Source organism: Pantherophis guttatus, chromosome 6, assembly GCF_059756535.1.
Source record: "Pantherophis guttatus breed Tessera chromosome 6, ASM5975653v1, whole genome shotgun sequence".
In the NCBI taxonomy this organism is placed as follows: domain Eukaryota; kingdom Metazoa; phylum Chordata; class Lepidosauria; order Squamata; family Colubridae; genus Pantherophis; species Pantherophis guttatus.
In genome coordinates this window covers 87,571,350-87,799,765 of record NC_142068.1, presented here as the reverse complement: position 1 = coordinate 87,799,765, position 228,416 = coordinate 87,571,350, and the positions used below count along the sequence as shown (strand labels likewise).

At 42.9% G+C, this 228,416-nt stretch overlaps 3 protein-coding genes across 8 annotated transcripts; 2 read left to right on the top strand and 1 right to left on the bottom strand.

The window, feature by feature from the left end:
• Positions 1 to 829: 829 nt before the first annotated feature.
• ANXA11 (annexin A11) lies at positions 830 to 49,917 on the top strand. 3 transcript variants are annotated; one of them, XM_087871873.1, is made up of 16 exons: positions 904 to 1,038; positions 18,242 to 18,262; positions 18,308 to 18,338; positions 19,767 to 19,879; positions 21,831 to 22,181; positions 25,998 to 26,085; positions 26,211 to 26,305; positions 28,000 to 28,113; positions 29,826 to 29,916; positions 32,516 to 32,595; positions 34,538 to 34,594; positions 35,669 to 35,762; positions 37,199 to 37,294; positions 42,549 to 42,607; positions 44,815 to 44,937; positions 47,706 to 49,917. In XM_087871873.1, the coding sequence occupies exons 2-16, from the start codon at positions 18,251 to 18,253 to the stop codon at positions 47,763 to 47,765; spliced, it is 1,464 nt and encodes a 487-aa protein (XP_087727999.1). In that variant the 5' UTR covers positions 904 to 1,038; positions 18,242 to 18,250; the 3' UTR covers positions 47,766 to 49,917. The 3 variants fall into 3 exon arrangements, with proteins under 3 accessions (XP_087727998.1, XP_087727999.1, XP_034279333.3); XM_087871872.1 differs by having other exon boundaries at positions 830 to 1,038; positions 18,242 to 18,338; XM_034423442.3 differs by lacking the exon at positions 904 to 1,038 and adding an exon at positions 15,348 to 15,656 and having other exon boundaries at positions 18,242 to 18,338.
• A 2,498-nt stretch (positions 49,918 to 52,415) lies between these two features.
• Positions 52,416 to 71,937, bottom strand: PLAC9 (placenta associated 9). The gene is made up of 4 exons (XM_034423441.3): positions 71,700 to 71,937; positions 57,524 to 57,624; positions 56,021 to 56,141; positions 52,416 to 52,721 (listed from the first exon to the last, which is right to left on the bottom strand). Exons 1-4 carry the CDS (start codon positions 71,752 to 71,754, stop codon positions 52,711 to 52,713), a joined length of 288 nt encoding a protein of 95 aa, XP_034279332.1. The 5' UTR covers positions 71,755 to 71,937; the 3' UTR covers positions 52,416 to 52,710.
• An 11,369-nt stretch (positions 71,938 to 83,306) lies between these two features.
• On the top strand, positions 83,307 to 120,129 carry LOC117669190 (uncharacterized). 4 transcript variants are annotated; one of them, XM_034423437.2, is made up of 12 exons: positions 83,307 to 83,579; positions 86,295 to 86,321; positions 89,352 to 89,688; positions 91,087 to 91,203; positions 91,396 to 91,637; positions 95,729 to 95,894; positions 97,891 to 97,987; positions 104,010 to 104,079; positions 109,681 to 109,806; positions 113,116 to 113,283; positions 114,753 to 114,810; positions 118,094 to 120,129. In XM_034423437.2, the coding sequence occupies exons 1-12, from the start codon at positions 83,479 to 83,481 to the stop codon at positions 118,190 to 118,192; spliced, it is 1,608 nt and encodes a 535-aa protein (XP_034279328.1). In that variant the 5' UTR covers positions 83,307 to 83,478; the 3' UTR covers positions 118,193 to 120,129. The 4 variants fall into 4 exon arrangements, with proteins under 4 accessions (XP_034279328.1, XP_060549684.1, XP_034279329.1 ...); XM_060693701.2 differs by having other exon boundaries at positions 83,332 to 83,777; XM_034423438.2 differs by lacking the exon at positions 86,295 to 86,321 and having other exon boundaries at positions 83,346 to 83,579.
• Positions 120,130 to 228,416: the final 108,287 nt, after the last annotated feature.

Sequence of the window (228,416 nt, the reverse complement as noted above, 5' to 3'; positions counted from 1 at the left end):
TACTCTCCAGATTTCAGGAAGCTCTTAATCCTTCATTCTGAACCAATTCTAACTCTGTCATTTGCAGATTTTCATCAAACCTCCCTCCTTCCTCCATTTTATTTTAAATCCAGCTTTTCGGTGAGAATTGATGAACAATTGTGTGTTGCTGCCCACTAAGGATACGCCTCCCTCCCGTTTTTCAAAAGAGGGAGAGAAGATTTTAGATCATTCCATGACTAATATTATTGTTGTTGTCTACAATATGATTCTTGATGAACGTATCGTTTATGTACACTGAGAGCATATGCACCAAGACAAATTCCTTGTGTGTCCAACCACACTTGGCCAATAAAAAAATCTATTCTATTCTATTCTTATATATAGCAGTCTCTCTCTATATATTTTCAGCAATATATAGGAAGGAGCACTTCCTTCCTATAGGGTGCCCACCAGGGGTGAAATCCAGCAGGTTGCTAAATGGAAGCTGTTTTGCAGCTGCAATTCGGTTTTTTTTTTTTTTTAATGGATACTTTTTACTAAAAGAAGATTTCATAAGTTTTTGAATACTAGACTAGACTAGAATAAGAGAGTTGGAAGAGACATTGGAGGACATCTAGTCCAACCCCCTGCTTAGGCAGGAATCCCTCTACCAATGGCAGAGAAATGGTTGTCCAATCTGTTCTTAAAAACTGCCCATCCCCAGGTGAGAAACCCGGCTGGGATTAGAAGCAACGGACCGGGCCGGGCGCTCGGCTCCTTCCCTCGCTCCGAAGCGCAGCCTTTCCCAGCCGGATACTTTGCGCAGGGAGCGAAAGGGGCGCGCGGGGGCGACCGAGCTCCCCCGCCAGGCCAGGAAGAAGGCGGGGAAGGCGGTGAGACTCCGCCTCGGAGCCCCGCAGGTCTTCGCTTTCGTTCCGGAAGGGGAAAAGAGCTGCGCCCGAGAAGGACTTTCTGCACCCGCCCGGGAAGAGGCGTCCCGCTCCTGCTGCTGCTTCTGTCCCCGGACAACCCTCCTTCCAATTCCTGATCCCGCGGTTGGAGTTTCGCTTTTGCCAGGTAGGGAACGGCGGGATGGCGGGATCGCGGGAGGGGGGGGGGCTGGGGGCTGGGACTCCGGAGCCTGGCTGGGAGGCAGGCAGGCAGGCAGGCAGACGGACAGACCGACAAGCGGACAAGCGGGGAGACAGACAGGAAGACAAGCAGGCAGCAGGCAGGCAAGAAGACAGACAGACAGACAGGAAGGCAAGGAGGCAGCAGACAGACAGGCAAGAAGACAGACAGACAGACAGGAAGGCAAGGAGGCAGCAGACAGACAGGCAAGAAGACAGACAGACAGACAGGCAAGAAGCTAGGCAGGCAGGCAAGAAGACAGACAGACAAACAAACAGGAAGGCAGCAGGCAGGCAAGAAGACAGACAGACAGGCAAGAAGACAGGAAGGCAGGCAAGAAGACAGACAGACATACAGGAAGGCAGGCAGGCAGCAGGAAGGCAAGAAGACAGAGAGGTAGGCAAGTAAAAAGACAGACAGACAGGAAGGCAAGCAGTTAGCAGGCAGGCAAGAAGACAGACAGACAAACAAACAGGAAGGCAGCAGGCAGGCAAGAAGACAGACAGACAGGCAAGAAGACAGGAAGGCAGGCAAGAAGACAGACAGACATACAGGAAGGCAGGCAGGCAGCAGGAAGGCAAGAAGACAGAGAGGTAGGCAAGTAAAAAGACAGACAGACAGGAAGGCAAGCAGTTAGCAGGCAGGCAAGAAGACAGACAGACAAACAAACAGGAAGGCAGCAGGCAGGCAAGAAGACAGACAGACAGGCAAGAAGACAGGAAGGCAGGCAAGAAGACAGACAGACATACAGGAAGGCAGGCAGGCAGCAGGAAGGCAAGAAGACAGAGAGGTAGGCAGGCAAAAAGACAGACAGACAGGAAGGCAGGCAGGCAGCAGGAAGGCAAGAAGACAGACAGACAGGCAGGAAGGCAAGCAGTTAGCAGGCAGGCAAGAAGACAGACAGACAGACAAGAAGACAGGCAGGAAGGAAGGCAAGCAGGCAGAAGACAGACAGGCAAAAAGGCAGGCAGGCAGGCAGGCAGGCAGGCAGGCAATCTGGAAAGGGACGCGAGTGTCTGGGGCAGAGCCAAAGCAGGGGACGCTGGACAGCGCAGCCCAGCTTGGGTCGGGGAGCCTCCGGAGCGCGAGAGGTTCCTCCCTTCAGGCCAACATGGCTGTTGGGCGGACGGGCGAGGGGAAGAGGGAGCCCTGCCAAGCCTTGGGCGGAGTTCCTGGGCGGAGAAGCAGAGCGGAGCCTCGGCCTTTGTCCGGGCAGGTTTCGGTTGCGCGGTTGCCTTTGCAAGAGTCTCGGAATCCTGACGAACCCGGCACCTCCTGCTGGCTTTCCCCAGCCAGGGTCTCCAACGTGCGCCCCCACCCCCGAGCTCTCCCTCCGTCTCCACGTCTTTCGGGCTACGCTCGCCCCGCAACTTTAAATCGGGTGCTGAATAAATTCCTTTCTCGGGCTTGGCTTCGGGTTGTGCGACTGCCAAGACATCATTATTTCTTCTTCTTCTTCTTTTTCTTTTTCTTTTTCTTCTTCTTCTTCTTCTTCTTCTTCTTCTTCTTCTTCTTCTTCTTCTTCTTCTTCTTCTTCTTCTTCTTCTTCTTCTTCTTCTTCTTCTTCTTCTTCTTCTTCTTCTTCTTCTTTTTCTCCATCTCCTTCTCCTCCTCTTCCTCCCCTCTCCCTCCTCCTCCTCCTCTCCCTCCTCTTCCTCCTCCTCCTCTTCTTCTTCCTCCTCTTCCTCCTCTTCCCCCTCTTCTTCTCCTCCTCCCCCCTCCCCTCCTATACTTCCTCCTCCTCCCTCTCTTCCCTCTCCTCTTCTTCTTCTTCTTCTCCTCCTCCTCCTCCCCCCTCCCCTCCTTCTCCTCCTCCTCCTCCTCCTCTTCTTTATTTTATTTTATTTTTATTTTATTTTATTTTTTATTATACATTTTCCTTTACTATACATCAGGTTTCCATTTCTGCAAGGACAGTGCACTGTTTGTATCAAGTCTCTTTTGAGCATACATAATGTTATACACCCTGTTTATAACCATTGTTTTCATAATTATACAATGTGGTCTCTTTTAAATAAACATAATCTTGTCCGTCCTAGTTATAACCGTTATTCTCATAGTTATACCATAACATTCCATACGCTTGTCACTCTATCCACTTTAATCTATAGGCGAGTACAGTCCAATGGTAATGTTACTTATAGTATATATGCTTATATATATCTATACATATGTATTTATTTCTATTTTGTTAAACTTCAATCGTTATTAAGTTACTAATCTCTGCACCTGAACACAAACATTTTTATTTTATTTTATTTTTTTACTGTTCGGGTTTGCCCAACGTGGGAAAACAAAAACTAGCCAATTTTGGCTTGAGAAAGAGGCCAGGTTTTGTAACGGGGAGCTCGGCCTCAAAAAGAACCCCCCCCCCAAATGGAAGATCTGGATTTGAATTAGGGTACTATGGGGAGGAGGGAAAGGGGGTAAACTAGCCGTGACCTCATTTTAGCTCAATCTGAGTAGGTCAAATTTATGTTCTCTTCGGCAAGCCAAGAATTTTGAGACTGAATGAGGAAGTTGGTGTTTGGAAATCAGATTTTCCGCCATAGACTTTCAAGCAATAAGTGAAGTTGTCTCTGAATCATAGTTTCTCCTGGTGATCATCTGACCATCTCCAGGTTATGTTTTGGCAACAAAAAAGAAAAGCCGGTTAGCTTTCTTCTTGGTTTAGTTTGAGGCTAAAGGCCTGGGATTTCCTGGTGGTCTCCCATCCTGGCAGTACTTCAGTTTTTCGTGATCTGCTAAGGTTGCTTATGAATGGCAAACAGGAGTTCGGGGAAGGTAGAGCTTTTTATTCCACTTGATATCTCACTTTATACAAGCGATGCACCGAATTAGGCCGGTGAGGAAACGCAGGCAGTCCTCCACTTACAACAGTTCATTTAGTGACTATTCAAAGTTACAACATTTGCTGAAAAAAGTGACTCAGGGCCATTTTTCACGCTTTCGACCTTTGTAGCATCCCCATGTGCATGTGACCAAAATTCAGACCGTTGGCAACTGACTCATATTTATGACGGTTGCAGTGTCTTGTGATCCCCTTTTGCGACCTTCTGACGAGCAAAGTCAATGGGGAAGCCAGATTCACTTACCAACCATGTTCTTAATTTCACAAGTGCAGTGATTCATTTAACGACGGCAGCCAGAAAGGTTGTGAAATGGGGCAGAATTCACTTAACAAATGTCTCACTTAGCAACATAAATGTTGGGCTCAATTGTGGTCGTAAGTCAAAGACAGAATCCCTTGCTTGTTACCAGTATTTTATTTATAGATATACAGTAGTGGCCAAAATTGTGGAAACCTTTTGGGAAAAGTGTATTTTTGAGGTTTGATGGCTAATAGCACCACTTTTTTTTTTTTTTTTGGGAGTTTCAAGATAATCATATTCCACTGCTGGAATGGCCTGGGAATAGCCCAGACCTTTTACCCAATTGGAAATCTATAAAGCTGACTAATGGAACTTGTTAGTCAGAAGCAACCCAGCAATAAAACCCAGTTAATAGAAGCCATCATTCAATCTGGGTTTCACATTAGAACAGCTGCAGAACTAAAAGACTTGGTTCACTCCATGGGAAGACGTCGTAAGGCTGTAATTCATGCTAAAGGTTACCCAACTAAGTATTAACTGACATGGTGATAATTTTCATATTTCTTGGTTTTTTTTTTTTTTTTTTGGTGATAGTTTTTGTATATCTCAGTTTTTTTCTACATGTTTCACTTTTCTTCTTTATACTGTAACTGCTATTCTAATAGCAAATCCTTCACAAAAGTGATGGCATTACATTCTTGATTCAATTATCTTTCCATTGATATATAATTTTATGGTATTACTCAAAAAAAAAAAAAGTGGTATTATTAGCTAGTTTTAGAAAATACACTTTTCCCAAAAAGTTTCCACAATTTTAAAATCTATTAAAATCTATCTATTAATCCTTTGCTATTAAAATCCAGCAGCAACTTCTGGAACTTGTCTTAAGTCGGAATCTGCAATTTTCTGCTCCAGTTAAATGCCAAAGTCCCATTTATCCTATGCTTTTGCTCCTGTGCAATTATACACACACACACATACACACATTTACATACATGTACACACACACACACACACACACACACATACATACATATTTATTTCCTGGAGAAATGTAGTGAGGGCCTAAAACATTTCTCAGAATCTGGGGAATTTTCTAACTATTGCAGTGTTGTAACATAGAAAACTATGCAGTTTTCTAACTATTGTGTGTGTGTGTGCGTATGCATGTGTGTTTGTTTGTTTCCTCTTTTTCTTTCTGGGACTGAAGCCCCAACAAAAGAGTTGCTGATGCCTATCTTCTGCAGTTCTTCATAATGTTGTGACTTTGACTCGTTCCTGTTTTGGCTGGTTGTGTTGTAAATAAATCCGGTTGAAGGACAATCTCACCCACTCCCATCATCTCATTTTCCTGCATACCAGATACCAGTTCACTGCTGTATCCAGGGCCTATTTTTGGAGACTGCCTGTTGGAAGGCCAGCTAATTATCAATGTATGAAAACAATCTATTCCTAATCCTTGCAAGAAAAAAGATGGCATGCAGATTATGGGGACTTGATATTATTTTTTTATCTCCTGCAGCAGGGGTGGGTTCTAATTTTTTTTACTACCGGTTCTGTGGGCGTGGCTTATTTTGTGGGCATGACTTGATGGTCATGTGACAATTCTTTAGGATTTAGCAGAGGTACTGGTCTACCAGGCTTTAAACTGCTTGCAGAGCTGTACCGGTCTACCCATTTATTTTTGCAGGCACCGGTCTACTCATGTATTTTTGCAGGCATTGGTCTATCCATTTATTTTTGCAAGCATCGGTCTACTCATTTGTTTTTGGAGGCACCAGTCTACCACCAAACTGCCTTTTACCACTGATCAGCTGTAGGGTGGCCCTTTGAAGCCCCAAGGCAAGAGTTTAAACAGTTTTTTCTCTTATAGCCCATCAGCTGGGACTCAGGAGGCAGCACTAGATTGGGGGTGGGGCCAAATAAAATGTAAGAATAACGCCGGGGGTGGGGGAATAGGTGGGCAGAACCGGTTCGGTGACATCATATCATCACCGCTACCGGCTCGGCGGAACCGGGCGGAACCCAACATTGTCCTGCAGGTTATGGGGGACTTTGATATTACAGGGGGTCTTCGATTTACGACCACAATGGAGCCCCGAATTTATGTTTGCTAAGGGAAACATTTTGTTAAGGGAAGCTTTGTCTCCATTTTAAGACTTTTCTTGCCGCCGTTATGAAGCGAATCGCAGCAGCTCTGAAATTAGTCACATGGTTGTTAAGTGAATCTGGCTTCCTCTTCGCTTTTGCTTGTCCAGAGGTCGTAAAAAAGGGGATCGCGTGTGACCCCCGGGACGCTGTAACCCTGTTGTAAACATGAGTCAGTTGGCAAGCATCCGAATGTGAATCACACGACCAAGGGATTGCTGCAGTAGTGGGTTTCAAAACCCGTTGCTACCAGTCTGCTCGTAGGCGTGTGCGCTTCTGCTTATGTGCAGAAGCATTTGGGTGGGTGGGTGGAGTCTCCTGCCACTGCCGCTACCAGTTCGTCCAATCTGGGGTGAACCGGTAGCAACCGACCACTGAATTGCTGCAACGGACCTAAGTGTGAAAAACAGTCATAAATTGCTTTTTTTCCCAGTGCCATTGTAACTTTGAACAGTCCCTAAACGAATGAGGTCTACCTGTATTTTTTATCCCTCATTTATCTCATGTCTCTTCACGGAAGACAGATGGCCAAATCAAGATTGCTCAAGGCTTTTTATGGTCTACAAGCCAAGCTAATAAAAGAGACCCCCATTGAACACAAGGTTTTGTAGAAATGGAACTTATATCTGTTTGGAAGGCAGGAAGGGAACACAAAGTGCATTTACCAAGTCCCGTTTCCTTGTCCTTTCCCCCCCCTTCCCCTTCATTAATTCAAGTACACGTTTCCTGGTGCAATTTAACCTTATGCAAACAACCTTTGTATAGCTCGCGGCCTCTGTGTGTTGGCCAACGCATGAAGTCAGCACTACAGTTTTTTTAGCTTAGGGATGGAGAACCACGGCCCTTTGATGACTTGTGGACTTCAACTCCCAGAATTCCTGAGCCATGCTTATGGTTTTTTTTGTAAGGGAGCCTATAAACTGATAGGTTAGGCACCCTATAGGAAGGAAGTACTCCTTTATGTGGGGTTGGACCATTGTTGTAGATAGATAGATAGATAGATAGATAGATAGATAGATAGATAGATAGATAGATAGATAATAGATAGATGATAGATAGATAGATAGATAGATAGATAAGAGATAGATGATAGATAAGATAGATGGATAGATAGATAGATAGATAGATAGATAGATAGATAGATAGATGGATAGATAGATAGATATAGACTGCTATATATAAGACATATAAGGGATATGGTGGCTCATTGGCTAAGACGCTGAGGTTGTGGATCAAAAGGTCAACAGTTCAGCGGTTCGTATCCCTAGTGCCGCATAATGGGGTGAGCTCCCGTTCCTTGTCCCAGCTTCTGCCAGGGACAGCAGAAGCTTTTCGAAAGCACGTAAAAAATGCAAATAGAAAAATAGGGACCACCTTTGTTGGGAAGGTAACAGCGTTCCGTGCACTTTTGGCATTGAGTCATGTCGGCCACATGACCACGGAGACGTCTTCAGACAGCGCTGGCTCTTCGGCTTTGAAACGGAGATGAGCACCGCCCCTAGAGTCAGGAACGACTAGCACATGTGCACGAGGGGAACCTTTACCTTTACCTTATATAAGACACATATAATTGTAATCATCAGTTGAGGGTTGCCTGTACATGAAGTTGTCAATCTCCCTTCCCCCCAAAGACCGTCAAGATACTGATTTCAGCACCAAAGCTGTTTTGTATGGGTGTGTGTGTGAATTAATTAGCTCTTCAATTCAGGAATGTAAAATAGGTTGGAAAAACTGAAGAATCTTGACTCCGTCATTCTCAAAGTATGAAAAGGGAGGGGGGGCACCATCAGAAAGGCATCCTATTATAGAATCCTAGGGCTGGAAGGAACCATGGAGGTCTTCTAGTCCAACCCCTTGCCCAAGGCAGGAGACCTTATAGCATTACCTACCAAATGGTTGTCTAATCTTTTCTTGAAAACATCCAGCGATGGAGCAGGCCCAACTCCAGGAGACAAGCTGTTCATCGTTCTCGCTGTCAGGAAATTCCTTAATTCCAGGTTGGCTCTGGAAATAATGCCACCTTTACCAGTATAATGCCAGCTTTAGCTACTCAGATGCTGGCTCAGGAATTCTGGGAGCTGAAGTCCACAAGTCATCAAAGGGTCCCTGTGCCTGCTTTAGCTGGATGAGCTTCTCAGAGAAGTAAAAATGTCTCTACCATTAATCAGAAGTCACTATTTGTTTATTTTAAAAAGTATGAACTTTTGCTGTTGAGCCCCACTAACTATAGGTAATGTTAAGGATATTCTTGGCTCATAACGGGTTATTGAGCAGAGTACCCTTTGAGTAAACACATGAAAAGCAACTGGGAGTGGTTGTGAACAATCACAGTCAACACACAAACACACTGAGTTGTTGTAGTCTTTTACTTTTAGAAAAAGTAAAGCAAAGTTCAAAAATAATCCAAGTCATACATAGATAAGACGAGAGTTAAAAGATCAATCCAGGGATATTTCAAGTACAAAGTCTTCTTACCAGTTGTAGTCATACACAATAAAACACTTCTTCTTGAGTTTCAAAATAGGAACAAGTTCAATATCAAAACATTCAATAAATAGTAGAAAGCAACATGTAGCTATGATCAAACAGTGATCATGCAGAGAGATCAGGTAGAGAGTTACAGCAAATAAACAGGTAAAATGGTGTAGTGTCCACACAAGCCATGATCCTGACTTCCCTTAAGTACATTGGCTACAGAGCTTAGCCAATCAGAATATAGGATGATGCAATACAGTCTTAAAGCAATATAATACCTTTCTGACTGCAAACATACATTGTTGGTTTATATATTGCCTGACCAACTAGTTAGACAAATAACCATTTCCTAACAGGTAGTCCTTGACTTACTATCACAACCGAGCCCCGATTTCCATCGTTAAGCAAGGCAGTTGTTCCTTGAGTTTTGTCCCATTTTATGACCTTTTTTTGGGGGGGGGCGCAGTTGATAAGCAAGTCATTGCAGTTGTTAAAGTGAATTATACAGTTGTTAAGTCAATTTGGCTTTCACAATTGCTCATCTGAAGCCAATTGGGAAGGTTAAAAATGGTTGATGACGTGACCCTGAAACTGTGCAACTGTCATAAATGCATGCCAGTTGCCAAGTGCCTGAATTTTGATCATGTGACCTGGGGATCTGTGAGGAAAAGGAAGAAGAAGGAAGGAAAGGAAGGAAAAGGGGAGAAGAGGAGGAGGAGGAGGAGGAGAAAAGAAGAAGGTGGAGAAGAAGGGGAAGGGGAAGGAGGAGAAGGAGAAGAAGAAGATGAAGAAGAAGTAGTAGTAGTACTCATTCCAAACATTATGACTTGATGAAGATGGATGCTAAATTTGAATACCCTGTTTCCCCGAAAATAAGACATCCCCTGATAATAAGCCCAATCGAGCTTTTGAGTGCATGTGCTAAAATAAACCTCCCCCCGAAAATAAGCCCTCCCTGAAAATATTTAAACGCAGAGGTGGAAATTAGGTAAGACTGCAAAAGGAGCCCCATCTTGTTCCATGCACCCCAAAATAATAAGACCTCCCCGAAAATAAGGCCAAGCGCTTATTTCGGGCTTCAAAAAAATATAAGACAGGGTCTTATTTTCGGGGAAACACAGTAGGTGTTTGAATAGAAATTATAAATACGATACGTTGTTGCCAACTCAAATATAAAACCTTCCTGTGTAGGCAAAGGCCAGGTTTGTATTTCACAAAACACGTTTAGAAGCCAGAAAGCAGCCTGAATACAGAACAAGCATTGAGGATATAGAAGCTGATCACTCGTGGGTTATATTTAGATGAGCGATGTTTAGATTTTGTACTTTTAGAGAACTTTTCAAAGTGGATTTGTCTGCTAAGGAATGCTTTGGCATTATAGACAATTCTGAAGACCATATAAGGGACATTCAGGGCCTCTCCCCACTATTGAGTTAGCTTCTGCCCATCCTTGAGTTTGCAGAAAACAGTATGTTCACGTCACGTGGTATCATCTGTGGTCACTTATTTCAAGCCATTGAAGTCACTTGGTTTCTCCCCGAGGTGGTGGGAGGCCAGAGGTAATGGATTCTACACAGTGGTGAAATTCAATTTTTTTACTACTGGTTCTGTGGGCATGGCTTGGTGGGCCCGGCTTGGTGGGCGTGGCAGGGGAAGAGTACTGCAAAATCTCCATTCCCATCCCACTCTGGAGCCAGCCAGAGGTGGTATTTGCCGGTTCTCTGAATTACTCAAAATTTCCGCTGCCGGTTCTCCAGAACCTGTCAGAACCTGCTGGATTTCACCCCTGATTCTACACAATTTCAGGCATTGTAGGGTGGTGTTGGAATAAGAGGAAAAATGCTACTTCAACATTCTGGTAGTTAGGGATGATTTAACTTGTTCATAGGTTGGAAATAGGATAAAGGCCACAACAAGAGGTTAAGTAGAAATATGTGCCTTGTTAGTTGCTGATGGAGACAAGCTTAGTTCCTGCATAATAATACCAACAAGAGTTTGGCCATTGAATTCAATGATAACTAAGGTTTTGCTTTTTCTAAGAAGTGGAATAGGATAGAATTGAGCAGCATGGTGGCCTAGTGGTGAAGAATCTCACCTCCCCCTTGGAAGGTAGAGAGTTTAATCCTAGTTAACAGAGATATTTCTCTCCTAGAGCACAAAGAAAAAACGTCTGCTGTGAGCTTCACATAGGCATCAGGAAGGGCATCCAGTCAGTAAATGCTCAGCTCTACCCATGTCGCAGCGACTCTATCCTGAATTAAGGGGTTTACACGGTCATAAAAAGGAAGTTTAGAATAGGACAGAATTCTCACAATCTGCTCTGGAAAGTTAATGTTTTATGAACACTAATTTTGAAATTATGCAATTATGAAAGATCATTAACCTAAGATTAGGTTAATGAGAAAGAAAGAAAGATAAGTCTTTGGTTCAGAAGGAGTCTGGTACCACTTTTTATTAAAAAACATAACATTGTCTGGTACCAACTTTTATTAAAAATCATAAAAATTTATTTATCTCTTAGCTTTCTGTTCTATCTTTTCTCCAGGAGCCCAGAGCAAGTTGCACAGGGATCTGTTTACATGTGATTACAATAACAATAGGAGATACTGTAGTTAAATAGAGATGGATGGATGGATGGATGGATGGATGGATGGATGGATGGATGGATGGAGAGATAGACAGACAGACAGACAGTCAGTCAGTCAGTCAGTCAGTCAGTCAGTCAGTCAGTCAGTCCCGGTAGATAAATGATAGAATAAAGATAGATAGATAGATAGATAGATAGATAGATAGATAGATAGATAGATAGATAGATAGATAGATAGATAGAGATAGGCAGGCAGGCAGGCTGATGGATGATGGTAGATAACAGATAGGTAGATACAATGGGTAGCTAAGTAGGTAAATAGATGACAGACAGACAGACAGACAAACAAACAAACAAACAAACAGATAGAACGAGCCCTTGGAGAGTTAATGTGGTTAATCTGGGATTTAAATACTGTTCCAACCAATTCAATATTTGGCAATTTTGATTGCAAACTTTCTTGCAAATAGTTGAAAAATGTGTCATAACACTGGGCAAAGGGCAGAATCAGATTTTAGCAGTGCACAAATGCACTCCAACCCTTCCCCTCTCCTCCTCCTCCCCCTCCCCCATAAGCCTTTTACTGGAAGCTTCAGCTGCGGTTGGTGGTAGGCAAGCCTCGGAAAAGATACAGCTCCTTCAAACTCTTCCATATTCTGAAGGTCTCACTGTGCCATGGATCCGTCTTTAAATCTAAAGCTGCATTTGAACAGCTTTAGGTTAAGGGTTGCAGGAATTGGCTTGATTGGTTTTCCGGTTACAAAGGTCAAATGATTGCCATGGGTTTCCAAACAGGATATGAGGCACTCCACCACAAAAGCTACATGCTAGCTTTTAACTAGACATTTCTTCTGTTGATTTGAAGAGCAAATGCACAACCTCCGATCAGAAAGGCTCACTTATAAATCCATTGGGATTTAGAAAAAGAAAAGACATGAGAATGAATGATAGTGGATTGAAAGTTTCTTAGCATGTATGTTTAGGACCCTGATGGGGAACCTATGGCACACATGCCCAAAGTGGCACATGAAGCCATGTCGCCCGGCATGTGCAGCCTTGCCTGTTTGTTTTCTGGGTTTCTGGCATGCATGTGCATGCAACAATCAGCTGTCCTTCATGTGCGCGGCAGTGCCGAAAACTGGTGTGTGCATGCATGCGAGCCAGCTGATTGTCGGGTGTGCATGCCTGCCAGAACCCAGAAGTTTTGCTTTTCTGGAGCGTGATCCCTTTGCGTGTACGGCAGTGCTGAAAACTGGCCTGCGCATGCGCGCCCGGCAGCTGATGGTTAGGTGTGCATGCGCACTAGAAGCTGGAAGTTAATTTCCGTGCGACAAAAAGGTTCACCATCACTGGTTTAATGTACATTGGAGAACAAGTGGGGTGGACCTTCTCTTGCCTATTTGTTCGCGCTAGAACAGGGGTGTCAAACATGCATTATCATGGCATCATCACATGATGTGTCAGGAGTTTTTTCCCCTTTGTTAAACTGGATGTGGGCATGGCCAGTGCGTGACTCATCCGGCCCATGGGCTGCGAGTTTGACAGCTCTGCCCTAGAGTCAAACACGACTGGACAGGGAAGCCTTTATGTTCTGTCCCCACCACACTTTTGTCTGTGTGCAGCTCAACATGCAGCTAAACCCACCTCTCCTCCAATAAAACAAACCATGTGCGTAGATCTGAATGCTTTATTGAAAGAACAGGATATGGTGAAAGTGGGGAAAATAGGAATACATACAATAAAACAGACCCATGTGCGTAGATCTGAATGCTTTATTGAAAGAACAGGATATGGTGAAAGTGGGGAAAATAGGGATACATACATACAATGAGAACCAAGGTAGACAGTATTAAGGTACTGCTGAGCAATTAATAAATACAAGCAATTTAAATCTCACCAGCAATTTAAATCTCACCAGCTATGCTCTGTGTGTGGGATGTGGGTTTGTCCTTGGATGACCATGTGCCACAGATTAAGATGGATTCTTCTTTGTGCTTCTGCCTTCTCCAAATGCTAAAGGAAATCAGTGATTTGCTTAACGATTGCGACAAGAAAAGGTCATAAAACAGGACTCGCTTCAACAAGTGTCTTGCTTAGCAACAGAAATGTTGGGCTGTAGGTCCAACATTTTGGCTGTAAGTCGAGAACTACCTCTATAGTGTTTCTGTTCGGCGGCCAAGAATCAAACCTGAGTGTGTGGAATTGCTTGGAGTTCTGTTTGAAAGAAGGCTGTATAGAAAAATGTCTCCAGGCCTTCTAAAATATAATTACATATGTGTGTACAAGGAAGGAAAATGAGCACATGGCTTAACAGCTCTGCTCCTTTTTTTAGCCCTGGAGCAAAACGTTTAGCAAGTCTTTAGTAAATTACCATCTGTATATCAACATGGCCTTCCCAGCTTGCCAATTTTGTTTTACTGTCCGAGGTATTCTACAAAGCATTGGACAAGATTATTTTGTGTTTTAAATTGGGAACATGGCCAGAAAAGAGAATTTCATCTGTCCCCCCCCCTCCCTGTTTTTCTTTAATTTGCTAGAAGTGGAAATTATTCTTTGGCTCTAAAAAGGAGTTGAGCTTTAAAATTCCGCTTTGGCATCCTGTTGATGACAATGGCTGTCCTTTCCCTTTCTCTCTTTTTTTCTTTTTTCCCTTTTGCTTCCCCCTCCCCCCCCTCAAGTTTCTGTTTGAATAGGTCAGGGAGTGTTGTTTGCAGAGGAGAGACCCAGAAAGCATTCATGAGCTTGGCTAGTGCAAAAAAAGATGGATGGAGGATTGTGGGTTCTACTCAGTGGTGGGATTCAGCTGATTTGGGCCGGTTTGTGCGAACCGGTTGTAAAATTACTGGCTGGCCACACCCCTCCAGGCCTCGCCCCTTACAAGAGTTACCACATGCCCCATTTTTGCTCCCAGGAGGCTGCAGAGAGACATACTAGGCCCAAAATGGGACACGAGGGTGCAGCATAGCCCCCACAGCCCATTTTTGCTCCCAGGAGGCTGCAGGGAGGCCTACTAGGCCCAAAACGGGGCATGGGGGTGTGGCGCGGCTCCCCTCTCAGCCATATTTTGCTCTCAGGAAGCTGCAGGGAGGCCTACTAGGCCCAAAATGGGGTGCAGGGGTGCAGCACAGCACCCCGCAGCCCGTTTTTGCTCCTAGGGCGCAGGAGGCACCGCCCTGGGAGCAAACCACAACCACTGGCCACTCCCACTATGGCCACACCCACCCAGTTGGTCATTAGGGCAGAGAACCGGTTGTTAAATTATTTGAATCCCACCACTGGTTCTACTGGACCACTGACTCAGACATCATTTGGGCCCTGATGCTGCTAAAACCAGATCTGAGCTTGGAAAAGAAAGAAAAATCGCAACGAGGTTCAAAAATGAACCAATCTTTCTTTATTTCTATCTCACATGCTAAAGGCGTTAATTAAATCATCTGTAGCCCTCAGGCCAATAAGCAGCAGGGCAGTTTACCACCAATTTTGGATTGAAAACAATCCTATAAACCAGGGATTTCCAACCCTGGCACCTTATGACTTGTGGACTTGGTAACTTTACAACTTGTGGACTTCAGCTCCCAGAATTCCTCAGCTGAAATTGAAGTTCCACAAGTCATAAAGTTGCCAACGTTGGAAGACCCCTGCTGTAAACCACTGGATTTGCTTCACATTTTTTAATAACGGTCTCTGCCTTCAATAGCTTTCCTGAAAACAGAATCCGGATCCCTTGTGTGAGGTCATCAAATCACTGCCTTGCACTCTCTTCCCAAATTGCAACCCCTCTGGTTGTTAGAAATCATGAATTTGGCTTAGTAGCAAACAGCATGCTTACTTAATATTAATAGAACACACCTGGAGAAAATAGAAAGATTACCATAGATGCCTGTATCTCACTTGCAAAATTCTGCATAACCATTAGGTGAAGGCAAGAGATTCTGGAATTCTAATCCTTTGCTGCCATCTATTGTTCACCCAGAATCTTACCTAACATTCTAACCACATCTTCTCCAAATGTGTTGGGAATACAATTTCAAGAATTTCTGTCTGATTGAAGATTGAACTGGTGGACAGTTCCAGCAGAGGTGGTATTCAGCCGGTTCGGACTGGTTCAGGTGAACCGGTAGTGCCGATGATCAGTTGGAGCTGCCCTCCCGTTCCCGGTCTATCCTGTCCTTTATTTCCTTCTTTGTGGCTCATCTCAACCGTGTGGCACAGCTGATTTCCCCCCCCCCTCACTGTTTTACTTACCGTTGCTGACTTGGAAGGTAAGCAGCTGAGCTTCTAAATGCTCCATTTTCAGCACTTTGTGCAAGCGCCTTAGGCATGCGCACATGCGCTCACCGAACCAGTTGTTAAACCGGCAGCATCCCACCACTGAGTTCCAGATGTTTCAGATAGAAAACCTGCTAGGAAATAGCGGGTTTTCCAGACATACCTGTATCTCATCCGCAAAATTTTGCATAACCACTAGGTGAAGGACAGAAATACTGGAAATCTAATTCTTTGCTGCCATCTAGTGTTCAGCCAGAATCTTTACAGCTCAGAATTGTAGTCCTAAATAGTGAAAAGATCTATCTTGGAGCTAAATTAAAAGAAATTATGGGATTGTGCCCATCATTTTTCACTGAATCTCCTTTGGAAATGTGTAAAATAGATTGAGTCATTCTTCTTCTAATCTCAACTATCCATAACTGCTTTCCATGACAAAAATTAAATGAAGCTACAATATTCAATATTCAAGGGACACGGTGGCTCAGTGGCTAAGAAGCTGAGCTTGTCAATCAGAAGGTCGGCAGTTCAGCAGTTCAAATCCCTAGCGTCGCGTGACAGAGTGAGCTCCCGTTACTTGTCCCAGCTTCTGCCAACCTAGCAGTTCGAAAGCACATAAAAAATGCAAGTAGAAAAATAGGGACCACCTTTGGTGGGAAAGTAACAGCATTCCGTGCACCTTTGGCTTTTAGTCATGCCGGCCACATGACCACAGAGATGTCTTCGGACAGCTCTTCAGCATAGAAACAGAGATGAGCACCGCCTCCTCGAGCCGGAAATGATTAGCACGCATGTGCGGGAGAACCTTTATCTTTACCTTTTACAATATTCATATTGTTCCTGAATCTAACCAAATATTGGAAAGGTGAGGTTCGCTATAGTTCACTAACTATAATTCATTCAAGTTCAGATCTCTTCTCTTGAAGGAGGTGGGTGAGCTAGAAATACGACATATAAATAAATAAATAAATAATATAAATCAATACATTTTGCTATCTGCTAAATCCAGCATGGTTAATCTTTTTATGTTCCTTGTTCCTCTTTAATAACAGGCAATTTATTCTATGGCTCAGTTAATAAGTACCTTAAGATAAATGACTTAGAACACCAGATTCTTCTTGGATAATCTATGCATTACCATTTTTAAAAGTTACATATGTAAATCTTATCTCAGAGAAGCAGAATAATTTTTTAAAACCTACACCTCTGGAAAAAAACAACAACCAGCAAATTGATTTGACTTTTTCTCTGGGTATGAGAAAGGAAACCTTGTTTAATGAGAATAAAAATTACCCTGTCAATAAAGCTGAATCAATATTTGCTGAAGGAGTTCACCAGACGGCAACCTGCTGTAACGTTGATATTTAAAATGTTTCGCATGTTCAGGAGGAAATGTATGTTATGCACACATGTAATCTAAATCTGTGGTAGGCCTATCTCTCTCAGGATTAAATATATGTCCACTGTGTACAGAAAGATTTTAATAGAATTAAATGCTGTTTTTCTTCTTTAAAGTCATATATAAATGTGTATTTCCCATTACTTATTTTAAAAAATGTTTGAATTCCCTAAACAGGATATAAACTGCTCCTTTTCTTGGAAAAAGGAGACTTTTTTTACATTGCCTCTGAAATATTCAGACTTCACACTGAAGATACTAGTTATATTAGAATATAATGGAATGGAATGGAATGGAATGGAATGGAATAGAATAGAATAGAATAGAATAGAATAGAATAGAATAGAATAGAATAGAATAGAATAGAATAGAATAGAATAGAATTCTTTATTGGCCAAGTGTGATTGGACACACAAGGAATTTGTCTTGGTTGGTGCATATACTTTCAGTGTACATAGAGAAAAATAAAATACATTCATCAAGAATCATAAGATACAACACTTACTGATAGTCATAGGTTACTATAAGCAATCAAATCATACTACGAAACAAATAAAACATTATAAATTGTAAAGGTAAAGCAACATGGTTATAGTCATAACCATGGGAAGAATGGGTACTAGGTGGGAAGAAATAGGTCCTAGGAAGGATAAGAATAATAGTAATACAGTCTTAGTAAATAATTTGACAGGGTTATGAGAATTATCGGTAGTTGTTTAGCAGAGTGATGGCATTTGGGAAAAAACTGTCCTTGTATCTAGTTGTTCTGGTATCCAGTGCCCTATAATGTCGTTTTGAGGGTAGGATATTATTAACCAGTATTAAATATATGTGCTGTCCAACTCTCATCGACTCTGAGCAGCTGAGAGTTGGACATAAGTAATTACATAACCTACACCAGTATTTCTCAACCTTAGCAACCTTAGGACATATGGATTTCAACTCCCAGAATTCCCCATCCAACATGCTGGCTGGACAATACTGGGAGTTGCAGTCCACCCATCCTAAAATTATCATGGTTGAGAAATGCTGCTTTACACGCAGAGAGTAAAATTCAATATTCTTGTCAAGAAAACTTCATGGACCTGATCCTAAGATCTTCAAGGAACTGAGCTTAATTTAAGGATGATTTTAACATCATCTATTCAATAGGTATATTTGTGTGTTTTTTTTTCCTTCCAGATTTACACCATGAGTTATCCAGGATACCCACCTGCAAGCGGATATCCTCCTGCGGGTGGTTATCCACCAGCTAGCGCATATCCACCTGCTGCTCCAGGTAAGTTTTTTTTTTTTTAACGTAAGATCTGTTAGAACAGTTTGGTGGCAATTGACCTGTAAAAAAAGAGGGAGTAATGGGTACAGAAAAGATATGATTGAATGTCATCAGTAGCACTACGGATTCCCAAAGAGGAGGCAGCACATTCCAGAGAGGAGCACAAGATAAGAGACTGCACAGTCCTGAACTGAATGGGGAAGAGAGGAAAAGGTTCAGGGTAGCCACACTCTAGAATCTCCCAGATTCTAGGGAATGTAGAGTATTAAGTTTTTGAAGGTTATAGCTTTAGTCTGGCAAGATTCTGACTATTAGGTCTAAGCCAGGGGTGTCAAACTTGCATCATCATGGTGGCATCACATGACGTATCATGACTGTTTTCCCCCTTCATTAAATCGGGCATGGGCGTGGCCAGCGTGTGACACATCCAGCCTACAGGCCGCAAGTTTGACAACCCTCATTTAAGCAAATGAAGAACTGGATTCAATTGGATCTTATTGTCACCTTTTGGCTTAGGAAAAAGGAAAAAAAGTACCGAATAACAAGAGTTGGAAGGCACCTCAGAGGTCTTCTAGTCCAACCGCCTGCTCAAGCAGGAGACTCTGTATCATTTCAGACAAGTGGCTGTACAATTTTCTTAAAAACCAATGAGGGAGCACCCACAACTTCTTAAGAGAGAAAGCCTGAAAGAATCCTCTTCCTTCAAGAATTTAGTACCATGCATTTCTTTGCTAAGAATACTACTGTATTCTATAAGTTGCTATTTTAGTTATAGATGCTTAACAGTTGAGAACAGTCAACAAATATCTTGCTACATGTGTGCGATGGCCTCTTTCTTTTTCTTGCAATCAATTGTTTCTTGTTGAGGATGATAGAGCTTAGTCTGCTGATTATCCTGGAGCATCTCTGGCTCTAGTTATTTATCTAGTTCAGGGGTCGGCAACCTTAAACACTCAAAGAGCCATTTGGACCCGTTTCTCACAGAAAAGAAAACACCGGGAGCCACAAAATATCCTTTTGATATCTAAAATGAAGAGAACACTGGATATATCGTGTTTTACCTTTACCTTTATCTTTTCTTTTCTTGGATTTATCCATGGTTGGCCTACTGGGGGTTGAAAAGCTCAGTAAATCGTGTGTCAGCAAGTGTTGCACATTGGCGGTTGTGATACATTTTTTGAGCGACAGGGAGATGCAGCAGAGGGATGAAAGAGCCACATGCGGCTCCAGAGCTGCAAGTTGCCGTCCCCTGATCTACTTAGAATCAAGATCAGGACAGAGACTAAATAATTAGAGAAGAAGGACAATATCTGGTTTCATCAACAGGTAGCAAAACAGCTGTTTGGGCTAGCATCGTTTCAGTGACTAGTCCTGAACTAATATTCAGCTAGGTTGTCTGTTTTTACTCATTTGTGGTGCTTTAACTTCCAGGCAGTAATCCCTGGGGTGCCCCCAGCTACCCTTCTGCAAACCCTCCTCCAATTGGATTAGAAAATATTGGGACCTATGCCAATCAGTTTAATCAGGATTATATGGCAGGCATGGTGAGTAACTCCAGTTTGAAGCTAAAGCGTCTTAGCTTTTCATCTGAAGCAAATTGTGGGAATTGTGACCCCTAGTTTTGCCCTCTGTTTTTTGCCTATCATCTTAATGGAGTTAGACAACCTTTAAATCTAATTAAGTAGGAGTAATGGGTTTAGATCCTGGAATTTGGCCATTATTAGGGCTATTATATCTGGGTTGTAACTGGAAAACTTGTTGCCGAACACTTAAGGGAGATTTTAAGATTATTAATGTCCCTTGGGACGATGCCAAAGATGCTATGAATGATTGAAACCACTTGAAAAACACTTGCTGCCCTGTGCTCAGGACCTGATGATAATGATGATGATGATGATGAACCCAGATACTATCTAGTTGTCTACCTGGGTTAGACAACTAGATAGTAATCAAGAAGTTCAGAAAATGTTTTTTCTTACCATCTGAGAGTTGCTTGCAACTTTGCAATTGATATTATGACGGTGCTATCATCATCATTTAAATTTATTGGCCAGCCAATTCTGTGTTCTTATGTCTTTCCTCTAGAAGCTCATATATGTCTATGTGTGTACACACACACACACACACACACACACACACACACACACACACACACACAATATCTATCTATCTATCTATCTATCTATCTATCTATCTATCTATCTATCTATCTATCTATCTATCAGACTCCTTTCATGTTATCCTCACACCAACAACCCCTTCACGTTGGTTGGAGTGAGAGGGACAGGCCCAACCCAAGTTACCCAGTGAGCTTCCATCATTGAGGATGGGCTGAGTTGGCCCCAGTTCTAGTCCAGCATTTTAACCGCTGGTCAGGCTTGTGTGGAGATCCCAAAGATGCTTTTTCAAAAGGCAACTGGACTTTCATTATTTTTTTCTTTTCCTTGAAGACCCAAAGGTGCTTTTTTCAAGAGGCATCTGGACTTTCTGGTTTTTCTTTGAAGACGTTTCGCTTCTCATCCAAAAAGCTTCTTCAGCTGTGACTGGATGGTGGGGAATGGAAGGATTTATACTCCTTGCAGACAGCTGGTCATTTGCATCCTTTTAGAGACCATTGAGGCCACTTGGTGGTTTGTCTGTGTCCTCAGGGTCACCTGAGTGATGCAAATGGGTGTGGAGCAGTGATGGATTTGCCCCCGGTTCACACCAGTTCTATAGAACCGGTAGTAAAACCAGCAGGAGGCTCCGCCCACCGACCCCGACGTCATTAGAACGCTTCTGCACATGCACAGAAGCTTCTGCGCATGTGCGCGGCCCCATTGCAAACTGGTAGTAAAGGTAAGTAGAACCTGGTGTAGAGCCTTCTTGGAACTGCTGAAAGGACCTGTGTTGTAGACTAGAGATGTCGTATCCCTCCCTTTCTGTTGAGAGAAGGCTGTTCATTTTTGATCTAAATTGCCTCTTTCACCATTCAGTCAGAGTTGAAGAAACTTCTTGGATGAGAAGCGTAGTGTCTTCAAAGAAAAAAAACCCAAAGAAAGTCCAGTTGTCTCTTGAAAAAGCACCTTTGGGACAACCATGACCTGGATGACTGAGAATAATCTCCATAGACATTTTCCTTGAAGGTGTTTTGCTTCTCATCCAAGAAGCTTTTTCAATGAGAACTGAAGAAACTTCTTGGATGAGAAGCGAAATGTCTTCAAGGAAAAAAAAAACCTCAAGGAAGGTCCAATTGCATTTGAAAAAGCATCTTTGGGACAACCATGACCTGGATGACTGAGAATCTCCATAGATGCATAGACTCCAGGCAGCTACTCAATGCAATACAATCAAGAGAAATGAAGCCATTCATCTCCTTCCTTTCCTCCCTCTTTCCTACTACATGTAGACAATGTTGTCCTCTTTACAGCACGGTTGAGAAGAAGTTTGCTGGCATGTTGTTGTGTTGCAAACAGCCTTCGGTCTTTGAATACCTGGTGGTGTTTTTTCTTTCAGGCTTCCAATATGTCTGGAACGTTTGGTGGTGCCAATGTGCCACAGGGAATGTATCCTTCAGCTCCTGGGGGCTACCCTTCTGCAGCTCCAGGAGGGTTCGGACAACCACCACCACAGGGTCAGCAGCCTTATGGGATCTACCCTCCACCTCCTGGAGGAAACCCCCCAACAGGGATGCCATCATATCCATCATACCCAGGTGGTCCGATGCCACCTGCCGCAGCCCAGCAGCCTCAACCAGTGCCATATCCTGGACAGCAGCCCATGCCAAGTTATCCATCCGTTCCAGCTGTTAATCCTTCGATGCCATCCTACCCAGGTTCTTCCATGCCCACCGTCACCCCTGGAGTAGTAAGGACCTTTTTCTCTATATATTTTGGCATTCTTCTTTTAGTTGGAAGGGGAAAGAGGGCGGATGCGTCATAGACTTTGTAGTTTCTGAGAACATGTTGTTGTTAGTAGCAAAGTCGTGTCCGACCCATCGCGATCCCATGGACAACGTTCCTCCAGGCCTTCCTGTTCTCTACCATCCCCTGGAGTCTATTTAAGCTCACGACAACTGCTTCAGTGACTCCATCCAGCCACCTCATTCTCTGCCATCCCCTTCTTCTTTTGCCCTCAATCGTTCCCAGCATTAGGCTCTTCTCCAGTGAGTCCTTCCTTCTCATTAGGTGGCCAAAGGATTTGAGTTTCATCTTCAGGATCTGGCCTTCTAAAGAGCAGTCAGGGTTGATCTCCTCTAGGACTGACCGGTTTGATTGCCTTGCAGTCCAGCATCACAGTTCAAAGGCCTCAGTTCTTTGGTGCTCAGCGTTCCTTATGGTCCAACTTTCACAGCCATACATTGCAACTGGGAAAACCATAGCCTTGACTAGATGCATTTTGGTTGGCAGGGTGATGTCTCTGCTTTTTAGTGAGAACTATTTACTGAGAACATGAGTCCCTGTCAAATATTTGTGATGTGAAAGGGACCCCTTTGATAGAGCGATGAAAGTCTTAAGTGTGGCGTGCAAAGTGGAGATGGCGTATTTTTCTGTTGTCTCTTCACCTCATCCCTTGCAAGGACTTTCTCTTTTGCATGATTTCAAGGGATGGAGGTTCTCACACCTTGTGCTCCTGAACTTCTGTCCTGATCTGGGAAACTTTGCTGGAAGGAATCTTAACAGTTTCCTTACAAGGCAAAGATTTGAATTCTGAAGATAAATCCAGGATAAATTCTTGGGGAATTTCTTGGATCTCCCAGGAGTTTTTGTGACTACTTGCCTCTGTGAGTTTACCTGTCATAGGTGGTCAGTATTTTCAGGAGTTTGAATTTTATTGAATTAAACCATTTATTGAACTACCCATTTGTTTAACAACTTACTGTATTTTTGGGGGTATAAGACGCACTTTTTTCCCTCCTAAAAGAGGCTGAAAATTTGGATGCATCTTATACTCCATATGTAACCCCGCCCACCCACCAGCCCCCACCCTTCGGCCTCCACACGTCCTCTTCCTGGCTGCAGAGATTGCCACCCACAATGTCTTGTATTTTGGGGCTCAAGGCATCACATTTTCAACCTCCAAACACTCTGTTTGTGAGCCCCTCAAGGTTGCAGGGATCGCCAAAGGACATCGCTGCCAATCACCGCCCGAAAACACGATGCATTTAGAGGCTGAAAACGCAACATGTGGTGCCCAAAATGGCTACCCAGAACAGCTGCTGCTTTCTCTTACCTCTTCCGCACTTCGCCTGCTTTAGTCACTGGAGCTGCCTCCGATGATCAGCTGTGCTTTTGAAGCTGTTTTCAGCCTCAGCGCAAGCGAAGCAATCTTCCATGCTTTGCCTGCTTTTCTAATTGCTGCTCCCTCCGACAATCAGCTGTGCTTTAGAAGCTGTTTTTTAGCCCCAATCAGCCCCAACCTCAAAACCAGCGAGCAAACTAATGTGCTGAAGCTGACCAGGCTAAGGACGCTAGCCAGATGAATACCTGGTAGGCAGCATTTTTTTCCCGTGTTTTCCTCCCCAAAAACTAAGGTGCGTCTTATACTCCGGTGCGTCTCATACTCCAAAAAATACGGTATATAGGGTCCACAGCCCTCCCAGTTCAAACTTCAGATTCATATCACCACAAGGAAAAAAGATGAGTCACCCATTTTAACTGGAGTTGTTTTTCCTTGAAGACATTTCGCTTCTTATCCAAGAAGCTTCTTCAGTTCTGGTGAGATGAGTCATCTGACAATTTTATAGCTGATTAAGATCTTTCATGTCTGCATTGGAAGAAGTAAAGATTTTGGGCCAGGAAAATTATTTGTGTGTGTGTGTGTGTGTGTGTGTGTGTGTGTGTGTAGTCTTCATTTACTGATTACCTCATTTAGCAACCAGTTGCAGTTACAAAAATGTTGAACAAAGAACCTTGTGACCAATCCTGATGGCAGCTGATGCCATTTGCTTTAATGTTCAGTCTTGACCATTCAGTTTTTCTCAAAACTTCTTGACAAATGGATAGCCGTATCAATTAATAAACTTAGAGGGGGCAGAGAATGAGTTTGTTGTTAATAGTTTTACATGGTGCTGAAAATACTGTATATCCTTTTTATGCTTTTCTTCTTGTATGTCACATTGGGATATTTTAGTTGCAGCACGGGGTGATTCCCAACCTGTGTTGGAAATCACCCCATATGCATGTGTTCTTGCATATCTAAAATGTTGAGTTGGTCAAACTTTTGGGCTTATCTCTTGCTTTTATCTTATGATAAAGATCAGAGAACTGTACAAGGGATCAACTAGCTCCGTGATGGCGAACCTATGGCACGCGTGCCCAAAGTGGCACACGAAGCCATGTTGCCCGGCACGCACGGCCTTGCCTGTTTGTCTTTTGGTTTCTGGCGCACATGTGCGCATGACGATCAGCTGTCCTTCGCACATGTGGCAGTCCTGAAAACTGGTGTGCACATGTGCACCAGCCAACTGATTGTTATGCGTGCCAGAACCCAGAAGTTCAGCTTTTCCAGAGCGCAATCCCTTTGCACATGCGGCAGTGCCGAAAACCGGTGTGCGCATGCGCACCGCCCAGCTGATTGTTGGGCACAATTGCGCATTAGAACCTGGAAGTTCGGCTTTTGCAGAGCGCGGCCTGCGCTCATGCAACATTTTCGTGCGACAAGGTTCGCCATCACTGAACTAGCTGGTCACAATAAGCCTACAGAATACAGAATAACAGTCCTGAACTGAATGGGGAAGAGAGGAAAAGGTTGAGGATAATCACACTCTAGAATCTCCCAGGTTCTAGGGAATGTGGAGTAGTAAGTTTGAAGGTTATAGCTTTAGTCTGGCAAGATTCTGTCTATTAGAACTAAGCAAATGAAGAACTAGACTCGATTGGATCTTATTGTCATCTTTTGGCTTAGGCCTGACAAAAAAAATTATAGAACAACAGAGTTGGAAGTGACCTTGGAGGTCTTCTAGTCCAACCAATGAGCTGAGGTGGCGCAGTGGTTAGAGTGCAGTACTGCAGCTAGTTCAGCTGACTGCTAGTTCAGCAGATCAGCGGATCAAATCTCACCGGCTCAAGGTTGGCTCAGCCTTCCATCCCTCCGAAGTGGGTAAAATGAGGACCCAGATTGTTAGGGGGCAAAATGCTATTTAGTATACTGTCTTTGATGTAAGCCGCCCAGAGTCCTCGGAGAGTGGGCGGCATAGAAATATGACAAACAAACAAATAAATAAACAAACAAACAAACAAATAAATAATACCCCCCCCCCCTGCTCAAGCAGGAAACCCTATCCCATTCCAGACAAATTGCTGTCCAATCTCTTCTTAAAAACTCCAGTGATGGAGCACCTACAACTTCTGAAGGAGAGCTGGTCCTCTGATTAATTGTTCTCATTGTCATGACATTTCTCCTTAGTTCTAGGTTGGATCTCTCCTTGATTAGTTTCCATCCATTGCTTCTTGTCCTGCCTTCAGGTGCTTTGGAAAATAGGTTGACCCCCTTTTCTCTGTGACAACCCCCCAAATATTGGAAGACTGCTACCATGTCACCAGTGGTCCTGTCTTCATCTATCTTTAGTTCCTCAAGTGTATGATTAATTAATATTTGATGCCTTGAATAACAAGATATCTTTTAATTGTCAAAAATTGGTTATGGAATGAGAAACATTTGTTCATCCTTGCATTACTACAGTCTGGAAAGCGAGGCACGGTCCATGACGCTCCATCCTTTGATCCTTTGAGGGACGCAGAAGTGTTGAGGAAAGCCATGAAAGGCTTTGGTGAGTAATCCATGTCTGGCCTCTTTTCTTCTAATTATGGAGGGCCAGCACTGTCCACTCTTGGTTTCTCCAACTGGTACATTTGGATGAAGCTTAAGAACTAAATATTTTATATCTCTGTTTAGGAACTGATGAACAGGCCATCATCGACTGCCTTGGAAGTCGCTCAAGCAAGCAACGACAGCAGATAATGCTCTCATTCAAAACAGCTTATGGGAAGGTGAGAACCATAATAATGATACTTATCATTATTGTACTGCACGTTTTCCTACTTAGGGCCAGTATCTGCACCCTGCTAGGTACCAGCATCTAGTCAGCTTTGCCCAACCTTGAAAACTTAAGCATTCAGATATGGTTAGAATATGAAATATAGCTATAAAGATTGGCAGAGAAGAAGGAGAGAGCAGCTAGGGCCCAAGTGAAGCAAGCAATCTAGTCTCTACAGCTGACCTTTTGCTTGGTTGAGAACCTGTAGGTGGTGTAGAAGGTGTCATCCAGTTTGCTGAAAGGGACATCCAGTGGTGGACATCTTATCCAGTGGTGGGTTTCACATTTTGTTACTAACGGTTCGCATGCACGCCTGCCTTCCGTGCATGCACATGGCCTTCCACGTGTGCCTTCCGCACATGTGCCCGGCCTCAAAAACGTGTCTAAATAGGATGGGATAGAGCCAGGGTGGGTGGGTGAGCCCACTTGCAATTTCAGCTACCGGTTAGCCCGAACTGGTCCGAACCGGCTGAATACCATCTCTGATCTTATCCCTCTGTTGAAACAAGGCCACGCGCTAACAATGGTCTACCAAGTCACATTTTCAGTTTTGTTTGGGATGTTTAAAGAGCCGTGGTGGGGCAGTGGTTAGAATGCAGGCTAATTCTGCTGACTGCCAGGGGTTCGATCCTGACCGGCTCAAGGTTGACTCAGCCTTCCATTTTTCTGAAGTCAGTAAAATGTGGACCCAGAATGTTGGGGGCAAAATGCTGACTCTGTAAAACCTCTTAGAGAGTGCTGTAAAAGCACTACGGAGTAGTATATAAGTCTAAGTGCTATTGCTATTGCTATTAAGGTCATGAAGGACTTACCTTACTACTGTTGTGGGCATGTGAACTCAAAAGATGTACATCAAGTGGTTTAGGCAATTTCAGAAGGTCCCAAGAAACATAATGATTTAACACATCACAGAGGCTAATTGATAACTGTCACCAAGATACTGCCATACTACTCATATTAGTAGTCAAAGTAGAATCTCTATTAACAAGTGGAACAGTAAGGAACAAGAACTTCCCTTCTCCATCCTTATCCACTTTTCTACGCAGGTCCTGCCCATCGTCTTGAGAAATGAGCTGATGTAGATAGTTTGGTACCCAGCCCATAAAAGTTTCCCACTTCCCATGTGGCTCAATTCACAAACCCTGCTCACAGCCAGACAAGAAGCAACAGGAGAGGGAGGGAGGATATGGGTTGGATTGCAAGGGAGGGGGTAATGGAATGCAAGAGTACTAACTCTGCGGAGAGACATACCAGCGTGCCAAGGTCACCTGCTGGGAAAGTCCATCAGAGTCTGTTCTCCAAACAAACTGAACATAATTGGCTGGACGGAATAAACTGACAATGGGAGAGCTATTTGTGCGTGAAAATGTTAGAATTGGCTTCGCTACTTACGTATCCAAGGCAGCTCAGTAAATTATACTCTTGGTAACAAAAATATGGCCCAGGAGTCTTTATTTGCTGCATGCATTGAGTGGGATGGTTGACAACTCTGTTGTGTAGAACTCTTCTCTCTGACCTTTTATATCACTGAAACATAATTATTTGCCATAGAAATGGAAACATTTAGAGTTTACTTCTGCTAAATGTCATTTTGGTACAGTTCCAAACCACGCTTTTTTCTCTATTTTTGAACTGATTAAAAATTAGGATTTGATCAAGGACCTGAAGTCAGAGCTCTCCGGAAACTTTGAGAAGACGATTTTGGCAATGATGAAAACACCTGTCCTGTTTGATGTTCTGGAAATCAAAGAAGCTATCAAGGTTTGTATTTAAAAGAAAGTGATCCCTCTATCAACGTGTTGTCTGTTTCAATGTTCATTTTGTCTTTCTTTCCTGTCTTCTTCCAAACTTACCCTCAAAATAATATTTTTCACTTCGCTTTTTCTGCTGACTATCAGCAGAAAGGCCTTGCCTTCAGTCATGGTTTGGCTTAGATTCTCTACATCTGTCACACAGCCCTTTCAGGTTATTGGAAGTATTGTATAAATGAGGGCAAACAAATTGAATCATAGTTTAGAATTTGAAATGCCCTATGTCAGTTAAGAAATGCCCCATCACAAATACAAAACTACCGTTTTGAATGCAAAGTGGAGTGTTTTGAATTCACTAAGACTTGGTCTCATCTGTTTTGTGCATTCCTAAGGTGTCTGTGTAGATTATAGATGATGATAGAGATAGATAGATGATGGATAGATGGATAGATAGATAGATAGATAGATAGATAGATAGATAGATAGTATAGATGATAGATTAAATAGATAGATAGATTAGATAAATAGATGATAGATGATAGATAGATAGATAGATAGATAGATAGATAGATAGATAGATAGATAAATAGATAGATAGATGATAGATAGATAGATAGATAGATAGATAGATAGATAGATATGGATGGATGGATGGATGGATGGATGGATGGATGAACGGACAGATGAGAGAGAGATAGGCAGGCAGGCAGATAGAGATAGATGGTAGGTAGGTAGGTGGGTGGGTAGATTAAATATAGATAGATAGACGGACAGAGACAGAGAGACAGACAGACAGACAGACAGGTAGATGAGAGAGAAATCGCAGGCAGACAGATAGAGATTTTATTTGTTTGTTTGTTTGTTTGTTTGTTTGTTTGTTTGTTTATTGTTCAACTTGTATGCCGCCTTTCTCCGAAGACTCAAGGTGATTTACAATGCATTTAAAAACCATATATAAAAACATTAAAAATTAAAACATTAAAAACAATTAAAACCCATTCACACCATTCATGGCCGGATCTCACCAGATCGCAACAGCGAGATCAACGGCCCCAGGCCTGCCGGAAAAGCCAGGTCTTCACCGCTTTTCGGAAGGCCAATAGGGTGGGGATGGTCCGGATCTCAGGAGGTAACTGGTTTCAGAGAGCTGGGGCAGCCACAGAGAAGGCCCTCTCCCGCGGGCCCACCAGCCAGCACTGTTTAGCTGATGGGACCTGGAGGAGACCAACTCTGTGGGATCTTACCGGTCGCTGGGAGCTATGCGGTAGAAGGCGGTCTCGAAGATAATCTGGCTCTGAGCCAGGTAGGGCTTTAAACACCTTCAATTGTGACTGGAGACCAATAGGGAGCCAGTGCAGCTCGCGGAGAATTGGTGTAATGTGGGTGTACCTAGGTGCACCCACGACAGCTTGCGCGGCTGCATTCTGGACCAACTGTAGTCTCCGAACACTTTTCAAGGGTAGCTCCATGATAGATGATAGATGATATAGATAGATAGATAGATAGATAGATAGATAGATAGATATGATTTAAGAACTGCAGCAATTCACTTAACAAAAGTGTCACAAAAAGTCATAAAAAGGGGGCAAAAAGTAACTTAATAAATGTCTCACTTAGCAACACGAATTTGGGGCCCTATTGTGGTCGTAAGTTGAGGGCTCCCTGACTTATGGAGAAAATCTCCTGCATAATAACGAGACGAGGCTTTCTCCCTTTACTCAGGGTGCTGGCACAGACGAAGCCTGCTTGATTGAGATCCTGGCATCTCGCGATAACAGGCACGTTCAGGAAATCAGCCGAGCATACAAGACAGGTGAGTTTTATCGCTTAGAATCAGCCCTGATCTGATCTCCAGCAGAGAGGCTGGTATGCTGAGGACTGAAAAACTGAGTTGTGGTCATGGGTCTCGTATTCTTCTGGAGATAGGGTGCGGGGTTATGGTGCCACGACAAAGTTGTCCAATTTTTTTTGCTGGTTTGATTTATTGGCGAGGGCCAAGATGCAGAATTTGAGTTTACCCTGCAGACAGTGGTGGGATTCAGCCGGTTCGGGCCGATTCAGGTGAACCGGTAGTTAAATTGCTGTCTGGCCCTGCCCCGCCCTTCCTGCCCTGTCCTTTCCAGGAGTCTCCACGTGCCCCATTTTGGCTCCCAGATAAGTGCAGGGAGGCATCCTTGGCCCAAGATGGAGCGCGGGGGGCGATGCCCCCCCACAGCCCATTTTTGCTCCCAGAAGGCTTCAGGGAGGCTTCATAGGCCCATTTTCGCTTCCCAGGAGGCTACAGGGAGGCTTAAGCCCAAAACAGGGCAAAGGGGTGTGTGGCGCGCCCCCGTGCCCCCCCCGTGGCCCGTTTTTTTTCCCATGGTGATGCAGGGAGGCCTACTAGGCTCAAAACGGGGCACGGGGGGTGGCACATCACCCCCTGGGGCCCGTTTTGGCTCCCATGGGGGTACAAGAGGCCGAGTGCTGCCTGTCACATGCCCTGGCCATGCCTACCCAGCCGGTCATTAGGGCAGAGAACCGGTTGTTAAATTATTTTAATCCCACCACTGCCCGCAGATATTCCCATTCTGCTAGGTTGCTGTGGATAGAAGGGGCAGCCAGGCATGGCCAATAACTTGGGGAAAAGCCCAAGAGAAAGGAAGGACCGAGTTTTCCATCCCTCCATAGGACGAAGGGGAAAACAAAATCAGGTTGGGTTTTAAGGACAGAAAAAAGGGCAATTCTGCATCTGCTGAAGTCCATCTGGATAATGTGTCCATAGGAAGCACAATCCAGTGGTTAAAGCACCCAAACGGAGAGATGGTAGGCTGAAAGCGGGTGGGCCAGTCAAGGTCTCTCAGCCCTAGGAAAGAGACAATGACAAACGACTTCTGAGAAACCTTGCCAAGGGACATGCTCAGCCAGTCCCTGACAGTCAACTTCCACCCTGTTTACCTAGTGGTCCCATTTCCCCCCCTAGTTTTATTACTCCTAATGCTTTAATTCTCAATGCTGAATGTTGTTTTATGTGGCACTTTTATGATGTGGGCTGCCCAGAGTCACTCAACAGAGGAAGGAAGGAAGGAAGGAAGGAAGGAAGGAAGGAAGGAAGGAAGGAAGGAAGGAAGGAAGGAAGGAAGGAAGGAAGGAAGGAAGGAAGGAAGGAAGGAAGGAAGGAAGGAGGGAGGGAGGGAGGGAGGGAGGGAAGGAGGGAGGGAGGGAGGGAGGGAGGGAGGAGGGAGGGAAAAGAGAAAGAAGAAAGAGAAAGGAAGGAAGGAAGGAAGGAAGGAAGGAAGGAGGGAGGGAGGGAAAAGAGGAAGGAAGGAAAGAAGGAAGGAAGAAAGAAAGAAAGGAGGGAGAGAGGGAAAGAGAAAGAAAGAGAGAGGAAGGAAGAAAGAAAGAAAGAAAAAGAAAGAAAGAAAGAAAGAAAAAATAAAAAAAAGAAAGCATGGAGGGAGGGAGGGAGAAGAGAAAGAAAGAAGGAAGGGAAGGAAGGAAGGAAGGAAGGAAGGAAGGAGCTAGGGAGGGAAAAGAGAAAGAAGAAAGAATGAGAGAGAGAGAAAGAGAGAGAGAGAGAGAGAGAGAGAGAGAGAGAGAGAGAGAGAGAGAGAGAGAGAAATGGCTACCTTGAGTTTGCCACCCACTGCTGATATGGAAGAGAAATTGAAGTTTAATTCAGATGGAAAGAGTCAGCAAAAGTTCTCTTGAATGGGAACATGGCTTGTTTCCAAGCTCTACCATCAGAGTTCAGTGGAAGAAAATATCTGCACTGTTGAAAGATGAGGTTGCTATGGAAACACAAGGGTGTGGTGTGGTGAGAAATTCCATCTGGATATTCCTTTAATGCTTTTCTTTCACCACTTTGGAAAAACAGTAATTTTTGAAGGGTAAAATATATAAAAAAACATACACATGTTTATGAAGTGTTTCCACCCTAAACCAGGTGTATTTTTATCTATAAATGTATTACACTCACATTCTTCTCCTTTTCCCATCTCCTGGGGTTCCCTAATGTTGAGATAATACCAGGGGTGGGCTTCAAAAATTTTAGCAAAGGGTTTTCTGCCTGGTTGCTGGGTGAGCGTGGCCATGGTGGGCGTGACCTAATCAGCCTCCTGCACCATGGCGGGGGGGGGGATTTTTGCCCTCCCCGGGCTCCAGAGGCTTTCTTCGAGCCTCCGGGTAGGGCAAAAACGGCCTCCTCAGGCTCCAGAGGCCCTCTGGAGGCTGGAAACGGACTCCTGGGAGGGGAGGGGAGGGGAGGGGAGGGGTGGGCGGGGCCAGCCAGGAGTGGGATTTGGGGGTTCTCTGAACTGCAGAGAATCTTAGCTAGAGGTTCTCCCGAACCCCTGCGAGCCCCCAACAGCCCATCCCTGGATAATACCCCTAAAAAATCATAATTAAAATTGGCTTTCCTTGGTCTTTCATAGAATTTAAGAAAACTCTGGAAGAAGCCATTAGAAGTGACACATCTGGGCATTTCCAGAGACTTTTAATCTCACTCTCTCAGGTATGTAGATGATTATTAAATATCATTTTTATGATTGCTTAATGTCATCTTGACAGATGTATATCTTGACAAACTCATGGACTAGAAATTTGGATCTAACTTCTAACAAGAGTTAAGAGCTGAATACATTTTAGCTACATGAAGGGACATACGAGGGTAAACAGTATTCCTGATTTTGTAGCCAGCATTAGCTAAAGCGATTCTGAACGCGGCTTGTTTCAGTAAACCAGAATTTAAACCAAGTGAAGTTCTGATGAATGAATGAATGAATGATAGATGTTTTGACGAAATCAAGAAACAATCTGATTGAGACTTGAACCATTGTGGAGCCCTTGGTGCTCTCTGATTTTGGCTGTTTTCTTGCAGACATTTCATGACCCAGCTAGGTAACATCATCAGTAGATGGGTCATGAAACATCTGCAAGAAAACACAAAAGATCAGAGAGCACCAAGGGTTCCACAATTCAACTCTGAGCTACAGATAGTCCCTTCTATTGGTACTCCATTGGTCTACTCTATTGGTATGGAGCATCGGTGGCGCAGTGGTTAGAGTGCAGTACTGCAGGTTATTTCTGCTGCCTGCTGGCTGCCTGCAATTTGGCAGTTCAAATCTCACCAGGCTCAAGGTTGACTCAGCCATCCATCCTTCTGAGGTGGGTAAAATGAGGACCCAAATCATTGGGGGCAAGAGGCTGACTCTGTAAACCACTTAGAGAGGGCTGTAAAGCACTGTGAAGTGGTATATAAGTCTAAGTGCTGATTGCTATTGCTACTCAACTCATATTCATAATCCTAATCCAAGGATTGATCAAAGCAAATGCTAAAACTTTGTTGACCTTCATTGACCCCGGGGGGGGGGGGGGTTCTACTTACCTTTACTATCAGTTCTCATGTGCAAATCGCTTCTGATGATGTCAGGGTCAGTGGGCAGAGCTTCCTGCTGGTTTTACTACCGGTTCTATAGAACCGGTCCGAACCGGAGGCAACCCATCACTGTTTGACCCAAGCAAAGAAGGACCTGCTAGTAAAAATATCCCAGAAAACAATCTTGATTCTGATTTTCAGCCACAAAAAATTATAAGTATGGGTCTGTGTAGAAATTAAGCTTTACTTGAAGGAACCTCCCTCAATCTTGGATCTGTAATCCATCAATTATTTGCATTTCAGTTAAATTTTATCGTGAGATTCTGGTATCCTGAAATCATATCTCTTGAAAACTTTGCATGACTTCCTCCCTTCTTTTTGATCCAATAAGATTTGAGAATTGAACAGAAAACGTTGATTGTATAATGCAAAAAAAGAAAAGCAGGGGTGGGCTGCTACAGGTTTGCCAGGGTTTGGGAGAACCTGTAGCTGACGTTATGGCCGGTTTGGAGAAGCTCCAAATCCCACCACTGGCTGGCCCTGCCTCACCTGCCCCACCCCACCCCACCCCTCCCACCCACCCTGCCCCTCTCCATGTGGCCCATTTTGGATGCGAGGTAAGTGCAGGGCCCGCATGGAGGCTCAGAGAGGGGGAAAAACGGGCTTCCTGGAAGCTCCAGAGGGCCTCCAGAGCCTGGAGGAGGCAGTTTTCACCCTCCAAGAGGCTCGAGGAAAGCCTCCTGAGCCTGGGGAAGGTGAAAACGCCCCCCCCCACCATGGTACAGGAGGCTGACTAGGCCATGCCCACTCTGCCACGCCCACCCAGCAACCGGGCAGAGAACCCGTTGCTGAAATTTTTGAAGCCCACCCCTGAAGAAAAGGTCTTTTCAACATTTCACTGTATAATGATGGGATCACCAAAGAAACACATACTGTGGATAATATTCTGGCAGTGTAAACCCATTGGCTTAACCAGCAGCCTCAGCAAAGGTATTCTAAGGGTATATGTACGTACAGTGTATGTGCTTAAAATTGTACTTTATGTCTTAATATGAGCCGTTTTGAAAACTTTTTCTAGGGCAACCGAGATGAAAGCACCAATGTGGACATGGCCCTTGTCCAGAGCGATGTTCAGGTTAGTATACCGCTGATGTACACTTCTCACGTACATTTTAAAAAGATTTGCAGAATTAAAATTGCTGACACTAAGAGGAACATTCCTTTTTTTATAAAAAAAACCCCAAGAAGTTTCTTTTTACACTGAATATTTCTGCCTTTAATGAAATATAAAACCGGTTTTAATGTTGTACAACCCCTCCTAAGCTGAGGTGCTATTCAGCAGGTTCTGAAAGGTTCTGGAGAACCTGTAGCGGAAATTTTGAGTAGTTGGGAGAACCGGCAAATACCACCTCTGGCTGGCCCCAGAGTGGGGTGGGAATGGAGATTTTGCAGTATCGTTCCACTGCCACACCCACCAAGCCATGCCCACCAAGCCACACCACGCCCATCAAGCCATGCCCACAGAACCGGTAGTAAAAAAAAATGAATTTCATCACTGCTCCTAAGTATAACTTGATATTTAATTGATCTATTACAGTGATGGCTAACCTTTTGTGTGACTGCGTGTGTGCCTGCACCCATAATGCAATGTGTGTGCCCCCCCAATGCCCCTGCCCCCCCCCATGCATACACATTTGGCCCCTCTGTGCTCTCCCCGCCCCCCATGAATGCACGTGTGACCCCCCCACACACACACACTCTGTTTTGGGCCTAGCAGGCCTCTCTGCAGCCTCCTGGGACCAAAAACGGGCCTGTTTTTGGTCCCAGGAGACACAAACTGGAATTACACCACATAATATTAAAAATTAGAAACATCCCACAAACCCCAATAAAAGCAAAATCAACATTGCCTAATGTTATCAAACTCCACCTCCAATGCTCAGCAAGGACAACCTCCGTTCCCACGGGAAAGAAGATCACCTAGCCAAAACAATGCTCATTATCTATTCCTTTCTCCCACCTTAAGAATTTGGCGAGCCTGAAAAAAAAACCCTTACAAAACAGAGAGAAAGAGAAGGAATAAATGAGTATAATATAAAGCTAACTAAAATGGCTACACATATGTCAATTTCAGGTTCGACAGAGCGATTAAGAAGAGCAATTAACTAGGTTGGGATCATGAGATAACCCAATGCTTTACCCCTTTTAGGCTCTCTATGCAGCAGGAGAAAATAAACTCGGGACGGACGAATCCAAGTTCAACGCGATTTTGTGCACAAGAAACCGAAATCACCTAAGAGCAGGTAGGTTGCTCAGTCTCTTAAGTCGTGCAGCAAGTCAAGGCGACATCCAGAGTTGGACGGGGTTCCTTCCATATCAACATTTTACCATTTTAAAATAGCCTCCCCCCCCCTTTTTTTTTTTTCTTGTGGAAGGACTTATTTTTAGCAAGGAAGTTTTTGATAGCTTGGTTGCATTGATTAGAAATTGGCAGCCAGCTTTGAGAAGATACAACAGGAAGGGGACACATTGGTGGAGAAATGACCTCAGTTGAGGTGCACCAGCTGAAATCCCCCCCCTTTCTACAGATTTAATAGAAATATGGGGAGAAGTGGATTTGTCCTCCTTTGTGATTTGTCATCCTGTTAGGTTCTTTTCTTATGATTTCATGCTTGTTTGCAGTTCTCATTGCTTTTCAAGAGCTTATGAACCTGGAATACTGATAATGACGTTAGCTATTCAGAATAGCTAATGCTAAACCCACCTCTTTTGAGATGGGCTAATATAGGCTTCTCAAAAAAAAAAAATCTAAATTATAAAGGCTAGAAGACAAAAATGGCAAGTATGAAGTTGAACAAAATTTCTCCGTATTTCTAGCTTGAATCTCTCCTTGAGCAGTTTCCATCCATTGTTCCTTGACTGGCTTTCGGATGCCTTGGCAAATAGCTTGACCCCCTCCTCTCTGTGGCAGCCCCCCCCAAATATTGGAACACTGCTATTATGTTTCCCCTGCCCCTTCTCTTCACTAGACTACCCATGCCCAGTTCCTGCAATCATTCTTCATGTGTTTTAGCCTCCAGGCCCCTAATCATCTTGGTCTTATTAAGGCTTTATAAAGTGGTATTAGTACCTCACTTGATCTTGGTTGAATCCCTCTGTTAATGCAATTTAGGATTGCACTGGCTTTTTTGGCTGCCCTTTGAAAGATGCCACTTCCTGCATCACAGAGTTACAGGGCATTTATTTAATGCGGTCCTCTCTATTGTCAAAATACATTCTTGTGTTTTCTGTGGATAGTGGTTATTTACCCTTAAACTGAAACTTTAACACAATTCAGTACATTTCTATTCAGAAGTAGGTTCACTCTAAGTTCCATAGGATTTACTCCCAGGTAAACGTGAACAGGTTTGTAGCCAAAATGCTTTCACGTAGAACAAACACGTAGGGCCTGGTGGCTCAGCAGACTAAAAGCATTGTGATTAACACCAGCTGTCTGCAATTACTGTAAGTTCAAATCTCACCAGGCTCAAGGTTGATTCAGCCTTCCATCCTTTCTAAGGTAGGTTAAATGAGGACCCAGTTTGTGGGGGCAATAAGCTGACTTTGTATAAATATACAAAAGTATGAAGGCTATTGCTTAATGCATTGTAAGCCACCCTGAGTCTCTGGAGAAGGGCGGCATATAAATCAATAAAAAATAATATTGTCATTTTTTTATTTTTTTTGTCTCTTTCTGCAGTTTTCAATGAATACCAGCGAATGTGCAACCGGGATATTGAGAAGAGCATATGCAGAGAAATGTCTGGTGATCTTGAATCTGGGATGCTGGCAGTAGGTGAGTGATTTCTTGGTGGCCAGGACAAACCATCTGTTGGTACGGTACTTATTGATAATTTCCTTACTTTTGATAACCTTGCCCAGGCAATTATTGTGCTATTCCCTTGATAGGGGAAGTTCCAATAAATGAAATATTTATAGCTCAGAATTGAACTGGGTGCTCTCTGAGTTTGGTTGTCTTGCGGATATTTCATTACTCAACTAGGAAACATCATCAGTGGTAGAAGATAGTGGGGTTTGATTTCTAGAGCAGATTCCACTTCCTTCTAGCACTGATAGTTGCATAATGAAACATCTGTTGGGAAACCACCAAGCTCAGAAAGTACCAAGGATCCCACAGTCCTCATTCTCTTCCTCCTTCACTCTTCCTCCTCCCCCCTTCTAGCACTGATGATGTTACCTAGTTGGGTAATGAAACATCTGCTGGGAAACCGCCAAGCTCAGAGAGTACCAAGGACCCCACAGTCCTCCTCCTTCCCCTCTTCCTCCTCCTCCCTTCTAGCACTGATGATGTTATCTAGCTGGGTAACTGAGATGTCTGCAAGAAAACAACCAAGCTCAGAAAGCAACAAGGACCCCAGAGAGCAGAGCTTCCCAAGCTCTGGGCCGCAGCCCATTCAGAACTGGGCTGTACAAGCAGCAAGCGAGCATGTGCGTACAGCTCCATTGCGTGAACGGTGGGCACTCACACACAAACTTGCCGCTCACACGGAACAATTCCCCCTATCCTCTACTGGTCCTCAGAGGCAGAAAGATTGGGGACCCCTGCCATAGGGGAAACTCCTGAGAACTCAGTGTTCACAATAGCAATAGCACTTAGACTTATATATTGCTTTACAGTGCTTTACAGCCCTCTCTAAGCAGTTTTACAGAGTCAGCCTATTGCCCCCAACAATTTGGCTCCTCATTTTACCCACCTCGGAAGGACAGAAGGCTGAGTCAACCTTGAGCCAGTGGGATTTGAACTGCCAAATTGCAGGCAGCCGGCAGAAGTAGCCTGCACTACTGCACTCTAACCACTGCGCCACCGAGGCAATAATGTTTTTTTTTTATTGAAAAAGTTTTACAAATATCAATTTTTTCCCCATTTCCCCCCCATCCCTCCCTAACCTCCCCAAGCCCTCCCCTCTCCCCGTGACTTCCCCAAGGTGAAATCCATGCACATTATATTATATCATACTTTACCACCCCTCTATTCTCCCCCCTGTGCACTATACATTTCTACATAACAATAAGCTATTTTGCCCCCTATAAACTATACATTTCTACACATCGTTTAGCTAAAAGCTATCTGATACTTCCTAGTTTGGTATTTATTCTGCACATAATCTATCCATTTCTTCCACTCCCATACATAAGTCTCTTGAGTCCGGTCTTTTAAGTATGCTGATATCTTCACCATTTCTGCAAAACTGGCCATCTTCAAAGTCCATTCTTGAATTGTAGGCATATCATCCCTTTTCCAATATTGACCAATCAGTAACCTAGCTGCTGTCACCATATACAATATCAACTTTGTTTCACCCACTGAAAAACCCTTAACTATACCCAGTAAAAACAATTGAGCAATAATGTTGATTTCATTTTTCCAGTTCATTTTCCCAAAGGTGGGATTCACTTACCTTCCCTACCGGTTTGCAATTGTGAGCCTGTGCGCATACGCAGTGATCGCACATTACAGTCGCCACTACCGGTTTTCCTGAACCGGACAAAACTGGCTGAATCCAACCTCTGCATTTACCATATCGGTCTTGATAATTCTCATGTCTGACTGATAGAGTATAGGTCTTTCTTTCCTACCATCTAGGTATGAATTTTGTCTGGCGATGCTTCCACCATCTTAAGGTGAAGACAAATCAGAGAATGACTGTATTCTCTCTTGATCGTCTCCTTCCCTTCCCTTCCTATCCCTGACTTTGGCTCTCAATAGAATTCTTTATAGAATAGAATTCTTTATTGGCCAAGGGTGATTGCACACACAAGGAATTTGTCTTTGGTGCATATGCTCTCAGTGTACATAAAAGAAAAAAAATACATTCATCAAGAATCATAAGATACAACACTTAGTGATAGTCATAACTTAATAAGCAATCAAATCATACTAGGAAACAAAACAATATAAATTATAAAGATACAAGCAATATGGTTATAGTCATAAGTGGGAGGAAATAGGTACTAGGAAGGATGAGAAGAATAATAGTAATACAGTCTTAGTAAATAATTTGACAGTGTTGTGGGAATTAGTTGTTTAGCAGAGTGATGGCATTCAGGAAAAAACTGTTCTTGTGTCTAGTTGTTCTGGTGTGCAGTGCTTTATAGCGTCGTTTTGAGGGTAGAAGTTGAAACAATTTATGTCCAGGATGCGAGGGGTCTGTAAATATTTTCACAGCCCTCTTTTTGACTCGTGCAGTATATAGGTCCTCAATGGAAGGCAGGTTCCATAGCAATTGTTTTTCCTGCAGTTCTAATTATCCTCTGAAGTCTGTGTCTGTCTTGTTGGGTTGCAGAACCAAACCAGACAGTTATAGAGGTGCAGATGACAGACTCAGTAATTCCTCTGTAGAACTGAATCAGCAACTCCTTGGGCAGTTTGAGCTTCCTGAGTTGGCACAGAAAGAACAAGAAGGCAGTTGCCCAAATGGAAGATGTCTGTCCTTCATTCAAAATTGTTAAATTCTATCCAGTCCAGAAAATGGATGTGTTTCAAAGACCCTTGCTCCAAAAACTACCAAGAAGTTGATTCATTATTTGCTTGCATTACACTTCCATCACTGTAGTAACCTGTTGGTTGGGTTACCCATATCCTCACACCATCTTTTGATCTGTATCCAGAATGCTGTTTTTCATACCATTCTGGACTCTTTGCACTTTATCCATATCTTCTGATACACCCAATCTTTACATTGGTTGTGTATGCATGAGAAACAACAACACTGTGTCCTGCCATTTTGGATATACGCATTTATTGCAAAGAGTTCAAGTTAGTTCAAGTATGGCTGCATTCGATTGAATTCTCTGTTCAGGATTCTGACGGGTTCTTCTGCAGGACAAACTTTATCATCATAGTTTAGAAATTTTCCTCACCTGGATTCAATTCTTTGGGACCAGAGTGGGCATCACATACTGTAACAACTGGTTTGACCAGAACTGAAAACGTGAGTGCGCGCATGCGCATAGCATCAAAAAACCAGCAATTATATAGGACGTGATAGCACCAGGGTGAGTGGGCGGGCCCAGCTGCTGGTTGGACCTACCAGTTCACCTGAACCGGTCTGAACCAGCAGCAGCCCACCATTGTTTGGGACCAACCTGAGCCAGAATTACACCTGAAGTCAGTTTTATTAACAGTGCTAAAATCTCTTCTTTTTCATGGTTCCCTGTAAAGCTTTTTTTTTTTAAAGAAAATGCTTATTTATTCATTTGAATGTACAGATGCTAATAATATTATATGCGATGGTCCTTTTAATGCAATTTAGTTTTTATTTTAGGTTGTGATTTGCAAATTTTAACATTATGAATAGTCCTTGACTTAGAATCACAATCATAAAAGTCATAAGTCGCCCTGCAGGGATATGGATAGCAAGCAAATTTAATAGGAAATAAACTTTTTTTAAAAAATGCTGTTAAAACTTCAAAACAAATGGTTGTAAGTCAAGAACTATCTACAATTTCTATTTTGATTCTGTGTTTGTGCTGTGCTAACCTGTAAGGTAAAAAAAGGTAAAGGTTCCCCTCGTACATCTGTGCTAGCCGTTCCCGACTCTAGGGGGCGGTCCTCATCTCCATTTCTAAGCCAAAGAACCAGCGCTGTCCAAAGACGTCTCTGTGATTATGTGGTCGGCATGACTAAACGCCAAAGGCACACGGAACGCTGTTACCTTCCCACCAAAGTGGTCCCTATTTTTCTACTTGCATTTTTTACGTGCTTTCGAACTGCTAGGTTGGCAGGAGCTGGGACGAGTAACGGTAGCTCACCCCATTACATGGCAGTAGGGATTCGAACCGCTGAACTGCCGACTTTTTGATTGACAAGCTCAGTGTCTTAGCTACTGAGCCACTGCATCCCTTATGCTAACCTGTAGAGGCATGATAAATAAATTTGGTACCTCTATTTACTAGAGGTACTAAATTTATTTATCATGCCTCTACAGTGAAATGCCTTGAGAGATGCTTCATTGAAAATAATGTATTGAGCTTTCAGATAAAGGAGAAGTGGCATAAAACATAATTCCTTTTTATGAACAGAAAGCATAACTAACTGCACAGGATTTGGGAGAAATTTTAGTTTTTAGTTTTTTCCTGTACTAAGGGTATTTTCTTAGTTGGCAGGAAACTTTTCCATCTTAGCAACAGTTTTCGTTTCAAATCGAGTTTAATAAGAAGTGCTTAAATATGAAAGGGTGAATTCCAAAATCTGACGATGCCAAAACAGAAAAACATTTTAGATGTGTGAGATTTGAGAAATCATTCTTTTAAAAAAAAATGAAAACCAGAAGGTAGCCTCTCTAGATGATTGTGTCTTTTTTTGTTAAAGTTGCATAACTATAATTTTAATTTGCAGTTCAATTCCTGAGTCTTTTATCTGCCATCATGGTGTTGTTGGTAATTCTCCTTTGTATTACCTTACCTTAACTTAGGAAAATTACAGTCTAAGTACCATGAAATCAAGAAGTGTCCATCATAATGATGGCCTTAACAAAATTCCCTGTTTTCCACCTCTCATCTACAATACGGCTATAATCGTTGTGCCAGATTGGATTGATAAAATATGATACATGCAAAACATTCTTGGAGATTTAAAATATGTGATGTAAATGGTTGTATAATTAAAAGTGTTTTTCGTTGACTTTCTGCCCTGCCTACTGAATCTAATGAAAAAAAATCTGTGCTTCCCTTTGGCTTCATTAAGGATTGTGTATCTGGTAATTGTAAGGAGTGACTGCATTCATTTCTAGTAATAGCTAGTGTGTAAGTTAAACTTGTGCCGTGCTCATCTCTATGACCCATCTCAACGTGATTAATGAAAAAAGAGCATGTTGTTGTGTTACGTTTGCAGTGATATTTGCTTTGGTCCTTTCCATACAACTAACAAATAGAATCCACTAAGGGCATTTTGAGCAATCAAGATGCTACATAAAGGGGAATAACACCATTAATACCATTAAGTGGGCCATTTCCTTTGAAGTTTGCTGTGCTTTCCTAGTATGAATTTACGAAGTGTCACTAATGTGTCATCTCAATTTCCTTTGCAGTGAAGTGCATGAAAAACACACCAGCTTTCTTTGCAGAGAGGCTTCACAAGGCCATGAAGGTAACTAAGTCAGAAACCCAAAACACTTTTAAAAAATGTTATGCGCTCAAATATTCAAGGGATCTAGGCTTCATTAAGAAAAAGGTGTTAGCTTGGATGTGAAATGTAGATGTAAGCTAGACTTGCAGGTTTAAGACCAGGATAGCTACAAGTACATGTCACTGAAGCCCAGTGATAGATAGATAGATAGATAGATAGATAGATAGATAGATAGATAGATAGATAGATAGATAGATAGATAGATAGATAGGTGATGGATGGATGGATGGATGATGGATGGATGGATAGATAGAAATAGATAGATAGATAGTAGATGGATGGATGGATAGACAGACACGCACGGATGGATGGATGGATGGATGATAGGTGATGGATGGATGGATGGATAGATAGATAGATAGATAGATAGATAGATAGATAGATAGATAGATATAGATGGATAGATAGATAGATAGATAGATAGATAGATAGAGATAGATGGATGGATAGATAGATAGATAGATAGATAGATAGATAGATAGATAGATAGATAGATAGATAGATAGATGATGGATGGATGGCTAAATGGTTAGAAATAGATAGATAGATAGATAGATAGATAGATAGATAGATAGATAGATGATGGATGGATAGATAGATAGATAGATAGATAGATGGATGGATGGATGGATGAATGGATGATAGGTGATAGATGGATGGATGGATAGTTAGAGATGGATGGATGGATAGATAGATAGATAGGTAGATAGATAGATAGATAGGTAGATGAGAGAGAAATGAGAGACAGACAGACAGACTGACATGATATATAGATTAAGGATTAAAAAACTCAAAGAAGTACAGGTAATCCTTGACATATGACTGCCATATAGCCTGTCTGTAAGTCACAATGGTTGTAAAATGGGTTGGTCATGTGATCTTTTTTTCCAGTGGTCATTAAGCAAACCTATGGATCACTATGGGCGTACTTTTGCTGAAAACCAGAAGTAACAGATTAAATGTGCAATAACCATAAATGCAACAATGTTTTCTAGCGCTGCCAAATTCAGACCCATGACCACAGAGGAGGCGCAACCATCAGAACTTTGGAACCCAGTCATAAATAGCCAAGGACTCCCTGTAAACATTTCTTATGACTTCTAAGAGATGGACAGATACTTCAATGGAGTTTCCTTAATGAAAAATCCTATTATAAGCCCAGATGTTTCTTATTATGGCTTGCAAACCTACTGGGACAGAGTAGTGTTTTAGTCTAGGTGTATCTTCCAAATACTGGTTTGGATCAGGGGTAAAATCCAGCAGGATCTGTCAGGTTCTGGAGAACCGGTAGCGGAAATTTTGAGTAGTTCAGAGAACCAGCAAATACCACCTCTGGTTGGCCCCAGAGTGGGGTGGGAATGGGGATTTTGCAATATCCTTCCCCTGTCATGCCCACCAAGCCACACCATGCCCACCAAGCCACGCCCACAGAACCGGTAGTAACAAAATTTGGATTTCACCACTGGTTTGGATGTGTGACTGTATGGACTTTTTTAGTTCATGGCCAAAACCTTGGGTTGTTTAGCAGGGACATAGAGTCCCATTTGTTTTTCAATCAAATGGTACAATTTATGTGTTATGTTAAAGGCGCAAAAAATCTGAAGTGATTTATTTTGATCTGGTTTTTGTTTTAACATCTCAAAAGCCTGGCATTTTAACAGGAGTCTGTAGACTTCAGTTGGGTCATGAAACATCTGCGAGAAAACCACCAAGCTCAGAGAGAACTAAGACCCCCACAGTTCAATCCAGGAGGCAGGAAATCTTCATCTGAGAATCACACTCTGAACAGGATTGATTTAGAATAGAATAGAGCTGGAAGGGACCTTGGAGGTCTTCTAGTCCAGCCCCCTGCTCAAGTAGGAGAACCTATATACCATCTCAGACAAGCGACTGTCCAGTCTTTTCTTAAAAACCTCCAGTGATGGAGCGCCCACAATTTCTGGAGGCAAGTTGTTCCACTGGTTAATTATCCTCACTGTTAGGAAGTTTCTCCTTAGTTCTAGGTTGCTTCTCTCCTTGATTAGTTTCCATCCATTGTTTCTTGTCCTGCCCTCTTGTGCTTTGGAGAATAATTTGACCCTCTCTTCTTTGTGGCAGCCCTTCAAATACTGAAATACTGTTATTATGTCACTCCTAATTTTTCTGTCCCTTTGTGTGAACTTCTTTAGGGAGCAGGAACCAAGGACCGGACTCTTATACGCATCATGGTCTCACGTAGTGAAGTTGATCTGCTGGATATCCGGCAGGAATACAAAAGAATGTATGGAAAATCTCTCTACACGGACATCTCGGTAAGGCATTGGCAAGGGTGAAGTTTTTATTCAGGCTCTGCTCTTTGGGTGGCAGCAGTGGTGGTGGGTTTCTACTGGTTCAACCCATGGGACGCTCCGCCCACCTGGCCGGACCTCTTCACGGATGCTCCGTGCATACGGGTGCTCACATTTATTTATTTATTTATTTATTTATTTATTTATTTATTTATTTATTTATTTATTTATTTATTTATTAGTTCGATTTATATGCCGCCCTTCTCTGGAGACTCAGGGCTGCTTACAATGCTTTTAAGCAATAGCCTTCATACTTTTGTATATACCTGCTTAGTAGGGCTTTTTTGGCCCCCCCAAGCGGTGTTCTATTTTATACAAAGTCAGCTTATTGCCCCCATAAACCGGGTCCTCATTTTACCTACCTCGGAAGAATGGAAGGCTTCTTGAGCCTGGTGAGCCTGGTGAGAATTGAACTCACAGTAATTGCAGGCAGCTGGCAGCTAAGTGCTACTTTAACAGCAGTTTAATCCGCTGCGCCACCAAGGCTCATATTTGCGAACCGGTAGCAAAGGTAAGTGAATCCCACTTCTGGGTGGTGGCATAGAATATCAACCAATCTGTTGCTTAACTAGAAAGGCTGCCTTTTAACAATGATTACACATTGGCTTTTTTAAACACAATATGCTTAAAATGCCACGTGTTGTGTGGAACAAAGGGATTTGGGGGCTTCTGATATATAAAATTCTAACAGCTAGAAAAGATCTGGTGTTGGAATGGCAGTTCGCAAACTCTCAATTGCAAGGGTGAAATGTGGTTTGTGGGACTGATTGGATAACACACCTATATATTTATGGAATCAGCTGGTGGAGTTTCCATCAAAGTGTAGAGAACGAAAAGCAAAAATGATGATACGATTTGGGATAAAAATAAAACTGGTTGAAGGGTTTGGAGATTTGTTTGGGAATAAGGGTGAAAGGCAGAAGTATAGAATCTAAACAGAAATTATACGTATTATTGATAATAATGCTTATCATTTTTAATGCCTATGGGGGAAAATAAAAAAGAAACCATAAACATGAGAGTGTTTTAAAAAATGGCAAGGCTGCAGGCGTAAATTGTGTATGAATGCATTTGCTTGTGGAGTCACTGTGTGACTTGTTTAACCTGTATATAAAACCTATATCTGTGCCTAAAGATTTCAAGAATGTTGTCATTCCCATCTGCAAAAGAAAAGTGTCAACATATCTAATGCTGGTATCCAATTACATCTTTCTTACCATGCTCATATAGTCCGAAAGGTGCTTTTTCAAGAGGCAACTGGACTTCCTTTGCTTTTCCTTGAAGACATTTCACTTTTCATCCAAGGTTCTTCAGTTCTGACTGGATGGTGGGGAATGGAAGGATTTATATTCCTTGCAGACAGCTGGTCATTTGCATCAAGGGTGCTATTCAGCAGGTTCTGACAGGTTCTGGAGAACTAGGAGCAGAAATTTTGAGTAGTTCAGAGAATCTGGCTGGCCCCAGAGTGAGGTGGGAATGGAGATTTTGCAGTATCCTTCCCTGGCAACGCCCACAGAACCGGTAGTAAAAAAATTTGAATGCCACCACTGATTTGCATCCTTTTAGAGAGCCGGTGAGGCCACTTAGAGATTTATCTGTGTCCGCAGGGTCACCTGAGTGATGAAAATGGGTGTGGAGCCTTCTTGGTACTGCTGAAAGGAGCTGTGTTGTGGAGCTGTGCTTTCTGCAGGATGTTTCCTCCCTGTGTCCCTTCACTGTTGTCCCTACGCCTGTTTTTCAACAGTGAAGAGACTCAGGCCAGAAACATCCTGCAGAAAGCACAGCTCCACAACACAGCTCCTTTCAGCAGTTCCAAGAAGGCTCCACACCCATTTCCATCACTCAGGTGACCCTGAGGACACAGACAAACCTCCAAGTGGCCTCAACGGCTCTCTAAAAGGATGCAAATGAACCAGCTGTTTGCAAGGAATATAAATCCTTCCATTCCCCACCATCCAGTCAGAGCTGAAGAAGCTTCTTGGATAAGAAGCGAAAAGTCTTCAAAGAAAAACTAGAACATCCAGTTGCCTCTTGAAAAAAAAAGCACCTTTGGCACACAATCATGACCTGGATACAGAGGTGAAATCTACTTATCTTCCCTACCGGTTCGGAAGTGCGTGCATTCACCATCATCAGGTCCAATTGTAGACCCCCTGCGCATGCACAAAGCCTTCTGCTCATGCGCAGAGGGTCAAAAATAGGTTACTTCCTGGTTAAAACCAGGAAGTAACGATGTCCGGGGGGGCGGAGCCTCGCGCTGTTGTTGCTACCGGTTCACCGAACCATGCTGCTACAGGTTTGCCTGAACCGGAGCAAACCAGTAATACTTCACCCCTCCCTGGATGTCTGAGAATCTTCATAGATGTTCTGATTTAGCAAATTGTACTTCTCAGAGTGTCTATGGAGATTCTCAGTCATCCAGGTCACGGTTGTCTCAAAGGTGCTTTTTTTTTCCAACTGGATTTTGTTTTTCCTTGAAGATGTTTCACTTCTCATCCAAGAAGCTTCTTTAGTTCTAACTTAGAACAGTTTTAACTCAGAATGGAAGAAGCTTCAGTGGAATGAGAAGCGAAATGTCTTCAAGGAAAAACAAAAGAAAGCCCAGTTGCCTCTTGAAAAGGCACCTTTGAGATTACTTTTGAGAGGTTTATTTGCGGGCCAGCAATTATATTCCGCTCCTTCACTCTTCTTTTTTCCTTCCCTTTCCCATCTTGTTTTTGTTTTACTTTCAGGGTGACACTTCAGGGGACTACCGGAAAATCTTGCTCAAGCTGTGTGGCGGGAATGATTAAGTAGAACATCTGGAATTTTAGAGTGTGTCTTTCAAAGTCACAGCTGGCTTTATATTCTCCTTTCTCACAAAGCTGTCAAAACTCCCACTGCTGGATCAGATTGATATTCTTAATATATTCCCTCCTCTAAAGGTGTATAATAAATACAGCACAAAAAAAATATATTAAAAAGTCTGCTATAGTAGATAGAGATATTTTTATTGCATTCTTAGAGAAGCTGTGCAAATATTGCATCTGACAAATGCTCCCTTTAGAGTATGGAAGGATCCTATATAGTTTTGTGTGCAATATTTTGTCTGACTGTATGGACTTTGTTTGATTGTTTGAAATGCATGGAGTGTTAAAAAAAAAAAATCTGAATCAAAAGTGCCTGCTCTAAAATGTGATAGTTTTGATTCCCAAAGAATTTTTTTTAAAATTTCATTACTGTTTGAGGGGGAAACACGCATCTGGCTGGTGGCCTGGGAAAAATAATTTTTGCATTCATTGGATTGTCTCCCCTTTACCTTAAAAGAGAAGGGAATTTGGCCAGTGGCAAACTCAGAGCCAAACTTGATGTGTAATCAAAGCATCATTTTGGAGAATGTTGATTAAGGCACAATCATCCAGGCCAAAGGTATCTAAAACGTTGAATCATGGCAACTGCATCAAATTTTGTTACTGTATTTTTCGGAGTATAAAATGCTTTGGAATATAAGACGCACATTAATTTTTGGGGAAGAAAACAAGAAAAAAATTCTGTCTCTGCCTACCAGCATCGATCAGTATTCATCTGGCTAGCAAGCAGCAAACAGCCTGGTCAGCTTCAACACATTATTGAAGCCTGATTCAGCACGAGCAGCTGATTGGCGGTTGGATCGGCCTCCCAGAATACCACCGATCAGCTGTTCCAGGCTGCAGGCATTGCCGCAGCCCATCACCACCTCCACGTGTTGCATTTTCAGCCTCCACATGCCCCATTTTTGGCCTCTGTGCATTGCGTTTTCGGCTGGTTCCAGGCAGCGGGGATTGGTGGTGGCGGTAATCACCACCACCTGGAACCAGCTGAAAACATGATGTGCAGAGGCCAAAAATGCAATGCGCGGAAGCAGTGATTGGTGGCGATATGTTGTGGCGATCCCCGCAGCCTAGAACGGGTCTACAATGGAGTGTGCGGAGGCCAAAAATGCGATGCACGGAGGCCGAAAACGGTTGAAGGATGGGGGTCGGTGGGTGAGTGCGGCTTTGGCAACATTCGCTGTATACGACGCACAGATATTTCCACCCACGTTTAGGGGGGAAGTGTGTCTTACACGCCAAAAAATACGATATGCTGAAAAGTTGCATTACTCATCCAAGCAACCTAATCAGTCAAAATAAAATTAAATAGTTAGTCAGAGAGCCTAATTAATTTTTTAAAATTTTGACTGATCAAGTTGCTTGCATGAGCAATGAATCAGATGAACAAAGTTTGATGCCGTTGCCATGATTCAACCTTTTAGATACCTCAGCTGGAGAATTCATTGGAGTGTGTCAATGAAGGTTTTTATTCCTGATACTAATTTCAATGACATTGGATGGCATTATTTTTATTGAGACAATGAAAAGGGGAGAAGAATTAAATCTCTTCCTGCGTGCTATGAAAATTTTCCTATCTTCCGTCCTACTGATCAGGGTTGTGTTGTTGATGTTGTTTTAAAAAAAGAAAAGAAATATTAACAGCACCTTAAGTCTTTGGGAAGCCTTCCAGTTCAATCATTTCTTCTTTGGCTAGGTGCCTTTTCTGGAATGCAGAAACCCCAGTTCATACAACTCCTTTTTCAGGGATATTGATTTGCAAATAATTTGTAATAAGAACCGAGCTGAGTAGCCACATTTAAGATGAGCTGGAGTATTACCCATCCTGCATTTCACAGAAATAGATCCCCCCCTCCAAAAAATTGATCCCTTGGTTTTAGGTCTCAGCTCTCCTCAATTCCCTATTTCTCTCTTTCTTTATGGATTAACCTGTTTCTTAAATTGTGCTGCATTCATTGACCGCTTTCTACAGGTTGTACACGCCAAACCTTTCTCTATTTGTGATCTGAGTTAGTCCTTTAAAACCAAATGTATGTAATCATTTTTTTAAAACACCCACACAGACGTTGTTTAAATAAAATTATCTATCTTCTCAGTTTCTTGCAGCGCTTATTTGGGCCACGTGTCATGGACATAGATTCTCATGTGACATTACTGTTTTAATAGTGAATTGGATTGCTTCATTTCTTATTGGGGCTAAAGTTAGGGTTATGACCACACTTGGAATTTGGCATCCAGTTTTGGTCGCCACAATATAAACAAGATGTTGAGACGCTGGAAAGAGTGCAGAGAAGAGCAACAAAGTTGACCAGGGGGCTAGAGGCTAAAACATATGAAGAATGGTTGCAGGAGTTGGGTATGCAGTGGTGGGATGCTGCCGGTTTAACAAGTGGTTCGGTGAGCCCATTCTTCACACTGAAAATGGAACAGTTAAAAGCTTAGCTGCTTACCTTCCAAGTCAGCAACGGTAAGTAGAACAGTGAGGGGGGGGAATCAGCTGTGCCGCACGATTGAGATGAGCTAGAAAGCAGGAAATAAAGGACAGGATAGGGCGGGGGTGGGTGGGCAGGGCCAATTGATCGTCAAAGCTACCGGTTTTCCCGAATCGGTCCGAACTGGCTGAATTGCACCTCTGTGGGTATGTCTAGTCTAGTGAAAAGAAGGACTAGGGGACACATGATAGCAGTGTTTGAATATCTCAGGGGCTGCCACAAAGAAGAGGGGGGTCAACCTATTCTCCAAAGTACCAGAAGGCAGGACAAGAAGCAATGAGTGGAAACTTATAGAGAGATCCAACCTAGAACTAAGGAGAAATTTCCTGACAGTGAGCCTTCAGAAGTTGTAGGTGCTCCATCACTGGAGATTTTTAAGAAGAGACTGGACAGCCACAGCCACTTGTCTGAAACGTTATACGGTCTCCTGCTTGAGCAGAGGGTTGGAGTAGAAGACCTCCAAGGTCCCTTCCAAATCTGTTATTCTGTTCTGTATGAGTTGTTTTGGACTGACAGGCATATCATAATAGAGTTTCCACTTTCCCAATAAATACTGCAGCAGAATTCAGTTTGCCCAAGAGAAATGACCCAGAGATAGAGTGTTCAACAGTGATGGCCATCTGCTTTCTCCTTGCACACTCACTTTTAAAAAGTGAAACTCTGTTGGGACAAACTATTGGAATGCCAGTGGATGTCTCTGCATCCTGCTTTCATCATTCCATCAAATCCAGTTGTTATGAGACACTTACACCCAGAGGCTGCCAACTTTAGTTTTGTCCAACGCTCCATAAATGGAATCCAGAACTTGAGAAAATGCTGCTTTAAGAATCACTCTGTGTAGCTTGTGTTCCAAATTATCTTGGGCTCCTGATTCATGCTGAGTTTGAAAACAGCTTGATCTAATGAAATGTTCCATCTTGTTCAGCCTTTGGCTTCGGTTTCCTACAGAGGCCATCTGGTTGCTTCGGAGAAGAGTATAAACAGCAAGAACAATGTACTTAACAGTGTGTTATGTTCATGTCTTGCACTGATTTTTCCAGCAATGTCATTGACATCTTGCTGGGATTTATTTTGCTTCGGGAACTAAATTAGACCACGCTAACAAATAGTTCTGCATTACTCATTTTTAAACTGTTCTCATCCAGCATGGGAGATGAAAACACAGGCAAACAGGTCTTTCTTTATCTTTGTCTAACAATGATCCTTCCTGTCCCATCATTGGACAAATCAACGTTTTGGAAGAGAGGCATACCAGAGATGCAATCTAGCCCTGTGCCAATATTGAGAAAAGTCAGGACTTCTAGTGAGTAGGAACTGAAGCAGCTGAGGAATCAACTACTGGAGGAGTGTCCAACCTTGGCCATTTTTAAAGACTTGTGAACTTTAACTCCCAGAATTCCTCAGCCAGACATGCTAGCTGAGGAATTGTGGGAGTTGAAATCCACAAGTCTTAAAATGGCCAAGGTTGGAAAACCCCTGAGTTACGGGACATCAAATATGCTGGTGTGCTTTTCTGCTGAAGCTAGGTGCAGAGCTCTTCAACTCATCAATGAGGAAAGTCCCAAAGCATCCGATTAGCAAATCCTCCATTGGATTAGGAGCTATGGTGGGCAATCCAAGCTGCAATGGACATTCAATCACGAGTCATTCATTATGGCTCTAGTGGAGATTTCCATCGATGTTGCAAGAAGAAGGGGAACATTTAGCCTCACCCAATACCTTAGACCAGGGGTCAGCAACCTGGGGCTCCGGAGCCAGATTCGGCTCTTTGGGCCCTCTGCTGTGGCTCTCTGTCAGGTGATCCCACCACTGACTGGCCCTGCCCCTTGCCCTCCCCTCCCAGTCACTCCAATGTTGCAGCCTTGTTGCTTCTTTTTCTTTTTGACCAATTTGGGCCAAGAACATTCTAGTTTCTGTGGTAGAAGGTTTGGCTTTCTAGAAAAATCCCTTGAAAACAACTTTAACTAGGTCAATCTCAACATTTTCATGTTAGCCTCTGACCTGAATACAAGACTTTCTTCTGGAGCTTCTTGGTATCTTTTTTCCTCTCTTGCATTTTGAATGAAAGGACGAATTATTTCACCATAATAAAATTCCAGTCTTTGGGAATTTTTCTTTTTTTTAATTTTCAACTTCCCAATCTAGTTTTATTGGTCTCCTGTTCAAGGGCTAATCAAGTCCTACTTCGCTTCATCTACTAGAAAACATTAGCCGGTGCTACTACACCTACGGACACATTTTGTACCGACATGACAAATGTTTACTCAATGCTTCTGTCCATCTCAACATTTTATAGACCACTTTGGTTTTCAGGGTTGATGCAAAAGGCAACTTGAAGTCTGGCTCTTGATGATGTAAAGTTCAGCATCTGGATATTCAGTTCATCGTCTGGAAACTCAACTAGGATCTAGAAAGAGAAAGAGAAGCAGTGTTGATCACTTTTTCAGGGATAGCAAAGACCAAAGACAGTCTAGTCCTTCTGATAACCAAAAGAAAAAAAAAGATAGGAGTGACTTCTGCAAATTGTTCATCCTTCCCCACCAACTTTGTAAGCAATTCCAAAGTTCAACCACTTTTTGAAGTGGATGTTCAGAGGCCTTTAGCCTTTCTGTTTACTAAAGCCTTTATTTTTTAAAAAAATGTTGTCAAGTCAACTCTTGATGGACACAAAGTCACATCTTAAGGATAGTGTAGAAGCGGTTTGAAGTTGTGTTCTTCCAGAGTGTTCTTTTACCTTTTTCATTCTGTCTTATAATGCTAGGACAGGGGTCGGCAACCTTAAACACTCAAAGAACCACAAAGGACCTAACCAGAAGCCCCCTGTTCAATTCTGGAGCCGACCGGAAGTCTGGTTCCCCCACCATAGAATCTCCTCTTAGCGCAGCGTCCTTTTTCCTCTATCTGTTCTAAGCGAAAGCCCTATCAATCATGGAGCCAGCCAGCGACAGGGAGCCGCAGCAAAGGGATGAAAGAGCCACATGCGGCTCCAGAGCCGCAGGTTGCTGATCCCTGTGCTGGGACATCCTTCTAATCTCCTGTCCAAATATAGGTTGCAATAGCAATAGCCCTTAGACTTATATACTGCTTCACAACCCTCTCTAAGCGGTTTACAGAGTCAGCCTATTGCTCCCAACAATCCAGCTCCTTATTTTATCGACTTTGGAAGGATAGAAGGCTGAGTCAATAGCAATAGCACTTAGACTTATATACCGCTGCACAGTGTTTTACTGTCCTTTCTAAGAGGTTTACAGAGTCAGCCTATTGCCCCCAACAATCTGGGTCCTCATTTTACCCACCTCGGAAGGATGGAAGGCTGAGACAATAACAATAGCAATAGCACTTAGACTTATATACTGCTTCACAGTGCTTCACAGGCCTCTCTAAGTGGTTTACAGAGTCAGCCTCTTGCCCCCAACAATCTGGGTCCTCGTTTTACTGACCTCAGAAGGATGCAAGGCTGAGTCAACCTTGACTCAGGATTGAGGGAATCAAACTCCTGGCAATGTGAGCAGAGTTAGCCTGCAATATTGCATTCTAATCACTGCACCACTACAGCTCTTTGATGTTTAAGATGTTACCCAATGGGTCCAAAGTCAGCTATCTATTCATCAAAAGACATTTGGTGCATGGAACGAAGAAGCAATTCTTATGTTCCCATCCCTGTATCTAATGGTGCCAGGATATTCCTATCTGCATTTAGCTTAAGGTTGATGTACTTAAATGTTGTGAGCATCCCTCTTTCATCTTACATGATTCTCTTCCACATTCTGCAGCCTTCTTGGCTTCGGTTTAATCTCCAAGGAAGACACTGAGGGACACATAGCATGGACTTACCATGTTTCCCTGAAAATAAAACCCTGTCTTATATTTTTTGAACCCCGAAATAAGCACTTGGCCTTATTTTCAGGGAGGTCTTATTATTTTGGGGCGCGTGGAGCAAGACAGGGCTCCTCTTGCCATCTTACCTGATTTCCAGTTCTGTCTCCCTAAACCTAACCAGAAGAAATGGCGGGGACCGGCTGCATATGCATTTATATATTTTCAGGGAGGGCTTATTTTCGGTGGGGCTTATTTTAGTGCATGCGCTCAAAAGTCTGATTGGCCTTATTATCCGGGAAGGTCTTCTTTTCGGGAAAACACGATAGCATTCCATTCTTGCAAGGTTATACTTGAAATGTGAGCTAAATGAAAGAAGGTAAATCCAGGTTTATGGAGATTCTCAGTCATCTGGGTCAGGGTTGTCCCAAAGGTGCTTTTCGAAAAGGCATCTGGACTTTGTTTTGTCCTTGAAGATGTTTTGTTTGTCATCCAAGAAGCTTCTTCTGTACTGAAGTGAAAAAGCTTCAACTTGTAGAAGGTTCAATGAACTGAAGAAGCTTCTTGGATGAGAAGTGAAATATTTTCTTCTTTTTTTAAAAAATATTTTTTTTATTTTAAACACAAATAATGCAAACATAGTGCATATCAGTGGTGGGTTCCTCTTGGTTTGGTCCGGTTCGGCCGAGCCCGTAGCAGTGACGATATGATGTCACCAAACCAGTTCTCCCCCCCACCCCCCCACATTATTCTTACCTTTTATTTGGTCCCACCCCCAATCTATTGCTGCCTCCTGAGTCCCAGCTGATGACTAGAGGGAAAAAAACTGTTTAAACTCTTGCCACGGGCTTCAAAGGACCGTCCTACAGCTGATCAGTGTTAAAAGCAAGCAAATGAGTCGGTTCGTAAGTGCGAGGACTGATCGTAAGTGCGAGGACCTTCCAGAAATGACTCTGAGCAGCTAGCCACGCCCACCTAGTCACATGACCTCTAAGCCACACTCACAAAATAAGCCACGCCCACAGAACCGGTAGTAAAAAAATTTAGAACCCCTCCCTGGTGCATATATCTCTAAATAAAAAAAAGGGGGGGGAAATACAAATATTACAGTGCAGCCCCACCCCTGGAGACCATTTTTTCCCCTTATATTTCTTCTTCTACAACAACTAAAGGATATACAATACATTCCAATTGTGCCCTTATCCCCTCCAAAACAACATACATTCTTGAGTAGGTTTATTCCCTTTGCTTTCCACCAACACTGATTTTATAAAATCCCCCCAAATTTCATTATAATTGATCATTTGTTGCCATACTCCAAATTTCATTATACCACTCATTTCTTTGAATATCCCAATTTTGTCCCCAATATTTAGCCATCACTAATCTAGCTGCCATTACCAAATTTACAATCAATTCCTTTTTTTGCTTCATTTATATCCCGTTTTTCCACCAACAACAGTAATGCAATTCTCAGTGACATGTCTAAATTTACATTCAAAAGTGCTCTAATTTCTCCTAACACCATGTCCCATATTTTTTGTGCACTATCGCAATCCCACCACATATGTTTATATGTTCCAAGTTCTAGAAGTGAAACATTTTCAAGGAGAAAGGAAGTCCAGTTGTTTTTTGGAAAGCACCTCTGGGTAAACCCATGTTAGTTTGCCAGTGCAACAGTACTACAAAACCTGTATTTCAAGTCCCTCCTACATGGCCCCTCAACACAGTGGTGGAATCCTTCCAGAGGGTTTGTTCAGTAACAAGATTCCTAAAAGGAGAAGAGTCCTGACTTCAAAACAACTGGAAAACTTTTGAGAACTCAAACACCCCATTTCTCTACTCATTGATTGGGTGGTGACATTCAACAGGCTTGGCTCCTCTTCTTACCTCCAAAGAGATCTACCAATGGCGTCCCAGGAGCAAGCGGCTTGGTCCACGCAGTTTCACTAACATCGTTGAGCAGTGACTTGACTTCGGAGTCCAAATGATCAACTGTTTTTTCCAGGTGCTGATGGAAGGAGAGAAGAAATTGGGCGGGGGCTTATTGGTCTTGTTAATGCAAGCTTAAGACCCCTGTAACTCATCCACCCAACACGCTAAGGTTAGGGGTAACCTTCGTGGCTTAAAGTGTTGTGGAAACCCAACCTTTTCGGTTAGCCTCTAATTCAATTTCTTGGGCAAACTGTGTTGGTTAATTCATGAACCAGGTTAAGAAAGTTATATAAATAGAGCCAAAAACCTCCTGTTAATTGCATATAATAGGAAAATGAGAACGAAAGAATGCTGAAATTTTTTGACAGAGGTTGCTTTTGTCAACAGATCACTGATGTTGGGAGCAAGTCTGGCTCAAGACCACACAATCTCCAAGCTGTGGTCTGTAGCAAATGCCTCTTTTTCTATTCAAGCAATTTATCAAGAGGAATAGTCAGAGATGCCAGAATAAGAATTGCTCTTGTGCAAGACTCTACTTGAGGTTTGTACAAGAAGGTCTTAAATCCAGGACTAATGCATCCATTGCAACACTGGATGATGTGTGCCTTGGAATCAATGTACTGTGGCTTAATTCTGAATGGAAAGGGAACATTCTTCTTAACCATTAGCTCATTAGTGGATTTCCATCGAAGTGTAAATCACATGATGTGACCTTGCTCAACTTCTTTCACAATTGCTCAGGGTCAACTAGGAGTCACCATCTGAGGTGGACAACACGTGCAGTTTGTTTCTAATACTTTTGACCACTGATCGTATAATTCATTTTTGTCTATTTCATCAGCAGGTCTCCAGTCTTTAAGATAAAGGTGATATTTCTAAATTTGCTACTCCTTCCTTCCTTCCTTCCTTCCTTCCTTCCTTCCTTCCTTCCTTCCCTCTCCTCCTTCCTTCCTTCCTCTCTCCCTCCACCCTCCTTCCCTCTCCATCTTTTTCCTTCTTTCCTTCCTCTCTCCCTCCTTCCTTCCCTCTATGCTTTTTTCTACCTTTCTTCCTTCCCCCTTCCTCCCTCTCTCCTTTCCTCCCTCTCCATCTGTCTTTTCCTTCCTCTGTCCCACCCTCTCTCCTTCTCCATCTGTCTTTTCCTTCCTTCCTTCCTTCCTTCCTTCCTTCCTTCCTTCCTTCCTTCCTTCCTTCCTTCCTTCCCTTCCCTTCCCTTCCCTTCCCAAAACCTTTTCAACAGATCACTTCCCTCTCTCTGGAAGTTGAAGTCCACACAGTTTAAGGTTTCTGAGGTTGAGAAATACTGCTCTAGACCCTCTGGTTTTATTTTGTATTTCCTGCAACCCAATTCCAGAACTCTGAGCTTCAGTTTCCCCCTTGGAGTTAGGACCATCCTTTGCAGGGAAGTGGTGATAGGTATCCTGCATTTTGTTCCATCGCATCTTCTCTTGCACTTACCTCTTGGATAGTATCCAAGCGCTTGTGGATGGTGCTGGGGTTATCACACCAGTCATCTTGCTCTGAGGTTCCTTGATGGTCAGCAGCAGGATCAGCAGTGACTAGAAAAGGAGAAAAGCAAATGATCTCACAGCTTTAAAACTCTAGGGCAGGGGTGTCAAACTCGATTTCATTTAGGGCTGCATCAGGGTTGTATTTGATCTTGGGGGATGGGGTGGAGTGAGTGTGGCCAGATCAACATCACTCCTGTCGGGGGGGCACCTGTGGTGGTCTGAGTGCTCTGTCACAGAAAACGGGCTGCTGGCGGCCTCCTGTAACCCTCTGTCAGCAAAAATGGAGCTCATGGCCCTCCCACGGTCCGTTTTCACCAGCAGAGGCACCATGGGCCAGTCCTTCACTGTTTCCAGGGTGGCCCCGCAGGCCAGATCTAAGCACCCCGTGGGCCAGATCTGGCTCCCGGGCCTTGAGTTTGACAACCCTGCTCTAGGGGAATCTTTTCACAGTTGGGTTCATCCATAGTTCCCCTTTCCTGTCCTTCTTGTTGTTTTTGCTTGGGTTGTTTTGGTTTTTCTGGTGCTCTCAAGTCAGTGTTGACTCAGGGTCACTGCCTGGATAAGTCCCTGTGGCTTTCTTGGCAATATTTCAGAAGCGGTGTGACATTGACTTCTTCTTCCTAGGATTGAGAGAGGTTCCTCCGTTGGCTTTGTGCTGGCTGAGGGGCTAGAACTCATGGTCCTGCAGTTTCTAGCCTGATTCCTTTAACCACTACATCAAACTCACTCTCTTGTTTTTATTAATTTGAGATTAACCAGTCAGATGCAGATCAGGATCACAGTTTCTAAGCAGAAGTTTAAATCTCCCTCCCCAACTATTTCTCTGGAGATTAAAAAGATCTCTGAAGACTAAAGAACGGTTGCAGGATTTGGGTTTGGCCAGTCAAGAGAAAAGAAGGACTAGGGGGCACATGATAAGAGCCGAGGTGGCGCAGTGGTTACACTGCAGTACTGCAGGCTATTTCAGCTGACTACTAGCTGCAGTTCAGCAGTTCGGATCTCACTGGCTCAAGGTTGACTCAGCCTTCCATCCTTCTGAGGTGGGTAAAATGAGGACCCAGATTGTTGGGGCCAATAGGCTGACTCTATAAACCACTTAGAGAGGGCTGAAAAAGCACTATGAAGCGGTATATAAGTCTAAGTTCTATTGCTATTGCTATCATAGCACTATTCCAGTATTTGTGGGGCTGCCACAAAGAAGAAGGGTGTCAACCTATCCTTCAAAGCCACCTGGAGGCAGGACAAGAACCAATGGATGGAAACTAATCAAGGAGAGAAGCAACCTGGAATTAAGGAGAAACTTCCTAACAGTGAGGACAACCAGTGGAACAACTTGCTTCCAGAAGTTGTGGATGCTCCATCACTGGAAGTTTTTAAGAAGAGGCTGGATAGTCACTTTTCTGAAATGCTATAGGGCCTCCTGCTTGAGCAGGGGGCTGGACTAGAAGACCTCCAAGGTCCCTTCCAGCTCTATTCTGATTGATTGACTTTCTGCCACTCTTTTAGCTCATTTCCTCCGTCCTAGTAATCACCTAGGAAGTGGTCTAGATCTTTTATGAAGCTAATCTTGATCTGTATAGCAGTTCGGCATACTTGCAAATAAATAAAAATAAATTGGTTAGATCTATACTTCATTTTCAAATAACATGACATTTGACTGTGTCTTACATAGGGCTCAGCAGCTGGCAACATATGTACAATGGTGAAGAAACTAAGAAGGTTTATGCTTGGTTAGGACTTAGATTTTCTAGGCTTACTAGGAAATCTCATGGCTGTACGAAGAGCCGAGGTGGAGGGTAGTTAGAGTGCAGTACTGCAGGCTACTTCAGCTGACTGCTAGCTGCAGTTCAGCAGTTCAAATCTCACTGGCTCAAGGTTGACTCAGCCTTCCATCCTTCCAAGGTGGATAAAATGAGGACCCAGATTGTTGGGGGCAATATGCTGACTCTGTAATCCACTTAGAGAGGGCTGTAATAGAACTATGAAGCAGTATATAAGTCTAAGTGCTATTACTGTACAGATTGAGTATTCTTTAAAAGACTGGGCTTTGAGTATTTTTTAAAAGACTGCGTTTCTTTTAAAAAGTTATAGCTCATTGGAAAAGATCTGATGTTGGGAAAGATAGAAGGCAAAAAGAAAAGGGGACAACAGAGGATGAGATGGTTAGATAATGTCATTGATGTGGTGGCCATGAGTTTGGGCAAACTCTGGGAGATAGTGGAAGACAGATGAATCTGACATTGCTATGGTCCATGGGGTCGTGAAGAATCAGACACGACTTAGCAACTGAATATCAAAAATAGCTATATCATTCTGAATTTTGTCGCAGAAGATTACACAGGCACTTCTGAGAGATCACCAGGAGACAGCATAACTTTGGGAGATCGTGATTTGCTTTAAATACAGATCAATCTAATTTCAGGCTTCAGCATCTATAAAGGAAGGTGGTCGAAATCCATGCTTTGAACCCTGGAAAGGTGCCCCAGTCCTGGTCAGCAGCTCCAGATTAGATGAGAATTGAGTAGCTCCATCAGTCTTCCTGAACCTGATGTCTTCTGATGTGTTAACTACAGTACATTTGCCAAGGTCCCTCTCCAATGATGATAAAGCCATATCCACTAATGATGAAGCCCCAACTCATTTAGAATTAGAATCAGAGTTGGAAGGGACCTTGGAGGTCTTCTAGTCCAACCCCCTTTTCAGACAAGAAACTCTATCATTTCAGACAAATCGTTGTCCAATCTCTTCTTTAAAACATCCAGTGTTGAAACATTCACAACTTCTGGAGGCAAGTTGTTCCATTGATTAATTGTCCTCACTGTTAGGAAGTTTCTCCTTAATTCCAGGTTGCTTCTCTCCTTGATTAATTTCCATCCATTACCTCTTGTCCTGCCCTCAGGTGCTTTTTTTTTTTTTTTTTGATTTATATGCCGCCCTTCTCCGGAGACTCAGGGCGGCTTACAGTGCGTTAAGCAATAGCCTTCATACTTTTGTATATTTTATACAAAGTCAGTTTATTGCCCCCACAACTGGGTCCTCATTTCACCTACCTTAGAAAGGATGGAAGGCTGAGTCAACCTTGAGCCTTGGAGAGATTCGAACCAGCAGAAATTGCAGGCAGCTGTGTTAATAACAGGGTGCATAAACCACTGTACTATCAAGGCTTTGGAGAATAATCTGACTCCCTCTTCTTTGTGGAAACCCTAAGATATTGAACACTGCTATCATGTCACCCCTAGTCCTTCTTTTCATTAAACTAGACATTCCCAATTCCAGCAACCGTTCCTCATATGTTTAGCCTCCAGTCCCCTTTGCTGTTCTTCTCTGCACTCTTTCTAGAGTCTCCACATCTTTTTTACATCGTGGTGACCAAAACTGGATGCCGTATTCCAAGTGTGGCTTAAGCTAATGAACCCTAGCTTGGAAACGTCCCAGATTCCATCAGTCCTTTTTTAAAGTTGAAAATACTACTTCCTTTGTTTTCTTCTGAACAGGTCCTTTCTCTCCTTTTTTTTTTTTTCCAAAGTTTTGCCCTTGCCTCTTAAAGGCAGAATAAGTTCCCCACCAAGGATGAATAATGAGCTGTGATTAAAAAGCAAGGAAAGCACTCTCTTCTAATTCCTTGGATGTCCATCAAAGCCCTAAATCTGGTTTATCGTTGAGTCCCCACCCACTTAAGAATGAGAAGGACAGACCAAAACTATGTCCGTTTTGCTGGTTTCAACATCAGGGAATTGGGCTCAAAGGGGGTTGAAAACTATTCTCCGCACACCCAAGGCATGAAATGAAAGAGAAGAGACTTTCAACAAAGTCTTTCCTGAAAATGAAAGAAACCACTTTATGAAGGTCCCCCCTCCTCCGTGATATTGTTATAAAATAAAAGCAAGTTCGATGATTGTAAAAAGCATAGACTGCCAAACTTATAACTTGGCACTGGGTTTATAGCTTCTCATATTCAGCCCTCAGGGTGACTACAGGGCATGTCTACGTTATTTTTTTTCTTGGCAACAACATCCGCTTGACTTGCCATGACTTTCTTCTGTGTTGTTCCTCCAGCTTCCCAGACTCGGGTTTTGAGACTGCCTGGTTAGACCTGGCTTAGCTTTTTTAGTTAAGAAAACTAAGATCATGGTTCCCAGCCCTCTCAATTCCTGGTAAATAGATGAGGAAGAAATGGAGGTAGTGACAGATTTTATTTTCCTGGGCTCCAAGATCACTGCAGATGGGGACTACAGCCAAGAAATTAAAAGACGCTTGCTCCTGGGGAGGAAAGCTATGGCAAAGTTAGACAGCATACTAAAAAGCAGAGACATCACCCTGCCAACAAAAGTGCATACAGTCAAAGCTATGGTTTTCCAAGTTGCAATGTATGGTTGTGAAAGTTGTACCATAAGGAGCATCCTTATGAGGTTCTGAGCATCAAAGAATTGAGGCCCTTTGAACAAGGGACTCGCTGGAGAAGACTCCTGCGAGTCCCTTGGACTGCAAGGTGCTCAAACTGGTCAGTCCTAGAGGAGATCAACCCTGACTGCTCTTTAGAAGGCCAGATTCTGAAGATGAAACTCAAATACTTTGGCCACCTAATGAGAAGGAAGAGCCTAATGCTGGGAACGATTGAGGATAAAAGAAGAGAAGAGAATGAGGTCACTGAAGCAGTCGGTGTGAGCTTAAATGGATTCCAGAGGATAGTAGAGGACAGGAAAGCCTGGAGGAAAGTTGTCCGTGGGTCGCGATGGGTCAGACACAACTTCGCAACTAACAACAACAACAACCAGCTTTTTTAGAATCTGCCAAACTGATTAGGTTTGATCATCTTCTCTGGTACAAGTCCAACATCAAGCCGGGTTGCAGAGGCTAGTTTTCCAACTGTGAAACAAGACCTAATTGCAAAGAGATGCTCTATTCAGATGCCGATGTGCTCTAAGATAGGTCAGCCTAGGCTGAAAGAGGAAGACAAATTCTTTGGCAGTAGAAACGGATGGAGGAAAAGGTAAATTGCATTTTGCTTTCCTTGGTTTCCGGAATTAACCTTCAAACTACGTAATAATTAACCTGAGTTACGGCCAACAAGAGAAAACTTTCCTGCTAGGGGAATACAAAAGAAGAGAGAATTCAGTACAAGCGAAATAATTTTTTCCACATGAGATCCCAACATCTGCTTGGAATTTCATGGGCCACTGAGAAAACACCGAGCCAATTTCAATCCTTACTCGGCACACCCTCCTAACTTCACCATGATTTCTTATTATTTTTAAAATGCCTCTCGGTTCTGCTGAGAAAACAGAGTCTGAAAATTCAAAATCTGGGCATCTCATTCATCCAACACAGGAGGTAAAAGGGAGATGTATTTCTAGGGGATAAGCAGTCTTCCAATATTTCAGGTGTTGCCACAAAAAAGAGGGTGTTAACCTTTTCTCCAATGCACCAGAACGCAGGGCAAGAAACAATGGATGGAAACTAATCAAGGAGAGAAGCAACCTGGAATTGAGAAGAAACTTCCTAACAGTGAGGACAATCAACCAGTGCTTGTCTTCAGATATTGTGGGTGCTTCATCACTGGAGGCTTTTAAGAAGAGACTGGACAGCCATCTGTCTGAAATGGTATAGGATCTTCAGCTCAAGCAGGAAGTTGGGCTAAAAGATTTCCAAGATCACTTCCCACTCTGTTACTATTACATCTGCCTGCACTTGTGCAATGAAATAATAAACTCATAAATGCAATGAAATGAAGAAACTTTCCATTGTGAAGCCTACCAATGATTGTAACATCATTGGCTTGAGCCAAAGGTGCTTTTTCAAGAGGCAAGTGGACTTCCTTGTTACTCTTTGAAGATGTTTCACTTCTCATCCAAGATGTTAGATGAGAAGCAAAATGTCTTCTGAGAATAGCAAAGCCCAGTTGCCTCTTGAAAAAGCACCTTTGGGACAACCACGACCTGGATGACTGAGAATCTCCATAGATATTATTGGCTTGATTTACCATATAACTAAGAGGACACATTGACATTGGATGTGTGGAGGACATCATCAATTAAATGATAATTAAGGCATCCTAACAAGCCCACCATGGATGCCCATGATGAACGCTTCAGCCCTGCCTCTCTTCCTCTCACAAACAAACCAGGATCAGTCCTCCAAAACTAATAATTAGAAGAAAGAACCCAGCAGCCATTCCTGACTTCATAAGCAATTGTGACTACTGCTGGGGTCAGCCCTTCACAAGGAAGACCAGGCTAGGAAGCTACAATTATGAACGCTATTTGTTGTCTGTGGAGATTCTCAGTCATCCAGGTCGTAGTTGTCTCAAAGATGCTTTTTCAAAAGGCAATCAGGATGTTTTTTTCCTTGAAGAAGAAGAAGAAGAAGGTTCGCTTCTCATCCAAGAAGCTTCATCGGTTCGATGAAGTTTCTTGGATGAGAAGCAAAATGTCTTCTTCCTCAAGGAGAAAACAAATTTTGAAAAAGCACCTTTGAGATAATGCTACTTTTTAAAAAGTTTTTATTTTCTTAAAAATATAAACATTCCATCTTCCCTTAAACAGTGTTGTCTGGGTACAAACATCTCTGTGCAATAACCATCCAAATTTACAACAACATTCATTACATTGATATTAATTCTCTGATCTTACAATTGTAGTATATTGAACAATTGAGCATAGTAAACTTATTCATTTTTCCCTCTTAACATATCTTCTAATAAGAATATAATAATAATGTTAAGCATAATCGTCATAATAATAACAAATTATCATATTGTTTACATCTCTAGTTTAACATATTTTCTACTCTTCTTAAAACCCCTTTTATTTCCAACTTCCATTTTTATTCTCTAACCATTGATACAATAATTCCCATATCATATAATATTCAGTTTGTTCTTTCTCCTTAATTGCAAGAGTTAATCTGTTCATTTCTGCACATTCCTAATCATATTCTCATCAGTAGGGATCTCTTCACTTTTCCAATTTTGTGCAAATACAATTCTAGCTGCGGTTAATACCTGGATAATGAAATATGTGTTCTCTTTACTATAAATTTCAGGTAAAATCCAAAACAAAAATATTTCTGGTTTTAAATCAATGGGCTGCTTTATCATCTTTTCCAGCCATGTATGCATTTTTGTGGGGATGCGGTGGCTCAGTGGCTAAGACACTGAGCTTGTCGATCAAAAGGTCAGCAGTTCAGCAGTTTGAATCCCTAGTGGTACATAATGGGGTGAGCACCCGTTACTTGTCCAGCTTCTGCCAACCTAGCAGTTCAAAAGCACGTAAAAAATGCAAGTAGAAAAATAGGGATCACCTTTGGTGGGAAGGTAATTGCATTCTATGCGCCTTTGGCATTTAGTCATGCTGGACACATGATCACAGAGACGTCTTCAGATAACACTGGCTCTTCAGCATTGAAACAGAGATGAGCACCACCCCCTAGAGTCAGGAACGACTAGCACATATGTGCGAGGGGAACCTTTACCTTTATGTATTTTTGTCCAGTATTTTTTTTGCTTCTACACATGTCCACCACATATGATAATGCTATTTTTGTTTAATGTTTCTAGTAACAGAATCTTTCAAGTCTGAATGTCGTTGCCCCTCCCTCTCTTTATTTATTTATTTATTTATTTATTTATTTATTTATTTATTTATTTATTTATTTATTTATATTTTTATTTATTTTTATATGCCGCCCTTCTCTGGAGACTCAGGGCGGCTTACAATGCGTTAAGCAATAGCCTTCATATTTTTGTATATTATCTTCTGAGAACCAGGGAGGGTCTTTTGAATTAGGTCAAGGACAAAGCAAGCTAGTTTTTCAAAGCTACAGGATGAAGTGCAGGCTTTTGCTCCAGAGTGAATAAAACAATGTTTTTGGTGGAGAACAGCCAAGAATGAGAAATGGATGTTTGTCCAAAACTGTGACTGCGGATGAGACCATTTGACTGCTGAGATCACTGTCTCCTACAGAGGAGATTTCTTGAGAAGACAGCCTAATTCTCTTCCAGGCAAGGTAATTGCTTTCTTGAAATGTTCAGGACGATTTAGAGGCTGGAATTCCCTGCCAAGGGAACTGTGGCATTTCCTAGCAATCTCATGGGGCTTATTGAGTGACAACATGAATAATGACTCAGAGTTGAGAGGGTTTCTCAAAACGTGGCCACGTTAAGATGAGCGGACTTCAGCTCCCAGAATTCCCCAGCTAGAAACCCCTCACTTCCTGACCCGATATTTTTTTCTAAACAAAACTGTTTTAAAACAAATACATAGAAAGCAAGGAGAGAAGCAGCCTGGAACTAAGGAGAACTTTCCTGACAGTGATAACAATTAATCAGTGGAACTGTTTGCCTCCCAGAAGTTGTGAGTGTTCCATCACTGAAGGCTTTCAGGAAGAGATTGGTCCAAAATGGAAAGGTTCTCTTCAGGGGTGGGCTGCTGGGGGTTCGCAGGGGTTTGGGAGAACCTCTAGCTAAGATTCTGTGTAGTTTGGAGAACCCCCCAAATCCAACTCCTGGCTGGCCTTTCCCACCCCGCCTCTCCCCTCCCAGGAGGCCCATTTTGGATGCAGACAAGTGCATGGCGAGCGCAGAGGCTCGGGGAGGGTGAAAAACAGCCCTACTGGAAGTTCAGGAAAGCCGGGTCTCCAGAGGGTCTCTGGAGCCTGGGGAGGCCATTTTTGTCCTCCCGCAGACTCGAGGAAAACCTCCAGAGCCTGGGGAGGGCAAAAATGCCCCTGCTGCTGTGGTGCAAGAGGCCGACTAGGCCATGCCCACCATGGCCACGTCCACCCAGCAACCGGGCAGAGAACCCCTTGCTAAAATTTTTGAAACCCACCCCTGGTTCTCCTGCTTGAAAAGGGGGTTGGACTACAAGACTTCCAAGACTTCCCTTTCAACCCTGTTCTTCTGTTCTGTCCCATTCTGGCATCGGACAGAAGACGCCAGCCACTATTAATGTATTATTTTACATTAATAGTGGTGTTTGGGATAAAAAACTATCCTGGCAAATGAGGTAATTTTTTTGGCTAAAGGATGTTTTGTTTTGTTTTGTTTTAAATCCAGGTCACCTATGCAAATAGGGTTGAGTGCAATTTATTCTTTTGTCAATTTTGTGTTCTGTTCAGGGGTCGGCTTCAAAATTTTTAGCAAAGGGTTCTCTGCCTGGTTGCTGGGTGGGCGTGGCCATGGTGGGTGTGGCCTAGTCAGCCCCCTGCACCATGGTGGGGGGCATTTTCGCCCTCCCCGGGCTCCGGAGGCTTTTCTTGAGCCTCTGGGAGGGCGAAAACAGCCTCCCCAAACTCCGGAGGCCATCTGGAGACTGGAAATGGGCCTGTTTCCGGCCTTCCCGAAGTTCCGGTAGGCCCGTTTTTCACCGTCCCCGAGCCACTGCACACGCCCTGCACTTACCTGCATCCAAAACGGGCCGCGTGGGGACTCCTGGGAGGGGCGGGGTGGGGTGGGCGAGGCCAGCCAGGAGTTGGGAGTGGGATTTGGGGGTTCTCCGAACTGCACAGAATCTAAGCTAGAGGTTCTCCCGAACCCCTGCGAACCCCCAGCAGCGCACCCCTGGTTCTGTTCTGTTCTGTTTTGTTGGGGAAAAAGGACACGGAACTGTGAGGACTCAGCGATGAACATCTGGACTTGTCGGCACGAGGACAAACTTTGTCAAAAGCATTCCTGTGTCCCCAATTTGGAACAGGATGGAGTTCCTCTGCAAACAGCTCAAACGTCTATTGTTACCATAAAATGGTCTGATTCATTCCATTCTGGCTTGTTTACTGGTGAAGGTTTCCTCCTTCCAACAGATGACATCAGTCGGGTAAAAATGATCTTGGCTTAAACAAGTGTCTGCTGTGGTTATGCTTGCTTGTGTGCCCAGAAAGCAAATAAATCTTTTTTCAGACACTCACATATTTTTAAGAGCATGGAATTCATGGGTCTTATTGGGATTATTATAACACTTTGCCCTTAATATATTGTGGGGTTATATTTACTCTAAAAAGGGATGTGGTGGCTCAGTGGCTAAGATGCTGAGCTTGTCAATCGAAAGGTCGGCAGTTCAGCAGTTCGAATCTCTAAGTGCCGCGTAACGGAGTGTGCTCCCATTACTTGTCCCAGCTTCTGCCAACCTAGCAGTTCGAAAGCACGTAAAAAATGCAAGTAGAAAAATAGGGACCACCTTTGGTGGGAAGGTAACAGCGTTCCATGCGCCTTTGGCGTTTAGTCATGCTGGCCACATGACGACGGAGACGTCTTCGGACAGCGCTGGCTCTTTGGCTTTGAAACGGAGATGAACACCGCCCCCTAGAGTTGGGAACAACTAGCACATATGTGCAAGGATAACCTTTACCTTTACCTTATATTTTACTCTAATTCTTCTAACAATTCTGTGAAAACTGGAGTCTCTTAATAAAATCTGCTTATAACTTTCCCTCAGAATCCATTTTTTAAAAAGTTTGCAGCTCCCTAAATACTACATATAAATATTTTTTTAAAGTAATTAAATATTTAAACCTAGTCTAGTAAAGGCCACAGTGCAGTGGAAACAGGTTCCCAATGTTAACTCCTCATTTAATTTGTGTTGGCTTGTTGAAAATATGTTCCCTGTCTGAGGACAGCAGAATAAATATTCCCATGTGGTTATTTTAAGATACATTTCTGATTGCTTCTCAGTCTAAGCCTAAAATAAAAACACTGCAAAGAATTTTGGGGTTATACCAAGATTAGAAACCTTTGAAAAGGTTCTGAAAAGAAAATGGATTTCTACTTCAGTTCTCAAACTTTACGATACTATGATCTCCTAAAAGGATTAAATGAATTTGTTATATGAATTTCTGATGAATAAATACATTTCAAGGGAGGGAGGGAGGGAGAAGGAAGAAAGGGAGGGAGGAAGGGAGAGAAGGAGAGAGGGAGAGAGAAAGGAGGGAGGGAAGGACGGAGGAGGGAGAGAGGGAGGGAGAAGGAAGAAAGGAAGAAAGGGAGAGAGTGAGGAAGGGAGGGAGGGAGAGAAAGAGAAAGAAGGGAGGGAAGGAGCGTGGAGACAGACAGGCAGGGAGGGAGGAAATTAAATGAAATAAGGAGAAGGGAGGGAGGAAGGGAGAAGGAAGGAAGAAAGGGAGGGAGGAAGGGAGAGAAGGAGAGAGGGAGAGAGAAAGGAGGGAGGGAAGGAGGGAGGAGGGAAAGAGGGAGGGAGAAGGAAGGAAGGGGAGAGAGAGAGAGAGGAAGAGAGGGAGGGAGGGAGGAGGAATGAAAAGAAGGAGGAAAGGGAGGGATGGAGGGAGGGAGGAAGGAAAGGAAGGAAGGAAGGAAGGAAGGAAGGAAGGAAGGAAGGAAGGAAGGAAGGAAGGAGGAAAGGAACATTTGCTTGCTTTTCAGCAACATTTCAGTGTTTGGCCTCTAAACTTGGATTGGAGCATACAATACCTATATCATTTTGATGACCTTTGGCCTTTGGGGTATAGCTTTGAGCTTTGTAAGGACAGGTGATCGATTTAGAACATCAACAACTGATTTGGCAGAGACAAATGTTAAATTCAAAACTTCCTTGAGCACCATGAAAGGGCCGCAAAGGTTTTGATAGGACTCTTGTGTTTTTGACAAGCCAACTAAGCATTCTAGTTGACCTTGAGTGGTTGAGAAAATCAAGCAGGGTTGACCTGCGTTAGGATTTGGATGAGGGACCATCAGGAATCCCCAAAAACATATTTTAGAAGGAAACAATGCCAAACCACTTCCACATCAAGCAAGAAAACCACATAAATGGATCTGTGAAGAATCAGACGTGATGTCAGGGTTCCAAGTAACACCCCCAACCAAGTAAGACTCCAAGGCAAGCAATTCCTCAAAGATCCATTTTATTGGAGATGTCATATTGGCATATCTGGGAGAACACAAATCTGAAAGCTCCAAGTCTCCATGGAAGTCCAAGTCTCTTCCCCTGCACCCACATGTCCATCACATGGTCCAACCACCTTCCCAACTGGAGATGCCTCCCAGTCACGCCACTCCAAGTGCAGGCTGAACGTCCTTGACTCCCAGAGAAAAGAATGTTGTTATGGCTAGATATAGGGATTCGAACTGCTGAACTGCCGACCTTTTGATCGACAAGCTCAGCATCTTAGCCGCTGAGCCACTGCATCCCTTTTTTAAGAGTTAGGACACAACATCTGCAGAATTTTCTATGCAAGATTAGAAATGTTCTCCTTGGGGAAGAAAACAGAGATATTGGAATGTCATTTGTGCATTTGTATCTGTGTATACACAATGAGTCATGTCAGCGAGAGTTTTATGATCCGGCGAAAATAACCCCCTGAAAGACGTAGAAACATTCCTTCGAGCTCTGTGTACACTGGATACAGCAACCTTTACTTCCAGGTGAATAATTACAGGCTTAAAACCTTCCTAAAATTTGGCTTTGATTATACGACAACTTTTCAAACTTATCTGACACAAATACCCTTCAAAAACCATCCCTGCCCATCGAGCAACCTCTTCGGTATTTTGCAAATCATTTCCCATATCTGCTGTGCTATTTATTTCAGGAGACATCATGCATGTGAGTTCATATTGATGCATTAGCCAAGGAAAGGATTAGATTGTTGATTAGATTATTGATTGATAGAACTGCAGAAAAAACAATTGCTACCAACCTGCCTTCCATTGAGGACCTGTATACTGCACGAGTCCAAAAGAGGACCGTGAAAATATTTACAGACCCTTCATATCCTGGACATAAATTATTTCAATTTCTACCCTCAAAACAATGCTATAGAGCACTGCACACCAGAACAACTAGACACAAGAACAGTTTTCCCCGAACGCCATCACTCTGCTAAACAACTAATTCCCACAACACTGTCAAACTATTTACTAAGTCTGCACTACTATTAATTTTCTCATCCTTCCTAGTACCTATCTCTTCCCACTTATGGCTAGATCCATGTTGCTTGTATCTTTACAAATTATATTGTTTTATTTGTTTCCTAGTACGATTTGATTGCTTATTTAGTAACCTATGACTATAACTAAGTGTTGTATCTCACGATTCTTGATTAATGTATTTTATTTTTCTTTATGTACACTGAGAACATATGCACCAAAGACAAATTCCTTGTGTGTCCAATCACACTTGGCCAATAAAGAATTCTATTCTATTCTATTCTATTCTATTCTATTCTATTCTATTCTATTCTATTCTATTCTATTCTATTCTATTCTACTCACTTCCCAAATAATTGGGCCACTGAGACTTTCCTACTCATAGAACTGCTTCAGAAAACCTTCCGCAGCCAAAGGTGTTTCCAGCAACAATATTTGCACCTAACAAGGGGATAATCCTCTAATCAAGCTTCTGTGTTGTTAATATCACTCTTAAGATTGAGTGAGGACATTGAGGACCTGTATACCACACGAGTCAAAAAGAGGTCTGTGAAAATATTTACAGACCCCTCGCATCCTGGACATAAACTGTTTCAACTCCTACCCTCAAAACGACGCTATAGAGCACTGCACACCAGAACAATTAGACGCAAGAACAGTTTTTTCCCGAACGCCATCACTCTGCTAAACAAATAATTCTCTCAACACTGTCAAACTATTCCCTAAGTCTGCATTACTATTACTGTTAGTCTTCTCATCGTTCCTATCACCCATCTCCTCCCACTTATGATTGTATGACTGTAACCTTGTTGCTAGTATCCTTAAGATTTACATTGAGTGTTTCCCTATGACTATCATTAAGTGTTGTACGTTATGATTCTTGATCAATGTATCTTTTCTTTTATGTACACCGAGAGCATATGCACCAAGACAAATTCCTTGCGTGTCCAATCACACTTGGCCAATAAAGAATTCTATTCTATTCTAATCTATTCTATTTTATTCTATTCTAAGATCTGGGAAAAGCTTTGAGTGCCTGCCAATCTTCCCTAAAATGTATTTGTTTTCCCCGGTAAAACATAGTCTTCCTTTAACTAAAGAACAGGCTTGCATGCCTCCTCCTTGTCAGGAAACTCATCCACTTTAAAAGTATCCTCCACTCCCCGTTCAAACAAACATCTTTTACCCTCTAAATCATTTCACCTTTGGAAATGAACGCCAAGGAAGCGTTGCAAGCTTTTAAAACACTTACCCGGGTCTCGGTGGTTCGATATTAAAAGCAAAAGAAGAAAGACAGTGTAATGCATGTTTTCGCAGCCTCTGTCCCTCTCTCCTGCTTTTAGCAGAGGACGAGAAATAAATAGCTTTTCTTCCCAGGATCAACTTTTGGCAGAATAGCTGGGATTGGTAAGAAAGAGTCTGAGCTCAGCCAAATTTCTTACGTCGCCCTTTTACCTTCCTCCCCTCCCTTCTCCTCCCCACCTTCAAACAACATAGAGTCTAGTTATCCATGGGGCTCATTCTGAGCCAGGTCTGCCACCACGAGAAAGAGTACTAATTTATTAATTTATGCTTGCTTGTGAATGGAGGGCGCTGGGAACCTTCTGCTGGTCGGATGGACGAGAGTGAAGCAGCTACTTTAGTGGTCTACATGTGGAATTTTTAGCATGCAGAGAAAGAAGCAGAGACTCTAGAAAGAGTGCAGAGAAAAGCAACCAAGATGATTAGGGGACTGGAGGCTAAACATATGAAGAACGATTACAGGAACTGGGCATGGCTGGTCTAGTGAAGAGAAGGACCAGGAGAGATATGAGAGCAATCTTCCAATATTTGAGGGGCTGCCACAGAGAGGAGGGGGTCAAGCTATTTTCTAAAGCACCTGTAGGCCAGACAAGGAATAATGGATGGAAACTGACCAAGGAGGGATTCAACCTGGAAATAAGGAGGAATTTTCTGACAGTGAGAACAATCAACCCATGGAACAGAAGTTGCCTTCGGAAGTTGTGGGAGCTTCATCACTGGAGACTTTCAAAAAGAGATTGGACTGCCATTCGTCAGAAATGGCATAGGGTCTCCTGCTTGGGTGGGGGGTTGGACTAGATGACCTACAAGGTCCCTTCCAGCTCTGTTAATCTGTTAAACCATTAACGGGAATTCAGCTCAACTTGAAGGGCAACCTTCTGTTTCTACAGCATGGATTTATTTACTCCATTTATTTATTCCATTCCGTGCCTCCATTTTTAGCCGGGTAACAGAATGGCTAAATCAATCCATAAACCGCTATACAGCACAATGAAGCGGTATGTCAGTCTAAGCGCTACTACTCTTTTAGTAGTCAAAAAACTAGATACAGGGAGTCCTCATCTTACAGCCATCCTCACTTAGTGACCATCCGAAGTTACAACTGCACTGATAAAAGTGACTTATGACTGTTGCTCGCACTTGTGACTGTTTCAGCATCCCCAAGGTCACACGATTAAAATTCAGAGGCTTGGCAACAGGCATGTACTTGTGACAGTTGCAGTGTCCCCGGGGTCACATGATCTGACAAGCCTAGTCAACGGGGAAGGCAGATTCACTTAACAACCTAACTTAACTGCTTCAGCGGTTCATGGAACAACTGGTGCAAGAAAGGTCATAAAATAGAGAAAACTCATTGGGCCACTGTCTTGCTTAGCAACGGAGATTTTGGGCTCAGTTGGGGTCATAATTCAAGAACTGTATCTCCCCATTCTCAACTTGGCTTGAAATTTCTGCCCTTGTATGTTGTCTTTCCTTGCGCTGGATAATCACAGAGTTGGTTTCCTGCCATCAAATCTACAGAAAAAAGAAGAGATGCTAAGTTTGGATTCCTACAGACTGAGACTGGCTGGTTTCCCATTGGCTGGAACTGAGCCTGCTTCCTGCTGCCCAAGTTCTTCCCTTTCCTCTACAAGGATGCAGGTTGTCATGACAACTTTCCTTGGTAACAGCAACTATCAGGGAAATTTCCCAACAGTGAGAACAATTAATCACTGGAACTGCTTGCCTCCAGAGGTTTTAGGTGCTCCATCACTGGAGATTTTTTAAAAGAAGAGACTGGGCAGCCATTTGTTAGAAATGTTGTAGGGTTTCCTGCTTGACCAGGGGGCTGGACTAGAAGACCTCCAAGGTCCCTTCCAACTCTGTTATGGTGGTAAGTGCTTGAGTAAGACAAGTTGATGTTGTCCTTACCGTAAAGTTATCTTTTTCCATCATTGTCCAAGGAGAAACCTTGAAGTGTGTAAGATCTGCCAAACTTTGTCACACATCACATTGCAGGGAAATCAAATGACTGGGAACTAAAACAATAAAGGCAGAAGGAGAATAGAATAGAATAGAATAGAATAGAATAGAATAGAATAGAATAGAATAGAATAGAATAGAATAGAATGGAATGGAATGGAATGGAATGGAATGGAATGGAATGGAATGGAATGGAATGGAATGGGATGGGATGGGATGGGATGGGATGGGATGGGATGGGATGGGATGGGATGGGATGGAATTCAATGGAATGGAATGGAATTCAATGGAATGGAATGGAATGGAATGTATTTAGAATAGAATGGAATGGAGTGGAATGGAATGGAATGGAATGTATTTAGAATGGAATGGAGTGGAGAGGAGTTGAATGTATTATAGAATAGAATAGATGGGAAGAATAAAATAGAAGCAGAATTGTTTTCTGCTTGATTGTTTGTCTGGCATTATTCCTTGCTTATCTGGAGGCCGCTGGATAGGAGGGAGGGAGGGAAAAGCAGTGGGGGGAAGGGGGAAAAGGAAAGAAATTGAGAGGAAGGAAGGAAGGAAATGGAGAAGAAGGAAGGAAGGGAAGGGAAGGGAAGGGAAGGGAAGGGAAGGGAAGAGAAGAGAAGAGAAGAGAAGAGAAGAGAAGAGAAGAGAAGAGAAGAGAAGAGAAGAGAAGAGAAGAGAAGAGAAGATGGAGGGAAGGAGGAAGGGAGGGAGAGAGGGAGGGAAGGAGGTAAGGCATGCGGAGTGTATCTGCACTCTAGATCAAAAGGGGGAAAAGAAGGGTATTTGGAATGTGGCTTGCAAATTACCTCCCATAGTGATGCTCTGAGTGGTTTCTAATCTGAATTTCTTTTCTTAATCCTCACCAGAAGGTTAGTCCCATCTCCTCTGTTCAATTTTTGGACAGAATTTTTGGACAGTTCTCTTGTTGATTGAAAGACACAGTCGTAAAGGAGTCTGGAGCCCCTTTACAAAGTTGCATTCCAATACTCCCATTTGACGGAGAGGAATAAAAAGAGTCTTCCTCAAGACGAGCTTTACTCAGGGAGACTTCATTGAAATGTCCACAGATCTATTCTTTTTCCTGGCAATGATGTTTAGAATTTTTTGTTTGTTTGTTTTCACTTCCTAAATCTGGGATTTCCTTTTGGTTCCTGATAATGCTAACCTCTCCCAACCCTGCTTAGTTCCCAAATCCAAAGAAAATCAGCTTTGTGCTGCCACCTGCTGAGACAAATAAATAAATACAATATATTACAAACAAATACAAATGGCAAGTCCATTTAAGAGCTGATATTATCCTAAGAAAGCTCTTGCTACCGAGAAAGAGAATTCTTTTTTAGCCTTTAGCACTGATGATGTTACCTAGTTTGGTAATGAGACATCTTGCAAGAAAATAACGAAGCTATTTTCTCCTTTATTTTAGCTCTTTGTGTAATCCTGATTAACAAAGTTAGTTAATCCTTAACTTAAGCCATTGGAACGTGGGTTCCATGTACAACTGGGTTAAAGACACAACTTGTGCTTTGTTTAATGAACTATTCATAGTTGCAACATTATGAGAACATTGAAAAAAAGTGTGCTACATCCAGTTCTCACACTTACAACTGGTTGCAGTGTCTCCATGATCATTGATCAAAATTTGGTTGCTCGGCAACTGGGATACATTCGTGACAGTTGAAACATTCTGAGGCCATGTGATCACTATTTGCAGTCTTCCCAGGAGCCGTCCAACAACCATAGTCAATGGGAGAAATCAGATTCATTTCACAATAAATAAATGAACGTTCCTGATTAGGGCACAAAAGCTTGTAAAATCAGGGGTGACTCACTTAATGACTGCATTGCTTAACAATGAAGGTTCCAGTCCCCATTGTGGTCGTAAGTTGAGACTATCTGTAGAAATGAAAGCAAAACACAGAAAATTAACTGTTTTGGAATTGGCTGAAAATGTTGCTAACATCTTTTTGGATGGAGTTAAGAGTTGAGTTAAGAGAAACGGATATTATTTTAATGCATGCTGGTTTCCCTTCTGCTTCAGGGTTGATTCCAAAACACAACGAGTCCCTCATATTTTCACCATATTAGGAACTTAGCTCAACATAAAATTGCCACCAGCATTTCCTACCCATCTGGGAAGTGTGTGAATCAACACAACCTTCCACTTTTGCAGTACCCAGAAGAAGTTGGGTCAGACTGAAATGGAGTGAAGAAGGAAACCAACATTAGAAATCCAAGTTCCTGGCTCAAAACTTCAACAGGACATTCAGATGGCAATCAATGTCAGAAAGACAAAGTTGGAAGGGACCTTGGAGGTCTTCTAGCCTAACTCCCTGCCCAAGCAGGGAGACCATTTGGGACAAATGGCTGCCCAATCTCTTCTTGGAAACCTCCAATGATGGAGCACATCCACAACTTCTGGAGGCAAGTCGTTCCACTGGTTAATTGTTCTCTCTGTCAAGAAATTTCTCCTTAGTTTTAGGTTGCTTCTGTCCTTGATTAGTTTCCAACCATTGCTTCTTGTCCTGCCTTCTGGTGCTTTGAAGAATAGGTTGACCCCCCTCTTCTCTATGACTGCCCCACATCAATGGTGGGTTGCTCCCGGTTCGGACCGGTTCTGCACATGCGCAGAAGCAAGGCTCGTGCGTGAGCGAAGCGCACATGATCCCGTTGCAAACCGGTAGTAAAGGTAAGTAGAACCCACCCCTGCCCCACATGTACTGGAAAACTGCTATCATGTCACTCTAATCTTTCTTTTCAAACCCAGTTAGACATACCCAGTTCTTGCAATCAGGAGAAGGGAAAAAGGGCAACAGGAACATTCAGTATTAATTCTTTAATATTGAAGAGGATTGGAGAGGATTGAAAAAGATTAGAAGGTCAGAGTAAGGGGAAAGAAACCCAATGGTACGCCAAGGAAGAAGATCATGAATTGTATTGAACACTGTTCCGTTGAATAATAAGGCTCTTTTGTCCCAGTTTGCTCCAAATCTAAGATGGATACTTAAAGACTACTGCTAGTAATTCTGGGCGAATGCTCCCTTTTCAAGACTTTGCAAAAGCTGCGTCTGGTAGAAAATAAGAGGATTTCTTAGGAGCCTCATGGAAGGAACGAAGAGCTAGGATAATTATAGCTCCTTTTCCAGTTTATCCCATCTTAAGAAGCTCAACAGTTCTGACCCCAGGCACAGTTAATTTTAAACCGAGGGTGGCTACTCTTCACAAGGTAATCGCTATCACCATAGTTAAACTTTGTCCAAGATCTTATCCAAAATCACTCAGTGTAGGAGACAGCGTGTCCTGGAAAAGTCTTGGAGTTGCCTTATCTCTAGAAAAAGTGAGATCTGAAGTCACCTTGAACTGAGATTGGCCTAACAGTATCTACTAAATTGCTTCCCACGCTGATCAACTTTTGGTCTCTTCCTTTGGTCTCCATTTTTGGGGAGGTTTGCTTCATTCCTTCCTTCCTTGACTTGGAGCAATCAATCAATCAATCAGAATAAAGCTGGAAGAGATCTCGGAGGTCTTCTAGTCCACCGCCCCCCCCCCCAAGCAGGAGACCCTATACTATTTCAGATAGCTGGTTGTCCAGTCTTTTCTTAAAAACTTCTAGTGATGAAGCAGCTACAACTTTGAAGGCAAGCTGTTCCACTGGTTAATTGATCTCACTGTTAGGAAATTTCTCTTTAATTCCATGTTGCTTCTCTCCTTGATTAGTTTCCATCCATTGTTTCTTGTCCTGCCTTCCAGTGCTATGGAAAATAAGTTGACCCCCTCTTCTTTGTGTAGTCCCTTAAATACTGGAAGATTGCTATCATGTCACCCCTAGTCCTTCTTTTCTCTAGACTGGCCAGACCCAATTTCTGCAACCGTTCTTCATATGTTTTGGTCTTTAGGCCTTTAATCATCTTAGTTGCTCTTCTCGACCCTTGTTCCAAAGTCTCAACATCTTTTTGTAATGTGGTGACCAAAACTGGATGCAGTATTCCAGGTGTTGCCTTACTAGGGCTTTATAAAGTGGTATTAATACTTCGTGTGAATTTTGAGCGATTGGAGATCTAACTACCCATTAGAAATATCATTATTCCAAAATTCTGGTTGTTTTTCCAGCTGGAATATAATGCTGTGTTCTTTTTTTATGTGCCATAGATTCTCAGAAATCTATCCCCCAAATCTTTATTCCTTTGGATTGCTATGACTATAGTTCATTGTTGAGAAAGCCTTTTCTCATTGTTGAACCAAAATGTTCTCCAACCGAACGTTCTCAATCATGTATGGTTGAGGAAACATAAGTATGTCCAGTCTACTGAAAAAAAGATTAAAGGATATGACAACTGTCTTAAGGGGCTGTCACAGAGAAGAGGGGGTTGACTTGTTCTCCAAAGCAGAGAATACCAAGGACCCACTCCTCCTAGCATTGATGATGTTACCTAGTTGAGTAATGAAGGATCTGCGAGAAAACTACCAAGCTCAGAGAGCACCAAGGATCCCACAGTTGTCCCTCTTGATCAATCTCTTCTTAAAAGACCCCAGTGATGGAGCACCCACTACTTCTGAAGGGGAGCTGTTCCACTGGTTAATTGTTCTCAACATTAGGAAATTTCTCTTTAGTTCTAGATTGCTTCTCTCCTTGATTAGTTTCCATCCATCACTTCTTGCCCTCAAGTGCTTTGGAAAATAGCTTGACTCCCTCTTCTTTTTGGTAGCCCCTGAGATATCGGAACACTGCTATTATGTCAATTGGTGAAATCCAATTTTTTTTACTACCGGTTCTGTGGGCGGGGTTTGGTGGGTGTGGTGTGGTTTGGTTTGGTTTGGTTTGGTGGGCGTGGCTTGGTGGGCATGGCAGGGGAAGGATACTGCAAAAGGATACTGCAAAATCTCCATTCCCACCCAACTCCTGGGGGAAGGATATTGCAAAATCTCCATTCCCACCCTACTCTGGGGCCAGCCAGAGGTGGTATTTGCTGAATCTCTGAACTGCTCAAAATTTCTGCTACCGGTTCTCCAGAACCTGTCAGAACCTGCTGGATTTCACCCGTGATGTCAGCCCCTAGTCCTTCTTTTCATCAGACTAGACATACCCAACTCCTGTAAATGAATTTTCAAATGTGCAATAGTGGTGAATATCTGTACCTCCACCTTGATTCTTCATATGTTTTAGCCTCCAGTCTTCTAATCATCTTTGATGCTCTTTTCTGCACTCTTTCCAGAGTCTCAACATCTTTTTTTACAAAGAAGGGGAAGAAGGATTGGACACCATTTCATTTACTGTACAGCAGTGTGGAATTCAATTTTTTTTATTACAGGTTCTGTGGGCGTGGCTTGGTGGGCATGGCAGGGAAGGATACTGCAAAATCCCCATTCCCTCCCCACTCTGGGGCCAGCCAGAGGTGGTATTTGCCGGTTCTCCGAACTACTCAAGATTTCTGCTACCGGTTCTCCAGAACCTTCAAAGCCTGCTGAATAGCATCCGTGCTGCACAGGTAATCCTCGACTTACGACCCCAATTGAACCCAAAATTTATGTTCCTAAGTGAGACATTTGTTAAGTGAGTTGTGCCCCCTTTTACGACTTTTCATGCCACATTTGTTAAGTGAATCACTGCAGTTCTTAAATTAGTAACTGGGTTGTTAAGTGAATTTGGCTTCTCGGTTGACATTGCTTGTCAGAAGGTCACAAAAAAGGGATCACGTGACCTGACCCCAGGACACTGTGGCCGTCATAAATATGAGCCAGTTGCCAAGCATTTGAATTTTGATCACGTAGACATGGGGATGCTGCAATGGTCGTAAGTGTGAAAAATGGTCATAAGTCACTTTTTTCAGTGATGTAACTTTGAACGGTCACTAAATGAACTGTCATAAGTCGAGGACTATCTGTCCTTGATGGACCTTGGTTAGACTTGTATACCTCTTCAAAGAAGAATTCAGAAATTACACAGATTCCTTGCTGACTGGGGAATTCTGGGAGTTGAAGTCCACAGATCTTAAAGTCACCAAAGTTGAGAAAAAAAAGGATTATTGCTTTGTGGAATGTCCAGCAGAGCGCAGTATTTAGTTGGCCTGACTTGGTCTCAAAAGAGCTAAGCAGGATTGGCCCCGGTTAGCACTTGAATGGGAGACCATCAGTTACACTGAGCAGTTGAAAAGAAAAACACAAAAGACAACAAAGACAAATAATTTCCAATTGCATGAAGACTCCCTGAATGCAGAAGTGGAGCTCAACTAGAGTGTGTTGTTATTATTTGTAGTTACTATTATTATGGAATAAATGAAAATTCTATGCTACTTGCAAGTGCCTTGAACAGGCTGACTATTGGGGGGGTGAATCTCTCCCCCCCACAGAGAGGGCTCGCAATCTGGGCGTCCTCCTGGATGCACGGCTGTCTTTAGAGGAGCATATGACGGCCCTGGCGAGGGGGGCTTTTTATCAGGTTTTCCTAATCTGCCAGTTGCGACCCTTTCTGGATCGGGACGCCTTGTGCACGGTCACTCATGCCCTTTTCACCTCCTGGCTGGACTACTGTAATGCTCTCTACATGGGGCTCCCCTTGAAGAGCACTCGGAGGCTCCAACTGGTCCAGAATGCGGCCGCGCGGGTAGTTATGGGCGCGACCCGTTATGCCCATGTAACACCTCTCCTGCTCGAGGTGCACTGGCTCCCAGTGGTCTTCCGGGTGCGATTCAAGGTGTTGGTTACCACCTTTAAAGCACTCCATGGCTTAGGGCCAGGGTACCTCCGAGACCGACTTCTGCCGCCAGTAGCCTCCCACCAGCCAGTTCGCTCCCACAGAGAGGGGCTCCTCAGGGTGCCATCGGCCAAGTTCTGTCAGCTGGCGACACCCAGGGGGAGAGCCTTCTCTGTGGGTGCTCCTGCCCTTTGGAACGAACTGCCCCCGGAAATATGTAAGATTTCTGATCTCTGTGTATTTCGCTGCGCTCTTAAAACCCTAGTGTTCTGCCAGGCTGGGCTATCTCTGTGAATGATTTTAAATTGGGTGTTTTAATTAGGTTTAATTCTGAGCCAAAATTATCTATTGCTTTTAATTGGTTTTTAAATTGATGTATATATTATGTTTTAATTGGCTGTACACCGCCCTGAGTCCTTCGGGAGGAGGGCGGCATAGAAAATAAATAAATAAATAAATAAACAAGCAGTCTAGCTTAGTCTTAGAAATCCCAGATAATTGCATTTAGAGCTCATTACAACTCCAGTTTTTCGATGACTGGAAGAGAGAGGGAGGGGGAGGGAGGGAGGGAGGGAAACAGAGAAGAAGGGAGGGAGGGAGGGAGAGAGAAAGAAAGAAAGGGGAAGAGAGAGGGAGAGATAGAGAGGGGGAGGGAGGGGGAGAGAGAAAGAGAAACAGAGAAGGAGGGAGGGACAGAGACAGAGAAAGAGGGAGGGAGGAGGAGGGAGATAGAAAGTGAGAGGGCGAAGGAAAAAGAGAGGGGGAGAGAGAAAGAGAGAGGGAAGGAGGGTGAGGGAGAGAGAAAAAGAGAGGGAGAGAAAGAGAAAGAAAGAAAGAGAGGAAGGGAGAGAGAGAACAAGAGAAAGGAGTGAGGGAGAGAGAAAGAGAGAGGGATGGAGGGACAGAGGGAGAAAGAGCAAAAGGAGAGAGGGGGGAGAGAGGGGAGAGAGAGAGAGAGAGAGAGAGAGAGAGAGAGAGAGAGAGAGAGAGAGAGAATCACCTTTGCTGTCATTTAGTAGTAATCTGGTTATTTACACCCTTCATATGGCAGTCCTAATTACAGGCTACTTATCCTAAACCCTGATAGCAATTCAAGTCTTCAAAACCTCTGAGTTCATTGATTCCTTTCCAAAATTGAAGCTGCTTTCAGACAGAAAGGCTTTCAGGCAACATGACTGTGAACATCGTTTCCTCCCTTTCAAAATTCCTTCCTTTGTTCTTTTCTTTTTCTTTTTTTTTCTTTTTCTTTTCAACCCTGCCCTGCACACTTTTTCCAGCCGTATGACTGCTCACCCTCAAGCCCTATTTGCACTTGGCATACGGTCAAATCCTCCATTCTTCGCAGGATGGGGACAAGGAAACACTCTAGCCCAGAGCCAAAAGATGGCACGCTCTTTGGCTCTCAAATTTGTGTTGGTTGGTCATCTCTCCACAAAAGCATGTCGATAGAGGTTGTCTTCTTCTTGGTCTTCTTCAGGGTTTCCTGTATCTCCTCTATTCAAGACTGCCATTTTCCATTTGGCCAAACAACTCTTGGCTATCTCTAAAAAGATCTAATTCCAGATGACTGGCAACTTTAGAATGATTTTAGTTCGAACAGTTCACCAGTGGAACTCCTGACCTCCAGAAGTTGTGGGTGCTCCTCCATCGCTGGAGGTTTTTAAGAAGAGATTGGAGAGCCATTGGTCTGAAATGGCCTAGGGCAGCGGTGAAATCCAGCAGGTTCTGACCGGTTTTGGAGAACCGGTAGCGGAAATTTTGAGTCATTCAGAGAACCGGCAAATACGACCTCTGGCTGGCCCCAGAGAATAGAATAGAGTAGAATAGAATTTTTATTGGCCAAGTGTGATTGGACACACAAGGAATTTGTCTTGGTGCATATGCTCTCAGTGTACATAAAAGAAAAGATACATTCATCAAGAATCATAAGATACAACACTTAATGATAGTCATAGGGTACAAATAAGCAATCAGGAAACAATATCAATATAAATTGTAAGGATACCAGCAACAAGGTTACAGTCATACAGTCATAAGTGAGAGGAGATGGGTGATTGGAACGATGAGAAGATGAGAAGATTAATAGTAGTGCAGACTTAGTAAATACTTTGACAGTGTTGAGGGAATTATTTGTTTAGTAGAGTGATGGCGTTTGGGAAAACATGGGGTGGGAATGGAGATTTTGCAATATCCTTCCCCCAGGAGTGGGGTGGGAATGGAGATTTTGCAGTATCCTTCCACCAGGAGTGGGGAGGGAATGGGGATTTTGCAATATCTTTCCCCCAGGAGTAGGGAGGGAATGGAGATTTTGCAGTATCCTTCCCCCAGGAGTGGAGTGGGAATGGATATTTTGCAGTATCCTTCCCCCAGGAGTGGGGAGAAAATGGGGATTTTGCAATATCTTTCCCTCAGGAGTGGGGAGGGAATGGAGATTTTGCAGTATCCTTCACCCAGGAGTAGGGTGGGAATGGAGATTTTGCAGTATCCTTCGCCCAGGAGTGGGGTGGGAATAGAGATTTTGCTCTATCCTTCCCCCAGGAGTGGGGTAGGAATGGAGATTTTGCAGTATCCTTCACCCAGGAGTGGGGTGGGAATAGAGATTTTGCAGTATCCTTCCCCTGCCACACCTACCAAACCACGCCCAACCAAGCCACACCCACAGAACCGGTGGTAAAACAATTTGAATTCCACCACTGGCCTAGGGTCTCCTGCTTGGGCAGGGAGATGGACGGTGTCCGAGTCGTTTTACCCCCAACAGAGAAGCTGAGAACATCTAAAGCTGCAAACCGTCAGCCTGGGCTGAACTATGGATCACTCTCAGGCCCTGACTGAAATTGACAGTGACAGGTTGAAATAATCTCTTTATATAGCAGCCGTCCATCTTGCTACAAAGTCGCTTCTGTGTCCCCCTGTCAAATCAGAGGACAGCTGGACAGTAAGCCAGACAACCTGCGGGCCTTCGCAGCCCGTCTGAGGATCAGGGGAATTGTTGCTGTTGTGGTGGTGGTTGTATTTTATCTGTCGCTGGGAAATCTTGCCGTTTTGGGGATAAAACCAAGAGGTGGCGATGAATTTTGCCGCGCAGTTCTTCTACTCCACAGGTTTAAAAAATGGATTATCCCGGGAAGAGAGCGAACAAGAAAACGAATACGACCCGTTCTGGCAAAGGTTGGACTATGTTGCCCTGTTGATGTAGAACTTTAGAGTGTTGCTTTTTCTCCTTTAAAAAATTATGGACAGTCCCACGTTTGTACCTGCATCCAGATCAGTGGCTCTTGCCTCCCGTGGAGCCCACCTGCCTTCTTATAGTGCAGTAGTTGGAACGCTAGTTCGCTTCTTCATTTTTTTCATTGCTGTGCTTTATAGGTAATCATGACAATCTGATGATCTCTCTCTTTCTCCTCTCATTTCTGCAAAATTGTAGAAAGCATGAATTTTGCAAAGAATGAATAAAATCTCCTTCCTTCCTTCCTTCCATCTCCTCTTTCTTTCTTTCTTCCTTCCTTCCTTTCTCTCTCTCTTTCTCTCTTTTTCCTTCCTTCTTTTCTTTCTTTCTATTCCTTGTCTTTCTTTTTCTCTCTTTTCTTACATTATTTTTCTCTCCTTTCTTTCTTTCTCTTTCTTTCTTCTTTTTTCCTTCCTTCCTTCCTTTTCTCTCCTTCCTTCCTTCCCTCACTCCCTCCCTCCTTTCTTTCTTTCTTTCTTTCTTTCTTTCTTTCTTTCTTTCTTTCTTTCTTTCTTTCTTTTCCTCTCTCTCTCCCTCTCTTTTTTCTTTCTTCCTTTCTCTCTACCCCTTTTCTTCCTTTTTCTGTCTTTTCTTCCTTTCTTTTTCTCCTCCCTCCTTCTCCCTCTCCCCTCCCCCTCTTTCATTCTTTCTTCCCAAAGCCATTTTTAGATACATCGCACTTTCCCAGTGATTAGATTTGTTGTTTGTTTAATGCTGTATATTTTTTTTTTGTCATTTTCCTCTTATTTTCTATGTTTTTTTTTAATCTTCTGACTTCTTGCTCCCAATGAACTGAAACCAAGAAGCCATTTTATGGACTCTATTGTTTGATCTGAATTCCTCCGTGTTCTTTATGAACGTCATAAAATGTAGCTGACTTGGACAGCTGATTGTGGACTGATTTCAAAGCTAATTGTATGATAGCACCAAAGTTCTAATCTGATGTTTATGATTCTACAATAGAAATCATAAATAAGTTATACTCAGCAAGGGGAGCTTGCTGACAACTTATTGACTGACTATGGTAGTTCTAATCCTTTCTCACATTATAAAATGCATTTATACCTTCTCTATACATTTAGCATCTAGCAAAGCAACAGTTCTGATAACATTATAAAACAATGACAATTGTCATTGAACAATAACAATTTTCTTTAATTAAGAAAATACCAGCAAACATTACATCCCATAACAACTCATACAAAATAGGAATAACTATGACCTAATTTCATCTGTTAAGAGAGAGAAATATGTTCCAAATGTCAAGACTGAAAGCAATAAAATGAACTGAACCAGCAGAGAAGTTCCTTTTGCTTAAAGGAGGAGAAGCTCTGGAAAGCATTAGAAAAATTAGTAAAATAAGATGAAGAAATAATGTATTAACTGCCCTAGGACTTCTTCACTATCGAATTACTGACTTAAAAAAAAAAAAGCTTTTACTATTATTTGATTATAGAAAGAAAAGGAAGATAATGGCATGATTTTTCTCCCCAAAGGCAATTAATTGTTCATCTTACAACAGTTTGTTTAGGGACCATTCAAAGTTACACCATCCCTGAAAAAAGTAACTTCAGACCATTTTTCACAGTTATATAGAATAGAATAGAATAGAATAGAATAGAATAGAGTAGAGTAGAGTAGAGTAGAGTAGAGTAGAGTAGAGTAGAGTAGAGTAGAGTAGAGCAGAGCAGAGCAGAGCAGAGTAGAACAGAACAGAACAGAACAGAACAGAACAGAACAGAACATACTAGCTGGCTGGCTGGAGAATTCTGGAAGTTGGGGTCCACGGGTCTTGGAGCTGCCACGTTTGAAGACCTCTGGTATAAGATCTCCTGCATGAGCAGGGGGCTGGACTAGAAGACCTCCAAGGTCCCTTCCAGCTCTATTCTGAATTGAATAGAACAGAACAGAACAGAACAGAATAGAATAGGAGTTGGAAGGGACCTTGGAGGTCTTCTAGTCCAGCCCCCTGCTTAGGCAGGAAACCCTACACCCCTTCAGACAAAGTGCATATATCACAGCATATCACAGCATCCCCATGGTCATGTGAACAAAATTCAGAGGCCTGGCAACTGGCATGTACTTATGACGGTTGCAGTGTTCTGAGGTCACATGATCCCTTTTTGCGACCTTCTGACAAGCAAAGTCCACAGGGAAGCTAGATTCACTTAACAACCCTGTGACTAACTTACCTGCTTCAGTGATTCACTTCACAACTGAGGCAAGAGAGGTCATAAAATGGAACAAAATGCACTTAATGTCTCCCTTAGCCACGGAAATTTCAAGCTCCATTGCAGTCGTGCCTTGAGAATACTCTTGTGTTAGGTTTATACAGGGATGGGTTATACTTACCTTTACTACCGGTTTGCTTGTATCGCTCATGCATGCACTCTTCTGCGCATGTGCAGAAGTGTTTTGGTGACATCAGGATCGGTGGGTGGAGCCTCCCGCCGGTTTAACTACTGGTTCTATAGAACTGGTGCGAACCGGGAGCAACCCACTATTGGGTTTATACCAGGAGAAGATGAATGACTGTTAATTTAGTTTTGTAAAATGAAACCGTTTGGTTTCCTCCGTTTGTTATGTTTTTATTATTCTTTTGTTGTGGTGGTTGTTATTCTTTTTATATAACAGCTTTTCTCCATTTTCGTCCCTAGCTCTGGAAAGATGTTATTTGCAAAAAAGTAGGTTTTTAAATCCCATTGCTTGTCTTATTAAACCCACTAAAATTAGAATGCAAACACGCATCGGTGTGTATTTGTGTGTGTGTGTGTGTGTGTTTGGGGGTCAATTAATTTTTTTTAAAAAAAAACTGTTCCATATAACATTTAAAAGCTACGCCTGTAAACAAGAACTAGGATTGTGATTTTGCAATGAGCTCTGTTGAACATGTTTTTTTTAAAAAGATACGCAGGATTCCACTATTAGCCTTTATTGAAAAATACAAGATTCTGAATCCATATTAAATATTAATTCAGTTCAGCGGAAGGAAGGCCATAAATAAAACAAAGATGAGCAGTGTATACGGCAGTCTGTATCCTACCTGGACGATCAAGTCTGAAGCTGGTTGTACTTGGCCAGGAAGAGGTTAGACCTTTCAGTATTCTTGCTTAGAAACCTTCTTGCCATGTAGCCACCGAGAAAGGAATTGCCCAAGATTATTGGAGGAGAAATGGCAGGCAGAACCTGGGGTTGGAGTCTAAAGAGGAATCAGCTTGGAGTCATTACGTTCCTACTAGCGGTCTAAGTTCAACCTCTCTTGAATTCTGTTGACTCTCATCTAGTTCCAATTTATCTAGTGAAATGTTAATTCAGGGTTCCTCAAACTGTGGCCCACGGGCCGTATACAGTCTGCCGAAGCCATTAATTCGACCCGTGTGGGACCACGAGGCTGCCCTGCCCACATAGCCCCGCCTACCCGCTGGCCCCCACCTGCCTTCTTGAGGCCAAGGAGGCCAAATATGGGATATGCGGAGGCCACAGGAGGCCAAAAACGGGCCCGTTTTTGGGAGGCAGACTGGTTCTGGAGACCGAGGATGCTCCCCAGCAGAGAGAGAGAGAGAGAAGGAGGGAGGGAGAGAGAGGGGGGAGGAAGAGAAAGAGAGAGAGGGGGGAGGGGGAGAGAGAGGGGGGAGGGGAGAGAGAGGGAGGGAGAGAGAGAGAGGGGGGGAGAGAGGGGAGAGAGAGAGAGAGAGATGGAAACAAAAGTCCCTCACCCACCCCCCAAGGCAGCCACATCCCTTCACTAAGCTGCTTTCCACCCCCAGGAAATTAAAGTTTAATTTGTGAGTATTGTTTAATGGACTGCTAAATTGGCCATGCCTACCCAGTCACATGACCACCTAGCCACACCCATCCAGCCGGTCTGGCCCCCCAACAGTCTGAGGGACCGTGAATTGGCCTCCTGTTTAAAAAGTTTGAGGACCCCTGCGTTAGTTGACTAGAGTCTTATGTGTAGGCATGAACAATAAATCAACTTAACTGAAACTTAACGTGTGGTGATGACAGAACTTCCTGGAGCATTGTGTTGTTTGGGGGTAGACTGTAAGGTAGTGAAGAAAATACACGCCTACCAGAGGTGGGTGACGCTACATCATGAGAGCACCAGTCAGTGCTTGCTTACCAGATGGCGATTCTAAATGATTTAGTCTGAATTTGAGAATTCCACACTGGAAGATTTTTGAGATCTTGCACTCAAATGCAACCACACTGGAATTCTGAAACTTCTGAGGTAAGGAAGCTCCACCATGAACCTTCATATACAAGGGACCAGCGTAGAGATGGGTTTCAGCAGGTTCTGACCAGTTCTAGAGAACCGGTAGCGGAAATTATGAGTAGTTTGGAGAACCGGTAGTAAAAATTCTGACTGGCCCCACCCCATTCTATTCTCTGCCTCCCAAGTCCCAGCTGATCGGGAGGAAATGGGGATTTTGCAGTAACCTTCCCTTGGATTGGGGAGAGAATGGAGATTTTACAGTATCATTCCCCTGCCACGCCCACCAAGCCACGCCTACCAAGCCATGCCACACTCACCAAGCCATACCCACAGAACCAGTAGTAAAAAATTTTGAAACCCACCACTGGTTACAGTGCTTTTCAGGTTGGCAAATTTCCCACCCTCATTAACAATGAGGATAAAGCAGTATAATAGTAACATTACAATATCCCTAGGTCTTCATATGGGAGTGGTCTTAAACCCTAAAGGATCCATTACATTTTCTGCTACAGCTTCACATTCCCCAAACCTGCCCATAAAGACCAGATGTTGCAGAGATGTGGTCCTCAAAACTTTGCTTTTTTTGCAAGTTTTCCCCCGTCCACTTCAAACACGGGTCAAAGGAACTGAGCAGAAAAAGTAAAAAATGTTAACAACCTCACCTTAGCTGTAACCTTTCTGGTCTCTAAAAGGAACCTATAAACTTCAAGGAGAACTTCAGACCATGAAGTTCCTGAAGCACTGGAAACTGAAGACATGAGAACTAGATCAACAACCTAAAATGAAAACTAGATCAACAATCAGAAGTGGTGGGAGCTTCATTGCTGGAAGCTTTCAAGAAGAGACTGGACTGTCATTGGTCAGAAATGGTGTAGTGCACTGATGGCTAACCTTTTCTGGACCAAGTGCCCAAATGCACGCGCACGCGTGCCCCCCCCCCACGTGCACCCCTTCAGGTCTCTGAACGGCAGAGACCCAAAGACCAGCTGGCTAGCGGGAGGCGCATGCACATGTATAGCAGAACTGAACTGAGGTGGCACAAAGAGGGCGCTCAGTGCCACCTCTGACAAGCGTGCCATAGGTTCGCTATCACAAGTGTAGAATCTCCTGCTTCTGTGGGGATTGGACTAGAAGAACCTACAAGGTCCCTTCCAACTCTGTTAATCTGTTAAATTTAATCTGTTAAATCTGACAATCTAAAATGACCTTCTTGTTGGAGGTCTCATAAAACATTTTTACCTTGCCTGCATGTAATGCATCCATTGACTTACAGCTGTGGCACCTGATTTTCATAATTTTCTCATAGAATACTCACAACTTCCAACCAACTAACTGACTCACTTCCAGCATGTATATGTGTGTGCATTGGGATGAATGAATGGCTGAAGAACATGAGGGAGAATCTAGGCCCTTAGTAGATAATGTTCTCCTATGTCCCACAGTTGGATTTTCAACTCGGCGAATCGTTCATAACCCATTTCATTCCCTCTTTCTTTAGGAGTGGTGGAAGTAAAGCCAAAAAGCTAGCGGCATCTGCCAGCTCTGAATTATATTTGCATAAGGATCGGCAAAGAAGAAACAGCCGGGCTGAGCAAAGACGATCGTCCATCCACCCGGAGAGGCTGAAAGATTTTGGGGAGGAAGAGGAATTAAACGGGGGAGTGAAGACATGGGAAATGAAGATAATTAGCCAAGAGGAGGAAAAACTGAATGATTCTGCCACCTGCCCAGAGATGGCCATTAGCAAACCGGTTTATACTACCTGCAAAAAAATTCAAGAGATCAGCGCTGCAGCACTCAAGATCCAGTATGGAGTCCTGAAGACCCCCTGCACGGTATTGTTTTTTGCTTGTTTTTCAATGCCAGTGAGGTTCCGAACCATTTTAGAAATGCGAATTGCAGAATAACAAGAGTTGAAAGGGACCTTGGAGGTCCTTCTAGTCCAACCCCCTTCTGAAAAGCCTCCACTGCAGTTAAGTTAATCACACAGTTGTTAAGTGAATCTGGCTTTCCCCCATTGATTTGGCTTGTCAGAAGGTCACAAAAGGGGACCACATGACGGCGGGATACTGCAACTGTCATAAATATGAGTCAGTTGCCAAGCATCTGAATGTGATTTCAGCAACGAAGTGCTCAATGCCTGGAATGCATTACCTGACTCTGTAGTTTCTTCCCCAAACCCCCACAACTTTAACCTGAGACTGTCTACTGTTGACTTCACCTCCTTCCTAAGAGGTCTGTAAGGGGCGTGCATAAGTGGACCAGCGTGCCTACCGTCCTTGTCCTAATATTCCTTTTTACTTACTCTTTTCATGTATTCAAATTATGTTTATACTTTTACCTGTTATCTTATAGATGCTTGAGAAATAAACTTAGGAGTTTGATTATGCCACAAGGGTCATAAGCATGAAAAACGGTCGTAGGTCACTTTTTCAGTGTCGTCGTAACTTTGAATGGCCACTAAATGAATTGTTGTAAATCGAGGACTACCTGTACAATTGCCAATTCCAAACTAAAACTATAATCTGATCCAAACAGTTCTGTTATCTCTTTTTTATGTTGGTATGGGAGACCCTAAGAGGGTTGGCCCAATTTATGACTTTTCTTGAAACAGTTATTGATTGCAGTTGTTAAGTTAGTAACACGGTTGTTAGGTGACTCTAGCTTCCCCACTGACATTGTTTGCCAAGAAAAGGTCACAAAAGGGGATCACATGACTCAAGGACACTACAACCGTCATAAATGTGAGTCAATTGCCAAGCATCTGAATATTGTTCACCTGATGACGAGGATGCTGCAAAGGTCGTAAGCGTGAAAAACGGTCACAAGCCACTTTTGTCAGTGCTGTTGTAACTTTGAATGGTCACTAAACAAACTGTTGTAACTCTAGGACTCTCTGTATCGTCTGTATGTTTGCAAAAGAGCCTTGGTAGTACAGTGGTCTAAGGCACCCTGTTATTAAGCTGGTTATTAAGGCCAGCTGCCTGCAATTACTGCAGGTTCGAATCTCGCCAAGGCTCAAGGTTGACTCAGCCTTCCATCCTTTCTAAGGTAGGTAAATTAAGGACCCAGTTGTGGGGGCAATAAACTGACTTTGTATAAATATACAAAAGTATGAAGGCTATTGCTTAGCGCATTGTAAGCCGCCCTGAGTCTCTGGAGAAGGGCGGCATATAAATCAAAATAAAAAAAAAAGTAAATAAAGTTACTCAATAATGTCCCATTGTTTTCAGTATTCTAGGCTTTCGAAGCAATATGGAATGGAAATATATCTAAAGAAAGAACTTCTTCAGTATACAGGAACTGCGAAGGAGCGAGGCGTCCTTTACCTTTTGATGTCTTTAAGAGAGGTAGGAAAATCAGAAGAGTTAAACACGAGCCCCAGAGTGAATGAATGGTTTGCTATAATTTTGATAGAACTGTGAGAAGTGAGCTAAGTGAGCCTGAAAGACAACAGGCTTCCAACTTCCCTAATTATCTTTTTACAACATTTCCCAAGGAAGTAAACCGGTGTCCTAAATTTGTGGGTTCACGTTCTCCAGGACCAGCAAAGAAATGGTGTGATTGTGGCCTCAGATTGCAACTTCTCCATGGCTGTCGCATATCACGCCTCGGAGCTGCACATTCCTGTCTTTGTCATCATGTCCGCTTGCACCCCGCCGACCCGAGTGAAGATGTGTCGCGAGTACGGTGCCATGGTCATTTCCTACGGTTCTACTGTCAGAGATTCACACCTCCATGCCAAGAGACTGGCCCAAGAAAACAACTACTTGTACCTCGAAGAGTAAGTTGTTATCTTGTAGATCGGGGTATCAAACTCAATTTCATTGAGGGCCGCAGAAGGGTTGTGTTTGACCTCGGGGGGGGGGGGGTAGGGAGGGTGTGGCCAGGGGGGCATGGCCAGTTCAATGTCACTCGCTGAGGCTCCATTTTCAGCCACGACAGCTTCTGCAGCCCTCTGACAGCAAATATGGAGCTTGGGTTGTGCGCGGCCTCCCTGAGCTCCAGGGGTGGGCTTCAAAAATTTTAGCAAGGGGTTTTCTGCCCGGTTGCTAGGTGGGTGTAACCATGGTGGGTGTGGCTTAGTCAGCCTCCTGCACCATGGCAGAGGGGGCGTTTTTGCCCTCCCCGGGCTCTGAAGGCATTCCTCAAGCCTCCGGGAGGGTAAAAACAGCCTCCCCAGGCTCCAGAGACCCTCTGGAGGCCAGAAACAGGCTGTTTCCAGATTTCCTGAACTTCTGGTAGGCCCGTTTTTCACCTTCCCTGAGCCCTGCACTTACCTGCATCCAAAATGGGCCACGTGGGGACTCCTGGGAGGGGCGGGGTGGGGTGGGTGGGGCCAGCCAGGATTGGGATTTGGGGGTTCTCCGAACTGCACAGAATCTTAGCTAGAGGTTCTCCCAAACCCCTGCAAACCTCCAGCAACCTACCCCTGCTGAGGTCTATTTTTGCTGGCAGAGGCACTGTGGGCTGGTCCTTCGCTGTTTCCAGGATGGCCCCATGGACCAGATCTAAGTACCTCATAGGCCGGATATGGCCTGTGGGCCTGGAGTTTGACACCCCTGTTGTAGATGGTGTTCGCAAAACCCGCACTTGAAATGAGCACAACACAAGAGCATGAGTAGCAGTTTTCATTCTTACCTGCAGATGGTAGCATCTAGCTGATTTTGGGCTCAGAAGCTAAACATGGCTCAGAACTGATCAGGATTTGGATAGAAGACCATCACAAATAGCAGGCTAGATTGTTGGCTAGATTGGAAAATCAAAAATATCATCCTGAGAGACATCCCAGACAAGCTACAGTAGTCCTTGACTTACGACCACAATTGAACCCAAAATTTATGTTGCTAAATGTTAGAAATTCTGTATATAGCCCTACAGAATGGGAGAGAGAGAGAGAGAGAGACAGACAGACAGACACCCTAAAATATAGATTCTATATATTGGTATGTCATCTTAAAATTTAGATCCTAGACTAAATCATACACAGAGAGAGAGAGTGGGAGAGAGAGGAGAGACAGGGGGAAGGTAGGGAGGGAGAGAGACAGAGAGAGACAAAGAGACAGACTAAAATGTAGATTCTGTATGTGTCATCTTAATTTTTGGATCCTAGACTAAACCAAATGTGAATGAAAATTCTTTCAACTGCATGGAACCATGGTTCACCTTTGGGCGCATAAAAGATGTATGTTACATTTCTACACTTCACTCTTAACCCGCAAAGGTGAAAACCAGCATTTAGCGACAAGTTTAATGTTTTACCCTCCCAACCTCACACGGTTTTAAAGCTCCAGTTGGGATTCGGGAGCTGCTGTACAAAAGTCCCTTTGTTCGAAAGTATAAAAAGGAGGAAATCGTTTGTTTTTGTGACTCTGTGAATGGAAAAAGCAACTCAACCCATCAGCAACTCTTAAACTGTTGAGACAACTTGGAACTAGAGATTTTTTCTGACGTTTATTGTACCGTACGTACACTGATAATTGCCCGGTTCTTGGCTTGGTTAGATCGATTTGATAGAACAAATGAAACAAAGGTTGTTTTATACAAAATTCCCCTCAATTTGTCATCTTTCAGTTCAGGGGGTGAGGAACAATGGCCCTTTTATGACTTTTGGACTTCAACTCCCAGAATTCCGGAGCCAGACAACTCAGGAATTCTGGGAGTTGAATTTTACAAGTCATCAAGGGGCCTTCAAAAGGTTCCCCATTTCACCCCCAGTTCATACACTAAAGCAGGAGAAATTTTGTTTTGGAAATAGTCTGTTACATGTTCCAGCTCTGATCACCTTATCCTGACCTTAAACTTTCTTCCTGTTATTTATTCATAATCTCTTAAATGGACCTTTTTTAAAAAAAAAATCAGTGTAAGATTGAAGTCTTCAGAGATGGAAGTTAAAGCTTCAGATTTTGGCTCTGCAGAGTGGAAAGAATTACACAGCTGAGCTTGATGTGCAAAATGAACTAAACTTGTTTCCTGTGAATTGCTGGCCACCTTTTATGCCAAGCTGCTTTTTAACCCTCTTTCTGGAATGATAGAAAATGTGAGAAAATAGCAGAGTTTTCTCTTGCTTGCAGTTTGGATAGCAGCAAAAGGGAGGGAGGGAGAGAATGACAGATTGAGAGAGGGAGGGAGGGAGAGGGAGAAAAGAGGTAGAGAACAAGAAAGGAGATGGAAGAGCAAAAGCAGTTGCAAAAAAAGACATTACTGTCTGCTATGCCAATGCCATGCTTAAGGTTTAGAATAGAATAGAATAAGAGAGTTGGAAGGGACCTTGGAGGTCTTCTAGTCCAGCCCCCTGCTTAGGCAGGAAATCCTACACCACTTCAGACAAATGGTTATCCAACATCTGCTTAAAAATTTCCAGTGTTGGGGCATTCACAACTCCTGCAGGCAAGTTGTTCCACTGATTAGTTGTTCTGTCAGGAAATTTCTTCTTAGTTCTAAGTTGCTTCTCTCCTTGATGAGTTTCCACCCCTTGCTTCTTGTTCTACCCTCAGGTGCTTTGGAGAATAGTTTGACTCTCTCTTCTTTGTGGCAACCTCTGAGATATTGGAAGACTGCTATCATGTGTTCCCTAGTCCTTCTTTTCATTAAACTAGACATACCCAGTTCCTGTAAGCGTCCTTCATATGTTTTAGCCTCCAGTCCCCTAATCATCTTTGTGTTGGTTTTATGCCCATAGAAGAAAAATTGGAAAATCAAACAAACACTTTTTGGAAGAGGGAAAAATGTTAAACTTTGGACACATCTGCATGAAACTTGCAACTCACTTAATGTTTAACTAATTTTTTTTTCTGTGCTGCTCCTGAAATTGGTAGGCTATGAACCTCTGGTGCAGAATTGTCTTAGCGTAATAATCAAATGGAACAATTGGATCCAAAATTGTTCACCATGGCAGTTCCAGAAGTTCCTGAAATCAAACACAGGATAACCATACACCACACTGCAGTAGTTAGCATGAATTAGCTCTGGAAAAGCCAAGCTATTGATATAAATACAAAAAGCAGGCTAGTTAGAAGAAGAGTTTTCCCTATAGTGATGTATGGGTGTGAGAGTTGGACACTAAGAAGGGCTGATTGAAGAAGAATTGACACCTTTGAACTGTGGTGCTGGCATAAATCATTGCATCAGGGGTGGGTTCCACTTACCTTTACCAAGCGTGCTGTCCGCACATGCGACCAGCCTTTTGCACATGCACCTTGCTCACTCGCACGCCTTCCACGCATGCCCCCACCCTCGAAAACGTGCCTAAATAGCACATTATGGAGCCAGGGCAAGCCACCGCTACTGGTTTGCCCGAACCAGTGTGAACCGGCTGCATCCTACCTCTGCATTGCATATACCATGGACAACCAGAGTAACTAACAGAGATGTGTTAAATCATCTAAAACAAGACACATCACTAGAAACCAAAAGCACAAGACAACGTCTGAGTTAGTTTGGCCATGTCATGGGTGCAAATTCATTGGAGAAGGCAATGATGCGAGGGATAGTTAGTGGAACAAGAAGAAGGGGGCAAGCAAAGAAGACGCTGGGTTGATAGCATCAAATCTGATACCAAGTTGAACATCTGACAATTGAAAGAAGCTGTGATTGACAGGGTAGCATGGAGACCCCCTTGCCTATAAAATCAGTGCTAGTAGGGAGTAGGGTTTGCCCACGTTTTGTATTCACCTTTCCAACTGGAGAACCCTCTGCAGCTGATCCCAACAGGTTTTGGTGTGAGACATATCACCTCAGTGCCCTCACCTGTACAGAGAGAGCCCTCCCCCCAAAAAAAGAAAGGCAGAAGGAAATGGGTTAAGAGAACAAGTGACTACAATGGGGAGGTAAATCATACGGTATCGCTCTTTGTTTTTCTGCTTGTGCCTGCAGAGATGATAGTGCTATCTATCTATCAGGGCTGGGGACCATGGGTTTGGAGATCTACGAACAGGTGCCCAAATTGGATGCAGTGATATTGCCAGCAGGGATTCCCAGTGGATTGCTGGCCAGCAACTCTGCAGCCTTGAAGCATCTGAATCAGCAGGTCTTTGTGGTGGTAAGTACCTGTACAAACTTGCTTTTGTGGGTGTGTGTATGCATTTTGAAACCTCTGTTTCAGCTTTCAGTCTTGGGTCAAACCCAATTCAGTTGGAAGAGATTTTGGAAGTCTTCTTGTCCAACTCCTTCTCAGGCAGGGAACCCTATACCATTTCAGACAAGTAACTGTCCAATCTCTTCTTAAAAACCTCCAGTGATGAAGACTCACAACTTCCAAGGAATGGTAAAATACTACCACTTCAACAGGAAATGGCCCTATGTTCCATACCTCCTTCTATGTAGTGAAGATTAAAATAAGGAAGTGGAACTTCCAGCCAGCTCATCTTTGTGCACCCTGGAGCATGCACATGTGCACTGGCCAGCTGGTTCTTCAGGTTTCTGGCACTCCTGCACACACGAAGACCAGGTAGCCAGCGTGCATGCACGTGCCAGAAACCAGAAGAGCAGCTAGCGATGGTGCATGTGCTCACAGAGATTGCTCTGTGTGATACCTCTGGCATGTGTGCCATAGGTTCGCCATCATGGCTCTATGGTCATCCGTCTTTTGCAGTCCAGTTATAGTAATTATGTTTTAATCCTTACAGCAAAAGTCCTGAGAAATACCTTGAGTTGAGAAAGAAGTCTTGATGCCATAGAACCCATGAGTTCCATGTCAGAGGATGGAGGTGAATCTGGATCTCTCCACCATTGGTCTAGCGCCCTAACCATAACACTGCATTGATTCTCCAAATTCTAGCAAATGAATTTGCAAACATGCCAAGTTTAGTTAGTTATGACTTTGGGCAGGGTTGGGCTTCAAAAATTTTAGCAAGGGGTTCTCTGCCTGGACGTGACCATGGTGGGTGTGACCAAGGTAGGCGTGGCCTAGTCGGCCTCCTGCACCATGGTAAGGGGCATTTTTGCCCTCCCTGGGTTCCGGAGTCTTTCCTCAAGCCTCCAGGAGGGTGAAAACAGACTCCTCAGGCTCCAGAGGCCTTCTGGAGGCCCTTCCCGAACTTCCGGTAGGCCCGTATTTCACCCTCCCCGTGCCTCCATGCACGCTCTACATTTAGCTGCATCAAAAACGGGTCACGTGGGGACTCCTGGGAGGGGCAAGGCAGGGTGGGTGGGGCCAGCCAGGAGTGAGATTTGGGAGTTCTCTGAACTGCACAGAATCTTAGCTAGAGGTTCTCCCGAACCCCTGTGAACCCCCAGCAGCGCACCCCTGACTTTGGGTGGTTTTTCTGTCTCTGTCTCTTGGTGATTTAGAATAACCAACATAGATGGTGGTTCAAACTCTACTTCATACCATAAACGCATAAACACTTTCCAGAAATATAGAGTGACACTAGATAAGGGTTGTTCCTTCTAATGTGTAGCAGCAGGAAAGTGTTTGTTATGTTTTGGGATCAGTGGCAGACTGGCACGGTTCAGGCGAACTGGTAGTTCTGACGATCAGTTGGCCCCGCCCATCCACCCTCACCCTATCCTGTCTTATATTTCCTGGCTCAGCTGATTTGTGCAGCATAGCTGATTTCTGTGCCTCCGCTGTTCTACTTACTGAGGCTGCCTTAGAAGTAAGCAGCTGAGCTTCAAATTGCTGTATTTTGAACGCTGCGTGTAAGCGCGTTAGGCACATAAGCGCGCAATCACCAAATTGGTTGTTAAACTGGTTGCAGCCCACCACTGATTGGGATACATTTTAATTTCACCCTAATGATGCCAAGTCTATCCCTGTGTGGGCCATGTCCTCCCAATAGCTCCCACTGCTTTCTGCCCAGTGCAGGAGTTTCTGCAGGAGATTGGTAAATTAAAGGGTATTTCTTTTTGACCGAACCAGATTGCATCCTTCAACATTACCCTGGGATACGTATATTCGCCTTCGTTCGTGAAAGAGTATTCTTAATATAAAACATTTGGAAATCTGTGGAAAATGTAGAAGATGCTGACACTGGGATGTGCAACATGCATGAGCTCAACCAGAGCACTATTCTTATTTGTTTCCTCTTGCTCAGGGTGTAGAATTGGAGAACATCCCTGTAGATCAGCCGTCATTAAAGATGGGACAACCTATTGAAGATCACACCTACAGCTATCCTCAATTTTACAGAGGTAAGAGATTTGGGCCTTTGCTCTCTTGACTGTAACTGTTATGCAAATATTCCTGAGGACTTATTTTGTGTCCATACAACTTTGTCTTCCTCCTAACTCCCTAGTCCATGAGGCTCAGCAGCATTTCTGGAGGTATCTTTCTTTTCTTTATCTTTTATCTTTTATTAGATTTGTATACCGCCCTACTCCCGAAGGACTCAGGGCGGTGAACAGGCACAGAATAAAACACGTAAATACAAAAGTTAAAAAACATAATTAAAACCGAATTAAATAATTTCGCCCGAGACAATTAAAATTCCCAATAATTTAAAAACAAATTAAAATTTCAATTTATAAAATTTAAAAGAAAGGGGAGAAAATTGGGCCAGGCCGGCCTGCTGGAATAGGAGGGTCTTAAGGGCACGGCAGAAAGTGCGCAGATCTGGGATCCTCCGTATCTCTGGGGGAGCTCGTTCCAGATAGTAGGTGCCCTCACAGAGAAGGCCCTTCCCCTGGGGGCCGCCAGTCGACATTGTTTGACTGACGGCACCTGGAGGAGCCCCTCTTTATGAGAGCGTACCGGCCAGTGGGAGGCTGTTTGTGGTAGTAGGCAGTCCCGTAAATAACAAGGTCCTAAGCCATGGAGCGCTCTAAAGGTGGTAACCAAAACCTTGAAGCGCACCTGGAAGACCACCGGGAGCCAGTGCAGCTTGCGCAGGAGAGGTGTCACAAGGGAGCGCCATGTTGCTCCCATAACCACCCACGCGGCCGCACTCTGCGCCAGTTGGAGCCTCCGGGTGCTCCTCAAGGGGAGCCCCATGTAGAGAGCATTGCAGTAGTCCAAGCGGGAAGTGACGAGGGCATGAGTGACTGTCTGTAGGGAGTCCCGATCCAGAAAGAGATGCAACTGGCGAATCAGGCGAACCTGATGAAAGATCCTCCCAGTCACGGCCGTCAAGTGCTCTTCTAAAGACAGCCGTGAATCCAGGAGGACGTCCAAGTTGCGAGCCCTCTCCATGGGGGCCAGTGATTCGCCCCCAATAGTCAGCGATGGCGTCAACTGACTATAACGGGTCGTCGGAAACCACAGCCACTCGGTCTTGGATGGGTTGGGCCTGAGCCTGTTCCCCCCCATCCAGATCCGCACTGCCTCCAGACACCGGGACATCACTTCAAGGGCATCATTGGGGTGGTCTGGGGTGGAGATGTACAGCTGGGTGTCATCAGCGTACTGGTGGTACTTCACGCCGAAACCACGGATGATCTCGCCCAGGGGCTTTACATAAATGTTGAACAATCTCCCTATCCTTCTAGCCCTCTCCAAAGACAGCCTGAAAGTCTGTAAACTATGTTAGGTTTTTAACCCTTATGACTTCAGAGGAAAATCAGGAGACTGTAGTGACTGGGAAGAGAGGCATTTGACACTGTAAAGCAATTGGCAACTAAAGTAGGAAAGCAGATTTCAAGATGATAAGAGATGTCTGCCAACTGAAGGACGGATAAGTGAAGAACCTTCAGCCGTGGAAAGAAATCTAAAGACAGCTTAACTTGCATAATGTAATTCATAAAAGAAGAACCATTTCATGATAAGATGGTAGGCAAGGCAATTAATTGGAGTTGCTTTATTGCAGCTTGTCACTGGCAATTCTTTTGCTCACCCCATGTTATAAAAAGAACAGGTCTAAGAATTCTACGTGTAGCTACTATATGGAGTAATTCTGACTTTATTTTCCTAGAGTTGAAATCTGACAACAAGATTAACTACTGCTAAATTGAGCTACAGTTTTTCTTTCTTTAAAAGATGCCTTCGACGGTATCTGTAGACAGACAAAAAACTGACATTAGATTATAGATGAATTTATATTTAGTTAATTAGTCTTCCTGGATTACCCATACCACTTGCCCTTTTACTAGAAAGTCTTTTCCTTCCTTCCTTCCTTCCTTCCTTCCTTCCTTCCTTCCTTCCTTCCTTCCTTCTTCCCACCCTCCCTCCCTCCCTCCCTTTTTTCTTTCTCTTCCTTCCTTTCTTTTTCTTCCTTCCATCTCCTTTCTTTTTTCTCTATCTCCTTATTTGTTCTCTACTTCCTTCCTCCCTCCCTCCCTCCGTTTCTTTTTTCTCCCTTTCTCTTCCTTTTCCTTACTTTTGTATCCTTTCTTTTTTCTCTATCTCCTTGTTCTCTACTCCCTCCCTTCCTTCCTTCCTTTCTTTCCTTTCTTCCTTTTCCTTCCTTTCTTTTCCTTCCTTCCATCTTTCTTTTTTCTCTCTTTTCTATTTCTCTATCTCCTTTTTTTTCTCTATCTCCTTACTTGTTCTCCTTCCTTCCTTCCTTCTTTCTTTCTCTCTTTCTTCTTTCTTTTCCTTCCTTCCATCTTTTCTTTTTTCCTCTATCTCCTTTCTTCTCTACCTCTTCTTTTTCTTTCTTTCTTTCTTTCTTTCTTTCTTTCTCATAGCAATACAAGAAAAAGTGGGGGGGGTTTAAGTTGCACAATGTTTTTCAGTAGGAAGGACAGGCAGCTGTCTTCCCGAAAACAAACTCTGCTTGTTTGCCAGCATTTAAAAAGAAAAATATTTAGGATAACTAACAGAAAGATGTATAAATAAGTATCACGGCAGAAACACAGTATAACTTTCAAATTAGTCTTTTGGAGATTTTTAAGGGCCAGTCCTAGTTTTCTGCAGCAACTAGAAAAGTCACCAATAGCCAATTTTCATGAAGTTTTGTTAATTTGAAAAAAAAAACAAAAAAAAAACAATTTTGGGGCATTTATACTGGTGGGAGGGAAAAAAAAAACTTCACGATTTCATCTTCCAGTCCTTTGCTTGCTCTCAAAGTAGCTTACTCCGAATAGACTCTCCCTTTACTCAGCCTTCCAAACAAATTAGCTTAAAGAGCTGGAGGAATGCAGCCTCTAAGAGAGAAAGATCAAATCTCTACAGCTGTAAATCCTTAAGATGAAGCACCACCCCAGCTCTCTCTTGGTTGGTCCGTAAAGATGAGAGGCGTTCTCAGTAAAGTATAAATTTCCAGCCTTGCGAGATAAGGAACATTTCAAAATGTTGTTTGTGGGTTGGAAAAACTGGTCCTGTGTGCTTAAAATATTGGGGATTTTTTTGGAGGCAGAAAGATGGAATTTTCAGACCCAACCGCTTCCTTAAATTACAGAAACTGAGTAGTTTTGTTTTAAAATGGCCAGAGGGGTGTGTTTTTTTCCTACAAAAACCACGTTTGTGTTCCAGAAACCAGGCATAGTTTAACACAGAAAGTTCAGTGAGGCTCTGTAGTAAATTTTAGCTTGAGTTGCAAGAGGGTGGAGATTTCCTATTGCAAACTCTTCTTTGAAAGCAGAAACGCCTCCGTTTTAAAGTGTTTAAGGTCCTACCAGAAAGAGTGGCAGGGGTCATGGATTCATTTCCTTCAGCACATGCTGGTTTAGTTTGCAGAAACAGGCAATTTCCTATCGAAATCTTTGGTTTAATTCAGTCTATAGCTAAAGAGTTACCAGTGACTAAATACCTATTTACTAAAGGGCTTCGCTGCAACAAAATGTCAAAAATAACATTTTGTTTCTATAGCACTATTTAAAACAGGATAACTCTTTCAATTAGGGCTGAACTATAGTTAGTTTCGGTCTTACTCTATCGTGAGTAAAACTATTAAAAACTAGAGGGGAAAATAGAACCAGGCTGTCCATTTGTTATCCTATTTTAATGTTATCTATTTGAGACTGCTTTTAAACAGGGAAATGTGCCAAAAATGAAAAATGGGGAAATTGAATTCTGCACAGCAGGCAGCTGAAATTCTAAACGTTGTGATGTTAGTAGCATTTTTAGCAACTGCAATTTTCATCAGCTTATCTTGGGCTACAGCTGCATGACAAACCCCAAAAGATGGTTTGCAAAGGCTGTTTACCTCATGGAGTTCTATCTCTGCTCAGGGCAGGAATGTAATTAAACTTGAAATGATACCTCAGTGTCAATAGAGAGCCTGTAGTACAGTGGACTAAAGCACTGTATTTAACATCTGCTGCTTGCAATTACTGCAAGTTCAAATCTCTCCAAGGCTCAAGGTTGACTCAGCCTTCCATCCTTTCAAAGGTAGGTGAAATGAGGACCCAGATTGTGGGGGCAATAAGCTGACTTTGTATAAATATACAAAAGTATGAAGGCTATTGCTTAACGCATTGTAAGGTGCCCTGCCCCTCCGGAGAAGGGCGGCATATAAATTAAAGCCAATAACAATAACAACAACAACAACATAATAATAAAAAAAAATAACAACAACAACAATAATATTTATTCAGTTAATGACCAGCAAAATGAAAAAGAACAAAACTGGTGGACCAAATAAATATAACAATCTACTAAAAACCAGCAAAATGAACTGCATAGTATCACATTCACTCCTCTATTACTAAGTTAATAGATAGTATTAATAGCTTTCCAGCAAGTTATTCCATGAACAATTCCTGTTAGGAAGTTTTCCACCAGTATTCCATTGAAATCTACTTTCCCACATCTTAAACTCCAGAGCTATAATTAAAACCACCAGTGATATTAAAAAAGGAAGATCCAAGTGATTTCTATAAAAAAAAGATTTCACCTATCAAAGATTTTAAAAGGTTTTATCTCCTTCAAACAAGGTTTAGCATATCCGTTTGTTTGTTCCTTTTCTACAGCCACCCATCTCAGTCAATGATTCTGGGCAACTTGCAATTCAGAAAATATATTATGATTGAAAATTAAAAAAAAACCACACACATTTAAAACAAAAAGAGTAAAAACATTAGAAACAGCCAATTCAAGATTATACGAGAGCAAGTTATTTGGCTTGTTAGCAATATAGCGAGGAAACTGGGCCCTTGGCACATTCAGTGTCCCAGACTTGGTGGAAATAACCATGTTTTAGGACCTTATGAAAGGCTAACAATGTTGGGGCCATTCTGGTTTCTGAAGGGAGGATGTTCCACAGAGCAGGGACCACTGCAGAGAAAATTTGCTTTCCCCCCCTTCAGTCTGCTGTCTTGAGGTCTAGAGTGCTACATCCAGTTTTGGTCACTATACTACAAAAAAAGATGTTGAGACTCTAGAAAAAGTGCAGAGAAAAGCAACCAAGATGATTAGGGGACTGGAGACTAAAACATATGAAGAACCGTAACAGGAACTGGGCATGGCTAGTCTAGTGAAGAGAAGGATCAGGGGAGACATGATAGCAGTCTTCCAATATTTGAGGGGCTGCCACAGAGAGGAAGGGGTCAAGCTATTTTCTAACCATCTGTAGGCCAGACAAGGAATAATGGATGGAAACGAACAAGGAGAGATTTTACCTGGAATTAAGGAGAAATTTTCTGACAGTGAGAACAATCAACCAGTGGAACAGCTTTTGCCTTCAGAAGTTGTGGGAACTTCCTCACTGGAGACTTTCAAGAAGAGATTGGACTGCCATTTGTCAGAAATGGTGTAGGGGCTCCTGCTTGGGTGGGGGGTTGGACTAGATGACCTACAGGGTCCCTTCCAACTCTGTTAACCTGTTAATCCCAAGTGCCTTTTTTTCCCCCTCATCTCCCTCTGTGCATGTGGTTTAAAAGCAAATAACCATTTATAAAACTCTATATTCCATTGTAAAAGTATCACTCCGAAGAATATAGCCAGAATATTTTTCATTAACACCGATGGACTTGATTAACACTATGGGCTTAAAAATAGTGCTTTTGATGGCTGCTTCAAAATGCAATTCTGACTATTAAATCTAGATAGCCGTATCCATTTCTTTCATATTCCCCAATGTCTTTCCACCTTTTTACTCCTCTGGTTATCTTTCTGCCTTGATGGTCCATCCTATGTCCTGTTTTGTATTGCTCTTTTGACTGATCTTTATCCCCAATCTCAGAATAACCGGTGGCAACTTTTCTTGACCTTACAAGAAGCATTGCCTGAATTAGACTGCAAAACAGTCAAACCTTGTACATTGTCTTAGCATTTATTTATAACCAGTGGGTAAAACCATTCATATATTCCTTCTTTGTTTGTCACTTCGTTTTTCAGAATTGAGTGGTTTTGGCACCAACTCTTTTCAACTCACAGGAAACTGGGTTGATAAAGTTGTAACGGTGAGGTATGTAAAGGCAATGCTTATTCTGGTTTTTTTAAAAATTAGCATTTTGGGTGATTACTTTCTTGGTCATTTCCAGGTGATCTTCAGAGCCAATCCATATAGATTGGATTTTCTGACTTGGGTGCAAAACAGATTTGAGTTTAAAGGAGGAAAATGGCAGCAGGAGAGATTCTAATTGCAAGATAATTGATTCGCATCCAGTACAGCATAGAACAAAAGTTTCACTGATGTAGTCATTTAAAGTATAATTACAAATACACAAGTGGATACAAAGGTAGTTTCAACTGTTTTAGGAAGTGAGTGTGATCCTCAGAAGGGTCATTTTTACTTCCTCTGTACTCTTTATTATATATCCTTTTTAATTGTACGCAATCTCTATCAAACCATTTTTTGTTCTTTAAAACTGGCTTTTTGAGCTAGTATTCTCTTAGTGAGAACCGATTTCAATTTTGAAATTAAAGTTTCAAACTCCTCTAAGTATGGTCCTTCAAACTTATTTCTTAGTAGAGATGTATGTAATTCTATGGTTTCTGGAACTAACATCCATTTAGTAACTTCCTTTGCATTTTTTTCGGTCCATTTAATTTTTACCTGGGTATTTTGGCTCTCTAATCTGGGTAGGTAATAAATAGGACATGTTCACAGTAAGTCATCATCCTTGCAGGTAACCCCAATCTGATCTAAATATTCCATCCTCTTTGAAATGGCCTTCGACTTGATAGCCATCTTCCAATACTTGAAGAGCTATCACAGGGAAGAAGGGGTTGATTTATTGTCCGTAGCACCTAAGGGTAGGACAAAAACAATGAATGGAATTTGCTCAGAGAGAGAGATCCAACCTGGAACTAAAGGGGAATTTCCTTGATAGAACAATCAATGGAACAGGTTGCCTTCTGGTGCGTCATCACTGGACGACGGTTTCATGAAAAGATTGGACAACCATTTGTCCAGGAAATGCTATAAGGACTCCTGCCTTGGGTTGGGAATTGGACTAGAAGCAGGAGTGGTATTCACTTATCTTTGCTACTGGTTTGCAAAAGTGAGTGCACATGCCACCTACGCTCATGTGCAGGGCCTTCTGCGCATGCGCAGAGCATCAAAAATGGGATGTGATGACATCCGGGTGGGTGGGCAGAGCCTCCCGCAGCCACTGCTACCAGTTCGCCCGAATGGGATAGAACTGGCTGAATACCACCACTGACTAGAAGGTCTCCAAGGTAACCTTCCAGTCCTATGAATCTATGATTCATGATAGGCAGGCTTGTTCCCTGCCAAAAGTTTTTTAAAAAGTTTTTCCAAGGTGCCCCAATATTATTTATTTAACTGAAATAATCTAAGTAAGCAGCCCTTTCTGTAGAGTACAGTTTGCAGTCAGAACGAATGTGTCCAGTGTCTCCAACAGTTGGGTTTTCCACAAACCCACAATCTTTCTTCAGATGGAACTCCATGAAACCTCCCATATCTCACCTTAGAAGGTAATCTAGATTCATATCCAGAAATACTGGAGTGAGAAGAAGCAACAGATTTGCTGGTTCCAGAGAACAGAACATTGTGCCGCTGAAGGATGCACTGTGTTCCTACTAAACACAAAGTCCCTTCTAGTTATGCAGGAAAACCTTATATTTTAAAGATGGATGTGCCATTTATGGTTAGTTGCACCCTCTTTATGGAATTACCCCTTTAAACTTGAATATCCTATGTCAGAAGGGGATGCAGTGGCTCAGTAGCTAAGACGCTGAGCTTGTCGATCGAAAGATCGGCAGTTCAGCGGTTCGAATCCCTAGTGCCGTGTAACGGGGTGAGCTCCCGTTACTTGTCTCAGCTTCTGCCAACCTAACAGTTCAAAAGCACATAAAAATGCAAGTAGAAAAATAGGGACCACTTTGGTGGGAAGGTAACAGTGTTCTGTATGCCTTTTGCGTTTAGTCATGCCGGCCACATGACCATGAGTGCTGGCTATTCAGCTTTGAAACCGAGATGAGCACCGGCCCCTAGAGTCGGGAACGACTAGCACATATGTGCGAGGAGAACCTTTACCTTTATCCCACATTGGAGTTCCAGTTCTGAACTTCTTTAACAGATGTGAGTGCAATTCCTTTGTAATTTAGCTGCAAGCCATCTGTGCTTATACATGAAGACCATCTCTTTAAGCTCAGACCACAGAGCTTTAAGAAAAGAAGGAAATGAAGTGATTCAAATGGCTTAATTTTTTTCCAACTGGAATTAAAATCCAGTGCAGCTGCAAGACATCAGGTCAAGGTGTGCCATGGGCTTCCAGCCATCCCACTGCAACCCATTTTGAATTTATGGCACCTACTCCAAGTATTTGGGCAGTCTAAAATATTGATTGGGATTTATATTTTGGGGCGGCTAAAGTGGAGCAAGGGGCCCCATTCAGAAAGGTGTGGTATTTGCAGTGTTACCAGTGTGTAAGCTCTACTCCTCGGAGTAAAACTAAATGCCGTGGACCTTGAAAGTTGACATCCTGAGTGGCATCCCACCTCCTCCAAATTTGAAAAAAAACAAAACGTTTAGCAAGTCAGCCAGCCACCAGGTCTTACACAAAGTCTAGCTGAGTTGTGAAAAACGTACCTATCACATCAAAAAGACTATTGGAAAATGAAGTTGATTCCCCACCCAGCCCAGCAGAACAGGAAAAAAGAATTTACTCAGGAGAAGATCTTACACAGTACAGGCAAATTACCTGTGGGGTGGGGGGTGGGGAGGCACTCACAAAGGAATCCGTCCTCTTTTGTAAGCAAACACCAGCAAAGGCCATTGGGATACACATTCCATTGCAACATAACAAAGATTAGATTATGGAACAATGCAAGACAAACTAACAGTGCAGTTTGTCAAGTCTGATGGTCATGTGGTGGCATAGAGAGAACTATTTTTACTAGTTTACTCAAACTCTGGAAAAATCCTTTCGTATAAAGCCAGTTTCTCTTCCTTTCTGCATATGCCATCTAGATAAATGGATTTAAAAGTACATCCCCCCCCACTCTCGGCAGTCCTTGGATTAGTTGATTATTTATTTAGTGGCTGGATGGCAATTTAATAGAACCATTTTTTTTTATTTTAAAAACAAAACTTTATTCAACATATAAAAAGTAAAATGTTATATCATGTATATACAAGATACATATATTAATACAAACGACAATACATAAAAAGAAAAAGTGACTTTGGTTTCACGTCCATTATCTTATTAACGGTGCATATTTGTTAATTATTGTTACTGTACAGAATTTTACATTTACTCTCATTTCTACAAGTTATCCAATTATACCACCTATTCCACGGTATATAACTTTTTGAGTCTACCTTATCCTTCATTTCAAATGTTAGTTTGTCCATTTCCGCACAATTATAGATCTTTTGGATTATCAATTGGTCTGCTGGCAGTTGATCAGTTTTCCAATATTACACAAGCGCCAATTTGGCTGCAGTGACTATGTGTAATATTAAGTACTTTATTTCTTTCTTAGTTTTCTTTAATCATCCCTAGTAGGAAAATCTCTGGTTTGAGTTCTATTTTTTCCGATGTTATTTCTATTAACCAAATTCTTATTTTTTCCCAATATTTCCTAATTTTGGGGCAAAGCCACCAGACGTGGAAGAAGGTGCCTGTGTAAACAGTGTAAACATTTTTTTTTAAATGCTTCATCTTAAGCTTGTCTCTTTTGAGATTTTTTTCACCATCCAAAGTCTAGTTTTGCCCCCTTACTTTGAATTTGAAAATGGGATTGCTCTTTGCTTTTTCATATTCAGTAGTAAATCCCAGATTTTGGACACATTCTGTAAATTGGTCCATTTGATGTATGCTGGTTCAAAAATTGTTGCCGTAGGAAGAACTATTTCACCAGCGATGGGTTTCCAATATTCTTACCACTGGTTCACCGCATGTGCGCCTTCCGCGCATTCGCCTGGCCTCAAAAATATGCCTAAATACCACTAGATGGCACTGCAGGCTAGTTCAGTCAATCAAGCCAAGCATTTTCAACAAAAATCTTTTCCGCTTTCAATTCTGTTCAAACTTTAATCACAATTGTTTACAACTATTTCATCTCTTTGTATAAAAAGGTTCAATCTTCTCAAATTTGGTTAGTCCAAATTTTTAAAAGAATTCCCAAGTTCTTTCATTTCTCCTCCAAAAAAGAAAGTTTATTTTGGCTTTGTTACTTTCATTTTCCTCACCGCCCAGTATCGGATGTGAGAGCCGAATACACTCCCGCTCTCACTCTTCTCTCTCAGCCTCTTTTCCACACTATTTGCGTACAAGTGGAAATGAAGGGAAATGTTTTTTTTCCAAAAAGAGAAATTTTCTCACCTCGATGACACACATTGTCATCTTATTCTTTCAACTGTGGCCACCCCAGCTTCTTAGCGACTTCTAAGGTCGCTTTCTCCACCGCCCAGTTTGAGGAGCTTCTCCAGATCAACCAGGGAGTTTGTGATCCCCTTATGTTGGTTTGTCTATGCTCCTCTTGTACGTCTTCCTACAGGAAGACTTAGGTCGACTCCTGGGCAATGGAGATATCAAAGGATCTTTAGGAGCATCCAAAGAGTCTGTTGTACTGCCGCGATGCTGGCCATGCCTTCTGCTTATGTGTCTGGCCTCAAAAATGTGCGTAAATAGGCCATCATAGAGTGTGGGCAGGCTCACCCACCCGCAATCTCTGCTACCAGTTCATCCGAACCGGTATGAACTGGTGGAATACCACCTCTGTATTTCACCCAGTTAAAGGTTACAGGAATGGGAGTTTTAGTAGTACATAGATTACAGAAAAGAGATGAGACTTACTGTCAGGATTCCAAGTAACACCCCCAACAAAAGAAGACTCCGAGGCTTGAATTTCCTCAAAGTTCATTTAGTGACTGTTCAAAGTTACAACATCACCGAAAATGACCGTTTTTGACACGGCCATTGAAGCATCCCCATGGTCATGTGATCGAAGTTCAGATACTTAGCAACTGACTCATATTTATGATGGTTGCAGTGCCCCAGGGGTCCCGTGATCCCCTTTTGCGACCTTCCAACAAGTCGATGGAAAAGTTTCACTTAACCACTGGGTTACTGACTTAAAAGCTGCAGAGGATTCGCTTAGCAACCATGGCAAGGAAGGTCATAAAATGGGCCAACATTCACTGAACAAAGGTCTCACTTAGCAACAGAAATGTTGGGTTCCATGAGGGTCTGCCCCAGTGGTGGGGGTGGCATGGGAAGGATACTGTAAAATCTCCATTCCCTCCCCAGTCCAGGAGAATATTATTGCAAAATCTCCATTTCCTCCCAATCAGCTGAGACTCAGGAGGCAGAAAATAGATGGGGGCAGGGCCAGTCAGAATTTTTACTAGCAGTTCTCCAAACTACTCAAAATTTCCGCTACCGGTTCTCCAGAACTGGTCAGAACTTGCTGAACCCCATCTCTGGTCTGCCCGTATTGGGCATGACAAAGATTGGCCTTTCCAATTCACTTACTCTGTTCAGTGCAATATATTTGAATCATTAAGAAATAAAGTGTTCGTATTTGCATGGGAGGAGGGCTGGGGCAGAAGCCCCTCTGTTTGACCCTGCTGATCTTTCCCCATCTTCAGAGAAGAAGACATCTTGATTTCTATGCTGAGGTTGCTGGAATACGAACGTGTGGCTGTTGATGCAGAAGGAGCCATTGCGCTGGCTGCTCTCGTGTCTGGGAAACTGCCAGAATTAAAGGGCAAAAGGTATAAAACTTACCCGAAAGCTCAGTTTTGTATATTTATTGGACTGGAAAAAAAGACCACCCAGGGAATTTCAAGGTTCTAACATAGACTGCAGAATTGCAAAACCACCCCGAGAGAGTTGACATTGACTCAATGGAGAATGATCTTCCTCCTCCAATTTGGTTGGCAACTCCTAGTTGACCTTGGCTGGTCTTGTAAGCCTAGCAGAGCCAGTTCTGGCCAGGTTTTGGTTAAGAGATTACCAAGACAAGGGAAAAAGTATTTCCTTAGTCTCACCAGAGAAACTGCTTGGACATGCCCAAGCAGCTGTCGAACTCAGCAACCAGAAAGGAAAGGGGGACGTTTATCTCCAAGTCAAAAGAAATGCGGGGGGGGCTGGACTAGAAGACCTCCAAAGTCCCTTCCAACTCTGTTCTGTTAAATGTATCTCCTGCTTCTAACTGCTCCTCCTCTTGGAAGCTGATGAAAGAAAGCTAGTGGAGGGGCAGAAGGCTAATCTTTCTCAGATTTCTCTTAATTCCATAAAATGAAGCTCAATGAAATGTCTGATTTTAGGACATTGTAGTTGTCCACCTGAGGGGATATTCCAAAACCATAATTGATGAATTGGAGCTGCTTCTTCATGGCTTCTGATGAATGACTTGGGAAGTGGCTGGGAGGGGGACAGTACTGTACGGAGCTCCTTCTTTATCATCCCTGTCTTCCAGAAATGGTCAGCATGTTGTCATAGAACTGTTAAGACTTAGGCTTCCCCAGCAGCACGGAGCCGAGTCCTTGTCCCGATAAACCCCTTTTTTCAGGGTGAATTTACAGTGAATTTCTCTCCAGCAAAGTCTTTCCTCTCCCACAGTTGTTCAAGATAGTTCACAATTACTGACCTTTATCAGGCTTGGAGAGTGGCCAGGCCGATATCTTTCCGATGCCGCAATACTTGGCAAAAATGCAGGAATGAACTAATTGTCTCCTGCAAACACCCCTTACCTTTTGCATCTCTTTTATTCCCTATGGGAGGGGCTCTTCATTGTCCATTTGTGGCCTTACTCCCAAGTCGATCCTTGTTCCTTAGCTGTTCATCTGGCAACTCTGTGCATGCGCACACTGGGAACAGGCTCCAGCTGTTTGTCTGCCTCACTGATATCTGACTCCAAAGGCAGCTGATACCTGTCATAAGGCCCTCGCCCCATCTCTGCCTCCAACACAGACCACTCATCAGAGCCTTCCCCAGACTCCAGGACTGGCCCATGTTCCTCCCCAACCTCCCCACTGTCCAAATCTGCTGCCAGCTCCGCTGGTCACTGGTGGGCCACAACAAGAACCTCTTTATTGTCCGGGGACCACTTCAGGCTTTTGATAGATAGGGCAGCTACTCCTTCAGCATTGAGTTCTGCCAGATAGAGATGGACTCTGTGGATCCATCTCTGCTGGGATGGGAACTGCAGGAACACAGGAGTCTGGAACAAGAGGACCTGTCAGTGGAAACAATTGTCCAACTGGCGCTCCCATCTCTACTGTTGGAATCTTGGGATCCAGAGGGACCAAGATTCTTTTACCCTACATTTGATATAACCAGCAGTTAATTCCCTGCCTCAGCTCCAGGATGAGGGGTACAAGAACTCCACCTGTACCTCCTCCAGCAGTCACCATGAGAAGGCGCCCAGGCCATGTAACTCAACTGTAAGAGTCATGATTACTCCCTTTGATTTGGGATAATTTTAAAATCCAATTTGGAAATAGGAAGTCCATCTGCTACTTCAGTTCAGGAATAAATTTTTGAGTGTATATTTACTACACTCAGCAGGTGTAGTCATTAATGGAACTTACATCTACATGGAGGGAAGCATGCAATGGGGTACCTAAAGGTTCCGTCTTACATCCAGTGCTCTTCAATATCCTCAAAGTTATCTAGATGAGGGGATAGAAGTTTGCCTCCCAGTGTTGTGGTTGCTCCATCGCTGGAAGTTTACAAGGAAAGGTTGGACAATCATTTGTCCAGGATGGTAAAAGCTCTTCCTACGTGGCCATGGGTTGGACTAGAAGACCTCCAAGGTCCCTTCCAATTCTATTATTCTGTGCTTTATGTTCTAGACATGATGGTTTAGTTTTATCATTATTTTGGATGCTGTTTGTTAGAAATCCTTTAAAAATCCCTTATAGGAGTTCTTAACGATTTTTGTCCCCTTTGAAAATCTGATGAAACCAATGGATCATTCTGAAAATATACCTAATTATATGGTATAGAATAAAATAATAAAAATGACATTGTCATTGTTATCCCTGTCCAAGTTTACATGGAACCTTGAAATTTACCCTACCCTACTTTGTAATGCTGGAGATGAAGGATGAATTAAATCCTTGGATTGTCTTAATACCATGGTGAAGTGAACATATGTTGTGGGGGGGGGGAATGCTGCAAATGCTTCCTACATTTTCCCATCCCTGACTTAGTGGCAGGTGGGTCAGATGGTTCTAAAATTAGCAAGTACTACTTGGCCGTATCCACCAGGAACTTCAAGGGGGAGTATGCAGATGTGACAATGAAGTAGTTTCTGTTTTGTCCCATTTGGCCATGTATTGAGGAAGCAGAAAGGCAGGTGTATGAAGAAAAAAAAAAACACCCTAATATAATTCCTAAGTAGAAATTTTACCCTGAAAAGGAGTTGCTGTACAGACTTCCTTGACTTTGGAAGTTCAGCAGATGATATCCTTCACCTCCTTGCTAGGTTGACATCTTCACCCCACCAGGTGGTGTTTAGAAAAATAATAAGGTGGAACCAAACATGTGTTGGTTTTCTTTATAAATTTTCCTCCCCCCCAAAAATGGGTGAAGGACTATCCTACCCTGAGCTTGGAATGAGACAAGAGAAAGAGAGATTTTAGTCCATTCCACTCTGGAGAACTTTGTTCTCCAAAATCTCCTGCTTTATTGGCTTCAGCTTGTCCAAGATTCATTCAAAGGAATGAAAATCAGGAACTCATTTTTACTGGGAGACTAGTTTTCCCCAGGCTTGTATTCTTCTGGTAGTTGCGCCCACATAACAGGATGATGGAAATTATAATCCAAGAAATGGATTATTATATATTTAGAATGTAGAAGAATGGAAGGAGCTGAGCAGATATGGAGACAAAGGCCTACAAATCTTGAAGGCTTGTAAAACAGGCATCTACTAGAAGGCTCTTGTTAGAGATGGCCAACGGGAAACCCTATGGCATATTTTAATCCTTGATCCTATTAAATCTATCAAACAAGTTATGAAAGATGTTCTCCTAAAGGGAAAAATGGTTTGTTTAATTTTCTCCCCCTTGTTTCAGAGTGGCTGTGGCTGTGAGCAATGGAAACATGGAACTCCCTCTGATGAGGCAGTGCATGGATCAGGCCCTTACTCTTGATAACAGAGTGTGCAAATTTACTGTCATGACTGTTGACTGCCCAGGAGAGATTTCAAAGCTACTGGAGACCTTAGCTCGTGAGGAGGCAAGGTAGTCTAAACGTGATTTGACTTTGACGGGGACCATAATCTACCGATTATGTACAGTAGGTTGAAACGATTAAATAACATAAGAGAATATTTACTGTTATCGCCAGTGAATACCTACTTGGATGTGTCCATATAGTCACCAGGGCCCGAAGTTGCCTTAATTCCTTGTCATATTTGGTGGAGACCTTGATGTGGTAGGAAGCCAAGTTTTGCCCTTGAAAAATCCACCAGATCTAGAATACACGTATGCGTAGAAAACTTATTTATCTGTTAGATTTATTTGCCTCCTATCTTGCCATGGGGCTACTTTATTGTTTGGCTTACAACAATAAAAAGGGGGGGGGAATGAAAGGTGTATAAACAGAAGTAAAATAATAGAACAATAAAACAAACCATCAACAAAGGTAGACAACAAGAATACCTTGGTATGATAATCAACAAGATGGATGGGTGGAGAGCAGGGAGGAAGGAAAGAGGTGAAATCTGCCATCAATCCAGCAGACACCTCCAATGTGGAACTCCCCCCATTATAACCCAAGACCAGCCAGGAGAGCCAGGTCTTCAGGTTCTTGTGAAAAGACAGGAGGATGGGGGTGGATCTTACCTTAGTGGGTAAGATGCTCCACAAGACAAGTGCTACAGCAGAGAAGGCTCCTCTTCCCAGTAGTCAGACCTCTTTGACCAATGGATCCAAAATAGGCCCTCTCAGCCAGCACAGGTAGGACACCAGAAAGGACAATTTGTATCCAAAGAAGAAAAGGTCACTTCATTTATTTGCCCTAGCTCCCAGTCACTAATCTAAAAAAGTTTAAGGTGTCCATCCAACATAGCAACTTCATATTTTTTTTAAAAAACCTCTCCATTTCAGAAAAATACACAGAAACCAAGAAATGCTTTGAGAAAATAATCTTACTGTCTAAAAGCAATGGAAAGAGTGTCACACAAGGCTCTCGGCCCGAAGTGGTGGAATTCATTTTTTTTTTACTACTGGTTCTATGGGCATGGCGAAGGATACTGCAAAATCTCCATTCCCTCCCCACTCCTGGGGGGAAGGATATTGCAAAATCTTCATACCTACCCCACTCCAGGGGAAGAATACTGCAAAATCCCCATTCCCACCTCACTCCAGGGGAAGGATACTGCAAAATCCCCATTCCCTCCCCACTCCAGGGGAAGGACACCGCAAAATCCCCATTCCCTCCCCACTCTGGAGCCAGCCAGAGGTGATATTTGCCGGTTCTCCAAACTACTCAAAATTTCTGCTACCGGTTCTCCAGAACCTGTCAGAACCTGCTGAATATCATCCCTGTTTTGGGGTAGACTTTTTTAAAATGTCTTCATTTCCACGATTCTTGATTCAAATTGGCCTTGACTGGTTTGTAGAAGTTCTGCCAAAAACTCCATTACTGCTTCAGGCCTGTGAGACTGAACTAGCTACAACCTTACATTAAAAGAATCTCTTTGTTCCAGAATCTTGAACATCAGACAAGAACAGCCATACATGAGATCTGATTTGTTCACCAATGAGGTAAGCAAGGGAGGAGAAAGCTCCATGAAATTCTGTTTTAACTGAGCTGTGCCAAGTTCTGCATATAATACTTTTTGAGCTGCGCAGGGAGTCCAATTTCTAGCAATTCAGTTAAAGAGCTTTGCATTCAAGATGGGAAACCTGAAAGCTCCATGAAGCCTTCTTAATATATATTACAGGCTCCATCCACGACCAGTGATGGATGGTATTTGGCTTGTAAATTGATTGGAGGTGCCTTTTTAATATGTAATTTTTTTTTGCTGAGAATGTTTTACATAAGATTAAAACTATGGAAATGTCAAAGGTGAGAAAGAAAAACAGAAATAAAAGTGAAAAAGTCAAAGTCAAGGAAAGAGGGAAAAGGAAGGAAAAGGAACAATATCTAAAGCAATCTCTCATGTTTTTTTTTTTTAAAAGCAGTTAACAAACCAAAGAACAAGAGAACCATCTTCACCCATCCAAATTACATATCTTGGTCCCCTTCTTCCCATAAATAATCCTTTTTCATCAGTCAACCCTGAAAATATCCATTTGGTTTTATCCAGCTTTAGCAAAAGAGTCCATATAGGCTTTCTAGCCTTCTATAAAAATAGTTATTTTCCCTTTCCTAATTGGGTAAGACAATTTAGCCATTTCAGCAAGTTCTAACATCTTACAGTCTACTCCATTGTGGATATTTCTGTCAGAGTTTGTTGCAACACACACAAGCAGACTATTAAGCAGGATTCAAATGTCTTTATATACATAACACATAAGGCATACAATACCTTTGTAGATTTTTCCACATTGTAGGGAAGAGAAATAGCAAGTGCAGCACAAAATGGAAGCACAAAATGGAGAAGGCAAAATGGAGGAGAGCAAAATGGAGGACAGAGAAGCTAGTGCCCTCAAGCTTATATACAGAATAGTTAAACCATGCCCAGGCTCCAAACTGTCTCTTATGGTCCCATACAACAAATATTATGTTTCAGTTACCAAACAGCCCTCATTGGCTGACCTGTTGCTATGCTGTATTCCAGTTCATGAATATACTCTGGCAATTTCTGTATTTCCTCCCCCTCCCATTTTTATGCATATAGAGTAGCCCTGCTGCAAACAAAACCAATCATCTAGTATAGAGATGGACATCACTTGCCTATAAAGTTGCCAAGAATTGGATACAGCTAAATGGTTAAAACAGCAACAACAGTGTAGATTATTATTCAAATAATTACCATACCATGGTCTGCATTACCATTAATACAAAATCAATCACTCATGAATTTTTTTTTTTAAATTTTAAAAACAAACTTTATTAAACATATAAAAGTAAAATACTATACCATGTATATACAAAATACATATATATTAATACAAACAACATTACATAAAAAGAAAAAGTGACTTTGGTCATAAGTCCGCTATCTTATTAATGGTCCATATTTGTTAATTATTGTTATCATACAGAATTTTACATTTACTCTCATTTCTATGAGTTATCCAATCATACCACCTATTCCACGCTATCTAACATTTTGAGTCTATCTTATCTTTCATTTCAAAAGTTAATTTATCCATTTCCGCACAATTATATATTTTTTGGATTATCAGTTGATCTGTTGGCAGTTAATCAGTTTTCCAATATTGAGCGAGCACCAATCTAGCTGCAGTGACTATGTGTAATATTAAATACTTTATTTCTTTCCTATAGTTTTCTTTAATCATCCCTAGTAGGAAAAGCTCTTGTTTGAGTTCTATTTTTTCCGATGTTATTTCTATTAGCCAAATTCTTATTTTTTCCCAATACGTCTTAATTTTTGGGCAAAGCCACCAGACGTGGAAGAAAGTGCCCTGTGCCTGCTTGCTTCCAGCAAGTTGGACTTAAATTCAAATACATTTTTGCTAATCTCAAAGGGGCCAGATACCATCTATACCACATTTTGTATTGATTCTCTTTATAAACCATTGACTTTGTTATAATATAGTTATTTTCCCACACTTTTTCCAGTCCTCCAATTCTATGTTATGTCCAATATTTCTTGCCCATGCTATCATTTGTCCCTTTACTAATTCCTCTGCCAAATCAAATTCCAATAAATATTTGTAAATTTTTGAAATCAATTTTTCCTCCGTGGCTTCTAAAAGTTGATCCAACCGATTCGTTTTTAATTCAATTCCTCCTTCCTCTTGATCCTTTTTGTATCTTGTTTTTATCTGAAGATAGGGCCACCAGTCTATCTGTATTCCTTGATCTCTGAGTTCTTCTTGTGTTTTTAGTGTTCCCTGGGCATCCAATATTTCATAATATCTTACCATTTTTTGAATTCCTAAGGTATTGGGGTGTATCATCGCCTCCATTGTGGAAAACCACCCAGGAACTTTCATATAGTGTTTACATTTTAATTTCTTGCCATGTATAAATTAATGAATCTCTTAGTATATGATTACAAAAATACCTATGCATTTTGTTCCTGGTGTTCCATAAGAAGGTGTGCCACCCCATCAACAAATCATGTCCCTCCAACTAGAATTTTTTTTTCTAGTTGGGTATCCATAATGGCATTTTCTTTTGGGCTTCATAAGCTTTCTTGAATGCTTGCAAAAACAGGAAGGTGGAGTACGAATTAGATAGTACTAATAGTACAGTAGGTTTCTACTTACTCCCCACTTTGCCACAATTGTACCCCAGCAGTATTGAATTTCTCCCTTGTTCCCAAGATGTTTTTTTTATCCTATCCATCAATGAGGAGGCTTAAAATGTTCTTAAGATACAAATCTGTATTCCCCCCCCTTATTGTTAACACCACGCAGTGAAAACCTCAAAAGTGGTAAATTAGTTAGGCCCCATCCATTTTGTTGGAGAAAAATTAAGGTACTGGATAACTGGGAAAGTGGAAGAATACAGATTGGCAATGATTACAACCCATTAAAATATGGTTATGGAATTCCATAAATTCCTGCCTACCTTTATTTTATGCGGAGTAATTGATTGAGATCAGTAGGGAGTGGCGTGGTGGCCTAGAGGTGGAGTTCTTGCCTCACAATCAGGAGGCTGTGAGTGAGTTTGATCCCAGGTAGCAGCAGGTATTTCTCTCTCTGCGCAGAGAAAATATCTGCTGTGAACTTTGCATAGGCATTAGGAAGGGCAACGGGCAAGTAAACTCTCTGTTCCATTCACTTCGCCCCGACTCTATCTCGATGTGAGGGATTACAGGGTCTTTAAGAGAAAAAGAAAATTTGAGATCAATTGTTTTCTAAAGCCCTGATTTAGTTTACTGAAACGTAATACACTTTTCCTTCCCAGGTGTCCTGTGTGATAGAAACCAGAGACAGAAGCCATACCACTCAATTAAGAAAGATCCTCACAGAACGTTATCCAACGATAATATGGGTGGAACGGTGAAGATGATGACAGCTGATGGGAAGCTCCATTTTTTAAAAAATAATATGGAAAGCAATAATATTGCAAGTAGCATTTCTTCCTAGAACTTGGCGATCCATCAGTGACAGAGTTGATGTATGTTCTCCCCAAGAGGTTGCAATCTAAAAAGAACAATCAATATGGAGTAAATAGCTTTAAGTTTTATTTATTTCATTCAGGAGAGTTTTTGCACAGATCCATAAAAGGCATATGTTAAACTCCAGTTCATAATTCTATCTCCCTCGAGTGTAAGGTGAACCAATAGAGATACAGTACAATGTTACCATAGATGTTCTACTTGATGACAATTCATAATTTCTGGGTCAATCCAATATTGCTGCATCAGTAGTCCATAAAAATTACTAGTTAAATGTTTACTAATCAGTCCACTTAGTTATTTCTGGCACACAGTCTGGGGGGGGAAAGGACCAATCTGTCATCTTCATCTTTTAGGAAAATTGATCTTGCAAATATTTTTTTCCCCAAGTCTGAATTGTTTTTTATCTTTTCTTCATCTAGATCATTTTGGACCTGGCAAGTATTTCCTATTAGGACCCAATCTTGCCATTGCTCAATTTAAAATTTTAGGTTTTTAAAGACCACACTGGGCTACATATTTTGGGTTGGGGGTTTCCTTAGAAGTCTGCTTCTTGGTTGTTGTTTTTTTTAAGTAAAATATATTCGGACCACAAAGCAAGTTGAGTTTGTTCATAGGGAGTCAAATCACGCAGAATTTGCCTTGTGTTTTGCCTTCCTGGTTGGAATTTGCCTTCCTGGTTGGAAGAGAGAATGTTCAAGAAGGAAAATAAATAAGTAAAGATGGCATTCACATGAGGAATCCCACATGTATGTATTCCTGGCAAAAGATTCAGTCACTTGTAATCAACCCACGTTTTGTTTCTCAACACCGAAAGCCACAATTTTGCTTTAATTTCCAAAATCTGCAGGTATCTGAGTTAAGGCTGATGCCTCTTTTGTTTCTTAGTCGGTGGTAGTGGACAGTGGATATTGCCAACACACGGAGTCAATTGCAAGACTTGCTGTTTTATATTTATATATGTGTGCTAATTACAAAGTCACAAACTTAATTACACAAAGTCACCTCTTTCTTAACAGTAAGTCAATCGCTTGCTCCTTCCTCATCTACATTGTTGAACTTGTCACCGTTTCCAGTTTGTAGAGGGACAAGAGACTGAAAAATTTAGTAAGCCTCTCTTGACAGCTCTTGAAAGGTCTAAAGCAGTGGTGAAATCCAAAACTTTTTTACTACCGGTTCTGTGGGCGTGGCAGGGGAAGGATACTGCAAAATCCCCATTCCCTCCCCACTCCTGGGGGAAGAATATTGCAAAATCTCCATTTCCACCTGACTCTGGGGCTAGCCAGAGGTGGTATTTTCCAGTTCTTCAAACTACTCAAAATTTCCACTACCAGATCTCCAGAACCTGTTAGAACCTGCTAGATTTCACCCCTGGTCTAGAGATCACACTTATTTGCAGTATGATCTGAGAATTCCTGAAGAATTCCCCCCCCCTTAAAAATCACTCTTTACCTAAATGATGTTTGGTTACTGCATTTGGTGGGTCCTAAGAAGATGCAAACTGTGTCTATTGAAAATGTTCTCAAGATTTTAACTTTTTTGTTCTTTTTGGTTTCTTAAAAGACCTGTAAAAAGGATGTTTTGGAGCTGAACGGGAACTATAATGTACTTGTTAGATTCTGCCTTTTATATAGGGTTGCAAGGCAGCATAGGTAATTTTTCTTCATAGCAATAATTCTGTCAGATGGGTTATCTGTCAGATGCACTGTAGCTTAGACAGCTCTGGTGAGTCCATTTATTAGGGCCAATGATCCCAATTCCACTTAAAGAAGATAGAAATTAAACATTTGACCAAATAAAATGAAACAAATATCGATTTATTTAGCTATTACTACGTTTTCTTTCTTTATGAGATTTAGAGGCAGCTTGACTGCAGAATGACTCTGGCCAGCTTGCATCAAACAACTGGAAAATGATAATATAAGAAACAATTGGTTACAGCAGGTTTTACAAACAATGAAACAAGACTCAGCTACCTTCAAAGAAACTAAATGTACTCATTGACTAGTAACATCTGTATGTAAAATAAGCTTGACAGATCTGAATTTAGTTAAGAAATGGAATATGAAACCTCTGTAGAAAGTTAGCACTCACCCTTCTCCTAGAAGAATGAAATATTCTAGGAAATATTAAAAAGGCAGAATATTATACCTCCCTGGATGAGAAAAGGAGATACATGCTCTTGGAAAGCAGTCTCCACCTTTGTTAATAGCCCCAAAAAGACTAGGCCATCCTATCTACAAGACAAAAGGCTGAGCCAACTTATCTACAATACAAAAGATCTTCACCCTCAGGGCATAATAGGATTAACACTCTACCCATCTCACCACATTGCACCTGGGAAGATTACAGTCCCAGCAAGCCTGGGACTCAAGACAACCTACACAGTTACCCCTGCATGAGAGTTACCCCCATGAGAGTCTGACAACCAATCAGGATACCTGTACTTACACAGAAACAGGAAGCTCTAAGGCAGGGCCCAAGCGAGGGTATAGATTCTCTGTCTCTCTCTCTGTCTCTGTCTCTCTCTCTGTCTCTCTCTCCCTCTCTCTCTCTCTCTCTCTTTAAAAAAATACCTTAAACTACGTCAGGGTTAGCACTCTCCTATATTGCAAGATGGGTGTTTGGTTTAAATATCTTGGAGGTCTACAAAAGGAACACAGTGTTGGTAGCGAAGCCATTGAATCTCAAGACTGAAATAATGGTCAAGATTGAATGGGATGGACCAAAGTCAACTTTTCAATGTCTTCAAGGAGGCTTCATTTCATAACTTTTATGTCTTCAGTTTGCTTTGCCCGCTAAAAAGATGTAAAAAAAAAAAGATGGTTACCAAGGGAAAGAGGAGAAGGGCATTTAAAAAAGTGCAGTAAAAGTGTCTCTCTCTCTGTCTGTTTTTTTATAATTTCTGTTCCAAATTGTTTCCCATTCCTCTAATTCAATATTGTGCCCTACATTTTTTGCCCAAGCTATCATCACTCCCTTCACTATTTCTTCTGCTTTATCAAATTCCAAAAAAGACTTATACAATTTAGTTATTAATTTTTCGTCCGGGCCAATCAGTAATTTGACTAAATGTTGTGTAACAAGTTCAATCCCATATTCCTCTTTATCCTTTGAATACCGTGATTTTACTTGCATGTAAGGCCACCAATCGATATTTATTTCTTGTGCCTCCAAATCTTGCCTATTTTTAAATTTTCCTTGGCCATCCAAAATTACCCAATATTTAGCCATTTTGTTTATATCCATGACATTTGGATGTATCATCGCCTCCATTGTTGACACACACTCATACATTTTCATATAATACTTTTTCTTAATTTCTTGCCATATTAACATTAAGGCCTCTCTTATTTTATGATGGTGGCCCTTTAGTTCATTGTTGAGTGCATTTATAGCTCTGGGATAAAAACTATTCAGAAGACGTGTGGTCTGAGTTTTAATTGTTCTGTATCTTCTGCCAGAAGGCAACAATCCAAAAGGATTGTAAGCAGGAGGGGAAGAGTCTTTAAGAATGTTGTGCAACTTCCTCAAACAGTGAAATGCAAAGATGTCGTCCAGGGCTGGTAGCTGGAGCCTGATGATATTCTGGGCAGTTTTAATAATTTTCTGTAGAGTTTTTATGTCCACTGCAGAGCTGCTCCCATACCATGCAAGAATGCCGTATTTCAGGACACGCTCAATGGTGCTGCGATAGTAGGACAGGAGTAGATGCTGAGATAGATTTATCTTCCTGAGCATTCTCAGGAAGTACAGACTCTTCTGTGCCTTCTTCACAAGCATATTAGGATTCATAGTACATGAGAAGTCCTCCGAGATATAAATGCCCAGAAACTTAAAACTACCAACCCTCCCCACCTCCTCACCATTTATGTACAATGGTAAATGTACATCTCTCTTCCTCATGAAGTCAATTATAAGTTTTTTAGTTTTTTTTTGTGTTAAGTATAAGATTATTTTCTTTACACCAAAATGTCAGCCCTTGTGCTTCCTTTCTATAAGCAGACTCATTATTCTTATTAATGAGCCCCACCACTGTTGTGTCATCTGTAAATTTAATAGTTATGTTGGTGTTATACAATGGGGTGCAGTTGTCGTACTCTGCTCTCCAAGGTGAATCGCACCATTGAAAACACGACTCGCAGGCAAAGAACGATATTGTAAACGGGATTACTTTTCATTTCTTGGAGTAGTCACACACGAACGTTATTGATAAACATAAAGTCGGCGTTGGGAGTGGCTGCCTCCCAACGCTCTTTATACAAACTCAAAATAAGCCAGGAGCACTAATAGCCAATCGGTTTTGCTTCCGGGTATTGCCCTCTTTTGGGACAGCGGTTGATGCCATTTCCCTACGCTGATCCGGCTGCGGGGTGACCGGCCACCTCCAGACACGGGACTAACACCTGCCCTTCATCATAGTGCACAGCTAAGGTTAGCAGTAACACACCACCACCACCAGAAACCACTGCAGCAACCCTGCTTCTTGAATTCCTTCGTTTGGTGGGGTTTCCCCATGTCAGCAACGGATCCGCAGTGATTCCCCTCCCCACGCTATGTCGAGATGGCTTGACTCTCGACAGCAGTCATGTGTATACAAGGAATAAAGGAAGGATCTTAGTACACAACTCTGAGGGGCTCCTGTGTTTAGTATCAGAGAATGGTGAGATCCCATCCTTACTGACTGTGGCCTATCTGTCAGAAAATCCTTTATCCACAAACCAATCCTCTGATTTATACCCAAATTAGACATTTTAAGAAACAACCTGTTGGGTAAAATGGTGTTAAAGGCAGAGCTATGATCCACAATTAACAACCTTACATATGTTCCCTGTTGTTCCAAATGATTCAATACAGTATGGACAACAATAGATATCAATAGATATTCTATGCAGAGGCCTGATAATAAAGCTTCCAATCTGACAACCCAAAAACCCCATTATTCTTACATTCTTGCAACATTTTCACTCTTGTTCTTGCTCTTTTCCTTTGCCAAACATATTTTAACATTGATTTGTTCAGTTCATCGAAAAACTTTTTGTCTAGTTTTATAGGAATTGTTTGAAACAGAAAAAGAAGTTTTGGCAAGATATTCATTTTTATAGTAGCTATTCTTCCTACCATTGATATTCGCAGGTTCTTCCATTTCTCCAAATCCTGCTTAATTTGTTGCATTTATTTTGTATTATTATCTTATTTAACTGTTGCACATCTTGCTGTTAATTAGATTCCTAGGTATTTTACTTTCTTCACCATCTGAAGGTTTGTCTTCTTAGCCAATTCATTTTTTTGTTTATCTGTGAGGTTTTTAACTAATATTTTGGTTTTTTCTTTATTTACTTTCAATCCTGCAATTTCTATTTTCCTTATTAGTTTGGGGCAGAACCCCACTAGTCCAACATCATTTCACTGCGACGTCAACCAGCATTCCCACTTTTCTTCTACTTCAAACCAGACATAAGCTTTATCAGAAAAATAAGTCCACCATCATTCCCCTGTAAAATATATATTTTTGAGGTATATCAAGAAGTCAAATTACTATCTCATGAGTATTTGTGACCTAGTGAATCACAATAAAATAAAACATGGTGGGTCTAACTACCATGAGGCCATTTTTAGAAGGGAAGGAAACCTCTTTTTGGTTTTTGTCCAAAGACCATACTGGTTTAAAACCTCCAAAGAGACTCCAGTCTCCATGTGGTAGACTTGGTCTCAGCCTGTCCTGTCCAAGGAAATGAAAAGACAGGATGCTCAGCTAATCGTAGCCTCACAGTCTTTATTCCTGATAACAAGCCAGAATCATAGCACACACAGAGTGACAATGAAGTAGTTTCTGAAGTAGTTTTTGCCCCGTTTGGCCATGTATTGAGGAAGGAGAAAGGCAGACGAGAATAAATGATTGCAATGAAAAATAGCCTGTTGACTTTTTAAAGATTTTTGGAGAAGAGAAGCAAACTCATCAAGACCCTGCCTTTCTAGATTTTCCATGCGTCCTCTTGTATCGGAGGTTAACTTTATTTTTGCAGACAGTGACGTGGTTGTCAAAGATTTTAGTTTTGTGAGTTGGTTTTAAAAAAAGAGAACATGCACTCAAATTGGAATTGGACCACTGCACCTCAAATGCTGAGTCCATGAAGTTGGCCGTGGCCCCCGAGTCCACCAGGGCCTGAATCTCCACTGCTCCCTGACCTGGCACGAATACACTTGCTGCTAGCACGAGGTGCTTCACAAAAGCTGTCTGTGGTGGAGATGGTTGGTCTGTTGCCCCTTGAGCCCAACCTATGGAACTCTCTAGGCCAGGCCAGGCCCGTTTCCTGCCACTACTCCCACCATGGCTTTACATGCCTTAGCAGGACACTTGGCCACTGCAATACAGGCAAAGGCCTTCGTGGCACCGCCGATCCTTTTCAGCTTGGGTCAGGCGAAGTCGTGCAGCCCCCAACTGCTTCGGTTCATAAGGCAGAGGTACCGATGGCAGCACTGCCTTAATGGGTACGGGCGTGGCCTCTGTCCGTTATTGTGCCCGTCGCTGCTGAAGCCTTGCGTTGATGCAGAGGCACAGGTGCATGACCAGCTTCATTGATCAAGGTATTCGGTACAGTTTCTTTGATCAAGGGTGTTCGGTGCACACCAGTTCATCCAGGAGCTCCGATGAAAGACCTTCCTGGAACTGGTCCATAAGTGCCACCTCATTCCATTGCAGGTCCTGGCAGACCACCCAGAAGTCCACGATATAGTCAGCAAGAGAGCCACGCCCCTGCCGCAACTCTCTCAATTGCCTGTTAGCCATTTGGACCCTAACAGGGTCCTCAAACATGGCCCTTAGCTGGCGGCAAACCTCAGCATAATTATTCAAAAGCTGGTTGGGCTGGGTCAGCAGGGGCATCGTCCAATGTGCTGCTGATCCCAAAAAATGCTTATAAAAAACCCCACCTTATCCCGGTCAGTGGGGAAGTCCTCAGATCGAAGGCTCATATAAAACTGGCACTCCCAAAAAACACTGGAAATTGGGCCAACGAGCCATTGTCTGCTCAGAGCTGATTCATGGTCACCCAATGTGGTTCAAGGAGCAAGTTAGAGTTGGGATGGGAACAAAATCTGATGACCCAGGGCATGACACAGAGATAACACAAACAGCTGGCAGTTCAAACCACCCCTTTATTGTTCCAAATCTCCCCAAATTTTATTTATTTTATTCGGCTTATATGCCGCCCTATCTCACAATGGACTCAGGGCGGCTCACAACAATAAAACACAAGCCACAATATAAAATAAAGACCAAAATCTAAAAAATTTAAAATTAACCCTTAAAACCAATTAAAACCCCATCATCAGTCCAGGTCAAGGGATTTGAAAAGCCAAATTTTTAATTCCCGGCAGAAGGTGCGAAGGTCAGGAGCTAATCGGAGCTCCAAGGGGAGTTGATTCCAGAGGGTGGGCGCACCGACCGAGAAGGCTCTACCCCTGGGGGCCCCCAGCCGCCACTGTCTAGCCGACGGCACCCTGAGTAGGCCCTCTCTATGGGCGCGAACCGGGCAATGGGATATCGTTGCTGGCTGTAAGTGGTCCGCCAAATATCCTGGTCCTAAACCATGTTGGGCTTTATAGTTCATCACCAGCACCCGACTCTGGGGCTAGCCAGAGGTGGTATTTTCCAGTTCTTCGAACTACTCAAAATTTCCACTACCAGATCTCCAGAACCTGTTAGAACCTGCTAGATTTCACCCCGGATTAGAGATCACACTTATTTGCAGTGTGATCTAAGAATTCCTGAAGAATTCCCCCTCCCCTTAAAAATCACTCTTTACCTAAATGATGTTTGGTTACTGCATTTGGTGGGTCCTAAGAAGATGCAAACTGTGTCTATTGAAAATGTTCTCAAGATTTTAACTTTTTTGTTCTTTTTGGTTTCTTAAAAGACCTGTAAAAAGGATGTTTTGGAGCTGAACGGGAACTATACTGTACTTGTTAGATTCTGCCTTTTATATAGGGTTGCAAGGCAGCATAGGTAATTTTTCTTCATAGCAATAATTCTGTCAGATGGGTTATCTGTCAGATGCACTGTAGCTTAGACAGCTCTGGTGAGTCCGTTTATTAGGGCCAATGACCCCAATTCCACTTAAAGAAGATAGAAATTAAACATTTGACCAAATAAAATGAAACAAATATCGATTTATTTAGCTATTACTACATTTTCTTTCTTTATGAGATTTAGAGGCAGCTTGACTGCAGAATGACTCTGGCCAGCTTGCATCAAACAACTGGAAAATGATAATATAAGAAACAATTGGTTACAGCAGGTTTTAAAAACAATGAAACAAGACTCAGCTACCTTCAAAGAAACTAAATGTACTCATTGACTAGTAACATCTGTATGTAAAATAAGCTTGACAGATCTGAATTTAGTTAAGAAATGGAATATGAAACCTCTGTAGAAAGTTAGCACTCACCCTTCTCCTAGAAGAATGAAATATTCTAGGAAATATTAAAAAGGCAGAATATTATACCTCCCTGGATGAGAAAAGGAGATACATGCTCTTGGAAAGCAGTCCCCACCTTTGTTAATAGCCCCAAAAAGAATAGGCCATCCTATCTACAAGACAAAAGGCTGAGCCAACTTATCTACAATACAAAAGATCTTCACCCTCAGGGCATAATAGGATTAACACTCTACCCATCTCACCACATTGCACCTGGGAAGATTACAGTCCCAGCAAGCCTGGGACTCAAGACAACCTACACAGTTACCCCTGCATGAGAGTTACCCCCATGAGAGTCTGACAACCAATCAGGATACCTGTACTTACACAGAAACAGGAAGCTCTAAGGCAGGGCCCAAGAGAGGGTATAGATTCTCTGTCTCTGTATCTGTCTCTCTCTCTCTCTCTCTCTCTCTCTCTCTCTCTCTCTCTCTCTCTCTCTCTCTCTCTTTAAAAAAATACCTTAAACTACGTCAGGGTTAGCACTCTCCTATATTACAAGATGGGTGTTTGGTTTAAATATCTTGCAGGTCTACAAAAGGAACACAGTGTTGGTAGCGAAGCCATTGAGTTGAATCTCAAGACTGAAATAATGGTCAAGATTGAATGGGATGGACCAAAGTCAACTTTTCAATGTCTTCAAGGAGGCTTCATTTCATAACTTTTATGTCTTCAGTTTGCTTTGCCCGCTAAAAAGATGTAAAAAAAAAAAGATGGTTACCAAGGGAAAGAGGAGAAGGGCATTTAAAAAAGTGCAGTAAAACGAAACTTCATCACTATTTATTTATTTAGCGCATGGCAAATACATGTACTTATAGTAGTTCAAATGTTAATATCAGACATTGGGCTGGTGTAAGCTCTTGATGAACATTTGGACACAATGTGGTGGACATTTTGTCAAGGAGCACCTCAGCCACACTGAGGCGTAGAGACAAGACCATGCTTCGGTCGATGAACACAGCTGTAGTTTTTAAGCCTTGCTGGAAACCAGCCTTGATATGTCCTGTTAGGCCCATTTTGTTTATCTGTTATCTGTGTATTTAGAGAGCCAGGAGTTCTACAAAGATGTCTGGCTGCCAACTGTCATTAACTGCCAATTCTTCAATGTAGTCTGGCTGCCAGTTGTTGCTAGTCATTTGGTTCACACGACTGTGCTATCCAGGGTGCATCGCAAGGAGTCGAACTAGCATCACACCCAACTTCATCACTACTAATATTACATGGATCAACCAGCCTCAAAGATATGGTTTATTAGCAGTTCTCCTCATAATGTAATAAGGTGGCAGCTTCCAAAAAAAAATGTTGAGAGAAAATTAAGATTCTGTTAAAGAATCTTGCCGGCTTGTTAAGGTATCTCCTCACCTGCAAGGAGTTTTTGAAATTTTAATTTAATTTAATGTCAATTCATTAAATAGCAAAACATCCTCAGCAATATCATGCTAGTTAGTGGGCTTATTTATTCAGAATAATAACAGAGTCCTGAGCTTGGGAACACAATAGCCACCTGAATGTGGAGCACAACCTTTATGGAGGAAGAGAGGCACTAAAATGTGGGCTGGCAAAACTGACTGAAACCAATACACCTGTCACATCTAAATTTAAACTCTACCAAGATTGGGTTCTTCAACAAAATATTTGAGTGGGAAACTGCAACAACAGGGAAATAAACCTTTAGAAAACAGGTTGATCCACCATCTTACATGGTCTGTGGTCTGTGGCCATGTGTAGTGGAAAACTAGGTTAAAGAAAAGAGATATTTCTCTTTTTGTGATGACCTGGGATGTGGAACGAAGGTAACACAGCCAGAGAACAGGTATGAATCCCTTTATTTGTTCCAACTTTGCTCCCAATGCCCCATTTACTCTCCGGCCTGAAGAAAAGCTCTCCCACAAACCTGCAGCTGGCTATGGCTGCAGATACTCAAGTCCAAATGCTGTAAGCAGAATGACTGCAATCAATCACTCCAGCAGGACAAGATAATGAGTCCAAGAACTGAAGAATCACGGCAATAATTCCAGCAAGACAAGATAAGCACACAGAAGCACAGCAATAATTCAAACAGTCAGGAGGAATGCCAGGAATGGAGGCCGCAACTCAGTGTTTGTTCCTGACAAACGCCCCTCCCAACTGCATCTCCTTTAAACTCCATCCCCAGGTGTTCCTTGTGAAGGGAATCTGGGCCCTTTCCTTCCTCCTAAGCCACGCAACCCACGTTGCTCTCTTCTGCGTTCTTCCCTGTGCACCCTAGGATGAGGAGTGGGTGGGCCTTGTTCTTCATCTGAACCCTCTCTCCGCTGGTCTACCTCTCCCCTGCTCTGCCCAGCCTGACTTTGCCTTTCCCCAGTTTCCTCCACAGCCAACGGAGCCACTCTCCCGCTCTTTCTCAGCTGTTCGTCTTCTGTCTCAGATTCAGACTCCAACAGGGGTATGACACTTTTAATCCCATTCAACAAAGATATGGAGATCTGGGAAGCGTCATGTAATAGTTTCTCCCTTCCTTTACTATTATTAGTAGTAATGAGTCATCGTAAGAAATAACTTTTTATAATGGAGACAATAAAGATTTTTTTTTATAATGGAGACTAAATTTGATATCCATGCATCCATTTGGAGGGCAAATAGACATTTTGTCCATTCCACAGCCAACAAGAATTGGATAAAACATCCAGGCGAGAATAAATGATTGCAATGAAAAATAGCCTGTTGACTTTCTAAAGGTTTTTGGGGAAGAGAAGCAAACTCATCAAGACCCTGCCTTTCTAGATTTTCCATGCATCCTCTTGTATCAGGGGTTAACTTTATTTTTGCAGACAGTGACGTGGTTGTCAAAGATTTTAGTTTTGTGAGTTGGTTTTAAAAAAAGAGAACATGCACTCAAATTGGAATTGGACCACTGCACCTCAAATGCTGAGTCCATGAAGTTGGCCGTGGCCCCTGAGTCCACCAGGGCCTGAATCTCCACTGCTCCCTGACCTGGCACGAATACACTTGCTGCTAGCACGAGGTGCTTCACAAAAGCTGTCTGTGGTGGAGATGGTTGGTCTGTTGCCCCTTGAGCCCAACCTATGGAACTCACTAGGCCAGGCCAGGCCCGTTTCCTGCCACTACTCCCACCATGGCTTTACATGCCTTAGCAGGACACTTGGCCACTGCAATACAGGCAAAGGCCTTCGTGGCACCGCCGATCCTTTTCAGCTTGGGTCAGGCGAAGTCGTGCAGCCCCCAACTGCTTCGGTTCATAAGGCAGAGGTACCGATGGCAGCACTGCCTTAATGGGTACGGGCGTGGCCTCTGTCCGTTATTGTGCCCGTCGCTGCTGAAGCCTTGCGTTGATGCAGAGGCACAGGTGCATGACCAGCTTCATTGATCAAGGTATTCGGTACAGTTTCTTTGATCAAGGGTGTTCGGTGCACACCAGTTCATCCAGGAGCTCCGATGAAAGACCTTCCTGGAACTGGTCCATAAGTGCCACCTCATTCCATTGCAGGTCCTGGCAGACCACCCAGAAGTCCACGATATAGTCAGCAAGAGAGCCACGCCCCTGCCGCAACTCTCTCAACTGCCTGTTAGCCATTTGGACCCTAACAGGGTCCTCAAACATGGCCCTTAGCTGGTGGCAAACCTCAGCATAATTATTCAAAAGCTGGTTGGGCTGGGTCAGCAGGGGCATCGTCCAATGTGCTGCTGATCCCAAAAAATGCTTATAAAAAACCCCACCTTATCCCGGTCAGTGGGGAAGTCCTCAGATCGAAGGCTCATATAAAACTGGCACTCCCAAAAAACACTGGAAATTGGGCCAGCGAGCCATTGTCTGCTCAGAGCTGATTCATGGTCACCCGATGTGGTTCAAGGAGCAAGTTAGAGTTGGGATGGGAACAAAATCTGATGACCCAGGGCACGACACAGAGATAACACAAACAGCTGGCAGTTCAAACCACCCCTTTATTGTTCCAAATCTCCCCAAATTTTATTTATTTTATTCGGCTTATATGCCGCCCTATCTCACAATGGACTCAGGGCGGCTCACAACAATAAAACACAAGCCACAATATAAAATAAAGACCAAAATCTAAAAAATTTAAAATTAACCCTTAAAACCAATTAAAACCCCATCATCAGTCCAGGTCAAGGGATTTGAAAAGCCAAATTTTTAATTCCCAGCAGAAGGTGCGAAGGTCAGGAGCTAATCGGAGCTCCAAGGGGAGTTGATTCCAGAGGGTGGTCTGCCAAATATCCTGGTCCTAAGCCATGTAGGGCTTTATAGGTCAACACCAGCACCTTGAATCTCACCCGGAGGGCAACCGATATCCAATGCAAACCGCGCAGGAGGGGTGTAACATGGGAGTATTGGGATTCTCCCATCACAACCCGCGTGGCTCTATTTTGCAGCAGCTGAAGCCTCCGAGTGGTCCTCAAGGGCAGCCCCAAATGCTCCCACATTTATGGCACGTCCCAGAGTAGAGTGAGAACAAACCCCCACACAAACCTCAAGCAGCCTCTGGCTGCAATTAGTCCAGCCAAGCTCTGTCTGCACCAAGGCTGCACAGCAATAAATCCCAAATGTATTTGGCAAAACAAGAGCAAAGCAAGGAGTTCAGGGAGCAAAAGATCCAGATAATTAGTCCAGAATGCCAACAAGGAATGCAAAAACTCTTGGCCAGTTCAAACACAACACTTCAGGGACTCAGCGTTTGTTCCTGACACTCCCCATGGCGTCTCCTTAAGTCTCATTCCCCAGGTGTGCCTGGCGAAGCTGGGCAGGGCACTCCTCATGAGTGGCCTACTCCATCTGTGCTGATCATGCCTTCTCTGCACTCTCCAAGCCCTTGCATCAGGAGGGGGTAGTTCTTGGTCCTAGTCTAAGCTCTGTCTTTCCTCCCTGCCTACAGGCCTTACTAATTCTGAACAGCCTTGCCTGGACTGACTCTGCCCTTCCCCAGTTTCCTCCAAGGCCAAAGAAGCTGCCCTCTCACTTGCTGTCAGTTCTTGTCCAGTTCATCTTCTGCCGCAGATTCAGACAATGATGGGAACATGACAGAAGAATTCTACTCCATATCTATTACACAAGCATTGAACCTAGCTCTTCTTCCAAGATATTTGGAACTAATTTTATGTTCAAAACAGCCTAGATTTAGACTAGTTACTTGAGATCATGGGTCAAAGTATTCTACTCTGCTCACCGTACCACAGATTAGCTGGTAATTGGCATACAATTCCCAAGAGTGAAAAACAAGCAGTGAAAACATTAGATGCTTCTTATGCCTTTATGCATTATTGTTTTGGGGCCCGTGACATTGACAGTTTCAGTCTTGTGGCTGAATAAATTGTGTGGATCCTTCACATGCATACCTCTCCAACAAACAGCTACCAATACCTCAAAACATTAGGAGTGATACCTTAGAATAGAGATATAGAGAAACAGCTTCTATGTTATTGCTTTAATTGCTGAAGAACATTGTGAGTTTATTATGAGAATTCTAAACACTGCGATCCAGATTATATCATTACTACAGTATTTAGCTGTGAGCCTCCAGCCTTACTGTAGATCTCCCTTTAATATAATGTGACGCCGATAGATAAATGAGCAAAATCTTTTGTTTCTGACAGTTCAAGCAATTGTATCACAAACCTTTATTAGTACCACTCAGCCACTCTTGTGCCGTCAATGACAGCTGGACCCCATCTGTCATAGGATAGAGGTCTTCTTGGAATGATTCAGACTACAAAGGAAAACATGAGAGTAGAGTCCCAACGTCTGGGGAACTACAGTATCCTCAAAACAAAGGCCCTCCCTGCCATATTGCTAAAGAAGAGCTATCCGCTTATCCAGTGTGGAACAATCATCGAAATGGCTCAATAAGTCCAGAATTTGTTGATAAAACCTGAAGATGTCGCAGGCACAGACATCAAGGCCCCACTTGGGCATCAAATCTGACAGCCAAAATTTTTTTTTATTTATTTATTTATTTTAAATCTATACACCGCCCTTCTCCCTGAGGACTCAGGGCGGTGTACAGCCAGAATTAAAAAAAATAAAATACAAATATTAAAAAACAATTAAAATATATATAAGTTTGGCCCAAAACTAAAAATACAAACCAATTAAAACATTTAAAATTTCTTCTTAAGCCAGCTCGACTTGCTGGAAAAGGTGGGTTTTAAGGGCACGGAGGAAGGCACTAAGATCTTGGATTCTCCTTATCTCTGGGGGCTACTGATTCCAGAGGGTAGGTGCCCCCACAGAGAAGGCCCTCCCCCTGGGGGTCACCAGCCTACATTGATTGGCTGATGGCACCCTGAGGAGGCCCTCTCTGTGGGAGCGCACGGGACGATTGGAGGTTGTCGGTAGCAGCAGGCGGTCTCGAAGATAGCTAGGCCCGATGCCATGGAGCGCTTTAAAGGTGATAACCAGCACCTTGAAGCGTACCCAGGAGACCACTGGGAGCCAGTGCAGCTCACGCAGGAGCAGTGTTACATGGGAGCGCCATGCTGCTCCCGTCACTACTCGCGCTGCTGCATTCTGGACCAGTTGGAGCCTCCGGGTGCTCTTCAAGGGGAGCCCCATGTAGAGAGTGTTGCAGTAGTCAAGGCGAGAGGTGATGAGGGCATGAGTGACTGTGCACAGGGAATCCCGATCAAGAAAGGGCCGCAACTGGTGAATCAGGAGAACCTGACAAAAGGTCCCCCTGGTTACAGCTGTCAGATATTCCTCCAAGGACAGCTGCATATCCAGGAGGACTCCCAGATTGCGAGCCCTTTCTGTGGGGGCCAAAGACTCGCCCCTAATAGTCAGTGATGGAGTCAACTGACTATATCGGGATGCCGGGAGCCACAGCCACTCAGTCTTGGAAGGGTTGAGCTTGAGCCTGTTCCTCCCCATCCAGATCCGCACAGCCTCCAGGCCCTGAGACATCACTTTAAGGGCATCATTGGGGTGGCCTGGGGTGGAGATGTACAGCTGGGTGTCATCAGCGTACTGGTGGTATCTCACCCCAAAACCACGGATGATCTCGCCCAGCGGCTTTACATAAATGTTGAACAGAAGGGGTGAGAGGACCGATCCCTGCGGCACTCCACAAATGAGAGGCCTCGAGGTCGACCTCTGCCCCCCTGCCAACACAAACTGCGACCGGTCGGAGAGAAAGGAGAACCACCGCAACACGGTGCCTCCCACCCCCAACTCTTCCAGCCGGTGCAGCATGATACCATGGTCGATGGTATCAAAAGCCGCTGAGAGATCTAGCAGGACCAGAACAGAGGAGCAACCCCTGTCCCGAGCCCTCCAGAGATCATCAACCAACGCGACCAATGCCGTTTCCGTGCTGTGCCCAGACCTGAAACCTGACTGGAACGGATCTAGATAAGATGTTTCCTCCAGGAATTGTGGGAACTGTTGCGCAACCACACTCTCCACAACCTTCGCCATGAAGCGAAGGTTGGAGACAGGACGGTAGTTGGCCAATATTGCCGGATCCAGGGACGGCTTCTTGAGGAGAGGCCTCACCACCGCCACCTTCAAGGCAGCGGGGAAATGGCCCTCACTCAGCGAAGCATTGATAACACCCTGGAGCCAGCCTTGTGTAACCTCCCGGGAAGCCAGTATCAACCAGGAGGGACACGGGTCCAGTAAACATGTGGCCGCACTAAGTCTCCCCAAAATCCTGTCCACATCATTGGGAGTCACAGCGTCAAACTCCTCCCAGATAACATTCTCAAGACTATTCCTCGTCACTCTGCCCTGATCTACCCAGTCAGAGTCCAAATCCCCCCGGATCTGAGCGATTTTGTCATACAGGTATTGTCCAAAATCCTCCACCCTGCCTTCCAAGGGATCCTCCTGCACTCCCGGATGGAGCAGGGAGTGGGTCACTCTAAACAGGGCGGCCGGACGATTCCCTGATGACGCAATAGAGGCAGAAAAGTAATTAAACTTTGCCGTCTCTATCGCCACTAGGTAGGTCTTAATATGCGACCTTACCAGTGTTCGATCAGATTCAGCGAGACTGGCCCTCCAACCGCTCTCCAGGCGTCTTTTCTGGCGCTTCATTTCCCTCAGCTCCTCAGTGAACCAAGGAGCCGCACGGGATCGGCACCGGGTCAGAGGTCGCAAAGGCACGACTCGGTCCAAGGCCCCACCAGCCGCCCGATCCCAGGCGGCTACCAGGTCCTCGGCTGAGTCATGTGCTAGAACCTCAGGAAATGGCCCAAGCTCCATCTGGAACCTCTCAGGATCCATCAGGCGCCTGGGGCGGATCCATCTAATTGGATCTGCCTCCCTGAGGTGGGGGGCAGCGATTCGACGATCTAGGCGAAGGAGTGAGTGGTCTGTCCATGACAAGGATTCCATGTCTATATCCCCAATAACAAGACCACTCAACCACTGGCCAGAGACAAAAATCAGGTCCAGAGTGTGACCTCCTCTGTGAGTAGGGCCATGAACTAACTGGGTCAGGTCCATGGCCGTCATGGAAGCCATGAACTCCCGAGCCACCTCAGACATTTCACCAACGGATGGCAAGTTGAAATCACCCATGACCAAAAGCCTGGGTGTATCTACTGCCACCGTGGCTATCACGTCGAGTACCTCAGGTAGGGCTGTTGCCACGCGGCAGGGAGCGAGGTACGTAAGCAACAAGCCCATCTGAACCCCATGACCCCACCTCACAAGGAGGGACTCACATCCGGCTATCTGAAGCACAGTGGTCTCCCTCGGACCCAGATCCTCTTTAATAATAACCCCCCCCCCGCTGTTCCGGCCCTTGCTGGGGGGACATCGAGATGAAAGAAACGCCGCCCCAATGCCGTCCCAACGCCGTCCCCACCGCTGCTAGTTCTTCCTAAGGGGGGGACAGCGATGTTCCAGCCCTTGCTGGGGGACATTGAGGCGAAAGAAACGCTGCCCCAATGCCGTCCCAACGCCGTCCTCGCCGCTGCTAGTTCTTCCAAGGGGGGGCGCAGCGACGCTCCAACCCTTGCTGGGGGACATTGAGGCAAAAGAAACGCCGCCCCAACGCCGTCCCCACGCCGTCCCCGTCGCTGCTAGTTCTTCCAGGGGGGGGCAGTGACGCTCCAACACTCCATCGCCATCGCCACCACACTCCCACCCCCATTTCGGCCATCACAAGGGGACCGCTGGTGAGACGCCAAGGCAGGAAGCACCGCCCAGCCGTACCTGAACCTCCCGTCAGCGTCGCCATAATCCCACGGCGCTCTTCAGGTCCAAACGGCCACATGAGTGACCCAGGACAGCCAAAAAGATCACAACAGGCAGTCCTCAGTATTCTCTTGCTGGGCCGGGGCTCATAGATAGAAAATTCAGCCCTCGAAGAATCCAAAACGGCCCTACATTGCCCCAGGCTTCAGGAGCCTCAGTCACAAACCACCATCTTCGGGCATTTTATTTTATTTATTTATTTTATTTATTCCTATTTCTATACCTCCCTTCTCCAAATAGGATTCAGGGCGGTGAACAGCCAAAGTAAAAAAACAGAACATACAAAATTTAAAAGCAGTTTAAAATAATTAAATATTTTGGCCGTAAATTAAAACAACCCAATTTAAAATCAATTTAAAATTTAACTCAAGCCAGCCCAGCTAGTTGAAATAAATGGGTTTTCAGGGCCCGACGAAAAATCCGGAGGTCTGTTATTGTACGTATCTCTGGGGGGAGGTTGTTCCAGAGGGTGGACGCCGCCACAGAGAAGGCTCTCCCCCTGGGAGTTGCCAGCCGACATTGTCTGGTGGATGGCACTCTGAGGAGGTCCACTCTGTGTGAGCGTACTGGCCGGTGGGAGGCTATTGGTGGCAGTAGGCGGTCTCGTAAGTACCCCAGCCCTAAGCCATGGAGCGCTTTAAAGGTGGTCACCAACACCTTGAAGCGTACCCGGAAGACCACCGGGAGCCAGTGCAGCTCGCGCAGGAGAGGTGTCACATGGGAGTGCCTCGTCGCCTCCATAATCCCCCGCGGGCATGCGCAGAGGGGAAGCTCATATGACACTCCAGCAAAATATGGGTTTGGGAAATGCAACTGCTGCTCTTCTCCTCTGCAGAGGTCATGGAGGAAGGAAACAGAAAGCTGAAATCTTTCCTCCTATCCATGGACTGGCAGATAGGACTTTCTTGCTCTTGTGATTTCAAATAGACTAGATGAAAACTCCTTGGAAGAGTTGGAAGCACTGTGAAAAAACAATTGACAGACAGTAACTTCAGCTCTTTATTTAAGTAAGTGACTTCTGCAAAGGCTTAGCCAGCATCGTTCCCTTTTAAAGGGAGCTGTCCCACCGATTCAGCCACTGACAACGCTTTACTTTTCCCTCCGTTTGAATCCACCAATCAGTGGCGGGCCCATTTGAATCCACCAATCAGCGGTGGGCATGCAAATGTCCAGCTAAACCCGGACTTGAGTGAAGCCTACATCCCTGGCTTCACTTGCTATTTTCTTATGCAACAGGTTTCTCCACATTTATTTCATAGTACCTGATTTCTTACATAGTGTCTTTGGAAATATCTATGCATTTTATTCTTTTTTTTTTTTAATATTTTATTGATTTTCAAATATTAAAAAAAAACAAATGCAAAATTACAAAAAAGAAGAAAAAAATTTGCAAGACTGTGACCATTTATTTATTTATTTTATTTTATTTCATGTATTTATATGCCGCCCTTCTCCAGAAGGACTCAGGACTTGTGGCGAACACAAGTTTAAAACATGTACAACAAAATGCCATTTTAAACCAAATTAAATAATAAATAATAAATAATAAAACTCAGAATCAGAGTCAGCCTATTTGCTTGAACAGCCAAGTCTTCAGGTCCCGATGGAAGAAGCGGAGATCAGGAGCCATCCGGAGCTCAGTAGGCAACTCATTCCAGAGGGTGGAAACACCCACAGAGAACGCCTACCCCTGGGCACCGCCAGACGACATTGGCTTGCCATCGGAACCCTGAGGAGAGCAGCCCTATGTGGGCAAACAGGACGGTGAGAGGCAGGCAGGAGAAGGTCCTGCAAATATCCCGGACCAAAGTCATTTATTTATTTATTTATTTTAATTTAATTTAATTTGTATACCGCCCTTCTCCCAAAAGGGACTCAGGGCGGTGAACAGCCAAAATTAAAATAGATACAATACAAAAGTTAAGATAATTAAGAGAGATTAAATCAATTGGCCTCCCAATTTAAAACCCCAAGTCTTTAAAATTTAAAAATCCCATTAAAAACCATTTAGGCTAGGCCAGCTTTCTGGAATAAATAAGTCTTCAGGGCCTTACGGAAGGTCTGGAGGTCCGGGATCAGTCGTATTCCAGGAGGTAGCTCATTCCACAGGGCGGGTGCCCCCACAGAGAAGGCTCTCCCCCTGGGGGCCACCAGCCGACATGGCTTGACCGACGGCACCCTGAGGAGGCCCCCTCTGTGAGAGCGTATTGGCTGGTGGGAGGTTATCGGGAGCAGCAGGCTACTGTGTAGGGCCTTACAGGTGAGAACCAGCACCTTGATATTTAGACAACATATCACTACTAATTTCTTATACTCTATACATTTTGCTTCATCTAATTCTACTATGACTGAGTCTGTTTTATTTCTCTGTTTTCAATCCATTTGTACCATTTCTCTCATGATACATAATACTCCAAGTCTGTCATTCCTTTCAATTCCAATGTCGGTTTATCCATTTCTGCACAGTCAAAAACAATTTTAATTATTAAGTCATCAGAGGGAGTCTTCGCGTTCCTCCAACATCATGCAATCGCCAATCTTGCCGGAATTGTTATATGTAGAATGATGTGTCTTGTCTTCTTATCATAAGTCTTTTTCATTATCCCCAGGAGGAACAATTGTGGTGTATACTCCAGTTGAACGCCAGTTATTACCTTCAACCAATTTTTTATTCTTTTCCAATATTTTTTTGATTCTGGACACAGCCACCATGAGTGATAGAAGGTACCCTGCTTCTGTCCACATTTCCAACAGTTTGCGGTTAAGTTTGGGTATATTTTTGCCAATCTTTTATTTATTTATTTATTTAAATTTTTATTATAAACTGAAGACAAAAAACAAAAACAAAAAGAAGAAGATAACAAAACAAAATCATATACATACAACTGGGGTTGATTCAGCCCCCTATACATACAGTTCCTAAGGAACATTACATACCAGCATACTACATCTTCGATTAAATTTTCCACATTGCATCTTACACTTGTTAATCTTCTTACATCTAGTATTGCTTTATATATATTTAACTTAGTATCAACAAATCTATGCTATATGCTTTCCTAACATCTACCTCATGGCATTTTTACTTCTATCCATTTATACCATTTATCCCAGCTTTGATAGAAGGTTGATTCTTGTCTATCTTTAAGAATATATGTTAATCTATCACATTCTACACACTACAAAATTTTTTTAATAATCATCTGGTCCGATGATAATTCTTTCCCTTTCCAAAATTGCGCATATGCAATTCTAATCGCAGTGGTAATATGTATAAAAAGGTACCTGTCTATTTTACTTATACCCCCATGATTTATTCCTAATAAGTAGACCTCTGGTCTCAGTTGAAAGTTAATTCCTGTAATCTCCATGAGCCAATCCTTTATCTTACTTGAATAGCTTTGGGCTTGTAAATTAAGTTTGGGTATATTTTTGCCAATCTTGAGGGAGCCAAATGCCAGCAGTAAAACATTTTGTATTGGTTCCCTTTATATTTTGCCGATCTTGTTATTTTATAATTTCTGTTCCAAATTGTTTCCCATTCCTCTAATTCAATATTGTGCTCTACATTTTTTGCCCAAGCTATCATCACTCCCTTCACTATTTCTTCTGCTTTATCAAATTCCAAAAAAGACTTATACAATTTAGTTATTAATTTTTCGTCCGGGCCAATCAGTAATTTGACTAAATGTTGTGTAACAAGTTCAATTCCATATTCCTCTTTATCCTTTGAATACCGTGATTTTACTTGCATGTAAGGCCACCAATCAATATTTATTTCTTGTGCCTCCAAATCTTGCCTATTTTTAAATTTTCCTTGGCCATCCAAAATTACCCAATATTTAGCCATTTTGTTTATATCCATGACATTTGGATGTATCATCACCTCCATTGTTGACACACACTCAGACATTTTCATATAATACTTTTTCTTAATTTCTTGCCATATTAACATTAAGGCCTCTCTTATTTTATGATGGTGGCCCTTTAGTTCATTGTTGAGTGCATTTATAGCTCTGGTCTAAAAACTATTCAGAAGACGTGTGGTCTGAGTTTTAATTGTTCTGTATCTTCTGCCAGAAGGCAACAATCCAAAAAGATTGTAAGCAGGAGGGGAAGAGTCTTTAAGAATGTTGTGCAACTTCCTCAAACAGTGAAATGCAAAGATGTCGTCCAGGGCTGGTAGCTGGAGCCTGATGATATTCTGGGCAGTTTTAATAATTTTCTGTAGAGTTTTTATGTCCACTGCAGAGCTGCTCCCATAACATGCAAGAATGCCGTATTTCAGGACATGCTCAATGGTGCTGCGATAGTAGGACAGGAGTAGATGCTGAGATAGATTTATCTTCCTGAGCATTCTCAGGAAGTACAGACTCTTCTGTGCCTTCTTCACAAGTATATTAGGATTCATAGTACATGAGAAGTCCTCCGAGATATAAATGCCCAGAAACTTAAAACTACCAACCCTCCCCACCTCCTCACCATTTATGTACAATGGTAAATGTACATCTCTCTTCCTCATGAAGTCAATTATAAGTTTTTTAGTTTTTTTTTGTGTTAAGTATAAGATTATTTTCTTTACACCAAAATGTCAGCCCTTGTGCTTCCTTTCTATAAGCAGACTCATTATTCTTATTAATGAGCCCCACCACTGTTGTGTCATCTGTAAATTTAATAGTTATGTTGGTGTTATACAATGGGGTGCAGTTGTCGTATTCTGCTCTCCAAGGTGAATCGCACCATTGAAAACACAACTCGCAGGCAAAGAACGATATTGTAAACGGGATTACTTTTCATTTCTTGGAGTAGTCACACACGAACGTTATTGATAAACATAAAGTCGGCGTTGGGAGCGGCTGCCTCCCAACGCTCTTTATACAAACTCAAAATAAGCCAGGAGCACTAATAGCCAATCGGTTTTGCTTCCGGGTATTGCCCTCTTTTGGGACAGCGGTTGATGCCATTTCCCTACGCTGCTCCGGCCGCGGGGTGACCGGCCACCTCCAGACACGGGACTAACACCTGCCCTTCATCATAGTGCACAGCTAAGGTTAGCAGTAACACACCACCACCACCAGAAACCACTGCAGCAACCCTGCTTCTTGAATTCCTTCATTTGGTGGGGTTTCCCCATGTCAGCAAGGGATCCGCAGTGATTCCCCTCCCCACGCTATGTCAAGATGGCTTGACTCTCGACAGCAGTCATGTGTATACAAGGAATAAAGGAAGGATCTTAGTACACAACTCTGAGGGGCTCCTGTGTTTAGTATCAGAGAATCTGATCCTTACTGACTGTAAGGATCCCATCCTTACTGACTGTGGCCTATCTGTCAGAAAATCCTTTATCCACAAACCAATCCTCTGATTTATACCCAAATTGGACATTTTAAGAAACAACCTGTTGGGTAAAATGGTGTTAAAGGCAGAGCTGTAATCCACAATTAACAACCTTACATATGTTCCCTGTTGTTCCAAATGATTCAATACAGTATGGACAACAATAGATATCAATAGATATTCTATGCAGAGGCCTGATAATAAAGCTCCTGATCTGACAACCCAAAACCCCCATTATTCTTACATTCTTGCAACATTTTCACTCTTGTTCTTGCTCTTTTCCTTTGCCAAACATATTTTAACATTGATTTGTTCAGTTCATCGAAAAACTTTTTGTCTAGTTTTATAGGAATTGTTTGAAACAGAAAAAGAAGTTTTGGCAAGATATTCATTTTTATAGTAGCTATTCTTCCTATCATTGATATTTGCAGGTTCTTCCATTTCTCCAAATCCTACTTAATTTGTTGCATTTATTTTGTATTATTATCTTATTTAACTGTTGCACATCTTGCTGTTAATTAGATTCCTAGGTATTTTACTTTCTTCACCATCTGAAGGTTTGTCTTCTTAGCCAATTCATTTTTTTTGTTTATCTGTGAGGTTTTTAACTAATATTTTGTTTTTTTCTTTATTTACTTTCAATCCTGCAATTTCTATTTTCCTTATTAGTTTGGGGCGGAACCCCACTAGTCCAACACCATTTCACTGCAACGTCAACCAGCAGTCCCACTTTTCTTCTACTTCAAACCAGACATAAGCTTTATCAGAAAAATAAGTCCACCATCATTCTCCTGTAAAATATATATTTTTGAGGTATATCAAGAAGTCAAATTACTATCTCATGAGTATTTGTGACCTAGTGAATCACAATAAAATAAAACATGGTGGGTCTAACTACCATGAGGCCATTTTTAGAAGGGAAGGAAACCTCTTCTTGGTTCTTGTCCAAAGACCATACTGGTTTAAAACCTCCAAAGAGACTCCAATCTCCATGTGGTAGACTTGGTCTCAGCCTGTCTAGACTTGTCCTGTCCAAGGAAATGAAAAGACAGGATGCTCAGCTAATCGTAGCCTCACAGAGTCTTTATTCCTTTTTTTTTTTTTTTATTGCAAAAGTTTTACAATTATATTTTCACCCCTTTTTTCACCCCCCCCCACCTCCCTCCCCAAACTTCCCGTCCTCCCTAACCCTCCCTAACCCTCCCCCCCAGACTTCCCTATTATGTACTCATAACTAATAACACTGATATATATACCTGAACCCATCCCTCCCCCTATATAATTTTCCCTCTTTATCTCTTCACATTAAGATATTTCTAATACATTGTTTTCAAATAAAAGCTATTTGGTACTTTCTAGTTTGGTATTTGTTCTGAACATATTCTATCCACCTTTTCCATTCCCATTCATAAATCTCTTGTGAACAATCTTTTAAATATGCTGAAATCTTCGCCATCTCTGCAAAACTGGCCATCTTCAAAGTCCATTCCTCGATTGTAGGCAAAGCTTCATTCTTCCAATATTTACCTATCAACAATCTTGCTGCTGTTATCATATGCAATATTAATTTTGTTTCACCCCGTGTGAAACCCTTAACTATACCCAATAAAAACAATTGTGGAGAAAATTGAATTTTTTTCTTCAAAACATTCTGCATGACCCACCATATTTTTATCCAAAAAGCCTTAACTTTCCTACAGGTCCACCAAACATGATAATACGTAGCATCCAAACATTCGCATCTCCAACATTTTGGCTGAACATTAGGGTACATACATGACAACTTTTTAGGATCTAAATGCCATCTATAAAACATTTTATAAAAATTTTCCCTCAAATTCTGCGACTGTGTAAATTTAACATTCTGAACCCAAATTTTTTCCCATGTTTCCAACATCACTGGTTCTTCAAAATTTTGTGCCCACTTAATCATGCAATCTTTAACTAATTCCATTTCTGAATCCCTTTCTAGCAAAACATTATAAAGCCTTTTAATATGCATTGGACCTTTCTCTCTTATATGTCTAACCAATTCTTCCTCATGCAACATAATACCAGTTTTTTGGTCCTCTTTCCATCTCAGTCTTTATTCCTGATAACAAGCCAGAATCATAGCACACACAGAGTGACAATGAAGTAGTTTCTGAAGTAGTTTTTGCCCCGTTTGGCCATGTATTGAGGAAGCAGAAAGGCAGACGAGAATAAATGATTGCAATGAAAAATAGCCTGTTGACTTTTTAAAGATTTTTGGAGAAGAGAAGCAAACTCATCAAGACCCTGCCTTTCTAGATTTTCCATGCGTCCTCTTGTATCGGGGGTTAACTTTATTTAGCAGACAGTGACGTGGTTGTCAAAGATTTTAGTTTTGTGAGTTGGTTTTAAAAAAAGAGAACGTGCACTCAAATTGGAATTGGACCACTGTACCTCAAATGCTGAGTCCATGAAGTTGGCCGTGGCCCCTGAGTCCACCAGGGCCTGAATCTCCACTGCTCCCTGACCTGGCACGAATACACTTGCTGCTAGCACAAGGTGCTTCATAAAAGCTGTCTGTGGTGGATATGGTTGGTCTGTTGCTCCTTGAGCCCCACCTATGGAACCCTCTAGGCCAGGCCAGGCCCGTTTCCTGCCACTGCTCCCACCATGACTTTACAGGCTTTAGCAGGACACTTGGCCACTGCAATACAGGCAAAGGCCTTTGTGGCGCCGCCGATCCTTTTCAGCTTGGGTCAGGCGAAGTCGTGCAGCCCCCAACTGCATCGGTTCATAAGGCAGAGGTACTGATGGCAGCACTGCCTTAATGGGTACGGGCGTGGCCTCTGTCCGTTATTGTGCCCGTCGCTGCTGAAGCCTTGCGTTGATGCAGAGGCACAGGTGCATGACCAGCTTCATTGATCAAGGGTATTCGGTACAGTTTCTTTGATCAAGGGTGTTCGGTGCACACCAGTTCATCCAGGAGCTCCGATGAAAGACCTTCCAGGAACTGGTCCATAAGTGCCACCTCATTCCATTGCAGGTCCTGGCAGACCACCCAGAAGTCCACGATATAGTCAGCAAGAGAGCCACGCCCCTGCCGCAACTCTCTCAATTGCCTGTTAGCCATTTGGACCCTAACAGGGTCCTCAAACATGGCCCTTAGCTGGCGGCAAACCTCAGCATAATTATTCAAAAGCTGGTTGGGCTGGGTCAGCAGGGGCATCGTCCAATGTGCTGCTGATCCCAAAAAATGCTTATAAAAAACCCCACCTTATCCCGGTCAGTGGGGAAGTCCTCAGATCGAAGGCTCATATAAAACTGGCACTCCCAAAAAACACTGGAAATTGGGCCAGCGAGCCATTGTCTGCTCAGAGCTGATTCATGGTCACCCAATGTGGTTCAAGGAGCAAGTTAGAGTTGGGATGGGAACAAAATCTGATGACCCAGGGCACGACACAGAGATAACACAAACAGCTGGCAGTTCAAACCACCCCTTTATTGTTCCAAATCTCCCCAAATAATGGCCTCTGTCCATTATTGTGCCCGTCGCTGCTGAAGCCTTGCGTTGATGCAGAGGCACAGGTGCATGAGCTGCTTCAATGTTCAAGGGCATTCGGTGCAGCTTCTTTGATCAAGAAGGATGGGAAGAGTCTCTAAGAATGTTGTGCAACTTCCTCAAACAGTGAGATGCAAAGATGTCGTCCAGGGCTGGTAGCTGGAGCCTGATGATATTCTGGGTAGTCTTAATAATTCTCTGTAGAGTTTTTATGTCCACTGCAGAGCTGCTCCCATACCATGCAAGAATGCCGTATTTCAGGACACTCTCAATGGTGCTGCGATAGTAGGACAGGAGTAGATGCTGAGATAGATTTATCTTCCTGAGCATTCTCAGGAAGTATAGCTTCTTCTGTGCCTTCTTCACAAGCATGTTAGCATTCATAGTCCATGAGAGGTCCTTTGAGATATAAATGCCCAGAAACTTAAAACTACCAATCCTCTCCACCATTTATGTACAATGGTAAATGTACATCTCTCTTCCTCCTGAAGTCAATTATATGTTTTTTAGGGGTTTTTTTGGTGTTAAGTATAAGATTATTTTCTTTACACCACAATGTCAGCCCTTGTGCTTCCTTTCTATAAGCAGACTCATTGTTCTTATTAATTAGCCCCACCACTATTGTATCATCTGCAAATTTAATAATTGTTTTGGTGTTATACAATGGGGTTCAGTCATGTGTATACAAGGAATAAAGGAAGGACTTAGTACACAACTCTGGGAGGCTCCTGTGTTTAGTATCAGAGTAGAAGAATGGTGAGATCCCATCCTTACTGACTGTGGCCTATCTGTCAGAAAATCCTTTATCCACAAACCAATCCTCTAATTTATACCCAAATTGGACATTTTAAGAAACAACCTGTTGGGTAAAAAGGTGTTAAAGGCAGAGCTATAATCCACAAATAACTACCTTACATATGTTCCCTGTTGTTCCAAATGATTCAATACAGTATGGACAACAATAGATATCAATAGATATTCTATGCAGAGGCCTGATAATAAAGCTCCCGATCTGACAACCCAAAACCCCCATTATTCTTACATTCTTGCAACATTTTCACTCTTGTTCTTGCTCTTTTCCTTTGCCAAACATATTTTAACATTGATTTGTTCAGTTCATCGAAAAACTTTTTGTCTAGTTTTATAGGAATTGTTTGAAACAGAAAAAAGTTTTGGCAAGATATTCATTTTTATAGTAGCTATTCTTCCTACCATTGATATTTGCAGGTTCTTCCATTTCTCCAAATCCTGCTTAATTTGTTGCATTTATTTTGTATTATTATCTTATTTAACTGTTGCACATCTTGCTGTTAATTAGATTCCTAGGTATTTTACTTTCTTCACCATCTGAAGGTTTGTCTTCTTAGCCAATTCATTTTTCTGTTTATCTGTGAGGTTTTTAACTAATATTTTGTTTTTTTCTTTATTTACTTTCAATCCTGCAACTTCTATTTTCCTTATTAGTTTGGGGTGGAACCCCACTAGTCCAACACCATTTCACTGTGACATCAACCAGCAGTCCCACTTTTCTTCTACTTCAAACCAGACATAAGCTTTATCAGAAAAATAAGTCCACCATTATTCCCCTGTAAAATATATATTTTTGAGATATTTCAAGAAGTCAAATTACTATCTCATGAGTATTTGTGACCTAGTGAATCACAATAAAATAAAACATGGTGGGTCTAACTACCATGAGGGCATTTTGAGAAGGGAAGGAAACCTCTTCTTGGTTCTTGTCCAAAGGCCATACTGGTTTAAAACCTCCAAATAGACTCCAATCTCCATGTGGTAGACTTGGTCTCAGCCTGTCTAGACCTGTCCTGTCCAAGGAAATGAAAAGACAGGATGCTCAGCTAATCGTAGTCTCACAGAGTCTTTATTCCTGATAAGAAGCCGGAATCATAGCACACACAGAGTTCTTGCCAAAGCCAGTGCTGGGAGCTTCCACCTTCCAGCACTTTTTATGCTGCAGTTAGTCTGGATGTCAGGTTCCAAACGAAAAGAAAAAGAAAGGAACACAGCCAAACACAAATCTGGTTTGTTACTGCCTGCTTTACTTCTTTTCTGGCATGCACTGACAATTGCAAAGGGAAAATCTTGTTAGAGCTACTCACCCATGCTCCCCACCACCTTTTAAACTATAAGCACACGTGCAGCTCCCTCCCATGTGACCCAGAAATGAGAAGGGCTGAATACATGGAAAGAAGCCAGCATCCACCAGCCTTTACATCCCACCTTCCTCTTCATCAGGTGCAACGGAGTCCCTAAGGCATGACTGGTCCTCAATGGAGTGGTCAGTCCTCCACTGAGTTCCAAGACAGCTAGGGAGGGTGATGGCTGTCTCCCGGTGTTGCTGCACTGCCCTCAGTGACATCATTGCCACGCGACTGCCTCTCAGCTGTGTGGCAGCTGTGCGGCTTCCTCTCGGCATGGCGGGCTTCCTGGGGATTTCTGCTGCAGTTCTGCTGCCTGAAAAGGTGAGGTTCAGAGTGGCAGCAGGGCTGGCAGCTCCCAGGATCCCTGCATGGTGGCAGGGCTGATGACTCCCGGCATCCTGGCTGCTTCTGCGGTGGTGGCTGGGACAGTGGCAGGCCGGTGGTCTCATGCGGTGGCTCCCCCGCTGAATGGCACCTCTGGGCCGGCCAGCATGCCAGAGCTGACACTGGATCTCAGTCCACACCCTCCATCCAACCACCATCCAGTGGCTGGCTACACACACACACACACACACACACACACACACATATTCATCCCAAAAGATTCCTCCCCTGTCAGCTGGCTGGCGAATCCCCTTCGAATTCAAATCTTCCACTCAGCGCAGCTCCGACAATGTACATGGGAGCAGTGTGATGTCATCTGCCACTGCCCTGCCCAGCTGTGGATCGGTGGCTCAATGTGGCTCTTCAGCTGCCGCTGAATGGCACCAGGCATTGGCCATCGCACCCGCAAGGCAAGACGCCGTCTTTCCTCCGGCCACCCCCTCCCCACCCAGTCTAGGACCTGGGAGATGACTTGATCCCTAGATGAGTATTTTGCAATGTCCTTGGCGTGGAGGGGCGCATCTGGGAGGTCCTCCAGGAGCATTACGGCATAAGCTGGGGCGGGGTCAGGCCCACTCTCTGGTAATGGAAGGCAACTCAGCGCATCAGCATGCCCCATGGCTTTGCCCTTCTGATATACCAGAGAGTACTGATACCCAGCCAGAAATATGGACCACCTAAGAACCCGGGGTGAGAGTACCTGTGGCGTCTGGTGATCGGGTGCGAAAAGTCCCAACAACGGCTTATGATCAGTTAAGATGGTGAAGGGCCTGCCGTAAAGGAAATCATGGAACTTTTTTACCCCCTTTACTATCGCTAGGCCCTCCTTATCTATTTGGGCATAGTTCCGTTCAGCTGCCGAGAGGGTCTGTGAAAAATAAGCTACCGGAACTTCCTTCCCATTCAGCAACACATGGCCCAAAACGGCCCCTACCCCATAAGGGGATGCATCACATGCTAGAACCACCGGGAGCGACTCATCAAAATGGGCCAACACGTTGTTAGAAATCAATAAGTTCTTGGCTGTCCGGAACGCTGCTTCCTGCCGCGGGCCCCCCACTTGGCCTGTTTGTCCAGGAGTCTATGAAGGGGTTCCGCGACCGCCGCCTTGTGAGGTAGAAAAGCATGATAAAAGTTTAAAAGGCCGAGGAATGCTTGCAATTCTGCCTTACTCAAGGGGGCAGGTGCATCGCAGATTGCCCGTACCTTCTCCAGTGCTGGGTGGATACCACTGGCGTCAACCGTAAACCCCAGAAAGTCCACTCGCTCCACCCCCAAAAGGCATTTTTCTCGTTTAACTTTCAGCCCTGCCGCCTGAAACCTTTGCAACACTGCTCGTAGTCGGGCGACAAATTCTGATGACGTCGGGGCGGAGATTAGCACATCGTCGAAAAAGGGCGTTACTCCCGGCAACCCTTTCAAAAGTGAGTCCATTAAGTTCTGAAAAATCCCGGGTGCGACACTAACCCCAAATTGTAGTCTTTTCACCCTAAAAGCACCCCTGTGTGTAACGATCGTCTGTGCGTCGGCCGTCGCCTCATCGACCTGCAGCTGTTGATATGCCTGGGCCAAGTCCAGCTTGCCAAAGACTTTAGCCCCCTTGTCATGGTCAGATCACTCTCTCCTTCGTCTCGACTTTCGAACCGCTGCACCCCGCCGCAGGGAGGCGGAGCCGGTCAGATGGTTCCGCCCCAGGCGCCTGATGGAACCTGACAGATTCCAGACGGAGCTTGGGCCATTTCCTGAGGTTCTGGCACACGCCTCGACTGGAGACCTGGTGGCCGCCTGGGATAGGGCGGCTGCTGGTGCTCTGGATCGGGTCGTGCCTTTGCGGCCTCTGACCCGGCGCCGATCTCAATTGGCTCCTTGGTTTACCGAGGAGCTGAGGGAGTTGAAGCGCCGGAAAAGACGCCTAGAGAGTAGTTGGAGGGCCAGTCTTCTTGAATCTGACCGGACACTAGTAAGATCCCACATTAGGAATTACTTAGTGGCGATAAAAGCAGCGAAATGTAGTTATTTTGCTGCTCTTATTGCGTCATCAGATAATCGCCCGGCCGCCCTCTTTAGGGTGACCCGCTCCCTGCTCCACCAGGAAGCGCGGGAGGACCCCTTGGAGGGTAGAGCCGAGGATTTTGTTCAGTATCTGTATGACAAAATCACTCAGATTCGGGAAGATTTGGACTCCGACTGGGTAGTCTCAGGGGGAGAGACAGGGGCAGGTCTTGAGAATGCTATCTGGGATGAGTTTGATCCTGTGACCCCTGAGGACGTGGACAGGATTCTGGGTAGACTGAACGCGACCACTTGTTTATTGGACCCGTGTCCTTCCTGGTTAGTACTGGCTTCCCGGGAAGTGACACGAGGCTGGCTCCAGGGGATTATAAACGCTTCGCTGAGTGAGGGTGACTTTCCCGCCGCCTTGAAAGAGGCGGTGGTGAGGCCTCTCCTCAAGAAGCCTTCCCTGGACCCGGCAATGTTGGTAAATTATCGTCCGGTCTCCAATCTTCGCTTTGTTGCGAAGGTTGTTGAGAGTGTGGTCGCACAACAGCTCCCCCAGCACCTGGATGAAACGACGTATCTGGATCCGTTCCAGTCGGGCTTCAGGCCCGGGTACAGCACGGAAACGGCATTGGTCGCGTTGGTTGATGATCTCTGGAGGGCTCGGGACAGGGGGTGCTCCTCTGTCCTGGTCCTGTTAGATCTCTCAGCGGCTTTTGATACCATCGACCATGGTATCATGCTGCACCGGTTGGAAGAGTTGGGGGTGGGAGGCACTGTGTTGCGGTGGTTCTCCTCCTTTCTCTCTGACCGGTCGCAGTCTGTGTTGACAGGGGGACAGAGGTCGACCCCGAGGCCCCTCATATGTGGGGTGCCGCAAGGGTCGGTCCTCTCGCCTCTCCTGTTCAACATTTATGTGAAGCCGCTGGGCGAGATCATCCGTGGTTTCGGGGTGGAGTACCATCAGTACGCTGACGACACCCAGCTGTACATCTCCACCCCGGATCACCCCAACGATGCCCTTGAAGTGATGTCCCGGTGCCTGGAGGCCGTACGGATCTGGATGGGGAGGAACAGGCTCAGGCTCAACCCATCCAAGACTGAGTGGCTGTGGTTTCCGACGTCCCGATATAGTCAGTTGACGCCATCACTGACTATTGGGGGCGAATCATTGGCCCCCACGGAGAGGGCTCGCAACTTGGGCGTCCTCCTGGACTCACGGCTGTCTTTAGAAGAGCACTTGACGGCCGTGACCGGGAGGATTTTTCATCAGGTTCGCCTGATTCGCCAGTTGCGTCCCTTTCTGGATCGGGACTCTTTACGCACGGTCACTCATGCCCTTGTCACCTCCCGCCTGGACTATTGCAACGCTCTCTACATGGGGCTCCCCTTGAGGAGCACCCGGAGGCTCCAACTGGCGCAGAGTGCGGCCGCGCGGGTGGTAATGGGAGCGACATGGCGTTCCCATGTAACACCTCTCCTGCGCGAGCTGCACTGGCTCCCGGTGGTCTTCCGGGTGCGCTTCAAGGTTTTGGTTACCACCTTTAAAGCGCTCCATGGCTTAGGACCCGGGTACTTGCGGGACCGCCTACTACCACCAATAGCCTCCCACCGGCCGGTACGCTCCCATAGAGAGGGGCTCCTCCGGGTGCCGTCAGCCAAACAATGCCGACTGGCGGCCCCCAGGGGGAGAGCCTTCTCTGTGGGGGCACCTACTATCTGGAACGAGCTCCCCCCAGAGAGACGGAGGATCCCGGATCTGCGCACCTTCCGCCGCGCCTTAAAGACCTTACTATTTCACCAGGCCGGCCTGGCCTAATTTTCCCCCTCTTTTATAAAAGATTTTTAAAATTTTAAATATTTTTTAGTATTTATATATTCAATTTTAAATTGGTTTTAAAAGTTTGGGGTTTTAAATTTGTCGGGGCCAAAATTATTTAATTTGATTTTATTCTATTTTTTAAATTTTGTATTGTATGTGTTTTTATTGTTTGGCTGTGCACCGCCCTGAGTCCTTCGGGAGTAGGGCGGTATAGAAATCTAATAAATAAATAAATAAATAAATAAATAAATAAATAATGTGGCCAGGACGTGTTGTACGACCGGAACTGGATAGGCGTGGTCGGGCAATGCCTTGTTGAGGATGCATTTATAATCCCCACAGAGGCAGACCGCCCCATCCGGCCTCACTGGGGTCACGATTGGGGTTTCCCAAGACCCGTGAGGAACTGCTTCCAAGACCCCTTGGGCAACTAACCGATCCAACTCAGCGTCGATCTTAGGCTTCAAGGCAAAGGGGACCCGGCGTGCCTTAAGTTTGATGGGCCTTACGGCCGGGTCCAACTGAAGGGAGATTGGAAGGCCATTATATAACCCATCAAATACAGTCAAGAACTCCGCGCAGACCTTTACCAAGTCCGGGTCTGCGGTTCTAATCATGTTCACCCCGGTCACCTCAATGCCTAGAGGGCCCATCCAATTCCTGCCTAATAAGCTTGTATACGGCCCTTCAGTTATAAACAATTCGAGGTTCGGTCGGACCCCCTTGAATCCAACCTCAAATGTTCCAACCCCCTTCAACACTATGAGATTTTTCTGGAAGTCTCTTAACTTGAATGGGGGGGCTTCAAGTGAGGACAACTTTCCGGGGCAAATACTCCGGAGTGTTTTAGCCGAAATAATGGACACGGGGGATCCCGTGTCCAAGAACATGGGACATGCTGTGCCCTCAATGTTAACTACTACCCTGATGGAACTCGGGGCTTCTGAGCTAAGGCTGTAAACTTGCAAGAGATCATACTGAGGCCGGGCCGTATCCACTTCGACGTTTGCCGTCTGTCTCCATCGCGGGCTCCGGCTCTCCTCTCGACCCCCCTTAGCTCGACATGTGCGGGCGATGTGTCCCAACTTCCCGCATCGCCGACACTTAGTGTCCCAGAACCGGCAAGTCCTCCGTAGATGATCCCCACCACAGCTGCCACACTGATGTCCAATGGCCTCCGACGCATTGTTCTGAACCGTTCCTCCGCCGGCCCAAGGGGCACTCCCACACCTCATCAATTGCACGTCCTCCCTTCCCGAGTCGGAATCCTCTTCGGGGCTCTCCTGATGAAACCCCACCCAACTGGGTGTCGGCGTGGTTCCCCCCTTCTGGGCCTCTGGGGCCGTCTCCTCAGCCGCGATAGCGATGGCCAGGGCATCTCCCAACTTAAGATCTTTTTTTGAACAAAATTTCTTCAACAACTTCTTGTCCGTCTGTCCACATATAAACTGGTTAAATAAAGCCTCGTTCAAGTCATTAAATTCACACCAGCGAGCCAATTTGCACAACTCTGCCAAAAACGTTGTGGCTGGCTCGGCAACCAAACACCTACGATTAAAAAACTCTACCCGCCGAGACACCAACGTTGGTTTAGGTGCTAAATGGGCCGTAATAACGCCCACCAGGTCAGAGTAGGGGAGCTGATCCACTTTCCTTGGGTGCACAAGGCTCACCGCTAGCCCACACAAGTCATTTCCACAGCAATTCAGGAACCAGTCTTGCCGTGCACCCTCATCGATAATGCCATAGCACCGGAAAAAGGACTCCAGCCGCGCTTGGCATATTTCCCACGTATCCGGGCAGCGTATGTCAAACTCCAACAATGCCGCCGCACCAGCCAACCCCAACTGGGGGGGCGGAATGGCAAGGGCACCTGCATGCAAGGTGGCAGACGTACTGGTGTTACTGGAGGTGCTCGTAGTCTCCCTTGAGGAGCTCATGGCCTTCAGCCTGGAGCAACCGCCGGCTCTGAATTGCTGGATGCATGGGCTGGTGCAGCGTGGTCTCGTGCCAAGCTGCGATGCTGTGCAACGCTGAAGAAGCCGCTTCCTTCAACATCCCATCCTTGTCACCAGTGAAATGTAGTGGGTTCCAGTGAGCCAGGCAACTCCAAGTGACTTCAGCATCTCTTTATTACATGATAAAAGCAAGTAGTAAAAGGCTAGAACAAGCTTGCTTAACCAGAAACAGACCAAGAATATATACTGTTAAGGCTGCTGCTACAGGCTGGCCACTGGGTGGAGTAATTGACCAGCAAAGCTGATTGGACCTAAAACACCGGCCAGCTGTTAGTAGAACAAATAACCACAGGGCGGGGCCGTTGCAACCCAGAAGCACAGGCAAGCCGATCCCAAGACACAACACGAGTTATGCTGTGGTCGATATGGAGCTGAACATTTGTGCTTTATACCAGCATTATCTAACATTGATTTAAACCTTGTGTTGACAAACTCAGTACCATTGTCAGTTACAATAGTAACTATTTTTTGATTTGTTTTTCTCTCCACAAGCTTAATCCATTGAACAAAATACCGAAAAGTATCTACCTTAGACTTCAATAGGTAGCAAAAACCATACCTGGAATAATGGTCAACTATACTGAGAACATAGCAAGCACCCCCTAAACTAGCCTTCATTGGCCCTATTAAATCAGCAAATACCACTTCCAGTGGTCTCTTCGTTTTAACCCGTCAAACCTATTAGCAGGGATTGTTCTACTTTTCTGCTGATTATAAATATTGCAATTTAAATACTGGTTACATGGTTTCAGCTTCAACCCATCAACTAATTTTACAGTTTTCTGTAACATCTTAAAACTGATATGCCCCATACGTCTGTCAAGCAAGTGAACACATTCATCATGTGGTTTGACATTTAAGTATACAATATTTGTAACATGGTTACTAGATAATACATATAAACCATCTTTCAGTTTTCCAATAATCTTGGTTTCACCTTTTTCAATTAAACAATCATTGGTTCTAAACGTTACTGTATATCCTAGCTTAACCAATACTCTAACCGACATCAAATTAAAGTTTAGGTTTGGAACATATAAAATATGCATATATTTTTTTTACATATGGACATATTGCCGTTCCCTCACCACATGCCTTTAGCTTCCACCCATTTGCTAAAGAAACCTTATTATTACTAGGCAACATTTTCACAAAATAGTTTTGTGTTCTGACAATGCATAGCGATGCCCCGCTATCAATAACCCACGAATCGTGGTTAACCAGTTTCTTATCAGACATAGCTACATTACATTGTTTTTTATCTTTAACCATGGTTTTTGGTTTCAGCCTTCTGCAAAACTTAGCTATATGACCCTTCTTGCCACAATTAAAACAATGTTTTACAGCATATACATGGTTATTTGCCTTTACATTTACATTAATCGACTCAGGTTCTTCCCTTAGTTGTTTTCTTTCTTCTCTCCTTCTGGCCTCTTCTAGTAGTCGTGAGGTTACATTGGCCAAAATTAGATCCTGCTGTGTGAGAACTTCAAATGATGTTACTACGTCGTCGTAGCTTTCATCTAGCGATGATAACAGTATATAAACCTGTTGTTGCTCGGAAAAAACCACCTCCTTCTGTTGTAGCTCTAGAAAAATGCTTTTTATGCAATTCAGGTGTGTTAACATGTCACCACCCTTAAGGAATCTTGTGCGAAACAACTTTCGTGTAATGTTAATTTGCGCCCCTACAGTGTCACGAACATAAAGACGCTTCAAATTTCCCCAGCATTGTGCAGCAGACTGTTCACCCTCAATATGAACAAGCTGGGTATCGTCTAGAGACAAACCAATAATACACAATGCACTCTCATTCTTCCTCTGGAACTCAGCTATCATCCTAGCATCCTCGGCATCGTCAGCATTCCAGGAGGTCACATCTGGTGGATTCTGCACTACATCCCATAGCCCTTCTTTGCGCAACAGGAGACTGCACTTGGTGTACCAGGATTTGTAGTTGGTGCCATCCAGCCGGATAACCAGCGATAAGTTGGGAGCTTGACCTTGTGCCATCCTCACCAGGATATTAAATACGTATCAGAACGTCTGGAGCAATAATGTGTGTCGCAACTCTCTTATTGCTGTAACTGGTACACACACTCTGGCACTGGGCCATAACCAGTGTTGAGGGTAAAACTGCCCTCTGCAAAGTAATGCAATGGACCAGACAGCGAATAGATATGATGCTTAGCAAAACACGCAGATAGTCACAGACTCTGAACGTTTAAAGAGTAATAAACAGTCTTTACTTGTAGTATAAAACAAACTTGGCTTCTCAAAACAACTTCTCCAAACAATCACGGTTTAACACAAAACATAGTTTGCTTACAATTCCAGTTCTCTTCAGTAATACAGACACAGTTCCTTCAAGCAGTTCAACCTTCAATAGCAGGAGCAGGAGCAAGAGCAGGAGTAAAAGTGAACGAACTTCCTGCCTTCCTTTATATGTCTGCTTAGCACAGCCAATTAGTCATCTTTGTAGCAGTTAAAGTTACAGAACATCGTTTTCTATATATTATCTACCCAACCGTAGGATAAGCATCCAACACACAGTCGGTTGATTGGACAGTGAGGTGGTAGGTGCTCACACTCCTCCTCACTGAACACCTTGCCAAATCTTCGTAGATCTGTGGACCCTTTGGAAACCCCCCTGTTCATCTCCTCAGGTTTGGCTGCCATTCCTCCCTGCATCTGCTCAGGGAGTGATGGGTTGGGGCTGTTCTGTCCCCGTCTCACACACGCACACAAACAGTCAGCCAGGGGTTAAATAAAACTTGCAGACAATAAAATCTTCCGATAACACGATTGGCAGCAACCCAGTAGCTGCTTGCCAAGAACTATACTCACAGAGGGAGTGTTCCTCCTCTGTCAGATAAACCAAAACAAATATACAAAGCCACAGAATTGTCAAGTCCACTCCGTATTAAATCCAAGGCAGGCAGATAACGTAGTTTCAGAGATACAATGCGACTCGCTAGTTGTTTAGTTTTGTCCGTCACAGAGCCTGAATGGCCACCACACCCCCTTTTATCCCCTGTGGGGTGTGGTCCAGTGACTCAGCTTAATCTCTGGCATGCCTCCTTTTCTGCTGCATGCACTTGTCTCTCCGACGCTGGCGTGGATCCAGCCAAGACTTATCTTCGTCACTGTCCGACTCCGACTGCTCGGCGATATCTGGCTCCTGGCCAATCTCTTCTCCTTTGGGAGACACCTGAGGCGTTGCCAGAGAGGAGGGTCCTAGAGAGGGAGGCCTGGCCAACTCCTCTCCTTCACTTTTGGAGCCTTCTCCCTCCGATAAGATGGGCTCGGGGGTCGGAGTCACAACAGGGCCCTAGCGCTATCTTTAACTTCCTAAACTCCCCTCCCACCATATGGTGGGTTCCCATTTGTCTAGCCATGCCCAATATTATGGACTCAATCATTTTCTCTACCACAATGAACCTGGAGTTTTCCCAGTGCTCACCTATCTCCAGTTTTATTGGCTCTGTAATGTGGGTAACTGGCGTCCCTCCAAGCATCGAGCCATCCATCTGTTTGAATCTGAATGGGTAGTGCATCCTAATCATTCAAATCCCTAACTCATCAACCACTGCCCAGCTTATTACACACCTTGTGCACCCGGAATCGATCAGGGCATCATACCTCCCACCATTGGCTGTACAAGGATTCCCTATAGTAACAGGATGACAAAGGGATGGATGGGCTGGCTTACCATTGGATCCTCTGGGTCTTCATCATCACTCTTGCAGGCCACTACTGGGAACCATCTGGCCACTGGTGAAGCCCCTGCATCCTTGGGCTTTGGCTGGTCATCCACAGGTGATGTCTGGGCTGCTCCCCAGGACTGTTCTGGTCGTAATCAGTCCTTGGTTTTCCCACCTGTTGACTGTGATTTAGAGGCCAGAACTGGGCATTCTGCTGCCCAGTGGCCCAGTTGGTTGCACCAGAAACAGCGGAGCAAGGGGCAACTGGCTTGTTCAGCAGAACCTGGGGTAGGTACAGCAAGTCTCGCAGCACTGGGAGATGCTGACCTTTCTACTGTGGCCTTTCTGAGCAGTCTGAAGCCCATGTCCCCCCATGACCGGAACTCTCTCGGCCCAGCATCCAGTTCCACAACCATCCTGAACCAGTCTTGCAACCGGAGAGGCAGCTCTCAGTATACACATGCCTGTTGTAGGTCCCGGTCCAGTCCTAAACTGATGGACCAAAAGATGCTCCGGCCATGACCGCAGTCTCCCTGTGACTCTGCAGAACTCCTGGACGTAATCCCTTGCTGACCAGCCTCACTGTCGGAGGGACAAGAGCTCCCCCTCTGCCTGTAGCGTCCGGGAGCCATCTTCAAACTGAGCCCTCAGTGCCTCCAAGAAATGAGCCTGGTGGCGCAGCAGACTAATAGCCTGTTACTATCATTCAGCTGCCTGCAATTACTGCTAGTTCGAATCTCCCCAGGTTCAAGGTTGACTCAGCCTTCCATCCTTTCCAAGGTAGGTAAATTGAGGACCCAGTTTTTGGGGGCAATAAGCTGACTTTGTATAAATATACAAAAGTATGAAGGCTATTGCTTAACGCATTGTAAGCCACCCTGAGTCTCCGGAGAAGGGCGGCATATAAATCAAATTTAAAAAAAAAAAAAGTCCCATATCCAGCAGCTCCCTGGCATAGTTGCTGTGAAGATCAGTCACCCAGTCCACAGCTTCACTGGTCAGCACTGTGGTCACCGCCACCACCATCGCCCACTGTGATGGATAAAACCATCCATAGAGGTCCATGTGATTTATTATCTGGCTAAGGAATAGAGCCACGTGATCGAGTTCCCATCAAAGGTAGCCTGCAGTGGCGGGGGACCCCATGCCATCACCTGTTGAGGCCATACACTCAGCACCCAAAGCTGGTCCTGTTCGGCCAGGTGTGAGGCTGTACCTGCAGCACAACTATCCACCTTCTGGGACCCTGGATGCCGCTGTTGTCCCTGCTGTCCAACCTCATGTGCCAGGGTCCTGTGTGAAGCCTTGTCTGGTCCTTGTATAGTGTCAACAGGGAGGATCCTTGTTCCCAAGGCCCTTGACATTCCATCCCATGAGGCCAGCTGGAAGCCTGGTCCAGGCGCAGCTTCAGGCTGGCAAGATGAAAGCGGGTATCCGGGTTAGGGCCCATTCCCCCCTGCTTGCCACATGGTTGCCAGCTCCATCCCTGTTGCCCATGGCTCCCAGGAGAGGGCATCCTAGAAACTGGCCTCCCCAAAGCGCTCTCTCAAAATGTTCATAGTTTTTTTGCCAGGCCCAGTGGAATAATTCCACACACCATCCTCATCCTCAGTCCAACACCTCTCCTGCCATCCCTGCAATGGGGCCCCAATGTGAGGGGGTGTTGGCACTCTTGGCTTGGAGGCCCCAGTCAAGGCAGAACTGTGCCACCATTCCCCCAAACAGGCCTGTCCCTTTCCAGCCCCAGGGCCCACCTGGCTCTTCACTGGCTGCATTTCAGGACATGCCTCCTGCTCTTTTGGTTGCACAGCTGGCTGGACAATGTCCTGATGGGACTCCAACTCCATCTCTCCCTTGTCCACCACAGCCTCCACCTCCAATCCTTCAATTGTAGTTCCCTCTGCCACCCTTGGGCAAAGCTTGGCATAATTATCCAACAGCTGGTTGGACTGGATCAGCAGGGGTGTTGCCCAATGCGCCACTGACCCCAACAATATTTATTTATTCATTTATTTACAAATATTTATATGCCGCCCTTCTCCCAAAGGACTCAGGGCGGCGAACACAAGTTAAAAAACAATAATAAAGAAAAATCCTAATTAAAAGCCAATTAAAACAGGGACAAATAAATAATAAAATCCAAGAATTAGAATCAGCCCATTTGTTGAAACAGCCAGGTCTTTAGGCCTCGACGGAAGGAGCGGAGATCAGGGGCGTCCAGAGCTCGGTGCGTAACTCATTCCAGAGGGCAGGAGTGCCCACAGAAAACGCTCTACCCCTGGACGACACCAGTAATAGGCTTATCAAAAAGCCCACCTTGTCCCAGTCAGTGGGGAAGTCCTCAGCCAAAGGCTCATATAAAGCTGGCACTGCCCCCAAACCACTGGAAATTGGGCCAGCGAGCCATTAAGCTTATCCTGCACAGCTACCGGGCATTTGTGGCATGACCTGGCTGCTTGCATCTGCACAACCTGTGCAGTCAGGAGGGCCACCTGCTGGGCTAACTTATCGTTGTCTGCTCAGAACTGATCTATCCCTCAATGCATCAGTGGCTCACCAGCACCCTGTTCTGCTTCTCCCGCATACAAACTGCAGTGAATCTGCTGCAAACTTACCAATTCCTTTCTGTGGCAAAGGCGAATGATATTCCATCAGGTAACGTAGGTATGGTTTCTCCACATTTATTTCAAAACATTGGAGATGTTCCCATCTCCCTAAAGATAATTGTAAGAGATACAGATTCAATGTATACTCATTTCCTCTCCCTATTAAGTGAAATATTTAATTCTTTCCACAGGGGAGTAGCTTGAGTTGGGTGGGGGCAAGTTCATATAAGACTTCTTTTTTTCAAAAGGATCCATTCTGGGATGAATCTGGGAAATCCAGGAGTCCACTCAGATATGGACTTGATTAAATTATTCTTGGTAGTTTAGAATAAGATGTGGCTCCTGGTCTGGAAGTTGAGTCATGGCAATTGGACTTATTTTCTTGTAGCTTTAAATGTTTCTTGCTACTTATCCAAGTAGCTTCTTCAGTAGGAGCAAGGGGATTCCCTTATATGCCCTCCACGGAGGTTTCATTTCAAAACATCCCTAACCTTGTCTTTTCCTGCAAGATACAGGCCAATAGCTTTGCCCACCCCCCTTTCTTGTTTTGAATTTCCTGTCCAAAGGTAATTGGATTTTTTGGCTTGTAGCCAAAGGTATCTAGGCTCAGACTGTCCCAGGCAGGGCATTTTATGGTGATACAGTTTACAATCCCTGTTGCCTGATTTAACTCAGGAAGTCATTGTGAGTCCTCTTCTGACCACCACTTGGCCTCCTCCCCAGAGATAACAGATTTAGGCTTTCTTGCTCTTCTGTCCTCAAACCAGACTTAAGCTTTGCATAGTTGGAATGTATTCCGTAGATCTTGTCTATATCACCGTGGATCTTCTGCTTACTTTTCTGTAGGGTGTCTGCTAGTAGTTCTGTCATGAACCTTAACAGGTCTTCTTCCTTATTTTCCACTACATTTTGAAATCTCAGGAAGAAGGCTGCTTTTTCCATTTCTAAATGGACGATTGCCTCTTCCAGATCCTTGTTTGCTGCCTTTCTTGTAGGCTTTGAATAAATGTTAAATTAGGATTTATTATATAGTTTTATAGTGGAAGGATGCTTTGAAATATTATATTAATATACACAAAAGATTAAACGTTAAATTAGGATTTATTATATAGTCTTAAAGTGGAAGGTTGTTTTGAAATGTTATATTAATATACATAAGAGGTTTGATTTAAGAGATATATGTATGGGGAGGAGAAAAAGGGCAGATTATTGTTAAATTGGGAGTTATAATAATATTATTATGTTAAACTAGAAGTTATTACATAATGTTATAGTAGAATGTTATTTTGAAATGTATAGTAAAAGGGGGATATAATAATATTATTAGAAAGAAAGGGTCAGTATTTGGGGGATGGAGTAAGGGGATGGTAAAGTATTATATAATCTGTTATGAATTTGGATTTTACTTTGAAGAAGTCACAGGGGGAGGGGTGGTGAGGGGTGGTTAGAGAGGAGGGGGGAGAAAAAAAGGGGGGGGGAAATCTGTATTTGAAAAACTTTTTCAATAAACAAAAAAGTCAAATTATTACCTCATGAGTATTTGTCTCCTAGTGAATGAGAATAAAATGGTTTAAATGCCATTGAAAACCTTCTGGGGAACCAAAAAGATGCTTTTTCCTTTAATTATATTTTAGTCTGATTCCTGTTCTTCACAAACATCATATACAGCGACTCAATCCAAACAGCTCTTCAGGAATGGGATGGTACTTGGACACTCTGATTCCATCCTAGTAGGCTTAAGTCATCCAAAAGTGACCGTTCTGGATGGTGTGGAATATTAGCATAGCATAGCATACTTTACTGCAGTCATAGACCAAAAAACCCAAACATCCAAGACTCATAGCTGGCACACAACCAGACTGAAGTGCAAAACAGCAAGAAGATCAGTGGTGGAAACCACTCCATCAAACTCACAGTTCATGTATTTTAAATTTTTAGCTCCAATCTATATGGACTATAGTCGATTAAAATTGTACATAGGTAGAAAATACTATATTGCAATTTGCATAAAATCCACACATTGGCACTTTATACAACCACCAGCTAACTCAACCGCTGGCGGTCAATAAAGTTAACCTCAGTCAATGGGTCCAGCCCATGCCTTCCCCCGGCTCTTACATCCCAGGACTGCAGCAAAAATTTTTGCTACCTTTAGTGTAATCTTAGAGTCAGTATCTTGAAGTAAGAAGCGAAGACTAAGATGTTCAGATAATCCAAGAAATCTTTGGCAAATGGGAGAGATAAGTTCTGACCTTACCTCCTGATAATGGGGGCATGTAAATCAATGTGAGCCAACGATTCCAGAGATCGGCTGTCACATGAACAGTGGGTGGATTTCACATACCCTGAGCACCTGCTATCTAGGACATTCGAGGGGATCACATTAAAACATGTCTTTAGAAAGGCCAACCTATATTTAACAAAGGATAGCATAGAGAGATATTTGGGGGGGGGGTGCATTTGGGGAGTAATACCGAGAGAAAATGGAGAACATACTCCCACACCAAGTGCCAGATTCTGTTGTCTTTCAATATCATCCAATCACTGAAATATCAATGATTTGGCTGAATCTGGGCCAAGCATAAGGGCTTCAACGGGGGAATACCTATCTTCATAAGTTTGGTGTGAATATTGTGGGCCCAAGGACTGTGGAAGTCGTCCCGCCATAAGCACTGGCCTAAATAATAGTCTGGAAGTCTGACCCACAGGGTCAGCCAGTAGCCAATAGTGTGGAATATTTACAATCCCTGTTCCCTGATTTACCTCAGGAAGTCAATGTGAGTGCTCTCCTGAGTGCCACTTGCCCTCCTCCCCACAGATAGCAGGTTTATTTATTTGTTTTTATTTATTTATTTATTATGAAATTTATTTACCACCCGTCTCATATCCAATGATTCTGAGCAGCTTACAAGAGAAAGATATTAAACATTAAAATCATCAATTATAAAATAACACAGCAGATAGAACCACCAGATGGCAAAGGAAAGAGCTGGACACATGAGGGGGAGGTGGGATTAGATTTTAATGAGTCAATGATCTCCAGAAAGAAGCTCCCCCATTGCCATATGGCAGAGCCAGGTCTTAAGTCTCGTATGAAAAATCAGGAGGGTGGAAGCCATCTTGAAAGTCATGATGTTCCAGAGGGCAGGAAGCACAGTAAAAATGGCTCTTCTCCTAGAACCCACTAGTAGGAATTCCTTGACTGACAGGATCCCAATATGCCCACCCACCTACAAGCAGAGGTGGGGTGGACCAATCCTTTTTGGGTGAGATGGTTCCCTGGTGCCTGAATTACTACAGTAAGTCAGCATGAATCCTGTCCTGCCCTCCTCCCCAAAGATAACAGATTTAGGCTTTCTTGCTCATCTGCTCTCAAACCAAAGTTGAGCCTTAGCAGAAAATTAAATCCACCATTATTCCTCTCAGAAAAGTGGAAAACTAAAACAAGATGTCAAGTAAATCCCTCACGAGCATTTGTGTCCTAATGAATGACAATAAAATGGCTTCAGTACTATCAAAAACTTTATGTGGGCCAAAACGATGCTTCTTTCTTTAATTACATTTTAGTCTGATTCATGTTCTTCATAAACAGCAGATTTTTAGAGACTCAATCTAAGCAGCTTGGAAGGTCCATGGTCCAATTACCATAAATTTGTTTTGAGAAGGGAAAGAAGTCTCTTCTTGGTTCTTCCCCAAAGGCTGAAGTAGTTTGAGGCTTCTTCATGGAGACTCTGTCCTCACCCTGATGGCTCATTTTGGCAGTAAGCTCCTCTATGGCTTTACCATTGTCATCAATCTCTAAGCAACTGTTGGTGAGGTTGAACTTTCCACAGTCACCTCCTTCTTGGGCAAGTAAATAGTCAAGGGCGAGATGATTCTGATAGTCAGCAGTGTGAATCTTGGTGTTAGTTTGAGCAAGCAGTTCAAGGGATGTGCTCGTAGTATTGGTAACAAGTTCAACAACCTCCTGAAGACAAATCAAGCAATTGAGCAAATAAATCAGGGTTCAATAGCCCCACATCCAATCCTCAGTCCATGTTGCTGGGCCATATACCTGGGTTATTCTCTCTGGAGGCCATTCTTCATTGTGTGAAGTTTTCTGGTCTGTGATCTTCAGATCTCCGAACGTGAGGGATCTTTTGTCCCTGTCACCTACCTCGTCATAAAGTGGGACACCGAGTTTCTCTCCCTGAGTAAGAGGTAAAAGAAAGAAACTGGGTTTAACAGTCCCCAACGCACAAGTGCCACTCCATCTGCATGGAAGGGACACATAGGCCTTTCTTCCACAAATTCAGAAGAGTCCATCTGGGGCAGGCCAGGACAAGGAGACATCATGGATATGGTCCCAGATGAAGGACAGCTGTTTATAATCAGAAAAAGGGCTGTTAGGTTGTGTTGCATTAGAGCCGTACCACCAAGTGGTACTTGCATTAGCAGCTACAATAAGGTTTTGACAGACTAAGTCCCCTAAAGGGATTATGAAAAGTTGGGAGGCAGATCTTTGAAAACATATATCACCAATGATGGAAATTTTAAGAATCCATTCTCGGGGTCGGTCCACCGAGAACCATGTCAGGTTCATTTGGGGAAGAGTGGTCAGGTTTATTTCCATGGACTCCCATAGCTATCCTTCCCTCGTATTCATTCCTCCACAGACGTAGCAGTTAGTTACATTGAGGGATGATGCAATCCACTCAGCTAAATCTATGAAGAGGTGGTTTTTTGGGTTTTTTTTGTTATTGAAGGAATTTCTACCTTCTTTTCCATTTCCTCATAAAATGAATGGAAGATCGTGAAGCGCTGAGGCTGGTACACTGTTCTTGTGACTTTAATTTCAATCTGGCCATAGGGGTCAGTCCCCCGTACGTTTATTCTGAGACCCACATTCAGTGTGCCTGGAAGGAGAGCATTAAAAAGGAGGCACACAGGGTTACATCTGTAAGGGCGACAATCTGATGTGGCCTTCCCCCAGGAAATATTAAAGAAGCTGGAACCATAATATCTTAGGGGTAGTCCTGGTTGTGGTTGGAAATTTTTAGTGTGCCAGTATGTATAAGTCTGAGAAGAAGTACCATAGGAGAGAACAAGGGGGTTGTAACAGAAGTCAAAGGGGTATTTTTCCAAGGTGCAATATGACTGTTGCCAGTCTATAGAACCACACAAAACCACACTCCCACCCTGTTCTTGTGTGATGGCATAGCAAGCATCAAAACAGATTTGAACCTGAGGAGTCTTGAAAAGTACTCTGGTTTCTCTCAAGATAAAACCCAGGTTTTTTTTACTACCTTGATACCGGTGACCTCAATGTCCAGGATGAACCAGGACCCCTGAGGGTTGAAACATATGGGGCTTCCATTTTTAGGACAGATCTCATAGGTAGTGATGTTATGGACACAGGAGGTGGTATTGTTGTCCTGACAATCATAATGGGTATAACAGACAAGAGTTTTGGTAACTTTGTTGCTGTGATGGGTGGTAACCAAATACTGCTCTCACTGGGACTGGGAGAGTCCGACTGTGAGTGTAGAAGTCCCAAGGATCAAAAACATTGAGATAAGTGGTAGAGCCAAAATAGAGGTCAGAGCCATCTCTCCCTTTTCCAAAGAATGTGCGGGGAAACCAGCAACAGCAGAGCAGAAACACAGCAAATACAACAAAAACTGCAAACCAAACATATTCAATGGGTGTCCAGTCTATCCAGTTCATTTAGGAGAACATGGTGGCAGGTGATGCTGGGGAGCGGTGAAGTTTCAGCTTCCTTCAGTTGTTGGACTTGCCACAGCTCAGAGGGCTCAGGGACATGCTTGACCCTGGATGTGTGAACCCAGGCTTTGACACCTTCCACTTTCATTGCCGTTGGGGTGCTTAGAAGGACCTAGAGGGGTGCAGACCATTTGGGTTCAGTGCAGGTAGGAGATAGTTCTTTAATTCTTACCCACTGGCCTGATTCAGCCAGTGGTGGCATGTCAGCAGCTGGAGGTAAAGCAGACTGGACTTGTTTAGAGATAGAGGACAACACCTGCACCAGATTATGCAAATATGAGGAGATATTTCTTTTCCCTTCACTGGAGTCTGGTAGGGCAGAAGCAACAAAGGGCCTCCCGTACATCATTTCAAAGAGTGACAATCCTAATTTCCCTGAAGGCAGGGCCCTAATTCTTGCTAAGGCTAGTGGTAGCACCTTAGGCAATGGGAGTTGGGTTTCTTGGCAGAGTTCGGACAATTGTGTTTCTAGGGTTCTATTCATTCTTTCCACTTTGGCCAAGGCCTGTGGCCAATAACTCAAATGGAGGTGCCAAGGGATGCCTAAGAACTTACTGACATCCTGGGTAATCTGCAAGGTGAAATGCCTGCCATTGTCAGACTTGAGACTTCTTGGGATCCCAAATCTTGGAATAATTTGATCAACTAAGGCATTTACCACCTCTCTGGCTTTTAGCATGGAAGTAGGGATGGCTTCTGGCCATCTGGTGAATAAATCCACAAATACAAGAAGGTTAGATTTGGCTCCCCCTTTTGGGAGTTTAGTAAAATCTATTTGCCAGATCTCACTTGGGTACCGGGCAGTTCGGGTGGAACTGGACTGCCCCATCGGGGGTTGTTCCTTTGACAGAGTTCACATTGAGAAACAACAGTCCTGCAAAGGCTATGCAAATTTGGATTGCAATAGTGGGACGTGAGCCACTTCTGAAGTGGTCAAGGACCACTGTGAGACATATAGTGAGCTTGTTGGACAAGTTTCCACACCATTTGTTGAGGGAGATGGACCCTGTTCTGGATGACCCACCACCCATCACACCACTTTCCTTCAGGGTCTAGCTGATCCCTACTGTTGTATAGGGCAGGCAGGTGGAGTGTGGGATCACAGGAAAGCAGAGCTAAGAGGTTGGAATTTCTGGAATGGGTAGCGGGGTCTGACTCAGTGGCTTGCCGGGCCCAATAATCAGCAGCCCGGTTTCCACAGGAGATCTTGCTGTGGTCTGTCTGGTGTCCTCAGCAGTGAGTGATAGCTAATTGAGATGATTTTCTGACAGCCTTGACAAGTTCTTCTAGCAAAGGCTTAATCTTTAAGCTTTTCCCATCAGCCCCTGTAAACCCATGTGCCTTCCACAAAGCCGCATTGGTGTGTGCGGCCAAAAATGCATAACGACTATCAGTATAAATGTTAGTGCAGAGACCAGATGACAGGTGGCATGCTTCAATCAGAGCTAGAAGCTCAGCCACTTGAGTGGATCAATGAGAGGGGAATTGTCGTAGGACGAGGGGCCCATCCTTGGAAACTACAGCCAGTCCTGTGTATCTCTTTCTGTGTTTTACAAAAGAGGAGCCATCGATCCAGAGTTGAGACTTGGGATTGTCAAAAAGCTCAGTACTAAGGTTGACACGAATGCCCACCACAGATTCTAAGACAGTTAAGCAATCATGCCTTGGACCATCCTCGGTGTAGGGGTGGGCAAGGCAAAAGTGTAGCTGGCTTCAGCCTTCACATCTATGAAGCTGAACAGAGTCTGATTCTAAAATCTGGCTTGCATACTTAGAAATCCAACATGAGTTAGCCCATGCAGGGAGTTTCTGCTCAAGGAGAGTTTGAACTGAATGAGTCAAGAGGTGCTCCCAAAGTTATTTCATGTTTCCTGGATCAGGATGGCTGCAGCGGCAACAGATTGGACACAGGTTTGCCAACCTCTTGCCACTGGGTCCAGGGTTTTTGACAGGTAAGCCACACAAACCTTTTCAGGGCCCAGTTTTTGCAGTAAGGTTCTTGCCATCAGGTTCATCACATTGGTGACATGTGTGTCAAGGAGATTTGCTACTCGACGAAAACACCAAGGGCACAACCCTTCATTTCAGAGACAGAGTTCAAAGCCTTTCATTTGGCCGGGCAAAGCCAAGGCAAAAGCACAGCTTAATGCATCTATCAAGTCCTGCCATGCTTTCTGATGTTCCCCTGTCTACTCCCAGGCCATGTCTTTTTGGGACAATTGATAAAGGGGTTTAGCAATAAGGGAGTACATTGGAATCCACAATCGTGCATAGCCAGTGATGCCTAAAAAGGTCTGCAGCTGTTTAACATTAGTTGTTATGGGCAGGGCTGAGATGGCCTGCAGGCGGCCCTCATGGAGCAACTGGCAGCCTTTGCGCAGAACAAAACTGAGGTATTGTACTTCCTGAGCGATCCACTGGACTTTCTTCCTTGACACAGTGGAACCCTTTTCAGCCAAGCGATTGAGGAGGGCGATTGAAGTATTTTCAACATCTTTCTGGTCTCTGCCACATCAGCTGTTGAGTTCCGTGATGCCCGGCGTCGCAGCTCTGATGTCACAGGACAGCGCTGGTAGTTCTCGGCTGGCTGCATCACCCTGGTTCTCCAGCTGCTGCACAGAGCTGATGCCGCTGTGCAGGGAGGCCAGGTGAGCGCTTCGTCTGGCCCCAGACATCCCAGCGTCCCGGAGATGGCGAGCCTGGCCAGGGCTTGACAGGCGGCTCCCCTCCACCTGTGGGAGGAAGAGGAGAGGTATTAATTACTGTAGACACAGTCCCTGCAGGCTGTGGTTTGTTGGGATACCTGCGGTGGAACCTCCGTACCAGGCGTGTAGCATGTGCGTCTGCTTTTGCTACCCAGGATGCTTGCGCTAAGGGATATCCTTTCCACCATACTAAGTATTGGAGTCTGCCCCGACGATATCTAGAATCTAATATTTTATCTATTTCGTATTGGTCCGTATGTATAGGACCTGGTGGGCTGGACGCATCGGTGGGTCTATCTACTACAGGTTTCAACAGACTACTCTGAAACACAGGATGTATTCTACCCAAAAGCGAGGGCAATTTGAGAATTACTGTCACAGGGTTGATTACTCGAGTAATCGGGAAAGGTCCCAGGTATTTTGGACCCAGCTTCCTACTCGGCAACCTAAGCTTTAGATATTTGGTTGATAGGTACACTTTATCTCCTACTTGAAACGGCTTTGGGTCTGCCCATCTTTTATGGATGTAGGTCTTATATTCGTCTGCCACTTTCTGTAATGCTATCTTAACGTTTGGCCATATGCAGCGGATCTTCTCTGCCCAACTACCAGGGGTGTCTACACTGGTTGATGGTGGCTCTACCACTGGTATGATTGGGAAGTCTTGACCATATACAACCTGAAAGGGGGTGTTAGGGTGTGTGTAAAAAGTATTTGTTGCTTGTGCAACGAGCAGAGCAGAAACACACAGGGAAGGAGATAAACGTGCAGCTCGTGTGAGAAAAATACTTTATATACAAGATAAGAAGCAGTCTCAGTGTAGGTAAAACAGTCCAAGGTCATAAACAGTAATATCAGTCCAGTAAGTATCTTCCCTTACCAAAGTAAACAGACTTTAGTAACTCTCGGTATACAGTACCATATAACAATCCAGTCTAACACCAATCAGCAGAAAGACGCAGGAAGCAACAGGAACAATCAGGAACAAAGAACGCTTCTCTGCACTGCTTATTTATGCACTGTAGCCTAATTACAGGGTTCAGCAAACCCTGATTACGTGGCTCAGTTGTTTCTTAAAGAAACAGATATATTGTCTGACCAACAAGTTAGGAGTAAGCTACAAGCTGAACCTAACATTCTCCCCATTGGGCAGGACAATATACAGAATAGATACAGAAACAAAAATACACATCCAAATCATACATTGTACAGTGGTATCAGTTACATTTCAGATTCTTAATCCAAATCTTTCACAACAATTGGTGTGTTTAATGGCACCTTGCGCTTTGGTAAAATTATCGGCAATATTGTCCTCTGATGCGCAATATTCCAATGTAATCATGTTATCCTTAACACATTGCCGAACATTCAGATAACGTATATCAGTGTATTTAGTCCTTGTCTTTACAGCAAGATTCGTTGCCATTGTAATGGCTGCCTGGTTATCTTCATAAACCGTAATAGGATAGTCCATTTTGAATCCAATATCTTCCATCAGCTGTTTATAATAAATCAGTTCAGTACATGTAAGTGATAGACAAGAAAACTCCGCTTCCATGGTAGACAAACTGATGTGTTTCTGGCGAATTGATCTCCATCCAATCAGGCAGTTATCCAACATGATTGCTATTCCAGACGTAGATTTTCTGGCAAAACTGGCATCAGCATATGCCTTTAACACCATATTGGCATTTGGTTCTAAATACATAGCAAAATGTAACGTTCTTTTAAGATATCTAAGAATACGTTTTGCAGCTTGCCAATGCCTATCAGTAGGCTCTGAACTATATTGTGCTAGTTGATTAACACTAAAAGCTATATCAGGCCGTGTCCAGTTGCTCAAATATGACAAACTGCCTATTAATGATTGATACAGTTCTTTACTGAACTGTGGACTCTGCAAACTATCCTGTTGGAATTCTTGTGTCATAGGAGTCTTGGCAGGTTTACATAATTCCATCCCATATTTTTTCAACAATTTGCAGATTTTATTAGATTGTGTAATTTTAAATTATTATTTATTATTTATTATTTATTAATTGAATTTCTATACCGCCCTACTCCCGAAGGACTCAGGGCGGTGTACAGCCATGAAATAAAACACATAAATATACAAAATTTAAAATCAAATAAAATAAATTAAATAAATTTGGCTGAATTTATATCCATAATTTAAAATACCCATAATTTTAAAATACAATTAAAAATTAAAAATTTTCATTTAAAAGGGAGAAAATTTAGGCGAGGCCCGCTTGATGAAATAAAAGCGTCTTCAACTCGCGGCGGAAGGTGCGCAGATCCGGGATCCTCCATATCTCTGGGGCGAGCTCATTCCAGATCGTCGGTGCCCCCACAGAGAAGGCTCTCCCCCTAGGGGCCGACAGCCGACATTGTTTGGCCGACGGCACCTGGAGGAGCCCTTCTCTGTGGGAGCGTACTGGTCGGTGGGAGGCTGTTGGTGGTAGTAGGCGGTCCCGTAGATAACCAGGTCCTAAGCCATGGAGTGTTTTAAAGGTGGTAACCAGAACCTTGAAGCGCACCCGGAAGACCACCGGGAGCCAGTGCAGCTCGCGCAGGAGAGGTGTTACATGGGAGCTCCATGTTGCTCCCATAACCACCCGCGCGGCGGCACTCTGCGCCAGTTGGAGCCTCCGGGTGCACCTCAAAGGGAGCCCCATGTAGAGAGCATTACAATAGTCCAGACGAGAGGTGACGAGGGCATGAGTGACTGTGCGTAACGAGTCCCGATCTAGAAAGGGACGTAACTGGCGAATCAGGCGAACCTGATGAAAAATCCTCCCGGTCACGGCCGTCAAGTGCTCTTCTAAAGACAGCCGTGAATCCAGGAGGACGCCCAAGTTACGAGCCCTTTCCGTGGGGGCCAATGATTCGCCCCCAATAGCCAGCGATGGCACCAGCTGACTATATCGGGACGTCGGAAACCACAGCCACTCGGTCTTGGATGGGTTGAGCCTGAGCCCATTTCTCCCCATCCAGATCCGTACGGCCTCCAGGCACTGGGACATCACTTCAAGGGCATCGTTGGGGTGATCCGGGGTGGAGATGTACAGCTGAGTGTCGTCAGCGTACAGATGGTACTTCACCCCGAAACCACGGATGATCTCGCCCAGCAGCTTTACATAAATGTTGAACAGGAGGGGCGAGAGAACCGATCCCTGCGGCACCCCACATATAAGGGGCCTCGGGGTCGATCTCTGCCCCCCTGTCAACACAGACTGCGACCGGTCAGAGAGAAAGGAGGAGAACCACCATAAAACGGTGCCTCCCACCCCCAACCCTTCCAGCCGGTGCAGCATGATACCATGGTCGATGGTATCAAAAGCCGCTGAGAGGTCTAACAGGACCAGGACAGAGGAACAACCCCTGTCCCGAGCCCTCCAGAGATCATCAACCAACGCGACCAATGCCGTTTCCGTGCTGTACCCAGGTCTGAAGCCCGACTGGAACGGATCTAGATACGACGCTTCATCCAGGTACTGGGGTAGCTGTCGCGCAACCACACTCTCAACAACCTTCGCAATGAAGCAAAGGTTGGAGACTGGACGATAGTTAACCAATACTGCCGGGTCCAGGGAAGGCTTCTTGAGGAGAGGCCTTACCACCGCCTCTTTCAGGGCGGCGGGGAAGACACCCTCACCCAACGAAGCATTTATAATCCCCTGGAGCCAGCCTCGCGTCACCTCCCGGGAAGCCAGCACTAACCAGGAGGGACACGGGTCCAACAAACATGTGGTCGCGTTCAATCTACCCAGAATCCTGTCCACGTCATCTGGGGTCACAGGATCAAACTCATCCCAGATAACAGTCTCAAAACCTGTCTCCATCACCCTCTCTGGATCTATCGCGTCAGAGTCCAGACCTGCCCGAATCTGAGTGATTTTGTCATACAGATACTGAACAAAATCCTCGGCTCTTCCCTCCAAGGGGTCCTCCCGCGCTTCCTGGTGGAGCAGGGAGCAGGTCACCCTAAACAGGGCGGCCGGGCGATTATCTGATGACGCAATAAGAGCAGCAAAATGAGAACACTTTGCTGCTTTTATCGCCACTAGGTAATTCCTAATATGAGATCTTACCAGTGTTCGGTCAGATTCAGAAAGACTAGCCCTCCAACAGCTCTCTAGGCGTCTTTTCCGGCGCTTCATCTCCCTCAGCTCCTCGGTGAACCAAGGAGCCAGGCGAGATCGGCGCCGGGTCAGAGGCCGCAAAGGCACGACTCGATCCAGGGCTCCAGCCGCCGCCCTATCCCAGGCGGCAACTAGGTCCCCAGATGAGGCGTGAGCCAGAACCTCCGGGATTGGCCCAAGTTCCATCTGGAACCTATCAGGTTCCATCAGGCGCCTTGCGCGGTACCATCTTACCGGTTCCGCCTCCCTGCGGCGGGGTGCTGCGGTTCGAAGGTCAAGGCGAAGGAGCGAGTGATCTGACCATGACAAGGGCTCGATGACTAAATCCCCTATCTCGAGATCACTCAACCACTGTCCAGAGACAAAAACCAGGTCCAGTGTGTTTCCCCCAGTGTGCGTAGGGCCATGAATTAGTTGGGTCAGGTCCATGGCCGTCATGGAAGCCATGAACTCCCGAGCCACCTCAGACGCCTCACCCACGGATGGCAGGTTGAAATCCCCCATGACCATAAGTCTGGGAGTATCAACCGCCACTGCGGCAATAACGTTGAGTAGCTCGGGCAGGGCTGCCGCCACGTGGCAGGGAGCCAGGTACGTGATCAGCAAGCCCATCTGAACCCCATGGCCCCACTTCACAAGGAGGGACTCACAACCGGCTGTCTGAGGTACAGTGGTCTCCCTCGGCCTAAGGCCTTCTCTAATAATAACCACTACTCCCCCGCCCCTCCCCTGCGACCTTGGCTGATGGAATGCGTGGAAACCTGGTGGGCACATTTCTACCAGAGGGACCCCTCCCTCTGGGCCCAACCAGGTCTCCGTAATACCCGCCAGGTCTGCTCCCCCCTCGTAAACAAGATCACAAATGAGGGGGGCTTTATTTACTACAGACCTGGCGTTGCACAACATCAGGCGAAGGCCCGGGCCCTGGAGGTCTGAGCTACCTGGAGAATGGGTGGAGCCTTGGGGGCCGGAGCACTCTACCGCTTGAAGACAGTGGGTGCGTGCTCCCTTAACATGATATGGCCCCCTGCTCCCGCCATATCTACCTCTCCCACACACAGTACCGATGGTAGAAACGCAGTCTGGACCAGCTCGACCCCCTCCGGATCCCCCACCACCCCCGCCGAACGTCCTGGCCAAGCCCGATTCTCCCCCTAGTGGGTTATCCCCCAAACCCACAACCCTAATTCCAATCCCACCCCCCTCCCCCCTCCCAGAACCCCTTAAAAGTTTAAACAAGGACAATTTTAAAAAACCCTGCAGCCCCCTCTTTGCAGCATGCCACCTCTCGGGACTCCAAAGCCCGTCATCGAGGTAGGCCCTCGATAGAATGGAGGGCCAAGCCTGCGAGAGGGGGGAGTCTCGCAGACCAAGAAGCTCCGCTGCTGAGTACATTAATCATAATGGGTGACACGACCATATCCTGAGGGTGTATATACAGGACCGAGGAGAAGGCAAAAAGATGGGAGAAATCTCAGAGACATATTTGCAGGACCAAGTCCCCTGTCCCCTCACAACAGAGGACATAGTCCAAAGCCAGGACGACCACAGTTCCAAGGGGGAAATAGATCCAACCACCCTCTCACCCTCCCATCTAAATCCTCTAGATGTTTTCAGGATATCCAGCCCTAGATAATGCCATATATGTCCTAGATTTCTAAGTTTAAATTTTGTTTGCAACTGACCGATAATCTCTTTGGCCTCAGTGTCAGTTCTGGTAATTATGGCAATGTCGTCTGTAAAGAGTAACAAGAATGAAACACATCCATCCTGTTCTTTTTTAAACAGACATTTATCTGCTACGCCCTCATAGAACCCAATGTTATGTAATTCCTGCACTATACATTGGTTCCACTCGTAACCTGATTGCCTTAAACCATATAGGCTTTTTTGTAGCCTCCAACACTCAGTGCTATCCTGTGTATCATAACCAGGAGGTTTCTTCATATATATTGTATGCCTCAACGGAGCGTTCAAGTAAGCTGTCTCGACATCTATATGAGTAATAGAGCATTTATTTCTAGCTGCCCAAACCAGCATCGTTCTCAAAGTGCTCGCTCGTAAACTTGGAGCAAAAACCTCATCATAGTCTCTATCTGTCTGTGAGAACCCTTGTGCAACAAGCCGAGCTTTATGGGTTACTACCCCATCTACACTTTTCTTTACCTTGTAGACCCACCTACAGCCTATAAGTTTCTCATTTGGTGGTATTCTTACAACTTCATAGACACCAAGCCTCTTCAATGAATCAATTTCTCTATCCATTGCCTCTTGCCAGGCTTTTTGCTCCTTTTCTGGATATAATTTTATATCATGATAACTGGATGGTTCGATATCTACTTGGCAAACCACTGTGGCTTTATAGCGATCTGGTGGATGCCAGTCCCTGGAAGATCGTCTAGGCATAACAGGACTAACATCAGGTATATTGGGTTCATCCTCCCCTAACCCTGATTTCTGTTCCTGTTCTTCAACCTTAATAGATGGTTTATCATCCATCTCAGATGAACTATCATCAGGAATATGGTCTACCTTAACATCCACATCTGTAAAACCATAGTCTGCTTTTTCTAACCTGTCCCAGCCTTCATGTTCTAGGAATTTAGCACTAGTGCTACACAAAACTTTTGTTGTTCCTTTTTCCCAGAACCTATAGGACCTATGGTTAGCCTCATAGCCAACAAAATCATTTTCTTTGCTCTCTGTTGGTCCTTCCTTCTCTGACTAACCGGTATATGCACCCAGGCTGGTGCACCAAAAGTATGTATATAACTTAAATCAGGCTTCCTCCCGTGCCATAAAGTAAAAGGTATTTTTCCTGTAGAGGAGTGCACCACATTATTTAAAATATGATTGGCACATAGTATTGCTTCTCCCCACAATTTATCAGGTAAACAGGCATCAGCCAGCATAGTCCTAGTCATAGCTTGTAGGGTCTGGCCTCTTCGTTCAATATATGCATTATGTTCCGGCTGAAAAGGGGCAGAACGTTTATGCTGTATGCCAGCATCCTTCAAAAACTTAGCCAACTGATGGTTAGTAAACTCAGTTCCATTGTCAGTAACAATGCATTTCACCTTAAACCTCTGCTTCCTTTCTACAAAACGAAGCCAGTTTGTGATACATTGGAACGTATCACTTTTGGACTTCATAAGGTAGCAAAAACCATATCTGGTAAAGTGATCAACTATACTCAAAATATAGCATGCTCCCCCTAAACTGGGTTTCTTTGGCCCTATTAAGTCTAAAAAGACTACCTCCAAAGATTTAGTTGTTTTAAACCCATTGCAGCGGTTTGCAGGTGTAACTTTACTTTTATGCTGGTTACAAGTATTACAGTTCAGGTATTTGCTGCAAGCCCTTAACTTAATGCCTTTAGACTGCTTCACAGTCGAATGCAACAATCTGAAATTCAGATGACCAAGCCTTCTATGTAGTAAATGTACGCAATCATCATGCGGCTTTACATTTCCAAATTTAGCTTTTGACTGAACTAACAGTAATGACTTATCCCTAATGACAAATAAGTCGTTTTCTAATTCTGCAGTAACTACAGTGCCTTCACATTCCAGCAAACATTTGTTGTTTTTAAAAGTTACTGTAAACCCAGAATGTAGTAATGACTTTACAGATAAAAGGTTATATTTCAAACTAGGGATATAAAGCATGGGTAAAGGGTGCTTACTAATAGAACATTGAACAAGTCCCTCCCCAGCTACAGTCACATTCCAGCCATTAGCTAATTTGACCTTTTTAGTACTTTTCTTCATGTTTAGAAACAGTTTTCTGTTTTTTGTTATTGATTGAGAGGCACCGCTATCAATCACCCACCAATCATCTCTTATATTAATAGATGAACTGGTTGCTAAATTACACCCTTTCCTGGGTTTAGCAGAGTTTCTAGCAGACACTTTCTTATTATTACAATATTTTGCAATGTGCCCCTTAGCCCCACATGCATAACAGCATTTAACAATATTGACATTCTCATATACAACTTCCACTTTTGGTTGCTGTTACATCCTTAACTGGTCTCGTTCTTGCCTACGTTGGGCCTCATCCAGTAACCTACCAGTTATACTGGCCAATGTTAGTTCATCTCTAGACAATACTTCTAATGATGAAACAAAAGAGTCATAACTGTTATCCAACGATGAAAGAATAATATAAACTTGCTGCAGTTCAGTAAACACAAGGTCTTTCTCATGTAGCTCCTGGAAAAGCCCTGTCATGGAGTCCAGGTGAGCCATCATGTCTCCTCCTTTCTGAAGATGTAAGCGAAATAATTTCCATGTCAGGTAGATATGGACACCCACAGAGTCACGAATGTAGAGCTTCTTTAGCTTTGTCCAACACCTCGCAGCAGACTCTTCGCCCCAGAAATGGACAAGTTGCTGGACTCCCAGTGTCAGGCCAATGATGCATAAAGCACGCTCGTTGTCCCTGTGAAACTTCGCTATCTTTTTGGCATCTTCTTCGTCAGCAGCATTCAATGCAGTTATGTCCGGTGAATTATTAACCACGTCCCACAGTCCTTCTTTTCGCAAAAGTAGACAGCATTTTGTGGACCAGGTAACATAGTTTGTACCATCCAACCAGGTTATGGTAGAATAACTTGTACCTTGCTCAAAAGCCATCATCTTGACTACTACACCCACTGCCTGCACTTCTCACTTCCGCAAAAACAAATTAAAGAGCCCTGGAACGTTCTGGGCCCATAACCAATGTTAGGGTGTGTGTAAAAAGTATTTGTTGCTTGTGCAACGAGCAGAGCAGAAACACACAGGGAAGGAGATAAACGTGCAGCTCGTGTGAGAAAAATACTTTATATACAAGATAAGAAGCAGTCTCGGTGTAGGTAAAACAGTCCAAGGTCATAAACAGTAATATCAGTCCAGTAAGTATCTTCCCTTACCAAAGTAAACAGACTTTAGTAACTCTCGGTATACAGTACCATATAACAATCCAGTCTAACACCAATCAGCAGAAAGACGCAGGAAGCAACAGGAACAATCAGGAACAAAGAACGCTTCTCTGCGCTGCTTATTTATGCACTGTAGCCTAATTACAGGGTTCAGCAAACCCTGATTATGTGGCTCAGTTGTTTCTTAAAGAAACAGATATATTGCCTGACCAACAAGTTAGGAGTAAGCTACAAGCTGAACCTAACAGGGGGAAAGGCCTGTGCTACGATGAATGACATTATTATAAGCTACTTCCGCAAATGGGATAAGCCTAGACCAATCGGATTGCTGGTAAGAAACATAGCAACGGAGTTATCACTCAACTGCAGCGTTGGCTCGCTCTGCTGCCCCATTGGTACTGGGGTGAAACACAGAGCTTAACCCCTGGGTGGAGCCTATATGCTGTATGAAGTACTTCCAGAATTTAGCAGTGAATTGGACTCCTCGGTCCGAAATAATCCTCTTAGGAACTCCATGAAGGCAGTAGATGTGTTGAAGAAACATGTTGGTTAGACGTCGTGCAGATGGTAATACCTTACAGGGCACGAAATGGGCTTGCTTTGAGAACAAGTCCATTACCGTCCAGATGACATTATATCCATCGCTAGGGGGAAGATCGACTATAAAGTCCATAGCAATCTCTTCCCATGGCTTACTGGGATCAGCTACCGTCTGCAACAGTCCAATCGGTTTTCCTGACCACGGTTTAGTTGCCGCACATATTGAACATCCTCTTACATATTTCTCGATCTGGCCGCGCATCTGCGGCCACCAGAATTGTTGCCTGACAAGATGAAGTGTTTTTAAATAGCCGAAATGTCCCGCTGGTTTTGAATCATGACAACGGCGTAGAACAGACATTCTCAGAGACTCAGGAACGTACAATTTATCACCTTTCCACGCTAGCCCCTCCCGAATGGTAGGTAAGGCTCGGTTCTGTGTCAACCATTGATCATTGTCCATTGCTGCCTTAAGTTCAGTCACAAAAGTCCCTTCTGAACGAAGCACGGTTGACATATCATGTGACCCCTGACTGGGAGGTATAAGAGCTTCTACGACCTCCTCCCGTCTGCTATGGTATTGTGGCATTCGAGACAAGGCATCTGCAAGGAAATTTTTCCGAGCCGGTACATATTTCAATCGGAAGGAGAACCTATGGAAGTATTGCGACCACCGCACTTGTTTAGGGGACAACCGTCTCGGTGTTTGTAGGGCCTCCAGGTTCTTATGATCCATCCAAACCTCAAACAGATGAGCTGCCCCCTCAAGAAGGTGGTGCCATGTCATCAATGCCCATTTTACAGCGAAGGCCTCTTTCTCCCATATAGCCCATCCTCGTTCGGTGGGAGTTAATTTGCGAGAGGTGTATGCACATGGTCGCAAACGACCCTGCCCATCCTTTTGTAGAAGAACAGCCGCTACAGCTATGTCACTAGCGTCTACCTGAACGATGAACGCTAGTTTTGGATTGGGGTGTTTAAGGACTGGTTCTTTAGTGAACAAGTATTTCAACTGTTCAAACGCTGTTTGACATGCTGTGGTCCAATATAACGACTGCCCGGGCTTTGGTTTTGAAGTGTGCAGCTTGGTATGCAATAAGTCTGTTAGAGGCAACGCTATCGTAGCAAATGTAGGAATAAATTGTCGATAAAAATTGGCAAAACCGAGGAAACTCTGGAGCTGTCTTCTAGTCCCTGGGGCTTGCCAGTCCACGATTGCCTGGACCTTTTGTGGATCCATTTCCACACCTTCCGCCGATATCCAGTAACCCAGATAGTCTATTCTTGTTTTGTGGAACTCACGCCGCCAACAACTTTTGTAGCACCTGACGCACCAACTTGATGTGTTCTTCCATGGTTTGGGTATATATTAAGATATCGTCCAGGTACACCAGGACACCCCTGTACAGATGTTCATGCAGCACCTTGTTGATGAACTGCATAAAGACTGCAGGAGCGCCCTGGAGACTGAACGGCATGACTTGAAACTGGTAACTGCCGAGGGGACAGTTGAAAGTGGTTTTCCACTCATCCCCTGGCTTGATACGAACCCGATAATATGCCTCTCGCAAATCCAATTTCATGAAAATACGCCCTGTCGCCAACATGGCTAAGAGGTCCTTCATCAAGGGGAGTGGGTACAAATGCTCCACACAAACCGCATTTAAGTCTTTGGAAATCGACACATAAGCGCAACCCCCCATCTTTCTTCTCCCTGAAAAGGACAGGAGCCGCCATACGTGATCTACTGGGTTTAATGAATCCTCTAGCCAAGTTCTTATCGATGTATCACCGTAGCTCTGCTATTTCCTTCTGGGTCATAGAGTACATCCTTGGTTTTGGTAGCGTGGCCCCAGGCACCAATTCGATAGCACAGTCCTTAGGCCGATGGGGAGGCAAGACCTCACACTCCTCTTCACTAAATACGAGTGCAAGATCCTCAAAAACACTAGGGAAGTCTCTTTCCATAGGGGGTACCATCGTAGCACAGCCCACCCCTTTATGCCCCTCCATAGAGGACACACAGGTGTCCCTAGTCACGTCAGGCGGCGCTGGATCAACAGTCAGCCGCAGTTTCCAATATCCCCCTTCCCACCAGATGGTAGGTTGCCACTTATCTAGCCAAGCTAATCCCAATATTATTGGTTCTATCATCTTTTCAATGACTATAAAGCAGAACATCTCTCGGTGGTCTCCTATCTCCAAGTGTACCTTCTCCGTCACATGAGTAGCCGGTGCTCCCCCCAACAATGAGCCATCCATCTGTTCAAATGTCAAGGGAGCTCTTAGCCGCCTCACCCGCAACCCCAAGTCATCCACCACTGCTTGACGGATAAGGCACCAGGTACACCCTGAATCCACTAGGGCCCCATAACGAGTCCCGGAAGTGGCTCGAGGGGTCCTTATTGTCACCGGTATCACAAAAGGGCAAATGGGATTGCTCACCATTGGGTCTTCCAGGTCCTCATCGTCACTGTCCCCGGCCACCACAGGAAACTTCCCCACCGCTGGGATTGCAGCAGGACCCCTGGTCTGAGACTCCGTAGCTGTCTTGGGGCCCTGGGCCGCCTGAGATCTCTCAGGTGGCTGACATGTTCGACCTCTTGATGCCATTCCAGTGATCGGCCTCTGGGGCTGTGCCCGAGGTGTTGGCGAAGGGCACTCCGCTGCTTGGTGGCCCACCAGGTTACACCGAAAACATCGGAATCCGGGTCGTTGGGACCTCTCCGGTGGTTCCGGGAATACAGCCAGTCTAGGTTCTTTTACGCCCTGGGGTTTTTCTGTCGATCTGTCGATCTGTCCTTTCCTCTGGCCTGCACTACTCTCAGGCCGAGCTCGGAACTCCCGGCTCTATAGCAGCCTTGAACCATACTGCCAAACGTCGTGCCAGGCCCCGGTAGACACAGGCTTGTCGCAGTTCTCGGTCCAAGCTCATGCAGAACTGTTGGACCAACATTCGTTCTGGCCAGCCCACCAAGTGACTTGCAATCTTCCTGAAGTCTCTTACATAGTCTTTAGCGGGAGCAGCCCTCTGTTTAAGGGCAACCAGGTCGCCCTCTGCTACTTGCACACTAGACTCATTCTCAAAGGTAGACCGGAGGGTCTCCAGAAATCTCCCAATGTCGACCAGCTCCCTAGCGTGGTTACTGTGCAGGCTAGCCACCCAATCAGCAGCATCCCCAGTCAAGACCGCCGTTATGGCCACGACCATGGCCCATTGGGAAGGGTACCAGCATCCATACTGGTCCAGATGACTTATTACTTGGCTGAGAAACAAAGCCACTCGATCTGGACTCCCATCAAAAGTGGCTTGCAAAGCAGGAGGGCCCCAAGTAGGTGGTACCCACATGCCGGGAGCTGGGGTCCACATCTGCGGCGGGTCAGGTGGTCTTCTCACCTCCCCACCCCTTTGCTCAACACGAGCCTGGCCTGCTGGTGGTCTTTGGAGGCCTCTCGCAGGGGCCCTCTCTTGTGCCCGGGGTTGCCGTTCCTGTTGGCGCTCTTGGCGCCGCATAACTCCCTTGCCCGGAGAGGACTCCTGGTCCCATGCTGCTGTGCGGTCTTCTAGCTGGGTTGGGGCCTGCTCTTTCCGCAGCTTCGGGCTGGCAAGGCAGAAACGACCCACTGAACTAAACGTCCCGGTGTCCTGCCAGGATGGCACTTGCCCAGGCTCTAAACCAGTGGCCCACGGTTGCCCTGAGGGGGCATCACGGAAGCTCGCCTCCCCAAAGCGGTCCCGGAGGGTATCCATAGCGCTGGGGCCGGTGTCATAACCCCATTCCCCCTCTTCTTCCTCTATCCACCGTCTCTCCCTCCAGCCCTGGAAGGCCGGACCCAAAAAGGGGAGTTGGCAGTTTCAGTCCAGCGAGAGCAGAGCTATGCCACCAGTCCCCTGTGGCTGTTTGTGTAGGACGGCCTCTCTGCAGCTGGGCATCGTTCTGCTCTTGGCATTTCTCCTCCTGGGTCTGTCGTACCTTGGGCTTCACCACCGGCTGCTCAATAGGCTCCTCCTGGACCTCCTCCTCTTCCAGCGTCTCACCACCAGCTGCCTCGGCTAACAACTCCGTTTCCACCTCCTCTGGCATCGAACCTTCCTCCATCCCTATGCCTCAGCAGCAGGCAAGACCAGCAAAACCGGGAATGGAATAAGAGGAAGCGCTGACTTTCTCTCGGCTCCGTCTGTCATCCAGACTGTGTCCACAAAAAAGTCGTCAGATGCAGTGCCCTTTAACAACCGTTTATTCGAGATCAGCAGCAGCACAGCAGGAAGAACAAAATGGGCCAGAACATACAGTTTAAGTCAGCGCTGCACGCAACCGCCGTGCAGCGCTATTTATATTTTCCCCAGCTCCCAAACCACCATCCGGCAAACTAATTTCAAAATCCCCCCCCCCTCACATCAGCTGAGTTCCGTGATGCCCAGCGTCGCAGCTCTGATGTCACAGGACAGCGCCGGTAGTTCTCGGCCGGCTGCATCACCCCGGTTCTCCAGCTGCTGCACAGAGCCGATGCTGCTGTGCCGGGAGGCCAGGTGAGCGCTTTGTCTGGCCCCAGACATCCCAGCGTCCCGGAGATGGCGAGCCCTGGCCAGGGCTCGACAGCTACCAGTAAATCATCCACATATTGAAAAAGGGACGTTTGTTGGGTGTCAAAGTCTTAAAGATCTTGAGCAAGGGCTGTGGCGAAGGCTGTTGTGATGACCCGGGGTGTGGCACAAAGGCAACAAAGCCAGAGAATAAGTATGAGTCCCTTTATTAGATCCAACTTTGCCCCCAACATCCCTTTTACTCTCTGGCCTGGAGAAAAACTCTCCCACAAACCTGTAACAGCCTTTGGCTGAAAATACTCCAGGCAATATTAGAAAGGAATGCTGGAGTGATGATCCCCGGTTGATGCAACCACCACTGGGCGATTGATAAGGGCATTCTCTTTTATCCTGGTTGCTCCAATAATGGGGGTGGCTTTGGAAGAAAGGCAGGGGATCAATTCATCATTTAGGACACTGAAAGTAGCCCCTGTGTCAATCAAAAAGGAATAAGATCTGTCCCCCACTTTCAGCTCCACCAGAGGGTCAGGGAAAGCAATTGGCCCTCCAGAGCCCCTTCAGTAGGTTTCCGGATAAAACTCGGGAGTCTGAGCTGACATGAGGAGCAAAGGGGCTTGCGGGAGTCCCAGCCAGAAGCCTCTCCACCCCTTGTCCACATCCCCTACTGGGCCATTGTTGTTCAAGGGGGCATTCTTTTCTCCAATGGCCAAATTGATGACACCAGGCACACTGATCTTTCTGGAGGGAGTCACTCCTGGGATTACCTGAAGTTCTGTTGTGACCCAGGCCAAAGTAGGTAGTAGTCGATGCAAACAATTCCTAAACAAACAGACTTTATTAGAACAGCTGAGAATTAACTCATTCTCAGCGTAATCCAAACTAAATTAAAACAAATTCTTCATAACAAAAATTCTTCAGTCTAATCACCAACCTTGGTTCCCTGCCTTTGGCAGGCAAACTGCCAAAGGCTTCTCTTGGCAAAAGTTCAGAAGCAGAAGACACCGACAAGAGATAAGTGCAGCAAGACAAGAGCAAGTCTATCAACATTGTTTTCCAACAAAGAGCCCAAGAGCTGTTGCTGGTCTTTTAAAAAAAAATTTTTTTTTATTTAATTAAAGATAGACAGATAAAAACATATATACATACAGTACACAACATAAACAAACTATACATTTAAATCAAGTCTTGCAACTTGAGCCTTAAGAAAAAAGAAAGTTACTTCGGTATTCTATATTTCTCTCTCTATATATATATATCTACATCTTTCATTATATAACGATATTTTAAGTTTATTTCTTGATTTTTGTTTCCTTAGTTGGTATTCCCTTTCTATCCTACTAATTATTTTTTATTTCATTTTCCTTTTCTCTAACCAGCCATACCATCGTTGCCAAACTATGAAGTACTCTGTGTCTTCCTTTTCTTGTATTTCTTTGGTAAGCCTGTCCATCTCTGCACATTCCATTACTTTTTGTATTATTTTATCCTCCAATGGCGTATCTTCTAATTTCCACATTTGCGCAAATGTGATTCTTGCTGCTGTCAGGATATGGATTATCAAATATTGTATTTCTTTTTCATAGTGATTTATAAATATTCCTAGTAGGTATGTTTCTGGTTTCAATGGCACTCTCTGGGTAGTAATTTCTCCTAATTGTTTTTAGATCATTTTCCAAAATTTTTTTGCCTTTTGGCATGACAACCACATGTGATAGTATGTCCCTTTGTGTGATCTGCATTTCCAACAGTCCTGTGTGGTGTTAGGGAACATCTTTGCCAAGCGTGCGGGAGGGAGATGCCACCTGTAGAACATTTTATAAATATTTTCCTTATAGGGTACAGACATTATCAGTTTGGTATTTACTTTCCATATTTTTTCCCATTTATCGAGTTCAATATTATATCCGAAAATTTTTGCCGATGTAATCATATTCTCTTTCACCGCTTCTTCTTCCAATTTGTATTTTAGTAAATAGTTATTAATTTTAGTTATTAATTTACCATCTGATCCCAATAGAATTTTGTCCAATTCATTCTGTTCTTTTTGGATTCCAAATTTTTTCATGTCCATCTTATGTCTTGATTTTATTTGGAAATACGGCCACCAATCAATGTCTGTACCCTGTTCTTTCAGTTCTTCTCTTGTCTTCACTTCTCCTTTACTGTTCAGCAGTTCATTGTATGTTCTCACCTTATCTATGTCCATTGCATTTGGATATATTTGGGCCTCCATGGTTGAGAGCCACCTTGGAATTTTGTCATAGTGATTTTTCCTAATTTCTGTCCAAGTCTTTGCAAGTGCCTCTCTAATGAAATGTCTTCTAAAATGTTTGTGTTGTCTAAATTTCTCCTCCCATAAGAATGCATGCCATCCTTTCAGCAGATCGAATCCCTCTAGTATTAATATGTGTTTGTTTTTTAGTGTTATCCAATCTTTTATCCATGTAAGTGATGCTGCTTTATAATAAATTTGCCAGTCCAGTAGTCCCAGGCCACCCCTCTCTATAGTGTCTTGAAGATGTTTCAATTTGATTCTTGCCCTTTTTCCTTGCCAGATGTATTTTGATATCATTTTATTGAGGTCTTTGAAGTAGGTTCTTCCTGGATTTATTGGTATTACTTGAAATAGATACAATATTTTTGGCAAGATATTCATTTTAATGGAAGCGATTTTACCTAATAGTGATAATCGTAGTTTACTCCATATATCTAGGTCTTTTTGAATTTGTTTGGCCAATTTATTATAGTTGTCTTCTTTGAGTGTTGATACTTTGTTGGTGAGCCAAACTCCTAAGTATTTTATTTTTGTTGTTGTCTGTATTTCTAATATGTCTTCCAATTCTTTCTCCTGTGTTTTCGTCAAATTTTTCGTTAATAGTTTTGTTTTTTGTTTATTAATTTTCAATCCTGCTACTTTTCCATATTGTTCTATTTTCTCTAATAATTTCATTCCCAATTGTTTTGGTCATTCTAAGATAAAAACCATGTCATTGGCGAATGCTTGTAATTTATATTCCTGATTCTTTATTTTTAATCCTTTTATTTCTTTGTCTTTCCTAATTTCATTCAATAATATCTCTAATGCTAGTATGAATAGTAGGAGGGATAGGGGACAACCCTGTCTCACCCCTTTATATATTTCAAATTGGTCCGTTGTCTCTCCATTTATCCATATTCTCGCCGTTTGGTTGGAGTATATCCTCTTAATCATGTTTAGGAATTTATCACCTACTATCATTTTTTCCAGTTGTGATGTTAAAAATGTCCAATTGAGATTATCAAATGCCTTTTGTGTGTGTAGGAAAATTAATGCCATTTGTTCATCCAGTTTTTGTTCATAATATTCAAGAATGTTAATCGTTCTTGTATTGTTTTTGACTTGTCTTTTTGGGATGAATCCATTTTGGTCTGGATGAATGTAATCAGTAATAATATTTTTCATTCTCTGAGAAATAATTAGAGTAAATAATTTGTAGTCCACGTTCAGGAGTAATACAGGTCTATAGTTTTTAATTTGAATAAGGTCCGAATCTTCTTTTGCTATAAGTGTAATAGTTGTCTCTGTCCATGATTGAGGGATTTTTGCTTCTGAGAGTGCTTCATTAAAGACCTGTAATAAGATATTATCTATTAACTGGTGGCCAATTTTACAGAATTCCGATGGTATGCCGTCCAGTCCTGGGGTTTTATTGTTTTTCTGTTTTTTTCTTGCCTCCATTAATTCAAACATCAAAACTGGTCTATTCAATAATTCTCTTTGGATTTCGTTTATTTCTTGAATATTGGTTTTACTTAAACAATCTTTAATATCTTCTTCTCGAATTTCTTCTTGTGCATATAAGTTCTGAAAAAAGTTCTTTGCAATTCTTTTTTTATCCTCATTCCTGTGGCACATTTGTCTTTGTTCATCCTGTAATTGATATATTGTTCTTTTTTCCTTTTCTTTTTTTAATTTGTAGACCAGCCAACGTCCTGTTTTATTTGCATATTCAAATTGGTTTTGTTTTGCCATTTTAATTTTCCTCGCTATTTCTGTTGTTACTAGATTTATTTTATGTTTGGTAAGATTTATTTTTTCTTTAATCATTTTACTGTGTGGTTCTTTCTGTAGTTCCAATTCGTATTTTCCAAGTTCTGTCAATAGAGTATCTTTCCTTTGCTGTTTGTCTCTATTTTTCTTCACTTTATAGGAAATTGTTAAACCTCTTATATACGCTTTAGCGGTGTCCCATAAATTTTGCAGTGATATTTGTTCTCTCATATTTATTTGGAAAAATATGTTCATTTCTTTCTTAATCATTTCTATGTATTCCTTATCATTTATAATCTCTTTGTCCATCATCCATCTTTTTTGTTTTTGTTGGCCTTTCCAAATTACTATTATTGGGTTATGGTCTGCCCATACATTTGGTGCAATTTCAATTTCTTTTATGTCCTTCCTTAACTCCGTTGTCATCCAGGCCATATCTATCCTGGACCATGATTGATGCGGATTCGAATAAAATGTGTATTGTTTCTTGGTTTTGTTCTGTTCTCTCCATGTATCCTGTAGTTGTAGTTCTTGGGCCATATCTTTGAAGGTTTTCTGGAAACTTATTCTTTTTGCTACTTTGATAATCGTTTTCTATATCTAAAATCGCATTGTAGTTCCCTATAATACTGTATGTTCATAGTCTAAATCTTTAATTATGTTGTGTATTTTTTTAAATATTCTTTTTGATTTCCGTTCAGTGCGTAAATTGATATTAGTAATATATTTTTGGTTTCCATCTTAATATCAATCATCAAGATCCTGCCTTCTCCATCTGTATAAATTTGTTTTGCTTGTATATGATTTTTGATATATACTGCAATTCCTCTTTTTTTTGTTCTGTTAATGAAGTGAATAGTGTTCCTAATCTTCTATTTTCTAATAACTTTTGGTGTTGCCTTTTGATATGCACTTCTTGTAGATTTATGATGTCCATGTTTAATTTTTGTAATTTTTTTAAATATATATGATCTTTTAGTTGGTAAATTTAGTCCGTTTATGTTGATTGAGATTAACCTTATTTCTTGTCACATTCTTCTTACTTATCTATTTGTTATCCTAAGTCTTCTTGTATTCCTTGTTATCATTTGTGTTTTCCCCCTTGCTCCTTCTCGTTCCATCTTCTCCCTTTCAGTTCATCTTTTTTCTTCTTGTTCTCTTTCCATTTCCTCTATAGAGTGTTCTTGGTTTTTGTTTTCTGGTTCCTGTCTGGTTTCCTGCTCTTCTAATATGAAATGGTGATCGAAAAATTCTTGTGCTTTCTCTAGTGTGTCAATTTTATGTTTCTTATCTTCCCAGGATACCAGGATTCCTTCTGGCACCAACCAGCGAAACATTATTTTATGTTTATTCAATTGTGTTGTTAGAAAGCTATAATTCTTCCTTTGTTCTCTTATTCATCTCGGAATCTGGTTTAAGGTTATTATTTCCTTCCCCTCATAACTAATTGTTTCTTCTTTCATTAATTTATAAATCTCTTCCTTCACTGTTTTGCACGCAAATCTAATATGGATCTCCTTGGCTAATTTATTCCTGCGGGCATAGTTCGTATGGACTCTGTAAATTTCATCTATTTCCCTATTGATTTCTTCTTTCTCCTTCTGGGTGGCTTCTGCTAATATTCCCGTCATCAAATCTCTTAAATCTTCTTCTCTATTTTTGGTGATATTTTGAAACCGTAGGTAAAAGGATGCTTTCTCCATTTCTAAATAGATAATTGAGTCTTCCAATTCTTTATTTAGTGCTGTTTGGTTTTGTTCCATATTGTCAATTTTTTTCTCTGCTTGATCCATTTTTACTTCCATATTCTGAATCCGTTGTTCGTTTTTTACAATATTTTGTTGTATTTTCTCAATCTTGTCATCCATTTTTTTAATGTAGTTATTTATTTCTCCTACATCTAATTTCAAATCTTCATGGTTCCTTCTCATTTCCTCGTGGTTGTTCGCTATCGATTCTTGCGTCTTATTCATCCCCTCTTGGATCAAGACCGATTGGATATTTTGTATGTTGAATGTAGTTGTCAGGTATGCTTCCTTCAGTATCCAGGAAAGAAAACCGCAAACTCAAACATTTTGAAGAATTTAGTACTTTTACTGAATATGAAATGATAGCAACCCAGGTAAAGCTGAAAGTGAGCAAAATGCACGAAATGCATCTACTAAGCTTCTCCCCCCCTCGTGTTCACAAATCATCAGCCAATCCAAAGGTCTTCCAAAGGTCAGGTGGCAACACGTCTGGCAGCGTCATTCATCAGGAATGTAGGGCAGTTGGTCAGCCGTCCCCTTTTTAAGATCCACTTTCGTTTCTCATGAAGACACATCCTACAAGGAAAAAAAACACCTCCTGCTCCTTCCCACCCTTTGCTCCATAACTAATCCCCCCCCCCCGTTTCTTATGGCAGCTGAAGCAGGCAAAGCTGAGGCTGACATTCGGCCCCCCTTGCAGAAGAGACGTTATTCCTAAATAAAAGGAAAGAAAAGAGAGAGAAACAGAATATATACAATAATTATGGTTTATCTGGGTATTTGGTATAGAATTGTTGTACTTTCTTGGGAGCTCGGACATCTCGTTTATTCACCCATTCAGCCTGAGATAAAGGAAAATGTTTCTAGGCAATCAGATATTGGACTTTATCATGGTGTTTTCTAGAGTCCAAAATTTCCTTAACCTCAAAATGTTGCTCCCCTTCTATGAGAATGGGAATTGGAGGGGTGCTTTGATCAGCCCTTAAGGGAGATGAGTGCTCAGGTTTCAATAAACTAACATGAAACACAGGATGTATTCGTCTCAAGGTTTTTGGCAATTCCAATTCAACTGTTACTGGATTAATCAATCGAATCACATGAAATGGTCCCACATACTTAGGCCCTAGCTTTTTGGACTTCTGGGTAGTCTGTAAGTATTTAGTAGACAAATAGATTTTATCACCCACTTTATACTTGTGAGCTGGGGACCTTTTCTTATCAGCTTGCGCCTTATGGGCCCGGTGTGCCTCATCTAATGCCTTCCGAGTCACTGCCCATGTGCTTTTTAATTGCTCAATCCAATCCATCAAGGAGGGATTCTGGGGATCATCTTGTGGTAGCTCGGGAATGGGTACAAAATCCTGGCCCGACGCGACCTTAAAAGGAGTGAATCGGTGCTACTGTGTACGGAATTATTATATGCCACTTCTGCAAATGGCAACAAGTCTACCCAATTGTCTTGCTGGTAATTTACGTAACACCTCAGGTATTGTTCTAGCACCCCACTGGTTCTTTCACAGGCCCCATTTGTCTGGGGGTGGTGACTGGAACTTAGCCCCTGGGCGGAGCCTATCAACTTCAAAAACTCTCTCCAGAAACTGGAAGTAAATTGTACACCCCTGTCAGAAATTATTCTTTTTGGAGATCCATGTAGTCGGTAAATCTGTCGAATAAACAGTTTTGTGAGGGTTCTTGCTGAAGGGATCTTTGAGCAAGGGATGAAATGTACTTGTTTGGAAAACAAATCAGTTACTACCCAAATGACAATGGAGCCCTCACTCTCTGGTAAGTCCACAATAAAGTCCATAGATTTTTCCTTCCATGGGGCGTTCGGTCTAGCCACACTTTGCAGTAATCCAGGGGGTTTTCCTGGAGGTCTTTTAGCTGAGGCACATATTGGACAGCTAGCCACATATGCCTCTATGTCCTTTTTAAGTGCAAGCCACCAAAATTGTCTCTTAACAAGATGTAGAGTCTTTACAAATGCAAAGTGTCCTGCGGCCTTGGCATCATGAGCATATTTCAAAACGGTTGTCCTTAATGTGGCTGGAACATACAATTTCGATCCAACCCAAGCTAGTCCGTCACGAAGTGTGCATTCATTCGAGTGGTTCTTAAACCACTCATCAGTTTTCTCGTAATTTTTCGAGCAAATCCCCTGAGAGTTCTGGTTCATTTTTACTCTGTGCTCTGGTAGTGACAGGTGTTGCCAATTGTGTCAAGGGGATCATTGATTGAACCACTTCCTTCTTGATGCTGTTGTACTGTGGCAATCTGGAAAGTGCGTCCGCCATGAAATTTTTTCCACCAGGAAGGTAACGTAAAGTGAAATTGAAACGCTTGAAGTGTTGGGTCCAGCGAGCCTGTTTGGGTGATAGTTTGCGTGGTGTTTTTAATGCTTCTAGATTCTTATGATCAGTCCACACCTCGAAAGGGTGTTTCGCCCCTTCTAAAAATTGTCTCCGTGTTAACAGCGCCCATCTAACTGCAAACGCTTCTTTCTCCCATATGGCCCATTTCCTTTCCGTGTCTGATAGTTTACGGGAGGTGTAAGCACAGGGTTGTAATATCCCGTTTTCATTCTTTTGCAAGAGTATTGCTCCTACAGCTATGTCGCTGGCATCAGCTTGTACTACAAAAGATTGTTCCATGTCGGGGTGTTTGAGCACAGGTTCAGCCGCAAACAGTCGTTTCAATTTCTCGAAAGCAGCTTGACAGTCCATAGTCCATTCTAGTGGTTTCGAGGGTTTGGGCTTTACTTCCCCTTTGGTTTTTAGCAAATCTGTAATTGGTAGTGCGATTTTCGCGAAAGAGGGGATAAATTGTCTATAAAAATTTGCAAACCCTAAAAAACTCTGTAACTGTTTACGGGTGTGCGGTGCGGCCCATTCCAGCACTGCCCAGACCTTTTCAGGGTCCACCTCTATTCCCTCATGCGATATACGATATCCAAGATAGTCGATTTTGTCTTGGTGAAATTCACATTTAGAAAGTTTGGCATAGAGTTCAGCTGCTCTGAGCTTCTTCAAAACCGTCCATACCAACCTTACATGGTCGGCCATGTTGTCAGAATAGATTAGAATGTCATCCAAATAGACTAACACCCCCTTGTACAGGTGCTCATGCAATACTTCGTTGATCAGTTGCATGAATACAGCCGGGGCTCCCTGTAGTCCAAAAGGGAGTACTCTAAACTGGAAACATCCCAGTGGGCAATTAAATGCGGTCTTCCATTCATCCCCCTCTTTTATCCTCACTCGGTAGTATGCCTCTCTTAAATCAAGTTTGGTGAAGATTTTTCCCTTCCCTAAATGGGCTAACATGTCCTTCATGAGTGGGAGGGGGTAAACATTTTCTACGCAAATCGCGTTCATGTTCCTATAATCCACTACAAGACGAAAGGATCCATCTTTCTTTTCGCGGAACATTACTGGCGCCGCCACCTTGGGTTTGGCTCTTTCGATGAATCCCCGTTCTAAGTTTTTGTCAATGAAATTCCGCAATTCCCCCAATTCTCGAGGTGTCATGGGGTAAATTTTTGGTTTGGGAAGCTTCACCCCAGGAAGGATTTCAATGGTGCAGTCGGTGGCCCTGTGGGGAGGTAGAACATCTGATGCCTTTTCGCTAAACACTTCCTTGAGATCCCAATATTCCTTTGGAATTTTCTCTTCTCCCTCAATATGATTAATGGCTACTGCCGCCCTTTCTGATTTTATGTCGTCTCTCAGGGGCGGGCCTTCCTTTTCCGGAGTTGGTTCTGCCATACGGATGCGCAGGACCCCCGTCTTCCAATTTACTCGTGGATTCCATTTGCGAAGCCAGGGTAGTCCTAGAATGAGGGGTCTTTCCATGCCAGGGGCTACAATAAAGCTGAGATTCTCTACATGATTCCCCAACTGCAATTCAAGGGGTTCGGTCATAAAGCTAGCTGGGCCCCCTCCTGCAATTGACCCGTCTAATTGACAAAATGCAATGGGTCTTTTTAAAGTTTTTAGTCTCAGTCCCATTTCCTCCACTACTTTGGGGCTAATTATGCACCTAGTGCACCCCGAGTCCAACAGGGCTAACAATTGCGCATGAGTCCCTGTGGAGGGCACCCTTATTTCTACGGGGATGAGTAAGGGTTCTTCCGTGTGACTCACCCGTTTGTCGGTGTCGGTGTCGGAGTCCGTCTCGCTGTCGTCATTGTTGGTCGGAGTTCCCAACTCACCCTGGTTCCGGGGAGTGAACTCAACGACTTCTCCTTTCAGGGCGGTGCCGCGGGTTTTGGCGGGTATTTTGTCGCCTTTCTTTTGGCCGGCCCCGGTGGCTTTTGGCGGTGGTTTGGAGAAACATTCGGCCACCCGGTGACCCTCCTTCCCACATTTGAAACAGGTGAAGGGCTTTGACTTGGGTTTGGATTCGGTCATCTTGGGTGCCCCTTACGGTAGAAAGAGGATGACTGGTTCCCCATCCGCCTTCCTTGGAGTTCGCTCCGTTTCAGCTCGATCTCCACATCCTCAGCTACTATGTACCATCTATCCAAATCATCAGGGACCCCCATGCTCCTGCAGTCTCCAGATATCTCTTCATTCAATCCATCTTTGAAACTCTCCAAAAGAGCCATTTCTGACCAGCCTGTCATATAGGGTGCCAGTTCACGAAATTCTTGGATATACTCTGCCACCGGCCTCCGGCCCTGCTGAATGCTCTTCATTCTGAGTCTCGCCTTTTGTTCGGCTAAATAGTCTTCAAAATGCCTTCTAAGGGCCCTCATGAACTGGTTGTAATTTCTCAGCAAGGGGGAGTTGTTATTGTGGAGAACCACCATCCACTCAGCAGCTACTCCCTCTAGGGCATTCGCGACGCTTCTGACTTTAGCCGCTTCTGTTTCGTAGTCCTCCCCCCAGTCCTGCATGTGGTTCCACACTTGGGTCAGGAAAAATCCCAAGGGTTTAGGATTTCCATTAAACTTCCCAGGAATGGGGGGGGGATTTTTGGCTTTTTACGTCTGCGGGGGGTGGGCCTGCAAGGCTGGGGTTCTCTGGCCGGCTGCATCTCTCCCTCGAGCTGCCGAAGCCTGGGATGTTCCCTCCTCAAACTCTTCCTCTCCCCCACAGGCTGTTTCTTCTGGCTCCCCCCTGGGGCTTGCTCCCCCCTTCTCCCCAGGAATTCCAAAAGACTCACGGTTTCTTCTGCTTTCTTCTACATCACGGATAAACTGCAAGGCTTGGTCTATCATAAGATGTTCCTTTTGTTCTTGCATCCACACTGCCTCCTTTATCGGGGTCTGGAAGTTGTCACTCCCCGGGGTTCCTCTCCCCAGTCCGGCAGTCTCCCCACTCCTTTCGACCATCTAGCCTCCTCCGTCTCCAAACGGAGTCTTTCCAACCATTTTGCAGTCTCCTTTTCCGACTGGAGGGCGGTTGAACTGGCTGCCTCCATCTTCTCTTCTCCATCACTCCCTCGATCTGACATATTTTGGATTTACAGTCCCCTCGGTTTTTGTCCGGGATGACTGGTTGTGACTTCCAGCTTAATGTCAGGTATGCTTCCTTCAGTATCCAGGAAACAAAACCCCAAATTCAAACATTTTGAAGAATTTAGTACTTTTACTGAATATGAAATGATAGCAACCCAGGTAAAGCTGGAAGTGAGCAAAACGCGCGAAATGCATCTACGAAGCTTCTCCCCCCCGTGTTCATAAATCATCAGCCAATCCAAAGGTCTTCCAAAGGTCAGGTGGCAACACGTCTGGCAGCGTCATTCATCAGGAATGTAGGGCAGTTACAATATGCGAAGCATAATACATTTTGCAATGCCAATAAACCGGGCAGATGGTTGGCCTATATATTGAGGAAAAAACAGAGTATACGGACTATTGATAGTATTGATATTGGAGGGAAAGAAATTTTTTAACAAAAATTAATTAAAGAAGTTTTTGTGGACTATTACACCAAACTATATGCTAAAGAGGATGTGCAGAATGGACTTATAGAAAAATACTTAGTTAATACAAGAGTTACAAAAATCACTGACCAACAAAAGGAAAGAATGAATTATCCTATAACAGAGGAGGAGATATTAGTAGCAATTAAACAATTAAAAACAGCCAAAGCTCCTGGAACGGACAGTTTGACTGCAGTGTATTATAAAACTTTGCAAGCAGAAATGGTGGAACAACTCAGAGATCTATTTTGTAATAATTTTGTAATATTCAACAAGGGGGTAAAATACCCCCATCATGGACAACAGCTTATATATCTCTGATACCAAAAGAGCAAGCAGGTCCCAAAAAACCGGAGAATTATAGACCAATATCTCTTCTGAATACTGATTACAAAATTTATGCAAAAGTATTAGCCAACAGGTTGATGCCAGTAATCCAAAAGGTGATTCATGATGATCAAGCGGGATTTATCGAGGGTAGATACATGAAGGACAATGTAAGGCAAATAATAGATTTATTGGAATATCTTGAGAAGAATAAACAGATCCCTGCAGTGCTGGTTTTCTTGGACGCAGAGAAGGCCTTTGATAGAGTGGATTGGAATTTTCTACTAAAGACTTTTAAAAAGATGGACTTTGGGGATCAATTTATACAGGCGATTTCAGCAATTTATCAAGAGCAAAAGGCACAGATTATTATTAATGGAAGTTTGACAACAGAGTTTAAAATTGAAAAAGGAACAAGAGAGGGATGTCCGTTGTCCCCACTCTTATTTATTTTAACACTAGAAGTCTTGTTAAATACAATACGGGACTCTAATATCTTGAAAGGTATAATGATAAGGCAAGAGGATTACAGAATAAAGGCATTTGCAGATGATCTGGTTGTTACCCTATCACAACCAATGGAATCAATAATCCTGATGAAGGACATTATACAAGACTATGGTAAAATTTCAGGTTTTAGACTGAATCCAAAAAAGACTAAAATGATAGCTAAAAACATGACACAAGATCGTAAACATGAGCTTGAAAGAAGGGCAGGTTTTGAGACTGTACCTAAGGTAAAATATCTAGGAGTTCAGGTTGCAGAATCAAACATGAAATTGTTTCAAAATAACTATGAGGTGTTGTGGCGAGAGGTGCAGAAAGATATGGAGACTTGGAAAAAACTGCAGCTGTCTCTACTTGGAAGAATAGCGGCAGTTAAGATGAACATTTTGCCAAGATTTCTTTTTTTGTTTCAAATGATTCCGGTGCTTAAAAGCGATAAGCAACTGAAAGTGTGGCAAACTGGAGTGAATAAGTTTGTCTGGAACGAGAAAAAGCCGAGAGTGAAATTGAAAATTATGCAAGATGTTCCAGAAAGGGGAGGTCTTAAACTTCCAAACCTACAGTTATATTATGATGCAGCAGCTTTGACTCACAAGTGATTGGTTTGGAAGGAAAAAGACTGGAATATTGAATATAGAAAGTTTTGATCTTGAATTTGGATGGCATGCTTACTTATTCTATGACGACAAAGTGGATAAAGTATTTAAAAGCCATGTACTTAGAGACTCTTTGATGAGAGTTTGGAAGAAGCACCGATTCAAATGGGATTATAAAATACCGCTATGGCTGGATCTTGGTCATACTTTGTGGAATACAAATATAATGTCACTCGGGGGGTTTTTATACAAAGAGGTTCTTTTTACAGATGCGGGCAGATGGCAGCTGAAGACACTACAGACACTGTTGGCTGAAGGGATTAACTTAACTTGGCTACAATATAATCAACTACAATTGAGATGGAAAGAGGACCAAAAAACTAGTATTATGTTGCATGAGGAAGAATTGGTTAGACATATAAAAGAGAAAGGTCCAATGCATATTAAAAGGCTTTATAATGTTTTGTTAGAAAGGGATTCAGAAACAGAGTTAGTTAAAGATTGTATGATTAAGTGGGCACAAAATTTTGAAGAACCAGTGATGTTGGAAACATGGGAAAAAATTTGGGTTCAGAATGTAAAATTTACACAGTCACAAAATCTGAGGGAAAATTTTTACAAAATGTTTTATAGATGGCACTTAGACCCCCAAAAATTGTTGTGTATGTACCCTAATGTTCAGCCAAAATGTTGGAGATGTGACTGTTTAGATGCTACATATTATCATGTTTGGTGGACTTGTAGGAAAGTTAAGGCTTTTTGGATAAAAATTTGGTGGGTTATGCAGAATGTTTTAAAGAAAAAAATTCAATTTTCTCCACAACTGTTTTTATTGGGTATAGTTAAGGGTTTTACATTGGGTGAAACAAAGTTGATATTGTATATGATAACAGCAGCAAGATTATTGATAGGTAAATACTGGAAAAATGAAGCCTTGCCCACTATCGAGGAATGGACTATGAAGATGGCCAGTTTTGCAGAGATGGCGAAGATTTCAGCATATCTAAAAGACTGTTTACAAGAGACTTATGAATGGGAATGGAAAAAGTGGATAGATTATGTTCAGAACAAATACCAAACTAGGAAGTATCAAATAGCTTTCATTTGAAAATGATATATTAAGATAGAAATATGTTAATGTAATGAAGATAAAAAAGAAAATTATAAGGGGGAGGGAGGGGTTCAAGTTTTATATAAGTTTTATACAAAGGGTTTTTTTTTTTTTACTTGATATGAGTATACTGTGTGGAAGTCCGGGGGGAGGGGAGGGTTAGGGAGGGCTAGGGAGGTTGGGAAGGCTGGGGTGGGTTGAGGGGGGGGGAAAGGGGTGAAAATGTAATTGTAAAACTTTTGCAATAAAAAAAAAGGAATGTAGGGCAGTTGGTCAGCCGTCCCCTTTTTAAGATCCACTTTCGTTTCTCATGAAGACACATCCTACAAGGAAAAAAAACACCTCCTGCTTCTTCCCACCCTTTGCTCCATAACTAATCCCCCCCCATTTCTTATGGCAGCTGAAGCAGGCAAAGCTGAGGCTGACAGTAGTGGAGGCTTTTTCTTTGTCTGAGGATAGCATTCCATCGATTGCTTTTTGTTGTGCTGGTGAGGATATTGTAGCTGTCTGGTTTGATATTAATTTTTTACCTGTCTTGGTTGTTATTGATGAGCCTGTTATTGTCATCTTTATTTTTTGTTTTAAGATATCCCAGTTTCTCATACACTGTTTTTCTTAGAGTCGATGTATTTTTATTTTGTATTAATATTAATATTAGATTTTTTCGATACGTATAATTGAGGAAAGGAATCAGTATGTGAGATATCTTATCTGTTTTCTTACTTTTCTATTGTATAGTCACTAGTTTGAGTATTTCTAATAGTTTCACTTAAAAATATCGTTATATAAGGGTTAGGTAAGTCAGTTGAGGAGTAGGGAGAAAGTACAATAGTTCAGCAATTCATTACTCTATTCTTATTTCTATTTACTGTAATATTTATATATCATGTAGAAAGATTAATAAATCACACTTCATTCTAAATAATTAATTATCAATGATTTTTGTGTACAGTCTAAGGTCGTCAACCAGCTTATTTTAAGATTACTTAAAATTACTATAAAAATTACTTTATCTAGGCAATATCTATATAATAAATGTATATAATTATAATTAAAACAATTTCAATTAATCAATATATCTCTATAGAAGTCTATCAAGTTACTCACAGAAAAGGGGAAAAAACAGGAAAAGATAATAATCAATATAGTTAATATGCAATATAATAGTTCTAGTTGTTAGACAATATCAATACCTAAAGTCTATAATTAACTGTCTAAAAAGATATGGCACTTATTACTAGTATTTTATCAATTGTTCAATATCTAAGATTATTTATGAATATATATAATATATAATAATTCTTGATTATTTATGTTAACTACTTAATCCAAGTTGAGTAAAATCTAAATTTAAATGTATAGAATAAAGGAAAATAACTAATTACATATATTATTAAGTATATAGTAAATTAAGTTTATCCACTATATCAAGTTTAAACAGTTGGATTTTACTTCCGTGATCTTCCTTCTTCAGTCTGTCTTCTATCACTCCAGGTTTTTTTTTAAAGAAACTTGCTTTAAATAAGTCAATATCTTCCGATTCTTCAGTAGAAAAAAGTTTCTCATTTGTATCCTTTTTCAGAGGGATTCAGTGTATCCTTCTGGTATCCAGTTACAATGTTTCGTGTCTATAGTTCACCTTGTCACTGCGTTTTTTTATTTACCAGCTGAGCTCTCATTTCTGGACTATCAGACTTTCCGTAGCTTGCCAAGAATCCTTATCAGTAAGCTAAACTGCGCATGTCTACCTACATTCCTTCTCACATTCTTTCCTTTCTTCTCTTGCCAAGAAGTCCGACTGCTGAGAAGCAGCCGGCACGAACTTTTATTCAAAATGTAACTAATTAGATCAGTTAGATGTTTTATTTTCTTTATAACAAATAAATGAGTTTTCTTAGAAGAAATATATTCGGGTTTTGTTTTCTTAAAGTATGCTTGCAAGGAAAAGTCTCGATCCACTCCTCTTAATCAAGGTGCGATTATCCCAAAGGCAGAATGGGATTAATCAGCGCCCTCACACACCTCGCCGCCCTCTCTAATTGTAAAGCGAAAGTCTCTCTTCTTCAAGTCTTATCCGCCATTCATTAGGGTTTCCGCTGTACGCTTATCTCTCAGTCCACGGTTTTTTCCTGAGTCTCGCTTTCCCCATTGTCTCTCAACACAATCACAGTTCTAATTATACACACTTTCCTCTTCGAAGCCAATTTATTTTGTAATTTTGTAATCCACCACCTTTTTGCAATGTTTCTTCGCTTTCACTCGCCTCCGCCGCCTGTCAAATTTGTACTGTCACTGTCAGCTTTGAGTTTCCGCCCCAGTCTCTTTTCCCTCGCCGCTTGTCTGGCAGTAAAACTGCCAGTTTTTGGAGTCTCACTATCACCTGCTTCTTTTCGTTTCTTTGTAATTATACTTTTCTTATTCTTGTTATTTATTTTAATTCTTACCGATGTCTTCTTTATTTGATCTTCGCTTCCACACTAATCAGTTGTCAACGCTCAGGCCAGCCAAGATGGCTGGTTTTTTCCCAGTTGGATTTAGGAGGATTCCTCTGAACCTTCGGGGTGATTGCTGTTCCTCTGAGGTCCTTGAGATTTCCTCTTTTGTCTATCGATCTCTCCATGGTCAATAGTGCCTAAAAAAGGCTTCCAATCAGGAATATTGGAACTACGGGGATGGAGCTCCGTTCCCCTCATTCCTGGCACGATGACGTCACCACTGGAAGTCAAGCCGTTGCTGGTCTTTTAAGCCTTATGGGAGGGGCCAATCATCTCTTGGCCCTACTCCCGAGTCATCCTCTTTGCTTTAGCTGCTCTTGACTTCTGGCAGATCTTCTCATACGTGCACTAGGAACAGGCTCCTCCTGTTTCTCTGCCTCTCTGCTGTCAGCCTCTGGAGGCTCCGAAGTCCACACATCACTCCCCAATGGCCCTGGCCCCATCCCTGCCTCCGATGCAGAGCCCTCATCTGGGCCTTCCCCAGACTCCAGGACTGGCCCATGTTCTTCCTCAGCCTCATCGCGTCCGACTCTGCTTCCAGCTCCAGAGGCTGCTGGCGGACCACAACATGGTCGACAAAAGCTGAGGCTAAAATTCTCTGGTCCTTTTGGCAGTTCAAGTCTAAGTGGGTATATGTTACAGTTGCCTCTGAGAGACGAACCCAAAAGGCATCGGGATTTTCCTTGTCTCTTTGGGTCATCTTTTGAAATTCTGACCAGTTTAGAGGGTTTTTTTTCCTATTTCTTCTAGAGCTTTTGCCCTCTTATATTCATCCCAATGATTGGCATCATTGTAATCCCAATTAGGGTGATGCACTTGGCCAGGCGACTCATGCCAGGGCAGCCTGTCCCAAGGTTATTGGTTATTTATTTATTTATTATTTATTTATTTATTGGATTTATATGCCGCCCTTCTCCAGGGCAGCTCACAACAATAAAAAAACAGAGAATACAAAAGTTAAAAGACAAATTAAAACAGAATATCCAATAAATAAGGGTAAACGTGGGAATACCAATTCAAATGGAAGATTTAAGAATTTAAAAGGCTACAAATCAGTTTAGAGTCAACTGATTGGTTGCTTGGCTATTTGGTCTGTTTTTTCAAACAGTTTTAGCAGTTCAACCTTGGTCAGGAAAACCTGCAGCAACTGAGTCATAGCTCCCCATGATGGATTGTGCTCTGTCAATTATTGATTTTAGAGTTTGGATTACCATTTGAGGGTCTACTCTCAGTGCTGGAGTGTCTTTTTTCCAAATAACAAGGTCCGAGGCAGAGAAGGGTGTATTTGTTAGAACATATTCCAGTTGGCCCCTATTTCTACCAGGTACAGGTTTGCTCAATACAGGAGCAATAACCTTTGCCTTAGTTTTACCTTCTGGAGAATGGGTTCCTACTTTACTTTGATCTTTCCCTTTAGTTAAGTCCTTGGTTCTGGCTAACTTTGCCCAGCAATACCAGTAAGGAATTTGGCTGGGCTTAATTCAGGATCTAAGTGCTTTCAGGGTTTTAAAATAAAAAGTACCACTGTCAGGCCAAATTTGTCTCCCAGTGTCATCCCTTAGCAAAGCCCATTTTCTACATATTCTTTTTGCTTTCCTCTTATTCATACTGGCCAGGACATGCATCTGCCTCTCGTCCCATGCCTCAAGCATGTTTCCTAAAGGGGTATTTACTACTGACCTCAAGCTAAAACTTCCCATGTTTCCCTTTCCGATGTGAGGCTCAATTTGGTTAAGTCGGGCTTCTATTCTCCCACTGCCAGTTTTCAGGGAAAAAAAAGTCTGGAGAGGACTTTGGTTCTCTCACAAAGTATGCACATCTCTTTATGCACTTTTTGTCCTCTTATTTCCCGTTCCTCTTCCGTATTAAAGTGGTTGTCATAAAATTCCATTGCTTTATCGAATGAGTCTAGTCTGTGTCTTTTTTCCTGCCAGGTAACTAATATTCCTTCAGGTATCAACCATCTGAAATTTACATTGTATTTGATCAACACTGTAGTCAAGAAATGATATTGTTTTTGAAGGTCCCTTACTCTCCTAGGAATCTGTTTCAAGACTACCAATTGTTTATTTATTTATTTTTATTAATTTTTATTTGTTAAAAATAACGAACAAACATAGATACAACAATACAACATATAAAACAAATAAACATGAATCAAGTCTTAAGACTTCTTTTTCCAATTTGTCACATCGGTAGACTATTTATATTCTTATTTATACATCTATATACTATATTTACGTATAAGAGAATATCATAAACTCCATATTAAATTAACTATCTTTCTTAATTGGTACCCAATTCTTGTCTATAAGTTTTGACCTCTCTTTTGTGTCCCTATTTTTATATTTCTTTCTTTTTCTCCAACCAGTTATACCATCTCTGCCATACTAAATAATAGTCTGTTTCATCTTTTTCCTGTAATTCTTTTGTAAGTCTATCCATTTCTGCACATTCCATAATTTTGGTGATTATTTTGTTTTCCGTTGGTGTGTCTTCATGTTTCCAGTTTTGAGCAAAGACTATCCGTGCTGCCGTTAGTATGTGGATAATTAGATATTTTATTTCTTTTTTGTAATGGCCTGTAATTATTCCTAGTAAGAAAATTTCCGGTTTCATTTCCAATTTCTGATTTGTGATTTCTTCTATTTGTATCCTTATTGCATGCCAGAATTGTTTTGCCTTCTGGCATGACCACCACATATGGTAGTAAGTTCTTTTTTGTTATTTGCACTTCCAGCAAGTTGGGGAGGTATTCAGAAACATTTTTGCTAGGCGCGCAGGTGGGAGATGCCACCGGTAGAACATTTTATACATATTCTCTTTGTAGGGTATAGACATTGTTAGTTTTATAGTTTACATTCCATAATTTTTCTCATTTGTCCAATTCAATGTTATATTCAAAATTTTTTGCCCAAATTATCATATTTTCTTTAACCACTTCTTCTAATTTATATTTTAATAAGTAATTATAAGTTTTAGTTATCAATTTATCATCTGTTCCTTGTAAAATTTTGTCTAATTCATATGTCTCTTTTTGGAATCCGAATTGTACCAGGTCTGTCTTATACCTGGATTCTATCTGTAAATATGGCCACCAACCAATGTCTATACCCTGTTCTTTCAGTTCTTGTCTTGATTTTAACTCTCCTCCGCTGTTCAACAGTTCTTTATAGGTTTTCATTTTCTCCTTATCCATGGCATTGGGGTAGATCTGCGCCTCCATGGTCAATAACCATCCTGGAATTTTATTATAATGTACTTTTCTAATCTCTTGCCATGTTTTATATAGTGTTTCTCTAATAATATGTCGTTGAAAGTATCAGTGGTATTTATCTCTCCCTTCCCACAAAAATGCGTGCCAACCTCTTTGTAAATCAAAGCCCTTTAATGTTAATATTCTTTTGTTTTTAAGCTCTATCCATTCTCTTATCCAATCAATGATGCTGCTTTATAATACAGTTCCCAATCCGGTAATCCTAATCCTCCTTTTTCTCGTGTATCTTGAAGATGTTTTATTTTAATTCTTGCCTTCTTCTGCTGTCAAATATAGTTTGCAATCATTTTATTAAAATCTTTGAAAAAGTTTTTTCCTGGCCATATCGGGATTACTTGGAATAAATATAATATTCTAGGTAATATGTTCATTTTAATATATGCAGTTTTTCCTAGAAATGATAATTGTAACTTGCTCCATGTTTCCAAATCCTTTTTCATCTGTTTTGTCAATTTGTTATAATTATCTTCTCTAAGTGATGATGCTTTATTAGTAAGCCAGATTCCTAAGTATTTTACTTTCTTTGTCATTTGTATTCCTAATTTATCTTCTAATTCTTTTTCCTGCAAATTTGTCAGATTCTTTGTTAATGCTTTTGTTTTCTGTTTATTGATTTTAAGGCCGGCCACTCTTTCATACTCCTCTATTTTTGCTAATAATTTGGTTTCTGTTACTGCTGGTTGTTCCAAAATAAACACCACATCATCCGCAAAGGCTTGTAATTTGTACTCCTCTTTTTTGATTCTCAGTCCTTTTATTTCTTTATCTTTCCTGATTTCATTTAGTAGCGTTTCTAAGGATATTATAAACAATAAAGGGGATAGGGGACATCCCTGTCTCACTCCTTTTAATATTTCAAATTGTTCTGTCATATCTCCATTTATCATAATCTTTGCAGTTTATTTATTTATTTATTTATTTATTTATTTATCAAATTTCTATACTGCCCTACTCCCGAAGGACTCAGGGCGGTGAACAGCCAAGATAAAATACAGATAATACAAATATTAAAAAATCCCTTAAAATTATTAAATATTTTGGCCGAAACACAGATTAAAACACCCAATTTGTAAAATCACGAATTAAAAAATTTAAAAATTTAAAAGATGGGAGTTAGGCCAGGCCAGCTTGCTGAAATAGAAAAGTTTTGAGAGCACGGCGAAACGTGCGCAGGTCCAGGATCTTCCGTATCTCTGGGGGGAGCTCGTTCCAGATGGTAGGTGCCCCCACAGAGAAGGCTCTCCCCCTGGGGGCCGCCAGTCGACACTGTTTGGCCGACGGCACCCTGAGGAGCCCCTCTCTATGGGAGCGTACTGGTCGGTGAGAGGCTATTGGTAGCAGAAGGCGGTCTCGTAGATACCCCGGTCCGATGCCATGGAGCGCTCTAAAGGTGGTAACCAAAACCTTGAAGTGCACCCGGAAGACCACCGGGAGCCAGTGCAACCCGCGCAGGAGGGGGGTCACATGGGAGCGCCACGTCACTCCCATAACCACCCGCGCGGCCGCATTCTGGACCAGCTGGAGCCTCCGGGTGCTCCTCAAGGGGAGCCCCATGTAGAGAGCATTGCAGTAGTCCAAGCGGGAAGTAACGAGAGCATGAGTGACCGTATTTAACGAGTCCCGATCCAGAAAGGGACGCAACTGGCGAATAAGGCGGACCTGATAAAAAGTCCCCCTGGCCACGGCCATCATGTGCTCTTCTAAAGACAGCCGTGAGTCCAGGAGGACACCCAAGTTGCGAACCCTCTCCATGGGGGCCAGTGACTCGCCCCCAATAGTCAGTGATGGCACCAACTGACTATATCGGGATGTCGGAAACCACAGCCACTCGGTCTTGGATGGGTTGAGCCTGAGTCTGTTTCTCCCCATCCATATCCGTACGGCCTCCAGGCACCGGGACATCACTTCAAGGGCATCATTGGGGTGGTCCGGGGTGGAGATGTACAGCTGAGTATCATCAGCGTACTGGTGGTACTTCACCCCGAAACCACGGATGATCTCACCCAGCGGCTTCACATAAATGTTGAACTGAAGGGGCGAGAGGACCGTTTCCGTGCTGTACCCAGGCCTGAAGCCCGACTGGAACGGATCCAGATACGACGATTCATCCAGGTACTGGGGGAGCTGTCGCGCTACCACACTCTCAACAACCTTCGCAACGAAGCGAAGGTTGGAGACTGGACGATAATTTGCCAACACTGCCGGGTCCAGGGAAGGTTTCTTGAGGAGAGGCCTCACCACCGCCTCTTTCAAGGCGGCAGGGAAGACACCCTCACTCAAGGAAGCATTTATAATCCCCTGGAGCCAGCCTCGTGTAACCTCCCGAGAGGCCAGCACCAACCAGGAGGGACACGGGTCCAGTAAACATGTGACTGCGCTCAGTCTGCCCAGTATCCTGTCCACGTCTTCGGGCGTCACAGAATCAAACTCTTCCCAGATAATACTCACAAGACCTGCCTCTGTCCTCCCCACTGAATCTACCCAGTCAGAGTCCAGATGTTCCCGAATCTGAGCGATTTTGTCATACAGATACTGTACAAAATCCTCGGCTCTACCCTCCAAGGGGTCCTCCCGCGCTTCCTGGTGGAGCAGGGAGCAGGTCACCCTAAACAGGGCGGCCGGGCGATTATCTGATGATGCAATAAGAGTGGCAAAATAGTTATACTTTGCCACTTTTATCGCCACCAGGTAGGTCTTAATATGAGACCTTACCAGTGTTCGGTCAGATTCAGAATGGCTGGCCCTCCAACCACTCTCCAGGCGTCTTTTCCGGCGCTTCATCTCCCTCAGCTCCTCGGTGAACCAAGGATCCAGGCGAGATCGACGCCGGGTCAGAGGCCGCAAAGGCACGACCTGATCCAAAGCTCCAGCAGCCGCCCTATCCCAGGCGGCCACCAGCTCCTCAGTCGAGCCGTGTGCCAGAGCCTCAGGAAATGGCCCAAGCTCCGTCTGGAACCTATCAGGATCCATCAGGCGCCTGGGGCGGTACCACCTCAATGGTTCCGCCTCCCTGCGGCGGGGTGCGGCGGTTCGAAGGTCAAAGCGAAGGAGGGAGTGATCTGACCATGACAAGGGCTCGATCACTATATCCCCTATCTCAAGATCACTCAACCACTGACCAGAGACAAAAACCAGGTCTAGCGTGTTTCCCCCCGTGTGAGTAGGGCCATGAACTAACTGGGTCAGGTCCATAGCCGTCATGGAAGCCATGAACTCCCGAGCCATCTCAGACGCCTCACCGACGGATGGCAGGTTAAAATCCCCCATGACCATAAGCCTGGGGGTGTCAACCGCCACTGCGGCTATAACGTTGAGCAGCTCGGGCAGGGCTGCCATCACGTGGCAGGGAGCCAGGTACGTAACCAGCACACCCATCTGCACCCCATGACTCCACTTCACAAGGAGGGACTCACAACCAGCCGTCTGAGGAACAGTGGCCTCCCTCGGACCAAGACCTTCTCTAATGACAACCGCCACCCCCCCCGCCCCTCCCCTGTGTCCTCGGCTGATGGAATGCGCGGAAACCGGGTGGGCACATCTCAACGAGGGGGACCCCCCTCCTGGCCCAACCAGGTCTCCGTAATACCCGCCAGGTCCGCTCCCCCCTCCTGAACAAGATCACAAATGAGGGGGGCTTTATTTACCACGGACCGGGCGTTGCACAGCATCAGCCAAAGGCCCAGGGCCTGAGGGTCTGTGCAACCTGGGGAACGAGGGGAGCATTGGAGGCTGGAGCGCGCCACCGCTTGGAGCCAGCGGGCGCGCGCTCCCACAACCTGATGTGGCCCCCTGCTCCCGCCATATCTGCCCCTCCCACCCACAGTACTGATGTAATGACCATCCATAACACAAGCTCTAACCCCCTCCTTGACCCCGGTTCCCACATCTCTAGTGCCGTGCTCTTCAGCCGGCTCTGGCCTCCTCCCCGACAGGTTCTCCCCCAAACCCACCGAACGCACCCACCCCCCAGAAACCTTTAAAACCTTATCTAAAAATTTCCCCAAAAAACCCCACAACCCCCTCCTCGCCGCATGCCACCTCTCGGAATTCCAAAATCCGTCATCAAGGTAGGCCCTCGATAGTGAGGAGGGCCAAACCTGCGAGAGGGGGGAGTCTCGCAGCGCAAGCAGGTCAGCAGCCGTAAACATCGCACAAAACAGAGATGGAGATTCAACTGGTCAGGGCTTCACCAGATCGTCCAATAATACTGGGTCAAAGTAGATCTTCATATCAGGAGCTGGTTCACTGCCCTCTCACGACAGTGAAAGGGGCCAGTGACATCCTCCCACGTCTGGAGGATAATTATCCCAGTCACCCTCTCACAGTGACTGGGGCAGATGACACCGACAATAAAGTCACAATAGTCCATCCTTTCATCTGGCGGATGACAAACAACCCCCTCAGCACCTGCACACCATTTTGCCCAGTTCTCCTCCAGTTTGGGGTCGCATAAGAAGCCAGCAATTTGTAAAGTTATTAAAGACAATGATGATAATCCCACAGGCACAAGTTCTTCCCTGGGGCGAAAGTAGGGATAGCAGACAAAAAAACCCAGTCCAAGTCCAAGGGTGGGAGGCCATCAAAGGCCAACACCCACACATACCTGGGGAAAGAAAAGGGGGGGAGGAGAAGCCACCCGAGGCGACCGATAGAGCCCTGGTCAGCCTCCCGCCTCTCCTGTCCCAAGACTCCCCAAATCCCCAGTCTCAGCTCTGATGACAAACAAACCCCGGATAACAGGGGTCAAGGCTCAAAAAAGAGCAGATGGTAATCCTGAGGGCAAGGCAAGGCTGTCTGTATTCCCCCATCCTCAGCCGGATGATCTGTGGCTGCCATTGCCTTCCACCGCCGCCACCACCGCCGCGGCCGGCTCGCAACCGGCACCCTGGGCTCCCCATGGCACCCACAGGACCCCCGAAAAACATCAGGAGAGCATCCCAGAGATCCGTGAGGGGCGAGGGGATGAAGGGCACCTCCAAGCCGCCGCCGCATAGCAACGCTGACCGCCGCTGAACGCTCCGGCTTCCATTCCTCCCGGCGCTGACAAGCCGGAAACAGCTGTTTTTAACAGGCTGCCGCCCCATCTCCCGCAGCGGCTTCAAACAGCGCATCCCGCCCTGCCCTGATATTCCGGAGGGCGAAAAAGCCCTCAGCAGGCAGGGCGGGCATTCCCCTCATTGGGACTGGAGCCGGAGATAGTTAAAGCGGCTCCCGAAGACCCCTGACACCAGCGACCTCTCCATCTCCTCAGCGGAGCTCAGCCGACTGCCGCCATCTTGGGACACGCCGGAACCATATCTCTCAGTTTGAGAGGAGTAAATCTTCCTAATCATATTTAAAAATTTGTTGCCGAATTCCATGTTTTCCAATTGTAATATAAGAAATTTCCAATTTAGATTATCAAAAGCTTTCTGTGTGTCCAAGAAGATTAAGGCCAGTTGTTTGTCCGAGTTTCTTTCATAATATTCTAGAACGTCAATGATTTGTCTCATATTATTTTTTATTTGTCTTCTTGGAATGAAACCGTTTTGGTCTGGATGGATATATTTGTGGATGATTCTTTTCAGTCCCTGTGTGATAATCAGCATAAACAATTTATAATCTACATTTAGCAGTGATATTGGCCTGTAATTTTTGATTTGTGTGAGATCTGTTTCTTCTTTTGGAATAAGTGTGATGATAGTTTCAGTCCATGATTTGGGGATTGTAGCTTCTAAAAGTGCATCATTAAAAACTTGAGGTAAAATGTCATCCATTGAATGTTTTGTAAAATTCTGTTGGTATACCATCTAGTCCTGGGGTTTTATTGTTTGTTTGTTTTTCTTGCCTCTATTAGCTCGGTCATGGTAATTGGTCTGTTCAGTAACTCTCTCTGTGTCTCTTCTAGCCCTTGAATATTTGTTTTGCCTAGATATTCTTTAATATCTTTTTCCCGGATTTCCTCTTGTTTATACAAGTTCTGGAAGAAATTTTTTACTATTCATTTTTTATCTTCGTTTCTATAGTATGTTTCCCCTACGTCGTCTTGCAGTTGGTGTATTGTTCTCTTCTCTTTTTCCTTTTTCAATTTATACGCCAGCCAGCGACCTGTTTTATTTGCGTGTTCAAAATGGTTTTGTTTTGCTAATTTAATTTTCCTTGCAATTTCTGTTTGTGTAATTAAATTGATTTTATATTTGATGAGATTTAGCTTTCCTTTAATTATTTTATTGTGGGGTTCTTTCTGCAACTCTGATTCATATGTTCTGAGTTCAGTTAATAAGTTATCTCTTATCTGTTGTTTGTCTTTGTTTTTCTTTGCCTTGTATGCAATAGTAAGGCCTCTTATATAGGCTTTGGCTGTGTCCCATAGGTTTTGGAGTGAGGTTTGCTCTTTATTTATCTGGAAAAATGTAATCATTTCTTTCTCGATCATTTCTTTCTCGATTATTCTTTATTTTTTATTATTTCTTTGTTCATCATCCATCTTCTTTGTTTTCGGTATCCTTTTCATACTACCGTTATTGGACTGTGATCCACCCAAGTGTTTGGTGATATTTCAATGTCCTTTATCTCTTTCCTAAATTCTGTAATCATCCAGGCCATATCTATTCTAGACCACGATTGATGTGGGCTAGAATAAAATGTATATTGTTTTTTTTCTTTGTTCACCTGTCTCCATGCATCGTATAATTGTAATTCATGTGCCATGTCTTTGAATGTATCTGGAAGTACTTTTTCCTGGTTTTGTTCTTTTTATTACTCTGGTAATCTTTTTCTGTGTCTGTAATCACATTGAAATCTCCTATAATACAGATATTCTCATATTCCAAATCTTTGACTATATTATGTATTTTTTTGAAAAATTCATTTTGATTTCCGTTAGGGGCATATATTGATATTAATAATATTGTTTTTGATTCTGTTTGTATTTCTATAATCAAAATCCTTCTGTCTTCATCTGTATATATTTGCTTTGTTTTCAAGTATTTCTTGATGTATACTGCAATTCCTCTCTTTTGTTGTTCAGCTAGTGAAGTGTATAATGGTCCTAGTCTTTGGTTCTCTAGTAGTTTTTGATGTTTCTTGATGTGAACTTCTTACAAATTTATAATGTCCATTTCCAATTTTTGTAGTTTTGTGAATGTGTGTGTTCTTTTGGTTGGTGCGTTTAGTCCATTTATATTGATTGAGGTCATTTTTAATTCCCGTTCCATTCTTGTTTTCTATCTATTCATTGTTCTTAGCCTTCTTGTGTTTCTTATAATTATTTGTGTTTTTTCCCTCGCTCCCTCTCTTTCCATTCTTTCTCTCTCCAATCTTCTTTTTTCCTCTTACTCTCTTTCTACTTCTTCTGTTCGATGTTCCTCCTGGCTCTTACTTTCTGGTTCTTCCCTGCTTTCCTGCTCCTCTTCTAACACAAAATGATGATCAAAAAATTCTTGCACTTTTTCCAAACTGTCTCATATTTCTTTTCTTGCCAGGAAATCGGTATCCCTTCCGGTATCAGCCAGTGGAACATTATTTTATATTTGTTTAACTGTGACGTTAAGAAGTTATAGCTCTTTCTTTGATCTCTTATCCTTCTTGGGATTTGCTTGAGAGTTATTATTTCCTTTCCCTTATATAAGATTGCCTCTTCTCTCATCTTCCTATAAACATCTTCTTTTATGGATTTTTTGGTAAATCTTTTTTTTTAATAATCTTTATTAAATATTTACAATAAAATTAACACACAATAATGGTTGAAAAGCAATATAAGAAGCAAAACATAGAAACACCTAAACACAGAACTAAAACCAAACAACAAATAGGACTAACCAAGAGTTAAACTCACTCCCCAATTAATATTAACTAATATCATCCTAGCCAAACATTTCAATGCAATCAAATTCTTTTTACTAACTACAAAACAATTGGTCTGTTTTTATCAAAATTATAAAGAGTTATAAAGCCTAGTAAATATCTAGTTAATCTAATTAGGTGATCATATCACCCTTCTCCTAAGTTTAACCTTCTTTTGAGCCAAACAAAACATCTGTCCCAACTTCTGTTATATACTGAATCTTTCTTGTCTCTTAAGATATACGTTAGCCTATCCATCTCAGCACATCGAAGAATCTTGTTTATTATCAGATGGTCAGGGGCACATCTGCATCTTTCCACAGTTGAGCAAATGCCATTCTCACTGCTGTTGAGACATGGACAAATATATACCAATCCTTCTTATCAATGTAGTCCGGTCTTATTCCGAGTAAGTAGAGGTCTGGGTGAAGAGGGAAGCTCACACCTGTTATTTCCAACAGCCACTGCTGTATTTTCCCCCAATAGCATCTAGCTGACGGACAGATCCACCACTGATGGAAGAAAGTACTCTTGGCCGACCCAAGGGTCATATGTATGATTTCTTCCATTAGATTTTTTGGTAAATCTAATATGTACCTCCTTAGTCAATTTGTGCCTGCACGCATAATTTGTGTGAACTCTGTAAATTTTGTCCATGTCTCTTTGAATATCTTCTTTATCTCTCTGAGTCACTTCTGCTAATATCCCTGCCATTAATTCTCCTAAATCTTCATCTTTTTGTTCCACTATGTTCTGGAACCTGAGGTAGAAAGATGCTTTCTCCATCTCTAAATACGTGATTGACTCTTCCATTTCTTTATTGATTGATGTTTGGTTTTGTTCCATCATTTCCATTTTCCTATCCGTTTGTTCCATTTTTACCTCCACTTTTTGGATCCTTTGCTCATTTTTCACAATGTTCTGCTGTACTTTTTCAATCTTATCCATTTTCTTGATATTGTCCTTTATTTCTCCCACATCCGTCTTCAAATCTTCATGATTCCTTCTTGTCTCTTCGTGGTTGTTTGCGATGGACTCTTGTGTCTTGTTCATTCCTTCTTGTATCATTGCTAACACTGATTGAATGTTTTGTATGTTAAAGGTGGAGGTTGTCTTTTCTTTCTCTGTTCCTAGCATGGAGGCAATTGATCTTTGCTGCGCAGGGGATGCTGAAAGTGTTGTCTGGTTTGAGGTTCTTTTCTTGTTTATCTTAGTTATCGATGTTGAGCCTATGGTTGTCATTTTTACCTTTTGTTTTACTCTTTCCCAAAATTTCATTCTGATCCCAGATATTTTCCTCTAGTCAAGTTGTAGTCAATGTATTTTATAATCCACAACTCTTTTACTGGTTTATTTTCTAGGGTTTCTCTGTTTCTGCCGCACTTTCTCTTTCTGCACTGTCACTGTCAATCTCAATTTAGTTCTTCCGCTCCTCTCATTGTTTGGTCGCCGCTTGCCTGGCTGTCGTTTCGCCGCTTGCTTGGAGTCTCACTCTCTCCGCTCACTGTTGCCACTCTATGGTTTTACCGCTTTCGATTACCTCGTTCTCTCATTTGTTTTCTTTCTGATGTGCTCTCTTATTTTGATTTTTGCTTCCCACTATTCAGTTGTCAGCGTTTCAGGCCAGCCAAAATGGCTGGTTTTTTTCTGATCAGAATTAGGAGGTTTCTCCTGAACCTTCGGTGAGATTGCTTTTCTTTCTGAGGTCCTCGAAGATTCCTCTTTTTTCTATTGATCTCTCCGGGATCAATAGCGCCTGGAACAGCTTCCTGATCAGAAATATTGGAACTTCAAGAACGGAGCCCTGTTCTCTTTGTTCCAGACATGATGATGTCACTGCCGGAAGTCCCACCAATTGTTTCCCCTTGTATTGCAATGGTTCATCTCTTGCCTTGTTGAGTATCTCATCTCTTATCGATTTTTTCACAAACCTGACGTGCACTTCTCTTGGAAGCTTATGTCTTCTTGCATAGCTTGTATGTATTCTAAAAGTTTCATCAATTTCTATTTCCATTTCCTGCTTGTCTATTCCTTTTTTCTTCATGATGAAAATGTTTTTAACGTCCATACAGCATCAGGCAGGTGACATAAAGATGACACAGCACACATAAACAGAGGTCTTGAACAAATAAAGTTTGTGACACCTTTGAACAGAAAAAAGAGGTGTGACCCCAGTCCCTGGTCTAAACTGCTTCTTTCTCTTCTTTTTCTTCAAACTCACCCTCTTCCTCGGCTGTTGCATCCTGTTACTGCTGGTATTCTGAGACCAGGTCATTCGTGTTGCTCTCGGCCTCTTTGCCAGCAACTCTTTCATTATCTCTGGTAGGTCCTCTCCCTTCTCCTCTTCTATATTCTGGAATCTCAGTTTCAGACCTTGAAGGATGGAATCCTGGGCTCTCTGGAGGATGAGTTGATCTAAGTTGGGATCTAAAAAGAGCCAGGGGTTCAGGCCATAAGGCCAGGGCATCCTGATTAGTTTGAATGCTATATTCCCTAACAGCTTTATAGTGTGCTGTGGTAGCTTTAAGAACTTGTTTTTTTTCCTCAGTAGACAAAAGTGCTGACAGAGAGTAAAAATGTCAGGCACATTAGGTTTATGGGTGGCCATTACACGTGGAACAAGTTCCACATAACTTTGGGGGGATTCCCTGTAAGGGGGAAGTCCTGTTTTCCAATTAAAAAGATCACTGGTAGTAAAGGATGTATGAATATATACCAATCTGTCTGTCTGTCTGTCTGTCTGCCTTCCTTCCTTCCTTCCTTCTTTCTTTTTCTTTTTTAAAATATTTTTTATTATTTTTTTCTTTAAAAATAAAAAGAAAAGAAAATTTTCCATTTTACAACAGTTCCATATTGGTGTATATCCACAGTTTATGTCCCCCCCCTACATATTCACATATTTATTTTTGTGGTTCCCTTATTCCTTATATACTATATATACTACTCCTTATTTATTATACATACTATTATATCTATATGTTACTTTGCATATGTTATATATTTAATATCATTTTATTGATGCTTCCTGGTTTCTAGATCATGTCTATTATATATTTTCTTGTTTGTTATTCCTGTCCTCTAACCATTTGTACCATTTCCCCCATATTAAGTAATATTCTGTTTCATCTTTTTCTTTTATTTCTTTCATCAATTTATCCATCTCCACATAGTCCAAAATTTTCCTTATCACCTCTTCGTCTTTTGGTATGACATTATTTTTCCAATTTTGTGCATAGGTTATCCTAGCTGCAGTTATAATATGTAGAATTAGATATTGCATTTCTTTATTATAATTTCTTGTGGGTATGCCCAATAAAAATAATTCCAGTTTCCAGTCTATATGTTGTTCAGTTATCTCTTCAAGCCACTTTTTAATTTTGGTCCAGTACTTTTTTGCTGTCACAGAAGTCCACCATAGATGATAATATGTCCCGTATGATTTCTTACATTCCCAACAAATCGGTGATGAGTTTGGGAACATCTTAGAAAGTCTTGCTGGCAGACTTTCTTGTACTGGTTTTCCTTGTTAGCCGCTGACATAGTCAATTTCAATTTTATTTCCCAAAGGTTTCCCATTTCTCCAAATCTATGCTATATCAAAAAGTTTTTGCCCAGCCTATCATTGTTTCTTTAACCACTTCCTTTTCCATTTTATATCTCGGTAAATATTTATATATTTTCCTAATCAACTTTTCTTCCGTACCTTGTAAAATCCTGTCTAATTCCTGCTGTTCTTTTTGGAATTTGTACAGTTTTTCTATATCTGGTCTGGATTTGCATATATGTCACATCAGTTTGTCTTTCATAGGAACCTGTTGAAGGGGGGCTAGGGCTGAGAGACCCAGTTGGTCAGCAGTCATGTAAGTTTGTCTGGTTCTGGTGTGAGGAGGACTTATAGCGGACAGATCCGGATACAGAGGTTGAGCTGCTTGGGGTACTGAATCTTGTGGAGCAGGCTGGGGCAGCTGTTTTAAGAAGTTTAATCGAAAAGCCCTGATAAGCCATCATTACAAGTGTATATCTACATATGTCAGGAACCGAAAATACCTCACTGGAGCAGTGAAGGCAAACCCCAGAGAGGCAGGAAATGCATCTCAGACTAATCCTGCCAACACAGCAGACATAATCACTGTAACATCTTCCCTTTTCATATTAACACAACTAACACATATTAAAACATTATTAAACCTTATTAAACCTTATAAAACATTATAAAGCATTATAAAATATTGTAAAAGTTCCGATGCAAACAACTGTAACATCTTCCCTTTTTCTTTTTCTTTTCAATTTTTTTTTAAATTAATTTTACAACAACACAACATACAGGACACAAACACACAGTATGTGTTTCTTTTTACATATCAGTTTCGTTCCTCTTACTTTCTACTTTATACATTTCCCATTTTTCTCATCCTTTATTATCATTATCTTTATTGTCCCTTTATTTCTAATTTTATTCATTTACAATATTTTACACATTTGTCACCTCATTTATTCACATTTACTTCCCCTAATCTCGAGCCAATCGTACCACTTAGTCCATACTTGATAATATTCTGTATCTTCCTTTTCTTTTATTTCTTTCATTAATTTATCCATCTCCGCACAGTCCAGGATTTTCTTAATTATTTAATTACTTCTTCCTCTGTTGGTATATTTTCATTTTTCCAGGACTGTGCGTAGACTATCCTTGCAGCTGTAATTATATGCAAAATCAAATATTGGGTTTCTTTACTGTAGGTTCTGTTTAATATCTCTAGTAAAAACGTCTCTGGCTTCAAGTCCACATTGTAGCCAATTATCTCTTCTATCCAACGTCTAATTTTAGCCTAATATTTTTTCGCCTTAGGACATGTCCACCAGAGATGGTAATATGTTCTGGGGACTTTTTTACATTTCCAACAATTTAGAGAATTATTAGGAAACATTTTAGCAAGCTGTACTGGTATAAAATGCCATCTGTAAAACATTTTTAACTGGTTTTCCTTGAATGCCGTTGATAGAGTCAATTTAATATTTATTTCCCATAATTTTTCCCATTTCTCCAATTCTATATTGTAGGCAAAAAAATTTGCCCACATAATCATGGTATCCTTAACTACCTCTTCTTCCATTTTGTACCTCAGTAGATATTTGTATACATTACTAATTAATTTTATTTCTGTTCCATGAATGATTTTATCCAATTCTTGCAGTTCCTTTCATATCTCAACATCTTTTTATCTCTTACAAATTTAGATTGAACTTGTGCAAATGTCCACCCATCCGTCACCCTGCCAATATCTTGTTCCAGTTCCTTTTTCATTTTCAAATCTTCCTTATATCTAATTATCTTATTTTTCTCCAGTAAATTTGGGTATATCAATGCTTCTGTTGGTGATAACCACATTGGAATTCTAGTGTAGTGCTTTTGTTTTGTTCTTTTCCAAATCTGTAACAATGCATTCCTGATCAAGTGTATTTGAAAATATTTATGTGTTTTATATTTCTCATCCCACAGGAATGCATGCCACCCTGCTTGCAAGTCATGCACTTCTATTGTTAACATTCTGTTATTTTTTTAGCTCCATCCAATCTTTTAACCAGGCTAGACTCGCTGCTTGGTGATAAATTTCCCATTCTGGTAACGCCAATCCCCCTCTATCCTTTGTGTCTTGCAAAAGGTTTAATTTGATCCTGGGGTTTTTCCCTTGACATATAAATTTAGAAATTAATTTATTTAATTCTTGAAAGAATGTTTTCCCTAGTTTTAATGGTATCACTTGGAACAGAAATAAAATTCTCGGCAATATATTCATTTTCACTGTTGCGGTCCTCCCTAGAAATGAAATTTGTAACTTTTCCCAATTTCCTAAGTCTTTTTTTATTTGATGTATCAATTTATCGTAGTTGTCCTCCTTGATTGAGGAACATTTCACTGTGAGCCAAATTCCAAAACATCTTATTTTTTTAGTTGTCTTCATTTTTATTTTGTCCTCTAATTCCTTTTCCTGACCCTTTGTGAGATTTTTTAGAATTAATTTAGATTTATCCTTATTAATTTTGAGTCCCGCTACCTCACCAAATTCTTCTATCTTTTGTATCAATTTAGAAGCGTTTCTAATGGATCTTCCAAAATAAATACCATGTCATCGGCAAATGCTTGAATCTTATATTCTTCCTTCTTAATTTTTAAGCCCCTTATTTCCTGATCTTCTCTGGTTTTTGTTAGAAGGGTTTCAAGTGATAAAATAAATAGAAGAGGAGAAAGAGGACACCCTTGCCTTACTCCTTTTGTTATATCATTTTTTTTTTGTCAACCCCTCATTCATAACTACCCTAGCTGTTTGTTTGGAGTATATTTTTCCAACCATTCTTTCAAGTCTTTCCCCCAATTCCATATAATTTAATTGTGTTGTAATAAACTTCCAATTCAAATTATCAAAAGCCTTTTGGGCATCAAGAAAAACCAGTGCAGCTTGCTTTTCCGGATGACTTTCATAATATTCAAGAATGTTCATTACTATCCTCATGTTATTTTTAATTTGCCGCCCAGTCAGAAAACCATTTTGGTCTGAATGTATATAATTTTTTAAAAAATAATTTAATCTCTCTGCTATTATTGTTGCAAATGCTTTATAATCTGTATTCAGCAAGGAAATTGGCCTATAATTTTGGATTTGTTGTATATCAGTGCCTTTTTTGGGTATAAGGGTAATAATTGCCTCTGTCCAGGTTGCCAGAATTTTTGCTATTTCTATCGCCTCATTATAAGTCTCCAACATTATCCATTGTTATCATTGCTCCTGATCTCCGCTCCTTCCGTCGGGACTTGAAGACTTGGCTTTTCAAACAAATAGGCTGAGACTGATTCCGGGCTTTATTATTTACTACTAATTAATTATTTGGATTAAATTATGATTTTATTGTACTTGTTTCTTAACTTGTGTTCGCCGCCCTGAGTCCTTTGGGAGAATGGCGGCATATAAATACATTTAATAAATAAATAATAAATAATTGTAGTACTTCTTGTGTGTTTTTATATAGCTCAATCGGGATCCCATCTGGGCCTGGTGATTTATTATTCTTTTGTTTTTTCAAGGCTATTTCAAATTCATTTGTTGTTATTGGCCTTTAAAAAAATTTTTTTTATTAGATTACATTGTAATACAATACAAAAGATATTGGTTTGACAGTGATAATATATATACAGGTTAAATACATTCTTTTATTATAGTGTCTCCTAATTTACCCACTTATTTTAATATTTATACTATCTCTTATCCCTTCCTTATTCGATCTTCCATCCATTTGTACCAAAGTCCCCACACCATATAGTATTCCGAATCCTCTTTCTCATTGATCTCATATGTTAGTTTGCTCATCTCGGCACATTCTAGGATTTTCCGAATTATATGTTTTTACTGTGGTGTTTCCTTTTCTTTCCAGTTTTGTGCATATGTTAATATAGTTGCTGTAATGATATGCATGATTAAGTATCTCTTTTTTTTCTCATACACCCTCTTTAGTACTCCCAGGAGAAAGGTTTCGGGCGCCAAATCTATATTTTCCTCAATTACTTCTTGGATCCAATTTCGGATCTTTTTCCAATACTTCATCACTTCGGGGCATGTCCACCACATATGAAAGACCACCTGTTGGTGGTCGCATTTCCAACAATTTGGCCTTATGCTTGGGTAAATTTTGGCTAATCTTGTGGGGGCTAAGTGCCATCTATATAGCATTTTATATTGATTTTCTTTAAACGCTACCGCTCTTGTCAATTTATAGTTTCTATTCCAAATTGTTTCCCAATCATCCAGATTTATACTATGCTCTATATTTTTTGCCCACGCAATCATTTGTTCTTTTACCACTTCTGCTCTGTTATATTCGAATAGGTAATTATTTATTTATTTATTTATTTATTTTATTCAATTTATATCCCGCCCTTCTCCAAGTGGACTCAGGGCGGTGCACAGCCAGAACTAAAACACATATCGATGCATAAATATAATTTTGCTAGTATTTTTTTTTCCATGCCTATCAATAATTTATCAAATCTATTTGATCCCATCTCTATTCTGAATTCCTCCTTGTCTTTTTGGTGCCTGGATTTAATTTGCAGATATGGCCACCAGTCAATGTGGATACCTTGTTCTCTCAATGATTCATTAGTTTTAAGATTTCCGCAGCTGTCTAAAATATCCTTGTACCTAAACATTTTATCAATTCCTAACGCGTTAGGGTATATCATAGCTTCCATTGTTGAAAGCAAGTTTGGGACCTTCATATATTGTTTTTGCCCAATTTCCTTCCAGGTTTGTATTAATGTGTCCCGTATTTCATTTTCATTTTCATTTTATTAGATTTGTATACTGCCCTACTCCCGAAGGACTCAGGGTGGTGAACAGCCATAAAATAAAACATATAGATACAAAATTTAAAATAGAGATAAAACTAATTAAATAAATTTGGCTGAACCATTTTAAAACCCCAATAAATTAAAACCAAATTTAAAATTCCATTTAAAAAGAGGAAAAATTTAGGTCAGGCCAGCTTGATGGAATAGGAACATCTTAAGCGTGCGACGGAAGGTACGCAGATCTGGAATCCTCCGTATCTCCGGGGGGAGCTCGTTCCAGATCGTAGGTGCCCTCACAGAGAAGGCTCTCCCCCTGGGGGCCGCCAGTCGACATTGTTTGGCCGACGGCACCCGGAGGAGCCCCTCTCTATGGGACCGTACTGGTCGGTGGGAGGCTATTGGTGGCAGCAGGCGGTCCCGTAAATAGCCAGGTCCTAAGCCATGGAGCGCTCTGAAGGTGATGACCAAAACCTTGAAGCGCACTCGGAAGACCACTGGGAGCCAGTGCAGCTCGCGCAGGAGAGGCGTTACATGGGAGCACCACGTCGTTCCCATCACCACCCGCGCGGCCGCACTCTGCACCAGTTGGAGCCTCAGAGTGCTCCTCAAGGGGAGCCCCATGTAGAGAGCATTACAATAGTCCAGACGGGAGGTGACGAGGGCATGAGTGACCGTGCGTAATGAGTCCCGATCCAGAAAGGGACGCAACTGGCGGATCAGGCGGACCTGATGAAAAATCCTCCCGGTCACGGCCGTCAAGTGCTCTTGTGTCTATGAAAGTATGTTTTTTTCTTCTTTTCCTTATCCCATAGATAGGCGTGCCAGCCTCTCTGTAGGTCATGCCCTTCCAGAGTTAAAATTCTTTTATTTTCTAGGGTAACCCATTCCCTTATCCACACTAGGTTGGCCGCTTTATGATAAATTTCCCATGCTGGGAGTCCAAAGCTTCCCCTACTTCTGCTGTCCTGTAGTGATTGAAATGAAATTCTAGTTTTTTTCCCACCCCAAACAAATTTCCTTGTAATTTTGTTCAGTTGTGCAAAAAAATTTTTATTGAGATTGACTGGCGTAGTTTGAAATAGATATAATAACTTGGGCAGGGTATTCATCTTTATTGAGGCTATCCTACCTAAGAGTGATAGTTGCAAGTTCCCCCATCTTTCCTGTTATTAGCCTATTTAACATTTCTTTTTGTTCTTCAGAAATTTTATTCATTTTGGCCGCTTCTATATATTGATTAACTTTCCCATCTGCTATGTCTTCCTATTTGTAAAGCTTTGCAAAGAAGTTTTTGTGGGGGCAATAAGATGACTTTGTATAAAAAAGAACACCACTTAGGGGCCCCCGAAAGTCCTACTAAGCAGATATATACAAAAGTATGAAGGCTATTGCTTAACGCATTGTAAGCCGCCCTGAGTCTCCAGAGAAGGGCGGCATATAAATCGAACCAATAAATAAATAAATAAATAAGTTTTGTATTATTTCCTTTTTTTCTTCTCACCTACATTGTATTATACCATTTTCATCTTGTAGTTGTATTATTCTCCTTCCTTTTTCTTTTCTTAATTTGTATGCTAGCCATCGGCCTGTTTTATTTGCATTCTCAAAATAATTTTGTTTTGCTATCGTAATTTTCTGTGCTATTTCTTTTTGTGTTATCAAATTAATTCATGTTTCATAATATTCCATTTTTCTTTTATCTTTTTATTTTGTGGGTCCTTTTTTACTTCATATTCTATTTTTTAAAATTCTTCCCACAAGCTTTCTAGTTGCACTCTCTTTTCTTTATTTTTCTTAGAATTATATGCAATGGTCAATCCCCTTATATAGGCTTTTGTGATGTCCCACAAGTTTTGTATCAAAGTATCTTCCTTTTTATTTATTTGAAAAAATATTTTCAATTCCCTCTCTAACATCTGTCTATATTTTTTATCTTTACACAAATTTTGGTTCATTGTCCATCTTTTATTTTGTTTCTGGCCTTTCCATTTTAATGTAATCGGATTGTAGTCAGCCCAATCATTTACTCCTATTTCAACTTCTTCTATTTCATTTTGAATTTCTGCTGTTGTCCAGGCCATATCGATCCTGGACCACGATTGATGTGGGTATGAATAAAATATATATATTTTATGTGTTCTATGTGTCTCTCTCCATATATATCACAGATTGAACTCAGATACTATGTCAAAAAAGGCTCTCGGTAATACACTTTTCTTCTTTTTATATTTTTTAATACTTTTATAACCTCTCTCGGCTTCTGCTACAGAATTAAAATCCCCAATCATACAAATCCTTTCATAATCCAAGTCCAGTAATCTCTTATGTACCTTTTTAAAGAATTGCTGTTGATTTTTATTTGGCATGTAAATTACTGGATCTCCAATTCCAACATCAAAATTCTACCCTCATCGTCTGCGTATCTTAAATTTGATTTTATTTTTTCCTTGACATATATGGCTATACCTCCTTTCTTGTCTGCTACAGTTGTGTATAGTGTTCCTAATTTTCTATTTTCTAATAATTTTCTATATCCTTTTTGTATATGAACCTCTTGGAGACATATCACTTCCGCTTCCAAATTCCTTAGTTTATTAAATGTTTGTGTCCTTTTCTTTGGAATATTTAATCCATTGATATTTACCGAGAAAAGCTTAATTGCTTCCCCCATTCTCTACTTAATCTGTCTTCTTGTGTTTCTAATCTCTCTTACTACCTTTCCTTTTGCTCTTTCTCTTTCCACCCTTTCTTTTTCTTGTTTCTTTTGTAAGTCTTTCTCTCTTTCTACTTCTTCCACTTTCTCTTCCTCCTGACTTCTAGTCTCTAATTCTTCCCTGCTCTCTTGTTCGTCCCCCTGCACAAAATGATGTTCATAGAATTCCTTTGCTTTCTCCAGTATATCAATCCTATACTTTTTCTCTTGCCATGTCACAAGTAAACCCTTCTGATGGTATCAACCATCGGAACATTACTTTATATTTAATTAGTTGAGTTCATAAAAATTGATATTGACGTCTTTGATCTCTTATTCTTCGTGGTACCTGTTTCAATACTATGATTTCTTTGTCTCTAAAAGTTAACATTTCCTCTCTTGTCTTCTTATACACTTCGTCTCTTATTGTTTGTTTCATAAATTTAATATGTACCTCCCTCGCCAACCTATGCCTTCGTGAGTAGTTTGTATATACTCGATAAATTTCATCGATGTCTCATCTTATTTCCTGTTTATCTTTTCCTAATATCTCTGCCAAGATTTATGCCATTTTCTCTCCTAAATCCTCTTCTTTCTCTTCAACAATATTTTGAAATCTTATGAAATAAGAAGCTTTCTCCATTTCCAAAAATACGATCAATTCGTCCAGCTCTCTATTTATTTGCATAGATTTCTGTTCCCACATTTTCATTTGGTTATCAATCTGGTCTATTTTTGTTTTCACTTTTTGAATTCTCTGTTCATTTTCTACCATTGTTTGTTGTATGTTTCCTATCTTATCATTCATGTTTTTTATCTCACTTTTCATTTCCCCACCACAGGAGATGCCCTCGCTGGCGTCCATTGCTTTTTGGTGCTCTCGCAGCCTATCGTGCTTTCCCTTTTTTTTTTAAATTATATTTTTATTATTAAAGAATAACAGAAAGGAAAAAAAATCAATACAAAAAATCAATAGTAAGGAAAGAAAAAAATTTCCCCCCCAACGTGCTATACAAACGGAAAGGAAGTTTTAGGAAATTGAAGTCTTCAATTCTTCCAGAAATCTCTTTGATAAGGTACTGGTGCCGATTCATCCAATCTCCCAAGTGCAAAGTCCACAAATGGTTGCCAAGTGTTCCAAAAAACATTTTCTTTATATATAACACTTCTAATTTTAATATCACAAGTCAATTTATCATTTAATGCAAATTTCCATGTTTCATTGTACCATTCTTCTAATTTTAAGTCAACATTTAATTTCCAATATCTAGCAATTATAATTCTCCCCATTATAACCAAAATCCTCACCAATTCTCTTTCTCCAGTTGTTAATGTTGTTTCATTCAATATTAATAATAATATGGTTTCCAATTTCAATTTGACCCTCTTCTTAATTATTTCAAATATTTCATTTTCTATCCTAGACCAAAAAAGTTCAACCCCATTACATTTACACCACATATGAGCATATGTCCCGAGTTCCACTTTACATCTCCAACACATTTTATCCACTTTATTAACCATTTGAAAAAGGCTTATTGGGGTCAAATACCACTTCCAAATGACTTTATAGTTATGTTCTTTACTCCTTATTGATAATGTCCTCATTATTCTACTAACCCAGTTCATATTCCAATTTTGATCAGAAATTTCAATACCCAGTTCTTTTACCCAATTCTCTTTCATTACCCTTTGTGAATTATTATCAAAGTTAATAATTTTATAAATTTTACTAACTAATCCCTTTGGCCCAATTTCATCTTTTATTATTAGAGATGTCAAATTTTCAAATTCTGTTTCCTTTCTACTCTCATCATTCCTTTCTTTGCATTTCCTATTCCATTTATTCATTTGAATTGTTTCAAACCAATTAATGTTTAATTTTCCATAAATTTCCTCTTTCCTCATTTCATTTTCTATAAATTTCAACCATTCACTAATTGTTTCCACTTTCTCTTCTATTATAATCCTCTCTCTGTTACTATTTAATTTCATTGGGCAATTCTCTTTCAGTTTACCTAAATACAATGCGTCTGGTATTAATTTTTTTGCTACTCTGTCCCAATTTTTAGTCAAACTATTTAACCAATAATTACAAATTTTAACCTTACCTTTAAAATTTTCCAAAAACCATTTGTAACCAAACTTCTTTATTTCCTTCATTTCCAAATTACCCCAAAGTTTAACATCTCCTTTTAAAATTTTTACTACTGTTTTTATGTTAAATGCTCTATAATAGTTTAATAATTTTGGAATTCCTAAACCACCTTGTTTTTGGTTCTGATACCACATTTTCTTAATCAATCTTGGTTTTTTATCCCCATTACAAAATCTATCTAATTTTTTTTTATATACTTCAATGTCCTTCTCGGTTAAAAAAATCGGAAGCATCTCGAATAAAAAGTTAAATTTAGGAAGTAACATCATTTTACATAAAGCTACTCTACCAAACTGAGATAACTTTAGTTTTTTATATTTCCCAATTTTCTCTTCAATTTCTTTTATTACTATGTCATAATTTAGTTTCTTTAAATTTTTAATTTTAAGTGAAAGTATGATACCTAAATATCTTAAATTATCCTTTATCCTAATTCCAAATTGATTTTGTAATTTTTCTAATTTGTTTTCCCTATCAATTTCCATTAATAATTCTGATTTTGCCCAATTTACTTTCAAACCAGTCATATCTTCAAATTCTTCCAAATGTATTTGAACTCTTTTTATATCATTTGTAATATTAATTAAAATGGCAAGAGTGTCATCTGCATATAAATTAACTTTGATGCCTTTATAACCTATTACTTCTGAATCTTCTTCAATCAAAGTTGTTAAAATTTCCATTGCTAATAAGAATAGGGTCGGAGACAGGGGACAACCCTGTCTCGTCCCTGCTTCCAAATTTATATCTTGTGTAAATATACCATTTACCTTCACTCTTGCCGTACCCCTCTGGTACAATTTAGAAATAATATGAATAAATTTATTACCAAATCCTAATGCAGAAATCGTTTCTTTTATAGTATCCCATTGTATAGAATCAAAGGCTTTAAAAATATCCAAGGGAAGAATACCTATCTTATCACCATTATTCTCAGCAATATCACTAACATTTAATACTCTTCTAACTAAATCACACATATAACGCCCTTTAACAAAACCTACTTGATTGTGGTTTATATATTTATCTACAAAATTATTCAATCTATTTGCTACAATTGCAGTAAATATCTTAGCATCTTGGTTAATCAAGGAAATGGGCCGATAGGATTCAATCTTTTCTAAATCTTTACCTGGTTTCGGGATTAAGGATATAATTGTTCTATTCCAGGACATGGGAATATCACCTCCATCTAATATCTTATTATACAATTTCTGTAGTTTTGGGATCAAAGTTTCTATAAACTCTTTATAAAATTCTGCTGGTAACCCATCCTCACCTGGAGATTTTCCAAGTTTTAGCTTCTGAATCACATCTTTAATTTCCTCAGAGGTAATATCCCTTTTCCATTTTTTCTTTATATTTATTATCAATATTCTTCTGACCATATTTTTCTAAAAAAAAATTTAGTTTACAATTATCAATTTCTTTTTTGAGATATAATTCTTGAAAAAACTTTTTAACAATTTCACATTTCTCTAATTTTTTATAACATCTCTTACCTTTTTCATCTATTAGGACACCTATTTCTCTTTTTAAAGCCTCGATTTTAAAAAAGTGGAAGCAACACCATTTTTAGACATGGAATTTCATCCTGAAACTCATCCTGGTGTCAGTTTTTACATTTGGTTTCAAGAAACAAATTTGGCCTTAAAAAATATTTTTGGTTCCTGGGCAGCATTTTTCCTGACCGCAGAGTCACGCGTTTTCTTCCCCAGGCACCAAAAAGGCTTGATTTTTAAAAAGTGGAAGCAACCCCATTTTTAGACATGGAACTTCATACCGAAACTCATCCTGGTGTCCATTTTTGCATTTGGTTTGAAGAAAAAAAAATGGCTTTAAAAAACATTTTTGGTTCCTGGGCAGCATTTTTCCTGACAGCAGAGTCACACGTTTTCTTTCCCAGGCACCAAAAAGGCTTGATTTTTAAAAAGTGGAAGCAACACCATTTCTAAACATGGAATTTCATCCCGAAACTCATCCTGGTGTCCGTTTTCGCATTTGGTTTGAAGAAAAAAAATTGGCTTTAAAATACATTTTTGGTTCCTGAGCAGCATTTTTCCTGACCGCAGAGTCACGCTTTTTCTTTCCCAGGCCCCAACAAGGCTCGATTTTTAAAAAGTGGAAGCAACCCCATTTTTAGACATGGAATTTCATCCTGAAACTCATCCTGGTGTCCGTTTTTGCATTTGGTCTCAAGAAAAAAAATTGGCTTTAAAAAACATTTTTGGTTCCTGGGCAGCATTTTTCCTGACCATGGACTCACGCGTTTTCTTTCCCAGGCACCAAAAAGGCTTGATTTTTAAAAAGGGGAAGCAACCCCATTTTTAGACATGGAACTTCATACCGAAACTCATCCTGGTATCCGTTTTTGCATTTGGTTTGAAGAAAAAAAATTGGCTTTAAAAAACATTTTTGGTTCCTGGGCAGCATTTTTCCTGACCATGGACTCACGCGTTTTCTTTCCCAGGCACCAAAAAGGCTTGATTTTTAAAAAGGGGAAGCAACCCCATTTTTAGACATGGAACTTCATACCGAAACTCATCCTGGTATCCGTTCTTGCATTTGGTTTGAAGAAAAAAAATTGGCTTTAAAAAACATTTTTGGTTCCTGGGCAGCATTTTTCCTGACCGCGGAGTCACGCGTTTTCTTCCCCAGGCACCAAAAAGGCTTGATTTTTAAAAAGTGGAAGCAACACCATTTTTAGACATGGAACTTCATCCCGAAACTCATCCTGGTGTCCATTTTTGCATTTGGTTTGAAGAAAAAAAATTGGCTTTAAAAAACATTTTTGGTTCCTGGGCAGCATTTTTCCTGACCGCGGAGTCACGGGTTTTCTTTCCCAGGCCCGAACAAGGCTCGATTTTTAAAAAGTGGAAGCAACAAGATTTTTAGACATGGAATTTCATCCCGAAACTCATCCTGGTGTCCGTTTTTGCATTTGGTTTGAAGAAAAAAAATTGGCTTTAAAAAACACTTTTGGTTTCTGGGCAGCATTTTTCCTGACCGTGGAGTCACGCGTTTTCTTCCCCAGGCACCAACAAGGCTCGATTTTTAAAAAGTGGAAGCAACACAATTTTTAGACATGGAATTTCATCCCGAAACTCATCCTGGTGTCCCTTTTTGCATTTTGTTTCAAGAAAAAAAATTGGCTTTAAAAAACATTTTTGGTTCCTGGGCAGCATTTTTCCTGACCGCGGAGTCACGCGTTTTCTTCCCCAGGCACCAAAAAGGCTTGATTTTTAAAAAGTGGAAGCAACCCCATTTTTAGACATGGAACTTCATCCCAAAACTCATCCTGGTGTCCGTTTTTGCATTTGGTTTGAAGAAAAAAAATTGGCTTTAAAAAACATTTTTGGTTCCTGGGCAGCATTTTTCCAGACCGCGGAGTCACGCGTTTTCTTCCCCAGGCACCAAAAAGGCTCGATTTTTTAAAAAAGTGGAAGCAACACCATTTCTAGACATGGAATTTCATCCTGAAACTCATCCTGGTGTCCTTTTTTGCATTTGGTCTCAAGAAAAAAAATTGGCTTTAAAAAACATTTTTGGTTCCTGGGCAGCATTTTTCCTGACAGCAGAGTCACGCGTTTTCTTTCCCAGGCACCAAAAAGGCTCGATTTTTTAAAAAGTGGAAGCAACACCATTTCTAGACATGGAATTTCATCCCGAAACTCATCCTGGTGTCCGTTTTTGCATTTGGTTTGAAGAAAAAAAATTGGCTTTAGAAACATTTTTGGTTTCTGGGCAGCATTTTTCCTCACCGTGGAGTCACGCGTTTTCTTCCCCAGGCACCAACAAGGCTCGATTTTTAAAAAGTGGAAGCAACACCATTTTTAGACATGGAATTTCATCCCGAAACTCATCCTGGTGTCCCTTTTTGCATTTTGTTTCAAGAAAAAAAATTGGCTTTAAAAAACATTTTTGGTTCCTGGGCAGCATTTTTCCTGACCGCAGAGTCATGCGTTTTCTTCCCCAGGCACCAAAAAGGCTTGATTTTTAAAAAGTGGAAGCAACCCCATTTTTAGACATGGAACTAAATCCCAAAACTCATCCTGGTGTCCGTTTTTGCATTTGGTTTGAAGAAAAAAAATGGCTTTAAAAAACATTTTTGGTTCCTGGGCAGCATTTTTCCAGACCGCGGAGTCACGCGTTTTCTTCCCCAGGCACCAAAAAGGCTTGATTTTTAAAAAGTGGAAGCAACATCAATTTTAGACATGGAACTTAATCCCAAAACTCATCCTGGTGTCCGTTTTTGCATTTGGTTTGAAGAAAAAAAATTGGCTTTAAAAAACATTTTTGGTTCCTGGGCAGCATTTTTCCTGACCGCAGAGTCACGCGTTTTCTTTCCCAGGCACGAAAAAGGCTCGATTTTTAAAAAAGTGGAAGCAACACCATTTCTAGACATGGAATTTCATCCTGAAACTCATCCTGGTGTCCGTTTTTGCATTTGGTTTCAAGAAAAAAGTCACGCGTTTTCTTTCCCAGGCAACAAAAAGGCTCGATTTTTTAAAAAGTGGAAGCAACACCATTTCTAGACATGGAATTTCATCCCAAAACTCATCCTGGTGTCCGTTTTTGCATTTGGTTTCAAGAAAAAAAATTGGCTTTAAAATCATTTTTGGTTCCTGGGCAGCATTTTTCCTGACCATGGAGTCACGCGTTTTCTTCCCAAGGCACCAACAAGGCTTGATTTTTAAAAAGTGGAAGCAACACCATTTTTAGACATGGAATTTCATCCTGAAACTCATCCTGGTGTCCGTTTTGCATTTGGTTTGAAGAAAAAAAATTGGCTTTAAAAAACATTTTTGGTTCCTGGGCAGCATTTTTCCTGACCGCAGAGTCACGCGTTTTCTTTCCACGGCACCAAAAAGGCTCGATTTTTAAAAAGTGGAAGCAACACCATTTTTAAAATGGAATTCCACCCCTAATCTCATCCTGGTGTCCATTTTTGCATTTTGTTTAAAAAAAAAAATGGTTTAAAAAAACCTTTTGGTTCCTGGGCAGCATTTTCCTGACCGTGGAGTCATGCGTTTTCTTCCCCAGGCACCAAAACGGCTCGATTTTTAAAAAGTGTTAGCAACACCATTTTTAAACGAGTTCACTCACACAGAGAGGGCCTCCTTAGGGTGCCGTCGGCCAGACAATGTCGGCCGGCGACCCCTTGGGGAGAGTCTTCTCTGTGGCTGCACCTGACCTCT

What these genes read in the sequence shown, in the direction of transcription:
- LOC117669190 (XM_060693701.2), top strand. Translation starts at nt 83,644, where the DNA reads ATGGACAGTCCCACGTTTGTACCTGCATCCAGATCAGTGGCTCTTGCC. An exon ending in CTATCCTCAATTTTACAGAG is followed by an intron (nt 97,988 to 104,009) that starts GTAAGAGATTTG and finishes TTCGTTTTTCAG; the next exon opens with AATTGAGTGGTTTTGGCACC. An exon ending in GATAAAGTTGTAACGGTGAG is followed by an intron (nt 104,080 to 109,680) that starts GTATGTAAAGGC and finishes CCCCATCTTCAG; the next exon opens with AGAAGAAGACATCTTGATTT.
- ANXA11 (XM_087871872.1), top strand. Translation starts at nt 18,251, where the DNA reads ATGAGTTATCCAGGATACCCACCTGCAAGCGGATATCCTCCTGCGGGT. An exon ending in AGGATTATATGGCAGGCATG is followed by an intron (nt 19,880 to 21,830) that starts GTGAGTAACTCC and finishes TTTTTCTTTCAG; the next exon opens with GCTTCCAATATGTCTGGAAC. An exon ending in TTTTAATCTCACTCTCTCAG is followed by an intron (nt 32,596 to 34,537) that starts GTATGTAGATGA and finishes AACTTTTTCTAG; the next exon opens with GGCAACCGAGATGAAAGCAC.
- PLAC9 (XM_034423441.3), bottom strand. Translation starts at nt 71,754, where the DNA reads ATGCATTACACTGTCTTTCTTCTTTTGCTTTTAATATCGAACCACCGA. An exon ending in ATCGAACCACCGAGACCCGG is followed by an intron (nt 57,625 to 71,699) that starts GTAAGTGTTTTA and finishes CTCCTTTTCTAG; the next exon opens with TCACTGCTGATCCTGCTGCT. An exon ending in GCTTGGATACTATCCAAGAG is followed by an intron (nt 56,142 to 57,523) that starts GTAAGTGCAAGA and finishes TCCTTCCATCAG; the next exon opens with CACCTGGAAAAAACAGTTGA.